The sequence below is a fragment of the Cyprinodon tularosa genome, unplaced genomic scaffold (assembly GCF_016077235.1).
Source record: "Cyprinodon tularosa strain WSP-4 unplaced genomic scaffold, ASM1607723v1 ctg319, whole genome shotgun sequence".
Lineage (NCBI taxonomy): Eukaryota > Metazoa > Chordata > Actinopteri > Cyprinodontiformes > Cyprinodontidae > Cyprinodon > Cyprinodon tularosa.
In genome coordinates this window covers 182208-470565 of record NW_024039029.1, presented here as the reverse complement: position 1 = coordinate 470565, position 288358 = coordinate 182208, and the positions used below count along the sequence as shown (strand labels likewise).

The following is a 288358-nucleotide window of genomic DNA, read 5'->3' as shown; positions in this document are numbered from 1 at the left end:
CTGGGCACGCAGTCATGTGGGATCAGGGGGAACAGCAGGGGGCTCAGGAAGCAGGTATGAGGGGAGCCTGAGGTTGATGACATTAGAGGTGTTCTGTCCAACCCGGACTGACTGAGGTTTCTCTGGGAGAAAGTCTAGCAGCCAATAGCAGAGGAGTGTATTGAAGCCCAGCTGTTCCAGACACAACAAGACAGGAACTTTCATGACTGCTACATCTAGTGCTTTTGGTGATGGGCTTAAATTGAGCTTTAGAAAGGTCATTCTCATTAGGTGATATTGTCATGTTTGGAGTAAAACTTATTTAGAAACTCAAGTTATTTCTAAATGTATTGTATAAAACCAGTCAATGAAGCAGACATCCTGTGTACTTTAATTGTGCGTTCACACCAAACATGTTTTGGGCATCAAAAATTAAAAGCCGACAATTGGACGCTGTGTGAAATAGTCAAGATGCTTTGACGGTTCAATGCTCTGGATGCTCTGCGCTTTGGTTTTTTTATCTGCTCTGTTCTGCAGCTACAAGCTAGGGAGTAGCTACTTTGCTTTACTTTTTGTTTTTATGTGAGAAAGTCCATCTCCTCATAATCATTTGTGTTGTCATTTCATCAGGATTATAATCCTACTAAAATATGCAGCAGTTCTTGTTTAGGGCACCAGACCTTCAGCATATCACCAGGAGGTAGAGTTGAAGTCCCTGCTGAAATGCTCTCTGAGGCAGCCAGCTTGTGGGGAATTTCCTGCTGCCGTTTGTAGCCACTGGAAGTGAATATCAAGAGTTTGTAAGTACCACAATATACAATCAAATATTTTTCGTTGGCAGGTTTAAACATTTTTAGAAAATTTGGGCATTTATAAACTGTTTCACCACAGTTCATAAAAAATGTTTTAGTGCAGCAATAAGGATCAGAGCTCGCTCTCTTTCCCTTGTAGCAAACATAACAATCCATTCTTCCTGGTTTTCTTTTAAACCTTTGGAGTTAAACCCCTTGATTTTTATTTATTTTTCATATGAAAAATAAATAAAAATAGAAAACTCTAATGACAACAGATTGCATGTTGTCTTTCTAACATGCAATCTGCGCCAACCAATCAGAAAACCTGGATCAGCTTTTCTGATTGGTTGACGCTCTGTCGACAGGCAGCAACAGTTACCGTAGATGTTCCAAACTTCTTTTCGCTGTTTCTTTCATAGAAAGAGTTACTAAAGACAAGACTACAACCATTAAATCTTGAACTTAAAAGGTATCCCTGGATGAATGCTTATATTAATATGTCTTACATGTGTGGTCGGGAAATTTAGTTTCTCTTATTTCATATGTTAGTTTATCCTATTTACTCACTATAAAAGATTTCACTCAGTCTGTTTCACCTGCAAGGCCACACAATTCCCCTGCATGAGGATGTTTGTAGCCAAGACCTACCTTTTTCCCATAATAAGCCAGATTCTTTCTCAAAGTTTATTCATAACATGTTACGGTTTAACCAAAGTGTCTGTAATTTGTTTTGACTCTGACTACTTTCCATTATTGTAAGTAAGGGGGAAGGAACGCTCCCTAGATCAGAACAGGGCTGATTACAAAGCAATAAGGGTCGTATGATGAACTGTTGTCTCTGCAAAGATAAAAATAAAGTGCCGACTGAGTTAAATCCATCTATCTCTGTTTATTTAACTGGAGTGAATAGTTGAATAGTTTTTTTCTAACTACAATTGCCTTTTTTCTTAGGAAGCCCTCAGTTGTTTGCAGCGGATGCTGGTTCTGCTTGTGAGTCTTGTCTTTACAAACAACGTGCTGCAAAGTTATTCAGTTCAATTCTATTCAAAAATAGTTAATCTCAAAGGGACATTAAATGTTGCAGTAACTCATTGGCTTTTTTTAATGAGTTGTTGAAGATATTGATAGCTGTAGGCAGAAAGGATCATCTGTTGTGGTCTCAATTAAATGGCTCAAAGCCATTAAATTAGGTTTTTTTACCCAGTTAAATACATTTTCGTCTATTGAAGCATAATCTTTCAGGAGGAGGGATTTCTGGAGAGTTACCATTTCATGTATCGGCTCAGTTGCAATAACAAACTTAACCTGATTGATATCTTTATCAATAGAATTGAATTGGAGTGTTCATTACTGTATTTTATTCTGTACTTATTAGTTTTAGTCAGCTATTCCTTTCTGTATATTGTATCATTGATGAAATATAGGCAATCAATAATCAGTCGAAACCGGTTTTAACCTTTCAATTCTCGTGTAAATGTTACTTTTTTTTTTTCATTCCTAGTGCCCAGTCGCTGTCCAGAAATAAAGGCAGTGAAATAGCAAATTGGAATTGGCAGGAGAGTGTGTAACCATTTGTTTACACTGTGGTATTTGAAAGAGTGGTTACATTGAGGTACCTTTTACTCTTAAATCCCTGGGTAAAGTGGTGGTCTGTTTGATGTCCTCACTCAGTATTTGGCCAGACTTTCTCTTTTTCATCATGCAAAATAGAAGAATTTCTTCAGCTCACTTTTTTTCATGATCTTGGCTCTGGTTACTGGCCTAATTACTCATTGAATTCACCGACACAGCTCCGCTCAGTACTCATTACCGCTCTTCTGATCCACCTGCTTCAGTCTCCATTTAACCAGTCATCCGTTCCAGATTCTTCAAGCTTTGGTGAGAGTTCTCTAGTGTGTCAGAGTGTTTCTGATTGCCTGATCCTGACCTGTTCTGCCTCTCGACCTCTGAGCCTGCCTGTTCCTATTCTGATTTGTTTGGTTGACCTGTCATCGGACTCCTGCTGGATTTCTGCCTGTGTACTAAACCTGGAACTGATTCCAGACACCGTCCTGGATTCCCCTTTGGTACCTCTTCAGACCTCTGATCTCCTGACTCAGACTCATGAGCATGTCCTCGATGCCAGCTTTGGCTTTGACCTCTGAATTATCCTGCCGTCCTTCGTCTGTTCAAATTTTGATCTCCTGCCTGTTAGCTGACCGGTTGGAACTAAACTAACTAATCCTCTGGGCATGGACTGAACTTTAAGATCAGGCTAGGGACTCACACGTTCATTATTATCTTCTGCCAGATAGACATGGTCACTAACCTTTGTTCTCCTCCTGCAGAGGTTCCTGCCTTGGATGACGACGCTGTTCTCTACTGCTCCTTCTTAAACATTTTGTAAAACTTAACTGTCTCTCCTTGTTGATAACTGGGTCCTCTTGTCCTGAGCTTGATACATTATTTAATGCTTTAAAATATCGTTGATTCAGAAATTGAAATGAATGTAGCTCTTGTGTACCACACCCCTAATGAAATGTTGTAAAAGTACTAATATCAGTACATTAAGTTTGACAGCAGAAGAGAAAAATATTTTTTATTGCCTATATGTGCTGATTTCAACTCAAGATTCTTTCCATGGCTTAAAATAGGCACGTTAGCAATGATTATGGCATAGAAATGGTAACACAGAAGAGGAGAGGGCAATTTAACTCGAATCAGCACCAAGATTGCAGACATTAGATTTTTACGATAAAATTATACTATTATCAGTGTATTATGACTCTCTGTCTGATTCAGTTATCTTCCTTGCCCTTCTCTCCATCTTTCTGTCCCCTGACTCTCAAGCCACATTCTGCAGAATTGCTATCAGCAGCAAGTCAGAAATGTTCCTTCCATTGATGCACATTGGTGCTCAGTCCCAGACAGAAGCAGACAGCATGAAAAGAAGAAGCTGCTGAAATAAATATAAATGTAATGAGGGGAGAAGGGCGGCCAAATGCCTTGCCAATTTGTGTTTGTCAAACGGTGAACTGAGGCTGCATTGACATATAGATCTGTAATGGTCCCACTTCTTTAAAGTCACTTAGATGGGTCCACACAAAGCATCACATCTGCCCACCGGTGCAGACTCTTTAAAGGTGTAATAGATTAGTGCTCTGGCCAATTTTCCTCAATATGGAAAATTGTTTCGTACAATGTGAAATGGATGTCATTCTGGCTGTCTCCAAGTGCAAAATCGTACACCATTCCTTCAAAGAGAAAAGATGCAAACGTGTGCTAAGGTGCCAAGAGTATTTCAACTGCATTTTCTCAGGTGCAAAAAAAAGTATAGAAGAGACATTCTCACTAAGTTAGAAAGGTCTGCAGAGAAATCCAGACAGAAAATTTAAGTAGAGGAGCTACAACTGACTAACAATATGCAATAACTTTAACTTTACCTCAAAAAGTCTTGACTCTCCTATCATTACCCCAGCATTTGTTGGGAAATGTTATGTTTGTAAATTGACTTTTGAATAAAGGATTTTGGTTTTAAGATTTCAAACACTTTTAAACTGATTAGCTTTTCTTTGCTGACACCCTACCTGTTAGTTTGATGTTTTTTATTCATTCCATATAAACCTAAGAAGCTTTTCCCTTCAGAATTCTTGATAGTAATACTCAGGCTATACATGATTTAACATCATGTAACTTTAAATTCCCCAGATAACCTGAGTAAAGACATACATTGCTTTTATTTAGATGGAAAAAATGCTAACAATATTAGCCGATATTTAAAAAGCTTACTTTTAAAGTATAACAGGTTTGTTCAATCATTCATGGCAAGAAGCGAATATGACTGTATTCCCATCCTCTTCAGCTGTTGTGTTTTTGCAGGTGTTTTTTTCCGATGCTGTTATATTTACACACTTTCCAAGAAGTTCCCCTTTGTGCTTTTTAATCTGTCCACAGAATATGAAATGTTTTTAAGCAAACATGAGATGGGCCTCTGTGTTCTTCTTTCTTTGGGACCTCCTTGAACATGATCTCTTGTTGTTTAGTATTTTTAACAGATATTATTTTGACATCTCAAACGTAGGTACGTTTTTGATTTGAAATTTCTGCCATTAATCAACCTTACTTGGGGTTATTTTTGAATAAAAAATTCATATATATTTAATATTTATTATGTGTTTAATCGCATTTCAGACTTTCTTAAATAAAGGGGATGCATACTTTGCCCCATTGGTTAAATTAGCTTTATTAGCATCTAAAAAATTTAAAGAAACAAAAATACATGAAAAATATGACTAAAATTTGCAAATGGAGATAATTTTTTAAAAGCACTTATTTTATTTAATCTTGTTCTTTTTCTGTGTACAGCATCACTCTGGAAAGGATTATATTTTTGGACAGAATGTTATAATAGAATCATACTTATTGTGAAGAAAAACAAGAGATTACAGATTATCTTTATTTCTTATCCCCTGATTTAATTAAAATGCCTCCCTTGTGATATAACTTCCCTGAGAGCAGTAGAAGTCGTCTGACCAAACCCCACTTCAGTCTAATCAGCTGGAGGTTGATTAGCCTGACACGTCGTAAAGCATTTCAAGCCTGGCGCGATAGATACTCTGTGATTATGTTCTTGTAACATTTCCAGTTTTACCACTTGTGCTGAATGTGGATTATTGGCCTGATGGAAGTGGACACTCAATCAAACCTGCATGTAATAAATCAAAAGTTGGTTCTGTTATAAAAAGAATTTCTTTGTTCTAACACCTGACAGCACATTTGATCTGACGATGGAAAAGTGAGCACTGAGCCTGTGAAAGCAAAGGAGGAACAGCATCTGAAGAAAACATAGTTAAACAATGTCAGTTGTACAACATATTAAGTCTTGCAGAAATATTTATACATCTTGTAATTTGTGACGTTTTGTCCAGTTACAGTCACTACTTGTAATTTGTTTTATGTGAGCACCCTACATAAATATGGAACAGCCTATTGGAAAATAATTGCATTACCTTCTCAACAAACAAACATGGAGGACTGTTCTCTGGTCAGGTGCAAAAAAATAAATAAAAATAAGCAAAAACCCTCTCTATATTTAGTCAATGTAAGTGGTGGAAAAATAAAATGTCATAATCCCAAATATATAATAATATATATACAACTTTAATCAGAATGAACAGAAAAGCTCCTGAGATTTGACTGGAACAAGCATTAGGGCTGAAGATGATTTGGAGATGGACGGGAAGTTCATCATCTACCAGAACAAAAACAAGGAAGGAAGAAAATCCAGCAAGTAAATCCAAAAGACACGCAGCAAAACATAACGGTGAGAAGATCAAACGCAAAAACATCATCATCCCATATGTTGCTGGAGTCACTGAAAAACTCAGGAGAATTTTCTCCAAACACAAAATCCAAGTACATTTCAAACCTAACAAGACCCTTAGACAGAGGCTGGTGCATCCTAAGGACAAAACCCCCCAAACCAAATATGAGCGGAATGGTGTATGCAGTTCAGTGCAGTGAGGAATGCTCTGATATTTATATTGGAGAATCTAAACAACCTCTCCACAGATGCATGGTCTGCCGGTTTGCTGCCAGGTTCAGCCAAGAATAAAAGTCAGCCAGTCAAGGGCCGATAGTGGAAATACAGGAACTTTTAAGCCACTAATTCTACATATTATTTGCAGCTGTAGCAGAAATTTAAAAATGCCTTTTATAAAGTATTGATTCAGTTGACTAAGCGCAATCCAAAAGGTTGTACAGATTTTAATAACTTGAAATGTTTTTGATTATTTACCATTCCACTTCATATTAAAACACATATTTATGCTATCCTATCAAATTAAATACGAACAAAAAAAATTGCCTATAGCTGTAACCTAAACCAGCTTTGATGGAAAATGTTAAAGTACCCACTCTGTGTTTTTTTTTCTCTCTCTCTCTCTCTCTAAAATTACTTTTAAATAAACTTCAATAACAGAACAATTATACAGTGCCCTCTCTGCCCAGGAAAGATGATCCATTCTTCATTTCCTTGAAATTATCATATTTTTGCTCCTACTGGCATATTAAAAGTTTCAGATATTTGTTGACTCACTGGATTGTATTTCAAATCCCAAAACATTTAGGCTTCAGTAGATTAATATGGACAACAAAGCAAGAATCATTTGCCACAAATATACTATATTCCTATGTTGGTGGACTTAGATTGTGAAATATGAGCTGTATGTTTCCTCCCTGGCTTCTGCCAAAACATTATGAAGGGAGAGTATGAAAGCACAGGCCTGTTTCTACTAAACATGGTGTAAAACTTTTGTAAAAATTAAATAAATAAAAATATTAAAAAAGTGACAAACCTTGAAAACAAGATAGCAGGGTTACAAATATACAGGAAACTTCTTCGTTTGAAAAATTACTATAACCAGAGAAAAAATTGGTAAATAAATACAAAATAAGGGGATAAAAGCTACAAATTTAATACAAAATACCTTTAAACTGGCTCTGTCACCTCTGGCAACAACTAAAGCAATCAAGCATTAAGGATAACTGGGAAATTGTCCAACACATCCCTGGAGGAGAGGTTTTGCTTAGCCTTCTATGCAAAGTTGTTTAAGTTCAGCCACATCAGTGGCCTTATAACTTTATTGTGTTTTTATTAGCCATTCAAAAGTCAACCAGCTGGTTTGCTTTGGACTATTGTCCCTCTGCATAGCTTGAAGTTAAGGTGATGAAACTATATCCTTTGAGATGGTCTGCATCAATTAGAATCAACGATGAAATCACTATTGGTAAATCATGCATGTCCTGCAAAATGAAAGCCCAACACTATCATACAATCACTATGTGCTTCTTTGTATAAAGCCATCTACTGCAGTGTTTCCAAGCCAGGGATGCTCATTGTGTTAGCCCAGGAAGTAAGCTGGAAGTTACAAATGGTATGGCGAGAGAACAGATACTGCAGCAGGCTCCACATCTGCAGAATGCACGTTACTTGTGTGAATGCTAACATCATGTGTACCACTGAGATCATTCAAAAGAAATTGAGGCGTAATTTATTTCCACTCATTCTGTCATCTGATGGAGCAGACAGCATTTCCCTTCATTTGTACCCTGTTGAAGGAATGAAGCCAGAATCTCATTATGGCTATGATTATCATATACAGCATATACACTATATTGCCAAAAGTATTTGCTCACCCATCCAAATTATTGGAATCAGGTGTTCCAATCACTTCCATGGCCACAGGTGTATAAATTCAAGCACCTAGGCATGCAGACTGTTTTTACAAACATTTGTGAAAGAATGGGTCGCTCTCAGGAGCTCAGTGAATTCCAGCGTGGAACTGTGATAGGATGCCACCTGTGCAACAAATCCAGTCGTGAAATTTCCTCGCTCCTAAATATTCCACAGTCAACTGTCAGCTGTATTATAAGAAAATGGAAGTGTTTGGGAACGACAGCAACTCAGCCACGAAGTGGTAGGCCACGTAAACTGACGGAGCGGGGTCAGCGGATGCTGACGCGCATAGTGCGAAGAGGTCGCCAACTTTCTGCAGAGTCAATCACTACAGACCTCCAAACTTCATGTGGCCTTCAGATTAGCTCAAGAACAGTGCGCAGAGAGCTTCATGGAATGGGTTTCCATGGTCGAGCAGCTGCATCCAAGCCATACATCACCAAGTGCAATGCAAAGCGTCGGATGCGGTGGTGTAAAGCACGCCGCCACTGGACTCTAGAGCAGTGGAGACGCGTTCTCTGGAGTGACGAATCGCGCTTCTCCATCTGGCAATCTGATGGACGGGTCTGGGTTTGGCGGTTGCCAGGAGAACGGTACTTGTCTGACTGCATTGTGCCAAGTGTAAAGTTTGGTGGAGGGGGGATTATGGTGTGGGGTTGTTTTTCAGGAGCTGGGCTTGGCCCCTTAGTTCCAGTGAAAGGAACTCTGAATGCTTCAGCATACCAAGACATTTTGGACAATTCCATGCTCCCAACTTTGTGGGAACAGTTTGGAGCTGGCCCCTTCCTCTTCCAACATGACTGTGCACCAGTGCACAAAGCAAGGTCCATGAAGACATGGATGACAGAGTCTGGTGTGGATGAACTTGACTGGCCTGCACAGAGTCCTGACCTCAACCCGATAGAACACCTTTGGGATGAATTAGAGCGGAGACTGAGAGCCAGGCCTTCTCGTCCAACATCAGTGTGCAACCTCACAAATGCGCTTCTGGAAGAATGGTCAAAAATTCCCATAAACACACTCCTAAACCTTGTGGACAGCCGTCCCAGAAGAGTTGAAGCTGTTCTAGCTGCAAAGGGTGGACCGATGTCATATTGAACCCTATGGATTAGGAACGGGATGTCACTTAAGCTCATATGTGAGTCAAGGCAGGTGAGCAAATACTTTTGGCAATATAGTGTATCTGTGCATAGACACAACAGCATCAAATGAAAATTTTACATCAGTCTCTCTCCAAAGCACATTTCACTGTGATTTTTATTTTGCAGTGCACCAGCTATTCCACAGTAAATTAAAATTAAACCCAAACCAGCCAGTTTTTTATTAACAATACGAATAAGGCTATCTTAATGCAAAGCATTGATTTGATTCATTATATAAATATACCCATGTCCTTCTACTGTAAGTCAAACTGCTTTTGTTGACTGAAATTGAAAACAGTTTTTCAGCAACATGAATCTACAGACCCCAAATATGTAAATGCTTTATCCTTTCTTTAAAAAAAAAAAAAAAAAAAAGCAAAACACTTAGAGTTCATTAATGAAAGAAACAAGTATAAAGATCAGGGTCAATATGTAGGCAGTTCTGATGAAAGTAACCTTACATTTTGAAAGCTTGAGGGAATGATGAATGCCTAAGTAGCTTAATTAACCTTTAGTTTTTGGCATGCAATCATAAATTATGCATTTGTGCCAACAAAGACATTAAATGCTTTGTGTCACTTGGAGCTGGATGTTACCATGTTTAGTGCAAATTGTAGCTACGCTGTAAAAACGTTTGATCCTAAGCCAAAACAGTCATCATAGTCATATCACATTAACATCAATACATACCAACATGACTTAAGTCAGTTCTTGATCTCAGAGCCAAACTGTATAATAGCACATTCTATAGCGATAATTTTTCCATGGTAAACTCTTATTTACCTTATCAACAAAAATGAGGAATTTTGTCACCATCATTGACCAATAATCATTTACCAAATGTGGCATGATGCAGCTTTAGTTTTCACTGTGAGAATACAGCATTGAGTTCATTTATATCAAGACACTGTTGTCAGCACTTAATCTTTATCACCTGCTGATGCTTGGTGAAGCATTATTTTAACTGAGACATACAGAACATTTTATTTTCTTTCCTGCTTCTTTTTTCTCTGTTATTGCCTCATCTAGACAAGTGCATATGTTTTCAGCCTAGAACCAAAAATCGAAAGTCATTAGCTGAGGGATGGTGAAGAATTTGGCTGAGAATTAAATACATTTAATGGCCCTTTGTTTGCTGCAGCAGCAGGTGTAACGATCAGAACCAAACTGTGTTTTATCAACTAAACAACTGCACAAAAGCACAACTACTGCTCAGTTTCTCAATATAATTGTAAGATTTATGGTTACCGGTGCCTACACAGATATTCTGGCATGGCAATCACTGCAGGCATGCATACTAAAACATTTTCTGTTAGGCATTAAAGTATTGTGAAAAAATTACATAACTGGAAACAATATACAGCTGATAGATTTTAAATTTCAGGGACTGTTTAATTCTTCCAAGATAAAAATAAGGTGATTTGTATCTGACCAGCAAGCATAGGTAGGTTGTCACGTAATGAAAAAGAGTAAAAAAAAAAAAAAAATTATATATATATAATACGCAGTAGAGGTATTTAAAGGTAGTAGAGGACATGCACCTGTATACAAAAAATGCGCCCTATAGTCCGGTGCGCCTTATGTGTGTGTTAAATACAGAAATGGGACACATAACTGAGAGTGCGCCTTTTAGTCCGGTGCGCCTTATGGTCGTGAAAATACGGTATATATATATATATATATATATATATATATATATATATATATATATATATATATATATATATATTAGGGGTGGAACGGTTCACAAAATCCACGGTGCGGTTCGATTCACAGTTTCGTGGTCACGGTTTTCGGTTCGGTTCGATATGTTTTGGTATATGTTGATTGTTACACCGAAATCCCATAAAAATTTATGAAATTAATGAAAAAATCCCCCAAAAAATTATGGATTGTAATTATTTTTAATGATCCACGGAAACCCTGGATCATTTCGGTATGTTTTGCTGCTTTGAATTTAATCATCTCGCGCATGCTCTCTACCATCTCCAAGGGACTCAGAGGGGAGCGGACGGGAGCCACAGTGGGGGCTGTAGGCTTTGCTTTAAGCAGCCGGTCTGGAGCGCAGCGGGGCGGAGCGGGGGTTGCTGACGCAGTATGAGTAATTTCGGGGTTAGCATGACATGTTGGTCGTGTTGCTGTTAGCATAAACAACATGTCTTGCACACTGTTGCACTTTTATCCACAACTTTCTTTCCGCCGTCATCGTAGGTCACTCTAAATGCAAAGCGGTCCCATACAGCAGACCTATAAAGTGCTGCTGGCGCGTCTTCCAACTCCTGTTCTTTCCCACTCGCCAGTCCGACACAATTCTCCACAACAACTGATTTTTTTCCCCTGCTACACCTGGCTAAGTTGCTTCGCTTCTTCTTCTTCTTGTTTACTACTGGTGGTTGGCTTTGGTCGCAGTTCCGCCACCTTCTGCTCTGGAGTGTAAACGCTTCGCCTATGAGAAAAAGGAGCAGCGCATGAACCGAACGAAACACACGCAAATCTAACCGAGACAGTCGAACCGAACGGTTCGGACAGTTTTCATAAATCGTCCCATCCCTAATATATATATATATATGAACTGAATTTACACTCACCGGCCACTTTATTAGGTACACCTGTCCAACTGCTCGTTAAGACTTAATTTCTAAGCAGCCAATCACATGGCAGCAACTCAGTGCATTTAGGCATGTAGACATGGTCAAGACAATCTCCTGCAGTTCAAACCGAGCATCAGTATGGGGAAGAAAGGTGATTTCAGTGACTTTGAACGTGGCATGATTGTTGGTGCCAGAAGGGCTGGTCTGAGTATTTCAGAAACTGCTGATCTACTGGGATTTTCACGCACAACCATCTCTAGGGTTTACAGAGAATGGTCCGAAAAAGAAAAAACATCCAGTGAGCGGCAGTTCTGTGGGCGGAAATGCCTTGTTGATGCCAGAGGTCAGAGGAGAATGGCCAGACTGGTTCGAGCTGATAGAAGGGCAACAGTGACTCAAATAACCACCCGTTACAACCAAGGTGGGCAGAAGAGCATCTCTGAACGCACAGTACGTCGAACTTTGAGGCAGATGGGCTACAGCAGCAGAAGACCACACCGGGTGCCACTACTTTCAGCTCAGAACAGTAAACTGAGGCTACAATTTGCACAAGCTCATCGAAATTGGACAATAGAAGATTGGAAAAACGTTGCCTGGTCTGATGAGTCTCGATTTCTGCTGCGACATTCGGATGGTAGGGTCAGAATTTGGCGTCTACAACATGAAAGCATGGATCCATCCTGCCTTGTATCAACGGTTCAGGCTGGTGGTGGTGGTGTCATGGTGTGGGGAATATTTTCTTGGCACTCTTTGGGCCCCTTGGTACCAATTGAGCATCGTTGCAATGCCACAGCCTACCTGAGTATTGTTGCTGACCATGTCCATCTCTTTATGACCACAATGTACCCAACTTCTGATGGCTACTTTCAGCAGGATAATGCGCCGTGTCATAAAGCTGGAATCATCTCAGACTGGTTTCTTGAACATGACAATGAGTTCACTGTACTCAAATGGCCTCCACATTCACAGGATCTCAATCCAATAGAGCATCTTTGGGATGTGGTGGAACGGGAGATTCGCATCATGGATGTGCAGCCGACAAATCTGCGGCAACTGTGTGATGCCATCATGTCAATATGGACCAAACTCCCTGAGGAATGCTTCCAGCACCTTGTTGAATCTATGCCATGAATAATTGAGGCAGTTCTGAAGGCAAAAGGGGGTCCAACCTGTTACTAGCATGGGGTACCTAATAAAGTGGCCGGTGAGTGTATATATTGCTTATAAGAATTATAAAGTTTTCTTTAAAGTTTTCTTTACAAACAGATGCTAGACAGAGTTTATGTTTAGAAGGACAATCAGACAGGAATTAAGGTTTATATTCAATTCTAAAATGTTATACTAATCTTAAAGGCCAAAACTAAATGTTATTGACCTTAATGTGATCCATGTATTTTTTCAAAGAGCTATTGTAGATTATTTTGGCTGTGAGCACAAAGGATCTTATCTGTAAAAAACAAACAAATAAAAAAACTTGCAAATCACTAATAAAATCAGATAATTAAATCTGTTTTTCTTGACATAGTTTTAAGTATTCCGGCCCCAGGTTAGATTTTCTTCTACATGGAAAGTCACCTTGCACCGTTATTACTAGAAGTCCCGGAGAATTTCAGTTTTCCTGCAAGCCCCCTCCCCTCTTCAAGTTTGTGTATTCACTCTACCTTGCTAAGTGTCCTTGTTGTAATGCAATAACCTGTGATGTGACCAGCCCTTCTACATGACACTGGATAAAGGCTGAAACAAACTGGCATCAGAACAAGAGCATGTTCCAAAGACTTTTCATTACCTTCCTCTGCAACATCAGACCTTTTTGCAGGAATATATTGATAAGTCATAACTAAAACTTTTATTTAGGCAAACCTATTGAACGACCATATATCATAGGGGTCCTAGTTCCTGAGCTGAGAACAGGTCATAACCATGCTTTTCCAACAAGGCAAGGCAGAGCCTATTTATATTGTCCATTCACCAACAGACTGATTTATATTGCAAAGCTCACTATGTGAAAGAAAGGACAACTCAGAGAATAATTGTATTTTGTGTTATCTCATCTTTTTAATGTCATTCAACATTTCAGCTTAGAAAATGACAAACAGTATGATTTCAGTATTGGAGTAACATTTATTTCACCCAAGGAAAAGAACTACATATGAAGCTACAATTGTCCCATTTAGCATTTTCCATGAACCCAAGGTGAGTCCTTCCTGCATTTGCGACAGGTATACTTTGTGCAATGCACAAAACGCTCAGTGCTGTGGTTCCTGTTGCAGAGATTGCGCCCCTGGCGCTTTGTTGTTTTACCATGAGAACCTCTCTTCATCTAAACATGACTGCAATAAAGTTGGCAATATATTCACAGATTCGGCTTTTCCTGATTAATAACTCCCAGGCAGATGATTTATTCTACAAAACACCTCTCAGCAACCCCAGCAAGGCAGCAGTGTGCTATAACCGTAGTTTCCTCAGAATGAGTCTCCTATCGCGCTGGGAGAATTACATTGAACCCTATGCAGAGCTTGCTCTTTTCGCAAATGCTTAGGGACCGTCTGCATGTTGCAGCACCATAAAAATAATCAGAGAGAAATATTGAAAAAGGCGTCACCAAGGAGAGGTAAGTTATTATCAAATTAATTTCATGTGTATCTCATCTCATGTATTTCATGCCACATTTATTGGTTTTGAAAATAATACTTTGAGGAATTTCCCAAAGCCTAAATGACAAATGGCACCTCTATTTTATTATTAGAATAAGTATAAAATGAGCAATGACTAAACTATAGATCATTGTAGTGCCACCAAACTTGTAGGATACATAGATAAACTCATCTGGATCATTCTCATTACTTTGAGAAAATGTGCTAAACTCAATTTTTTTAGAGTTTTTCATTGTCATTACAAGCCTTCAGCTGATCCAAAATGCTTCAACCAGAGCTCTGATGACAATTGAAATTATAATATTATAAAGCCTTAAATGGCCAAGCTCCATCCTATATTAGAGATCTGATTGTTCCTTATGTCCCTAACAGAGCACTTTGTTCTCAATCGGCAGGTTTACTAATGTTCCTAGATTTTCTCAAAGTAGAATGGGAGGCAGATCTTTTAGTTATCAGGCTCCTCTCCTGTGGAACCAACTACCAGTTTTAGTCTATGAAGCAGACACCCTGTCTACCTTTAAGTGTAGGCTTAAAACTCCTTTTTTGATAAAGCTTAAGTTAGAGTGGTTCAGGTTATCCTGAGCTATCTCTATAGTTATGATGCTATAGGCTTATGCTGCTGGAGGACATAGGGACCCTTTTTCATCATTCTGCTTCATTCTTTCACTATCCTCCCATTCTACAGTATTTGTTAGTTCAATCAATAATTTCCTGCTCTCTCTGTTTTTCCCCATAGTACCTTCATAGGTACTATATAGATGTTGTATACTATATATTATAGATGTTGGAGCTTGGCCTGTATTTCAGTGTAGTCCTGGTTCTCTAACTTGATGCATTCTGACTAACTGGATATGCTCTCTTTCATCCTCTGACATGGGAGCTGGCTTGGAGCTCCTCTGCCTGGCTGTGTGTTTCCAGGACAGGGCTGCCTGTGGAGCTGGTTGACAGTTGCCTTTGCTATCTATGCTTCTTTTCCATAGCTGCTTGTCATCTTGAATGCCAGTCGGCCTCTGCAGGCTGGTTTTGGTTCAGCTGGAGGCAGACATGGCCAATGTGGAGTCAACAAGTCATCTCCATGTCATGTATTTAATCTACCCAGCCAATTAACCAGGTGAGTCAAATCTGTACAGGTTAAATCATGGTGAAGATTGGACTCACCTGCTTCAGTGGCTGGGTAGAACAAATACATGACATGGAGATTACTTGTTGACTCCACATTGCCCATGTCTGGCTGGAGGTTTCTTCCTGTTATAAGGAAGTTTTTCTCTCTGCTGTCACTATAAGTATGCTTGGTGTGAGATATTGCCTTCAAGTCAATGATTTGATGCAATGAACTGGTTTTGCTTAGAAAACTTTGAATCAGTCTGATTGGATGATCTGCTTGAATTGTCTCTATAAAGTGCCTTAAGATGACACATGTTGTAAATTGGCGCTATAGAAATAAACTAAATTGAATAAAATTCTGCATTGTTATACTGGTATGGTCCCAAATTGCTAATCCATCACGTTAACTTAAGCTTTTACAATTAGTATCCTTTTTTACCTATTTAGTGGCATTGATGATGAATGGTCCTTGGCAGCCTCTTTCCTGGCCTAGTGTTAGCCACCTTCTGGCCTGGTGGACTGGAGGCTTGTACTAAAATCCTTGAGCTCGAACAATGCAATAGGTCCAGTGGCATCAAAAAACAAAACAAAAAGGGATATTGTAATTTGTAATATAATGAGTCGGATTTGATTTCAGTGCTATATTTTCTTGCAATACCATTGCATCTGTAAGTGCAATCCCGATCTTCTCTAAAGAACATGTGTCCTTTGACTGTCAGAAACAAGACATATCAAGGCAATAAGCAAGCTTTTTCAAAGATCTGCATCCTGTTAGAATTTTCACATTCTCTTTCTTACATAGAGCAAAAGCTTTCATCAATTTCAGATCACTGTAATGATTATTGATGTGTATTATCATCAAATGAAATGTGCTTAGCGTGCTTGAAATTGAATTTGAAGGTGTACATTTTCTTTGAGACTGCAGGGCACACACCATAAGTCATTAGACACGGCTCTTAAATCAAAACATAGTCTCTTTTCTGCTGCAAATTCAGCATCTTCCAGCTGATGGAGAGCTTTATTAAATAAGCATGTAACATGTTCCTTCCCTTTATAGTATACAATTATATTTTAAATATGAGAAGCCATACTTAAACAGAAATTTGTTAAAAAAAAAAATTGCTTCGAGTCATAATTGCAACCTACTGTGTGAACTCTGCAATTTATATTCATAAAAATCTACCTACTGATAATTTAGAAACTAGCAATCACTCTAATATAGAATCTAAGGTGATTCTCAATCAGAGATGTTTGACATCAATTACATTTGCTCACTGTCGGTAGACCAAGAATTCAACCAGAGACAACAGTTACAGTTTAAACATTTTTTTTAATATGAAACTGTCGCAGGCAGTCCGCAACCAGAACTTGTGGAAGAAGATTGGACAGTTGAGTTTGGAGGCAGAGTCAGAGAGAAATGTCTCCATCGTGAATTCTGGTTCACTAACCTTTTTGGAGTTTGGGAACAAACTTTGAGAGTTTCAATAAGAATAATTGTCTTGATGCCAAAAAGAGCCCAACAGATTTTACTATCACAAGTGTAGCAGTATGGCAATTGCCATATTGCTACTGTACACTTGTTTCATGCATATAAATTGCTTTATTATAATTATGCAGAGAGTTGTATAGTTTATATGGACACTGCGATGTAAATAGAACAGAACAAGAAAAACAGAAGAAGAAAAAGTAAAAAAAAAAGAAAAGATGAAGGAAAGAGGAGATAGTAAGGAGACAATGACAAAACATTTTCAGTCTGCTTCATCATCTGCAACGAGATGCAAAAAGAACAGCACAACCGAAAGACATGATACGAGACATACAATAAAGCAACAACTTGAAACTATTGCTGAAGTAGTATTATTTAGTCTGACATGTACTCTAAGTTACCTGAAGATATGAATGTGGGGTTTCTGTATGGAAGTGAATCTCTGAGTACCTGGAGCCAAGCACCTGTAATTGTGAGGGTGCACTTGTGCATGTAAAGTTTATCCATAGAGAAAATGCTCAATAGTGGTTGTGGAGAGCTGAAGAGGCGCCCCCCCAGAGCACTGAGTCCAGCGCCGGGAGACCCAAAGCCCCAGACGCCCAAAGGGACCCCAAGAGCAAAGGCACCAAGGAGGGGCCAGCCCCGGAAATCCAACCCCCGCCAAGGGCTGAAACCAACCCTGATCCTCAGAGGATTTCTGAATCTGTCCAGGTAGTATTGGAGGAAACCTTCTTTGACAGGTACTGGTTGGTCCAGGGGAATTCACAGGGTCATTCAAGCCATAGTAACCAAACCATAGAGCCGGTCCAAAGTTGGAGCCAGGTGATCCGAAATCTAGATACAATCCAGGGGAGAATCCGAGAGCAGGGTCAGGGCACAGCAAAAAGGTCAGAGATCCAAAAAACACACCATGACAGGTCCAATAGGGGTCAGACGGCCTCAGAGAATCCGTAGCCAGGATCAGGCAGGTTTACAGGAATGCTGGACTAAGCTCACCAAAGGCCTGTGATAACCTGGCACTAGTGACTGGTCTGAGAGCTGGTTATATAGTCAGGTAAGCAGGTGAATCTAATGTAGCCTGATTGAGAATCGGGCAGAATTGACAGGTGTGTTGAATGGTTAATTAAACCAGCATACATACAGTAAAGCTATTGCACTATGTCACTGATGGTCCAAAGTATGTGATAACTTTCCTGTCTTCTGAAAGATTGGCCTAATAGTGACCGTCAGGAAACTGTGCTGGCAACAAGCCTTGTATTCTCTTCACATCAGAATTCTCCATCATTTTCGGAGGGAGCTATTTACTTAAGTAAGGAGATGATTCTCCATAGTCGGCTAAGTCACAGCTAGACATGATTTAGAGCACATGGCACAGGACTTTGTGGACTGGTGCCTTTGGAAACATTTACTGATCGCTCAGGAAAAACTAAGGAGTTGGTACACAGGTGCTGACCCACAACACTGATGCAAAGACATCGGGTAGTGAGAGTGAGAAAGTGACCTCACCCTCAACAGATGGCTTATCTGGTTCTTAGAAATTGCATCATCCTCTGTCAAAAATCACACTTGATCCCTAGCTCTGACAGATGGCACAAGAAGGCGGCTACATCATACTGCAGCCCAACCAAAGCAGTGGGAATTACCACATGACTGGAATGGCTTTGATTTGCAAAGAGTAGAAAAATGTATGGATGATTAAATCTATTTAAATCTAGATTTAGGGTCAGAGCAGACTCCAGCAAAAATGCACACATATTGTAGGATGCTCTCTTTAAGAACTTTTTTTTCACTGTAGTGACATTAGCCATCTTCTGTAGCGTAAGGTGGTGTTTTTTAAAACCTTTCGACAAAGGACAGTTCCATGGATGTATTATATGTTTCAGTGCTTAAACACACCTGATTCAAATACTTATGCAGAAAAAAAACTTAATTAGACATAAATAAAACTCAGGAGTACTGAAGCATGAAAACATCCTTCTAGCATGCAGTATGCCATGAGGATCAGGGCTGTTAAATAATGGTGAGCATGTCAGAGCAGCAGCTCATCAGAAGCTGAGAGGAAGTAGTTGATAAACTAATCAGGAAGGCTGGCTCTAGGCAAGGATGCCACCTTGACCCAATACAGGCTATTATTATCACAGTTTTTGATATTCTTGTAAGAACATATTTTTATTCACAAACTTTCAAGCACATTTTGTACATTTCTCAAATTATCAGCAATGAAAAAATATAGGAAATCTATTAACATTTCCCTCTCAGTTGTGAATATTTATATTTTGGTCCATAGTCCTTAGTCTTTGTTTTGGTTACCACATTTTTGACTGTTTTGTGTCTAGTTAATGCCATACTGAGTGCAAATGTCTGAAGATATCATAGATTCATTTATTCGGGGTTCTAAAAGTCAAAAACTTGCAGTCTCTTACTTATTTGTTTGATGCAAAAACCTTTTACACCAAAGAACGAATACACTGGTCAGTGTCGCGGCCTTCAATGTTCCAAAACAAACATTTTCCTGAAGGTATGAATATCATTTCTTTTTCTTGTCAAAACGGCAAGTTTAACTTTGCACCTTTTAATCAAATCAAATTGTTCTCTTTCCATTTTAATTTCTTCTTCATGTTTCTCATTTTCAACACAAAATTCATTTCACAGATCTAACAAGCTTTTGTTCGACACAAAGATTTTTTGGATTGCAGCTTCGTCTCTCCTCTCTCCAACAAAATGTCACATTTACTCCTGAACCTTGCCTGTCTTCTCCAAATCCTTTCCATGAAGTTTCAATCAAAATAAATCAATCTTCCAGTTTTAAAAGCTTCTTCAATTCCAAGCGGTTCCAAAAAAACAAAACAGAAAAAAAAGATTTTTTGACTTAACTAGCGTGGCCTCCCATGTTTTAAATCCAAAATTTTCTTGAAGGCTGTGGGTGCTAACCGGTGGTGTTTCACGCACTTCTGAAAAATAAATGTTGTGTATTTCCAGTAACAACAAAACAAAACAATACAGATTATTACTAATAATATCTTACAGCTTAAATAAATGCAAAAGTTAACTTAATCTGCTGTTACAGCCTTCAAAATATGATCAAACGTGGTAAAAAAAAATATATTTTTTTTTTTTACCAGCTCCCCTCCTCACACCAGATATTTGAACAACATCCAAAAAACATCTTCCCTGCTGTGTGTTCCTCTAATCTTCTAAATTAATGTCACTTTGTCACTTAAGGCCGAAAAAAAAGAAATATGGCTCAGAAAAGGCAGTGGGGCTTATTTTAGCTTGAAATGCAGCAGTTTCACTAGATTTTATACACTTTTATCTTATTTTATGTTTTATAAATGTTACATTTTGTTATATACATTGATTCAGAAGAAAGTGTAAAAATACTTGCTACATAGGCCTAAATGTTTTGTGGTCATCAAAATGCTTCAGTGTTATTCCATGGGGGAAATAGTTAAGAAACTATATTTGGCACAATTCGGCACAATCTAGCACATTTGGAGAGATTTGGAGACACTGGTGAAACCAAAAGTTCAAAGCCCCACAGCTCTGGAACTGTTGTAGCTAGAGGTCTGAAATTGTCTGCGTTTGTGGTTGATATGATGTACAGTAGAACAAATGTAATACAGTGAGACATGCCTATTCTAAAGCATGTATTTATAACTGCTGTTCAAAAAATACCTATTATTTTCAAGAATAACAAAAATGACAGCAGGATGTCACACATCCGAATGGGGTTGTTACCCTGGTGGAAGAGGATCTGATGCTGGAGCATTAGGGGCCTGTTGCCTGGGCTGCACCCCATCAGTTGTTGTTGAGCTGCTACTACTGCCTCCAGCTCCTGAAGCACTTCCTTCTCCCGGCTCAGGGGAGGAAGAGGACGATTGTGACGATGCTGTGAGGGTGGTAGCTCCCTGGGTTGAAGAGGCTGATGTGGTCGAAGCAGCAGTGGTGCCATTGGCAGGTTTAGCAGCGACAGACGATGCTGGAGAAGGTGTGGAAGCTGGAGGGGGCCGGGAGGAGCCGGCTGGGGATGTTTCAGTATTTGGCAGGGAAGCATCTAGAGTGCTCTCCTCATTTTCACCTGCAGAGGGCAGTGCTTCCTGTCTAGATGCTGAAGATTGCCTGGGAACAGCCCCTCCAGACAAATAGCATTGTCCGGTATTGCTGGACGCAGCCAAGACTGTCAGAAGGATGACGCAGCAGTTACATATCTCCTTTTTTTAAGAGAGTTTGAGTCGGAGATTATCCATTTTGTTTTCCAACGAGAGGAGAGGTTGGAAAGCAGAAATAACGGAAGCGGTGGTCTGTGGGGATTTCTCTTTAGCTTTGTAGTTAGCCCCCCTCTGCAGCCTCGCTTTCTCCGTCTCACGCATCTCTTCCTCCGACCGTTATTCTGTTGTCTTGTTTATATCTGTCCATAGCACTTTTTAAATGGTCAAAAATGTCAGTATTTAAAACATTTTGTGACCGTAGCTCCAGCAGGTGCTCGCGATCATAGTTCGATATTATTATTCATATACATGCATCGAATAAGTTCAGGCTCTGGATTTTGTTTTGCTTTAATACATTTAGTTTAAATGTAAAGTTTATTAAAGTTTACACGCTAATAGTAATCCTGTTATTCTTAGTCAAATTTAGGAGGTTGAAGAAGTCTCTTAATATATCACTAATGTGGCAATGTATTTTGTTCTTCAGTGTACTTTTAAAACATTTGATAATTCTAAAATTCCCTTGGTGAAATCTGATTTTGTTAACTTACCAGGTTGAATTTATTTAAATCGTATAAGATCATTTATCCTAGAAATGTCAGTACTTCTTTCTTAGAAATCTTAAATTTTTCAACTGCATATTCAAAAGAAACCAAAGACTGCTAGAAAGAATAGAAATAAAAAATTAAAGGTAAGATTTCCCATGACTAAGTAAACAACACAGACTAATATTACAAAGTCCATGTTAATATTTTGAGCTTCATGGTTCCATGGTTCAACATAATGTATAGAGTAATAATCAACCAGCTTTCCTGTATTTAAGAAAGTGTTGTTTCTAGCAATACTTTTATTAAAACCGAGAACCCAAGAGGCTAATTCACACCCATGCAGCTATAGGCACATGCTTTTGGGGATACAGCCCAAGAAAAGTTGTGTTTTTCATTAAAAAACACAAAAACAGTTTAGTTCTTTCAGCTAATCCAATCGGCTTTACCTGTGTGTCTTTAGGAATGTCTATACCTGCACACACTCAGCTGGTTGTTTATATGATCAGCATGTTTTTGTGTTTTCTTGTGGATATCAGAGGATTTTTTTTTCTTAAATCACAAACTCTTGCATATTCTAGTGAGACTTTGTGTTATACACTCTTTTTAACTCTTCACTATTATATTATTCCTATACTTTTTCTAAGATCCATATTTGTTTTTATTATTGTTTTTATTATTTTTTATATAATCTTTTTGCAGCTGTAAAGACCAGAATTTCCCAATTGTGGGACAATAAAGGGATTTTCCATTCTATTCTATTCTATTCTACACCAATAAAACCTAAAGCATAATTGTAAAGTCAGAGGAAAATTATGTCTTTTCTTTTACATATAAACATCTGGCTGAATGCATGCATCTGTTTTCAGTTCCATGGAAACCATATGTTGGAAGGTAATCAAACTCTGCAGTTGGATACAGCTGGATGTGCTTCACACATCTACAGAACTGTCTGACCATTCTTATTTAAAACCTAGTTCAAGATCAGTCAAACTGAATGGAAAGTATCCATAATGAGAACTTGTTCATGACCTGGCACAAATTCTCAATTTCATTAAGGCCAAAGTCTTAACAGGGTGATTTTAACTATACTTTTTTTTATCTAAACCCTTCCATTGCATTTCTGGTTGTATGTCCAGGGCTGTTTTCCTCAAAGCCGAAACACTAGACAAGTCTCATCATTCAGCCCCTGATGGATTGCCTTTCATTAAGCATTAAGCTTTATTCATCTTCCCCTCAACCAAACTATTTTTCCTGTCCCTGCAGAACAAATCATCCCCAAACCACCATGCTGTCACTATCATGTTCCACTGTGAAGATTGTCTTTTAAAGTATGATGTACAGTGTCAGTTTCTCACCACAAATAGCACAAATTTATTGGTGGGATAAAAATGGAAAATAATTGTCATAAAAATTCAAATGTTTATTTAGGAATATAGTATAAAAAGTAAGAAATATAAAAGCAAAAATAATTAACAAAAAAATAAAAATCTATATTGTGCAAAGGAGGAGCTTTACTATTAGAGCACAAATCAGGTTAAATTAATAGATTGTGCGCAGTTCCTATTGGAAACAGGAAAATAAGTATTTGAACACCCTGCTATTTTGCAGGTTCTCCCAGACAGAACTCATCTTCCCTCGGTTAGATCATTGAAGATGACTTGAGGCTGGGTCGTCTAACATGACAATGATATATTGCACACAGCCAGGATAACCGAGGAGTGGCTCTGGAAGAAGGTTCTGGAATGGCCTAGCCAGTCTCTAGACCTAAACCCAATAGAGAATCGTTGGAGGGATCTCAAACTCTGTGTTTCTCAATGACAGCCCGGAAACCTGACTGATCTAGAGAATATTTGTGTGGAGGAGTCGGCCAAAATCCCTCCTGCAGCGTGTGCAAACCTGATGAAAAACTACAGGAAATGTTTAACCTCTGTAATTACAAACAAATGCTACTGTACCAAATATCAACATTGACTTTTTTCAGGTGTTTGAATACTTATTTGCAGTTGGATGATACAAATAAATAGTTTAAAAAAAATCATATATCGTGATTTCTGCATTTTTTCAGATTACCCGTATATCTGTCACAGTGGACATGCCCCTACGATGACAATTTCAGATCCCTCCATGATTTCTTTAGTAGTACCTTTTTTCCTCACGGTATTACTGGTGCCCCTATTGATCGGCCAGCCAATTTATCGGCTTGGATTTTTCTTTCGGCGAGATAAGATTGAATTATTGAGGGTGTCTTGTGATGTTGTTGGATAAAAAAAGGTGTATTAATCATGCCCAAATCAGCATGTAAGGCTTTGTAAAGAGTAGTAATTGTTGCATCACCAAAATACACACAGACACACACACACACATATATATATATATATATATATATATATACACTATATTGCCAAAAGTATTTGCTCACCCATCCAAATTATTGGAATCAGGTGTTCCAATCACTTCCATGGCCACAGGTGTATAAATTCAAGCACCTAGGCATGCAGACTGTTTTTACAAACATTTGTGAAAGAATGGGTCGCTCTCAGGAGCTCAGTGAATTCCAGCGTGGAACTGTGATAGGATGCCACCTGTGCAACAAATCCAGTCATGAAATTTCCTCGCTCCTAAATATTCCACAGTCAACTGTCAGCTGTATTATAAGAAAATGGAAGTGTTTGGGAACGACAGCAACTCAGCCACGAAGTGGTAGGCCACGTAAACTGACGGAGCGGGGTCAGCGGATGCTGACGCGCATAGTGCGAAGAGGTCGCCAACTTTCTGCAGAGTCAATCACTACAGACCTCCAAACTTCATGTGGCCTTCAGATTAGCTCAAGAACAGTGCGCAGAGAGCTTCATGGAATGGGTTTCCATGGTCGAGCAGCTGCATCCAAGCCATACATCACCAAGTGCAATGCAAAGCGTCGGATGCGGTGGTGTAAAGCACGCCGCCACTGGACTCTAGAGCAGTGGAGACGCGTTCTCTGGAGTGACGAATCGCGCTTCTCCATCTGGCAATCTGATGGACGGGTCTGGGTTTGGCGGTTGCCAGGAGAACGGTACTTGTCTGACTGCATTGTGCCAAGTGTAAAGTTTGTTGGAGGGGGGATTATGGTGTGGGGTTGTTTTTCAGGAGCTGGGCTTGGCCCCTTAGTTCCAGTGAAAGGAACTCTGAATGCTTCAGCATCCCAAGACATTTTGGACAATTCCATGCTCCCAACTTTGTGGGAACAGTTTGGAGCTGGCCCCTTCCTCTTCCAACATGACTGTGCACCAGTGCACAAAGCAAGGTCCATAAAGACATGGATGACAGAGTCTGGTGTGGATGAACTTGACTGGCCTGCACAGAGTCCTGACCTCAACCCGATAGAACACCTTTGGGATGAATTAGAGCGGAGACTGAGAGCCAGGCCTTCTCGTCCAACATCAGTGTGCAACCTCACAAATGCGCTTCTGGAAGAATGGTCAAAAATTCCCATAAACACACTCCTAAACCTTGTGGACAGCCTTCCCAGAAGAGTTGAAGCTGTTCTAGCTGCAAAGGGTGGACCGACGTCATATTGAACCCTATGGATTAGGAACGGGATGTCACTTAAGCTCATATGTGAGTCAAGGCAGGTGAGCAAATACTTTTGGCAATATAGTGTATATATACTGTATATATATATATATATATATATATATATATATATATATATATATATATATATATATATATATATATATGTATGCGTTTGTCATTGTCTTGAACCAGTCTAGTCGTCAGACCAGAAAATGGAGAATCTAATTTGATTTTGGCTTCAGGACAGCTGAATCCTCTTCATGAGCAGCACTGTAGATAGGAAGCGAGAGCAGGAGGAGTGGAGCAGATGAAAAGTGAAGCTGACAGATGGGACACCATAAGATCGAGACAGGTGAAGAAGTGGAGGCTGTCAGATAGACAAGAGTCAGATTTATCACAGTTTATCAAAGGTCAAAATGCTAATTCTCAGTCATACTGTGGCATTCAAAAGTCTCCACACCCTAAAATACAAGATTTAATGATGTAAAACAATTAGACCGTTCACAATGTTTCCGTTTGTGTTACTCTCTTCAATCTATGGCACTTTCATATTTACCATTGCATTTTTCAGCAAAATAATCAGGTAATGCAGGACAACAGTGACATTACCAAAAAGGAAAAAAATTAAATTTCTGCAAAGCAAAATGGAAGGGGAAGAAATCTCATTCAGGCCATCAGAAAGCCATCTGCATGGTTAAGTTTGCAAAACATAAAATCTGCAAAACACAAATCTTAATTGATATTCTTTTAAACCATATGGGAAGATACATCATAGCCTGAATAAGCTAAAGATTAACTTTGGGTCACATTCTAAAAGGTAGAACTGGAACAGAAACAAAAGAGCCCTAAACCTTCTCTATACCATATGTGTGGCATATTTTCTTTCCATGGTACTTAGGTTTTTGTTAATGGCAATATTTGTATTGCCATTAACAGCTCCAAATTTAAAAATTTCAACTTTTGCCTTAAAGCTAATATTAAAGGACTTATTTTCAGCATCACAATAAGTATAAGTAAATATCCAAAAAGTTTTGGAACTGCCCTGCTGAAGTCTAAAGCTAAATGCAACGGAGGAAAAGATTTGGAGAACTTTGGCATGGTAATAAAAAGAACAACAAATTAATACGTATGGATACAGGAAGCTAACAAACCCCTTTCAAGAAGAATGAATGCTTAACTTAAATCAAACTGAGCTTCAATAAAGTATTGATTGGTGAGTGTAGTGCCGTCGGGAGAATAGTTGACTTGCATTTAGAAGGTCAAGGGTTTGGCAGCTTCCCACGCTCTTACATGCTGATGGGCCCCTGGGCAAGGCACTACACTGGATATCATGACTGGACGTTGTGCATTAGTGAGTGTGACTGGACAGAGGGATACAAATGCTCAATATAAAAAGATTATATCAGGTCCTTCTCAAAATATTAGCATATTGTGACAAAGAATAAAACTTGAACATTCATATATTTAAGATGCATTGCACACTAACTGAAATATTTTTGGTCTTTTATTGTCTTAAAATGGATGATTTTGGCATACAGCTCAAGAAAACCCAAAATACTGATCTCACAAAATATCATGAAAAAGGTCTCTAAACGAGCTAAGCATCTAATTATCTGAATCAAAAAATTTAGATTCCTGAGGCCTTTAAAACCCCCAGCCTGGTTCATCACTCAAAACTCCAATCATGGGTAAGACTGCCGAACTGCCTGCTGTCCAGAAGGCCATCATTGACATCCTCAATGATTGCCTTCTGGACAGCAGGCATCCTTATGTGAGGCTATAACACATAAGGATATTTCTGAGCGACTAGGCTGGTACCAGAGTGCTGTATCCAAGCAGCTCAGTGGGAAGGAAAAAGTGTGGCAGAAAACGCTGCACAACGAGAAGAGGTGACCGGACCCTGAGGAAGATTGGGGAGAAGGGTCGATTCCAGAACTTGGGGGACCTGCGGAAGCAGTGGACTGAGTCTGGAGTAGAAACATCCAGAGCCACCGTGCAGAGGCGTGTGCAGGAAATGGGCTACAGGTGCCGCATTCCCCAGGTCAGGTCACTTTTGAACCAGAAACAGCGGCAGAGGCGCCTGATCTGGGCTACAGAGAAGCAGCACTGGACTGTTGCTCAGTTTTGCATGTCATCGGGAAATCAAGGTGCCAGAGTCTGGAGGAAGACTGGGGAGAAGGAAATGCCAAAATGCCAGAAGTCCAGCATCTAGTACCCACAGTCAGTGATGGTCTGGGGTACCATGTCAGCTCACAGTGCCAAAACCACTGGTAATGGTTTACTGACCATGGTATCACTGTGCTCAATTGGCCTGCCAACTCTCCTGACCTGAACCCCATAGAGAATCTATGGGATATTGTGAAGAGAAAGTTGAGAGATGCAAGACCCAACACTGTGGATGAGCTAAAGGCTGCTATCGAAGCATCCTGGGCCTCCATAACACCTCAGCAGTGCTACAGGCTGATTGCCTCCATGCCATGTTACATTTAAGCAGTCATTTCTGCAAAAGGATTCCTGACCGAGTATTGAGTGCATAACTGTACAGAATTATTTGGAGGTTGACTTTTTTGCATTAAGAACACTTTTCTTTTATTGGTCGGATAAAATATGTTAATTTTGTGAGATAGGAATTTTGGGTTTTCGTGAGCTGTATGCCAAAATCATCCGTATTAAGACAATAAAAGACCTGAAATATTTCAGTTAGTATGCAATAAATCTAAAATATATGAATGTTCAAGTTTTATCATTACATTATGCAAAATAATAACCTTCATCACAATATGCTAATATCTTGAGAAGGACCTTAATATTATGTGAAATTAAAGCCATACAAGCAGGTTCTTAAAGTTTCAAAATTTTGATGCCCCCTCTCAAAAAAATGTGTTGATTACAATTGTGTTAGGTATATTTCACATATGTCAAAAAAATGTTAAAACTGCTTTTTTTTTCTTTTAAAAATCTCTGTCATTTTAACACCGTTGTGTTATTTGAAAAAAAACTCTGTATTTACTGTTTGTAAGATTTCAAATCAGAGCTGTTTTTGCTTTGCTGAGAGAAAGCGTTTCCCTCAGCGCTTCACGAAGACTTGATAATAATGAGCTAACGACCAGGTTCTATATCAGTAATCACCGGTTCACAATCTGCACCCAGACATCAGGAAGAGGCCAGTGAGGCACCTGCAGAGACACGCCCAGCTCCTTCACTGATCTCTGCACAGCTGCTGCTCACCCAACACATTCTGATAGTGTGTTTTTACTTCTTCTTCCTCGGAGCAAACTGTAATTTCTCTGTGTAAATACAGTGTGCAAATGTGTGTATTTTTAGCATGCAGATAATCAGTCAATCAGAAGAACATTATGCAGTTGAACACTGCGGCATAGAAGGTCTGTGCACGGCTTACAAACAGCCTACTGTACGCTTCAGTGCAGAGCGAATAGGATCCCTATGGGCGGAGAAAAAGAATAATTGCTCGCACACAAAGTTCATATTACAAGCTGTGCTAGAGTACCATACATGTTTTTTTTCCCCCCTTTTTCTCTACTTTCCACTACCTGGAAGGCAAGGAAAAATAGAAAACCCCTTGCAGCATTCCATGCTTGGCCCAGACTGCCATGATCTCCCTCTCTCCTCTTCTCTGTCCTCTGGCATCAGAGCAGCCCCACCACAGAAGCTGCTGGTAATGCTGACTGACTGGATCTCCCGCCTGTGGCCACATCACACACTGAGTTCCTGTCATCACAGACACCCCTAACCTTGCACATAACCACATGTGATGTGCATTGTCATGCTATCTTTCTGGTATTTGAGCTTGGAGAGTGTAATAATGGGGGCATTAGAGCAGATCTGGGACAGACCTGTCTTCTCTTATTTCCTCAACGATTATCTTAGTTAAAATCCTCACGTCTTGTTCCTCTTCCCTTTTCACAGTGAGCATGCGGCCTCCTGCTCCACCTGAACAACAGCAGGGAAGCAGACACTAATCCATAGGGCTGCAGAAAAAACAAAAAAACAAAAACCTAAAAGAGACCCAATAAAAAAAAAAAACTTGCAGAAAGAAAACAGGGTTGGTTTTGTTGTGCATTGTTCAGTGTCTCCTCCGTTTGTTTATGTAGTATGCCAAATATCTAAATAATATAAATATGTGATTGGAATTATTGTTTTCAGTCGTAGAAAAAAAAAACAAAAAAAAAAACAAACAGAGCAAATTTGTTGCTGATAAGTGGCAGCAGAGCCCAGGGGCAGCATGTTTAACACGCTGCAATATGTCACAAGTTCTATTCAAATTTAGACGTGCAGGGCCAAAATGATTGGCTCTTTAATTAATTGCATTATCATCAGCAAACACAGTGATTTTCTCCCTGCCATGAAAGCTTCTGAGAGAAGACAGATATAACGTAGCTGAGGCCACTATCCCTCCAGCTACTGCAGGTGGAAAGCAACAGGCACATCCTTTGCTATAAAGGCACAGTGCCCCCTACTGGCTCAGGCAGCACCAACACCCTGAGGGAACATCACCCCTGGAACTTCATCCAGCAGGAAACAGCCAGGGAACAGGGGGGTGGAGGGGTGGATGGAGGCATTTATGCACTGAGCCATGGGACCCTCTGAGAATGGCAACCCCTCAGAATATGAAAAGGATTTCTGAACAAGTGTTTGGCAGCCCGTGCTGTGCTCATGCATACTCAATTTCAGGGTTGCATTTGATAGCAAACAGCTTTACATGATAGTGTGATGTGAATGTTTACCATTGAGATGGAAAATATTCAGCTTTCCATGTCAGGCATTTTGTATGCTGGGAATACACAATGCACGGACTGATACGGACGCCTGCACTTTCCATCTATTTTTAGACTGAATAAATAGGTATTCCTGCCAATGTTTCTATAATGCAGTCCAGCTAGAGTTAACATTTTGTTGCGTTACTGCAGTGTCATGGCAGGATCTCTTCTTAATCAGGATTTACACGTTTCTTGCTTACTGAACATCAGAGAAATAGGAAGAGACTCCGCTGCCAGGTCCTCCGGAGACTAAAAGCTAAACTGATTCATGCCCTGAATAATGCAGCCGTTTTACGGACACACTGCATCTTGCCAGCTGCAGTAAGGATTTTAAGACGCTGTCCGACTTAAAGCTGGAAGCAGCTGGTACATAGAAAATGGATTCAATATCCTGAAACAAGCAACAAGTATGAAAAGAAATCACCTCAAATTGCAGGAAATAAGCTCACCACTGTATCCACTGTCACGCTCTAAAGATTTTAGTCTCTGCGTTTTGATTTCCCTGTGGCATCATGTTAATTCTGCAGGACGGTAATGTTATCGTCGCTTTTTTACCCCCAGCCTTCAAGGCTCACTTTTCAATGCAGAGACTGTCTCTGTATTAATTCTATTTGACGCAAGCGTGCCAGAAACAGACTTGTTGTGCTAAAGCGAAGCAGTTTGTTGGAAAAAAGCAGCAGCAGAAGGGGCATATGGTTGAACAGGGCAGAGCATATGTCCCCAGCATTCATGCCCGAGCCTCTCTGCAAACATCACTGAGCCAGGCCAACATCCTGGGGCAGCAAGTCTGCTCCTTGCTTCTTTTTGTAACCCTTTATGTTTAGACTAATGCAACAGTAAGAATTTGTATTTCGGATAAAAACCTTAAATTAAGCAGTGCCTCAAAAAACATTTCCGGTTCTTGAAAATTTCAATATTCGGTCATTTTCATTAAGCTGAAAAGAATTCAGGAGAATCTTGCTTTTGTAAAATAGAACTTAAGAGCTGCTTTCATTTTCTAGAGACCATTTAAAAAAAAAAAATCTGGATTCATTTGTATTCAGTTGCCTTTGTGTGATATTCTTTTAAAAAAATCCCAGCCTAATCCAGCTGCTTTTAGAAGTTTCCTTATGAGAAAAACAAATTTTTTAGTAAACAGTAGTTCAGTCTGAAAAAATAGAAGGAATTTATTAATACAATTACTTTGTCTTTGGCGCTCAGGCCTCGACAGGAATTATAGTGCTGAATTTTGATGGATATGCATGAACAGGAGTAAAGAACAGGGCTGTTTCACCCCAGGCCTGAAACTGGTGGTGGAGTGGAGATAGATGAAGCTGGTCAGTCTGTAGACTGCTGGTTAATGAGACGGTCTGCTGAGCTTTATGGAGAGATCCAGTGGACCGAGCTGATACCAGAGCGTCACTCAGGGACCTGGAAGATGGAAGTCCAGTTGGATAACACAGGTTGAGAGAACCTGTCCATGATGAGCAAGCATGAAGCGACAGTGGAGAAGAAAAACTCCCTGTTGGGAAGAAACCTCTGGTAGAACCAGGCTCAACATGGCGGTTTTCTGCCGGACCGGTTGAAATGAGACACGGAATGCAGTGAGAGTCCAGGAAAAATTAAACTCTGATAAAGTTTTAGCTACGATGGTGGAGGAGGGGCTGGAGGCGGGTTGAAACGAGGTCATCAGAATGAAGTCACACAGCGCATCCACCGCCTGCGCACAGGGTAGCAGACGAGTTGCCGATTGGTGGCCTTTTAAGATGGACTTTGGATGCTGATTGGCTTTCGTGGAGGCGTGGTTCAAAGCTGATTGGCTGTGTCATTGGCGGATAAAGTAATCAGTTTATTCAGTCGCCATCATCAAAGACAAAAATCACAACAAATAGGTGAAAATTCAAGTTGTTAAGAAGTAATATTCCAAGCTTGGAAAAGGCAAACATCAACTGAAAATGCAGACGTTGTACAGCTGGAAGCCTAAGAAGACCTTGAAAAGACAGGCCAAGCATATAGGGCATACACCCATTGGCAGCCTACATTAGCATGAAGCTGATCTTGCAGCATGGCACCAAAAGTACTGCCTCTGATAGTATACTTCAACATTTTTTCAAACATACAAGGAAGCAGGACTAAATATAATGCTAACCAACAACCAGCATCAAAATGTCAGGCGGCTGTATTCACAGTTCAGACTGATATTCTCACGAAAGGCCCGAATTCCACTGCATACAAAGAGCTTATGGAGCATTTTAGAGCCAACAGTGGGCTGTGGCTACAGGTTATGAAGCGGATGGATTGGAATGAGTACCCTACAAGGAATGTGTCTGCAGTGCCCAATTCATGTTACTATTCTATAAGGTTACCTTTCTGCACTTTTGTTCATGTTGAAACCCTGCTTCATAGACCCACAAATGAATGCACCTAAATATGAATATACAATGTAATTATTGGTTAATAAAAAGAAAATGTTTGCTTCATTTCCAGGAGAAGGAGATATTTATTTGCTTTAGTTCCATGGAGAACATTTCAAATTTATTATGCTCTCCTCCATTTACTTTATGTTTCATATGCATAGGTGGTGGATTTCAAATAATGCTCTGTAGTAAAGGTAGATGAACTGTCACAATGTTTACCCAAGCCCATGGCTGCTGTAAGCAAAGACACAAAGTCCAAAGATTATTTGTTCTATTTCTGTTGTTTTCATGATATTTCTTTTTACACAATTACTTATGAATTAAAATACTTAATTTGACATTGAAAATTGACTACTCGATTACACAATAAAGCAAGTCCAGGCCTTTTTTTTGTAGGAATAACCAGGAATTGGGGAAGAGCTGGGATGGCTCTTTTATGCCGATGGCATACTAAGGGGCGGAGCCTTTGCTAAGCAGCAGCCCTATGGCTGCCGAAGTATTACGGGAGGTAGCAATACCTCCAATTCAGCTCACTGCACACATGGATACCAAACAACAGAAAGGGACATTCACAACAAATGTGAATATCCTGCTCTGAGCGAATGATTTATATATTATCCCAACGGGGCACTACAAGGAGGAGCAAGGCAAAGGGCACAATCATTGTGAGGTGAAAGGCTGTTTTTGGTGAAAACAGCAAAAAAAGAACCCTACCACACCCATGACTACATCTGCAGAAGTTGACAAACCTGAACTTGTGTGCATCACAAAACCCAGCAAGGAACTAGGAAGGGCTGTTACGTATCGTAGGGTTGCAGCACAGACAAGATCTTTTAAAGTTTAAAAGTTTCCAAATTTTAGAGGTTTTTAGGTGGCTTTTGAAAAAGAATCCATTTACCCTAGAAGGAATTTTCATCGTCCTTCCTTTAGCTGTAGAGCAGAGACCTGCTAGCTGCCTCTGCCTCTCCCCTCTGGTGCTCTCTACCTGGTGGATTTCTCCACTGACCTCCTTCCATCTCTTGCTGTTAGTCGATCACCCGCTGTTGTTCGTTAGCTCCAGAGGAGGGCAAAACCAGCTGCTTTGTCCCTCTTCTGGAGATCTCTTTCCCGTGCTTCCTGCTCTGATTACTATGCTGCTCCCTCTGTTTGTATTCCAGAAGAGCATCTCTCCTTACCTTAAGCTCCAAAGAAAGCAGCCATAATCCAGCCCTAGCTCCTGCACTCCTTGAACTGGGAGCATTTTTGAAAGATGCTCCCCTTCTTGCTACAGCTCACATTAATGTGCCATCCTGGATCAGCCTCACTACCTGAGCCACTTGTGTGGGTTGTAGAGTTTCTCTTATGCTACAAACTACCATGAGTTTGAAAGCACCACCAGCATTCAAAAATGACCAAAACATCAGCCAGAAATCATAGGTACAGAGAAGGGGTCTGTTTCCCACCTGCAGAACCACTCCTTTATTGAGTGTGTCTTGCTAATTGTCAATCGTTCTACCTGTTGTCCATTCCATTTGAACAACAGCATGTGAAATATTGTAAATCAGTGTTTCTTCCAAAGTGGAAAATTTGATTTTATAGTTTGATTTAAAAGAAATTTGATGTATTTGAAGTTAGAAGTTGTTTTTTACATGTTCCCTTTATTTTTTTGAGCAGTGTATATTGGTTCTAACTCGTCCCCATATGACCAATATCATTATAAAGAATCTAGTGGTTTTTGGTTACAGCTATGTTATAGATTACAATCTTAGGCTAGACTGGTCCAGCCGAATAAGCACTAAGCACTTACCCTGAGCACTAAAGGCTGGTTTATACTCAGAAATTAGGTCGTTTGCATGTGTGTCGCAGTGAACGCAGATGTGGGGGCATATCTGCTGCATCTCTCCAAAATTGTAGGTGATCGCAGATAGAGCCCCGGACAGGAGTCCTCTGATTGGTCAAATCTAAATCCGCTCTGCTCTATGTGTATTTCCTGTTTGATACCTTACTGACTTTTTTTGTATGACCGCCATTGTGAAAAACGACTCCTGCAGATGGACCAGCTAGAAGGGCGAGGTGCGCGAGAAACCTTTTTCCACCTAGATCCCCACTCTTTTTCTCCCTCATGTCCCTCCATTGATGCACAAACATGTCCACCCTTCCTCACCGCCTCAGCCGTATCTAGACCCAAAGCTAGTTCCTGATTGTCCCTCTTATGTTTACCCTCCATTTGTGCGTTCCCACGGAGGGTCTGTCACATCTAGTGTCATCCCAAACCATGTAGTGGGTAGGGCGAGTGGACTTTTCAGCCCTTAAATAGCGAGTTTGCATCAGTGCAGGCTCGCTGGAACTCGGCAGCAGGTTTAACAATTGCCTGGTGATGGGGAAAACATGTTCTGCCAAATGTAAACTCCTAATTTGTTTTAAGAAAGGGGCAAATGTTTAATGTTATGTTAACCTTCACCACAGAACTACGGCCAGGCACATGGGGCGTTACTGTATTGCTATAGCAACGACTGCTTTTCTTTTCCAATGGGGGGAAGAAGAAGTACCATTCTTGTTTATACCCTCCACCTTCAATCAAGGCGCCTTCCACAGCTGCAAGTGAGACTTCACTGGGATTGACGCTTGGAAGTTAAGGATTCAGCCAAAGACTGATATCCTCTGCAAAAGATCATGCTGAGTAATCTTATTGGAGGGCTGTCAACAGATAAATTGTTAGAAAAAAAAAGTGAAAGGAAAAACTCCTGTAAAAAAGGAGCACAAGGTACAGGGGTAACTGCAGCTCTAAGAGTCTGGATTCAGGGCATGAAGACCGCAGGCTTATTGTCCTCATGTCACCAAGGATAATCAACAATATACATAAAGAAACAGATTTTGATTTAAATGAGAATTAAATAATTTAGTCCAGTTGTACATATTTAACATGCGGCCTGGTCTTAACTTGATAAGAACCGTCTAAGATTGTAAGATGATTTATCTGTTTTTTTTAATACTGAAGAGCAGAAGGGCTGGTAATGTTTCTCGAGTAAAAGAGGCTATTCTTGAGCAGCCAGCAAAGCAAAAAGCATCTAACAGATGACTCCCGTGTTCTCTCTCACCTTCTGCTTGCCGGGCTAAAGGAGGAACGCTGCTTCTCCTCTGTATGTTCGTTCCAGTCGGCAGGTTCACGTGGATGCCATCCAACTTCCCTGCAGTGAGCAGGGAGAACAGAAGGTCTTTGCAGTAATCTATTGCCATTTTCTTTACAACTCAGCGATTAACTTCACTCTATGAAAAAACAAAGATTTTTCTCAATGCAATCTCATAGAGTGGAATTTATTTTGCTTTGTTTAATAGAGAAAGAGAAAAAAAAATCACTCACTCCCCCATGGAGATCAAAATTATATGTAATCGAGGTTTAATAGGTCTTTGTTGCAATAACAAGCAGCAGTAAATATTAATATTTTACCAAAACTCATAGCATGCTGTATGTGTTTAGGCTTCCACAGCATACAGTATTGCTACAGTAACAAATCAAGGGCTGAAAAAAGGCATCTGCTAGCTGCAGCGTGACCTGCTGAGTGGGAGCAGAAGCGCACGAGTTTGCTCAGACGGAGTGTCACAGTTCAGCCAGACTCAATGCAAAAACAGATGGTGCACTTAGTAGTTGAGGCAACACGGAGAGACACAGATAAGCCCCAGCAGCGGCAGCAGCCTTCTTTAGAGCTGACTGTAATTATTCAGAGAGAGTCGGCTGAGCTCCACGCTGTTTGCCAGCATCGCCTTCCTTCACGCTCATATACTTCCACACACTCACACTGACAGACAACGACGGCCTGCTACTGTCAGCTTCAGAGAAACGGTGGGCCTTCCTCTGTGGTGAGGATGGCTGCTAAGGGGGAGGGAGGAGCGATTGCTCTGCCAGCATATAGCTTTTCTCTGAAACTACCAAGGATTCACACCAGTAACACAGTGGCGTGTTGGATGGGTCCACTAGGGCCTCACTATTGATAGGGCTCTTATGGACCATATGTCATGGTTCTCCACTTTTGGGACTCTGAGTTTTTAGTTATTCTGTTTTTTTTTTGTTTTTTTTTTATCTTTGGTTTATTTTCCATTAGATTCAAGCAGCCTTTATGTACTCTCTGTCGCCCCCTTGTGCTTGTTTCCTTTCCCCTCTGCTTCCTTCTAGATAGTCCCCCACACACCGCCTCCTTATTCATCTTATTAGTCCATCCTTTGTTCCCCTTATATACTCCACCTTTGCAGTCACTCAGTGCTGGTTCTTTGTTGTTGTTTTGTTGTTGTCGTCTCGGGCTTTCCACTCAATTTTTCACTTATGCTTTCTGGATTTTTTGTTCTTAGCATTTTGGATTTTTGGTTGTCTGCCTCTGTTTTTTCATTAAATCCACAAGATTCACCTCTGCCTCCTGGTTTCTGCATTTGGGTCCTCAACCAACCTCCATACAAATCGTGACACAATTCCAAGGACAACACCTGAAAAAGTCTAAGGAAATAAGTCAGGGCCAATTTGTTAGTTTGAACAAATCAGTCAGGGCCACTAAAGGAACATATGATGTTTTCTTTGTTTTGTGTCATATCAGAACAGACAAAGACACTTTAAAGGCCTGTAAAAAAATTATATAATACCTTTTTTATAAATGAGGCTAAATATAAAGTTTTTTTTGTTGTTTTTTTACAGCACTACAGCACGCGTCGTGGACTAAGGCCTCCGTGCACACTAGAGACTGACACGGGAGTGGATTTTCACTCCTGTCTTGTCCCACTCCCACAGAAAAAAATTGTGTCCCGTCCCGATCTCAGGCTAGAGTAGAAATCTAAATCCTGTCCCGTCCCACTCCTGATGAAATTACTCCCACTCCCATCCCGCTCCCATTCAGAATGACTCCCGCTCCTGCACCATTACCATTCAGCTTGCGTTGCAAATCAAACTTTTCGAAGTCGAGTTCGCCACTAACTATTGGTCCCTCCATTCTTGTTTTTGAGCGCGGGTGAAAAACTCAGAGCGGAAGCACTGTTGGTTTTTGGGTCGTGTAGTTTTTTTGACTCGCATTATAGTGTAGGCTTTTATTATTGGTTTGCTCCCGCTCCTGCTCCCGTTAATGTTTAATCCTGTACCGTCCCAATCATGTGATCTTTGCTAATACTGACTCCCATCCCACGGGAATCCCGTGACCCGTGGGATTCCCGAAAAAATGTCAATCTCTAGTGCACACTAACCGCTGCATCACCAAAGCACCCCCATATAAAGTATATTTTAAAGTACATTAGCACGTATAATATGATTGTATCATTTGGCAAGAAGTCTATGATCTATTTGTTCTTTAGACATCCTATTATTTGCTTTGTAGGTCCACAACAAATGGTAAGACCTAGCTTCTTTCTGTCACCTTTTGCAGGATCAACCTTATTTAGAACACTATTGCGGCAAGGAAAGGAGTTCCAGCCTGCCGTACTAGATCCAGCAGGCCTTCAGCCTAGTGGGCATCATTACAGTAAAGGACAGCAGAGCATATAGAAGATGCTGGTCAGATTAGGATTAAAGGCTTCCAAAAAAAAATAAAAAAATTAGCTCAAGAAAATAAAACCTAGAATATATAAATATATGTACATTTGCATGTGTTACACTACAAACGTGTGAAGAAGTAATACATATTCTTCAAACTAGGACTGTAGTGGATTTAACTCTCCTCTACGCTGTTGTCTGCTTGGCCCCTGGCAGCGCAGAGCAGGACACAAAGAGACTGAGCAAGCTGGTAAAGAGGGCCACTTCTATCATGCAAAAGTAACCAGAAACCCACTTTATCTGCCACCACTTTACTGAACATAAGATACTGCATGTATAAGTTACTTTAAATCTCTGTGGATGCACTGTATATACTTCATGCACTTTTTCCTTCTTTGTGCACCTTCTGCACTACAAAAAAGCATTTCTTCTTGAATTGAGGAAGTTAGTGAGAGGCTTTGCCAATGGAACAAGACAGTTTATATTTAAAGTAAGAAAAAAACAATTGCATTGTCTTATGTCAAGTGCATCTTATCTAAATATCTTATTTTAAGAGTAAAAAACTAATTCCATTGGCAGATCATCTTATTTAAGTGCTTAATTATTTCTATATCCTTTATGCAGTTTGTTTGTAAGAGTCAATGTCACAAATGAATTTCTCCATTGTGAGATCAATGAGGTTCTATTCTAAGTTATGTTAGGTGAGCTGTGCTTATATGTCCTGTCATGCAAGGGACTGCAGGAATCATTATAACTTCTAAGTACCAGATGAAGACATTGGAAAGTGCCTACACTAAATGAACTATGAATAGGAAGTATTCTGCTTCCTCTTCATAACTGCTACCATACTACCAGAACTGTTCAGACAGTACTTATCATGGCGACAGCTGGTGCACCTTCAATGCTGCAGTCTGGGAGCAGCCTTTCTCTGTGCTTCTGCACAAAAACAGAGCAGAAGTTGCACCTGTGAGTTACTTTCTGAACATTGAACTAAACCGTTTTATTGGTCGTCTACATATTTGTTTAGGCTCAGGTGTTATTTTAGATGCTATTAAAGGCACAAGCCCAAAGGTTTACCTGCACTGACACTGATAGAACACAAAATACATGCCCCTGTGAATGATTTTAGATTAGTTTAGTTTACTTTAAATACATTTGTTCATTTTATTGTAAAAACTTATTAAATATTTATACATAAGCAATGCTCATCCGTAACTTATCCAGCTACTTCAGTTTTTTTTTTTATTGTGATCAATAATTTAGTCCTATACATTTTATTCAGATGCTTATCTGCTGCTTTGTATATCAGTATATATTTTTTGACATTTTACTCTTTTTAAATATTTAAAAGGATGGTAGTTGGAAAAACTTTGAATTGATACTGGAGGCCCTTGTTATTAAATGTAAATGTTCCCATTTTTAGATGTCTCAGCTAAGTCAACTTAAAACGTCAGAGATCTCCTTTAATAATATTTTAATTTGAAATAATTAAATTTCTCCAACTCTACATGCCTTAGTTAATATATTAAATGATAAAGTGTACTGAAGCTTGTTTGAAAGAGCAGCCAGAGAACATATCTTTTCTCTAAATTTGAAGAATAAATGGGATAACTTACATAAAATCAATAAAGATTTATTAAAAGCTCCCCTTTATTTTGGTGTAGGTTGACTGAAAGAGTATTTGAGGTGTAGCTCACATCTCCTCTCCTTTCCAACGTGTCCCAATAACCATACGGTACTCTACACCCCTCTATATATATACTTCACAGGCCTTTCGGTAGAAGCTCAAGTTTCCAGGTTTTGAGTAGCTAAATTGGAGAATTGACCTGAACCTATCCATTGTAACTGTAAGTTTAAATATTCCTGAACATGCTGAACATTCTGCTATAAATGACTTTAATACTTCGATAAGCAACTGTTTTGTATTCCCACATGTAAAGTAAAAGCTAAATTTTTTTATCCCTATATTTAAAGAGACGTTTTTGTTCGGCACAGCTACAGGAGTTGGATCTCTAAACATGCTGGTCACAGTGGCGTCAGATGCAGGAGTTTGCCCTGCAACTGAATGTTTGATGGTTTTAAGCCCCAGCTCTGGGTTTCGTTGCAAAACACTTCACTTGCATTGCCTACTGATGGTGGTCAGACGGCCCGGTGGCACCTGTGTACGGCAGCCTCGCCTTTGTCAGTAAGCCCCAGGAGCCCCCAGTGGTTTCACCATCAGTGTGTGCATGATTGGGTGAATGGCTCAATGTGCTGTGGTATAAAGTGTTTTGCTCAAGTGTCCTGATTTAAAAAACTGTATTACCATACTTCTTCTTTTTTTTTTTGTAAATACAACACATTCAATGATGAATTGTGGGTAAAAAAGTTTGGTAAAGATCAATTCCAAGCACATTTTGGCCCAGTCCCAAACTGCCCCTTATGCACTACCCCTTAACTATAAAGTGTCACTCCCAAAGAAGTCACACCCACAATTGTAGAGTGCGCCTTGATTGAAGGTGGGAGTATAAATGAGAATGACACAGCATCTTTCCTTCAATATAGCAACATAGTAACACCCCATGTGCATGGCTGTAGCTCTGTGGCGTTATGTGTACAGTTATATAAAACTATTTCAAAGAGTATCTTCCTTTATGGAATAAGTGGCTTCTTCTTTTCCCTTACGTGCAGTGTTGGGCACGTTACTTTGAAAACGTAATTAGTTATAGTTACTAGTTACTTCTCCCAAAAAGTAACTGAGTTACTCCACAATAAAAGTAACTAGTTACTAGTAAAAGTAACTATTGCGAATGTATGAAATTAATAACTGGGGATGTCTAATTCTGAAATCCTGTGTTTGGGTTGTTATAGATACTGCAACATGTAGCTATATCTATCTATCTATTCCATCCATCCATCCATCTTTCTCTCTTTCTCCATATAGGCTAATGATCATTCACGCTCTCCGTAGTTCCTCTGTGGCACGAGCACAGGGCGGCTGTTACGCGCCTTTAGCGAGTACGCGCGTTTCCTGACGCTTGCTCGGTAAATCGTCCCGCCACGCTGTGCGGAGATGCAGGGGAAACCGTATCTGATGGGGAAACGCAGCTCGACGTAACACCGGTATTTCCATCTGGAAAGCGCTGTTTTGCTGCTGGAGTCCTCCTCACTCTCCATCCTCTCCTCTCTCATGACGCGCGCACGAGTCCTATCATGAAAAAAGGTTAATTGTGCAACCTGAGTAACGTGCAGTAACGGGGTGTCGGCAATTGTAACTGCGTTATAGTTACAGTAAGAGTAATCATTTTGATTACTCGTTACTAAAAAAAGGTAGTGGTGTTAGTAATGCTGTTACTTTCAACGCTGTTACTCCCATCACTGCTTACTTGTGCTTTTCTACCAGTGGGACAAATATGTAGAAAACCTGCTGAACTTACATTTAAATAAAGCTGTTTCCTCCTCCATTAGTTTGCCATCCCAACCTGCCATAGGGAGTCTGCACTGATGCACTCTCCAATTTAGGGCTGAAGCTTTCCCCTCCACGGGAATGCACAGAACGGAGGGTGAAGTGAAGTGTTTAGGGGCTGGTTTGGGATTGGGCCTTTGTCAAAATGTAGATCAAGTGCACAAAAGGTAGGGAGCTAGACCACTCTGGAGAATTGGAACACACTATGGACTTGCACCATCAACAAAAATACACCATTGAGAAACAGGAGGGTAGAAGTCTAAGTATGGGAATATCGTCCAAAAGCATTACATTTTAGTTCCTACCTCTTGTTCCCTGCTCCTATCCCAACAGTAGGAACACCATCCAGCATAGGAAAGGAAATTCACACTGCAGTGCAGAATTCAGACAGCCTTTCGCCTTAGAGACATCATTATGTGAGAGCAAAGCATTTGGATGATGCTTATTTTATTGGCACTACAGCCTTCTGGAAAGAAAACTCAAAAAACAAAAGTTACAAAGCTTTGGCAAATAGCCTAAAGCTCTCTAATAGAAAACCATATAAAATATGAAGATCCATGCATTTTTCATGAGTCACATATAGTACATGACATAAAATAATGTATTTTTGTGAAACTCGGTGAGGTAGGCTGTTCCTATATATTCTGTCGCACAAAATTTTTGACCAATACTATTTTCCTTTATTATTTATTATATTTTCCTTTATAATATATATATATATATAATCACACTCTGCTTTGGCTAAGGTATACTTACCAATTTACAGTATTCAGAAGCAGCAAATGTTTTGCAGAAAACAATTTTAACTAAACCACAGAAGAAGTACTATGAGGAATGTATTTACGCAGTACTGGAAACCTTTGAATGGACTCACTGCTCATAGGGGACTGGATGGAGCTTTACACCCTGAGAAGCTGCTTTTATGAAGGCTAAAATAATAGAGAGGCAGGTGAGCTAGCTTTCTCTTTCCTGCTTAAAGCATTTTCTTTCTTTTTTTTTTACAGGGTCCGTATTTAATTTATGCTTCACTAGATGGAAAGAAATGTTAAACATAAAAGGTTTTCTTACTATTTCCCATAACTCCACCTGCTGCTTCCCGGTCAAACCAAAGTTTATTTTTTGGAAGCTAATCTTACTAATAATGGTCGTTTAGACTTAATTTTGAGCTTTACTGTTAACTCCAACCAATAGGCAGACAGAGCAGCAAAATATTTTAATGGAAGAAATTGTTTTTTATTTAACATCCAAAAAGTATTCTACATCCCCACTGCTTTCTAAGCAGTAGCTCCCCCACCCATGGGGTGAATTCAATTAAACTTTGCAGCTGACCTATTTCCCTAACAATGAGCTCAGTGATAAATCTGACAGAAATAGGTTCATGCCTGCAAGTGCCGCGAGGACTGGGACTTTAAGGAGCAGTGCTGTAACATCAGAATTCAGATGGAGGTACTATACTTTTACACTATGCAAGTATAAAAGTGAGTATATTTCCTTATCATACTGCAGTGATTAAAGTGAAACTCACGGATTAGTCAGATAAATTAAACTGTTACTGTAAATACTAAGTTTATATATATATATATATTTATATATATATTTATATATATATATATATATATATATATATATATATATACACCGGTATTTCTTTTTTTTTTTTTTTTTCTTTTTTTTTTTTTTACGGATTGTCTCTTGGTTAAAAATATACCTGATTTAAAAGCAGTGTCTCAGGCGAAAATCTTCTCCACTTAAGGATACAATTTTATTAAAGTCAGTTATCATTTTAAGGGGCAGAGGGATGCTGATGGATCCATGGAGTCCAGTTCTGCTCCATGGTGGAAAAAAACAAGACAAGGCCTCTGGGAAAGTTCTGTGAATATTATCAGCACTCCTTAACTATTCTAAACTGACATCAATTGCTGTGCTGGCCTGATCCCAGAGGACCTTGTTAGCTCCATTTAATAGCAAAATGAGCCGACTTCTGTGTCCTAGTCTGGCACCGGCAGCCATGAGCCCTGGCTGCACGGGTGCATTAGACTGTGAATGTTAGAAGATGTTCCACTAATTATCGGAGGGACACAGGTTTGGACAGATATAATATTTGCAGATTTGTTAGCATGTGGAGCCAGATTGTCCTGGCTCTCATATAAAGATATTTTATATGGACACAAAACATTAAGCATCATGTAGAAAGCATCATCTGGGGTTGTTTTACTGTGTGTTGTGTAAGGCTCTCTTTATTGCGTTTTAAAATTATGCCGTACCCTTAACTGTTTAATAGGCATATACTGTACAAAAGAAGGACCGAACCAGTCATGATTGTATAAATCGCCACACTCTTTGCTCTTTACAAGCTTTGATGTCCTAAAATAATAACATATTTAATGGATGAGACAAATACAATAAATTCTTCTCCTTTATTAGCTTTAAATCAATTACTTTTTTGTTGTAAACATTAAATTCTTAGCCTGTAAAGTCTGCTGTGGTCATATAAAGCTAATGGAGGGACTAAACAATGCACCACAGACTCTTCTTACTTTTCCTTGATGTTGTTTTTTCCATGCCATGCCCAATCCTTTGTGTTTTAAAAGGCTGCAGCATGTTTCAGAAGAATTTCCCCAGATGATTTTTCTTTCCCAGAGCCTTACTTTACATTATTACAGTTAAATATATCCCTCATTTCATTGTGTCTCTAGCAACGGCACTACCTGGAGAAGGTGAGAGTAAAAATATTGTTTTTATACCTAAAATCTTTCAGTAAAAGTTTTTTTAAGATGCTTTAAGGTGAAAAGTCAAATCAATCCACTGATGGGTTGCACTGGCTGCAGGCTCACCAATCTGATGTTGGTTGTTCTCTATAATTCCTACTATCTGTTATCAGTTTGTAGTGGCTGAAGGCGAGTGTCACGGTTGGGTGGAGGTTTTTGAGGATCCAAATGCAGAGAGCAGAGGTGAGTCTTGCACAGGGAAAGTATGGCTGTGTTCGAATTTATGGGCTGCGTCTTCCAAGGACATGATCTACCTGGACTGGATCCTTTGAAGTCCTTAAAAATAAGGAAATCGGAAGAGTTTTGGCTGAGAATTCAAACAGGTCCAGCCTTCTGTGGCTTTTACCACTGTGCGCTCTGTCACCTACCGTGATAGTTGACACACAAAGAGAAAAAAGAATGAATACTGAACTTTTCAAAATTGTTTCTTTTGAGAAAAAAAAAATTTGTTTTTGTTTTTCTTATTTTTCTAAGGTCCACATTTGTGTGACCATTTTCAATAATCTTTCTGCTGCTGTAAATTTGTCCATTGTGGGACAATAAAGAGATTTTCTATTCTATTTTATTCACTAAATTGGTAGAAAGATATAAGTAAATCTAAACAAAGTATGTGTAAAAAAAAATATCTGCAAAATCTCATATTCAACAACAAAAAATACTTAGTTAAGCAAATTGTGCAAAACAGCAATTAAAAAACAAAAACCATATCAGATTTATAGTCCCCACATTGCAGATATATTAGAATCTGTCCTTAAATTACAGCCAAACCCATTTACACAGTAACAGATAAAAACCTTTAGGTAAATCAAATATTACCACATGATATCTGACTCAATAACCATTAAAACAAATATTTTCATTAATTTCAGATGGAGCTATTAGCATACTTGTAATATAATATATTGAAATTCCAATATTTACCACTGTTCGGCGCCATTTCCCTCTTTCCTCTGACCACAGAGGAGCCGGATGGCTTTGTCTTGCAATGAATCCTGGGATAACCAAGGATAGAGAGGATACATCAGACCTGTCCTTCAAATCGGGCAAAAAGAAGGAGGTTGCATAACGAGGAGTCTTGCAGTCCGACCAGACCTCTGCACCAAGCTATGACGTAATTGGCCTTCAAATCTGGCCTTCAGAGGATGCAGCCCATAAATTTGAACACAGCCTATATATGGGAGAGAGAACAAAGAGTTGACTAATGAGCTGACATGGAGCAGGTGTGGATGAAAGCATCTAGAAGGGAGCCGAGGGGAAACAAACACAAGGGGGCAACAGAGAGTAACTCAAGAAATACAAAAGCACTCAAAAACAAAACCAAAAACAACTAGAACACAAAATGGAAATGAACCCAAAAAACTAGAAATCACAGAAAGACAAGAATAAAAAGTATAACTGAAAACTCAAAAAGAAAACTTGAACAGAACCAAAAGGTGCAGATTCATGACAGTGAGATATAAATCGTTTAGTAAGTCTTGGAAATAAATAAACATTGCAGAATTTAAAAAAAAACTGATATCATTTTTTTTAAATTCTGGGATATTTTACGCTAATGTGGGTATTTTATAAACCAGTTTTGTCAAAGATTTTTAGTACATAACAAATTTATGATGTCTGCACATACGTAAACATTTTTAAAATAAACATTTCCACCAGATTTACTGTTCATGCATATATAATTGTGAAGAGTGTGAACTCTTTAGTTATGCATTTATTTCATGGTTCCATGCAGACAGCTCTGAAGGAGCTGAGATCGGTTTCCACATTCGGATAGACTTTCCCAAATCTCCCAGTGATCATTTCTCCCTCTTGTTCTGCAGTTGTTCTACCCTCCTCATTCAATTCCCTAATTCACATCATATATATATATATATATATATATATATATATATATATATATATATATATATATATATATATATATATATATATATATATATATATATATATATATATATTCCTGATAAGAAGGTCTACTTTTTTTGCAAATATACACTTATTAATTCATGTTTAGTGGTTTTGGTAAATAAATCATGCAGTTTTTGGGCTTTGCTTCTTTGACACTTAGTTTCTCATTACCGCCACCTACAGGACTGAGGTTGTGGAGCAGTTTTCTTTACAGCTAAACATTTATTACCTAAAACATTAATTAAGTAGTAGAGAAAAGAAATGATGGATGACACAGATAAAACTTTTCACTGCTGGTGCGGTATATATAGTCACTTCAAATACTCAATAAACTGATTTCTTGTTCCTGACTGCTTGCTACTTATGCCATGCTTCACTGGATTGTATTAAAGCATTCATATCTAAAATGGCAAGTAATCTCTGATAACACCTCGCTGCTGTCCATAACAAACTGTAATTCAAATTGAGAAAAGATGAATAACTGTCCTGAAATTAAATGCCAAATGTATGTGTAGGAAATAAGTATTAGTCTCTGCAGGTGATTGGTCTATGCAACATACAGTATATCAGATCATCAGCACCATGAGAAGATGGAGAGCATGTTTACATTTACATTTAAGATGTACCATGCATTCTATCATAGCTAAACTGTATTCCAGTGCCTTGAATAAGTCTAGTTATGCAGTTGCACGTATTGATTTTTGTTATTTAATAAAGAAGCAGATTTCCTTCTGTTTAGTATTTCCTATTTCATTCATATTTATAAAAGGTTAAGTGTCTGTTTGTTCACAGAACCACTTGAGCTTATATGCTGTTGCCTGCTACAATCACTACACTTTCTTTTAAATGTATTTGTTTTGACACACACAAGCAGTTGGTGTTAAGTCTTAAAGTCACTATCTACTGTATTCTGCTTCCACTAAATCATAACCAACCCTGAACAAAAGTGTCCTTTCTATTTATCATAACTGTATGCTACTTATATAATTAATCATCTAAACATACTCTTAAGCACATTATCAGAAAAACAGCACTTCCAGCATAACAAGAAAAAAAAAAACTGGTACATGTTTGTTTTTCTGTAGTTTAGATCTGCAACACTGTTTTTACTGGTCTGTGTGAGAGAAACATTAAAAACAGAACTACAGCTCATCCAAAATGCTGCTGCCAGAGTTCTGATCCACTTCAGGAAAATGGGTCACATTACACAAATTTTTCACAGCATTGGTTCCCTTTTTATTTATCTATGCTTTTTTTTAAACTTTCCGGGGTCCATAAGGCACTTAAAAAGTTGAAATTAGTACATCTCTTGAAGATCTCCCAGATCAACAGAGACAAGCTTCACAGAACCGACATAAGACAAAATATGGCAGCAGGTACTTTCTGTTCTCTTCAAATAGGGACCAAACTTCCTGAAAAGCTGAGGTTTGCAGAAACTGTTGGTTTCCTTAAATCAGGACTATGTTTTGTTAACTTCATTGTTTTATCAAATAATCTGAAGAAAAATCTAAGTGTTCATAAAATAATCAACAAAAGATTAGATTCAACGGCTGGTGGAGTTTTCTCCAGGAGTGGCTATAAATTCAATAATCGTATAAGTTATCACACCAGTATATTTATATGAATGCCAACAAAAAAACATTATAAAAACAAACCATAATTTCATTAACAGGTTTTTTTTTTTTTTTTTCTGTACATAAATCTTGCCCTTCTCAGCCTTTGTGAAGGTAAATCTGTGTTTTACATGGTCCAATATTGTGTCACAAATAAAAAAAAAAAAAATGTACCAGTTTATTAATGGGGAAGCTATCAGTCTGCTTTACATTTTTTAAGAGTTGACTAATGAGCTGACATGGAACAGGTGTGGATGAAAGCATCTAGAAGGGAGCCGAGGGGAATGGAAACAAACACAACGGGGCAACAGAGAGAAACTCAAGAAATATAAAAGCACTCAAAAATATAACCAAAAAAAAAACTAGAATAAAACAAAAATGGAAATGAACCCAATAAACTATAAAACACAGAAAGACAAGAATAAAAAGTATAACTGAAAACTCACAAAGAAAACTTAAACAGAACCAAAAACTGCAGATGCATGACAGTGAGACATAAATCTTTCAGTTAGTCTTGGAAATAAATAAACATTGCAGAATTAAAAAAGCTGATATCATTTTTTCAAATTCTGGGATATTATAAGCTAATGTGAGTATTTTATAAACCAGTTTTGTCAAAGATTTTTAGTACATAACAAATTTTTGTCTCCACATACGTAAACTTTTTAAAAATGAACATTTCCACCAGATTTACTGTTTCTGCATATATAATTTTGTAGAGTGTGAACTCTTTAGTTATGCATTTATTTCATGGTTCCATGCAGACAGCTCTGAAGGAGCTGAGATCGGTTTCCACATTTGGATAGACTTTCCCAAATCTCCCAGTGATCCATTTCTCCCTCTTGTTCTGCAGTTGTTCTACCCTCCTCATTCATTTCCCTAATTCACATCATATATATATATATATATTCCTGATAAGAAGGGCAGCTTTATATTTTTTTAATATATAAAAACTTACTAAATCAATTTATTTTCTAAGAATGTGTTTATTTAAAAGCAACTATGTAAATGAACAAACATCTAGAAAAAGTACACTATATTCTATTATTTTCCATGTGAATACCAGATTGTTCATTCCTTTTCTACAAAGTGCTTTAAATCAGTCCTAGCTGTCTTATCCATGCTGGCTCAGATCCTGACGTTTGAAAAAGAAGGTAGGGAAAGCAGAATAAAGCGTTAGCCTTAGTTAGCATGCAGTTAGCCTAGAGCTAAAGGTTTTTGCGCCCTAGGGCGGAAATACATCATCAATCCGATGAAAAATTTAATGAGGCTTTACTAGTCATTAAAGATTAAATATATATCTTGCACATCTAAGAAATTAATATTTAATCTAATGAATATAAATATTTTTTTTCTAAATATTTTAAACGTTAAATTATGATGAAATTACATATACATATATATATATATATATATATATATATATACACACAGTGGGGCAAAAAGTATTTAGTCAGCCACCAATAGTGCAAGTTCTCCCACTTAAAAAGATGAGAGAGGCCGGTAATTTTCATCATAGATATACCTCAACTATAAGAGACAAAATGAGAAAAAAAATCCAGAAAATCACATTGTCTGATTTTTAAAGAATTTATTATGGTGCTCTCTCATCTTTTTGAGTGGGAGAACTTGCACTATTGGTGGCTGACTAAATACTTTTTTGCCCCACTGTATATATAATTTCATTTTTAAATTAACGTTTAAAATATTTAGAAAAATATTATATATATATATATATATATATATATATATATATATATATATATATATATATATATATATATATATATATATATATATATATATATATATATATATATATTATGTCTTTACCAGGGTCCTTGGGTGGTTGGGGCAGCGCCCTAGCGCCCTCTACTGGCCAGCCGTCACTGCATGCCCAGTAGTTCTTTTAAGATTTTGACAGAAGCCCTCCTTAAAAAACAAACAAACAAACAAAAACAAAAAAACTAAATGATGTTATCTTGATGTACTGCAGAGTAATTGTGGTTACCTTGTGTTTGTTTTATTTAAGTAGCCTCAGACTGTAGATATTTCAAAGAACAGGTAAGTTAGTGTGTCTTCAGTGGAGAGGACAGAGCTTCGGTGAGCAGTGAACCAGACACTAGATTAGATTAAACGCAGCAGCTCTGAGCCGACAGCCGGAGATTGGAAATGGCTTCTGGGTTCACTGAGCAAAGTTACATTCGCACTGAGGGCCGGATTTATCAAAGGTTTGCGTGTATAAAAACGTGAGCTATTTCACTGCGCACGCAAAAAAATGTACAAACTGATCTATCAACAGCGTGCTAAAAGGATTTGGTCTTTAAAACGTGCTAAATAGCGTCTCTTATCCATTTAGTACTTTTTCTGCAATGAATATTCAATATGGGGCGTTTACACGCAAAAGTGCGTCTTGTGGGAGGAGAACATGTAAATATATTAATTTAGCACTCGCAAAGTGATTTATTAAACCTGAAAGCAATTTTGCTAACGGTATCTGACTCTATATTTAACACGTTTCAAAAGAAGGTGCAAATGGTCTGTATGCGTAATTGCGCACACATGGCAGCGGTTATTGTCGCAAGAAGGAGACATGGAAATGAAGCAAGGAGACGCAGAGAACGCATTTTTTCACTCCGTGTGAATATTTTTGGAATGAACGAGGAAACGATCATCAAAACATATCGTTTATCCAGCATTGCCATTTTGGAGCTGTTGGGGGAACTCCGAATGGATTTGGAGCCAGGCACAAGGAGGACCCACGCAATACCAGATATCACGAAACTCCTTGCAACATTGCACTTTTTTGCATCTGGGATCTCCCAATCTCGTTTTTCAGAAGTGCTGTCCGACGTTTTAAATGCCATGTCGCCCTGACGCCCTACCGGAGAACCCCGACACCCTGCGCCTGTGGAGCAACATGCCAATGCAGTCATCTTATCCACAGTCACTTCTTGTGAGCCATTTGGTATGTGCATTTTTCTACAGGCCGATAAAAAACACCTGTTTTATTTTTGTTTGTGTGTTTTTTTCTTACTGCGGTGAAGTAGAAATTCAGCCACATACCACCTTAGGGAATAAAGGTTGCCAAAGTTTATATATATATATATATATATATATATATATATATATATATATATATATATATATATATATATATATATATATATATATATATATATATATATTTCTTTTTTTGGAGGGGGTGGTGTCACTGTAAGATTAAAATTTCTTAATGCACTAGTTTGCACAAACTACAAACTACTTTGCCGCAAACCACAAAACGCGCAAACCCATCATTTAAATAGGGCGTCTCCAACAGTTTTGCGCCTGCCACCAGTTACGCAATCGCTCTTGTTAAATCACCCGCAAACCATGGTTCAGCCCCTCGCGCAAAATTCCACTTTGCGAGCGCAAATTACTGCACGCAAAATTGGATCTTGATAAATCCGGCCCTGAGTGTGTTGACAACTAAACAGTGCCTTTCTCACCAACAGGATGGCAGATGGGGACCAAACACACCCATGGTAACTGGACATGACAGCTGCTGCACTCAACAGCCTACAGTGAACTAGGTGTGGGATGGTAACTAGTAGTAAGTGAACCATGGTTGGAGATCACCAACTGTTTCTGTCCAATTGTCCTTTCAGCTTTTTAAAACATGGAGGACAGGTGGTTTCCACAATAATTGTATTCTAAATGCAACATATAGAAGTAGAGGTGGATTTAAAAGCAAGTTCTGTATGAAGAGATAAAAAAAGTAGCCAAAAAGAATTTGTCTGACAGATCATAGTCTCTGAAATGCTTGTGGTATTATTCAGAAATTCAATCAATATAATTGATAGATGTAATTTAAAAAAGGCTTTACACAAAATAGAACATTAGGCAAAAGGTTTGACTTAAATTAAGAGCCTTATGAGGTCTGATCAGATGGTGAAGTTAGTATTTGGTAGTATTTGTAGTAGATAAGATAAATCATCAACAAGTAATGAAAAAATCAACAGTCGGATAAGTTTACGGTTCTCAATTAACATTTTTTTTTATTACAACATCCAGCTGCCATGCACGTGGGCATTGTCAGTTTAACTATAGCTCTGGTGAATTTCAATGGTGAAGTCCTCAGGAAATCTTCACTAATTGTTGATTGCAGATGTGTCTAGTAGTTTCCATTGATTTTGCTTGTAAAGTGGGAAGAATGGCGCTAGGCTTATCGCAGCGTGACGTCACTGCCTGATTGATTTTATTTTTTTACAGATTAAATTCATTAAATCAACGTAAACGTATTAGTTTTAGGTATAAATAATAATCCATTGATCAGTCATGCTGACCGGAATTTTCCTTTAAAACTAATTATTTTTTCAAACTGTACGAAAACTAAACACATTAGGTACATTTTAATATGAATACTATAAATCTATTATCTGGAAATAATACATTTATAAAGGTTAATATGAGAAATAATAATGTTGTGTAACAGAAGTTAAAAATGTTTGCCTCTGTCACATTGCTTTAAAAAATAAAAAGGCATTTTTTATCATGCATAGTTTATAAAAAGAAAACATTTTAACACAACGTTATGGCAGAAGGATCTCATGCAACAACAGAGTGAGTGTAGTTTGCTTAAGATGCAGAGAAGCAAACACTATAAAGGTGTATTTATTGCATAGTTGAACTCTTCTCATATGTTTTGTGCTTTAGGCTTTTAATCCTCCTAGTTTTCCATTCCTGCTGTTATAGAACTGACAGAGTCAGAAATAGCTGACTGTATATTCAGGATCTAAGGATGCTGCTGCCGTTTTAGACGTGTATCTCTGATGGTAAGATCAATTAAAAAGATGATGCACCATACAGAGTAGAGCTTGTAGCTCTGAGTATTTCCATATCCCAATCCTTTCAAACCAGTTTAGCTTTTTTATTTGTCTTTCAGACTTTATTTTTCTTTTGTAGCAAGAAGACAGACTAAATGCTGTATATCAGCATCTATCAGAATAGGATTTAAAGCAGTAATAAGATTTTATACCATAATAAAAACTCCTCAATATGTGATCAAGTACTCAACATGAGATGATTGAATAACTCTTGCTTCTATCTGATAGATTTTGTTTGATAAAGTTTAGAAATAAACAAACTTAGAGCAGACTCTGGGCGAAGCTTGTGGGTAAAAGAAGCAACAAAGGCAGCATTTCCTGTTTCTGTCCTGTCTGTCTCTGAGACCTGCAGGGAGTCGAGGTGACACAGGAAAACATGTTGATCACAGCTCAGTAAGCAGCACTGAGGTCATCAAGAGCTTTTCTAAATGAGACAGGCTGACCGTTACCCCGGCAACAGGCTACCATGATGAGCAGCCAAGAGACCCCTAGACGATGGGAACGCACACAAGTGTGTTTGGCTGCACATTTTAATGTTTAAACCTGTCTGATTTTTTTTTAATGTTTATGTCTTAGTGAAGCCTGTTTTTTGTGGCAGTGCAGGTGTTCATTGTCTCGCTGTCTGGGCTCTTCAGCTTCTACTTTCATAGCTCTAACCGCAGCATTAAGGCTCGTTTTTGTGTCATTTAGTGCAAAAGTAGAACTGACAGCAAATTGTTCTCTATTAAAGTCTTTTTATCCTGGAAATTCATCCAAACCATTTCTCAAAATGACAGCCTGTTCACAACACATTGCTCAGGCTCAGTGCCATGAATGCATCACGTTTGAACGAAGGAAAAAATAAGACCATCAAGCTCTGATGGACTAAGATATTAAAACCATAATAACTGGAAGGATATAAAGTCTGATTAAAGTAGGAATCACTGATGTTTTTATTTTTGTTTCTCATCTCTTATGTAAATTTTGGAAAAAATGTCAACCATAATATGAAGTTCAGATTAGCCTTCAAACAATTGGTTTTCTTGTTGAAAATATCGCAACTTGCAGACACCTACAGTGCCTTGAAAATATTCATAATACAAACTACATACTTTTATATCCTTTATTGAGATTCCATGTTGTGGATTAGCACAACTGGTTTATTATTATGTAAGGAAATACATCCTTTAATGTTTTACCCTTGAATTCAACACTGAGAGAACAGCTGCCTTAGGAAAGTACAAATTACACTATTGTTACAGTAAAGCATGGTGATAACACCATCATGCTGTGGGGAGAAAATTCTTCAGCAGTGAGAGAGAAGCTGATTGGAAGATAGTCAGAGCAAAAGAAAGAACAGTGCTGAAAGAAAGACTGGCTGCAAACAAGCTTCATTCACCCTCCAACAGAAGTGCAGCCAGAGCTACAATGAAGAGGTTTAAATCAGGATTCTTTAACTCTAAACCTTGGTAGCCCACCTACCTGTGTTTTCTGGTTGCCTCCCGGTTCCAACATAATTTAATCTAATAGCAAAATGACCTCCTCAACATGTAATCGAGTTCTACCAAGGCCTGATAATGGACTGTACAGATTTGTGGGAACAGAAATGCTTCACAAAGTTACAAAACAGTAGCTCCTGAGGACTCCCTGGATTACATTTAGCCATATTAATGTGTTTGAATGTCTACCTCTAAAGACAAACCTAATTTCATTTAAAAAAAATTGAAAATTGTTGTTTATTGTTGCTTTTCATCTAGAATGACCCAGGAGGAGTTTTTTAAATATATTTTAATAGGCAAAAAGCTGTCTTTGGGGGTGCAAAGCTGGTACAAATGTATGGTAAAAGGTTTTCATATGCAACTGTAGCATAGTGCTACAATCTATTTTGGAATGCACTCTGCATTTGTAAGAGTATTTGGTTATTATTTTAAACCATATATATTTAGTCTTTGACTGAATTATAATGCACTGCTTTATGTTGGTCTGTCACATTAATTGCCATAAAATAAATTTCTTTTTTATATAACTAGAAAAAAACTAGAAAAAGTTCCAAGTGGACAACTACTTCTGCAGGGTACTGTACCTACTTTGAGAGTAGACATGTGGCAGTGTACTGCCGCTCTCTGCAAACATTTTCAGAAAAAATCTAATGTCACAACAGTCATCAGAAATCTCTTCTTGACAGTAGTCTTTATTATTTCTTTTTTAGCTTTTGACTTCACTTCTCCCTTTTTTAATCTGAGCTCTGTGTCATCTGGTTTAGCTTTTTATTCTTTACCTCATTGAGTCCCAGTTTGGAAGTTCAATAGTCCCCAAACAGAATTAAAGTCTGTCCTGATCAGCTAAGGCAATTCAATTCAGTTTATTCCTATAGCGCCAATTCACAACACATGTCATCTCAATTCACTTTACAGTTCACCAGATCATCCAATCAGATTGATTCCAAGTTTTCTATCTAAGGAAAACCAGTTGATTGCATCGGCTCATTGACTCAAATCCAATCCCTCACTTGAAGCATGCCTGTAGCGACAGTGAAGAGGAAACACTTCCTTTTAACAGAAAGAAACCTCCAGCAGAACCAGGCTCAGTGTGAGCGGCCATCTGCCGAGGCCGACTGGGGTTCAAGGAGACAGAAGCAGAGATAGAAAAAGAAGGCAAGTGTCAACCAGCTCCAAACGTGGCCCAGTCCAGGAAGCACACAGCCAGGCAGATGAGCTCTGAGCCAGCTCCCATGTCAGAGGATGAAGAGAGCACATCCAGCCAGTCACAGTCAGAGAAACAGGACTACACTGAAAAACAGGCCAAGCTTCAATTTCTATAAATAAAGGGGTTGATGGTTGATGCTCCCAATAATCTGTTCTATGTTGGTTTGTGTTAGACTTCTGGACCAGGTTGTGCATAATTTACCGTTCAGCTCACAATTACTAGAATTAGACTGAATAGTCCTGCTGGGAGGGCAACAGAACTCTTCAGTCATCTGGAAAAGGTGGATGGGTTCAGGGAGAAGAGTTGACAAATGGTTCTTTTTTTCTCTGTCCTATTCATGTATTTTCTGTCACAACTGTTAAGTTGCAATATTTTTCAGCCACAACATAAGAGACTGCAGCCCCCACAGGGCCCAAAAAGTGCTCTGTAGGTGAATAGTGCAGAGTCAGGCTTTTATTAGAATGAATCTGGCTGAACTACAGAAATGAAAGGCTTTCTGTTTATTATTCCAAAGTGTTACTGTTGGAGTCCACTATTAGCTGTTTGTTTTCCACAGTGTGGTCTGTGACTGCAGACATGACTTCCTGTACAATACATGAACCCAGTTCTAGCTGCTGTAAAGGTTTGTGTGTACGCGCATTACCAGGCAGGGTCATGGAGGAGTAATAGGATTGCTCGGCCTTAGTCCTTCTCCAGACACTCTGGCAAAGACAGGCCTCCTAAATCATCCTCATGTCTCTGAGCAAGATGGAGGACCTGGCGTCCCAAGGCGTCGCCTCTGCCCGCCCCTCCGTCCTCGCTGCAGCCACAACCGCTAGTCCAAATGGGGTGCAGATATTGCTCACGGCCACGATTTCCCCTCAGCCTCCTGGAGGAATGAAATAATATCCAGTCAGCATTCTGTAAATATCCACAGAGAGAGTGTACTCCAGTTCACCACAGCTGTGCCACACTTTCTCTTCAAAGGCTTCTCTGCTGATCTGCATTTTTTCCCTTGACTCTGAGGCTTTTCACCAAAGATGGCTCTGCATGTCTTCTATATCTATGTCTGTATGCAGAGACTTTGCTAATATAAAAAAATACATATTGTCTTTTCTGTCTGGCTGCACTTATTAAGGTAATAGAACGATAAGTAGGAATTTTCACATTACTATTCAGACCCTTGTAATTTTTTTTTATTTTTATCTGGATTTAATGTGACAAACTGAGACATGTAGGGATAATAATATTGTTTCTGTGTTTTCCTTTAAATAAAATCACCCCTGGTTAGTAGTTTGATTGCTCACCTTTTATCTGCAGTAGCAGCTCTAAGTTTTCAGTGGGTTTTTTCCCACATCGAGAGACATTTTCTATCCTTCTCTGTTTAGAAAACAGCTCACTCAGGTAGGAAAGGGAACATTCGTGAAAATTAGTGGAGTCTCAAAAAAAAATGTTGATTCAAGATTGTCCTGCATTGACCTAAATGTATCTTCCTTTTAAAATAAACAAAAGGAGAGGGTGGGTTCAAGGTTAGGTGCAGGAGTTTTGATGTCTTGCAGCCATGGTGGTATTGATGTAGCCTAAAGCCTTCAGTTTTAGTTCCATGAGAAGAATCTCCTCTGCTCCATGGCCACTATGTCCCCTAAAATGCTTAAGGAAAACTGCAGCTAAATTTTTTATTTTTTGCTTTTCTTTGAAAATTGCTTTCTTCTTTCCATCATAAAAGCCAAATCTGTGGAAACTAATAATTGTCCTGTCAAGAAACTCTCTGGATCCTGGTTTGTCCAACTTCTGCAGAGTTGCTGTAGGCCTCCTGGCTGCTTTTCTAAGTAATCCTCTTTCTGTTTTACCCCTCACCTCAGGTAGAAGGATATGTCTTGATAGATTTGCAGTTGTGCCACACTGTTATATTTTTCAGATGAACAGAGTTCTATGAGATGTTCTAACCTTGGATTATTGCTTTCTAACATCATCCTGCATGAAGTTTCTTCACAAATTTACCTCTGTCCACTGTGCTGTTTTCCTTGGTTGTTATTTTCTTCTTCGCCAATGTTCTCCAATTAAAAATCTAAAAAATATTCTGTTTACTAAATTAGTTAAGCTCCATAGACAATAAGCTGCTCTTGATTTAACAGTATAATAGGGAAATGATGTGAAAAGATAGATATATAAAGTGGAGGAAAAATAATACATAATTCTAATTATTTTCACTATTTCATTGCAGTGCAAATAAATAGCTATATATACCTCTGAGTTCTCAGAATATTTGCATTATTATACAACTAAATCTGTGGTTGCAATGAAAAGATAAGTGAAAAAGTTCAAAATAGGAGAATAATTCTGCAAGGAACTGAGTACAAAGACACAAAAGTCTGTTGTGTGCACTAACCAACAGCATTGTATTTGCATTATGATGATTTACAGAAACAATAAAACATTTACTCTTCTTGTGTTTTAGTTTGAGGTACAGTTTTTATCTCTTTTTTTTTTTTTTTTGTCTTTGCAGTCATCCAGTAACATCACTTTCCCGTGACTCAGTCAGCACCTGCAGAGTAGTTTCAATTTTCATTACACACACACACACATACCGTATACAGTATAGATAGATAGATAGATAGATAGATAGATAGATAGATAGATAGATAGATAGATAGATAGATAGATAGATAGATAGATAGATAGATAGATAGATAGATAGATAGATAGATAGATAGATAGATAGATAGATAGATAGATAGATAGATAGATAGATAGATAGATAGATAGATAGATAGATAGATAGATAGATAGATAGATAGATAGATAGATAGATAGATATCTATCTATCTATCTCAAGGTTTGGTTGAGGTTTTGAGGACTCAAATGCAGAGGCGGGGAGGCAGAGGGGAGTTCTGGTTGTTTTACTGGAACTGTGAGTAATTCCATTACTCATTTGAATCCAAAATCCAACATAAAGTACAGAAAAAAAAACAGGATCATGTTGACATCTAGGAAAACATGCACCAGGAGCCAGGGAAAGATGAGGAACCAGCACTGAGGAAATGCACAGGGAGAGTATATATAGAAGGAACAAAAACAAAGCTAATGAGCTGAGTGGGAGCAGGTGTGAAGATAGGATTCTAGAAGGAGCTAGCGAAAAGGAGACCAAACCAAGAGGGCAACGGAGGGCAATCAAGAAAACCTAAGAACTCAAATATCTCCAGAAAATACCACAAAATAGGGGTTAGACCGATAAAACTAGAAAACAAAGAAAAACATGGATCTAAGTGAAACTTAAAACTCAAAAGAAAACTAAAACAGAACTGAGAATGTGACAATATATATATTCACAAATTCCTAAATAAATTGACATGAATGACAAACTTTATTTTCTGGGGTGGAAAAAAAAAATCTCTTTTCTGTATTTGTGTATCTTGAAGAATCACCTGCAATCTTCTGTTATATGCAAATGAGTGTGCATTTAAAAGAGAGCCTGCAGACCTTAATGAGCTGTTGCTGCTGAGTGACTGACGGGAAACATAACTGCAACCAGAGAGCTGTCAGCTGAAGCAATAGGAAGGATTCTAAAAGTTCATTAAGAGGGAAACTCCACACACACAAACACACAAACCGACTATGAAAACGTTTTTTTTTTTCTCAGCTAGAATTGTCAAAATTGCAGGAGCAAATGTATATTTAAAACAAGGAAGTGAATTATCCAAGGATCACATCAGTGTGTCAGGACAGGAAATTGAAACCAGTATGAAGTGGGAAAGGAGCAATTAGGAAAATAAACAAAAGCAAGTGCCATTGTTTGTAACTACACTATAACCAAATAGACAGCAAACTGATGTACTGTAAAAACCAAACACGAGCAGTAGGGTTACATACTGCCAGGGTGAAGCTGTTATGAAGTACCCGAAAAACCATTTCCACTCCTGAGGTAAATGAGTGCAGTCATTTAAAGGTGGGATGCCTAACCTTCATCCTAATTTCCACCAGATTTAAAACATTTCATGTCCTCCTTAGCATGCTATTATATCCCACTTACCTGTTAATGATTCTTTCCATCGAATCAGGTTTAAAGAGCAGTGGGCCTAGAGGACCACGGTTTGGGATACTGACAAATCCTAAGACATGTGAAGTCAGAGATACTTTTATTTTTTTAGTTCTTTTCTCATTCTATCCTTTGAAAGGTTTTACAAACTGATCAAATTCAAATTTCTCAACATAAAGATGATTACACACATTAGTTTATTATGATAGATGATGAAATCAATTAATTACTAAGCAATAAATGTAGTGACAGCTGTTAAATGAAGAAGTGAGGGCATTGTTAATGAATTCCAAAGTTTAGCCTTTTACTCTTAAAGCATCCATGTATCTATCTAATTTTTTTCAAAGATGAATTACTTTGCAAAGGTCTTTATACCCTATTACCAGAAACATTTTTATTAGGCTTTTATGTTGCAGATCAATACAAGGTAGCAGAAAACGGGTAAAAAAGCATTGGGATGCATAATGTTGTAGGTATTTAAAAGGAATCCAAAGGAAAAAATAGCTTTTAGTGATGGGATTTTAGGAAGAATCTTATAATCTATTAATTCTATTTTTTTCTTTGCCAATTACCTTGGTTAGATAAAAATATTCACAAAGCCTCTTAGTTGTGAGCAGAAATTTAAAAAAGGCAAGAGTGTCTAAAGCAAAGAAGAAAGAGGAGACAGGGAGAGCTGAATGGCCAATCCAACACTTTACCAGTGGATTAAATGAGGAAAAACTTCCTCAACAACATTTAAGGTATAGTAGAGGATGTTCTTGATCTGGGTGGATCATGTAAATACGTGGTCCTCCTAGTTGTCAATCATTCTGATGATACAGTATGTTTACGTACTATGTGCTCGTCCCCACTTACCGGTGGTGAGTCTGACATAGTGGAAAAATTGCTAATCCTCTTTTGGAAAGTAAGCTTGTATGAGCGATGAGAACAATAACTTTTAAAGGAAAAGTCTGGTCACATTCAGAATGCAAACTTCTGAAAGTTCTTTAAATATGAAATGATTACATACTGTTTAATGAATGATAAGTGTTTTTATTTAAGAGTAATTTTAATTTTAATTTGCTTTACTGGAGGCATCCATGTTTGTCAAAGAACACTACTGCCACCTACAGGTTTGTGACGTCACGGTGCGGTAACGGCTGTTGATCGAGTCCCAGTGCTGTATCTGGTGTTTGTCACAACGCGCTATTATCCATGATGGCAATGACCAGTGCACTATGTGAAGGGGAGTGTGAAGGATTAATGACGTGTTTTTTTCTCTGGCCAGAAGTTCGATGGCAAATCCTTCCTCTTCAAGTTAGCAATCCAACGATGAACCCGTCGGTGGAGAATCACGAATCGGAAAGGTGAAATAACTCTTTTTTTCCACTTTTACCCGATATATTCCATCATTCAACTGCCATGCACGTGGGCATTGTCAGTTTCACTATAGCTCTGGTGAATTTCAAAGGTGAAGTCCTCTGGAAATCTTCAATAATTTTTTTTGATTGCAGATGTGTCTAGTAGTTCCCATTGATTTTGCTTGTAAAGTGGGGAGAATGGCGAAGGGCTTTCCGCACAATGATGTCACTGCGGGAAGATGTCAGGAGTGAGATGTTGCTATATTTGGGCAAAAATGGCCGGTATCGGACTCCATGATAACAAAGAAATTTATTATTTAATTTTTTTTACAGATTAATGGTAAATTCATTAAATCACTGTGAATATATTAGTTTTAGGTATGAATAATGACCCATTGATTATTCCTTGATGACCGGACTTTTCCTTTAAACAGAGTGTACACAAGGAGAAATGGACTCCTGCATAAGGTTAATAGGCGTTCCCTCTCAGGAGCGGGTACAGGGTTGTGCATGTGCATTTCTTTTTTTTAAAGTGGAGAGGGTGGGTCTTTTCATAAATTTGCGAAAATCCTTCACTATATCTTTTATTATCAATATGAAAATGAGATCGATTTGATCATAACCACAGAGTTAAATCAAAGTTAAAGGCACAACAGCAGTAAAGAATTATGATTTAGAAGAATAATATTCAAAAAATTCTAATTAGGGGGTGTGGGAAAAAATTTTATTGTTGTTTTTTGACATGGCGCATTATCCTGCTGAAAGTAGCCATCAGAAGTTGGGTACATTGTGGTCATAAAGGGATGGACATGGTCAGCAACAATACTCAGGTAGGCTGTGGCGTTGCAACGATGCTCAATTGGTACCAAGGGGCCCAAAGAGTGCCAAGAAAATATTCCCCACACCATGACACCACCACTACCAGCCTGAACCGTTGATACAAGGCAGGATGGATCCATGCTTTCATGTTGTAGACGCCAAATTCTGACCCTACCATCCGAATTTCGCAGCAGAAATCGAGACTCATCAGACCAGGCAACGTTTTTCCAATCTTCTACTGTCCAATTTCGATGAGCTTGTGCAAATTGTAGCCTCAGTTTCCTGTTCTTAGCTGAAAGGAGTGGCACCTGGTGTGGTCTTCTGCTGCTGTAGCCCATCTGCCTCAAAGTTCGAAGTACTGTGCGTTCAGAGCTGCTCTTCTGCCCACCTTGGTTGTAACGGGTGGTTATTTGAGTCACTGTTGCCCTTCTATTAGCTCAAACCAGTCTGGCCATTCTCCTCTGACCTCTGGCATCAACAAGGCATTTCCGCCCACAGAACTGCCGCTCACTGGATGTTTTTTCTTTTTCGGACCATTCTCTGTAAACCCTAGAGATGGTTGTGCGTGAAAATCCCAGTAGATCAGCAGTTTCTGAAATACTCAGACCAGCCCTTCTGGCACCAACAATCATGCCACATTCAAAGTCACTCAAATCACCTTTCTTCCCCATACTGATGCTCGGTTTGAACTGCAGGAGATTGTCTTGACCATGTCTACATGCCTAAATGCACTGAGTTTCCGCCATGTGATTGGCTGCTTAGAAATTAAGTGTTAACGAGCAGTTGGACAGGATAAAGTGGCCGGTGAGTGTGTGTATATATATATATATATATATAAATATATATATATATATATATATATATATATATATATATACACTATATTGCCAAAAGTATTTGCTCACCCATCCAAATTATTGGAATCAGGTGTTCCAATCACTTCCATGGCCACAGGTGTATAAATTCACCTAGGCATGCAGACTGTTTTTACAAACATTTGTGAAAGAATGGGTCGCTCTCAGGAGCTCAGTGAATTCCAGCGTGGAACTGTGATAGGATGCCACCTGTGCAACAAATCCAGTCGTGAAATTTCCTCGCTCCTAAATATTCCACAGTCAACTGTCAGCTGTATTATAAGAAAATGGAAGTGTTTGGGAACGACAGCAACTCAGCCACGAAGTGGTAGGCCACGTAAACTGACGGAGCGGGGTCAGCGGATGCTGAAGCGCATAGTGCGAAGAGGTCGCCAACTTTCTGCAGAGTCAATCACTACAGACCTCCAAACTTCATGTGGCCTTCAGATTAGCTCAAGAACAGTGCGCAGAGAGCTTCATGGAATGGGTTTCCATGGTCGAGCAGCTGCATCCAAGCCATACATCACCAAGTGCAATGCAAAGCGTCGGATGCGGTGGTGTAAAGCACGCCGCCACTGGACTCTAGAGTAGTGGAGACGCGTTCTCTGGAGTGACGAATCGCGCTTCTCCATCTGGCAATCTGATGGACGGGTCTGGGTTTGGCGGTTGCCAGGAGAACGGTACTTGTCTGACTGCATTGTGCCAAGTGTAAAGTTTGGTGGAGGGGGGATTATGGTGTGGGGTTGTTTTTCAGGAGCTGGGCTTGGCCCCTTAGTTCCAGTGAAAGGAACTCTGAATGCTTCAGCATACCAAGACATTTTGGACAATTCCATGCTCCCAACTTTGTGGGAACAGTTTGGAGCTGGCCCCTTCCTCCTCCAACATGACTGTGCACCAGTGCACAAAGCAAGGTCCATAAAGACATGGATGACAGAGTCTGGTGTGGATGAACTTGACTGGCCTGCACAGAGTCCTGACCTCAACCCGATAGAACACCTTTGGGATTAATTAGAGCGGAGACTGAGAGCCAGGCCTTCTCGTCCAACATCAGTGTGCGACCTCACAAATGCGCTTCTGGAAGAATGGTCAAAAATTCCCATAAACACACTCCTAAACCTTGTGGACAGCCTTCCCAGAAGAGTTGAAGCTGTTCTAGCTGCAAAGGGTGGACCAACGTCATATTGAACCCTATGGATTAGGAACGGGATGTCACTTAAGCTCATATGTGAGTCAAGGCAGGTGAGCAAATACTTTTGGCAATATAGTGTATATATATATATATATATATATATATATATATATATATATATATATAAAATCAGGATTTTCCTGAGAGATCTGACCCACATGCAGTAAACTACTCAGAGAACCAGGGTAATATTTTGAACAGGTTTATTGATAAGGACAGCGGGTAGGATTCAGGAAACTGTGCTGGTGAACAGGAAGAGGGAAGGGAAGTATCAGTGGTTAGTTCAGAATCTGTGGGAACTTTGAGCGATGACTGGGGAGACAGAGAAAACAGGATTCACGTTGGTTGAGAAGACCTCTTCTCTCAGAATCCAGTTAGTGTGGGTTTATCCAGAGGTTGAGACTTGTTGGAGGGCAGACAGGTTTAGACTTGGTTGAATCCTGAGGAGCTATTGAGCGGACTGTGACTTGGAAATTCAAGAGGACTTGAATGGAACTTGTGGAGGTTTCTAAACAATTCCTAAACAATAATTAAATAAAAAAAAAAAAATCAATATTTTACTTTACATGTTAACAACAGCAGATTTTATTTTGTAATGATCTGAGTTAATTTGCAGATTGCAGCATAGGATAAGTTTAATTAAAGCCAAAAAGGAATAAATAGAAATCTAACTTAATTAATAGATGTGTAGTTTTGTTATTCTAATTTGCTAATTTGAGCACATATGATATTTGTGATTGATATTTTTAACTTCAAGTAGCTTTAATAAATTAGGTTTAACAGACACCTCATTCTGATATAGGTTTAAAAAAAACATAATTATCTGCATCTATGGTCAGACTGATAATGGTCCTCAGATTGAACAGAGGTCCTGTTAAAGATCAGTTTTTTTTAGAAGAGACGATGATTTGATTAAACTGATTGTTTCATTATAATGTGACTCAAAGCTGCTTTCAAAACTATCAATTAAACAGATTGAGACACTTATCACATGCCAGTAATTAAGCTCCACAATGCTAAATTTATCCCATCTGAGGAAGATAAAGGCATTAAGCTGAGAATGCACCATGAACTCTCAGCTGTTTCTCATTGTTCATTCAAGCCTTGCAGACTTATCTGCAAGATTAGCACAGCAGCTTTCTTCCTCCATCATCCTTCAGGGTGTGATGGAATCATTAATTCAGAATATTTATTTATTTAGCAGACTTACTCCTTCACATCTCAGTTTTTACACATCGTTTTGCAGCACTGATCACACATGTCTCGATATTCCTGTCAACATGACAAAACATCTCACTGACAGACATAGTGTACCAATGAATTTTGGATTATGTTGAATGTTAGCCCTCAACAATGTTCAAATTCAAATAAAGCATTTTGGTTTGTAATTGTACCATTGAATGGTTGTTGAATTCTAAAAATGTAAAAATGCACGACTTACAAAGAAATGTCTGAAAACTTAAGAAACAGTTTAATTTAAAAAGTTTGGTCTGACTTATCAGCTAAAGGGTTGTATGTTTGTAGACACCGTACATTGTAAATAATTGGTTTTAAATGTATATAATTTTTTATGTATTTTTTCTATTTTTTTGTAATTATTTAGTACATTCAGATTCATGCTGATTAATTATATATATATAAACATACACACATACATACATAAATATATATGTATATACACACATACATACATAAATATATATGTATATATATATATATATATACATATATATACATATATAAGTATATATATATATACATATATATACATATATATATATATATATACATATATATACATATATAAGTATATATATATATACATATATATACATATATATATATACATATATATACATATATAAGTATATATATAAATATACATATATAAGTATGTATATATATATATATATATATATATATATATACATATATAAGTATATATATATATATATAAGTATACATATATATATAAATATACATATATACATACATATATAAGTATATACATACATATATAAGTATATATATATATATATATATATATATATATATATATATATATATATAAATATACATATATACATACATATATAAGTATATATATATATATATATATATATATATATATATATATATATATATATATATATGTATATATATATATGTATATATATATATATATATATGTAAATATATCTACATATCTAATATCTTCTGTCCTTAGTGGGAAATGCAATTCCTCCGTTTGCACTTTGTAATAAACAGTCAAGGTAGAGTATTTACTGTAGATTATGTGTCTGTACTTTGTTGCACACATGGTGTAAACTGGAATAAAAAATAACATGTACTGCACACACCACCTGGGATTAGACAACACCTAGTAGTATGGTACTGTAGATAGTATAAAGTGGAATTTTTATTGACATGTCTGTCTGTACAGTAGGTAGAATAAAAGTTTGATTTCAGGATTTTTGATTATCATAACATCAATCCAATCATAATACCCTTTTTTTCAAAACAATACAACATGATGACATCTGCCATCTTCCATGGAGCCGTCTTTTGGAGCAGTGGCTTACCTGTAACTGAGAGAATGAGGCTGGATCAGCTGATCAGGAAGGCCAGCTCTGTGATTGGATCCCCTCTGGACTCCGTGCAGGAGGTGGGAAACAAAAGGATCCTAACTAAATTAACATTTCTGTTGGATAATGTTTCCCCCATGCATGAAGCTGGTGCTGAACTGGAGAGCTCCTTCAGTGACAGACTGCTGCACCCTGAATGCACCAGGGAGCATTATCACAGATCCTTCCTCCCAGCAGCTGAAAGACTCTAGAACCACCACTGTTCCCAACAACCTCAATAAGTTGTTACATTTATTCTGATTTTGCGCAGTTTCTACCTTAGTTAAATCACATGCTGCTGCCATTTTTGCACATCTCTGGTGTTGCTATTTTTGTTCACATATCCATGTCCACAGCTATATGTTAAATCTTTCAAGAAGCACAGTATATTATAAAAACACTACATAGTACAGTATTGTATTTACTCTTTTAAAACTTGTTATTTTTATACATGTTTTAAAGTCCACATTTATGTGACCACTTTTACTATAATCCTTTTGCTGCTGTAACACCACAATTTCCCCATTGTGGGACAATAAAGGGATTCATATTCTAACTAATTTTTAAGAATATTTATCTCATATCAGAGACAATATGGTGGTGTGGAGAATATAATCCAGACTCCAACACCGCCCCATTTGTGCATGTGTTCAGAAGAGCAGGGAATACAATATACTATGTGAAGAACCAACAGGATAAACCTCGATGTAAATCTCAGTTCTAAAATAAAAAGTTCAAATTTCATAAAGAGTTCCATCTGTTCAGGATGTACCCAGACTATCACCAGCCTATGGGTAAAATGGCCAAATGACCCCAAATGACTGCGCTATGAGCAGTATACGTGTTCAGCAGCTAAATTCAGGCTAGTAATCAGCTAATAATTTAATATAACTGTTGTCACCAATAGGTAAAGGCTGGGACTACAAAACTTCTAAATTAGTGATTTTTCTTCTTTTATATTTGCTGAAGTCTAGGTATTGACAAAATCATCCTAAAATATATCACATTTAATAGTATTTAAGCAGCAACAGAAATAAATCCTTTTTATAAACAATAATTAAAACTACACTGGAAAAAATCAAAATCTAGATAAGTAATTTTTTCTTAAAATAGGTGCATTTGTTCTTGGATTTAGGAGGTAAAAGTGACATTTTGCCAATGGAACAAGACAATTTACGTTTAAAATAAGAAAACACAATTGTATTGTCTCATTTCAAGTGCATTTTATCTAATTATCTTATTTTAAGAGTAAAAATATTAATTCCATTGGCAAACCACCTCATTTATCTACTCAAATTAAGGGTAAACGCACTCAATGTACGAAATTTTTACATATTTTTAGATAATTTTTCCAGTGTAGGCAGTGATTTTTAGGTTAATAAAGCCTGAGACGTGGGTTGAACCTTCAGGCTTTAGTTAAATAGATCTGTCCCTAATCGCTTACTGAAGCAAAAACTAACAGCAGGTAAGCTCTTCTCTGCCTCACCAGAAAAATAATGAAAAAAAACAAAAAAAAACACAATAGGTCATTTACTGAGTTATGATTTTTGTTTTATTATTATTGTGAGAGAAATATGCTTTTACATTTGTTCACCACCCCCAGGACAAGGGTAATACATAAATAAAACATTCTTACAAAATGCTGCAATAAATCACAAATCAAACTATTTCTTGTTTTGTTTTTTTGTTTCGTTTTTTTACAGTCGATTAGTTTTATACATTGATCATATTTACATTTTTGCCCTTTTCTTTATACAATGCTGAGAATGAACAGTGTACCATTTATATAGTACAAACGTTTCCTTCGATTGAAAGCAGAGGTATAAAAGCTCTCCTCTCTGTCCTGAGAAGACGCTGGCTTCTACTCTAGTGCATTTTATCAACAAGATTTAAGGCTACGCGGGCTTCACCTGATGCACCCGCCCCCCCCCGTCTCACGGACAGGCTCATCATCGTCGGGGAGGGAGCTTGTTTTCCTGAATTGCATCTGCTGATTGTCCCTGGCACAGACATGCTTCTCTACCTCTGCCCCCCCCACTTACATTAAAGCTACTGCTGACTGCCTGCGTTGAATAACCAATTACAATCTGACAACTTATTTGTTCCTTCAGTCAGTTACAAATGCCGCAGGGGGAAATGTCACAGAGCGTGAGAGCCCACGCTCATCACATTATCTTCTGTAGGCTGATGACCCGCTGAGAAAAATATGTCAATTTCTCACAGCAGGGACAGTATAGACCCACAGGAAGAAGCATGTTTGTTCTTTTATTCTTGTTTTGGTTCTGTGAATGGGAGGAGGGGGGATGTTTATTTAGTTATAGGTGCAGTGCTCCCTGGTGGTCAAAACATGAGCACTTACTTTTTTTTGTGTGAGTAAAAAAAAAAAAAAGCCCTTTCCTCTGTGTCTGTGACCGGATTACACCGAATCCATAAACAAAGGACATGAAGCAAGTAATTGGCAGGCACGGTGAGCCTCTTACAAGACGTACTATAACAACCCCGCCTGGACATGAAGTCAAATCCTGCACACAGACACAGGCCAGTTAACCAACAAGCGCTTCGACACAAGACAAGAGGCAGCGAGGAAGCAAAGCTGGTTCCGTTACTGCAAAACCTTATTTCATTTTCTGTACTTTTGTACTCAAAACCTACCTTTGTTTCTTTTTTTTTTGCTTCCTACCTGTCCAGCAGGTAACTGTGCAGCCTAAAATATAGACTTTGAAGGTCTAAACCACAGGATTAAAACATTCGGACAATCTGCACAGATAATCTACATTCTTATTTTAACACCCAAACTTAACAAAAAAAACTGCATCTGTTCTGACCTTAAATGCATCACCTCTCTTTGGATCATTGTTGAGTTAAAAAAAAATAAAAATAAAAACAATAAAAAAAAAAAAAGATGTATTAATGTTCTGGGACCAAAGTCCTTAAACCACTGAGTAACTACATGAAATGATGAAAGGTTTGAGCCGTTAAAATCAACAGGCATATTTCGTCCCTCTCTTTATCAACCGTTTTCACTTTTTCAAACCGTCGGCCGCTTCTGCCTGCAGACTTTTTAATCAGAGCCAAAAGGAGCAGAAAAGAAAGAGATCGTTGAACTCTTTAACAGCAGCCATTAGTATGCTACCTGCGGCGTTACATGCAATTAAAACACCAAGGAAAGGACCCCCCCCTCCCCTCCCGTTGTCTGGGCTCGGATGAAAGATGAGGGCTGCATAAATGCTCATCGACAGGCGGATAACGTGAGGATCAAGCTAATATCCATCCAAGGTTCTACAACACACTAAAAGGATATGAATTGAGCCATTTGACATGGAGAGATAATACGTGTCTCAATCCTTTCATTACTGTGGAAGTTTGAAGAGTTTCACTCCAAAATGGAGACATACCTCATTTAAATAAATTAAAACCTCATCAGGAATCATGATGGATGGTGGAAAGTCATGGCGGGGGGGATTAGTTTACTCATCATTCGCCATTTTGTTTACAATCAGGTGGCGATAAAAAAAGAGTGGTTGTAATCTAATGCTGTTTTCGGGCTGCTTGTGTGAGGGCGGATGTGGGAGTGAAACACAGGGACAGCGCTGAGCTCCCGCAATAAAGAAATGTTGCCAGGACAACAGAGGGGCCCTTCAGTGGTTTCAGTCTTCAATTAGCTGTTAATGAATGTGATTAGCGTCGAGGACGTTCCGGTGCCTCACAGAGTCAGCTCATATTCTAATCTGTTTCTGAGTGGCATTGTGAATCGACTGGGTGTCGCTGCGCTGCGAGGCAGAAGTCGCCTGGAAACAGGTCTAGCCGATGGGAAACGAGCAGCCCTCCACATCCGAGCACGCAGAGCAGGAGCACAGAGGCAGAGGAGCCTCCGATGCAGGTTGTTAAGCTGGGGGGGGGGCATGCAATGTTCACAGTAAGCTGTCTGATTGCTGCAAATGAAAACACTCTAAAGGTTTGCTTGAAGAATTAAAAACACTCAGACCTGCAAATTTACCAAAACTCCTAAAATCCTCCACTCTGCACAGAATAAAAGCAGTGGTTTGTTGCTTTGATGCATAAATTGCAGAAATCTTTTAGTTTTCTTATTTCCCATTTGATTTAAAAACGTCTACATCTTTTAAAGAACCTGCAGCACATTTTATTTCTTTTTATGTCTGATAATTCAACAAAACATAACATGGGAATCACGCTAATGAAAACCAGTACCAGCTTAGAAAAGCCTTAAAGGTGCTTCTTTAGAGCAAAACCATTCCAACAGTCAAATGTGCAGAAAGGATTCCTCTCCAGGTGCCAGAGTGATGCGACACGTTCATAGTGATGATGAAGAGGAAGAGCAGGAGGGGGTAACGGCACTGCGCCTTAGCAGAAGAAGATCTCTCCGTCCATGGGGGGCTCCGGAACGTGTTGAGTGTCTGAGGGAGTAGAGGAGAAGAGAGGAGTCACTGTCAGGATTTGGATTTCTGGGCCCTTCCTTCTGCCTGCACTGTCACAGAGATCCATTAAAGAAGTGTCACCAGGCTGCCTCAGGGAGCTGTATGTTCACCGCTCATATCGCAGCCATCGCTTCATCTCCAAACGTATTTGCGCTCTAACATATCTCGCAGCTTTCAGTACCAAATTCTCTGTGATATTTGTGCTTCTCATCTGTAAACACAGGACGGATGTTGAAAATAGGTAGGATAAAAACAAAACAGATCAGTTCGTTTTAAAGACTTTCTTAGGCTCTACGGGTGCTGCTACTCCCCCTGAAATGTAGGACAGCTGAATTATTTACTTTCCTGACTAATTTACTCCTGCAACAAATCTTTGCAGCGCCTCAGCGACCCGTATGAAATACTAATCAGGTCTCTGTGGAAAGAGAGAAGAAAAAGGTGTGCGGTTGAGAGATGAGCGTCCTACGGCGTGTTGTCTCTCATCATTCTGATAGAGCTAAAACCCAGAACCATTTGGTGATAAATGTCTGTGTAGTTCACGTTTGTCTTGCGTCTCGATGATGGATAAAACAAGCTATTGTGTGAACACTGACGAAGCTGTACTTTGATGCAGCCATCCCCCCTGTTTGTTCTGGGCACTCAGAAATCCCCTGCTTATCCTCCTCAGAAGGATGAAACGAGTCAAAGCCTCCGCAGTCCTGATTTTGATCGAACTGCTCACAGATGGCTGCTGGTGGCAGAAGATCTTAAATGCAAATTGTTTTTTTTTTCCTTGAATTCATTCACTAAAAGAATTACCCCGTAAACCTGCCTGTTTTCCTTAAAACTGCATAACTAAAATATATGTATTTAGATACACTTTTGCTGACCGTAAGATTCTAAAAGAACCAGACCAGCACATTTAAATTTAGTAGCAATTAATGAACTTCAGCATATATGTCTATAATACAGTAAAACACACCACTATCCATACCTCTGGCCGTTTTAGATGTACAGTTATTTCCATTTAACCATGATATCCGTTTCTCACTAGTTTCTCACTGTCAGGCATCTGTTTTTATTTGTATTTCAACCAAAAACGAAGGAACTTTGGATATCCTTAAACACTTCTCAGTAATCAATCATCTTTATTTTATCACAGGTATCAAAGTTGGCTTTGTTTCCTGTGGCGCTCTATCTACGGTGATTATCTCCAAGGATTTTAGATTTAAGGGCATCAAATGTGGCTTGGGTCTGGTCACGAACCAGTTTTGCTGTTATGCTTTTGCATCTTCGATCTGGAATTTCTAGGGAAGCACAGCAGTTTCCCACCAAAGCGCAAGGGGGAGCCTATTCGAGAACTCGCAAGAACTTGGGCAGATGGTCACGAGAACTTCAGCGGCACAGACGGGAGTGTTTATCTTCCAAAACAACAATGGCGCTTCTGCAAGTTATCACGGTAACGGAGATAGATCTAGAGTTGCTAGACATCGAAGAGGAACAGGTTCTGCTAATGGAGTTGGCAAAAAGACAAAGGAGGCATAGGTTGTCCATTGTAGTTGTTCCTCAAATATTAAAAATGGCGCGCCGGAAACCCAATCGAGAAGGAAGACCACACAGACAGCCGGAAAGGCATACCGAGGACCAATCACAGCTGCTTTTTGTCTGCCCACTTCTCCGTCTGCGCGAGTTTACGACCTTCCGACACGTAGTCAGGATTTTTTTGAGAGACAGATTTGACGGTTGCTGAGGCTATGCGTCATAAGCATAAATTGGCCTTTAAAGGTCTCTTTACAATCACCCTAATCTTTAGCTTCCTCCATCAGATACAAGGTTGAAGGCACCGTATTACACTGGAAAAATCTAAATCTAGATAAGTCATTTTTTCTTAAAATAAGTGCAATTGTTCTTGGATTGAGAAGGTAAAAGACATCTTGCAAATGGAACATGACAATTTACACTTAAAATAAGAAAAAACAATTGCATTGTCTTGTTTAAAGTTCGTATTTACCTACTCAAATTAAGGGTAAATACACTTAATTTAAGAAATATTCATTCCTAGATTGTTTTTCCAGTGTACATTCAGAACTTTACTTCATTTAGGAAAACAATACACATCAAATTAAAAGATTACTTTAAAGTTAGATCTGGCTGGAATAAATTATTTTGTACGTTAACTAAGCTCTGTTGGCTGTGCTGTAGTCTGTGCAAATATAACATGCATGTGGACCAAACAGATCCCTCTACCTTTAGTCCCTCTGTCTGCTTTACTTAAGGGTTGTTTTTCAAAGTATACATGAAGAGAATTAATGCGCCTCATTAAGTCCAGTAAGGACCATGAACGTAGTGTAGGGGTCAAGGCTGGCCAGGAATGGAAACAATAGAAAAAAACAAGATTGATTTGGGGGAAACCTAGAAAATGATTTCATTTGCTGCAGGCCAACACATCACATCACATGACATGTTTGCAGTATTTTCATGAAGCTACCACTACTTTTAACAGTGCAAATCAAACCTTTTAGGACCCTATGGGAAGATGTGTAAAAATCCTGAAGATAAATCAATCTTTATTATAAATCTTTTATTTTGAGTTAGATGGAGAGATTTCCAAGTGAATGTGTTTTTCCCTTTCATCATTTCCACACCTGTAAACATTTCATTAGGTCGAAGCAAATAAAGACAGATCTTTGACCCCCTCTCTTTGAAATGAGGATTCTTTAGGATGCCTAAGAGACAGCGGGTTTTTATTGAGGAACTCATGTTGAACACAGCTGCCTTATTATAGACCAACCTAAACATCCAAGAACAAAAAAGGATGACGTGATGTCATTCTGAGCTACTGAAGCCCAAAGAGTGGATCGATGGAAGATCATTGAAACATTTTGATAAAGGAAAATTTCACTAATTGTCCGGTTCTGTTAAAAGTCCATATTGTGTGAATATATTGAGTTGACACAATTATTTAGGGCTTTACTCACTACATCTTCTTTCTGAGGCAGACTGAAGACTAATTTTACATTCATAATATCTATCTATCCATCTATGCATCCGTACGTCTATCCATCCAACCATGCAGCCGTCGTCCATCCATCCATCCATCCATCCATCCATCCATCCATCCATCCATCCATCCATCCATCCATCATCCATCCATCCGTCCGTACGTCTATCCATTAGGGGTGGAACGGTTCACAAAATCCTCGGTTCGGTTCGATTCACGGTTTCGTGGTCACGGTTTTCGGTTCGATTCGATTCGGTATATGTTGATTGTTAAATTCCCATAAAAATTTATGAAATTAATGAAAAAATCCCCCAAAAAATACTGGATTGTAATTATTTCAAATGATCCGCGGAAACCCTTAATCATTTCCGTATGTTTTGCTGCTTTGAACTTAATCATCTCGCGCATGCTCTCTAACATCTCCAAGGGACTCAGAGGGGAGCGGACGAAGCCCCAGTAGAGGCTGTAGGCTTTGCTTTGAGCAGCCGGTCTGGAGCGCAGCGGGGCGGAGCGCTGACGGAGTATGAGGGATTTCGGGGTTAGCATGACATGTTGGTCGTGTTGCTGTTAGCATAAACAAAACGTGTTGCACAATGCTTGCACACTGTTGCACTTTTATCCACAACTTTCTTTCCGCCGTCATCGTAGGTCACTCTAAATGCAAAGCGCTCCCATACAGCAGACCTATAAAGTGCTGCTGGCGCGTCTTCCAACTCCTGTTCTTTCCCACTCACCATTCCGACACAATTCTCCACAACAACGGATTTTTTTCCCTGCTACACCCGGCTAAGCTGCTTCGCTTCTTCTTCTTCTTGTTTACTACTGGTGGTTGGCTTTGGTCGCAGTACCGCCACCTTCTGCTCTGGAGTGTAAACGCTTCGCCTATGAGAAAAAGGAGCAGCGCATTAACCGAACGAAACACACGCAAATCAAACCGAGACAGTCGAACCGAACGGTTCGGATGGTTTTCATAAATCGTCCCATCCCTACTATCCATCCATCCATGCATCCAACCATACATACATACATGCATCCATCCATCCATCCATGCATCCTTTCTAATCTAACCAAACACGCTGCCTCTAACTAGAAGGGCCTTTGACAGTAAAACATTCCGCTACAACCCACAGATTCACACTGAATAATTTATTGGAATCATTTACCATTCCCTACCTGCCGCCTGCGCGCTACCACCTTTGTTCTTCTTCTTCTTCTTCCCGTCTTTGCTCTTGGTCTTGGTCAGCTGCAGGAAGCCCTTGGAGATCTGGTTGTTGGCCTCGCTGCTCTTGAGGCTGCCAGAGGACGAGGTGAAGGGATTCAGGCCCTTCCTACTGGTTTTGGAGCGCTGGGGCTGCAGCCTGGGGAGAGTGGAGGATGAGGAGGAGGACGAGGAGAGCTCCAGTGGGTCCAGCTCCAGGGACTGAGAGCTGCCGAGGAACAGGGATTCGTCGGACGTTGTGGAGGGTGTTCTCTGGAAGCAGAGGAAGGAGAATTAGACTTAGTAATGTCTGGCTCCTGAAGAGTATAATAAAGTAAATGATAATCTGTTTGGACTGCCTGGAGCATCTTTATACACTTTTCAGAGAATGTGAGTTCAAGCCTCAGCTTCCTGTGCTGAAGTATCATCCTAGCTCACCTGTAGCCTCCAAGCTAACAGAAGAGGCTGCTCTCCTGCAGCATTCATGTTATAATTACCGTCTCTGACACATCCCTGCTCACCTCAGACAGCCGCATTTCTTCCATCCTGTGGATCTGCCGCTGCACAGCCTCCCTCTCCTTCTCCAGCTTCCTCTGGGCGTCTCTCAGCCTCTCCAGGTCTCTTTGGTATTCTTCCTTCTTGCTCTGCAGCTCCATCTTCTCATCCTCAAGCTGCTTTTGTTGTTTTTGCACCTCTTCCTCCTGCAGTGGTGGAGAGACATATGTATGGAAATTCTTAAAGACAAACATGCCTCAGAGTGTTCTCAGCTAATAAGACATGAACAAAGCTGCAGTGGCTGATGCACAGCAATGTAGTCGGAACGACCCTTTGACTCATTTAAACCCCTGATAGTTAATTTCAGTTATTTCTATCTAACTTGCAGTAAAGAATAAATCCAGTTCATGGAAAGCAACGCCTGATCAATAAAAGAAAAACAGATTTGGTCTGGTTAGGAGGTTTTGACAGTTAACATTTTAAGTCGATATTATTTCCTTTAAAGGGGTACAATAATGTACTCACATCCAAGCGAAGCTTTAGCTCTTGTTTAGTGATCAACAATGTTCATATTTATTCTCATTGCTACTTATGTCTTATGTTAGGTCAATTAGCTTCTCTAGATTCTCCTTAGGTGGGAGTTTGTGCATGAATGGTTGTATGTCCTGTTTGTCTCTGTGTTTGTAACGGAGTAGGTTTCTGGCTGCGGTGAAAGGGGCACAGCGGCTGAATTCGCGGCTGAATTCGCTCGCCTTGATAAGTGAGGTTTCGAGACTGGATTACTTTCTTCAGAATTTCCTTGAAGGCATGACAGTAGTGCACCCTGACAATCAAGTGGTTCACCATCACCCGGGCGCTCTCGTAGTGCCCTATGAGCTTGGTCAATCAGTGGTCCTTCATCCAACTGTAAGACATCGGTCAGCAGCTTTGCTACAAAGTCTCTAGTTTTTTCGCCCATTTTCCAGCCCCTCCTTGACTCTTGCAATTCTCAAGTTCTGCCGTTTCAACCCCCCCTCAAGGTCCAGGCACTTTTCTGCCTCTGAAAACTTTTCTCACAGATTAGGGGATATGAAGGTTTATGCAACACCTAAGCCTGGTGTTGCAGCAAATAAGACCTGAAACGTTTTTTCTTATGTGTAACTTTCATTGAAAAAACACTAAGCAGCTAAATCCTATCACCCAAAACCAATCATATTTCCCCTAAAATTTATGAGATTTGTATCTCTGATAAGTTTACTTTGCACCTTTCCTCATGATCTTAGTAAAAGCTTAATAAATGTGTGATGAAATTTCAAGGAACTAAGGTCGCCTGTGATAAACAACAAAGCAGTGAAGAAAACTAGTTTATGCAAAAGACTTCACACTTTATTGTGTTATGACGAAGAGAAACCCCCTGCAGCTTGTGAAGCACTCCAGCATGACTCCCTCAGCATTTATTTTCCTGCTGAAAAATAAACGCCAGCCGTTATATATAAAGAACTACACCTGCTTAGAACCTAATGGAGAACAAGGCTGGGGGAAGATGATGCATCGTTACCTGTGAGTGCACTGCCGACTCTCTCTCAGAAAGCTGCTGCTCCCTCAACTCCCACTCCTTCTCCCTCTTCCGCCTCTCCTCGGCGAGAGCAGCCTGTTGCCTTTGCAGGGAGGCCAACTCCTGCCTCTGCTTCTCCAGGCTGCGCTGCTTCTCTTGCTCAATCAGGGAGCTGGGACGGGAGGACTGCCGTGATGACAAGGACGAGCACGAGGAGGAACGCTCGCTCAGGGCCTGCCGCTGGTCTTCGATGTAGCTGTCTTGCTGGACCACCACCGCCTGAGACCCACAAGGCATCAACGATCACAATAGACACTTAACTCATGAAATTCTAAGATGATTCTTTACTGTTATCAAAATATTTATAATCGGATCTTTTTGCACAAAGAGAAACTTCTTAAAATGTACATTAACAACTTAAAACTTTACAATCATGTTTCTATTTCTGAAATAAATCCTGCACATGCAGACTTCAGGAGAAGCCGTACCTGCAGAGTGCTGAGCAGGAGATGCAGGTTGGAGACGCTGTGTAGGACCTGCTGTTAGAACAAGGGAACATAATGAGTGTCAAACAACCTGCTAACATCCTGCAGTTATCATGACTGATCTTTACAAATCTGCTGTTGTTGGAAAACCTGCGAACGGAAAGCTACTGGAAGTCCTGTTTGCAGTTTACCATTAGTCAGCAAAAATATGGAAGCAGGAGATCAGGTCAGAAGGAAAGCCAAAGTAAGCTTTTTCTGTACTAGATGGTGTGTCTAAAAGGGACTTAGCATTGACCAACCCTCTGTAAGGCGCAGGGAAGCGGCTGTTTAAACCGTTGCATTTCTGAATTCTCCCTAGTGGTGCCCGACTTTACACGAGTGAATAAAGTGAATGTGATTGGTCGTTTATCAAGAGGGCGGGGTTGTTGTAGCAGAAGGTTCGCAAGCAAGTTTGGTTGTGGCCGGTTTGTTGGAAGCATCTTGCTAACCAGTTAGCATCTTAGTGCTAGTAGGTTCCCAATGGGAAATTCCATTGGGACAAAGTAGCACTAAATTGGTGACTTAGAAACGACACTGTCAAGGAACGCTATGGACAGAGGAAACATGCAAGAGGAGGAGAGTTTAGTGTCGGAGGTCATAGATGAGTCTCCTCCATCATACATTTTTTATTTAGAGGAGGAAAGCGGGGATGAAGATGTTGTGGAAGAGAACGCCAGGGCGGCAGAAGCTTGGTTTGGTGTAGAAGGCTTACAGCCATACATGTTTGAGCCCTTGCCTCGCAACGCTGCCAGTTCTGTTAGCTCTACGCCTGCTGAACACACAGATCCCCGGAACTCAACGGGAAAGGAAATGATTCTTATTTTAACCGTTGCGTATATTAGCTGCGACATATGATTCAAGATGCTATGACCGTTGCTATATGATTAACCGAATTTAACTAACTGGTCTGCATAAGTTGTGAGTAACTTCACTTAATGAACACAAGCTTGTTGTAACACAATATTCACCATTAAGAGAACACTTTCTTCTTTTCTGTGCACAAGGTTTATTGGTTAAAAGTTATTCTGTTGTGTGTGCTTTGTCATTTGGAGGTTGAGTGAAAATACAGTAAACAGTATACTGTAATTTAACCCATTCTTACACACCGTAACTATCGATTTTGTAAGTTTTATAACTCAAAAAATATATTTTGAATAGTTTTCATTCCACCTATTTTTTATTGTAGGATTACAGTATGTTATACGTTTATTTTTATCTTAACATTTGAAACCAAAATTTGCATATCACTGGTTATTTAGTTAAATTTTACATCATTTTGTAAAACATCAAATCATTTGTTAGGTTCATGGGTAGCAAGTTATTCAGCACATGCGTAACCTAGAGTCTAGAAAGCTGTACTAAAACAAATTTCTTTTTGTAAACATTTGTGTTTACAAATGACAAAATAAAATCTGTCACAGTTTAAACAAACAAGCAAAAACAAAAACATTAACGTAGGGCCAGAACTACAATGAAAGACTTTAGATCGATGCTACTGATGCTCCAGAATGGCTGGGAAAAAGTTTAGATCTTGATTTAAATGCAAGATTTGAAAACTGCCGGCGGACGGATGTATTTCATCATATCCAATCTAGCTGATTTTCAGCTGAGAACAAACATACACACATGAATATACGCTTAAATAATAAATATTTGTCCTTTCCATTTTTGTCATCTATCTAAAATCCCATTAAAATACCTTTAGGTTTGTTTTTGTAACCTGACAAAATGTGAGACAGCTCTAGCGCTGTGAATGGTTGAACAGGGCACCGTCCTGCAGCGTTTATAGAAGCTGCAGTGCATTCTGGACGTGACATTTTCTTCTTTTTAAACACTAAATAGAACCAGGCCACTGACCTTTACTTTGCTGAGTGTTTACCAGCCTACAAATATGATCCATATGATGTTACTAGGTGCTTTGAAAGCGAACTCATAAAGCTTTTAAAGCTGTGGCAGTAAAATCTGCAGCAGAGCATCATCACAGATCTGTAGTTCAGGCATTAGCTGTACACAACCTGCTCTGTATAGCATTTCTTTTTAATTTTCTTTATAGTTTCTATTCCAAACTCCTGTTTATGTTTTTTTTAACTGTGTTTTTTCCTTCCTTTCTTTTGCTGTCTTACTTTTTCTGCAAAACACTTCATGCAACACCCACAGCTGCTGCAAAATCACGTATGGGTTGGGCTGCAGTTTCAGCCTAAAGCTGACAACAACAGTGTTTTGTACGTTTCCATGCCAACAGCATCTCTAAGTCGATTCAGAGAGAGGAAGAAGTCCTTACCTCACTGTTCCTCTTCAGCAGCTGCAGCAGGTTGGCGTTTCCTCCCTGCACACAAACAAGAGCACAGACTGAGTGAAGTCAAACCAGTGCATGTAGTGCAAAGTGTTTGACTGCACAAAGCTCTGTAGGGTTGTTTTCCCATAAGGTGTTTAATGCTGAACATGTTGCTATGCAGTCATATCAAACTGTAAAGGAATGGAAACACAGCACTCCTGCAGTTTTCTCAGTTCAAGTATTTTTGAAATAAAGCACAATCCTTTTAACTTTAGCTCATTGCATGTTTCCCTTTGCTCTGTTCAAAGATCATTACTTATGAGCCTCCTGCCTTAGAGACCAGGATTTATTTAGTCAAACATCACAGCAAAGCCCCGCTTTAATAAATTATCTCAAAAGTTATATAACATGCTGGATAACTGCATACAGGTCCTAACGACGCCAGCAGCTTTGTAATAAACATGACTCTTTCATCCACTGCTTGATAGATAAGCAGCTGATGGTCGTCAGTGGCAACAAGACGTGGCAGGAAGAGTCAAGAGGCTAATCCAGCAGAGGGGTGTGGTGGGGGCAGCAAACATTTATCTGAATGCTGCTGCTGATGTAGGAGGACACATGGCCTCAGGCTGTCTATGAGTCAAGAAGAGCTGAATGTTGAGATGCAGACCTTCTTCAAAACGCTGTCAGACTCTGTCCTGCGTAGCTCCCCCGCTGTGTCCTCGCTCTCGTCTCTTTCTCCACCTGTCGAGAAGTGGGAAACCATAAGTGCGGAGCAGTTAACATGTTCAGCGACGGTTAAATGATAGGAAAAGAAGCTAAATGTTCATTTAAAATATTTATTCAGTATCGGATATTCTCAGAGTAGGGCTATGGAGGTGATCGCATTATAGAGATGACTCAGCAGGGAGAGTCTAAAACCGCTCTGCAGCCGCAAACTCAAGCTGCTGAACACCCACCAGGCTGGAGGAAAAAAAACTACACAAAACAAAAATCAATGCTGTCTTCACTGAAACATTACTGTTGTTGTTTCCCTCCTTTACCTTTCTGACAGAGAACATCTGAAAATAGTAAGAAAACATTCTGACTTCTTTGATTTACATACAGCAGAAATGACTCTCGTCTCATATATTATATATATATATATATATATATATATATATATATATATATATATATATATATATATATATATATATATATATATATATATATATATATATATATATATGTTAGTACAAAGCTAACACACACAATCGCCCATAAAGAAATAGCTTGATGTCATGGTTGGTGATCCTTTGCTTCAGTAAATACAGGGAAAAGATTATGTTAAAATGAATAACTCTAGAGGCTTCAGGCAGTTCACTTTCTAGCACAAGACATAGGGCTAGAGCAATGACAGCTCTACCTTTCTCATAACTCATACAAAATAGTTAGGTTATCCTGAGCTAATTCCTCCATATCTTTGCTGCTTTAGGCTTAGGCTGCTGGAGGACATGGGGACCACTTTTCATCATTCTGCTTCATTCTGCTTAAGCTCCACCAATACTGTATGCTCTCTCTCTGCCTTTTCTTGTCATGGTAGCTTAATCTGGTCTGTTACTGCTCAGCTGTGACTTATCCTGGAGAGAAATATCAGCTGTGCTGCTACCATCAACATCCCTATTTATAGATGTTAAATTTGGCACCATTTCTTTCTGCGTAGTCCTATTTCTTTACTGTGACCAACTGTATATGCTCTCTTCCATCCTCTGTTGTCACAGAAATTTGGCCCCACTTCCTCACCGCCACAGTTAGCTTGTGTCCCTCCTGCATTGTGGTGTGGAATAACATAGCGCAGACTACACTTTAATATTGGGCATAAATGAAAAACACAAACTGCTGCGGGGAGTATAACCAGCCCTTTAACTTTTGGATCTCTCATTTTTGTAAGTCTACTTCTTTCTCCTCGGTAGACGGCCGCTCACAATTAGCCTGGTTCTGATGGAGGTTTTTCCCTGTTAAAAGGGAGTTTTTCCTCTCTACTCTCGCTACATGCATGCTCGGGGTGAAGGACGGCTGAAGAGTCAATGACAAAATGTAAGTGAAAGTCACTGCATGCTCATCCAAGAGGAGCATGTCGCACATGTCAATGACTGGATGCAATCAATTAGCTTTCCTTCATAGAAACCTTTAACTCGTCTGACTGTGCTGTCTCTGTAAAGTGCCTTGATTTGGCCTGTTTATGAATTAGCACTATAGAAATAGAGTGAGTTTAACTGAACGATAGAATGGTTGGGATGATAGCATTATAATGAAATGCAATGGTCCAAATTCCAGATGTAACGCAATTTGAATTTGTGGCACATCTTGAAAATGTCTCTTCATGGTCTTCGAGAAATCAGATTCAAAAAGAAAATGGACAACATTTCCATCTCTCCATTTGCAAAACTGGTAGGAAGATTAAACCTGAAAGGATTTGGAGGTGTAATAAATGCAGGTGTAATCTGGATCATCAACATATTTACCCAGAGGGCTGAATACAAACACAAGGCAGAAATTAAAGGCTTTTTCTTTCATTCCCTATCGGCTGCATGGTAACTACATTGAATTTACGATAGCAACAATAGATGAGCGATTTCCATCAGTTAGCTCACATAAAAATAACATCAAATTAATTAAGTCAGGTCACTTTGTTTGCCATGAACTCTGGCGCATTTTCACTGCTTAAAACTTTAGACAGAATTTAATTATCCTTTTTTTTTAATAGTAAGCTGCACCAACAGAGCTTTCAGTCTCTTAGCAATAAGGGAGTATAAACATTCCATGTAGTGCAAGTATTATTCCACTTGTTTTGTGCGGTCTGTATTTTGTCAGCTGCTATGACTCCACCATCCACTGAAGTGGGAAAGAAATTTACAACCATCTTTGATTTTTGACACGGTGAACCAGTTTTATTATTTGCTGCATTCTTCTCTCTCTCTGGTTTCTCAAATACCCGAATTATATCACATCACAGTTAACACACTGGAAAAAATCGAAATCTAGATAAGTCTTTTTTTCTTAAAATAAGTGCATTTGTTCTTGGATTGAGGAAAAAGAGACATTTTGCCAATGGAACAAGACAATTTACACTTCAAAGAAGAAAACACAATTGCATTGTCTTATTTCAAGTGCATGTTATCTAATTATCTTATTTTAAGAGCAAAAATACTAATTCCATTGGCAAACTATCTCATTTACCTACTCAAATTAAGGATAAATACACTTAGTTTAAGCAATTTTTACTTATTTCTAGACCATTTTTCTAGTGCATCCTTGCTGTATTTTGCTTCCCCCATCACTGCTGCTGATGTAGAAGTATGAACCTAGAACAGATCAATGCGTTTGTCGGCATCCGTTTTTAAGCCACCAGCTGAGAGGAATCCCTCGGGGCAACGCCCCCCAGGGAGTCTCAGCTCTACTCTCCTGAGCAGCTTCTAAAATATCTCATTCATGACATTGAACAGGTGGATTGGGGGAAGTGTTGGGTGTGGTTCCTGCTGCTGTTTGAGCTCCAGCTCTCGCAGTGAAACAATAATAATAGACTTATACAGCAACATCAGAACCTTGACACACAGGTAGGGGTTCAGCAGATTTCCTGCTCCCAGAATCTGATTCCACAATCTGACGTAAACAAGCATGCAGAGTGTGGCCTTACTCTTGCTGCCGTGCATCTGGTGACTGTCGAAGCCTCCAAAGGTCTCGGCGCGGCGGGGCAGACACACCGGCCCAGCGCCTCCCCCCTCGTGTACGCTGGCCATTGCTCCCCCCAGGCTGCCATTTACCAGCGCCTGCAACGTCTCCACTGTGATCAACACACACAAACAAACACACATCCAGGCAAGCATTAATGCACAGGTCGGTAAGTGGATTATCCCGGCTAACTGTGTTATAGCTCAGTTCTGCACCCAAGAATCCAGCCAGACACTCCTGGCTCCTGTTGCCAAGCAACCACCACCCACCTGTTGGATCCACAGAGCTTCTTCACTAAAAGTTTCAATATATTTGCAATTTGAAAGCGATATTAACTCTGGGAAGGAAAAAATGCAGCATGTGCAGGAGACCTGAGGTGAACCCAGGAGGTATAAAGCAAATCAGAAATCAGCCGTCTGTATTGGGAAGGCTGCAAAAGTAAAAAAACTGCAACAAAAACAGCAAATAGTGAATAGAAACTGAAGATGCAAGCTGAAAACTACTTTTCATGTTTGTTTAGAGTTCTCTCTGCCTGCAGCAATGCTTCCAGTTTTGGAGCAGTGCGAGATTTCCTTATCTAACCACCAGCTCTGACTGTTAGGCCACTAACTCGGCTTCAGGCAAGGTCTGAAACAGGAATACCCAAAACATGAGAGATCTACTGGGAAGTGATCTTGCTGCAAAACAAAAGTCACAAATCTGACCTTTGCATTTCTGAATAAACTAATAAAAACCTCACATGTTGATCCGAATAAAACCAACTGGATGCAAAACCTTTTCTTTTTTCTCCTGAAAAAGTAAACCTTACTAACTTTTCCTAAAACAAGCACAACCCAGCTCACCTTCAGAAAAACATGCAGCTAAAAGAGCTCTTAATGGGCAGAGAATGTGCCGTGCAGCTCTGTCTTTCTCTCCATATTCCCATCTCTTTGTCTCAAGATACAGATCTTGTGCAGCGAGTTTTGCTCTCAGCTTCTGCTTTCTTCTCATAAACATTTGATGAAACGAGAGAAAAGCCCAAAACATGGCCTAAGTGCAGTCTCCAAACTCATCCTGATTCCTTTTATGTTTTCAGCACACATTTAAAAAAATAGAAGCTTGCGCTTTAGCTCTGATTAGAAAACTAACTCAGAAGCAGGGATAGATAATATCTGACGAGAGTCCTTTACAGAGTCATATAAAAGTATTCACACCCATGAAACTCCTTTAAATGTTGTCGTATCACCAACACCAAACCGGGGTTATTAAACAAGAAACCAAGTTGTGATTTTATCACAGTGCTCTGGTTAGTCCTTCGTCTCAAAATAGAAAGAATCAGACCAAACATGGCTGCCTGCTACACAAACCTAGCCTCCATGAAAGAGAGGAAACAAGAGACATATTCTTCAAAAAAGCAAAAAGAAGTCCTGTTTGGATTTTTGTGGCATGAAACTAAAACCTAAATTTCTACTCTTCAAGCTAATTTCTATGTTTGGTGGAAACAACATCGCCATAGCAACCTAAACAAACCCAGTTGAGATTCTCTGCTATAATCAAGGAAATCCATGTTTACAGAAACAATCTTCCAGCTCCAGCTCTTCTGCTTAAACGTCTAAAAACAGTCTACATTTAGTTTCCTCTCTAAATGTATGAAGCTGGTAGAGGAAGCCGGTTCTAGAGGTACTGGCTCAGCAAGATTGTAAACAAATATACACACACCAGCTTTTGTGTTTCTATCATGATCATTGTCCAGACTCTGCAGTGCAAAAAATTTAAATCTAAAAAAATTATTTTTTTCTTCAACTGAGGTAGGCGAGACAACTTAACATTTAAGATAAGAAAAAAAAATTGCATTGTCTTATTTCAAGTGCATAATAAAAAAAAAAACACTAATTCCATTGGCAGATCATATTTACCTGCTCAAATTAAGGGTAAATACACTTGATTTAAGAATGTTTTCCTTTTTCTTGATCGTTTTTTGCAGTGTACAAAGGTCATCCTAGAAATTGGAGCCTAAACATGAGTTGGGGGTAAATTGTCAATAAGGACCTGGTGTTCACATTGCAAAAACCATCTAGAAATAAATAGAAAATGTCTTAAATTAAGTGTACCTACCCTTAATTTTAGCAGATAAATAAGATGATTTGCCAATAAAAATTATATTTTACTCCTAAAATAAGATAATTAGATAATATGCACTTCAAATAAGACAAAGCAATTGTTTTTTTCCTTGCTTTAAATGTAAATTGACTTGTTCCATTTGCAAAGTATCTCACTTACCTTGTCAATATAAGAAAAAATGCACTATATTTAAGCGGAAATGACTCATTTAGATTTCCATTTTTTGCAGTGCATAGGTGGTAACCTTGCAGACAAGGCTGTATTCTGGGCTAAAACAGATATCAGTATATGTTCCAGGAACAGTATTTGCCCCTATGCAGCAGAAACATGTCTGGTTTAACGTGTGACATTACTGGAACATCATAGATAACCTAATTTGAAATTAATTTTAGTCCTGATGTTTCTTAACAACAGAAGCTGATGCTATGATCTTATAGGAAACATTTCCTGTCTCCCTCTCACAGAATTCATGTCAGTGTTGCTTCACATCCAAGGACACCAAAAGAGAAATGCATTTAGACCACAAATACCACAAGCTTCACTTCCTCCGTCTTACCTTCCTGCAGAGCATCTTTCATGATAGACGCCCCCTGAGGCGGCTCCTGGCTGCAGGCTGACCTGAAAAAAGGCTCGACCTGCCTGCAGGCCTCTTCGCTGGGGCTAAAGCCCTCCCACATCTCCCTGAAGAGCCGCACCTTCTCCTCCAACAGAGAGATAATCTCTGTGTCTTTCTGTTTCAACATATCTGGCCGGCAGAAACAGACAATGGTATCGGCATCCGAGGAAAAAATGAAAAATACTTTTGGTGTTTCTTTCCACAAAAGCCTGTTTGATGTGTTCTTCTCACCTCTGATCTCTTTGGCTTTGCTCTCCAATTGTCTTTTGTCATCCTCCGTCTCACTGGGGATCCCCTCATCTTCGTCTTTGTCCCTGCACAGATGTGAAGAGCACAAGATGCATCACAGAAAGGAAAAATGATTAAACTGCAGACTGTAAAAGAGAGCATTAGAATTTTAAAATCTTAAATAGTTACTGTGCAAAAATCTAAAAAATGCCACCTATTTACCGTAATTAGGGTGAACTATTAAACTCGATGATTACATTTTAGGTTAAAAGCTAATAGATAAGGAAAATAGAAACCTGTATTTAAATTAACCTTCTAATAAACCTTTAGAGTTCTTACTCATTTTACATTTCTTAATAACTTTCTCTACTTTCTGACATTTTTCAAACTTCTTTTCCTCCCACAGAGGAAAAAAAGCTAAAAATGAGCTTCGGCCTCATCCTATGAAGAGCCTATTCACGTGTATAATTCAGAGAGAAGATAGCGTGTGCATTGAGTTTTTCTTTTCTCATCTCCTGCCAACAGATTGATTTCAGTTTTGTATTCTGACAGAAGTTAGAGGAGGAAGGAGTGAGACAGAGGGCTAAATCTCTTCCTTCTTCTCACTGGCTGCATTCGAGTAATCCTCTGCTTATAAGCGAGCTGCCCTCGCAGCCAATCCAGCATTAGATGGTCCTTGAGTACATCCCATCCACAGGTAGAGTGCAGCTAATCCTCCTGGCTGCATAGTGCTTTGTCCCAACTTCACGAACATTATCATAAAAAACTGGGAAAAGTCTAACCCCAGCTTAGAGCGCAGAGGAGAGGCCAAACCTGAGCCTGTTCACAGCAGAGTTACAAGCTTAAGCACAGAGAGGATTAAGTAAAAAGGAAAAAAAAAAAGTTTTTTCGAAACAACAAAGCCTTACAAAAGAAGTTGGAGGACGGGATAAAAAAAAAAGAAGCTGAGGAAGCACACAGGAGACCCAAATGATTCCCACTCACATAGACTGCATGGCTGTCTGGATGAGCTGCATCCAGGTGTTGCGTTCCTCCTTGGAGCTGGCCAGGATCTCCATCATCTCCGGCTTCTCTGTACCCACTGTGATGAGGAAGAAGCCACGCTCTTTGTTGGCGACCTCCCTGACGATTAGCTTCTGGAGGGAGATGACCGTGGAGCGCTGGTCCTTCGGGGAGACAAGGGAGGATGAAAATGGAGGGTTGGAGGAAGCCAGCGTGGGAGGAGAGAGGAGAAAAAGAAAGGAGGCAGTGGGAGGGTCAAGGGAGAGACGATGGGAAAAGCACCATGGAAGGAAAATGGCCGGGTGGGGGGTGTGGGTATGGGATTGGGGCAATTATTGGTGCAATAAAAACAAGTACAGCAAAGAGGGAAGAAAAGGTCAAGTGTTTTTTTAATCAGGAAGGAGATTTAAGAAAAAGAATGTAGATCAAAAGAGCTAAGATAAACTCATTGGATCAGTTTAGTTGGACAGATTAATAATTTGGATCATTTGATCAGATTAATAATTTGGATGATTTGATGAGATTAATAAATACGATCGTTAGATCAGATTAATAAATACGATCATTGGATCAGATTAATAAATACGATCATTGGATCAGATTAATAATTTGGATCATTAGATCAGATTAATAATTTGGATCATTAGATCAGATTAATAATTTGGATCATTAGATCAGATTAATAAATACGATCATTGGATCAGATTAATAAATACGATCATTGGATCAGATTAATAAATACGATCATTGGATCAGATTAATAAATACGATCATTGGATCAGATTAATAAATACGATCATTGGATCAGATTAATAAATACGATCATTGGATCAGATTAATAATTTGGATCATTAGCTCAGATTAATAAATACGATCATTGGATCAGATTAATAAATACGATCATTGGATCAGATTAATAATTTGGATCATTAGATCAGATTAATAAATACGATCATTGGATCAGATTAATAAATACGATCATTAGATCAGATTAATAAATACGATCATTAGATCAGATTAATAAATACGATCATTGGATCAGATTAATAAAAACGATCATTGGATCAGATTAATAAATACGATCATTGGATCAGATTAATAATTTGGATCATTAGATCAGATTAATAATTACGATCATTAGATCAGATTAATAATTTGGATCATTTGATCAGATTAATAATTTGGATCATTTGATCAGATTAATAAATTCGATCATTTGATCAGATTAATAGTTTGGATCATTAGATCAGATTAATAATTTGGATCATTTGATCAGATTAATAAATACGATCATTAGATCAGATTAATAATTTGGATCATTAGATCAGATTAATAAATACGATAATTAGATCAGATTAATAACTTGGATCATTTGATCAGATTAATAAATGCGATCATTTGATCAGATTAATAATTTGGATCATTAGATCAGATTAATAATTTGGATCATTGGATCAGATTAATAATTTGGATCATTAGATCAGATTAATAATTTGGATCATTAGATCAGATTAATAAATACGATCATTGGATCAGATTAATAAATACGATCATTAGATCAGATTAATAATTTGGATCATTAGATCAGATTAATAAATACGATCATTAGATCAGATTAATAAATACGATCATTAGATCAGATTAATAATTTGGATCATTGGATCAGATTAATAAATACGATCATTAGATCAGATTAATAATTTGGATCATTTGATCAGATTAATAAATACGATCATTAGATCAGATTAATAATTTGGATCATTTGATCAGATTAATAAATGCGATCATTAGATCAGATTAATCAATAAGATCAGATCAGATCATCACTTCTGCTAAACAAACCCTGAAGCTCCCTAGTTTCCTCCTAAAGATGTTCACTGTCTCCAGATCTGCTCCCATTTCGTCTAAAAAGCTCTTTAAAACGATGGACCTCCAGGTTCAGTATTGGGAGCATTTTATTTTAAGTCACATAATTAAGTTTAGGGCAGGGTTGGACCAAGCTGTGATTTACTCCAGATGCAATCGTTACAGTATTAATCAGGCTAAAAACTCTATTTGGTGAATATTGAACTTTTTTTTTTTAAACCAGAAGACTAAAGAAATGCCCCTCCCACTCTGTTGCTTGATAAAAAAATTAACGTACAGTTGCTCCTTACACGACTTTAAATGTTTCTTGGTTGCTTGTAAAGGATTCAGTTCTGTTTCAGTTTTAGGCTAAGGTGATGTTATTCATACGAATGCTTTTGTAAGGATGGAAGAATCAAAATAAGACTCTTTAGTGGATTATTAAAATCATTTCTAACAATTTTATTTATCTAAAACAGAAAAACCTAGTTAGAGGAGTAAGTTAGACAAAAAATTTAGATAAAATAAATTTTGCATTTTACTGTCTATAAATGTGCTCCTTCCAGAAAATGATTAATTAATTATTAAAATAAGTGATCACTGCTAACTTGACCAGTTGGTTAGTTGGACGTCTTTAACATTTAGAAAAAAAATCATCTGACAAGTTTCTTTAGATACTTAGACCTGCATTATTCGAACATGGATCAATAATTTAACACTTATGTGCAGAGATGGGTAAGAATGTTTTATTTTCTTCCTATTGGTGTAATGGCCTCTGGGTTTGTGATCCAAACCAATTAATTCAAATCACCTTTATAAAACAGATGAGTCCAGTTTCCGTTCTCAGGTTTGCTTTTAATTCTTTAATCTTCATCTGAAAACACCCATCATCTCATAACCCCTATTCATTCTGGAAATATTCCCTCTCAGTGCCACCAGCCTGAACTCAAACACTGCAAGCTTTACTAATGGATGTGATTATCCAGCTGCAGGCCTGCCTGTTTTCATCCCTCTAATGTGCGACAAAAAAGCATGAAGCTGGGAGCCCTGTAAACAAGGAGCGAGAGCCCCAACAGAAACCCAGATGATTTATCACAGCTGGGTCAGGAGCCCAGGGCCAGATCGGCTTTATGAGCTTCAGCTAGCGTGCAAGCGAGAGGCAGAAGTTCCTGCTCAGTGGGAAAAACAAACAGGACAGCTTCTGCTAACAGCAAGAACACTGCATTGAGAAAGGATGAAAACATCTGATGTTTATCACTGCAGGAAGCAGGAAAACTAGGAGAGATTTAAAAAAAATGTCCAAGAAGAGGAGAGATGACAGTGAGAACCTACCAGCATGGCAAAGACATATTTTTGGCCCTTCTTTTGAAGGAAGACCAAAACATCTGATAGGAGCAGAGCCTGAACGTCTAGAAAATCAACAGGAGAGGAAGCAGAGGGTTAGGAGATCAACCGTAGATGAAGGAATACTTCTATAGCTCTATGATCACCTTTTAGTCTTCCTTGTGTGTTCTTCAGCTGCAGCGCTCCATCGTGGATCAGCTGCCGCCTCAGCAGGTCTTCTCTGGCGAAGAGCTGGCCGCTTTTGAACATCATGATGGACTTGCTGTCCATGCGGCTGTGGAACTCCTTCAGACGGCGCCTCTTTTCGTGCTCGTTCACCTTGCTGTCGACTGCGGCGATCACCTCTTTCACCAACCGGACGGCCTCGTTCAGGTCGTCGTAGTCCTCGTCTGTTTCTGTGGAGGAGATGTGAGGATGAGTCAGGATAGCAACAGAGGAGGGACATTCTGGAAACGGTTCAGCATGCAACTTCTTTTTTATTTATTTATTGGAAAAGCAAGCTTTACAGGTAAGCTCATCCAAGTTCCAGAGACCATCACATTACTGCGAATAAGAACATTGACGAATGTTAATCAAAGGTTTTGCCTTTTACAATAAAGAGAACAGGTAAAACATGTGAGTAGTTGAGGGGAAGGTCTAATTCTTCTCACTATCTGGGGCAGCACAGACGGACTTTTACATTTGTCCCAAATGGTATCAGAATAAAAGCTCTGACAATGTAACTGTGCGGCAGGTTAAACTAAACCACTGGGAGCGCTGATTAATCATAATCTGTCCATTTTGACCAGATCGTGAAAAAGGTTTCCCTTTGACCTCTGAGAGAGAATGATAGTTTCTCCAGAATATAAATCTTGCGTTCAATTTTGAACTCATTCACTGCAGGTATTTCAGGTTTTAACCATTTTTGGGTGTTTTTCTTTTGCTTTGCTTCCTACAAGAAGCATTAACAACAGTTTTTTTTTATCATTTAGAGCAGGTGTCTTCAACGTTTTCCAGGCTAAGGACCCCCAAACTGATGGTGAGATGAAGCAAGGACCCCCTAATTATATATATTGTTTGAAATTGTGTTCTATCAAACTGGTCCTATAGTCACTATTACAGATGGAGTAATGTAACCAAAGTAATTTCGCCCTGGGATAATTAAAGTATTTCTGATTCGTATTCCTCGTTGATGGGACAGGTGTGAATGAAATGATGATGAATTCATGTTGAATTCATGTTCATGTGTATTTAAAGACATTTTAATTAGTGGAAAAATTGCAGGGGGGAATATATATCTATATAAAAAAAAAACGTACAAAAAAAAAACAACAACAAAATTTTGTCGACCCCCATGCAGTACCTCCGTGGACCCCCTAGGGGTCGTGGACCCCCTGTTGAAGACCTTTGATTTAGAGTCCAACGTCCAAATAAAATAACACTGAGATACAAGTTTTCACATTTACAGGGGATCTTTTTCATGAATTTGTTATTTAAATGATAACTTATTTGCTCTCAGAATAGTTTAAAGTCGTAGGGAAGCGGCTCTTCAGATGACCGTTGATGTATGATTGGCCGAATTTAGTAGTTCAGGCTGACGTATAACTAACTGACCTGCATAAGATAGTGAAAAAAAAAACAGATTTTAAGACAGGATTTTTTTTAAATAGAAATTTTCTAAACTTTGGGACACTATGGTCTGATAAAGAGTACATTTATATACATGTTTAAGCCAGAATGATTTGACATCTAAATATGACTTCCCCACGACTTTAAGCACTGGACAGCTCCAGAAAATATGGTGAGGATTTGCCTCATTTGTTCCACAGAGCATAACAGCTGACTTTGTTGCTCAGATACTTTTTCTGAGCTGGATTCTCAAAGTACCTAAAAGTATCTTCCAGCTAAACTCCCTCCACATGGTGGAGCTTGAGGTCATCCAGTGTTGTTTATTGATCTGATCCCAGCCTTCATATGAGACGGTTAAATATCCTTTTATCCATCTGCTTATGTAGTCTGTCACCTTGTTTGGAGGCTTAAACAACTAGAGATGGTGAAGTGATTTTATTTTAACATAAACTAACTAGTTTGAAAAACAAAGCCCTACTAATCAAGAGCTGGAATACTTTTTTTTCTTTTTAAGTTGGACTTTTTTTTTTCTCTCATGACATATTTTCCTCTTTTATATCCAAAGTGTGTATTCAGTTTCACCATATACCAACCAGTTATTTTAGTGTTGTTTAATTTTGACATGCAGGATCTAAAATATTTAACTTTACGACTTAATATGGGATAAATCTCTTGTTTTGCCTTTTTTTCTTAGAGGTTCGAAGTGGGAGAAGCCGTACCCAAACAACAGCTGCAGATTTAACTGCACAGAAAGGTGTATTTAAAATGATTTGACTCACTTCTTAAATTTGTAGTTGTAAAAATGATTAAACACGGATGGTATTGAGAAGTGAAAGAGGAATGTTTTCTTTCTCAAACTGATTTTTATAACGTGTGGTGCGTGTTTGTATTTCACATCAGTGTCTACGCTTTGGCAGGAAGTCTTTTGGTTTTTTTTAAGCAACTTTGCACGTCCAGACACTGAAGCTCCCCCACCCATTCTTCTTTGCAGAATAAGTTCATTTAATTAACTCTAAGACCATCCCTCTATCAAACCATCCATCTTTTTAGTCTCTGGCTGCCTCCCTGTCACTGCTTTGAAAGAACGCTACCTCCACATCATGATGCTTCCACCCCCATAGTATGGTGCGGTAATGACATTTTTGAGGTGACAGACAAAGCACTTTTTCCAACCCACAGTGGCAGTAGGCCAAAACGTTCTGACCTACAGCTAAAGGTCCCAATGTTGACAGATCCTTCCACTTAAAGCTGTGTTTAGTTCACATCCCAATGGACACTATTCACCAATGGGACATCTCCAAGGATATTTTATTACTATTAGAGGTACTAGAGTAAAGTAGACTACATACTAATGCACATCAGTTTTTATTCATTTACTTGGAAAAATAAATGTAAATCCATGCCTTATTTTCTTCCACTTTGCAATTCTAGAACAAATGTTATTGACCTTAACAAAAGCCGGCAATGTCTTTGGTTGTAAAAGGAGAAAATCTACACTGCAAAAAAGTAAATCTAAATAAGTCAATTTTTTCTTTAAATAGGTGCATTTTTTTCTTGAATTGAGGAGGTAAGTGAGATAATTTGCCAATGGAACACGACAATTTACATTTAAAATAAGAAAAAACAACTGCCTACTATCTAAATATTTTGTTATATTACTAAAAATCATTGCATTGGCAGATCATCTTATTTTGCTAAAATTGTACTTATTTCTAGACCTTTTTTGCAGTGTAGACATGTTAAAAAGATCTGGATATTTTTCCCAGACACTGCCTTAAAAAAAAATAATATTTCTAATAATGGGAAAATAAAGCACAGACATAAAGTTGCTGTATTTCTCCATAGATTCCACCTTTAACACTGCTGCTCTCCACAGCTTTGGACACAATGAGCACAACTTCACCTGCATCTAGGTCTGTTTTAGTTCATCTGAGCTTCAAAGCAAAAAGAAATAATCTTGGCGATACTTTGCTGCTTGCTTTCAATACATATAAGTGTTGTGAAAAAAAAAATGTCTGCTTAAATCAACTTTAGGATTAAGTCAGAGCGCCTACATCCCACATGGAACCATAAAGAGGCTCCAGGGAAGGATTAGAGGGAATGTAGACAGCAGGAGGCCGGCTGCCGACAACTCTTTTAAATCAGATCACAATATTTCAGCTCTTCAGGGTTTTGCTTCACTCATCAGTCTAAGAACACCTTATAAAACACCAGATAAATACCTTCCTCTATCTTCCTTAAAACCAGTGCCACATAGCTGTGGCTTTACAGTGGAAACAAAAGGCTGAAAATGTGATAATAAGCTCATTAATAGTAACATTTCTGAGCTAAGCTTGTATAGGCCTCAACAACTGCAGAAATGTGCTTAAAGCACTCCACCCATAACCTCAAACCCAACTCATTTGACCAAGAAAATTAACATTTCTTGTAAACATTACAATCTTGTACTGATTGTAATAAAATAATTTATATTTTAATTAATTAACCAATCTGCAGGTCAAACACTAAAACAATTGGATTTATATTTCATCAAATGCTTCAAAGCTAAGAAATTTAGCCCTTTTAGGCCTGTAACCATATTAACCATGAATGTGTATTTCAATAAAAGAAAATAGTATAAAGCTTAGTGATATTATTTGATCAATAAACTATTTTCTACTAAATCCCCAATTTTAACCTGTGTTAAAAACTCTAGAGAAGAATTTAGTCTTTTATGAATAGATAGCAAGAATTATCTGAAAATGTTTTTTTTAAATAGGTGTATTTACCTTTAATTTGAGCAGGTAAATAAGATAATTTGCCAATGGAATGAGTATTTTACCTTTAAAATAAGGTAATTTGATATCATGCACTTGAATAAGAGACTGCAGTTGTTGTTTTTTTTTATTTAAATGTGAATTGTCTTATTTCGTTAGCAAAGTGTCTCCTTTATCTGTTCAATTCAAGAAAAAATGCACTTATTTTAAGAAAAACTGACTTACTGAGATTTTGATTTTTTGCAGTGTAATCGTCTTTAGAAATAAATATCAGAATCAATCAGCTGGTTGCACCTCAGGGCAACATGGAATGGATATCGGCCAAGAAAATGATTGATTTCATTGACTGATACCATTGACTATAAAAACCCCGATTGCTTTGCAGAAATAATTGATAGGATTTCATACATCATTGAGTATTTGACAGCAGAAATAATAATATCCTTTGATCATGACTGATCTTTCTAATCAAATATTTTTCCTCATCACAGCAGCTCAGAGTCGTGTCTGCAGGGCAGATGAGACTGACATTAAACCCACCTTTAGTGTGCAACAGAATTCTCTGAATCAGTACAGGGTACTTTGTAATCCTCTGGGTCACCAGCAGGATGCAATCTGGGATATCAAGCCTCCGCACAGTGCTGCTACTTCTCATTTTCTGGGAGAAAACAAAGAACGAGAAGCACCTTTAAAGGAGAATGCCCACATAACAAATGGCAAAGCTCACAGAGGAAGGCTTTAAGTTGTCAGACAAACTCGAATTAAACACATCATCAGCCTAAAGATGTGATAAGACACCAATCAGGAAAAGGAACATGTGTTACATAACAGATACGTGCTAACAGTGAGGCAGAAGGCTGATCCTTACCTTGATAAAGTTTTTAAAGTTTTTGTTTTTGTTCATGAGGTCCTTGTAGACGTTGATGGCTTCGTTGTGACGGCTGCAGAATTTCCCATAAACTTTTTTCATACAGTCCCCATTGGATTCCGAGAACTGAGGGTCAAATACAACAAAAATAAATACGCAAAACATATACTGACAGCATAGATAATTTAAAAAGGGAGTCCCTGCCTGAAACCTTTAATTCTATTCAGTGGACCATCAGGTCTTCCACATGACTGAAATGTTTAGCTAACTCAAACACGCCTGACCTGGCTGACCAGAATGTCTCCTATCCTGTTGATGATGAAGTTTCCCTCCGACCCTCCCGCTTCCAGCTGGCTCTCCTTTTCTCGGGCAAAGAGTCGTTGGAGGAGCTGGTCGTGCAGGTCTAGGAGATCATCCAATACTGGAAAAATCCTTTCCACTGTGTGCTGATCCAGAGGAACCTCCTTCTGCAGGCCTTTGCTGTATATTTCAGACATGATGCACAACGTTTGCATGTAATGCAACTCAGTCTGCATCAGCTCTGCACAAAGTAAAACAAACTCTTCTTATTCAAAGACACAAAAAGGCAGTTTCCATGTGGATCCAAAGATGCATGTCTTCTGATCCAGAGCTCTGCAAACAGCTTCCCTCAGTGTTCATCGTAATATAATACTTAATGATCAGGGAGGAATTTCCTAGATTTGGTTAACCACTGCTAGATTGAGATAAAGATAAAAAGCTAAAGCATCAGGCAATGTTAATAGTTCAGAAATCTTTAACATTTAGTCAACAAACAGTCATTACACTGCAAAAACATTCTGCAAATCAGTACACATGTCTTAAAATAAGTGTATTCACCCTTAATTTAAGTAGGAAAATAAGTTGATCTGCCAATGGAATGAGCATTTTTCCCTTAAAATAAGATAATTAGATATTATTCCCTTTAAATAAGAGACTGTAATTGTTTTTTCTTATTTAAAATGTAAATGGTCCTATTCCACTGGCAAAGTGTCTCACTTACTTGCTCAATTTAAGAAAAAATCCACTTATTTTAAGAAATAACTTAGATTAACATTTTTGCAGTGTACAAAAAGTATTTTCAGGGGAATTTAGACATGAGAGAAATTATATCAAGTTTTACCAAATAAGAATTCAAAGATTTGTCTTGGATTTATATTCAGTCAGCTTCACATTCACACCTTCAAATAACATCAAGCTTGTGGCTGTTATGTGACTAAATGTGACTAAAAACTGCTGTGAGGGACTTTCTCTGATAAACAAAGCATTTCATGTAAGTTGGGTCTAATGATGCAGATTTAAAGGTCTGACTGAGTGGCTCCGATGTGTCCTAGGGAGTGTTGGAGGTTAATGTACCGTTGATGACATCTTGTCTCTTGACCAGCTCTTTGTTTTGCTGCTGCAGGTACTGCTGCTCCACACACAGACTCCAAGAGTCTGCCTCAAACTCTTTGGCATTCTCCTCGAACTCCCCCAGCAGCTGCGCGTCCATCATCTCTGTTCCGAAACAGGAGCACAGCTTACATTGACAACATTTTCTTGCACTTCTACTGACTGAAACACAGCAAGACAGAAGCCTGGGTGGAACTTATTCAGCCATGACAAGTGATATGAGAAAAAAAAAACAATTTTTTTTGTTGATTCTGCAGAAATAGGGTTAAACAGATTTTGTTTTGTTGGATTTTATGTCGCCAGCCTTTTAACCCTCTATGGCCTGCTTTTATTTTTTGGGGAAAAAGTATTTCACTCTAGTTTTGGGGGGCTTGGGCATCCCTTATTACATATCAGTCATAACATTTTGGCACTTGGCTTTAGTGTACCTTTGCAATCTGGTACCTTGCATCTCCCTTTCTTTACACATCGGGGACTGGAATGGGTATAGTGGGTCCTCTTCTCTTCTTTTCTTTTCCTCATACGCCCCAGCAATTGTGCAACTGGGACGACCTCCTCTCTTAAGCTGCGTTCACACCAAACGCAGCAGGGGCAGCAAAAACGCGTCTGCTGCTTCATTTTTGATGCTTGTACAAGTTTAGTTCTGACGCGCGGCTGAAGCATCTTTGCTGCTCTGGCTGCACGGTTGAAAACTGGATCTGACGTGAGTTGGGCGGAGCTAATCTATCCCTTCTTTGCCCTGCAGCTGTATTTGCTGTGATCAGTGGGAATAAAGTAGTTTTAATATGCTTTTAGGTGCAAAAATCCAACTGAAAACTTAATCAGTGCAGTCAGTTGATCCAGATTACGATCCTGTCTTCTAAAATTATTTCTGTCGGAGCCGCTCAGACCCCCACATACCAGCGGCTGGAAGGCGGTTTTCTTTTACATAATCCAAACTGCAGGCACCAGGATAATAAAAACTGGCAGGTTTCAGCATTTTAAGTTAATTTAAGTGTTAATAAACTGTTTCAGAGGAGTGATCATACCGCTCTGTATCATCAGCGATGTGTCTGTCTCCCTGCCAGCTCCCAGATCAGGGAGAAATTAAAGATTTCTTACAACAGAGTGTACTACTCCCATCAGAGGACAGCACAAACAGGCTCTAACCAGAGTAGAAAAAGTGGGAGGCCGCGTTGCACAACTGAGCAAGAAGATAAGTACATTAGAGTCTCTAGTTTGAGAAACAGACGCTTCACAGGTCCCCAACTTGCATCTTCATTAAATAGTACCCGCAGTAGCCTGTTTGTGGGAGTAGTACACACACACATATATATGTTAAAAAAAAAAAAAAAAAAAAAAAAAAATATATATATATATATATGTGTGTGTGTGTGTGTGTTTGTCAGAGTATATGTCAGATGCTAATATGTCAGAGTTGCAAATGTTTCCATACTAAATTTCTAATGCTCGGTAAACAGGGAAAAATTAATTCATCAAGAAGCAATCAGCCTTGTACATTTTAACTTTTTTGCCGCTAAAGTGACAAAATATGTACAGCTATTTTTGCAGGATATCAACCTTCAAACATTCTTAGATATGTTAGAAACACAGGTTTAGGGGTTAACAATAAAGAATGGTACTACTAATGGCCTTGTGCCTGAGCAACCAGAAGCTTCCATCTATAGCTCAGCACATCTCCACAGAATCAGTTTTATGTCAGTGTTGCTGTGAATCCTGTTTGTTTATTTCTAAAATACTAAACAGAAATGTGTTTGTTAACCTTCGTCGGTGAGAGACTCCATGGATTCTGTGACCTGGTTGGTTCTGTTGAGTGTGTCCATGGACTGTGAAAGGTACTGCAGGCCTTTAATGGGGATCTTGTCAAATGGACTGAAAGGAGAAATGTTAAAAGAAAAAAAAGGTGAGAAGAAAAGAGCAGGTCTGCATCACTAATCTGATTAAACGCTTTACAAGGTGCAGATATAAAGTTCAAATTCATCTAAACAGAGAGGTGACCATTTCCCTTGAACAAAGGGGCAGCTGCTCACCCTGCTATGTTGCTCATTGAGAGACTCTTGGACAGATTGTTTCCAGGGAAAGTCATGATGCTGGTGTGTCTCCTGGATGCTGGGATCCTTAGGGGAAAGCTGTCCTCAGGGCTTAAGACGGCCGACCGAGGATGGTCCCTCGTCCCACCAGCTGGAGGAGAAACTGTTAATATCACAGTTAGACTCCAAAATCCTGAAATAAACACTGATCCTAAAAAGCTACCCTTTAACAGATTCAAATTCATCATAAAACCAACTAGACTGTCATTTCTCATCTAGCTTTATCTGCTCACATCTGGAACACTGATCAGCAACACCTTGTTTTTATGATGCACTGCAGAAAGTACACTTCCTGCTGCAGCTCAGAGCTGTCATGGCTAAAAAGGCAACAAATACAAAAATAAAAATATTTGAAAAAGTCTGCATTCCATCTGATTCAGTTTGAAGTACTGTGTGTAAAAGTATGCGCAACAATGTCAGCGTCGAGCAAGGATGGTAGTGATCAGTTTCCTTGATGTGGAAGTGCCAAGGGTCTTGACTGGTCCCCTACAATTCCTTTTTAAACATCAATCCTTGTACTAAAATATTCTTTCTGTCAGAACTTGTGGACATTAAGATCTATAGAGAGGCACCCTCTCCTGGTCAGATCCTGTAATTCAGTGAAAGGATGGAGACAGAGTAAAAGAATATGCAAGAATGGGGGTCACTGCAGTGGCTGGAAGTTGGAGGGGATTCTGCTGGGAATTGCAGGGAAGTGGGCTGCCATTCGCCTGCGTTTGACTGGAAAGGGCATGTATGAATGGCTGCTACTGTCATTTGTCCATTTTGACCAGATCGTGAAAAAAGTTTCCTTTTGACCTCTGAGAGAGAATGATAGTTTCTCCAGAATATAAATCTCGTGTTCAATTTTGAACTAGTCATTCACTGCAGGTATTTCAGGTTTTGACCATTTTCTGGTGATTTTTTTGTTTTGCTTGCTGCAAGAAACATTAACAACAGATTTTTTTTTCCTTTAGAGTCAAATTTTTAAATGAAATAACACTGAGGTGCAAGTTTTCACATTTACAGGGGATCTTTTTCATGACTACGTTATTTAAATGATAACTTATTTGCTATCAGAATAGTTTAAAGTCATATCGAAGCAACTGTTCCAACCGTTGCATTTCAGAATTCTCCTGAGTGGTGCCCGACTTTACACGAGTGAATAAAGTGAATGTCATTGGTCGTTTATCAAGGGGGCGGGATTGTTGTGGCGGAAGGTTCGCAAGCAAGTTTGATTGTAGCCGGTTTGTCTGAAGCATCTTGCTAACCAGTTAGCAACGTAGTGCTAGTAGGTTCCTAATGGGAAATTCCATTGGGACCAAGTAGCACTAAATTGGTGACTTAGAAACGACACTGTCAAGGAACGCTATGGACAGCGGAAACATGCAAGAGGAGGAGAGTTTAGTGTCGGAGGTCGTGGATGAGTCTCCTCTGTCATCCATTTTTTATTTAGAGGAGGAAAGCGGGGATGAAGATGTTGTGGAAGAGGACGCCAGGACGGCAGAAGCTCGGTTTGGTGTAGAAGGCTTACAGCCGTACATGTTTGAGCCCTTGCCTCGCAACGCTGCCAGTTCTGTTAGCTCTACGCCTGCCGAAGACACAGACGTCCATCCCCGTGAACACTGGTTTGCGTATATTAGCTGTGACATATGAATCAAGATGCTATGACTGAAAAAAATTGATTGACAGATGATTGTTGATGTAAGATTGGCCGAATTTAGGTATTCAGGCTCACGCATAACTAACTGGCCTGCATAAGATAACGAAAAAAACAAAACAGATTTTTAAGAGGAGTTTTTTTTTTTAAATAAACAAATTTCTAACTTTTGGGACAATATTGTCTAATAAAGAGTACATTTATATAAATGTTTAAGCCAGAATGATTTGACATTTAAATATGACTTCCCTACGACTTAAAAGACTTGCAGCTGTCTAAATGGTATCGACTTGCTGCATTTAAACACATTTTTCTTCTGGAAATATAAAAAAGATAAAAGATTACTTTCGTCCTTTTTTCACAACTTTGCTGTTTTTTTGTGTCGCATTCATTTCAATAAAACGCAAATATTTGTGGCTGTGATGTGACGATCGTTAGGAGGCAAATGTTATACTTCTGGTTCAATGAATCAGAATGTTTCAGTTATGCTCAGAAAAATCAACCAGTCAGCAGGTCGATGTGGCTCTGTTTTGTGTTTCAGACATCAGGCTGTAAAATAAGGCAGCATGTAAGCATTTAAGACAGGCTGACTATACTGAATGCCTGTTTTTCTGGTGGCAGAGTTAAATGTAAACCAGCATGTCTTGAATTTGAACTGAACTTAAAAAGAGCTAAGAAAAACCTCGAGAACATGGACGCCTTTGTAAAAAGCTCAAGTACAGATGGTCTCATGAAAGTCTAAAGATTAAGTGGAAAACATGAGCTAGCCCACTCTGCACATATGCTGGTTAGCAGCATCAAGTTATACGAACAACCTTAAAAGTTATGACTTAAAAAAAACGTAACATTCTTTATCCTCTTAGTTCGTACAGTGTTTCTATTGAGTTGCTCATAAAAAGTTTTGTTGGCTGAAGCTTTTTCCAGGGAGCATAGAGCTGAAATGCAACACACCTGTCACACATTGCAGCACAATGCCTGTCAGTTGACTGAGAAATGGCTTTTACCGATTTACCGCACTTAAAAGACAAGATTAAACTATCTGAAAATATTCGCAGTCATTAAAAAATGAATATCAAGTTAAAACTAATAATAATATGCTGTATATTTTTAACGATTGTAGGAACATCCGTGCACAAATCGACTCTCTAGGCGAACTTTCCTGTGCAGGGTTGTAAGACTTCTGGCCCCCCCAAGTCCATTATTTGTTGACCCAGAGGCAGGTTGCAGACAGAAACTAGTTAATAAAAATACAACATTACAGACCAATTACCCTAATACGTTTTCAGACAGAAGGAGGAAGCCAGAGTATCCAGAGAGAACTCACAAATGCACGGTGAGAACATGTTAACTCCATGCATTGGTACCGTGCCAACATGCAGCTCATATAAGAACATGATTGATATAAACTTATAATAAATAATGCATAATTGAAAGCGTCTTCTGAAATATAGAGGGTTTTTTTTTATTTACCAAGAATTCTGCACCCATGCTTTAATATCTGCTAATGTATACTTTCTAAAGAATGAGTTTATGCAATACTAGACAACTCATTTACAGTAGTAAAAAATGATTAAGAAACTTTCTGCAGGTTTTATCGGAAATGTGTGCAAAGCTCATTTCCTCCTTTCAGCTGGAGGAAGTCCATCGAAAAGAAATGAAGTAATTCCAGATGAAAGAGCTAAACTCAAGTATTAAAGCTCATTTTTTTATTGCAAGCATCTTATAGCGGATTATATCTCTTTAATTGACATTTATGAGATTCTGCAAAATGACAGTAATGGCATTGTGCTGTGCATTCCAACTAGAAATGAGGATGATCATACGTGCAAGTGAAGTTAGTTTGACACTCACCTTTGTTCCTCATTGTGACGGCAGGAACTGAGCACTGAGTGCTGGAATCTGGAACTGTAAACTGCTGTTTGGGCAACTAGTCAAAGAAACGAAGAACAAAAAGGCATAAACGAAAGGAATATCGATTTTGGCTGCAGGACAAACGAATGTTCCAGGGTCAGTGGTGGACGGGGGAGTTTTACCTTCATCTTCACGTTGGCACAAACAGGCATGCTGTCCCTGCAGCCCTTGTGGACGGATGCATTACAGTCTGGAAAGAAAAGCAACATAGTGAGCCCGCTGACGGTGGTGGTGCTGGGGCCAGTGATTGTGTAAGTGTGGGGGGAGGAGGCGGGGGCTAGAAATTCTGACTGGTTTTCACAGTCAGCCAGGAAACTCCACCAGCCCGCTAATGAAAGCCAGACTGGAGCAGCACGCGTGATGCAACAGAGGGGCAATACTGCTGGGTGGAAAAGAAAAGGGGAAAAAAAACGACTAGCTTTGACGCACACACATGTATACTGCTCTACATGGGAAAATCTCCGTTTTGTAAACATTCCCATATTCATCATTTAGGAACTAAAGTCATAATTCATGCCTCCTAAAATAAGATTTGCAGTGTAATCTGATCCTGTTCAGACAGTCAGCGACTCCGATTCGCCTGTATCCTCTGGGAAACTACCCACAAAGCGTTTGTGTTTCATACCTCCAGCTAAACTCCTAAACAGCTGCAAGCGTCCATTAGGGAAGAGGCTGAAAAAAAAATGAAACACTGAGCAGGTCGGATCTTTCGCCTGCTTTGCTAAATTTTTATAGCAAAGTGTTTCTGCTGAATAACTTATCAGACATGTTGCGCAAATTACACCCACAAAGTATTGTCATTGTGGTTGGCGCAACATTTCTGTTCTGAAGATTACATCAGTAAACATACACTCTTGTTGCTGGTGAGATCATAAAAAAAAAGTCAAGTTTGGACAGAAAGGCAACAACGCCATCAGTGGTAGTTTCAGGTGCTGTCGGATTTTTATATGCATGATCTTTTTCCTCTTCCCCTAACAGCATTATTTGGTATTTCCCCTTTTTTCTGTAGACATCTAAGTAGACCCAGAAAATTGAAGACAAAGAAACACTGTATTTGTCTGCTAGATGGAAACCAGCCAGACATCTGTGAGTATAAACCTCCTTGAAAATCACAAGGCTCTGAAGCAGTCTGCATGGAAAACAAAAAGGGCTGTTTCTTGTCAGTTGAGTATCTGAGGCAGAATGTGACCATTCAGACGACGGCTGTAATCCATGGAGGAGCTAGTTTCTGCTTTTGAAACCCCCCTCCTTCTTGTGTAATAAGCTACATCCTCTTCTGGTGCTCCAGTCAAAACTATAATTAAAAACGCCTTTGTTTTCGGCTCTGACATATTTTGACGGTGCTGGTTTTAAAGTAGTCTGACTGGAGACGAGTATGAAGACAATTTAGGCATCCACAAATATGAGCTGCAAAAAAAAAGGGTACCAAGAAAGGCGGCCATTAGGCAAAGGAGACCAACTCTGATGATAGTTTGGTCATGCTGTATGATTACAGACGTCAACAGCAGCCTTTTATCTTTATTTTGCCACTGTTTGCTGAACTGAATGTTTTCTATGCTGCACATTTTAATGCAGTACAAAAACAAAATGCTTTCATTGGAAAACAACAGTAACAAATCAGTTTGATGTCGGTTTAACCCACTTACTGGTAATCAGCTGCACCAATCACACTCTCTCTATCTGATTCTTTAATGCCTGATATGCAGGTTGTTTTTTATTTCTCGTTTTGGTTGTAGAAAAGAAAGGTATTAGAGGGGAACACACCACTTGCGTCTGACTTTACAAGCTCAGATGCAATATTTTTCTGGCACACTGCTGAGTAAAGGCTCCCACTATGCCCCATCGTGCATCCGCAGGAGAGTTTGTCTCAGATCATAAAGCATAAACAGCCAGCTGGTGAATGTGTTTCTGTGATAGCTGCTCTAAAAAAGCTCAAGGAGGATCCCTGTTTTCCCTTTAGTACACTGTTAAATGAAATGTATTATTGATTTTTTTATGTCACACTGGAAGAAATTGAAATCTAAAAAAGTCATTTTTTCTTCTAATAAGTTTCCTTTTTTTTAATTGAGGAGGTAAGTGAGAAACTTTGCCAATGGAATAAGACAATTAGCATTTTAAATATGAAAAAAACAATTGCATTGTCTTATTTTTAGTGTATATTATGTAATTATATTATTTTAGAAGTAAAAATATTTATTCCATTGGCAAATCATCTTATTTAGCTACTCAGATTAAGGGTAAATACACTTAATTTATGAACAGTCAACTTATTTCTAGACTGTTTTTGCAGTGCAGTCTGTTCTGTTTGCCATATATGAAGCTGTCCGGTTTACCTTGCTATTCAGAGTATTTACTTTCTCTGTCTGAGTTGTGACTTTCCCATCACATTTGGAAATCAGTCTGAAATAGACCAAGGCTCCACGTCGGTCAAAGCTATGCCAGCACAGCTGTGGACGAACGTGTTCAGACTGACCAGCCCCATGTATCTCAATGAGATAAAATTGCTAGACTTCATAGAACCCGATGTTTCGAATCAAACTGTAGCTGCCATCAGAGTCAGCTGATTTAAATATTTTGTTGAAAACAAGAGTGAATACATACTTGTATTAAAGGGAAACGTTCAATCATAAATAAATAAATAACTTTCAGTAAATTTATGTTGTTTATGGACATGGGTTAAAAAACACATTAAGATTTAAGTAGAATCCGTGTATCATTCGTTCTTTCTATTTTCAATTGTCAATCAAAAAACAAAAAATAAAAAATTGACTGGTTATTTTGTTTTTTATGGTTAAACCAAAAACGAAAAAAGGATTTGTTTTTCATATATCAATTCTAAGCTCAGATCAAGAATACGAAATGGAAAAACGCAGAATTTGATTTTAATATTTAATCGGTACAGTTTACGTGACCCGGAAATAGCTCTTTGCGAGGCAGTGGGGTGATGAAGTGGCTACCATGGCGACGCTAGAACGCTGTTTGTTGTTGCTAGTTAAAAGTACAGTGCACAGAAAAGTTTCAAGAAAAAAGTTATACCTGGAAAATCCTGCTGATTTTCTCCGTTGTCATGTCCTCCTCCTTAAGAGTCACACGCTTGGATCCTCGACCGTAACTGTCCATGGCTGATAGGTCCGACTGCCTTATCTGGTGCAGCTTGATCGAACGTGGTGGGGGTAAGCATAGATATCCATAATAAAGCCTTTATTATGGATATCTATGGGGGTAAGCCAATTGTTTTTTTTAGCTAAAGCTCCACCAAACTTCCGGGTCATGTAAACTGTACCGATTAAATATTAAAATCAAATTCTGCGTTGCTGTCCGTTTTTCCATTTCGTATTCTAGATCTGAGCTTAGAATTGATATATGAAAAACAAATCCTTTTTTCGTTTTTGGTTTAACCATAAAAAACAAAAAACAAAATAACCAGTCAATTTTTTATTTTTTGTTTTTTGATTGACAATTGAAAATAGAAAGAACGAATGATACACGGATTAAGTAGGAACCTTTGTTTTTGATCCGCATGTCACGTTTTTGCCCATGGAAAAGATTGATTGACACAATTATTGGCGTCAATTCACGAGAACGCGGGTACGGACTCATGTTCTCGCCAAGTATGTGCTTGAGAAGAACACAGGAAAGTGTGGACTTGGTGAGAACGGGAGCATGCGGCATAAATCTGGGTTAATTGGAACAGAGGCGTACTGATGACGTCACCGCACGCTGAGCTCGTCTGGAACTGCATTTCACCTCCTGTTATTAATAGTCTTTCGATAATGATAAATTCTGACTTTTTTCCATGAACACAGTCAGATAAACGCAAATCAAATGATCATTTTAGCAATTAAAACAAAAATATCGCCATCAGAGCCAGTGGTTCTTCACACATGGCTATGGAGAGGGAGGGCTGCTGCAGACGGGCTGGGATTAGACCTGGCTGCCATTACCCTCAGAGCTCCGCTGATTGCCGCGGTCCTCTCAACTTCGGGAAATTTTTTTTTATTACTCATTAAATCAGTAAATGAGCCTTTTAGTGACGCTTAAAAGTGTAATGTTCTCGCCTCAAATGATCTTAAAACGTACTTTTTTTGAACAATGGCAACAGAAAAGAGAACTTTTAACTTAATACTCTGAACTTAATACTTGAAAGCTGCTGCTGCAGTGCATGCTGGGACAGCTGTCAATTTTATCAATGGCTGATGCATGCTGGGTAAAGAGGGAGGCGAGAGAACAACATCCAGGGACTTTGTCCGTTCTATGTCTGCTGTTCTTGTGAATTTGAGCAGTACTATGGCTGAAGCTGATGTCGTTTCACGAGGACACGAGGACATTAGAACGCACAAGTGCACATATTGAGAAACGGCCTCGGACTGTTTTCCAAGAAGTTGCACCAGAAAACTAACGTCGTTTTTGTGAGAAAATCTTTATAAGTAATTTTTTTTCCTCTGGAGTTTATGCAGTCAATGAGTTTTTTTTTTACTTGTATTTATCTGTGTTAACCTTTATATTTGTTTTTAGATAATTTGGGTTTCTGTTCTCCTTCTTAGTTCTGACGGCACTTTTTGGGGGCTTTGTAAGACATGACCACAATAAATGGCTGTTAAAACCAAACGAACCACATTGAACCTTGATTATCTCTAGAGGAGACTCTTAACCCTGCCTGGTGTGATTTGGTCTTTAGATCAAAATAATCTAAATGAACATATAAAGCTTTTCCTACAGTGAACATATCAAGTAAAATATAAGCACTAAAGCCCTTGAGGATACCTGGTTGAGCCAATCATTGCAGTTCAACTACCATCAGGCATTTGAGATCAGTGATAAAGAATCTTCAACCATTGACATTGTGACCTGCTCCTCTATGCAGACATTTTTAAATCAGCAACATTTGAGAGAGAGTGCAATTAGAGGGAGATGGGATATGAATAAGAAGTTTTACTTCTTCATAGGCCTTTTCAGACAATTTACAGTAATCAATGTCATTTCTCTGGCTTTATATACCGACAGGTTTATTTGGTGGAGGGTTTCGCTTCTATTTATGTTAAGATGAAGTTAGTTTGAAAATTATTTGGTTTGGTTTATGTTAACTAGTCTTTTTTGTGTTTATTTTGAGGATTCATGTATTGCTGTCTGTCAAATTGTCTGAAATTGTCATAAATAAATTACTATTCATTCATTGATTTCTTATTGGTGAATCCTAAAGACATGAACTGAGGTACTGGATGTCCCTGCATCTTATCAGTTTGTGTCTTTTTCTTTTAACTCAAGTTTCAAGTTATGGACTGATTAAGGAGGGATTTTGCACATTTTAGGAAACTTTTTCGAAAACAAGCGGCAACAGAGAAAGACAGAGATGGTACTTACATGTGCAGCAGAACGCCTCTTTGCCATTAAAAGCTCTATTGCACTGGGAGCACTGGATGGACTGGTTGGAGCTGACTGCTGTAAACAGATGTCCGTTCACAGCCTTTTTGTCTTTCTCCTTGCCGTCTTTGTCCTTGTCCCTTTTGTCTCGATCTTTTTCCTGTGCGAGGGAAAATGACGAGAGTTTTGTTGTGAGCCGTCTGTAACTTTACTTCAGCAATTACTTGGACACTTTCACTTTCAAATTGGAAATTTTAAGGAAGAGTGAGACTCCCAGTGAAGCCCAGGTTTCTTGCAGAGAGGAGTCCCGTACCAGACGGTGACAAAACGTTCCGCTGCTCAGCCGGTGGCTTGTATTAAATTTCAATCTAAACCCCACTGAGTGACATGATTACTCTGATGTGCTTCCCAGCGGGTGGATGGGGTGGCGGGTGGTGGGAGGGGTTGCATAATAACTGATGCAGTCTTATGCACACAACACAGCATCTCATTAAAGAACAGTTAAAATTATCGTATTTCTCTGTGACTGATTAATTGTTTCAGCAATTAAACAAAAAGTCTGGATCTAACATTTTGGAATTGTACAGAAGCTGGACGCACAGGACAAGATTATCTATGACTAATATTACTCTTTAATAACTTCCATTAGAAATAGTTAGACCATGTGGGAAACAGAAAGTCATATTTATTGATGTTTCTAAATTCCTACCTCTTCAAAAGTATGTTTTTACTCTGATTTTATGAGATAGATTGACATAAAGTGGATAAAAAATTTACAGAAGAAGAAAAACAATAACAGTTTTTCAAATTAAACATCTGTAAGCGTCTGTAAGCACATTTATTTAGTCTAAGTTATTACTTGCAGACAGACTTTCTGTACCATTGAAAGCTGAACGTCCGGTTGGGTTGTGTCACAATCAGCTCTGTGCATCTAGAAACTAAATATTCCTCTTTGCTGAATATTTCCAGTCCTTTCAGATTTTACAAACCATAACCTCCATGCTTCACTGTGGGGATGGAGCCGCTTCTACTCTCCCTACCTGCTCTATAGGTTAAGGTCTACAAACACGTCCTTGCTATGTTTTCTGTTGAGCTTTTAACAATTTGGATTCAAACTGTGGTACACAGAAAAGACTGTCAAGGAACGCTATGGACAGCGGAAACATGCAAGAGGAGGAGAGTTTTGTGTCGGAGGTCGTGGATGAGTCTCCTCCATCATACATTTTTTATTTAGAGGAGGAAAGCGGGGACGAAGATGTTTTGGAAGAGGACGCCAGGGTGAAAGAAGCTTGGTTTGGTGTAGAAGGCTTACAGCTGTACATGTTTGAGCCCTTGCCTCGCAACGCTGCCAGTTCTGTTAGCTCTACGCCTGCTGAAGACACAGACGTCCATCCCCGTGAACACTGGGACGGAACTCAATGGGAAAGGAAATTGTTCTGATTTCAACCACTGCGTAAATTAGCTGCGACATATGAATCAAGATGCTATGACCAACAAAAATGTGATCGACAGACGACAGTTAATATATGAAATTTTCTAACTTTTGGGTCAATATTGTCTGATTAAGAGTACATTTATATACATGTTTAAGCCAGAATTATTTAAAATTTAAATACAACTTCCCTTGTGTTTGTTTTTCAGTTTTCTATCTGACTTAATAGATAATAATAAATGTTATTGTGTAATTCTCCCTGTTATTATTTTGTGTTTTAAATAACAAAATGGGAAAAATGTTCAACCTGAATAAATGCTCTTGGTAACGGAGCAAGATGACACACAGCTGTAGTTGCTATGTGGACACCCAGACTGGGACCCACATCTCTGACCTTTCCACAACAGGCTCCTCTTTCTGCATTGATGGACAAGCTCATCCCCAGCAGTTGGTCATCATTCACACACATACTCTTAAGTGAATCAGAATCCCATGAAGTGATGCAGACAAGAACAGAGCTTTCATTCTCTTGGATTTGCATCAGAGAGCCTCCACCCAAACCCAGAGGAAATGGGAAAATGGAGTTTTCCAGCTTGTTTTAATGGGCCAGCCCCAGGCCTCTTGGTTTGTGAGGACCACAAAGCTCTGACATAGTGGGGCTCATTTTGCCCGGTTTTAAGATGCCAAAAGGCTCACGGAGCCATTTCAACACACTGCATTCATTTTCACTTCCTGCAGCAACAACCGTCTGATCACAAACGAAAGATTTCAACAAAATTTAAAGGCAAGAAAAGGGAGAGAAAATCCAAACCACTTTTAGATACATTTAATCTAAAAAGAAAAAATCCTCCAAAAAACGAATCTTACAAGAGGAGGAAAACAATGGAATAAAAAAAGGAATGTGAGCCATTTTCTAGCTGTAAGAAACCTCCACAGGAGACAAAATAGCTTGTGACGTCTAAAACTCAGATAAAAACAAAGAGACATTCTAGTTTAATAAAGTCTAACCAACTCTGACTTCACTGGAAATAAGACAGCAGCCCAGAACTGAACTCTTTAAACATGATCTTCTGACAGCAGCCACTAAACTTTTACTGCAATGTGACTGGAAAACCGGAGCATTCTCAGAGCCTACCTCCGGGCAACCTTTTCTTCTCAGCGAGAAGCCTCGGCTCCCTGAGAACCTCCCGTATAACATCCCTTGTTTTGGCCGAGGGGCAGAATCTACAGCCAGTGCTGAGGCTCCATCAGGAACTCTGCAAAGAGGAAGTGACTGCAGCGCAACAGGAGGTGCTATTTCTGCAACAGCCCTTCAGTCCCTTCAGTCTGCAATAACTAGATCCTCTTCCACAACCTTCTCACTTTCAGTATCATGCAGAAAACAGAGCTCAGAGACTTTTGTTTTAAAACGGTCAAAGAACAACTGCGCGTGGGTTTTTGCGGTGCAGAATGGTCTGTCTGGGGTCGGCACTGCTTATGAAACCACAGATCATATCACAGACTGTTAAAATGGACTAAAACCAGAGGTATGGCGTATGGACGATATGTCTTCATCACTATCAATCACAGGCTGTGAAAATCTCTTTTAAGGTCGCTGAGTCTGGTCTTCCTGTTTTACTTCCTGTTCCCTACTCAGTGTCTATCTGCGGGGGCCGTCCGTCAGACAGAGACATCACTAAAAACTGCCTGCTTTATTTCCACAACAGGAAAACCAATCTGGACCTCTTTCTTTCAAACAGCACATTTGAACCCGCGTAGGTGCCGTTTCATGACTCAATCAGATCAACTCAGATATGAGAAACAGGAAGTTCATGCCTTAGAAGAAATCATAATGACATCATTTTTATATGTATACATGACAGAAGCAAGAAACACCACTTCCTGTGGAGGATTTCAACTTTTTCCATGAACCTATTTAGGGTTCAACGCTCCTTCCTTTAAAGGGGTCATAGAATGCAAAACAGAGTTTAAGTTGATGAATAACGATAGTTCAGTGGGTGAAATGGACGTACAGAGAAGTTCAAACCCCATCGACACTTTCTTGCTCTGCAAATCTTACAATCCTGAACTTCCACCATAAAACTGGAGAATCCAAATGAAGCACCGAATTGATGTAAATTAGGGGATGTTGCCTTATTTGGTTCTGGCCTGTACTTTTGACATAGAGATTAGCCAACTGGTTCACGACCCAAGAACATGAATAGAGGTAGATGGAAGACACCAGTATGCTGTTTATTCTTCAGTTGGGTTTACTTCTACAAGAATTACAAAGCAGGAAGTTTCTCTATTGAAAATGAGCCAGACCCACGGGCGTAAATGCAGTGTTCCAGGCTGCACAGAGAAAGGGGAAATTTTCCACAGTCTTCCCAAGCATCCAAAGACTCCAAAGGCACAGATTATTTTTGTCTATCAGAAGATCCCTGCAAAGTTTGATGCTCAGCTGTTCATTTTCTCAAAGAATCTTACAGAAGACAGCCTTCTTCAAAATCTTGGACAGCTCAAAGCAGGATTTGCTTAACTTCTTTTACTGAAACTAGGGGCTGTTCTGACCGTAAGGCCATCACAACTGCAAGCTGGAAGTATTAATTTGTTGCTTAGCCTTTGATAGCAATGCTAGCATATCTAGGGTGACCAGATCTGGGTTTCTGAAAAGGAAAGATCTCCCCACAGCCGCTTAGCAAGCAGTGAAATAGAAGGTCTGGAAGTGAAACTAAAATAAATGGTCCCCGCTACAGTGAGACATCAATGAATAACCTTAACCAATCACAAAAGACGGTCCGTTGTACACGATTGGTCACTGACATGTCAATCATGGTCGTCTGCTTGTCCTTCCCCCTGTGCGCGTACCCCTGACACATGAACAAATCGATCTCCTACGGCACCTTTAATGTAACTCGTTTCAGATTTCTTTAAAATATAATTCATACAATGATCAATCACTAAATTAATCGACAAGTGCAGCCCTAATAAAAATCTGTTGAATTCTTTAGATTTAGATTATTTGTAAAATATTTTCTGTAAATCCTACCAATCCAAAGTTATGGGCTGTGTTTTTCAATGAAATAAAATCCCAATGAATTAAAAAAAACTTGCAGTTTATGGTTATAAAGTGACAAAAGGCAGGACAGTTCATGTGCTCTGAATAAATCTGCTAAAATCTATAGGTGATATTATTTATATGTTGGCAGTTAATCCTCTCCAGGGTAAAGACTCAGACTTATTTGATAACAGAGACACATATTTGGGACCATAAATGGATTGTGAACTCCACAGCAGGCCTGCTGGGGAAGTCTGAATAGAGGAAGTTACAAGCCCTGAAGCACGACACGTAACTACCAGCTGTTTAGAGAAGCGGCAGTGAGGTTAGCAGGAGAGGACGATCCCTGTGTGAATGCAGATGCATCACAGTGCAGGAGAGTGAGCACAAAAGGAAACCTGGTGCTCCCTGGTACCAAATTAAAGGGATGAACGGTCACACAGAGAGGCAGCCTTTACTCTAAAAATAGCTCCTCCAGTGAGGTAGAGCATTCATTTAAAGTCGCAGGGAAGCAGCAGTTCCAAACTTTGCATTTCCAAATTCTCCCGAGTGGTGCACAACTTTACATGAGTGAATAAAGTGAATATGATTGGTCGTTTATCAAGGGGGCGGGATTGTTGGGGCAGAAGGTTCACAAACATGTTTGGTTGAGGCCGGTTTGTCGGAAGCATCTTGCTAACCAGTTAGCAACTTAGTGCTAGTAGGTTTCCAATGGAAAATTCCATTGGGATCAAGTAGCACTAAATTGGTGACTTAGAAACGACACTGTCAAGGAACGCTATGGACAGAGGAAACATGCAAGAGGAGGAGAGTTTAGTGTCGGAGGTCATGGATGAGTCTCCTCCGTCATCCATTTTTTATTTAGAGGAGGAAAGCGGGGAGGAAGATGTTGTGGAAGAGGACACCAGGGCTGTAGAAGCTTGGTTTGGTGTAGAAGGCTTCCAGCCGTACATGTTTGAGCCCTTGCCTCGCAACGCTGCCAGTTCTGTTAGCTCTACGCCTGATGAAGACACAGACGTCCATCCCCGTGAACACTGGGACGGAACTCTATGGGAAAGGAAATGATTCTTATTTTTTATTTCAACCGCTCCTATATTAGCTGCTACATCACACTCTTTGCAAGAAGCAAGTGCTTGAGTAGGAAAATCTGAACTTTTTCTGCTCGACAACAACCAATCAGAGAAAGGTGTTGGTGTCCTGTTACAATTTGCGGGCAATGATGCAGGTCGCCAAGCTGGGCTTGGATGAGACAAAATACTCTGGAAGCTTCCCTCGTGTAGAAACTCTGAACTGAACACCCTGAAATTTCTGCTTTTTATTTATCTTTCTTTATTTAATTCAATAAAACAGAACATAACCATTTATCCATGACTAATTCATTCATAACTCATTCATGTAATAACCAATATTGTTAATAAAAGCGAGGAAAAAGAAGTAAAACTTGCAATTTCTGCCCCTGTTTATATAGAATTGATCAAATAAAAACATCTTGTTAGATCAATTGTCTTTGTTTTATCAGGAAGGTCTTATTCAGCATATAACTAACTGGCATGCATAAGATAAGGGGAAAAAAACAGATTTTAAGATAGGATTTTTTTTATAGAAATTTTCTAAATTTTGGGACAATATAATCTGATAAAGAGTACATTTATATACATGTTTAAGCCAGAATGCTTTGACATTTAAATACGATTTCCATACGACTTTAAGGCTTACCCGCGTCTTCTTGTACATCTTGCTCTTGAGGTAGCTGAATGTCCGGCTGACTTTTGTGGTGTTTTTTCCCTCTGTGTCGCTCCGCAGAGGCCCAGGCTCTTCTTCCGATATACTGAAACACATGCCAGCATGAATCTGCAACTGCTGCAAACTACACAACACACCAGCTCCAACATTCCCTCAAAGGCTTCTTTATAGCACCACAAAGGCCAGGTCGACCCGTGGACCCAGCCCGCTGCTTCTCCACACTCCTCTTTATAAGACCATAAAGGTCATTGCGGCTTTGAAACCCTAAAGAAGCATTTCCCCATAATGTGTATGGCCACATTTGAACTTACCTGTATGCTACGGAGCCAGACGTGCTTGAAAACAGCCTTGTGCCTGAAAGGAAAGAAGACAGGAAGTGAGGTGCAGAAGTTTTTTATTTAAAACGATGTTCTTTATTGTGACAGGTGCAAACTGAGGTAGTAAAACCGTATGCAGGGCAGAGCAGCGTTGACCTTTCACTATGTACACCGGCTCACTAAGAAAACTTTTTATATTAACTGGAGCTGAAGGTTGTCAGGTTATGCCCTAGCTGCAAGGATTTGACAGGGAAAGGACTGAGACACTTCTAATGCATAAAAGCAAGATATTTAGCCTTTAGGAAGCCCTGTAGAACACAGTCAGAGAATTAAGGAATTGACATGGCTTCCTTTCACTTTATTGACTTTCAATCCTAATGGTATTTTGACTTCAAACTGAATTTTGGCTGCTTACAAAGAGTAACATTTTTTTCAGTTAAATAAAAATAATCATAAATATTGAGGAACCAGCTCTGCCCCACCCTCTGTCACCAAGACCCATTAGTGGCTGTGCATGTGTAGGCCCTTATGCATCATTCTCAAACATTCATTACACAAAACAATGGCTCGTTAGTCCTTTTTCAGGTACTGTAAATCAATGTCTTCTGCAGTTTCACCAATGCGAATAACAATTATGCAAGCAGAAAGACAAACCTGTCAATTGATTTGAACCATTACCTTTCCTCAGAATTCACATCCGCCATGTGAGGGATCACATGGCGGAGCATACTGTATCTCAGCAATAGACTGATCACCCCATATACACTATGATATATGGAGTATTAGTCCATGGGGAATCATACTTGTTTTGGATTCTCAGCTGCTAGTAACTTTTGTTTATTTCTTCCCACTCATCTTTGCCAATTTCCTGTCTGATAGGTAAATAATTAGCAGTCACCCAAAAAAAAAAAAAGAAAACGCTTTTCACTGAGGTTTAAATTGTTATTTTGTGTTGGCTGTACAATATTGGTCTTTTCTAAAGTATATTTGTGAGATTTGGTAATGGTTCTTTCTAGTAATCAGGTTGAAGACCACCAGTGGCCTCATATGTTGCAGGGTGGGCTTATTGCATCAGAACCACAAGTTGGTTTAAATCCTAATTATAAGTATGACTTTTTAAACTTTCAGTTAAGCCAGTAATCTTTTTATTGGGCACTGTAGGCTCTTGAATCATGTTCTGTGCTTTAATGTGCAAATGTTTAAACACAAAAGACAATAAGCTTAGAGTATAAAACTGGTCTATTATCAAAACTGTTATTTGGGATTCGTGGCTATAAAGGAGCTTCACACTGAAACACAGGGTTGAGTTATATTTGTACCATAACAAATTACTTCCATCCATCTATCCTCTGTCACGCTTATCCCAAGCGGGGTCACGAGGGTTGCTGGTGCCTATCTCCAGCTGTCTACGGGCGAGAGGCGAGGCACACCCTGGACAGTCGCCAGTCCATCGCAGGGTAACAAATTAAGTCTGAACAAATCATGTCTAATATTAAAAATTGCATTTTGCATAAGATGTTTCAACGATGCCCCCTGCCTCTCAGCCAGTGACAGCTGGTAAATGTTCCAGTGAACCTTAACATCATAATGAGGGTAAAGAAAATTATCATCTATTTGATGTGTTGCTTCTAGTTAAACTAGGCATGTTTTTGACACCCTTCAATCATCAAGTAATGACACATGGGGAATTGCCATCCTCTGCGTCAGTCTTCATTGCACATTTTACACTGACAGCATCAGTGTTTTTTAAGAAGGTAGATTTAACATGACTTTGGACTTCCTTGGCATTGTTCTTGTACATTTAGTGCTGGAAAAATTGGAGAAAAGTAATAAACAACAAGGTCTGAGTTTCCTTAGGCCACATATCCTTTGCACTTCATGAAATTATTACCTAATATGAAGGGAGTGGCGGCCTAGTGGCTAGGGCATAGTGCTTGGAATCCCAAGGTTCTGAGTTCAAGCCCCACTCCCACAGACTGCCACTCTGGCTCCCTGTGCACCGCACAATGGAAGCCCAATGCTTCCCAAGGGGATGGGTTAAATGCAGAGATTTCATTTTGTTGTTCTGTACTTGTTACAGCATATGACAATAAAAAAAATTTTTTTTGTTTGACTTTTTTTTTCTTTAATACACACTTGCATTTGTTTACCATTTAATTCCCATAAATAAAATCTAATACAAACATTTTACTTCACAAAAATCCCACGTAAATAGACTGATTCATTAAAAAGCTGCTCTTTGAATGCCCTAGATGTTAGAAAATATGTTATAATAACAGCAAAACTCATAAAAAAGGAGGTCTCTGAAGACAATACTGTATGAATTCAAAACAAAGAAATTGCTTAGACAAAAAATTAATAATTTATAGGAAAGCATTAACACAGAAGGCAATTGTGTCTTTGTACCTATAGTAGTTTAAAAGCATTTTCTTGATATATATATATATATATATATATATATATATATATAAATTCAATGTACCGGTAATCATGAAATAAGGTAATTCATGAAACTATGAAAAGAAGCTCCACAAACTATATGCACTAAATACATACTTTCATTTAATTATTTAATAATCCCTTAATCTGATAATTCAGTATGTCTGTCTCTTTTCACAACAACTTTTTCTCACTGTAAGGGAACAACTTTAATTATAAAGTGCACAATTTTGTGCATTTAAGGACCTGTGACTGAAGAGACATTTCAAGCTGTTTTAGCAGACGTCTTTGATGTAGATGTGTGCTTTTTGGAAATATATCAGACAAATTAAAATCTTCTTAAATCTGTTTGTTAAAGAATTTGACCTTTTTAAAAATGGTTTTTCTTTTCATTAAAACCTGGAGTTTAACAGCCACTGTATTTCTTTTTAGTTTTTTTTTTTTCTTTTTAGAAAAGTTAATTCTCAATTACTGAATATTACAAAAAAGGAATAAAAGATGTTCTTTGACATTTTCTTATTAACATCCACCTCACTTTTACAGGGAGTTTTACAGTTTATATGGACACTGCAATGTAAATAGACCAGAAAAACAGAAGAAGAAAAGGAGAAAAGATGAAAGAAAGAGGAGATAGAAAGGAGATAATGACAAAACATTTCAGTCTGCTTCATCACCTGTAACGAGATGAAAAAAGAACAGCACAACCGAAAGACATGGTACGAGACATACAATAAAGCAACATCTTGAACTATCGCTCCATATGTCCATATAATCTGTAAAACTCCCTGCATAATTAAAATTAAGCAATTTATATATATGAAACAAGTGGAACAATATGGCAACTGCCATACTGCTCCACTTCTGAAAGTAAAACATGTTGGGCTCTTTTTGGCATCAAGACAATTATTCTTATTGCCACATTGCCAGACAGGACACTGTTAAAAAAAAAAAAAAAATCTGTCACAAAGAACTTTTCCTTGATGACATCATCATACAAAAAAAAATCTATGTCATAAAGAACTTTTCCTTGATGACATCATCGTAAAGAAAAAGAAAAAATCTATGTCATAAAGAAATTTTCCTTGATGCAGGGGCGGATTTAGGAAATCTGGGGCCCTAGGCAAAAACAGGCAGGGGTCCCTCTGAACTGAGAAGACAACACATAAAACAGACCCATTCTACAGATGTAGAAATGTTAATAGAATAGACATCCATTATCTGTTCTAGGTTTTGTCCCTCTCTTCTTGTCCCTTTTCTTTTCGTTTTCCTCTCTATGTTTTGTACTCAGCAGACTTTTCATGCTGTCTCTAAAGGAATGAAAGATTTTTTCCAAGCACTAAGCTCACTTAGCTGATTGCTCCTTCCTGTGTTTCCAAAAAGGCAAAAGTATATAACCCAGTCCTTCATTTCACTGTAGACAAGCCATGATCTGCTTATCTGTTCTCCATTTTTCATTTGGATGAAATAATAGCTGCATGAATCATGACAGCAGACAAGATAGAGGAGAGCAGGAGGCGGGGTTACCAATCTACTCGCTCTGGAGAGCAGAGTTCGCTGCTTTTAGATGTTGTCTCCAAAGTCTCCAGTAGCAGAAAAAAGTCGCTAGATTTGGCGCTAGGAGCTTTTTAGAAATCAAAGTGCTAGAGGGGTCTGAAAAGTGGCTAAATATAGCGATTAAAGCGCTAAGTTGGCAACACTGCTCTTTGCATCATTTGTTTTCAAATGGTTTGCTGCTGTCTGTTTGGACATTTCTGAACATGTGCAGCAAATGGACTGATCCAATATTGTGGACACTGAAGGGGGGGGGCTGAGACACACTTAATATCATAAGTGTTCTAATGGCATTTTAGCCAAAGGATTTTTATAAAAAAATGTAATTAATGTGCACAAATAAGGAATAGTTGTATTAATCATACTATTATTTAACAGAGTTCTATGGGGCCCCCAGGAACTTGGGGCCCTAGGCAGCTGCCTAGTATTGCCTAATGGTACATCCCCCCCTGCCTTGATGACATCATCATTCTATTTATAGCTTCTATAGAATCTCTGAGTCATACAAGCTGGGATTTCGGATCAGTGTGGTTGGTATTTTCTGCTCAGAGATTTTTTGGTTTTAACGTACAAGAAAAATCTCAAAATGTTTCGCTGGAGTAAGATTTTTAATCTTTCTCAACTACAACAAATGCGTGAGAAGAACAAAAGAAAAATTCAAGAACTATCTGAACTGAATGAACAACTTGAAAAGAGTTTCTCTGAAACAATGCATTACCCTGATAAGGCAAAAAAAATTAAGGCTGAAAAAGCGTTAAGCAAAAAATATGAAAAAAGGATGAAGGAGCTTCAACTGGAGAAAGATCCCCAGAAGGTTTTCATGGAGAAAATAACTTCAGATAGAGAAAAGGTAAAAGCTTTATTCTCACAGAACAAGGAACTTATACATCAGATGGAAAGCATGGCAGAAGAGATGATAGATCCAAAACTAGTGAAAATTCGGTCCAAGGTTGCAAAAAAGCAAGTGATAATGTTAAGCAAATATAACAAGAATTTGAAAGAACAGGTTGAAAAGTTGACAAAAGATCTTTCATATCAAACTAAAGTGGCTAATAGTTACATAGAGGCACAAGAGTCGATTGCAGCGTTGGAGAATAGTAACAAAGACTTACTACAAAAGATTAAGGATTTTGAACCTCAGACCTCTATAAGGTTTGCCACTTTAAAAAAAAATGAGCAAGCACAGGTGGAAAAAGAATTAGCTTCTGTCATGAAAACAATCAGGCATGTGAAAGAGGAACTTCATCATTTTAAAACCTATTTTAGAAAAGATGTAAAGGAAATTGGTAACTGCTTTGATGGCCTTCCAAACAAACAAGCCCACTCAGAGGAAATCACAAATTTATATGAAAACTCAATTGACTTAGTTTCAAATACGAATGAATGTGAAAGGATGCGTGTGAAGAAGCTTTGGAAACCAAGTCTGTCACCAGTGATCGAGGTACCCGAAGAAAGTCTATCAGAGGACACAACAGGTTGGGAGACAGATGGTGGTACAAAGGACGAGTTGCAGCAACATACCATCGATAAGTTAGAACGAAAACTCATGTTCCTGGAAGATTCACTGGCCAAAAAGGACAAGGAAACAGCAAATTTGGTGGAGATACATCAGCAAGAACTGCAAAAGCAGGCCGACGAGCTTACAAATGCGTACTGTGTTCTACCTGAGCTTGCCATGTCTTCTCGTGAGATTCAAGATTTACAGCCTCGTTAAGAAAGACAATCAGAGGACACAGCAGATTGGGAGACAGATGGTGGTACAAAGGACGAGTTGCAGCAACATACCATCGATAAGTTAGAACGAAAACTCATGTTTCTGGAAGATTCACTGGCCAAAAAGGACAAGGAAACAGCAAATTTGGTGGAGATACATCAGCAAGAACTGCAAAAGCAGGCCGACGAGCTTAAAACTGCATACCGTGTTCTAGCTGAGCTTGCCATGTCTTCTTGTGAGATTCAAAATTTACAGCCTCGTTAAGAAAGACAATCAGAGGACACAACAGATTGGGAGACAGATGGTGGTACAAAGGACGAGTTGCAGCAACATACCATCGATAAGTTAGAACGAAAACTCATGTTCCTGGAAGATTCACTGGCCAAAAAGGACAAGGAAACAGCAAATTTGGTGGAGATACATCAGCAAGAACTGCAAAAGCAGGCCGACGAGCTTACAAATGCGTACTGTGTTCTACCTGAGCATGCCATGTCTTCTCGTGAGATTCAAGATTTACAGCCTCGCCAAGAAAGACAATCAGAGGACACAAAAGATAGGGAGGTAGATAGTAATGCAAAGGAGGAGTTGCAGCAACATACCATGGAACACAAGCCAACAGAAAAAGATGATGAGACTGCGTCTCTGACTGCATACAAGATTGAAGGGGACTGTGAGCTTGTCGCTCCATGACAGGAAAGGGATTCACCAGACGGCGAGACTGCGACTCTAACTGTAAACAAAGTTGAATGGGGACAGTGAGCTTGTCACTCTGCGACTGGAAAGAGATTCACCAGAGAGCACTCTCGATAAGGTAATGCGAAAACTCCTGTTCCTGGAAGATGCACTGGCCAAAAAGGACAAGGAAACAGCAAATTTGGTGGAGATTAAGGCTGCAACTAATATTTGAAAAATCGATGAATCGGCCGATTATTTTTTCGATTAATCGATGAATCGGACAAAAAATATTTTTTTATATTAAGCTCTTTATTCCAAAATGAACATTTTAGACGGAACAAACAAGCACACAAGTACAGGTTGCTCAATAACTGTACTGGTGCAATATGAAAAATTAATGTTTGTGTTAAAAATACGCAAACTTACATGAGAAATGTAGCTGTACATCCACAAAATATAGGGTACTTTGTTTCATAAAGCGCAAAAAAAGACAGGCATATTTGTTTTTAAAAGCCCCTAAGGGGTTCAAACAATAGGTCCCCCCATTTCAACAAATGAGTTTTTTTTTAGACTAGAAGAGTTCTGCCTTTTAAGACAGGAAAGTATAGCAGTTAAAGTTGCTACTTGAGAAAATACTTAACCATAGAGATAAAAATAGCCCTGTGATTCAAATTATAAATTGTATTTGGAATAAAAATGAGAGAACTAGGGGTGCTAAAAAAACACATCCTCCAAAGACAGATATTTACATGGGAATGTGGAATATAATTAATTGACATTTTACTGATCTTGCTGGATTTTATTCTGCTTTACTTCCATAAATTGCAGGATCTTCTTTACTTTATCTTTGCCAGAAGATTTAAACTTTAAAAGCCTTGCCCTCATAATTTGCAAGTTAATTTATTTATAAAGGCTATTTTAATTATTGTGATCAATTTGTGCCGTCAATCCCAGCGCATGCGCGCTTCATTTGCAGTCTGGACGCTGAAACATCCTGCGGCTCTGACTGCAGCGCTGATAGGGATTCCTGCGGGAGAACGGGGTTGGGACTGGGGAGGCGCCCCACGGCAGCAGCTGCTGCTGCAGGACAAGAGTAGGAACAATACATGCTTTCACGTAAGAGTCTCCAAAAGCCGCCAGTGACACCGTAAAAAGTCGCCATATTAATTGACATATTACTGATCTTGCTGGATTTTATTCTGCTTTACTTCCATAAATTGCAGGATCTTCTTTACTTTATCTTTGCCAGAAGATTTAAACTTTAAAAGCCTTGCCCTCATAATTTGCAAGTTAATTTATTTATAAAGAAAATATAAACGCTGCTTAACCTAATTCAAATGAAATTAAAAGTAAAATAAGTAGCCAACCTTATCACTGTCTGTAACCTACTAACAAGGTAAGGAAAGCATCAGATGAGCTACTTGAGAAACTAACGTTACGTTTCCCCACTTTAAAACGAAACAAACATTATCGCTCACCCTGCTGATCAGCTCTCTTCACTGTTTCCTTTTCAGGTGCTGCATCATAACAGTGGTGCTTCCGTGCCATTTTAATTTGTTTTTACAAAAGTTGCATGTTACGACTTTTGTCACTTTACAAAGCGCAGGCTGTCTGCGAATTGAGACGCAGCTTGCGTTTGCGGTATTGGTCATTAGAACAGTTGACGTTATTGCCTTTTGAAAACAGCCTTTGCTCACCTGCTCCGCTGGCTCGCTCTGCCGTATTTTTTTTTTCTTCCCCCGTTTCAATCAAGTGGCAGTGATGACGACGGCGGCGGATGACGCATTAATCGCGCGACACAACTAATCAATGATGAAATTCGTTGCCAACGCTTTTAAAAGTCGATTTTTATCGATTCGTTGTTGCAGCCCTACTGGAGATACATCAGCAAGAACTGCAAAAGTAGGCTGATAAGCTTACAAGTGTGTATCGTATTGTAGCCGAGCTTGCCATGTCTTCTCTTGAGATTCAAGATTAATAGCCTCGCCAAGAAAGACAATCAGAGGACACAACAGATTGGGAGACAGATAGTGATACTGTGCACTCAGCACTGTATTTCTCTTTTAGATTAGTTGAGATGAAAAATTGAAGTTTTGCTGCTGGACGCGGCGCATCAACCAATCAGAGAACCTGATCTGGGAGCTGACAGCGAGACAGACACATCGCTGATGATACACATATACAGAGCGCTATGATCGCTCCTCTGAAACAGTTTATTGACATCTAAATTAACTTAACCTGCCAACAGAATATGTTCGCTTTTATTATTGCTGGCTTTTGTCTCACGGCCAGCTCCCAGGTTTGATTAATACTTTGTAATAAATACACCTTGCAGCTATATTTGCTGTGATCAGTGGGAATAAAGTTGTTTTAATATGTTTTTAAGTGAGAAAGTCCACCTGAAAAATTAATAATTGCAGTCAGTTCATCCAGATTATCATCCTGCCTTTTAATACTATTTCTGTTGGAGGCGTTCAGACCCCACATACCAGCGGTGTGCCGACAGTAGGACTCCCTTCAACAGCAGCCTCTGGGCTGGGTCGCCTCCTCGCGGTTCACCGCGGCGGCTTGCAAGTGTTTTTCATCTAAATAATCTAAACTGCAGGCACCAGGATAATAAAAGCGAACATATTCTGTCGGCAGGTTTCAGGATTTTAAGTTAATTTATGCGTCAATAAACTGTTTCAGAGGAGTGATCACGGCGCTCTGTCATCAGCGATGTGTCTGTCTCACGGCCAGCTCCCCGGTTTGAATAATACTTTGTAATAAATACATGAATAAATCACAAACATACTCAGTTTGGCTCCTGCTCTATTTTTAAATATGCAGTAGAGGTATTTAAACGTAGTAGAGGACATGTACCTGTATATAAAAAACGCGCCCTATATTCCGGTGCGCCTTATGTGTGTGTTAAATACAGAAATGGCACACATAACTGAGACTGCACCTTTTAGTACAGTGCGCCTTATGGTCGTGAAAATACGGTAGCAAGATGCTAAGCATTAGCTATGATTAGCTAACTTTTCTGATGTCATAAAATATGTGTTATGGGGCAATTTCCTCATGATGATAATGATTTCTCTTCATGAAATCCTTTGAAATTACTTCTCACAGATTAGATGGCCAGTATTTTATTTTTAAAGTTGGAATAACAACAACCAAAAATTAGGGGAGACAGTGGGCTCTAACATGGCTTCAACAAAAAATGTTTTTTTTTTTCATGTACCCTCCCTGTTTCAACCAAGAACCTCTCAATTTTGAAGAAGAAAAAAAGGCTTCTTTATTTGCAGTAGATAGTCTAAAAATAGGTTAAATATGGGGATGTTAACATGGCACTGTTTGCCCAACAATGGGCTTTATAGATTTATTTCCACCTGCTAATCCTCCTCTTTACTGTGAGCTGCATAAAAATGAGCATCTGTCCCTTTCTGACAAATTCATTTACATTTATTTTAAAGAGAACTGATGGGTAACAATTTTTCTTTTTTTTTAAGTTTAATAAATGTGTTCAAATTGAAAGATTGTGCGAGATTATGTTACTTTAATTCAAGAATTACTTCAGCAACTTTACAGGAGTGAAAGCAAATATGTCTCTATCTGTATAAATCTTTACAGTAGTAAGCATATTATTTCCACAACTACAGGGTGATTTTTAAAGCACTTCATTTCAATGAGGAACATTCAGCTTCTCACAAAATAATCACTTCTCAATACTGAGAGGCACAGTGTGCAAAGCGCTGCTCGCCAGTCAAAGAGGATAATGAAAGAAAAATGAGTTGGAAGCAAGTAATGGGAATGTCTCAGGGAATAGAAGAGGGAGAGGAAGGTTCAGTGTCTTTGAATGAAGATGACAAACCCGTATTTATCCTCAGATTACCTGCAGCCCCCTCTGATGGTGCCTTCTTTTTAAAAAGCCTTAAAAAAGGTTCAGTTTATGCAAAGCTCATCGCTGCACTGCATGGGACGGTACTAAGCAGGGTCCAATTCAGCACGGCAAACACAATCAATCGGCATAATGAATTTAGCACAAAGTTTACAAAGGGAGCAGTTTTGTTTCCCAGCGCCTTTTTAAAATCAGTGATCAAACTGTCAGTGGATTCATGTTTGCAGTAATTAGTATTCTCCTTTTGATTGATGCTTAGTGCTGTAAATCAATCAGTCTCCATTTTGCCTCCAGCACTTAAAACTGAGCCAATCCTACACTGGACAGGAAAATGAAACTCAGCTGGTCGAAACAGAATTATTTAAAAAACAGATTTTTCTTTACCTCACTGCAGTAGATCCTGTTTGATACTAAGGAGTTTTAGGACTCCCCCGGAGAGGAGAAGCATTCCCAAACCTTCCCCTCCAGAGGTGGGAACCACAGATTTAAAGGGGTCTTAGAATGCAAAACTGAGTTTACATCGCCATAGTAACAATAGTTCAGTTGGTGAAAGGGACGTACAGAGAAGTTCAAACCCCATCAACACCTCCTTTCTCTGCAAATCTCACAATTCTAAACTTCCACCATAAAACTGGAGAATCCAAAGGAAGGACCGAATTGATGTAAACTCGGGTATGTTGCCTTATTTGGTTCTGGCCTGTACTTTTGACATAGAGATTAGCCAACTGGTTCACGACCCAAGAACATGAATAGACGTAGATGGAAGACACCAGTTTATCTGTTTAGCCTACAGCTGGGTTTACCTCTACAAGAATTATAAAGCAGGCAGTGTTTCTATTGATAATGAGCCAAAACCACGGGCATAAATGCAGTGTTCCAGGCTGCACAGAGGAAGGGGAAATTTTTCAGTCTTCCCAAGGATCCAAAGACTCCACAGGCATGAATTATTTTTGTCTATCAGAAGATCCCTGCAAAGTTTGATGCTCAGCTGTTAATTTGTTCAAAGCATTTTACAGCAGACAGCTTTCTAAATCTTGGATGATTCAAAGCAGGATTTGCTAAACCTCTTTAACTGAAACAAGGGGCTTTTCTGACCGTAAGGCCATCACAACTGCAAGCTGGAAGTATGATTTTGTCACTAAGCTGTTGATAGCAATGCTAGCATATCTATGAGGACCAGATCTGGGTTTCTGAAAAGGAGGACTGCTGGGCCGCTGACTGGACCAGACCTCAGGAGGAGCCAGGAGCAGCCCGTCCGCAGCCGGAAGAGGGGGGCTGGGGTGGCGGGAAGCACGGGGCCGAGTGCCCAGTGTGTTTCAACTACGTGCTGCACTGTAGTCGACCAAAATCCCGGACGATTTCGAAACGTCTGGTCAGCCTACCATATCAACAATTTGATGTTTCAGTGAGTGAGTGCTTGTTGCTATGATGCATCTTTGATCAGCAGCTTTGCTCGCTGTAAACCGACCAATCAGCACACAGCTCATTTAAATATTCATGAGCATACCATAAAAGGAAGAAAACCTGTCGTTTCATTCTAGGGCTTTAAACCAGGCTAGGATTAGGGCTCATAGAACAGCAAATATGACATTTTCAGCCCAACCAGATGTTACACACCCTATTCAGAGACCTTAAGGACCAAATACCCTATAGAATCATTCTATGGCCCTTCTAACAACAGTTCATTCTACTGGAGTGTAGCTATCTCAGTAGAAGGGTGGGTGGGAGGGCTCTGAGGGTTCTACAGGAAACCACAACTACAGCGGCTTATGATCTACTTTCTACTGCAGCCCCATTTGGTACTCACTCGACTCATCGTCATTATCATCACTTGAGGAAAAGTCTTCATAAACGAACTGAGTCTTAGATTTGGTGATGATGGGGGAAAGGTTGAAAGAGAAGGAAATGCGCCTCTTTCTTCTCAGGCGTCCCACCACTGGAGGGGTGGAAGAGAACCACAACAGGCTTTGGATAAGTCAAGCTGCTATGATCATACGTAGATTTGTCCCAGAACTATTGGCTTTTTCACCTTATCTTACCTCTTTTAGGTATCACATTCTTCATAAATTTAAAACAAACACATATTCGACAGATTTCTGTCATTCTTTAATGTGGGCTTTAAACCCCATCCATCCATCCTTCACCCATCCATCCATCCATCCACCCATCTATCCTTCCATCCTTCCATCCATCCATCCATCCTTCACCCATCCATCCATCCATCCATCCATCCATCCTTCCATCCTTCCATCCATCCATCCATCCATCCATCCATCCATCCATCCATCCTTCACCCATCCATCCATCCATCCATCCATCCCCCATCTATCCATCCATCCATCCATCCCCCATCCATCCATCCATCCTTCCATCCATCCATCCATCCATCCTTCACCCATCCATCCATCCTTCCATCCATCCATCCATCCATCCATCCCCCATCCATCCATCCATCCATCCATCCATCCTTCACCCATCCATCCATCCATCCATCCATCCTTCCACCCATCCATCCATCCATCCTTCACCCATCCATCCATCCTTCCCCCATCCATCCATCCATCCATCCATCACCCATCCATCCATCCATCCATCCATCCATCCATCCATCCATCCATCCATCCATCCATCCTTCACCCATCCATCCATCCTTCACCCATCCATCCATCCTTCACCCATCCATCCATCCTTCACCCACCCATCCATCCATCCATCCATCCATGGATACAAACCAGTGATGTTAATCTAAACAAAATGTGGTTAATTTCTGGTTACACCTTCCAAATTTTTTTTCATTCAAACCACATAATCTGATGTAGAAAGGGGTGATTCAATGCGGTATTCGGCAACCTTTACTTCAAAACTCTTTAAAAAAAAGTAAAATAGATAAAAATCAAAGAAGTGTGCCGTACCCTCAATTTAGCACATCAGGTGTGGCGGAAACCGGACAGCAAATAACCCCCATCACCACAATGACTGCTATGAAACAAGGTGGCAGCAGCTTCCTACGCCAAAAGACTCACAGCTGTAGCTGGAGTGAAGAGCAGCAGCTTTACAAATTGTTTAATCTGGGACTCTAAGCAAAAAACATCATGAACTGCATAATGTATCCTACCAACTTAGTTCTGTTCTGCTTTGTGTCGCTCTTTGATCTAAGTTTGTGGTTTTAAAACAGCAAAATATGGGAAAGTTTTAGCTGTATGATGGAGGTTGGTAAACCAAAGCACTATATGATCTAAATACATTTTAAATGATGAGTAAAAGACATTAAATCAGCTTTGAGATCTGAAACAACATCAACCACATGTTAGGACAAACACTCACCATCGCTGTCTTTCTGGCTGATGGTTACCATGGACACGGACTTTGTGAGGGGAAGGGTCATCGACGGACAGCTGCTTCTTAGCGGCCGATACCGCCTTAATTTCTGAGCCATGAAACACAAAGTTTACAACAGATCAGCTGCACGGCAGAGTCAAAGAGCAGACAAACAGGTACAAAGGTAGGCTGTGATGATGAAGCTGGAAACAGGAACGATAATCAAAAAAGGGAAACTGCATGTTTGATTTGTGACAGACAATAAAGATTAATAATTCTCACTAAAGGTTCTCCACTTTGTTTAGAAAACCTACTTCTGTTTAGATTAATTCCTCTACATTGCAAAAATTATCTATAAATAAATAAGAATTTCATGTCTAAAGTGTATTTCCCCTTCAATTTAGTAGATAAAAACGATGATTTGCCAATGGAATGAGTATTTTAACTCTTAAAATAGGATAATTACATAATATGCATTTGCAATACATTTGTTTGTTTTTAGATTAAGTGCAAATTGTCTAGTTCCAATGGCAATGTGGCTCAAATACCTCCTCAGTTCAAGAAAAAATGCACTTATTTTGAGAAAAAAAAATTTGATTTCAATGTTTCAATCTGAGTTGTTGGGTGTTGTGTCCGTCTGTTTTTCTGCGGACCTGTACATGAAGTCTGCTGTCGTCCTCCCGCTCCTCTTGCTCCTCCGTCAGAGACACCAGGGAACCTCTATCATCACTGTTCTGTCGGGGCATCCTCGAATGCTCCAGGATGCAGGGCTCTTGGATGGTGGAGCCTCTCAGCTCTTCCTGGATCCCACTGAGCCCTTCCAAGCTGTAGCTGCAGACAAACAGTAAAGCATAAAACTGTGCAGCAGACATCCTCCCATAGGTCCATCTGAACTATTTGTCACATTTTTCTGGACTAGTACAATTGTTTGCTGCAACGAGATACACCATAATGCATGCACACACCTGTTGGCAGACACACACGCTCACACTCACAAAGCTGGCTCTGCACAGTGTTTAGTCAGCTGAGTTATCGCTGGCCTCTGGAGCAGATTTACAACTGAAGCAGCTGCAAATAACTTCCAACATCAGCATCAGCACAGAGAGCCCCGCCATCTGTGATTTACAACCCCAATTACACCGATCTATGACTGGGAATAAGAGGCCCTGAAAAATTCAAAGCAATGATTATGGCGAGGAAAACTACAGCTACATTTCAGAATGAGCTATGCTAGCAAGCTGCAGCTCAGTCTGCTCCAGGACGGGCTCCCCGACGCTTGGAGGCTCCCGCAGTAAATCTCTCCTTTCTTTCTCGGGCCTCTGGGGTAGTGTAGCTCCAACGTTATCCAGCAAATCATCAGTCCAACACTTTCAAGCATCACTAACTGAGGCCGAGCTAAAAGAATCATCATCAGTGACCAGCCTGCCGCGGCACTCAGCAATCCTCAAGGCAGGCGGCTGTATCTGTCATATTAAAACCTCCTCTTGGCGCTACGCACTCACCCTGCAGAGCCAGGAGCCCGTTCATGCCGAACAAACAACAAAAAAAAACACCTGCAGACAGTGCAGCTCACCTCTGTGTAATGGGAAGTCACTGACTTGCTCAAATGTCACACAAAGAAACACACCCACCACAACGGCTGATGCAAATCATGTGGATTGTAAACATGCATCGTTTGAAAATGGTCATGTGGTCTGAGCGAAGGAGGAGATCAAAAACACCATACCTGCAGGGACTGGCTGAGACCAAAGCACTGATGGAAAGAGCTTCAAGGGTTTAGAGTAACATGGTAGAAGTTTGGGAATAAGATGAAAGGGACAAGTGGGAATATCAGTGAAACAGACAGAAAGATGCAAGAGATAAGACAGCTGTAAGTGCAAACAGAGTCGACGGCAACTCTAAGGAGACATGCTACGTTGTGTGAGTGTGTATAAATATAATCACACAATAATAACTTATTGTTTCTGCTAAATCCGATGCTCCATTTCCTCCTCTCCGTCTGTGCTTATAAGAACAGTTTTAGTTAATGAATAGATCAGAGATCGGGCCTCTGAATCGTTTGCCACTGCTGGAGCGTTTATGGTAACACTAGCACAATACGGCGGGCACCAGAACTACCAGTGGAGGCCCAGCAGCTGGATCCGCTGCTTTTTTCAGCGACAGATGTGGCCATATGGTTGCAGGAGCGACCTCTGACAATGTGAGACATGTCTTAATTAGAACCCGGCAAGCACAAAGGACAGATGATGTTATTATTAGTGTGTAAGCTGGGCTGCTGTGTGTCTATATCAGGACTAGAGGCGAATGGAGAGACAGTATTCAAGGAGAAAGCAAAATGTATATTTTTTTTTAAAGATTAGTAGGGGAAAAAGTATCAACTTATAGTCTGGCAAAACACTTTTTTTCAGTTCATTTTTATTCCTTTCTCTCTACCTAGAAAAAAGCATAATGAGGCTGTTCAGGCAACATGAATTTTAAACACCGTTCAACCCATGAGAATCTTTATATAACGGATATTTGAGAGCTGGTAAAAAAAAAAAAAGAAAGAAAGAAAGAAAAGCATTTATGAGTCGAGTAGAGTTTGGCTCAACCAACAAATGAGATCCAACTCTACCCTGGTTCAATATGAATGAAGGAAGAAGCTGCTTCCTTCATCAATGCTTCCTCCCATCCCCTTCTGGGTAAAAATGGCAGGTTAGAGAGTCAACAAAGTTATTTGACAGTTTGAACGACTTCCATTTGGTTTTTATTGCTGTGGCACAGAATCTTCTCCTGCAGGGCTGCACTCAAAACCCTTCTGACGCCTTTCATCGTCTTCAAAAATCCCTACAGGATCTCTAAAAATCTGCAGCAATGCATCCGAGTTACACTTTACTCCCTCTGTAGTAAAAGAGACAAGGCTCTGCCATGCAGGGGTGAAAAGACAAGCTACCTCCTGGAGCACGGTCGCCTGCAGGGATGCAGCATAAAGCCGGAGCAGCGCAGCGAGCAAATGTTAAAAAGCAGCAGTTTCACACAGCCCACACCGCACCGCATGAGGACAACAGATCACTCCCAACATCTTATCAATACCTTCTCCTGTGAAAGGCCGGCTTCCCCTCACCAGGGCTACGGATGGAACTGGAGGTGATGAGACAGAGACAGGAAGTGGTGCGTGATGGGAGAGATGAATTGTGATTTGAGAGGAGAGCATGTAAGGCAGAACATGATGAATGAACCGTTTCAGTTGTGGATGAGACCATCAGGGCTTTACTGCCGAGTTGAAAAGTGCAATGAGATAATGAAGCAATGCAGGTGTGCAGGTTAGAAACAAAGGTTTTTCTTTTTCTTTTTTTTCAGTTTAGAGGTTTTCAACCTACAGGTGCACTTAGCAAGCATTTCTCAGCTGATATCAGAGGTCTAAGCTGCTGATTCCACTTTAAACTCCTCTCCATTTTAATCACTGAACCCCATAAAAGTGATAATTAATTTCTTTATTTGATTTTTTAAGTTTATTTTAAATAAAGATTTTGCTCTTTCGGAAAATTGAAGAAAAACGGGACTATTGGGAGCTCTGGCTGATTTATTAGTGAATCTCTCCCATTATTCACACATCAAGCCGAAGCCAGGAAACACTTCAATCAGCTAGAAAACAGATGTGAAAGTCTGAAACTGAACCATGCCAAGAGCAGTGACTCTGAAATCAATCCCCAGTGTCAAACTGGTGCATGAGGAGGAAACCTGCTGCATAAAGCCATTAAACAGCTACAAGCATGACCGCGTGTCATCACATAAATACCTTTAATCTAGAATTAATGAGCTTGAGAGGCGCTTAAATGTGGATTTGTGTTCTGTATGTAAAACTGATGTCCTCCTGGTGAGAGCTTCACATTTCTCCAGGTGACAGTCAGCCTGCCTCACAGGGAGAGGCAGACCTCTTTTCATTCCAAAGGATCAATCTATGGTTAACCTGGTAGCCCTGATTTTTCTAAGTCCTAAGCCTTTTTTCCCCTAACGCAGTTTAAATTAATTTAAATCTAGTTTAAGTTTGCACAAAAGTCCCAGTAAGGTGCGCAAAAACACTTTGATTTTGCATGTTTAAGCAACCCTGAAAGAACAGTTTAAAGTCAAGTATTGTGAAAAAAAAAGTCACTTTAAAGTTTGCTTCTGGGAGATTGTGAAGTGGTCGGTTCATTATGAGGAAAAGCAGCTCCAGTTGGTGCTCTAAGCGAGGTGCTTTTATTCCTAAATGAAACTTAAACTTATGTTCAGAACAAATGGAGCGATCTAAAAGGAGGCAAATGCTCTTTATTGAAAGCTATTAAAACCAGTTTCCATTAAACGAAGAGGTTCCTCCATCCATCCATAAATCAGAGGTGGACTTTGTAGATTTAGTATTTACTTAAAATTCAAACACAAGCTCGATGTCGATCTCCTCGCTGCTGAGCTGCTGCCATCTTTCCCTGTCCATCTGCTGGCTGAGGACAGCTCCACTTGCTGCTCTGCTCTCAGCTTTCTCTGACCACAGACAGCTGGGCGGTCTGAGGATGTAGATCCTACTCAGGAGGAAGCCGTGTCAGCGTTGACCCTTTTTCCAAGTGCATCACACTTAACCAGGATTCAAAGGTTTGGCAAACAAACAACCGTTCTAGGATTTGACCAAACAGGAGAATAGCGGAGTCAGAACCAGCAGGATTCAGATTCAGGTAGTTTTACACCCCTTTGTTTACAGGCTTTTTATTTTATGCTCTGGGTGATTTGTGTTTTCTCACAAAGTGAGAAAATATTTCCCCTTTTACTCATTTTTAGCAGTGTAGATGACCAAATATTAAATCTTGATTTTCTCAGCCTTCACTATGGAGGGAGTTTTCCTACGGCTTTATGACAGAAATATTTAATGAAACAGAACACATAGTTTTACTGTGACAGAGATCACCTGGTCACGTTTTTCTGAGTCATTTTATCGTTTCAGCCGGGCTTACACTGCGATTTTTGATGTTTTCAGGGAAACTTTCCAGTCGTGTGAGAATTTTCCGATAGGCCCGACTTTCAGCCTGATGGTACGTCGTGTTATATACAGGGACTAACCAGAGGCGATAAGCCTCTCACGACTACCTCCCGATCAGGAATCGTGAGGTCGGGAGAAAATCAAACACGTTTGATTTACCTGGAAGATGGAAGCCCAGCTTGGATAACACAGGTTGAGAGAACCTGTCCATGATGAGCAAGCATGAAGCGACAGTGGAGAGGAAAAACTCCCCATTGGGAAGAAACCTCTGGCAGAACCAGGCTCAACATGGCGGTCCTCGGCCCGACCAGTTGAGATTAGACAGGGAAAGCAGTAAGAGTCAGGGAGGAATCCCTGATCAGGTTTTAGCTACGATGGTGGAGGAGGGGCTGGAGGTGGGTCTAAACGGGGTCATCTAAATGAAGTCACAGCCCATCTGCCACCTGCGCACTAGGTAGCAGACGAGTTGCGGATCAGAGGTCTGAACTTTTGATGCTGATTGGCTTTCATGAAGGCGTGGTTCAAAGCTGATAGGCTGTGTCGTAGGCGGATGAAGGCTAGTAATCACTTTATTCAGTAGAACTTCTGCCAAGGCTCCATTATTCACGCAACAAGCTGAAGCCAGAAAACACGTCAATCGGCTAGAAAATAGATGTGAAAGTCTGGAACTGAAGGGCTTAGACTGATTTCAAGACAGACAGACCATAGTAGCCATGTTTGCTCAGCCATGTCAAATACGTCGCCTTTTCTTTTTAGGGCTTTCAGCACAAAATTGCACAAATTGCCAAGGCAGCGTGTTTCACTCTAGTGAGCTTCATATTCCCCTTATACTCATTTGGCTTCAGGATAGATTAGTCAGAATAGCGCCTTCTCTCTCCGGAGCCGAGTCCGATGTGGCTTTTAGAGTTTAGATCGCATCATAGTGTTGAGCCCCACAGACATCGTGAGCTGTGAACTCACACTGTACAACGAACCCAGCGGTTTCATTATACAGTGTGAGCTGTAGCTGCGTGCTACGATTGAAAAAATCGTAGTACTAAAGTTAGTTGAAAACCATGGCGCTTGTGATTTGGGCTGAGAGAGCAGCATGCATGCGTTCAGGTTGAGGAGTGTGGTCTGATAGACTGCAGCCTTCTGGCTCAGAAAGCTGCTCAAAGACGGGTCATAAAACTCCACAAATGATGCAGAGGAGACAGCATCAGCAAGCTTTAGTAACGCCGCCATTTGATCCCAGACATCAGTTTTATTGACACCTACTGACCAACACTAGCCCCTGGAGTTTAGAATAAACAACTATCTCTGATTTAACCACAGTATCTTTATCTCTTTAACATCAGGAGGCTGATGATGAAAAAGGATGCACCAATTTTTTGGAAAGATATTAGAATGGATTATTTAATTTCCTTGATTAGCTGATCCTTGATCGTAAACGTATCTTGTTTGATGGATCAAAATGAAGAACTGTCACCTTTTGAGTCTAGAAATCTTCTTCAGGCCAGCTGAAGAAGATCAGATAAAGATTTTATGTGTTGGAATGGTTTGGAATCAGCAAGATAGACCTCAGATAAAACTGTAGATCTGGACCAGAAGAAGTCTCATCTTTGGATCTATACTAGATCTATACTCCTTTCTAGATCTCACCTCCGCTGGTTCATCTCTGATTCTCCTCCGTTGTTCTTTCCTGGACCCCAGCTGTGGCGGCGAAGGGGCGACAGAGAGCGTTTGCTGTTCCAGGAACGCCGCGGTACCTCGCTCACTCTGTCTTTTGCTTCCTCTTCAGCGTCCACCCCTCCTCCTCCTCCTCCTCCTCCAGAGGTATCCTGCCCTTCAGTGGTAGTAGCTTCAGGCTGGACGCCCTCCTCTGGGCTCCAGCTGCCGCCTAAGCCCTGGCTGCCTTCAGGACTGGAACTGGACGGGCCGATGCTCGCCGTGTCGTCTGTAGAGGAGCAGGAGACGGAGACCTCGCTGGTGCTGTCTCCTCCGGTCACCCGTTCATCGCCCTGCAGACATCCAAGGCAGGTTAGCTGTTATTTTTACATGGAAACATCCCTGCTTCTCTTTCTGGAAAAGCTGGGGGCGGGAGATAACAGCAGCTAGGTTAATATTGCGATCCAAGACATCTTTTATTGCAGACCGGGCGCCTCCAGGTGCATCCCTGGCCCCCTCAGGTGCATCGCTGCTCCTGAGGGGAGCAGCTTTAACTGATGCTTCCTAACGCCCATGAAATGATTTCATGTGCGTTACGCTGCTGTGCTTTAGGCTGTCGTTGGACATAAGTTCTGGACTCGTTATGAATACTTTATGCATATGCTGAAAATTGGAAAAAAAATACATAGAAAGTTCAGTGGGACATCAGACATAGGCTGGATAAATCGGCAAGGTGTGACGAGGTTCTAAAGGACTTTGAGAACTTGGTTTTACAAAAGTTAACCGACATTTTGTTCACTTTTAATTTTAAATCAGTGACATTGTTTGCAAATCACTATTGTGGGTGTTTTATATTCATTTCCTATCCGCCTCATGCAAACATCCATCCTACCCTCTATCACGGCAGTTGACCTTTTCCCCTTTAATTGAAGGCAGACTGCTCAGTTTTTCTAATTCTGGATTTGAAAAGCCTGATGTCAGCTTTTTACCACGCAAACGAGATTCAAACATGATCCATCTGACAGGAGCTGTGGTAAAGCTGGCCTCTAGTTAACCTGTTGTCAGCTGCCTATAGACTTCTTGTTTGTTTTTACTTTATGGATCATTGCCATCTTTGTTGTGTAACATCAGAACACTGTTTTTGTTTTTCAGGTCATCTACCTTTAGATAAAAAGACTGGAGAAAACAAGAATTATCTTTTATCTTTATCCATGGCCTTGTGTCTAAATTGTAAAATTATAATTTTCAATTTAAATAAAACCTGCAGAAACCAAATCAGCCAGCTGGTCAGCAGTGGGCAGCGATATATGGGTTAAGCACTTCCATGCTCAGTAGAGCTGGAGAAAAGATTAATTAGAACATTTTATCTGGCATCTCATTAAAAGCACCTTAAACTATTTCCAGGTTCTAAGTTCAGATATTTTTTTAGTCATTGTTTTTTAGAACTTTGATAAACTCTGATAATTAAGATAGTAGGGCTGCAATCCAAACCAAATCAAAAAATGAAATCAAATTTCAAAACTGTTTTCAGGATTTAGAAACTTAAATTGGATCGCTATTGAAATGTACTTTTAGCTGTTAACTGAATTAAATGAGTGTCTAGCCATGCATATATTCAAATTAATTAATTAAATTGTTGTTAATTACAGCTGGAAGGAGAATAGTATACGCTTTTTTAAAACATAGTTTTGGTTTTATATATATATATGTATATATATACGGTTGCATTTCCGAATTCTCCCGAGTGGTGCCCAACTTTACATGAGTAAATAAAGTGAATGTGATTAGTTGTTTATCAACCAATCACACAACACATGTTGTGGCGGAAGGTTTGCAAGCTTTTTGATTGTGGCCGGTTTGTCGGAAGCATCTTGCTAACCAGTTAGCAACTTAGTGCTAGTAGGTTTCCAATGGGAAATTCCATTGGGACCAAGTAGCACTAAATTGGTGACTTAGAAACGACGCTGTCAAGGAACGCTATGGACAGCGGAAACATGTAAGAGGAGGAGAGTTTAGTGTTGGAGGTCATAATGAGTCTCCTCCATCATACATTTTTTATTTAAAGGAGGAAAGCGGGGACGAAGATGTTGTGGAAGAGGACGCCAGGGCGGCAGAAGCTTGATTTGGTGTAGAAGGCTTACAGCCGTACATGTTAGAGCCCTTGCCTCGCAACGCTGCCAGTTCTGTTAGCTCTACGCCTGCTGAAGACACTGACGTCCATCCCCGTGAACACTGGGACAGTTCTCAACCTATTAGCTGCGACATATGAATCAAGATGCTATGACCGAAAAAATTTGATTGACAGACGATCATTGTTATATGATTGGCCGAATTTAGGTGTTCAGGCTGACGTATAACTAACTGGTCTGCATAAAATAACGGGGAAAAAACATATTTTAAGGCAGGATTTTTTATTTTTTTAAAGATGTTCTAAATTTTGGGACAATATAGTCTGATAAAGAGTACATTAATTTACATGTTTAACCCCGAATTATTTGACATTCAAATATAACTTCCCTACGACTTTAATATAAGAATCGAGTCTGAATTGAAAAATCTTTGTAGCAGAGCCTTACTTACAAAGGGAGCTCACACACGCTAGGTTGTTTATGTGTGATCACTTTATTTCACGGTGACACCTTATCCTGAAAGCTAAGAATGTGTTGATTGTAGAAAGTTCAAGAAGGATGTCTATTTTTCACACAATACTTTCATTTAGAGCTCTACTACGCTTATTAAATTATTTTTCTGTTTGGAAACCAACCCATTAATGAAGGAATATTCAAAATCATATTTCATATAAAAAAAACATAAACAACACTAATTATGATGCAGAAAACTATGAAATGCACTGAAAGGGAAGAATAGAGCAGATGTGCATCAAATGGCTGTTAATCACCTGGGCTATCACATTATATGTACATCAGCATTTCAGTGCTGAAGCATGTTCCGGATTGAGAGAAGCCTGGAAGAGCTATTTAACCCACAGGAATGGAGCATAATGAGGACCAAATGGCAAGGCTTAAGCATAACGAGCAGCAGCCACTTTATAGCAACACTGACATTATAACAAACAGCATTAGATGATGGGGGGGAAACAAAAGCTTTCACAGATGTTGCTAAGACGCACACGCTTTTCAAACACTGTCAAAGTCACAAGACTGCACAGCCAGGAAAAAAACTGTGTGCAGTTGAGTTTTCATATTTCTCAGTGAAAACAAGCCTCTCTGCATAAAACCCCTTAACTGAGATGGGTGGGAACATGTTCCTGAGCCGACACTCAGGTTTAAGGGAGGTTCTTTGGGAGCTAATTTGTAGGTGTGAGCGTTGAACTGGGTCTATTGTGCTGCGGGCTGCAGTGTTAACGCCAACATAGAGCTGCTTCTGTTGGAGGAGCTGGGAAAGAAAGATCTGCTTTATGCTGCAAAAACAACTTCCTCTGGGAGTGAGGGAACTTGTGAGCACGTGACTGCAGCCGACGCTGGCTTTGGAGTCAGGAGGAGGATTCAGATAGGATTAAACATTTTACATTTCAGGCTTTTTAATTCTTTTCCTGCCCTTCTACACAACAATTAATGATTCGCTCTCTTTCCACAAGGGCACATGATGCATGCTGAGCTGATGCGTTAATGAGATCCATGCCACGGCCTTTTACAGTTATAAAAAACTGTCTTTTTTTACATTTATAGAACTGTAACTTGCTAAAGAAAAGATGCATTCTCCTTGGAGAGAAGCAAATGTGTTAATCCCCTCTTTCAGAATTTAGCTTCTTTGGCCTTTTGTTTGAAATCAAAGCCTGCAGAGCCTCAAACCCCATTTCATCCATCACTCACTGTCGGCTGTGTCCTAACCCTCAGCATCCCGGCGAACACTGGCAGGCAGCTGATAAACACTGCCAACACTTCGTTGTTCACTGCTGTTAACAAAGGGGGATGTAGATCCAAATACGGTGAGGACGTTTGGAGTGCTCAACGCTGCAGAAAGATGCAACGCCGAGAGATACATGCATCTCAACAACAACCAAAGGCTTCACACCGACGTTCAGCAGCAGCAGCCGCGTGACAGCGGGAACCGCCGCTTGCTCTTTCCCCAGCAGCGGAGCAGAGTTGCTGGCGTCAAAAAAAAAAGATGCTTGGTTGATGTCTGGGGCCCTCAGCCTCAGGGTGCTGGTAAATAAAGCTGAGCTCTGACTGAGGGAGAAACAGCCCCCGTTATACATAGGAAATATTCCCTATAGGCGACGCTGCAGAGGCAAACAGAAATACATTCCTGCTGTTCGACATGAGTGAACCTGGTGTTTGGAGCGCAGCCAGCAGAGCATACAGACGCTGCTGCCAAATCAAACTGGATTTTCGCTTATTTGAAAGTGTACAGCGCTTTGCAGAGGTTTTCATTATTTCACATCTTGTCACAACAACTCACTTGATGTATACAATACTTCAGCATAAAGCTGTTCATAACTGAAGTGGAAGGAATACGAAAGGGTTTTTATTTTTGCAAAATGAGTTTTTAGAAGTGTGCAATATTGAGCCAATTTTAAGCAATATAAAAAACCATCCATTCTCTGGCCTCAGGAATCATGTAATTAGTTAATACGGTGAAAAAAAGTCTGAATTAGTATAATTTTTTTTTTATTTTTTAATGGTGGCCTCACAGGTTTTTTTAAAGACCATGAGTGCAGACAGGATGTTTGGTCAGCAGACGTGGGGAAAAAGGAGCTCTGGTTAAATAAAAAGAAAATCAGGACCTTATTTCTCTACATACTAAAAACTATGAAAAACGAGTATAAAGCATCACCCTTAACCACCTCATCAACATGGTGGTGGCAGCATTATGATATGGGGATGTTTTATGTCAAATCTCATTGTCCTTTCTGTACATGGTTATATTCTAGAGAAGAAGTTCCTAAACATTTTTACCCCTGACCCCAAATTAAAAATGCAGTAGATTGGTGACGCCCTAAAAATAAATTTTTATGACTTCATGATTTATTTTTTTTATACAAATAAAAGATATTATCTATATTTTTAAATACAACTAATTTATGAATGATATTTAATTATTTTTTTCAATTAAGTTCATTTAAATAGTGCAAATTCACAACACTCATCATCTTAAGGCACTTTACAGTTTACCAGATCATCCAGTCAGATTAATTCAAAGTTTTCTATCTAAGGAAAACCAGTCAGAATTAAAACATATATTTAAAATTTATTTAAATGGTGCATCTATTGATCTATTGATATTTTGGCCTCGGGGATCAGAATCAATGTGAAAACCACATCACAACAAAGTCTGTCATTTAAAATCCTACTAAAAACTGCAGTTTGTGTTAAGATATTGGAAGAAAAAAATGACAAAAAATTTAAATAATATCAAACCTTATGGAAGATTTTTTAACAGTCTGGTTAAAGTAATAAGGCAGCTTAATAAAGCAGTATTTGTCTCATATGTGGACCTGCTGAATAGAAATGTCCTGCAGGCTATAATCCATGTTACAGACCTTTCTAAAGATGGTGTCATACTCTGGCTCTGCACTCAGGAGGCTTTCAATGTCACTGCCAGAATCTCTGTGAGTGGACGACGGGCAGCTGGTGGAACTGCTGGTTCTGCTGGGCAAACTGGGAAAGGCTGGAGATGTTGAGGATTCTGAAACACACAAGGACAAAGGATCAACATTTTTTGGTCAGTTGAGAAGAAAATGTTGGAACTAAGTCAGGGAATCAACCATCAGCAGTCAGACATTCAGTTCTGTAAATGTCAAAAACTTGAGGCAAAACTGAAGTCAGAGAGAAAAAAATAAAATAAACTAAAATGCTCAGAGCAACAGAACATCCAAACAGTTTTTAAACTACCAGTCTAGTTTTCATGAACCTTTTAGGTCAGAGACCATTTTAGTTCATAAAAAAGTCACAATGTAGAAACAGTCATGCTTACAGTCGCTACCCGCTCTCACACTTCTACATTTAGATAAACTCATCACTTTAAATAGCTTAAACTCAATGGTAAAGTAAATTATTTTAATTTGAACCATTGCATATATTAGCTGCGACATATGAATCAAGATGCTATGACTGAAAAAATTTGATTGACAGGTGACCATTGATATATGATTGGACGAATTTAGGTGTTAAAGGTGATGTATAACTAACTGGCCTGCATAGGATAAAGGGGGGGGGTAACGCAAATTTTAAAGGTACACTATGCAACCGGTGTTGATTTTCCAGCGAGGCTCCACCCAGAGGGCGAAAGTAAAAGTGCACTGTCGTAAATATGCTCAGCTGTTCTTCTGGTTTCTCCGTCAAGCCAGGCGCGGTTGTTTTGAGCTTAGCAGACAGGCGAAGGCAACGAATCACCATGTCTACTGCGGTAGAGAGCCCTTTTCCTCTTTCTTGCCTCCTCCAACATGGGCTTTCGCTGTTTTCGCACCACTGCGCTAACAACGAGCATGCCTTTCACTGGGGCGTGTAGCAGTTCTCGCCGTAAAGCAAGACCGACTCTCGCGATGAACAAGACTTCTGAGCCTGTTGTTGCGGGCCGAGGGCTCCTGCAATTGCAAGTACGGTATTTCCCCTACAGACCACCAGGGCGGCCGAGAAAACCTTTGTTCGACCTGAAAGGACTGATTAAATCATCCAAAACGTTATGGAACACATTAACTGAAAAATGTTGCATAGTATGCCTTTAAGAAAGGATTATTTTATTTTTTTTTATAGAAACTTTCTTACTTTTGGGACTATATTATCTGATAAAGAGTACATTTATATACATGTTTTATGCCAGAATGATTTGACATTTAAATATGACTTCCCTATGACTTTAAAAGATGCACATTTAAAACCATTCCTCCCACTTAAAACGCTGTGCTTAACATTTACACTCAGTTCCTCTCATTAGGCCACAGTGGCCCTAAACCAACATGGCGTTTAAACAAGTTTACACCCATCGTTCCCTCCTAACCCTCTGCTGTACCACAAATAAGCATCTTTAAAGTCAGCACAAAATTCACAGCTCCAGGAGGTAACGAGGTCCTGGATGCAAGGGCGGGTTTCCAGGGTCGCTGTGCTTGTAGGGACATGTACTGATAATATTCCAGAATAGAAGAGGAAGCTTGATATACCAGCGGGCTTTCTTTAGCCAGCTGCCAGGAACAACTGGATGAGATCATCCACCCAGTTTGGAGTTTTGCGTTATTCCAGATGTCTGTTTGGACCCCGAGTTGTAGAAGTTATTCTTGTCCCTCAGGAACATATTACATTCACTGCACTCATAAGAGCAAGAGGAAATGGCTGAAAATGACATGTCTGTGTGTGAATCCTTTGACATAACTGAATCTGTTTATTCTCAATGGATAACTAAAACAAGCAGCCAGGTTTTTTTGTAGTTCAGTCAAACTCATTTTAGGTCCAGTGAGACAACTTCTTCTTCTACTACTTATATTAATCAAGCTTAACAAAAACTAACATCCACATGAACATCATTGTGGTAAGGATAAAAAAAAAAAAAAGTGAAAATCAACTAAACAGGAGCAGCTTGTAAGGAATTAGACCAAGAATGGAAGTCGAAGTTTCAAGAATCTACAAAAAAGTTGATTTTCGTTCATAGTGTTTAAAACAATCTAGTGCCTCTTGTGATGTCATCAACCCAATAAAATACCCAAAAATACACTCAAAGAATACCATACTGCAGCTTCAGGGAACCGCCATTATTACAATCAATACCTGAAGTAGCTAAAGTCAATGGAAAAAGCCAGAAATCTGCTCTGAAATCACTGAAAGTCGGTCCTGATCTCCGGAGGCGGGTCAAAACGGAAGGTAATGAGATTATAAGTCTTCTAACCTCAGAATTATGTCTCCTTTATTTTAATCTCTACATATTGTATAAAAGAATAGAAATGTCCCAAACTGTTGAATGTGGAATTTTTTGTATAGGCAAAAATAAAGACGTTCAAGTAAACAAAGAACTTATAGGGAGCCTTTTGGCAAATTTTTTTTATTTCATGTAATTTTTTATTGTTTTTTTTTTAGGTTTTTAAGGCACCAGTGGAAAGGGGTAGGATAGAGGGGAAGAGACGGGTGGCAAAGGACCACAGGTCGGATTCTAACCCGGGTCGGCCGCATTGAGAACTAAGGCCTACATAGGTGGGTGCAACCGAAGCGCGCTTATTTAGAGACATTCTTAAATGATCTTCTTGAGTCAATGTGTGCAAATGCAAGGTTCAGAGCTGATAAAACAGCCAGTTGTTCTGCTTTCTTTTATAGGAAGCTAGATAAAAGAAAACAAAAACTTCCTGCATTAAGAAGGCGTTCTATATTCCTGAGGAACGCCTAATTTGACAGACTGAATGATGGACATGTAGCGCCTCCACACACTGAAACATGCAGGCCTGACCAGAGGAAGGTAAAGTTAAGAGAAAAGAACAACATCAACCTACAGAATATAATAAAGCTACTCAAACATTTATCAAACACATTTCTATTTTACCATTATGACGTTGATAAAATCCTTTAAAGTGAAATATTAAAAGAAGTATTGCCTGATAAATAAAGAATGCTGTCTAAAACACAGATTAAATCCTGAGCAGTTAAGCTTACAGCCAGACCGGCAACCAGGTTTATTCAGCTTACAGAATTCTTTAAAAAGTGAGAAACCAACTCTGACCTCTGAGTCCACATTCAGAAAGACATCTCAACCAAGCTGCTGTTTTAAAAACCTTTTTTGGCCTTTTACCCGATAAAAGCTGGTGGGGAGGCAGGAGGATGCGGCGTGTTTGTTGCAGACTCCACCCCCTCACACCTGTTCACCAAAACTAGCAGAGGACTGTGAGCCCTGACAGCCGTCTTCCTCCCGCAGTTATAAACAGAGACCGCCACAACATACCAACACACACACGTATATACACAACCAGAAGGACACAGAACAGGTGGAGCACGCTTAGATGAGTCTGTGGGTGGTTGAGGTTGCTGCTGAATGTGAAGCTGCTCATAGACCTGCATTGAATCAACCTTATGCACAAAGTACCAATAAATAGGCACTGAATCCATTTTGAGAGTCAAAAGTTTATTCAACTATTGTCACCCAATTCAGGTAGGTAATAAAAAGTTCTACTGGATTCACTTTGTATGAGTCTTTTTCCTGCTTCACAAAGGTAGGCAGCAGCTTGACAAAGCCATGATGGCAATTATTTTACATCCAAGTAGTTTGCAGTTCTTCGTATATACACACACCAATTTCAAACGGATGGTATTGATATCGGCCAATACTGCACATCCAGGTATCGGGGCCAAAAAATGGCATCGGCGCAACACTAATTAGAAATATAATGATAAATATTTCAACAATAAAGGTATTACTAATACCAATAAGAATACTTTTAGGCATTAGAGGTTCCTGATTAAAGCAAATGGATGGTGTTGTCCAATCTTTGTGTAAATACTGTTAAAATGTTGATTCTCATCAAGTTTTTCATTTTGTGAGAATTTAATACCAGTTTATGCAAATCTTTATCCGATCAGATATCAAATATCTTTCTTTTACTTTAAGAACTATAGACTGCCAGACCAACAAGGTAAAACTGTAATAAATTTGATTTAATTAAACGGTCTAATCAGCTCTTAAAGATACCAGCAAATGTGAGTGGACTGTATTTTTAAAACAGGAGGACTCCAAAGAGCTTCAAACTACCTTTAGTTCATGCACACACTGATGGTGGGAAGCTACACTGGGGCAGAATGACAGAAGCGAGGCCGCTGGGCGCTCTGACCCAGCTGCATTGTGGGTGGAGTGTATCGTCCATGGACGTCACCACTGAGACATTGTAAGCGGTGCCACATTTCTATGATGAAACCCTGCGTCCTCACCACTGTCACCCTTTATAGAACATTTAGTGAAATACTCTGAAAATCAAACTTTCAAGCCAATAGTGTTATCGGAATCCAGGACAAGATGTTATTACCTTTGCAACATTCATAAAATATGGATATTTTGACGGCAAAAATTAATGCCGCTGTGAAAATGTAATAAGAAACGCCAAATTTCCTGAATATGTTAAGAAAAATAACAAGAGTGCTTTTATAAGAAATTTATGAAAAACACTCAGAGTGAAATAAATTTTTTTTGTCTGTCCAACATAACCTTAGGGGCATTAATGCTGATACTGGCACTTACATTTTTAGCATATAAACCTACATATAATTGTTAGCAAGGCTTATATATTTTTTATTATACTTTTTCACTTTTGTAAGGGGTATGCAAGGGATCAAAACCGGTAACTTGCTCAATAAAGGGTTAAATGTTGTTTTGGGTCAGAAAACAACTACAGTGCATTTAACTGTCTTAAAAAAACACCCTAAATAAAATCCCACTTTGCAGATTTCCTCTTACAGCCCTATTTTATTTTTATTTTTTTCCTTTTTGTATTAATGTTTTTAGTTCCATCCTGCTGAATGAGTATGCTGTATGAGGCAGCTGTGTGGGCTTTAATCAGTCAGATTATTTGAATAGATGAAGGTGAGAATCCATTGGATGTTTCTGGAGGAGACTTTGAACAGAATCAGATCCTAATCAGCCCACAGTGTCCCTGCTGCTGCAGAAACTGCTCTATTTTACACACATTCAGGCAGCTGCTGTGAGCCATACAGAGCAACAGTTACTAATAACATCAGCTGGATGGGGGAGAAAAAAACTGTAGGAACAGTAGGACAATTACAACTGCTGCTAAAATAATTATGTTGAGAATTACTGTGAAAATGATTTAACATTTATCCTTTCTTATTTTCAGTTTTGAGGCATTCTTATTCCGGTAGTTTGACTGAGGTTAGCATGTAGCTGCTTCACCGACACGCTGCTCACTGTAAGGTAAGCTGTTGTTAGAAAAAAGGGCGGCATTATCATAAGGGATTTGTGAAAAATAAAATAATCTGAACTAAATCTCTTTACATGTCTGTGACAGTTATGATACCCTTCTTTTACTTGAAAGACTTTCACCTGTTGCAATGCACAGTAACAGGTGGGGGAGGGGTAGACATCTCTCTCTATGCTCCTTCCAAATAAAAGAAAAATCCCCAAAATACTTGGTTCTCTGCAGTCCTTTCTATAGGGTACCGATACATGGATTGTAGGATAAGTTTGATGAAATACTTCTAAAGTTTTAAAACCATCACTTTTAAAGCCTTGATTTACCTTAAAGGTGACAATCAGCAATGCATGTTTAACCCCAATAAAAAAAGAAACAAAGATGGGATTTATGAATGCAACATGAAATGTGAGAATAATGGCACATAAACAACCGAACAGAATGTAAAGCCTTGCTATGATTCATGCAAAACAGTGTGTTTTCAGTCTTCACTGTATCTTTTCCCCCCTCTGATACTCAGCCAGAGCCAATATCTCTGTGCCTGCATAAATATCACTGCTTTAAGCTGAGCAGAACAAGACACGGCCTCACCCGCTCAGGAAGGAATATCATGGAACATCCCAATCAGCAGCAGCATGACTCAACATAGACCAGCGAACCGCAACACAACCGGGCATTCTCACAACCTCTGCAGCAGCTAGTAATAAAGTGTCAGGGGACTCTGCTCCAGGTCCTTCCTAAGCCACAAAAACAACGTCTGATACACAAACGACAAAACTTTGGTGGCTTGTTCCTCTTTCTTTATTTTCTACTTTTTGGGTTGGCAGTCTTGAGCCGGTGAAATTCAGACAGCTTTTTGTTGCATTTGTTGAATGAAAGAGTTTGAGAAAATCCAACTTTGTCCAACATTTTTATTACTATTCTAAACTACAGCATTTTATCAGATATACAGATAAGCCAGTAGGATGTTTAATAATTTATTTCAGAATCAGTTTATTTCTGAAATTAGACATGCATCTATGAAAAGATGCAATGCACACCTGAAAAACGGTTTAGAAATAAGTAATAATGTCCTAACTTGAGTGTATTTACCCTTATTTTGAGTAGGTAAAAGAGATAGTTTGCCAATAGAATGAGTATTTTTACTTTTAAAATAAGATAATTAGATAATATGCACTTAAAAGACGAAAGATGCAATTGTGTTTTCTTATTTTAAGTGTAAATTGTCTTGTTCCACTGGCAAAATGTCTCTTTTACCTCCTCAATTCAAGAACAAAATAATGTACTTATTTTAAGGGAAAAAATTACTTATCTAGATTTCGATTTTTCCAGTGCAGGAGTACTCATTTGAAAAAAAAAATAAAGATTTATTTTTCTATAAATGATCCGACTTCAAATCAAGTCTTTGATTGTTTCCAGGTGGATCTGCAGCTAAGTGGAGGAAATTAAGTTGTGCTCGACAGCAAAGAGAAAATGTGTTAACTGATTTCTGGGAATATGTTTATTCTGGGCTATACTGGATAATTGATTTGATCTTCATCAGTTTTTAGATTAAAGGACCCGAATTTCATCAGGCAGCACAAAGTTGTGTAATTACAGTAGACTAAATATTACAGAAAGCATGCACTGGAAAAAATGGAAATCTAGTCATTTTTTTCTTAAAAGAAGTGCATTTTTTCTTGAATTGAGGAGGAAAGTAAGAAACTTTGCCAATGGAACAAGACAATTTATATTTCAAATAAGAAGAAAAAAACAATTTATTTATCTTTTTTCAAGTGTATATTATCTAATTACCTTATTTTAAGAGTAAAAATCCTCATTCCATTGGCAAATCATCTTATTTACCTACTGAAATTGATCATTTTGACTTATTTCTAGATCGTTTTTGCAGTGTGAGCAGGGAAATATCAAAACTGTGCATTGTCCTTCATATTTCACTTAAGAAAATGTAATCAAACGCAAAAAAAAAAAATAATAAAATGAAAACGTAAATACTTCTTCAAACGGTGTTAGGGAATCGCTTTGCTAGCTGTGACTGCTCAGGGATTCCCAGGAGGATCGATGCAGCTGATGTATGAATATGAACTTGCTGACTTTGAGAGAACATTAAATACAGAAGAATCTAAATCAGCTTGTAGGAGGATTTAAGGAGTTAGCGTCGCAGAGCTCTGGGTGGGTAACAAGGTGAGAGTTTCCTGAATAAAAACACATCTTTCAGGATATCAATATAGATTTATGTCAAAAAGTAGAAACTGTCTTTTATTATAGGAGTCTAAGATTCAGAGGTATCTGTCTGAAGGTGATCTCCACGTCTTTGCCCACATTTACACTGGAAAATCGATCTAGAAATAAGTCAAACATTTCTTAAATTAATTGTATTATCCTTATTTTGAGTAGATAAATTAGATAGTTTGCAAATGGAATGAGAATTTTTAACTCTTAAAATAAGATAATTTGATAATATGCACTTGAAATAAGACAATGCAATTCTGTCTTCTTATTTAAAATGTTAATTGTCTTGACCCATTGGCAAAACGTCTTTTGCCTCCGTAATCCAAGAACAAATGCACTTATTAAAAGAAAAAATGAGTTATCTAGATTTCGATTTTTTTCCAGTGTAGACAGGGACCAAGATGAGGCACTACTTCAGGGAATAATGAGATACGCCCCCCTTGAATCCCATGAAGAAATTCAGCAGCCCACCATCATTCAAACAGCCGAGCTTCCTCTGGCCAGCAATGCATCAAAAAAGGAGGCGGTGATATTCACTGAGCTGTGAGAAGGGAAGTTACCAAACGTCATCATTATGCTGATAATCTATGGGAAAAAGTCTCTGCAGAGCATTTTTTTTAAAACAATAACAGCAGATGAAATAATCTGGTTTATTAAATATGCTTTATGATTGAATAAAAAAATAAATTAAAAAAACGTGAGTCAAATAAAAAACTTTCAGCTGTTGTGCAACTTCGAGGAGTCCAGCACCACTTTGGAGTAGAGAAAACAAGCGCTACAACTATGGCAACGGACAAGCCTTTTGACCACGCTGGGATTGAGCTGTGACATCACACTCTTGCAGTGTATGCAAATCGGTCACGTCTTTTGGTGTACGGTTTAGATCTGTTGCGAAGAATCCGTTGGATGGCGAGGCAGCCCAATTGAGCCGTGGAACTCGAATCTATGCACCACAATTCAAAGAGCAGATGGACTATCTGCTGTGGTAGGATTGTACTAAGCAATCTGCACGGATACTTGTTGAACTCAGAAACAGGATTAAGTAGTGCACTCGATTAGACAGACTCGATCACCAATAAAATGGAACAAAGCCTAGGGGTAAACAAAGACATTGGGGATTTAAAGGTGCCTTTCTGTTTATCTTTTGTATGCCCATATCTGTTATTACATTTTATGTTGACAAGTTTTCTACTAAAGTACAGCTCATATTTGCAACCCTCTACCTGTTGTGTTTTTATTGTGGCTGTTCGAGTTAATCAAGTTGGGCTCTGTTCGGACCTAATTTAATAATACACTTGATAAATCAGAGGTGGGTTACAATAGCAACACATAAGGATGACTAAAATGACTCCTAAACCCACTTTTAACCCTTTATTGGGCAAGTTACCGCCATTGATCACTGCATACCCCTTACAAATGGAGTCCGTCCGTCCTTCAGTGAGATCTAGAAGCACAAGATCTATATCCAGCTATTCAGCAAAGATCCTGCTACATGGCTGTACATCTTATTTTGGCATTTGACCAATAAGATGAGCCCTTCAATGATATATTACCTACTGGAAATTAAGTAGAAAAAAGGTTAAGAAAAAAAGGTGGAAAGCCAATTGAAAAGTTGAAAAGTAAAGTTAAAAAGCTAATAAGACTAGTTAACAATTATATTTAGGTTTATAAACTAAAAAATGTAAGTCCCAGTATCAGCATTAATGCCTCTAATATTATGTTGGACCAAAAAAAATTGTGTTTCTTTCTCTCATGAAATTTTTATAGAAGCACTTTTGTATTTTTCGTAATATATTCGGGCAAGTTGGTGTTCCTTATGACATCATCATTAATTTTTGCCATCAAAAGATTTTTGAATGTTACAAAGGTAATAAGGTCTTGGATTCCAATAACGCTATTGGCTTGAAGTATTTCACTGAGTGCCTTATAAAGGGTTAAGAGGTCTGAAAATGGATGGAGGGAGTTAAACATCCTACTGTGTATTTCTGCACAGTACTGCACTGGACAGCCTGGTTCATTAATTATATATAAGCAGCAGAAGAATAAACTAAAGAGACTAAATGTTTGGAGATGTTACTGGTGTGGGAAACTACTCTAAAGGTTAAGTATGTGTCTTTTATTGTGTATTTAATCTAGAGATAGAAGGATACATTCCACAGCTCATATTTTTGGCTGATTTTAGTGTTTTATTTAATTTTATTAGGCAATAAGTGCATCTGTTGGCCCATTTATCAGTGATTTTTGCAGCCGTTCCATGAGATCAGGTAAAGCGCCGCCATCGTCGCCCCCTCCATTTGTTATCCATTGTTAGTGTTTGTTTCACTTGTTAATTAATGGTCATTTCTGTTTAAATTGCCACTTGTGAAACATTTTCTTATCCTGTTGTCAAATTTATCATGTGAATGAAGGTGAAGCGAAAGTAATAAAAAAGAAGAAAAACAAAAGCACACTTTGCGGTTGCTTAGACTGATGTCAACATAATTAGTAACGGCCTAAAAACAACCTGCATCAACTGATCTGAGTTATTCCTTTTTATTTTTTAAGTCTGATGCTTAAAAAGCCTTTTAAGATGTAATTTATTAGTCCTTCCAGCCGCCAGAACCACTATGGTCGACTGTTCATCTACTTTAACTGGCCAGCGTCCGAATAATTAATGAAATTTGTGGTTCCATAACTCACAGACGGAACTCCTCCTATAATCACTGCTGCACCCAAATCTTTACCAGTTCTTGATAAATGAGGCTCAGTGTAAATTTGTTTCAGTGTAAGAAAAAAAACATCTAAAACATCTACCTTAATCTTGATTCTGGACACTCTGCAAATTACTTTCAAGAGTCAATTACATCGACCCTGACACTGATAGATGATAGTTTAGTGATTTTTCACTACAAAACTTTAATTTAAGGAAAGTAAAACTTTATCTTTGCCTCTAACTAAGCATCTTTAAAAATCCTACGTTGCAATGTTGAGGATATTCATCATTGGGAAGCAATGAAAAAAAAAAGCTTTAAAATAGAAAGAAAAATGAAGCCACAAGCTTCTCCTTATTAACCACCATCAACAATAACCAATCATAACAAAGATCTCCCTTTTCAGCTAAAGATGCAAAACATAAAAAACAAATGAGTGGAGACTTGAGGGCACTAGAAAGGAAATGCACCACACTTTGTCTAATAATCTGTGTTCTCCAGATGAAGCATATTTTATGAACTCCACTAAATAGACAATCGATTTTATGCATCGTGCTGCTTTAATCCTTAATATACTGACAGAAAACAGCAGCTCAGTACCGGGGCGGCATCATGCACAAACGGATGAAAGAAAATGGTTAAGTGCAACTTTACTGTAGCAGAAGTATTAACAGTATTGCATTAGTTATAGCCAAAAAATATTATTGCTACTATAACTAAGGCTGACCTAACCACAATTTAACAGTGTAATACATACCTGTCAAATTGTACTGCAAAACAATAATAAGAAAAGAAGGGGCTGATATCTTTTATTTGGTAATAAAATCTGCTATCATGGGCAGATTAAGGATCAGATTCATGTGGCGGTGGCCTTCCTGTCATTGCATCCCTATTTAAAAAATTGCAAACAGAGAGAGATTAGTATAAGAAAGGAGTTTAGTTCACCTGCTGCTGTAGAGGAAAGCAACCCTTTCACCTACTCCTGTTTTTATCTTTTTCTCACTTCATCTCTGTCTTTTTCCGTCCGTCTGACCTCATGTCATCATTTTACTCTGCTATTAAACTGACTCACATCTTACACCTCAAAAATGTTCTGAAAATGAGTAAAAATTATTAAAATAAGTGTATTAAGCCTTAATTTGGGTAAGAAAATAAAATGATCTGCCAATAAAATTACCATTTTTACCCTCAAAATAAGATAATGGGATATTATGCATTTGGAATAAGAGATTGCAGTTGTTTTTTCTTATTTTAAATGTAAATCGTCTTATTCCATTGGTAAAGTGTCTCACTTACCTGCTCAATTTGGAAAAAATTCACTTATTTTATGAAAAAAAGACTCTTAGATTTTTTTTTTTTTTTTCAGTTTATTAATTCATAAATAAATGCCAATTTGTTTACAGTGTCTCTTCTCATACAGAGTAGGTAAACTTTTTGTTTGTTTTTCACATTTTACAAATGTGTATATTCTGCTGTGGCCATTCATGTTACAATTTTGTAACTCACAAGTTTCTTTTTAATTAGGCTTTTGATTTGTTTTATTTTTGTAGACAGAATATATTTCAGTTAATTTTGCACCAAGATTTTACACCAAGAAATTGTTTAGATTGCTTTGGCAAGTTTTAGATCCTCTCGTTAATTTAGGAGATAATTTTTTGGTCAAACGTCTGATGTGAGAACGGAGGTGGTAAAAAAAAGATCACTTTTGATCATTTTTTAGAGTCTCTCACAGCCGATTAACAAAAATCGGTGTCCTTTTTCAGCCGCAGCTCTGAGGTTCTTTACAGCAGAACTTCATCAGAACCAAGTAAAAACGCATCTGTTTTTCTGACTTCAGTTTAGATGCATGCGGTGTAGATTGCAATGTCTTTATCGTTGCAACCAAGCTAAACTAAAATGCAGAAGAAGTGTGCAGAGCATCAGCCCCAAACCATTTTTCACAAGTTGTGACAACTGTTACAGACTGCAGCCATTCTGTGAGATTGGCTGCAGATGCTTGTTGTCATCATGATGACATTGCCATAGTCCCACTGCTCATCGTAATGTACAGATTTTTTTGTACTTTATATATTTTTGCAGGTAAGAAGGTCTGCAGCTATGCACGGCGAGGTTGCTCTCACTAGCGTCATATTTGACTTTAAAATACTTTGAAAACAGCTTCATGGTTAAGTCTTATCCTGTGGGTGAAAAAAATCAAATCAATCAAATCTGCTATAACAGGTTTCTTTTCTTATCCTTTGCATGATGTTTTTCAAAATAAAAGTTGTGTAAAACTAAAAGTCAAATGACCTCAAACATATAAAGCTTTACTTCTCTAAGGGTGAAGGTTGGCATTGATTCTCCACGCAATATTCCAACGATGAATATTTTAAACTGGGCCACTGACTGATTTGCTGCCACATCTCGAATGCGGCTTAATTTATCCAAAGGACATCATTCCAAAAGAACAGTTTGTTCAGACATTACTCTGCTGATCGAAAGGCACAGTGTTGAAGTAGAGCAGGGCTTTTTGCATTTCAAACATTCCAAACTTGTTCAGTCTTGGGCAGCAAATGTTAGACGAACATCCTAAATAAACAGACTGTAAACTAGCTTTACCAAGGAAAGGCTGGAAAAGTCTAGATAAGGTGCTGGACTGGTTGTTTTCTCTAGATGCAAGTTGATGCACACTGCATGTCAGCTGGCTGAAAAACTTTGAAAGGTTTATATTAATTGCTTCCAAGAAACACAACTTTGGCCGTTTTTGGGAAGTTTTTCATTCAAAACAGACACAGTATGATATTAATTGTCATAATCATCATGGCACACGGTTTTAGCAGCAGGAGGACTTTCTCAGTTTGCCCTAACAATCAGATCAGGATGTCTGATTGTGTAAATCCTGCGATACCATAAAAATGTGGTACTTTTGACTGAAGGTTATCGTAACCCCATTATGTCCTGGTGATCTACACAGAGCGGCGTTCAGCTGAAAAGTGTGAATGAAGAAACATGACCATAAGAAATGGGAAGTTTAAAGTAAACTTAGGTAATACATAAGAAGTCTAGTCAGTGTGGAGACGAGGTTTCCCCATCAGCCACTTGCTCTTACTTCAACTATTGCTTCGACTTCTGCTGAGCTTATATCATTTATCTTCCCACAGTCCTACTTCATCTTCAATTTCTGCAAAATGACAGAAATGTTGTTTGCTTAAACATCGAACATAAACGAGGACAACGCTATCACCCCTTTTGGCCTTCTAACACAGGAATCTTCTCATTTATCTCACTGCTCAGCAACTTACAGCTTTTTCTGTTAAAAAAGTGGATTAAAAAATAAAGAAAAAAAAAACCTTTTCCCATAAAGTGAAAGCAGAAACCTTTTAATGTTGCTTCTCCCGGTTTGTGGAACCTCCATATTCCTCCTCAGATCAAACGTGCTCCCCCACAGCCCATTTGAAAAAATATATTTTTTGGCCTTTAAATTTGTTTTTCTTTTCTCTAATTTAAACTCAATTATTACTACTGTACTTTATTTAAAGTTCTTACTGATCCTTTTCATTGTTTTGCCATGCTCTCATTCTTATATGTGCAGCGCCTTGTTTAAGCAGTGTTTAAAGTGTTGCTATAAATAGCAGGAAACAGGTAGCAGTTAATACAAATACTAACTTTAAAGTTGTAGAGAAGCGGCTGTTCCAACCGTTGCATACCGAATTCTCCTGATTGGTGCACGACTTTACACGCAAGCAAGTTTGGTTGTGGCCGGTTTGTCTGAAGCATCTTGCTAACCAGTTAGCAACTTAGTGCTAGTAGATTCCCAATAGGATATTCCATTGGGACCAAGTAGCACTAAATTGGTGACTTAGAAACAACACTGCCAAGGAACGCTATGGACAGAGGAAACATGCAAGAGGAGGAGAGTTTAGTGTCGGAGGTCATGGATGAGTCTCCTCCATCATACATTTCTTATTTAGAGGAGGAAAGCGGAGATGAAGATGTTGTGGAAGAGGACGCCAGGGCTGCACAAGCTTGGTTTGGTGTAGAAGGCTTACAGCCGTACATGTTTGAGCCCTTGCCTCGCAAGGCTACCAGTTCTGTTAGCTCTATGCCTGCTGAAGACACAGACGTCCATCCCCATGAACACTGGGACGGAACTCAATGGTTAAGTCTATCATTCTTATATTAACCATTGCGTATATTAGCTGCGACATATGAATCAAGATGCTATGACCAACAAAAATGTGATTGACAGACGAAAGTTGATATATGATTGGCCGAATTTAGGTGTTCAAGCTGATGTATAACTAACTGACCTGCAGAAGATAACGGAAAAAAAAAACTGATTTTAAGACAGGATTTTTTTTTTATTGAATTTTTTTAACTTCTGGGACAATATGGTCGGATAAAGAGTTAATTTATACACATGTTTAATCCAGAATTATTTGACATTTAAATATGTTTTCCCTATGAATTTAAATTAAAAAAGATATTTACTTTCAGTTAAGGGAAAAAAAACATCAGGGAAGCAATAGAGCCTGTGTTAAAAAAAAAAAAAAAAAAGCCACTTTAAAAGTGAAGGTTATCTCATGGAGAAACCATTCAAGTCCTGTCAGCACATGATTTTGTCTGCTGAACCAAGTGTAAGATAGGAGGATAGGCCCAAGCCAAGAACCTCAAGCTTCACACAGTATTTAAAACTCTTATTCTTAACTTAAAAAGGAAGTACTTATTAAATTGAAATGAGTAAAGTATTTAGTTCTGTTATTTCTGTTGTGGGAAAAAACACTTCAGAAGAGGTGACCATATATATATATATATATATATATATATATATATTTTTTTTTTTTTTTTTTTTTTCCATAATATAAAGTTTGGGTTACAGCTGCTCAGTGGCACAGTGGGTAGCACTGCTGCCTTGCAGCAATAAGGTTCTGGGTTCGATTCCTGGCCTGGGGTCTTTCTGCATGGAGTTTGCATGTTCTCCCTGAGCATGCGTGGGTTCTCTCTGGGTACTCCGGCTTCCTCCCACAATCCAAAAACATGACTGTTAGGTTAATTGGCCTCTCTAAATTGTCCTTAGGTGTGAGTGTGTGCATGAATGGTTGTTTGTCCTGTTTGTCTCTGTGTTGCCCTGCGATGGACTGGCGACCTGTCCAGGGTGTATCCTGCCTCTCGCCCATTGACTGCTGGAGATAGGCACCAGCACCCCTTGCGACCCCACTTGGGACAAGCATGTAAAGAAAATGGATGGATGGATGGGTTACAGCATTTGAGGTTCACAACAGAAAGCATGATTTGTACCACAGCTAATTAACCGTCAAACCAACGCCATTAAAGATGGCTTTTGGATGAGTTCAAACTGCGTTTTAAGGTCTCCATTTCATATCAAGTACTTCTGATCAAACCTAAACAGTTTCTTTCAAACCAGTAAGATTTTGTGAGCAGTTTGTCAAGTTGCAAAACACAAAAAAAGAACATTTTATGTTTTGTTTTTTTACACTTTACCAGTTTAAAATTAGACTTCATTATACAAACATAGAAAGATTGACTGAAGTATTCTACACCGGATCTGGATTAACGCAAAAATGTTGATTTAACACACTTTCCCTTGGTCACCATGGCTTAGTTTTTAAGACTTAAGCCTCAAATCTTGTCTGATCTCCTTCCTGTAAACCGAATATCATTTTGGAACTTCTCACATGAGCCGATTGTACCTGAAAACCAAACCAATCCAACTCTAATCCAGCTAAATCCAAAAAAAAGCTGTAAGGTCCAGTTTTGATGTTAAATACAGCAGGCAGGGTTCTAAGGTTACTGCTTAACACGGAAAGAGGAAGCTGTCAATCATCAGCCTTGTACCCATTTCATTTATTAATCAATTTTTTTTTTATTTAACTTGCTCAAAAGTTAAAGCCAAGACACGATTATGAGAAACAAACATCCAAAAAACACTAGCATGTAAAAAAAAAAAAAAAAGTCATCAGTTTAAGTCTTAGATAAGTGTCCTTATTATATTTACCTGAGTTCATTTCCTCTTTTGATGTGAAGAAAAAATAGCCACACAGACTGGAACTTCTCATTCTTATTATCTTAAGTTATGTTCAACGAAAACTTTGCTCTAGATCTGCCATCTAAAACAATGCAAGAGCCTTTATTCTGCAAACTGAACAGCAACCAGGTCAAATAGCTGTTAAATACAGCAGCAACTATAGCAGAACACCCACATAGAGCCAAGCAGCGCTTCTGTCGCTGATAGGAAGCAGCCAGCTTATGAAAACACCCTAAACTCTCCAAACAGGGACGTAAATAAGAAACAATCATTGAAAAGAAGTAAAGAAAGTCTTTTTATAGTAGATTGACGAAGCAGCTGCCTGTAGCTCTTACCTGAGTGCTGAAGCTTGCAAGTCTGATGGAAGGACGCCTCTCTGTCTCTGTGGATCTGCAGAGAAACAGGAAGACATTGAATCAGCCTCATCAACATGTGATCGTCACCCACAAAGAAATAATGATGCAGAACGACATGTCTGTTAAGAAGTGCTGCTCTGCGTCCAGAACAACACAGAGAGGCAACGGCACGACCACTATTGTGAATGCTGGAGTGTCGGCGGGATCTAGAAGCTCCTCTCAGGCTTCATTTTGCTCACAGAGGAAGTTACTTAAAAAAAAAAAAAAACATTCTCTACATACACACATGCAGCTTTTAAGATATGTCAGATTGGCAGTAAACTCAGGACATTGTTCTGCTTCCTCTATGCCCTTACTGTCTATCTAGCAGTGGGTGTGAGCATGTGTGTAACAATGAGGGAGCAGGTTTTAGCAGAAAGAGCCACAGGCAGCCTAATCACCACAGCTAAGGCAAAAGCTTCAACAGTTTGACCTAAGCCGCTCAAGTGTGAACATTACAGAGCCTCAGAGAAGCTCTATACGTCTTAATAAACACTATCTACGAGTTGGAGATAAAACTGTTCCCATTTAAATCGCTCCCTCACATAAGCATCATGAAATCGCCTTTTTTCCCTGTTTATTAAAGCCACGTTGCCAAAGGTTGTTAAGCTGAGAGCTACATAACAACAAAAGTGTTGTTATTATGGTGTTTTCCTTTGCTTTGTTCCAGTCTTTCTTTAGCTCGTTTCCTCGCCTTCGTAATTCACCCTATTGAACTTCCACCCCCAGTAAGCTCACGCTAACTCTGGCTCAGATCAACAAGCTTCAGACTTAGCCTTTAAACATGGCTGTTTCAGATCCGTACAAAAGGGATCTTAAGTTGGCATAAACAGGCTTAAGATCAGAGGGCAATGCCTTTTTTTCACCTAGTAAACAAAGATGTCAGATCAGGTTTCCCTGAATGACTGTTTGCACGCCAAGGACTCTGGGACCTTTCATGGAGAGATTTTCTGTCTCCCCAAAAAGGGAATTATTTGGGGACTTTTTCTCAATTCCTCCTTGATCTAGATTCTCTAAATCTATTCTTGATTTAGAGAATAGTGCCTGATGTTACACAGCAGGCTGTTACTGGGGTAGTACAACAAACAACTCTTATTTAAAGTAAGAGCGATGGAGGAAGATGGGAGGCAACATAAGGAAACTCTGAGACAGTTTAGGACTAAGAAGCAGCTGTGTGAACAATAATGTAAAGATTGCACTGATACGCTTCATGCAGTGATTTTAATCCCCTTCCTCCAAGAGGATGTGAGGTATAATCATGACGGCGCCCTGAGGCACTCTTATTAAGTTGGAGAGGGTTTTTGTTTTAGGGGCTTGCCTGCTATCAGGCGAATCTGTTGTTGAAGAGAGATTTTCAAACTAATATGGACGAATGTCTCTGATTCGTGCACCATACTTCAACACTTTGCTCTCAAACAGGAAAAAGATCTCTAAATGATCATAAAATGCACAACTTGTTAAGTCCAGCAACTTAAACTAGTGTTTAACCTTTATAAGAAAGTTTATTGGGTATGGATTACAAGCCAAGGTTATCAATATTAATGCAAACATGTAGGCTGTGTCCAAATGTCCGCCCTAATCACTATACAGGGCACTATATAGTGCAGAGGTCACGGATTAGCGGAATCTGGACCCAGCCTGATTTAAAACATTTATAAATTACCACATCATGTCCGACTAAAGTGTCTAACTTCACTTGTGCCGCTTCTCCTGTTAATACGGTAAAGCCAAAGTGTCCTGGACCAGGCTGCATTTGATCCAAATTAGCCAATGAGCTGCTGTCAGTCTGGGTTGCTGCTGCTGCTGCTACTATTAAACACAACAGGCAAACCTGTGGCAAGCCGGGCGATGGGAAAGAAGGAGAAGATGATGAGAAAAAGAGAGCAGAGAAAGTGTGGACTGCTGGAAGAACTGCGGTGAACTGGTGAAAGAAAAGTGAAATGGTGCTCAAAGATGATCCTGCACATTTAGAGGATGTTTGGCTCAACCTGCTGCTGTGAAGCAGGATTCTCCACCATGAACAGAATCAAAAATAAATATGGATCCAGGCTCAAAATGAGCACCTTGATATGTGCTTTAGAATGGCTTAGTCTCCATTCAAACCCAGGTTTAAAGCCTTGCTGGGCAGCATAAAGCCCACTGCGAACATTGAGACAGAAAAAAGAAAGAAAGAAAAAAAAACGTCAGTTCAGGTGTTTTATAAAATATTTGAATCAGGAAGTTGTCTATACTCCAAACTGAACTACTGTTGTCCTCTAATAAAATGTATATTTTAAGTTTTTTTTTTTTTTTTTTTTTTTTATTCAATGTATAATATGGCTGCATAAAAATCTAATTTCATTTCAGTGTTAAATTCTGTTTAAAGTAACAGATCTAATTAAAAACATCTCCGGACGTTTACTGGTTGATAATTTTCTTTATTCTGACCCTGCTGATTTTTAATTGGTTACCCTCGATAAAACTGGTTAAGACACTTCAAATGAGTGTCCGAAAGTCTAGTGGATTAAAAAAAAATTGTTGTCCCTGAAATTTCCCACAATGCACCTTGAAAAGGAGTAATCATCCATGGTCACTAGTGCGAGCAGAAATATTCTGGAATGCTTTGCAAGTAGAGCTATCCTTGCAAAGCATTATGGGATTTGCTGTCACAGCGGCCCAGCGGGGAGGGAAAAGTAGTGATCATCTGTCTGAACGGTCAGTTAACTGAGTTTGCTATAAAGTTCACTATATAGTCCCCACTCTATATACTGACTGAGGGATTTAGGGGTTAGGGTGGATGTTTGGATGCAGCCATAGAGTTTTATTGCAGATTTAAAGCAACACTGTGTCACTTTTAGCCATTAGAGGGGGTTAGATCAGTGAATTCCAGGTTTGCGTCCCTAAAAGCCAATGGAAACACTCCACTATCACATCATAACTTCCATCTTTGTTTTCAAATCTGATAGTAAACCACTTTGGACCAATAGGTTTAATTTATATAGACAAGGCCACATTCAACCCTAAAGATTTAATCCTAAATCTGAGAACATAAAAATCTGTTTCATCAGGAAAGTGCTACATCCACTTAGCTGCATACGTAAATATATAAGTTAGCTAATATGGGTACAAAGTTACGCAGTGTTAGTCTAAATAGGGTGCCTCAAGAAAAAAAAAAATCAGGATTGATGATGTAGTAAGTTTATATTCCAGTCCTTTATTAATCCAATTATTTTTTTGTTGACAAACAATGACAATTATAATATTTGAAAAGGCAGACTAATTTCCATTCATCTTCTCCATCGGGGTCTTATGGAGGTGTATGTCAATTTCTTTGGCCTGTCAGTTTAAGAGTCATGTCTTGGTGAACCTTTTGTTTCAACAATAAACCATATGGTTGTACTTCATAAGGTTTTAACATTTTTACAACTCTTGGGTAAGGCATGGTATGAACTCCATACAAGACAGAGTCAGGGAGTGGAAGGTTATTCTGGATGCAAGCAACTCACCTTTAAATTATGAGTTCCTAACCAAGCTTTTACATATTTTGTGCCAAAGACAAATAACATCTTTAAAGTAATGAGCACAATATTTTAACTACAACATTGTTGTGTTTTCAAGCTCATATAGACGTTTTATTCACAGGGTAACTTTTTTGCCGTAAGTGAATCTCAGGTGCATGTTTTAAGAGGTTTGCTTACGTTTTACAATAGCCTTTTATTAGCTTGCATGAAAACAGCAACACAACAAAAAACAACCCAACAAAAAGACACCATATCTAAAATAAATAAATAAATACTCTAGACCGGATGAGAGACTCCAAACAACCAGCAATGTCAACCCCAGTGGGGCTTTAAGAAACTAACCCTGTGCTCTCCCAGCGCTCTCTATCGACTGGCCCACTGACCCAGAGAAACACTGAGCTCCGTTGTTCAGGCCTGGGAGCCGTGAGTTAGTGACTGGCCACTCTAGCTTGGCTCAAAATATACACAAAAACCCCTGATAACTGCATGCAGAATGGTAACATTCTGCACCCATATTACCTATGTTGTCTTAGCTACTTCATCAAGTCTGTCTTTCACAAAACAACTCCAACACACACACCGATACAGGCAAGTTTTTTCCTTCTTTCCCTCGCAGCTGTGTTCGGATATCAAACAGGGCCCGCTGAGAGAGAACAAACTCGCTGACGAGGACAGATTAGCTGGTCACAGAGGGCTCCAGCAAACACACACAGAAGCAGGAAGGCTTGCTGTAAATGTCTGCACAGGTTCTGAAGGTTCTGGCTGCAGCTTACTATAAGATCCCACACGGTTTAACCTCATTGGGGAAAAGTGGCAGTGAAATATTGACTTACGACACCATCTGAGCTAAAATAAGACATTTGCTGAACAAAACCTACTTTAGTGGATATTGGCATTGAGGTTTGAATGACCTGAACTGTTGGGAGAGAAATGGATACTTAGAAACGGATCAGAGCGTGGAAATACAAAGAATTAATGCCATTTTTTTTTTGGCTGTTTGACCGAAAAAGTAATATGTGGTGACAGAAAGAAGCATTAAAGAATACAGATGAGAATACACACTGAAAAAACTTTCAATTAAGTGTATTTACCCTTAATTTGAGAAGGTAAATGAGACAGTTTTGCAATAGAATGAACATTTTTACTCTTAAAATAAAATATTTAGATAAAATGCACTTAAAATAAGACAAGGCAATTGTTTTATCTTGTTTTAAATGTAAAATGTCTTGTTCCATTGGCAAAATGTCTCTTTTAGCTCCTCAATTCAAGAAAAAATGCACTTATTTTAAGAAAATAATGACCTTCAGATTTTGATTTTTTATCCAGTGCAATGAATGAAGCCACTCAGATTTCACACAGACAGCTTCCTGCTGCTGTTACTTAAAATTCAACATATACTAAGGAGGCTGAAACATTCTTATCTTTATGAAGCTCTGATCAATAGAGACAAGAGATGTCAGCCAATGAGGCCTGCAGAGCTTTGAGTCAGTCAGCCAGCCTGCATTGAAGCCGATCACCCCGTCGGCAGGCTGCCATCCCATACTCTGAACAGTTCTGTACATATTTCTAGTCTCAGGGGAATCTAAACTGCACCCAGTAAAAACACATCTGGTTTAAAAATAAAAGACGGGCTGGTGAGGGAGTATATGTGTGTGTATGGCGGAGTATGCAGAAGTTGGACTGGTGCCTTGTTTTCAAACAGGCGTGCAGCCAAAGCGGTTGTGCAGCACTGAAGGATGCCATGGCTGACAGAATGACTGTTCCCAGCCAGGCGTGTTTATGCTGCACGCTTTGATCTGAGAGGCTGGCAAGCAGCAGGCCATAGCATGCAGCTATTCTCAGGTGAACCTGGGAAGCACTGCTCTTGTTGAATTATTCTACACAGGTTTACTTTTAATCCTGAAAACATTAGAAACAACAATCAAGAAAACCAATATTACCACCAGAGAAAGAATGATCATGTTTTCAACTGATAAGATGAAGATATGAAACATATTTGACTCTTGATGTTGCTTAAGGCAGTTCTGAGCTGAATATGTTCCGTCCTGTTGAGAGGCTGGAGCTGCAACTGTAGGAAGAGTCTTTGCTATGTGAGATGTTTGAATTGTCTGGAAGAGTGTTTATCTGGATGGAGGGTGTGAAAATAACATCCATATGAATGTGGAACAGGAGTGAAACAAGGCAGGTCCTGTTACTTTATCTGTTGGTGGTCATAGCGTTATGGCGGATCAATACGAAACACCCAGAAACAGCGTTTTCAGACATGTTTAATGGGGGGATATTCTCAATAAAACGGGATAGCTCATTGGATGGATGGATGGATGGATGGATGGATGGACAAACAAACAACTCTCCTACCAGCTTATTGAGTTTCAAAAGACATTAGGAAAAAAATGACACTCACCAAAGGCACTTCTCTTTAAGAGATTATCAAATTCCTGACATGAGAGCAGAAACATACTCTGGTTTTATATTTGTCACCCAATGAGAAGCATCAGCACCTTTGTATTGGAGTGAAAGTTTTCACTGAAATCACTAAATGTATACAGAAAAGAAACGCCGGAAGACGGAAAGAAAGATTTAAGGAACAGCGGTCCAAGCCTGTTGGGCGTTTCCCATCTATCTGTTGAACCGCATGCAGTATTTACACACTGATGTACTGCGCTGCTAAGTTAGTTAGTTGAGCATAAAGGCTCATTCACTGTGACTGTACTTGGTAAGTAGAGTAATGATGTGTTGTGTGACGGCGCGCCAGGAGAGACGCTGGGATGCTAAACGCTGGTTGGAGTGAAGTCATTTGGCCCGACGCCTGTTTCCATCCAAGGGCAGAGGAAACCGTTAGGCAGCCACTGCCTTTTCCCACACCATCATATCGCTCCCTCTCTCTCTCTGTGCTCCTCTCTCTCAAATACACAAACACATGCACACCAGTTGCTATTCTAGCCTTTTATGTAGAGAGAAGATGACATTAAATCAAGTCTAGAAAAGAAAAACAGAGAAAGGTGAGGTGATGCATCTAGGAGGGAAAGTTTCTCAGATCCTCTCTTTGTGCCCTGCTCCTGGATGTGACAAACAGCAGCCATGGGCAACTTTAGAAAAGCATAACTGTTTGGAGTGTTATTTATATGGGAGACCAAAATGAGGGCTTCTTACTTCCTGGTTGGAGTGGAGGGACGCTACAACATCATAAGGAAAAAGTCTGTCATCCGGTCAGTAGCTGGGTGGATATAGACTTTTGACCATTATTTTGTTTTGTTTTGTTTCCTTGGAATATTTTCATACCTTATGTAACCATGAAAGATGTGGAGCCTGTTAAGGCCACACCCAACAGAACGCTGGGAAATCTGAGATTCTGTCTTAGACTGACAGGAAATGTACAGAGCTCTTTTTCAGCCAGCTGACTGTCAGAGGGCAGCTGCAGTCCATCATCAATAAAGCCAGACAATTGCAAACACAACTTTCTAGCTCTTTGCATCAAAAGCTTTAATAAGTGTGAAAATTCTAACAGAAAGATTAGGTAGACTTGATACCATAATAATTCAAAAATCCCCTGTATACCTGAAACAGCAATAAGCATTATTCAAATATATGTATGAATTGTCTCTGTAAAGTTCCTATAACCAATATGTCACCCAGAGCCTATAGATCCGACTCTATGTTACTTTACTGTAGAGCTGGAAGTGAAGGGTGTGACACACTTCAACAGACTATGTTTAATTCAAGCAAAGTATGCTCATTTAGATTTCAGTTGGGACCAACATTGTCAACTAAAAACAGATTTGTTTTCCAAGGCTGAGGAAAGCAAACCATGAGTTTGTTTGCCATCAAAGATCCAATATGCTCCTAAAAAGTCAAAACCTGGCTTGGAGACGGTTCAACAAAGCGAAAATGAACAGAGTGTGATTAATGTTGAACTAATTTACATCTATATCAAGAATCAAGGACATTCGGAGCCAAATAAAACTCCACCTTTAAGAAATGCTATAAAGACTTCAGTCTATGTGCTGCACAAAAAAAGGGCCATTATGGTTTTAAATAGCATTCCCCTTTTGAGAGCCAAACAGAACCCTTTCACAAAGACTCCACTTAGCTCTCATTTCAACTGATTTGACAAAAAATCATTACAGGTTAGTGCCTGGCCCTTTGAGGGGATATAATTACAGTGAGAGCCATTTCCAGGGAAGTTTATATTCTGTTTAAGATGCAGAGTTTGTTAAGCAGCTACCCACTGTCGTGACCAAATAACCCTTGGAAGACCTTTTACAGTCTCCGCTTCATTAAGTTTTATGCACAGCTACTCCACAGAGATAGACAGAGAGTAAGCATCTGCCATGATGTCCCATAAAGCATACCCGTATACAAGAGCTTCCATGCAAAAACCAGGCTCCACCCCAAATAATGAGCACTGTGTGTCTGTAGGGCCACTATCAACAACCGTGCAATCATGCTCCAGCGTGCAACACAACTAAACCCCTACAAGTACCCATAGTAGATACCCAGGGGTTTGTCAACGCACAAAGAAGCAATATAGGAGACGTCTGGTTAGTCTTTCTTTAAGATAGAAACTTTTTTTTCGGAAGACCTTTCAGGGTCACTTGGCCTGTGATACCAACCTGTTTAAGAACTCAAGTTTTTAATTTACTTTCTTTATTTCCATTAAATTGCCTTGGTTTACCTTAAAGATGCAGGTAACAAATCACTGACCTCCTTTTTTATGGATCCCTTTTATGAATTGGGTCCCGCTTTCAAATTCCAAACTAGCTTTTATTACTTTTGCCATTATGTTTTATCTCTCTGCAGCGCTTTATTGCTGTGTTTAAGGCATCTGCTCAAATGACTGTTATTACTGTGGCACTGGCCATATTATAACAGCAAACAACTTTGTTTGAAAGTGCGGAGAAGTAGCCTACCTTAATCAGAACCACGTCTACCGGTCGCTCTCCTTTGGCACAGAGGCTGTACCTCCGCTTGTGTCGCTCATACATTTTCCTATAAATATCCAGAGCCGGTTTATTGATCAAAATGTAAAAATCCAGGAGGAACACTCTTGAGGAGGGATGAAGCTGTCTGCTAAGCCTCACCTCTGGCTGCCACAGCACAGAGGCAGGCTCCTACCAGACTCCAGCTCCAGTCCCACCCTCCTTTTCTTCCCTCCCTCCCTTCTTTTCTTGTCCTCCGTCGTCTCTCAACTTCTCCAGAATCGGTCTGACTCGCACTTTTGCTCTCTCTCTCCATCAGAGAGTCTGTGAAAGCCTCTCTCTCATCGTGTAAAGCAGCCATCAGAGACACTGCATTGTTACCCTATGACAGACTACAAAAGGCCTTTATTGACTTAGTTAACGTGATTAAATCATCCCCGTTCTCTGTTTCCTCAACCATTATAAACTCCTGACGTGTTACCAGGCCAACAAGGGCCCCCTATCAGATGAAAACATCTGCACTGCAAGAATTATATCGAACATTTTGAATCAACATTGTTTGGTTTCAAAGTTACCTGAATTATATTGGTTTTAGATTACAAACGTGTTCAAATGTGTAAAAAAAAAAAAGAAGTTAGATCGAAAAGTAAAGGAAACGTATGTATGTATGTTGTAATATTACTTCTATGCAATAATATTACAACACAGGAGCAGAGTTGAGTGCATATGTTGCATATGTGGAAAAACAACAATTATCTTATTGTATCCTACATATACATAAATGCATGCTGCAAAACTAAAAGGATACGTTTAAAACCCATCAGATCAGGGCATGACCTTCATGAGATGACTGCTGGTGTCCTGGGGAATCTTCTCCAGACACCAGAGCATCATTGCGCCCCTGAAGCACAATTTAGTGGCAAAACGGGCCTAAACATGATGTTCCAGATATATATTCTTTTTGCTTTATTTAGGGACGGCATAAAGGCCAGTTAATGGTACCCCATCCTCCATCTCCAGGACTTGCCTGCTTTACTAACCAAATGAAGTCCAGCATTATCCTGCATTAGGAAGACCCGCTGGACCAGTAATGATAATAGTTCTAAGAGCAGTACAGCTACTCGCATCCAGGGTGCCTGGCAGCTCCATGTATGTTTCTCTCCTGAGCAACAATTTCTTCAGACTGTTTCACATGAGCTCAGAGTGAACCTGCCCTCATCTGTGGAAAGAACAGGTCACTACTGACGAACCTGCCAATTCCAGTGTTCCACTGCGTCGCAGTAAGCACAGGGTCTACCAGAGGACAACGGGGCCTCAGGCTACCCTCATTAAGGCCGTTTCTGACAGTTTGGCTAGAGACATTAATGCCAGAGCCTGGCTGGAGGTCAATGTATTTGGGCTCTGGGAGTGCTTTTATCCTATACCTCATTGCACAAAGGAGATATTGGTTCTGCTGATGGGTTAAGGACCAACAAAAGCTCTCTGTCTCCTGGAATCTCTTTCCTGCTCTTGAGACTGTGGTGGGAGGCACAGCTAATCTTCTGGCAGTGGCACCTCTTTCTAGGTGGAGTGTCTTAATACCTCATTCAGGTCCAGGTATCTCCCAATACTACCAGTACTGACACTGACACTGTTCTGATGCAACATTACAGAAAAGCAGTGAAAGGAAATGAGGGATATAATGCCTGCAGTCTCCTGCTACCTCCTAATCGCCCATTTAGTGTACCTGTTGGTTTTTCCATTTACACAAAAACAGCCTAAAATGCTGCATCTGCTGCTAAACTGACCAGATTCTAGTGCTTTAACTTAACCTGATTGAAACCCGTTCCATTTTTTTTAATCAGTGTAAAAACAGACAGTCAGATGATGTGAACAAGCTGTGAAGTCATCACATGATTAGTTATTCAATATAAAGCAATAAAAAAGTTGATGTTTTACACCTTTGAGAAGAAGAATCCTCTTTAAATTGCTCGCAGTGAACCACCATGTCTTCTGAATTGGTTTTGATCAGCGATCCTTAAACTTCCTGATGGCTCTTTTAAAGATTTTTTCTGGACTTTGGCTTCTTCCTCATTCATTTTCTCGCAGCAGACAGTAACAGCTTAGTCTGCGTTTTACAAACTAGAAAAGTGAATCTCTGAAGCTGACATTTAAGCCACTGAATGATCACTCATTCTCCCTGATTTACTGCACACTTCAGCAAGAAGTTATTGTTGAAGGTATAATTCTATTCATGACTTATTTATTATATGTTTTTCAGTCCATTTTAGATTAACCATTAAACTCAACGATTTAGACCAATCAAAAGATTTTCTTTAAAGCAGAATCTTCCACATGTTTATTCCAGCATATTTGTACAACTCTATTTTTCTAAATTAAAACATAAAAAAATTCGTGCTCCAAGTAACCTGTATGTAAGTATAATAATAAATAAATAAATAAATAAATAAATAAATAAATAAATAAATAAATAAATAAATAAATAAATGTATGAACCATAAGCAGTTTGCAGCCTTAAACAAACCTATAACACTGGCTCCACTGCTCCTCTACATGGCTCCTTAAGGTCAAAGTTAAGAATCTTAAACAGCAGTGATGTGTTCTAGCAACCACTATAACCAAAACAGCTGTCTGTTCAAAACACAGATGGTCTTCAGCAGTCCCGCCCATGCGATCTCTGTACATGTGTTGAATTTTTTTTTTTTTTCTGCTTCATAAATGGCCTGCAGGGTCATCTGCTCATGGAGATCCAGTCCAGCTCCATCTGTGGAAACGGTTTTATAGCTGTCAACTCTTAATTTATAGACTAACACATACACTAAATCCAGTAGTCTAGTTGTAAAATAAAAAAACAAAACAAAAAAAACAGAAGGGGGATGGTGGATTTTTTGTTGTTTTTTTAAAGCATACATAGCCTAATTAATATAGTCTATTAACCTAAAGCAATATGCATTGTATGGTTGTTACATGTCAGAAACGCCGGTTATTGACCTTGACCAAGGCACCTTACAGTCAGTCCCTGGACTGTGATGGCTATCACTGCCCCTACATAGTTAGTGTCCCACGGGGATCAGCTTCATAGTCATGGTAGGACAATTCTACTACTATAATAATAATAATAATAATAATAATAATAACAATAATATAATAATTCAATTTTATTGTCATTACACTGTCACAAGTACAGAGCTTTGAAATGAATTCTCTGCATTTAACCCGTCCCCTTGGGCAGCAGTGGGCTGCCACTGTGCGGAGCCCGGGGAGCAGTGTGGGGTTAAGGGTCTTGCTCAGGGACCCAGAGTGGCAGTCTGTGAGATGTGGGGATCGTACTCACAATCTCAGGATTCAAAGCCCTAGCCCTAGCCACTCCCCATACTAAACCCACAGCCTGGCAATATTATTGTCATTACTGTTAATATATAATAGAAATTTTAGACATTCAGTGATAAAATGTCACAGGGGATGCTATGGGGGACGATCATTTAAGAAGGGGGACGCAATTCCCCCTCAACTCGAGTACCGACTACGGCAGGATACTTTTTGAACGATTTTGACAGAAAATCTAAATTGCGATTTTTTTCCCCCATAATTGCCATTTAATTGACATTTTTTAACCCCAAACTTGTAGATGTTTCACCCGGGCTTTTGGTTTTTTGAGAGCTTGCTTGCCCAGAGTCCATTGTTGCAGGACTTTATTGTAACCATTGTGTGAAAAAGTGCTTACTTCTACTTGCATGCATGGATCTGCAAGTTTGCTGCAAATCTGTCTACCTTCCTGTGTGGCGATGAACACGCTTCAAGTATTTCATCACTACCTAAAGGGCTGGAGGGAGAAATGTTGCGCCTTACTCTTGTTAGAAATGTGTGTCTCTGCAATTTACAAATTGCATTTTGTTAAACCAGGGTTTATACAGGAATGAGAAAATCTAATTTAATGCTTTTTATTGCTCTTTTAATGCTCTTAGAAATTATTTTAATGCCATCAACAAGTACCCATGACTCTGAGATATATATATATATATATATATATATATATATATATATATATATATATATATATATATATATATATATATATATATATATAAAAACACAGCAAAATCCTTTGTTATCTTTACCGTCGACAGGCTGCCGCCATTTCCCAAATTCCTTGTTTTCCAGCCACTTTTGTTGAAAATTGCATTTTCCATTCTCTACCTTTTTCCCGCCTTGAGCTTGTTTTCCAAACATGCAGCTTTAAGATCAACCGCAAGCAGTTCCTCGCAAACACTACTGTATATCTGACGAATATCAATATATCTGATTAAACTGTTTTTATTAACTTTTTTTTAAATTACAGCTTTTTAAATGCCACACAAAGCACATTAAATGAATTTTAATGCCAATAATTAAGGCCTTAATTTAAATAATAATAATTTAATGACATTTAATGATTTTCAATGACCAACGGAAACCCTATAAACTGCAATTATATTGCAAATGCGATGAATTGCCCAGCCCTAGTATGGACTCGCTGTGCATACTGTAGAATAGTTGGCTGTTTTTTCTTTACAGCTTATTTATGGCTATGTTCAAAATAAGAATATAAAAGAAGACGATGATCTACCTCTGGAACAATGTTTCAGTATATGCGTCCAAATGTTTGCCATGGGGCAGAGGTCTGGGTCTCCTCCTTTCTTAAGCCCAAACGAGCAACAGAGAGACCAACTCAAACGTGACGCTGACGGCACAGGACGAAGCCTGACTCGTCTGAGAGGGCGTGTCTGCAGCGCAGGCCGACCCTGAAGGCATCACAGAGCTGGCAGACTTTACTGATCAAGAATTCATGGTAGTTACTGGAAAGTAAGAAGCTGCAGTGGTTGCAGTGTTGGATAAAGAATGCTACTTCTCTCTGGGAGAGCCCCCTTTTTATTATCCTGCACATGACATGCAACTGCAAATCCAAAATATAGCCGTTATGTTTGTTAGACGATCATGCTTAATATGAATATGAATGAAAAAAAGAAATTATCCAAATACTTTAAAAAGACTAATCTGATATTGGAAAAGTAGGATAAGGCGGGAAGGAATGGCTCTGATGAGATTCCCATTATGTTTTATCCTAAATTTTAAATATCATCAAAATAATTTGATTCCAAAATAACAACCAAACCTACTGCTGCTAAAATATACTTTGGCTACATTCATATAAATTTAATTATTCCTTTAGAGTGTTTTATTTCAACCACTTTAACCAACTACATGCACACAATCACAACAGATTCATAGGCCAATTGGGATAAAATGCCTTGCCCAGAGGCACATATGACAGAAGGAGGCTGGAATCAAAAACACAACTTCCAACAGGTACAGCACAGCATTGTTTAAATCGATACCCGATGCTTCTATGATCTCAATACAAGGAATTTAAACAGCAAGAACTGACAGGAAGGTTGCTGGTTTTAAAACCAGAACTTTTTTAAATCCATTGACATCACCTCACGATGTATAGCAGGGGTAACCAATTAAAAATCAGCAGGGTCCGACTAAAGAAAATCATCAACCAGTAAAGGTCCGGAGACATTTTTAATCATAATCCGTTACTTTAAACAGAATTTAACACTGAAATAAAATTCGGTTTTTATGCATCCATGTTATACATTGACTTTTTAAATAAAAATATATATATATAAAAAAAAAAAAAAATTCCCATTTTTAAATCTAAAGTGTTTTTTGAAGTAGAGAACAATCATTTAGCTTGGTATACAGACAATTTCCTGATTTGCATATTTTATAAAACACCTGAACTGACCTTTTTCTATTTCTTTTTTCTGTCTCAATGTTCGCAGTGGGCTTTATGCTGCCCTGCAAGGCTTTAAACCTGGGTTTGAATGGAGACAAAGCCATTCTAAAGCACATATCAAGGTGCTCATTTTGAGCCTGGATCCATATTTATTTTTGATTCTGCTTATATAATATACACATGGGTTAAGACTGGAATGATCATATATGAGAAAATATTATTTTGGGAGATTTTAGGCTTTGGCTGAAAAAACTCTTCTGGATCATTGCAATTATCAAGGACATTTGCTAAGCCTACCATCTAATTAGAGATAATATGGAGTCCAATTCCAATAAAACTGTCCTCTAACTGACTGAATATGCGTCATTGGGTATGAAAAAGCCTATTTAGCTGCCCTCTATTATAACTGTTTACTTCAGTGCTAATCTGGAAAAAAAAGATTCAATGTTTTACTGGCAGTGATATATACTCTATTCCTTTCTAAGTTAACGCCAGCTTTCTGCAGAACGTCTCATAACTACATTTTTTATCCCATGAGAGTCTAACAGATTCTTATCCACATTACATTCATATTAAAATAAACCATGAAAACAAAATAGCTTTGCCTCATCTGTTCCTGTTTGGCTGTGACTCCATCCTGGAGAGATCAGCTGTGCTGCTGCCATCAAAACCTTCATTTATAGATGTTGGAGATCTGCCTTTTTTTCAGTGTAGTCCTGTTTCTCTGACTGTGACGTGCTCTCTTCATCCTCTGACATAGGAGTTGGCTCGGAGCTTGTTTGCCTGGCTGTGTTTTTTTCTGGACGGGGCCTTTAGTATCTCTGCTTCTGTCTCCTTGAACCCCAGTCGGCCTCAGCAGATGGCCGCTCACACTAAGCCTAGTTCTGCTGGAGCTTTCTTCCTGTTCAAAGGGAGTTTTTCCTCTCCACTGTCGCTACAAGCATGCTTAGTGTGAGGGGATTGCATTCGAGACAATGAGTTGATGCAATCAACTGGTTTTCCTTAGGTAGAAAACTTTGAATCAATTTGACTGGATGATCTGGTAAACTATAAAGTGCCTTGAGATGAAATGTTGTGAATTGGCGCTGTAGAAATAAACTTAAATGAATTGAATTAAACACCCGTCTTCAGTCTATATATTCAGCTCTATTGCCCATAAACTGTACTTAAAGAGCAATTCACATTGAACCTGCTGATCTGCATGTATCTCAGGTTTATGCAGGGTTTGATGCTGGTAGTAAAAACTACATAAGAGGTGATTAAATAGGTTATTGGAGTTTAAGGTGTGGATAAAGCAGAATGCTGCTACTGTGGGACAGAAACCCTTTCACTGATTCATGGTTTGTTTTTATACTTTTACCTGATTTTTTTTTATTAAAGTCCCAACATACTCTGAGAATAAATAGGGGAATTTTTACAAGGAAAAAAAAAAAAGACTTTCAATGGAGGTGCAAGTATTTTGCCCTACGGCAACGATATTCACAAGAATGCAAGGCATGCTGAATTCAGCTAAACTAGATGAGCTGCTGTCTAAATAAGTCCCAACACTGACACCCTGAGTATGATCATTGATTATTACACTCAGCTTAGATCCAGTTCCATTTGCCTGCAGAGATGCAGCTCTTAATTCAGCCGCAATTCAAAGAGCATTCTGATCAATTCTAAAATGAAATCCATCATGGGGAGCAGCTTCTGCCACTGAGGTTACACCTCCCTCTGCTGGCGACCCCACTAAGCTGCACGCTTCTCCTTCCACCCCCCCACCAAAAAAAAAAAAAAAAAAACATCTGGGATTCAGTACAAGCCGCTGACCCAGACCACAGCCCAGGAATAAGCAGAGCCATTCCAGTCTATGGCTGCAGAGGAATCCGTCAGTCAGCAACATTTCAGAGCAAAGCTTCATCTGACTGCAGATTGCATCCATGTGCTCAGAGGCTGAGCAGACAGGAGAGGTAAAGCCATTTCCCAGGACACAGCAGGAAATCGTCATGATTTTAGCAGAATTTCTATTCAGAGGCTTTTAAAGCCTTGAATTTAATGCAAGTCAGATATCAGCTCAGTCTTCAGTCATCCTCTGGATTTTGGTTTTCACCTAAAACATTTGGTGTTTTGTTTGTCACTGTCAGTTTACTCTTTGCTTGTTGTTTTGATTTGCTCTTAATATGTTAATAATATATGGTGGATATTGGATCTTCATTCACGGCAAAAAAAATGAAATATACGTTTTTTTTTTTTTGTTTTTTTTTTAATCAGTGCATTTTCATCTAAAAATATGTACATTTTTTGTTGAATTTATGAGGTAAGTAAAACACTTTGCAAACGGAACAAGACAATTTACATTTAAAATAACTTTAAACAGCTGCTTTGCCTTAATTCAAGAGCATATTGTCTAATTGTCTTATTTCAATAGTAAAAAAAAAAAACTCAATCCGCTGGCAAATCCTCTGTTTTACTGGCTCAAATTAAGGTTAAACATTTTTTTACAACATTCTAGTTTAGAAAACCAGATGCTTTCACTGAAAAAAAATAAAATCTAGATAATTAAAGTCATTTTTTTCTTAAAATAAGTGCATGTGTTTTTGGATTGAGGAGGTAAAAGACATTTTGCCAATGGAACAAGGCAATTTACACTTAAAATAAGAAAACACAATTGCATTTTCTTATTTCAAGTGCATATTATCTAATTATCTTATTTTAAGAGTAAAAATACTCATTCCATTGGCAAGTCATCTGACTTACGTACTCACATTAAGGGTAAATACACTTAATTTAGGAAATGTTTACTTGTTTCTTAATTGTTTTTCCAGTGCTAGTCATCCCAATAATGCTGCGTTCACTGGAGGAACGATCTAGAAATAAGTAAAAATTTGTTAAATTAAGTGTATTTACCCTTAATGTGAGTAGGTAAGTGAGATGACTTGCCAAAGGAATTAGTATTTTTACCCTTATTTATAATAATATCTAATTTATAATTAGATAAGATGCACTTTAAATAAGACAAGTCAATTGTGTTTTCTTATTTTAAGTGTAAATTGTCTTGTTACATTGGTAAGATGTCACTTTTACTTCCTCATTCAAAGAACAAATGCACTTATTTCAAGAAAAAAATGACTTCTCTAGATTTGATTTCTTCCAGTGTGCAGAGCCTCAGCTGCCAATGGAGATGATCACCAGGGAGAAAACTTTGGTTAACCAACAGGTCTGCACCAACAGTACAGCCAACACCAGCTCCACCATTCTAGTCAACAGACACCGAGAAAAATTAGGGAAAATTAGCCATTTCTCCACAGTCACTCTGAAATATATTGACTTTAGCCAACATAGCGGTAGCTCAGACTCTAAGCAGGACCTCTGGCATGGAGAATCATGTAACAACTCAGCACATAACAACAATTACTTGTTTAATGTGTGGCGAATGTAAACAGAATGATGCCAGTTCACCATCCATAGCAGATTTCATTATGGCTTAGTGGTCATCAGATCCAAAGTCAGGCTTATTCTCCTCACCACTAGGAATGCTTTGGAATCTGCATCAAACTGCGTCAAACTACTTCTTCTCTATAACGTTAACAAGCCAGTTCCCCTTGTGGTTCTTTGAACCAGATATATACAAAGCAGATTTAGCAGAATCTTTCTTCAAAGAGCTTTGATGACACTGTGGGTTTTTTGGGAGGATAAAATCTTAAAGAAGAAACTGTTCTAACTTAATGATCCTGTTGTGCCTTTGCTGTTGATAAAAAGTAAAACTGCTGAATAGTACGTATAGCCAAAGCTGTATAGGGATTCCTATAAAGTCTTCTTTGTATCTTAAACTTTTGATTTACAGATACACAATATCATAAACACAATCCACCACCATTAAACATGGCGTACAACTAGTGTTGCGCTGATGCCATTTTTTGGCCCAAATACTGATACCCGATATCCAATACCTGGCTGTGCATTATCGGGCGATACCGATACCAAACCGATACCATCTGCTTGAAATTGACATGTGTGTATATATGAAGAACTGCATACTACTGGATGTAAAATAATTGCCATCATGGCTTTGTCAAGCTGCTGCCTACCTTTGTGAAGCAGGAAAAAGACTAATACAAAGTGAATTAGTGTTGTCATGATACTAAACTTTTCAACTCGATATCGATACTAAGTAAAATATTTGATACTCGATACCCTTTTCGATACCACACGAATAAAAACATAGACTCTAAAATTCAACTGAAATATTTTCATTACTAAAAAAATACAAGAAATAAATAAAAAAAACAATAAGAATAATATTTTGAGGTTGTATGCTGTGCACAATATCAAGCAAGCTTGATAAAAAAACTTACAAAATTAAAATTAAGTGTTCCTTCCTTGGCTATGTTTTGCAGATGTTTTTCAGTCTGAAACTGAAAAATGCACAGAATTATTCAATCACACAGTGTTCAGAAAGTGCATTTTCCTCTATTCTGCACTTCAGATTAACCTGACTCCGCCAGATGGATTTGCTCCGCATATCCATCTGGAAACCTTCCGTTGAAGTAATTTTGGGAAGGGGCGAAAATACTGGTTAGCTGATTGGCCTATGCTGGTGATAGACGGGCCAAATAAACCAATCAGATCAACGAAGCATATGACGTACTAACAGAGCGACGACGAAGAGGAGCCAATTGATAGATCAAACTCTTGCCGAAACCAGTCGGGAGAAGAGCAAAAACATCTTTTCCTCTGAGAAAAGCCTCCAGAGCAGTGTTTTGCTCTTCTTTCAGTGAAGAAATACTCTGTAATTCCAATAAAACTTGCTCGATAGCCACGCTAACGCTAGTTTCATCGGCTGAAGCCGCCATGTTCTTTAGACTGAACTGTCGCGCTTCTCGTTGCGTCACACCTCAACCCGCCTCAAAGCCAACGCTGAATTGGACGTTCGTTTGGTGAACGGCTCCAAATTTACTTTAACGGAGAGTCTCCAGACTGATCTGCGAGTGAAACCTTGAAAGCTCGCGAGATCAGGATGGTTTCACAAGGCTAACTTTAGATGGCTGTATCGATACTTTTGAAAATGAGAATTGTATCCGGATACAACGTTACAGTATCGATACTTTTGACAACCCTAAAGTGAATCCAGTAGAACTTTTTATTGCCTACCTGGAATGGGTGACAATAGTTGAATAAACCTTTGGCTCTAAAACGATATTGGTGCCCTATTTGTTAGTACTAACAGATACTGGTATCGGTATCGTTGCAACACTACTTACAGCAACAAATACTAAAACTTTTATATAAGCTAAAATTAAAATAAGAGGTAGACCAATACATTGTCTGGTCAATACTTTGGGGAATATTAGAATTGTTCATTTATTTTTAAATCCTCATCTTTATACTATACATGAATGTGTTGAGTCAAATGAAGCGCATGCATAGCTGCTCCCTCCATATGCTATCCACTGATGTTTTGTTTGATGAGTTAATGTTTCTTTATGTTCAAACTGAGGCCTGTGCAACAATTCAAACATTTTGTCCTTTTTATGTAAAATGAGAAAAAGCAACGGCGGCTTCAAAAAGCAACAAAAAACATCAGCAGTATCAACTGGGAGTCAGTAAGACTGATGTTAAAATAATCCTTTTTTTTCTTTCAAGAAAAATATATCAGTCAGTCTCTATTATTAATGATACTTTAAGTGTTTTTTTAATGATTTTTCTCCTTCTGCATCATATTTACTCAACCTTTATCCTGCTTTCTAATGCCAACAGACACTTCTAAAGCTTCGACACCCATCCATTCATCTCAGATGCTTTCTCATCAGATGGACAGCTACAGCAAAGCTCAGAACAGATTCTCAACGTACTGTGGAGGAGTCCGCTTCCTTTGCTGGACCAGTTTCTTCCTCCTCTGTGTGTCTGACGGCCTCCTCAGATTTGGCGATGTCCACCTCTGGAGAAACGGACACAAACAGCAACATCAGTCCTGCAGCACATCCTTATACAGTGGAAGGGTTTGTGTTAAGAGTTAAATGCCTCTAAGGAGCACATATACCATTAATTAAGAGGGAAAATATCCAACCTTTCTGTAAAACTAAAAAAGTAGCATTTTTGGAAAAGAAAATACGCCTAAACATGTTTTCTATTCCGAATGCTGCACTAGAAAAAATGATCTAGAAATAAGTAAAAATTTCTCAAATTAAGTCCATTTACACTTAATTTGAGTAGGCAAATGAGATGATGTGCCAATGAAATGAGTATTTTTACTCTTACAATAAGATAATTAGATAAAATGCACTTGAAATAAGCCAATGTAATTGTGTTTTCTTATTTTAAATGTAAATTGTTGTGTTACATTAGCAAAATGTGTCTTTTACCCTCTCAATTAAAAAATAAATGCACTTTTTTTAAGAAATAATGACTTATTTAGATTTAGTGTAGCTTGGTGTATTGAATAGGAGAGGAAGTGAATAATCCATGAAAGAAGGTGAACTGACCACCATAAGATGTCCAACCTCTGATATCCAAGCTGAGAAAAACCTGAAAACCTGCCTGTGATCATCTGTGATATAACATAGAGCTGCAGCTGCTGTCATACTGGAAATAAATCCACCGGCTTCATAACGACACAGCGCTGTGGGAGCCAAGCAAAGCGCTAACCTTGCCCTCCACCTGTCTTTATTGGACTGGGGTCTGGCGTACCTTTATCAGATGAGTGAAAATTGCAGGCAGAAAAGTGTTGGGAGTTCACTTAAAGATGAGAGACTCCGTAAGTCTCTCTGCCTTTTCCAAACACACCAGCTGGTCTGGGAGGGTTTGCTTTGCAGAACCCTGCCTCCTAGCTGCATGTCGGAGGGCAGGTCACATGCAGAGGTAATGTGACCGCTGCCTGCTGACATCATTGACTCTCTACAGACAGAACATGCATGCACTTATAGGTCCCATAACAACACAGTAACTATTACACTGCAAAAACGATCCAGAAACAAGTAATAATATCTTAAATTAAGTGTATTTACCCTTAATTAGAGCAGGTAAATAAGATTATTTGCCAATGGAATGAGTATTTTTACTCTTAAAATAAGATTAGATAAAATGCAATTGAAATGACACAATGCAATATTTTTTCTTATTATAAATGTTACACTGGAAAAACGATCTAGAAATTAGGGTTGTCACGATACTAAACTTTTCAACTCGATACCGATACTAAGGAAAATACTCGATACTCGATACCATTTTCGATACCACGGATAAAAACAAAGACTCCAAAATTCTACAGAAATATTTTCATTAATAAATAAAATACAATCAATAAATACAATAAAGGTTGTATGCTGTGCAAAATATTAAGCAAGCTTGATAAAAAACTTATAAAATTAAAATTAAGTGTTCCTTCCTTGGCTATACTTTGCACACATAACAATGACACTAGCCAAACTAGTTAAGAAACAAAAATAATTCTCAGCAGTCTGAAACTGAAAAGTGCACAGAATTATTCAATCACACAGTGTTCTGAATGTGCATTGTCCTCTATTCTGCACTTTAGATGAATGACTGTTAGGTGCCACTGGTGGTAGCACTGTATCGATACTTATAAAAACGAGTATTGTATCCGGATACAACGTTTCAGTATCGATACTTTTTTGAGTTTTGATACTTTTGACAACCCTACTAGAAATAAGTAAAAATTTCTGAAATTAAGTGTTTTTCCCCCTAATTTGAGAAGGTAAATGAAATAGTTTACCAATGAAATTATTATTTTTACTCTTAAAATAAGATAATTAGTTTATATGCACTTGAAATAAGACAATGCAATTGTGTTTTCTTATTTTAAGTATAAATTATCTTATTTCATTGGCAAAATGTCTCTTTTATCTCCTAAATCCAAGAACAAATGCACTTATTTTAAGAAAAAATTGCTTATCTATGCTGCTTATCTAGATTTTGATTTTTTTCCAGTGTAATTGTGTTGTTCTGTTGGCAAAGTGTCTCAATTACCACCTCAGTTCAAGAGAAAATGCACTTATTTTAGGAAAAATGACTTATTCAGATTTACATTTTATGCAGTGTAAAAGTATTCAAAGTCGGCGCATTTTCCCATTTTTGTGAATAACCAAAAGGAAAACCCCTGAAGCCTTCAAAGAACAGCAGGATGTGCAGAGATTAAATGACATAGCAATGAACTAAGCAATTACACTGCAAAAAACTATTGAGAAATAATACACTTAAATAAATTAAGTGTATTCACCCTTTAATTTCAAGTAGGTAAATAAGATGATTTGCCAATAAAATTTGTATTTTTGCTCTTAAAATCAGATAACTAGATAATATGCACTTGGAGTAAGACAAGAAATTGTTTTTTTTCTTATGTTAAATGTATATTCTCTTGTTCCATTGGCAAAGTGTCTCACTTACCCCCTCATTTTAAGACAAATTCTATTTTTTGCAGTGTAGTTGTGTAGGATTTTCATTACACCCAAATAAGATAGATTGATTTTTTTTGGCTGTAATGTGAGACTATGCAGAAAGTTAAAGAAGACAATGAAATCCATGCAAGGCCCTAAACATATGAAGCTGCTCTAACCTTAAAAACAATCTTCAGAAATGTATGGCCTTGAGTCTATATCCCAAATGAGTGCAGAATTGGGAGGTAAAAAGCTAAAGAAACAAGTGTGACAGCTGCTATACATCAGCGAGATGTCAGAGTAATGCTAAAAACCTTCTCTAACCACATTTAAAGTGAGCTACATGGCATTTAACTTAGCAGAGCTTTTCCCATTAATCATGAGTAAAGCACTGCATGTGATTTAGAATATTAGCTTGGGAATGAGACACTGACAAACATATCGCCCTGTGATGCATGAGTGTGTGAATCTAAAATAAACCTGCTGATGCAAGTAGATAAATCAGTGTTTCCCACCTTGGTGTGCGGCGGCACAGCTCTCCAGCGCTGCATCCACAGCGTCGCCAGCGTTTGGGCCGTCAGCCATCTGATCCAGAGACACTTCAGCGACAGCAGCAGGGGGTTCTACTTCCACGAGGTGAGCATCCACGGTGTCTGACAGTGGATCAGGGTCCTGTGATAACGAGACGGCTAAAGTATTCTCAGCTGATCCTGCTGAGACCGTCTTCTCCGAGTCTTCCTGTTCAATTTGCTTCGGGACATTTCCACTTTCCTCTACTGCATCCGATTTATCATCCACATCCATCTGTTGATCATCATTAACGGGACCGTTGGCTTCGTCCTTCTCTCCCACAGACATCTTTGATGCGTCACAGTCAACCTCAGCGTTCAAATCAGAGGTGCAGGACTCCCTGATGTCTGTTGGAGAATCCTCTGCCGTTGAAACAGCTGGATCCGAAACTGAATCCTGTTCAGGAAGTTCTGGGAGTACTTCCTCGCTGGACTCAGGAGTCAAATCCTCCACTGCGTGGATGTCGGCTGACCGACTGGATTCAGACTCTGTGCCGTTTTTACTACCATCTGTAGGCGTCAGGGAACCGACAATAACAGAATCCAAAGAGAGATCGCTGTCGCCACCTAATGAGCCATCGTGACAAAGTGATGTCAGATCAGTTGGGTCCTCCATACATCCTGTTGAGGATATTTCTACAGTGGCGTTTGGAAGCAGATCTCCCTCCTCTCTGGTGCCGTTGTCCTGAGCAGGGTGAAATATTTCTGTCGAGGAGCTTCCGCAGGATCTGAAACTGCCTTCCTCATCGCTTGAGACGCGGTGTACCAGGCCTGAGTCGTGGTCAGCCTTCTTTTTAGTCAGCATGTTTTCCGATGAAGCCTCCGAGTAGAAATGGTCAATCTGTGATTCCTCTCTGGAGCCGTCAGCCATGCAAAAACCCAAATTCTCAGGTTTCTCCAAAGCTATATCTTGGGGTTCAGTTGCGTCTTCGCCGCCTGGCTCCTCGCCGCTCGCAGCTTCAGCACGATTCCCGGAATGACAAGCAGCTTCTGGAGCTGAGCCCAGCTCCTGCTCGGCTTTATAATCCCTACCAGCTGTTTCCTGGTTTTGTTCTCGGCTGTTTATGTCTGGCGGAGGTTCCCCCTCATGGAGGCCTTCTATCAGGAGCTGTGGAACAGCAGATTCATGCTGCTCTATTACATCACCGCAGACTATCAGCGGTGGGTTGGGAGGGTCTCCCGGGGTTGATACGGAGCCATTTAACTCTTCCCTCCCATCATCCTCTTCCTCTGGATTGGGCCTGTTGAAAGGTTCCTGGGTAACTTCTCTGTGTTCGTTCTCAGTGTTCTCTCCTTCCAGAGATCTTTGCTTTGCTTCTGATTCACAGGTGATTAAAAGTTCGGAGCTCCCTGACAGCGGAGACTGGCCCATGACTGAGCAGTCTGTGTCTCCGCTTGCTGATGTCTCTGATCCGCTCTCCTCCTCCCTCCTCGTGGCTGTTCTGTCTCCTGCTTCCTGCTCAGGCTGCTCCTCTCCCTCCGTGGCCTTCTGTTCTTCCCGGATCACAGCCTCCTCTGTGTCAGCTTCCTCTGCCTGTTTACCGCAGCCTTCTGCTGGGACGTTTCCCACAGCGCTGTTTTCCCCTTCAGCCTCACCCTGTGCCCTTTCACTCCTGTCACACAAATTCAAACTGGAACTGGAATCAGGGCTCCCCTCCTGGTCTGTCTGGCAGCCCTCTCCCTCAGAGTTCAGACAGAGACACACCCCGTCCGCCTCGGGGTCGAGGCCGTGCTGCAGGGGAGGGATTTCTGACGGTGGAGGGAAACTGCCCTCCGTCTCCAAGTTACAACTCTCCCTAAGCTCACAAACAACAGTGTTGTTTCTCTCCTCTTTGACGCTTTCCCCCTCACTTTCTTTGGTTTCTGTAAGCTGGCACTCTGACGTTAAGGACGGCTGCAGGAGTAAGTCGGTTGTCTCGCCGTCACGACATTCAGCAGCTGTGTGCAGCGAGTCCAACTGTAGCTCCAACACAGAAAGTCCCTGCAGATCACAGAGAAATGTTACATTTCTGTTTTAATTTGGCAGAGGAACCAAAAGAGCTCCTCTCTTGTTCTTATCAGCAGCCAGCTCTGTGATTACATAAGGTGTTTCCCTGCTTGAACAAATAGGCCAGAAGGTTAGAAAAAAAAAAAAAAGAAGCCAGTTAAAAAACAAACAGCCTGAACGAGCAGAAGCAGCAGAGCTCCCAGATAAAACCAGTCAGCCAGGAGATAAGGCAGGGAGGGCCAGGCTTCTCACCTTTGCTTTGAGGTGGTTCAATAGGTGCAGAAGATACTCCACGCTCTCCTGAAGGGTCGGAGCGCGGCGTCCGGGGCGGATGCTCACCGTCAGAGTGTGTGTGTTCAACACTGGGGAGTTGCAGCACACTCGACAGTCTGCAGACACCAGCTGGAGAGTCTCAGGCACCTCGTCCGTCTCCGGGTCCGTCTCCGTCCTGCCGTGAAACGAATGCTGTCAAAAAGCTGTGATAAAAGGTCCCTCCTGGTAAAGCAGCTATTGAACAAAACCGAAATCCTTCTCTATAGTTTGAAACTTATTGAATGTTTGTCCGTTTCTTTTTTTCCCCTCTTGCAGTGATAGTCCTGTGAAGGGGGCTACACCTTCCCGTTTGCGTAATCCTGGGTGGATCACATCAACACCAAGGCCGGCCAGCTGAAGTCACCGGCCTGGCTGAGTGTGACTTCACTTTTCATGAGCCGAATGGAATCATCAACACATGCAGGGAGGGCTGGAGGTTTTAAAACTACACCCGGCTACAGGGAAGCTCTCTAAGTGGCAGTTGTTTTTTTCAGGTAGTGGCATCCTCATTCTGAGTTACGTGCAGACTATTCTGCCATAAACACAGAGAGAAAAAAAGGGCAGCATTTCCACTTTATGATGAGCTCCGGTCCATTAGATAATTAAGTGTTTTTAAACAGAACAATTAAACAATTAGGTTTGGTTAATAGGGGTGTAAATCACATCCATCATGGCGATTGGATTCAGTATCGATTTCCTGACCCAACGATTAGATTATTTTCGATACTCAAGAATACACCACGATACGATTCGATTAATTGGTTCATTTTTTTTTTTTTTTTTCCTAACCTTACAGGCTAGACAATGTTTCAAATTTGAAATCAATGAAAGCTGTAATATTGTTATGCATTTTTTTTTTAGAAACAACAGCAAATAGAGCAGAAGAAGAAAAGTTGCATCAAAAAATACTGCAAAAATACTGCACAAAATCAGTGCAATGAGTGCAATGCAGTACCTCGGCTCCAGATGGCCCCGCCCCCTCCACAGACGCTCCGCCGCACCTCTCCCAAATTGTAGCTGACCGCAAACAGTGCCACAGACAGAACGCAGGCTTCTTTTGTTTTTATGATCGAAATTGCGGAAAACAACTCATAAAGTTTGACGTGCTAGAAGAGCGAGGTGAGATCCACCTGGATCTTCGCTCTTTTTGGCCCTCATGTCCCTCCGTCGTCGGACTAAACTCCCCCCCACTTCCTCTCCGCCTCGGCCGTATCTAGACCCACAGTGTTTAGCACAGCCCACGCTTCAATCTTGAGCATAATTTAAAAATGTCTGTGTCAAGCTCACTGCGACACAATGCTGTAAGAGTATAACCAGGAAGCGAGGTAGGAGGGCAAAATAGGTCTAGCGCCACCGCAGCACGGGAGGGAGAATTACGTCCAGGAGCAAATGGATAAAAATAGACCGGAGAAAAAAAAAACATGAATCGATTATCTTGCGGACGTATCGATGCATCGGATCGTCGGCTGTTTGATCGATGCATCGATACAAAACGATTAATATTTACACCCCTAGTGGTTAATAACGGGTAACTTAAAAAGGAGATGGGTACAGTTCCCAAATCAATTCCCCAATACTGTGATGGGAATGGCACTACCCTGAACTCAGCCTTGGTATGAAGGGGCTGAGCAGTTGGAGCTCATTGTCCATGTTCTTTGAATGCTTCTATCATTCTAGGAAGAAAACTACCATCATGGCAACAATGGATAGAGGAAGCAAATTATCGGACTTATCACATGCAGGTGTTTAAAAAGAGATTCGCTCCTTTGCCATCATTTCACCATAGCGCTTTGTTTTTTTTCTTTATATAATTAGGGTTTATCTCAGGGGTGCTCAAGTCCAGTCCTCAAGAGCTACTATCCTGCAACTTTTTGATGCACCCCACTTTTAAAACACCTGAATCAAATGAGTGGCTCGTTACCTTTCCTCTGCTGGGCTAAATGATGGATTGAGCCGTTCGATTCTGGTGTGTTGGAGAAGAGATGCATCTAAAAGGTACAGGATGGTAGCTCTTGAGGACTGGACTTGAGCACCCCTGGTTTATCGGAACTAAGGTGGGAATGAACTGATAGTTGGTACAAAATATCGCAGAATTGCAAAGATATGGAAGCCGCTAAATGACCATTACCTTCAGCTATAACAGGGCGAGGAAGGTTTGGACCAAAAAGGAAAGTAAAAGAAAATGTTTCTTTGTTGCAATATTACTATATACATTAGCATTTTGCAAAAAAAAAATAAATAAAAAAATGTAACATGCAAAACAGGTTTCAATCTGAGTTAATTTAGAGAATTTTCTGGGACATCAAAACCTGTTACTCCTTTAATGCCGGACATACATTGTGCGATTTTCTGCCCTTTTCGGGGCGACTTTCCAGTTCTGCGTGAATTTTTCGATCAGCCCGACTTTCAGCCTGATCGTGCGTCCTGTAGTGTAAAGGGGGTAACGAGGGGCGATCAGCCCCTCACGACCACCTCCTGATCAGGAATTGTAAGGTCGGCAGAAAATCGAACATTTTGGGTTTTTGCATGGCAAATTGCTCAGTGGGAAAACAAGGATTCTTCTTCTGCTTCTCAGATAAAAACATAGAAGCATGTTCTTTCTGTTAGCCATGTCTTTGTCCAAATACGTACGTCATCGCATTTTCTTTTTAGGGCTTTCAGCACAAAATTGCACAAATTGCCACAGCAGCATGTTTCACTATAGTTCCTCTTCTACTGATTTGGCTTCTGGATAGATGAGTCCGAGTAGCGCCATCTCACTGTGGAGCTGAGTCCAATCTGGTTTTTAGACATGCAGATCACATCAGAGCGTCGTGCTGAACAGTGTGAGAACATACATGGGGAGCTGTGAACTCTGTACGCTGTAGCTGTGTGCAACGACTGAAAAAAAAATCGCACAGCGTATGCCCGGCTTAAGGTATACAAATTATGGGAAACAGCTGTGTCATAGCTAAGTATTTTTCTTGCTTTTCTATGAGATAAAAATGTAAATAATAAAAAGGAAAAAAGAATGCATATATTTTTTAAATCAATTGACCATCTGGGGATTAAATGTCAGTGCTCTTGGGGAGGATTATTATTAAGAAGGCTAACCACACAGTTAGCTATCCCTCGGTTTAACTCAGAGTATACATTCAGCACTGCAGAGGGAAAACTTTTTTAAACCTAAGTGTCACATTCAGTAGTATTATTAGCTCAATGCTGCAATATTTGACTCACAACAGCAATATTATAATATAATATCTGTAGCAGTGATGTACATATGTGTTTCCCAGCTGGGGTTATGCGTGCCCCTAGTGATCCGTGTAAACCGTGCATTGCAAGGGTTACATGAAAAGATTTGATTTCTTAGGTAGTAAATTAGAAAAGGGCTGGGATCTTTTTTGGCTTTCTGAGGACCCAACTGAAAAATTTAACACACTTTTATCGACCAAAAAGGCAGTTTATTGTTATGTTTTTGAGTTCAACTTTAGCTGCGACTCACATCCAAACCAAACGGAGGAACAGGCTGGAAGTAGAGAACAGCCTAGGATCTGCTGTTTTACACACTGAGCTATTAGAGCTCATCAAAGCAGCTCAGGTGTTTTCATGAAGACAAAGTAGAATTAAGTCAGTCTGACTATAATTTTTGTTCTGTATTTTGTTCCCAATTCATCAAGTTTAAATGTGATTATAAGGGAGTTACTCAGAGGAGCTCCAGATTTATAAATACAGGTTTATAATAGGATTTTATTTTTGATTTATTTTGACATCTTACTAACTTCCAGGCAACATATTTATGTTATCTTGATGGAAAACATAAAATAATAAAGATTAAATGCTCAAATTAAAAGATTAAGTAAAATAGTCTTCATTTTAGTTATTGTATATTCCACTTTTAGACAATCTGCAATACTTTTGACTGAGAGGGGAAGTCATGGTAAGACAAAAAGGGGAACAAGTCAAAAATAGTTTGGAAAACACTGATGTACATGTCTGGTACACATGGTGTGTTTATGTGAACTCCTCTCCAGACAAGAAGAGAGACACTATGGCAAAGAAAAATGCATCCACTTTTGGGGAAAACACTAAAAATGCTGAATCACAACATAAACTAGCCATGGGCACCATGTTTGGTAACATGCAGTGTGTACATAGCAAGCAGGTCAGACCAAAGTACACCGTTTTAACAAACAGTATGCTTTACCAAGTTTGAAGCTTAGGGTTACAGGAAACAGATAAAGCAAAATAGCCATCCTCTGAGCTTTAATAAAAACAAAAGGAGAACCAGAAGGATGCTACGGGTGGTCAATGCGGGACACGAGAGGCTGATCAGGGTCACCTCTTTAGGAAATTTAAAAATAACTGTGGTAAACTTCACAAAAAGTATCAGTTATAAACCGTTCTGCAGTCCTTGTTATGGCCATGTTTTATTTTCTATAGACACAGAGTCTATTACATATATCTAGTCATATATCTGCACCTTTACCTCCGTTTCCAATTCAATTCAGTTTAATTCAGAAATACATTATTAACCTAAATTGCAAAAGTCGCATGGTGCACATACTGGCCATAAAGTAGGATGCTGTTCTTTACTATTAAAAAAACCCTGTTTCTTATGTTTTATTTGACTTTTTTATAATCTGCCCCATTCAAATCCCGGACATTATTATGGTTTTTTATTTACATGAGGACAAAACTGCAGTCCAAAACCCCTGCTCATCCTATGGGTAGTAGGAGCCTCTCTTTATGTATTGCAACCAGTGGGATGCGGGGGGGGGGGGCATAAATGCCTTCAGAATAAAGAAACATTTTGGTTTTGAAATATTCCAGGAGTACTAAACGTAGACAGTCTTAGGCTTGAAACTAAAGCAGTGATGAAAGCAAGAATATGAATCAAATAACTTCAGAGCATTTTGACATTTACGATTTTAAAGGATTTAGCAGAAATCTATTTAAACAAATGTTAACAGCTTGAACAATTTAATATTTAAAGAAAGAGGAATAACATCATGCTTTCCTTCTTTTAAACAAAGTAGATGTACCAGAGGTTATAACACCTAAACATCCCTCACTTGGACAGGAGTTCATGGAGATGTTCATGTCCACGCTGCGTTGCTAGAGCAGCTGGGGTGTGTCCCTCTTTATTGACCAGCTGAAGGGCTTCCCTGGCTCCTGGTTGCCGCAGCAGAAAGCGTGTCACCCGAGAGAGGCCGCGGCGTGCTGAGAAATGCAGCAGAGTCTCCTGAGGGCTCGGGCCTGCAGAGGAAGAGACAAAAGATGACAAATGCACCAATACATCCAAGCTGGACAAAACAAAGAAAGGCAGAGAAAAGCTGAGCAGGGAACCGATTTGTTGATGTCACATACCATCACCTGAAGCAGCTCAGCAACACACAAACTCTGCCAAATGAAAGAAGGCGGTCCAGTAAATAATTCACAGAAACAGCCAGAGTGAAAAAAAAACTTCTGAAGCTGCATCTCACACTAAAAGCTCCAGCAGGACGTAAAATTTAGCAAAGCCACTAAATCTCTACACATGGTTTGGTCTCAGCAGAGGTGAGCCACATCCAAGTGCACCAGATTCCCAGTTTTAATTTAGCTCACTATGTGCCCTCTGTCTCATGCCGCCTCTTAATAACACCGTAAAGCGCAGAGTTGCTTCCATTGACGATTTATGTCTCTTCGTGGAAAAACCTCCCCATGCCTGCCAAAGCAACAGGTTCTGGGAAAGGTTGCCTCCAGTCTTAGAGGCCAAACAGCTCGGCTACTGGATCTACCACACGCTGGCTCCTATTTAGCACTCCATCTTTCTTGGTATGGAGCTGATTTAATTCTGGGTTCATATCTTAAAGCCAATCTATGTTTTCCTACGAATATCCTCAGTAAAATAAGTTCTACTCTCCAAACGGTCATGAAAGTTGTTGCGCTACAAAAACAGGAAACGTGTTCGAGGGTAGCTCTGTGTGGTGCAGCCAATTATGACCCAATTTGGGAAGAAAGAGGGAAAACTTATCAGCAGCTCAACAATTATCCAGCAACATCTATATAATCAGCAGTGTCTGCAAATGAGTGTTTCCAGCCCATTTACCCTGGGCCATTCCCAACCCCCCTGCCCTGATGAACTTTTAATATAATTGCTGAAATGTGACGCTCCGGTTGGTCGAGCCCGGCCGGACTGGAATGCGAGATGCCGAGCAGCAGCAGGAAATGCTTGGCTGGTGAGTGTTTTGGTGGTTTAACTATGCCATTATCATGCAGGGAGAAAGAAACGCATACAGTTATGGCTAAATGCTTCCACATCGAATGCTAAAGGCTTACAAAGACAACAGTTTAAGATTAGAATATGACATTGGACCCAATCGAACATTTAGTGGAGAAATGTGGGCTGAATTAAAGGATTGTTAAATACCCTCTCAATGGTTATTTTCATAAAGTTAATTTGAACCGACAACCATTGGAAGGCATATTCTGAAGCAGTACGTAGCTGTAAAGTGAAACTCTAAAACAATAGATGGTTTAAAACTGGGTCTGAAATAAAACTCAGAAAAAAGTGTCTTTTTACTGCAAACAGAGCCACAGATTGCCCTAGTAGTTTTGTAACTCTTTGAACTGAAATTTTTGGCCATTCATCTTTGGAAAATAGCTTAAAGAGGAGAAAATGAGACGATTGACTTGAAAAAAAAGACACAGTAGACGGAGAACTATGCACACACCAACGCTCGTAACTAAGGGCAATGTAAGATAACAGTCATGTTTTAATAACCACGGTAGAGAGCCGGAAAACATGTGGCTACATGCAGGAAGATTAAATTCAGTGACTAAATAAATTGTAGTAATACTTTTATAAGTATAAGTGGAGTGGCGGCCTAGTGGTTCGGGCATTGCACTTAGAATCCTGAGGTTTTGAGTTTGAGTCTCACACCCACAGACTGATACTCTTGGTCCCTGAGCAAGGTCCTTAACCTCCCACTGCTCCCCGGCCGCTGTACAATGGCAGCCCACTGCTCCCCGAGGGGATGGATTAAATGCAGAGGGTTCATTTTGTTGCTCTGTACATGTGACTGGAGACTTCCACTGAATATTAGAGGCCAGATGCAGAATAGTTCAGGAAACCGCTGATCTGAAGAATTGTTTGTTAACTTAAACTTTCTGTCTAAGGTTACTGTCCAGCTAGAGGAGGAAGTTCTGACTCATAGTTTTTTCTAACAGGTTTTCTCCTAGTATTGCCAGATATTTTTGGCACCATCCATCCTCCCTATAAAGTGCAGACTACCTATGTCTTTGCTGATGAAAAACATGATGCTGCCACCATCACTGTGTTCAGAGTTAATTTTCTGCAACACAGATCTGTGTTTGGGGTACTTGACCAGACCACCACATGATTCATGCTCTCTTAAAACCGGGCATATGCTGTGTGATTTTTTCAATCGTTGTATGCAGCTACAGCTCACACTGTATGATGGAACCGCAGTGTTTCGTCGTATAGTGTGAGTTCACAGCTCACGATGTCTGTGCAGCACGATGCTCCACAGTAGATGGAGCTACTCGGAATCGTCCATCCAGAAGCTAAACCAGTAAAAGAGGAATACGAAGCTCATTAGAGTGAAAAGCGCAGCGTTGGTAATTTTGTGCTGAAAGGCCTAAAAAGAAAAGGTGACAATAAATTTTTATAAAGACATGGCTGAGCAAACATGGCTACTGCCGTCTGTCAATTTTACAGAAAAAACTGTATTTCACCCATTGCACCCCCGCCATGCTTCTATGTTTTCATCTGAGAGGAAGAAGAAGAATCATTGTTTGCCCACTGAGCGATATCCCCACGACGGTCGACTGAAAATAAAACCTGTTTGATTTTTTTCCCCGACCTTACGAATTCTGATCAGTTATCAGTTATTGAGAATGTCATTCCTAATTTAGCTTTGAGATTCTGAACCTTCCCAGTGGACCATTCACTGTTTACAATACATCATAACTACTGTACATCATACATATGCTTATTATAATAGAAGCTCTGCCTTAAAAGGAAACGCCTTTTTTTTTTTTTACATTTGGCCCTTGATTTTACGTTATTGCATCATGTTCTATAAGTTTTATGTCATATGGAGCTCTTCTGAAGATATTCCGTTGGGTTATATCCAAGTAACGTCTTCCTATGGACAACGACTTGAAGCGCAAACTAAACTGTTCATAATTTATTCTTTATGGTACGCCAGCATTCATAACATAGGCGAATCACTGTCCCCCAGACATACGCGTTTATATTTTATACTTTTATCTTTTAAAAACAAAGCGGAGTGTGTATGACGTCATCCGCGTGCGCCGGCTACTATTCATTCATCCTGTCCACTGAACTGCTGCTAGTTTTGCTCACATGCCTGGAAGATGTCTAGTGCTGCTACCACAGATGATCTCGCTCTCCAAATGGAATTGAACGATTCAGATTAGCTAGAATGAATACATCACCATCTCTTTATTGTTTGGCCTGTGCAGCCCTCAGCTTTTTTTTTTTTTTTTTTTTTTTTGGAGGAGGGGGGGGTGGGTGGGTATTTCGCTTAATTCTGTGACATTTCTGCTAAAATAGTAATATTTTCAAGTGTATTTTTCCCATACATTCACTACACCTTAATAATGAAATTATTTCTAGCTAAGAAAAACCGACTAGTTTTAAGCCTTTAAATGAACTGGTATCAAGTACATTTGCCTTGTTTTTAAACATTTTGTATGCTTGTTTTGAGCAACAATTGGTTAGAGGACATTTAATTCTAAGCAATAATGACTAATAAATGAGAATACATTGCTTAAAATAACAGAAAAAATCTTTACAAGTTAAAGAAAAATAGATTTTTATACTTGGTTTAAGTTTTTTTGGATGCTTACTACTTAGATATTATGTTCTTGTTTTAAGAAATCTTACCAAGTCTCATTTGCTTGCTGCACTGGCAGATTATTTTGCTCAAAATAAGCAATTATTCTCTTAAAACACTATATTTTTTTCTTATTTTTTTAGAAGGCATTTTTTGTTGTGTACTTGTGCCATTTCCAGACGCACTGAACGGTTTAAAAACCTCATATTTCCGTAAACCTAACAATGCAGTACATTTCTCCACGCCGTTTTCCCTGACCCGTCTGCTGTGTCTTTTGGGCCTCTGTTGTCTGTTCTCTAATGCTCTTTAAAAAACTCTGAAGCATTCTCAGACATTCATTCTAAGTCTACTAATTTGGTGATTTCTAAAGAAAAAATGAGAAACAGATTTTATTAGAAAAATTTTTTAAGCAAGGTGGGGCCTGAACAGAACTATGACGTCTTCTGGTTTGTGATAGAAAAACAATAGATGTCTATTCTGTGTTCTGATGTGAGTCTTTAGGTTTTTAATGAGTTATTAGTGGTTAGAGGCGAATCGAATCCTCTACTAATCTAAAAAAAGGACAGAATGACTTGATCTTTACATTTAGAGCTAAAATTAGCTCTAAACATAAAGATATAGAGGCGTGCCAAGGTACTCTGCTGTATGGTGAGAAGAGCCCATCACATGAATCCCACTGAGGCCATATAGCATTGTGTAAACTTGTCAAAAAGGCTCCTGTTAGCATAAAGCAGACCTGTACTGTACTGTACTGGTGTGATGAAAAACTTAGAAATGATACAAAATTATCTCTACAAGATGGAGTTGCTTGAGGCTGCGGATCCCTTCAGACAGATTTATTTCGATGTGATCTATAACTCAGCGTCCAAAGATCATTTAAGGCTTGCTGCAGCCGCCTGCTCAGACCGGGTGAACAAACAGGGAACTGTTAACCATTTTAATGACATGCAAGATTTCCCAGGTGAGATGAACATCCCTGACAACAATAAATAGCTGGCAGTGGTGTGAGATCAGTGACTGCTGTGGGCCCACAGCGTGAAGGATGACTGAGATAAACCACCGCCACCTCCACCTACATTTCGCCGCTATCCATCATCTGACAGATCTGATAAATGGAGCGCTCCTCTCTCCTCCCTGCAGTTCGCCGCAGCAGAACGTCTCGTGTTGAAGAGGTGACATATTGCGCAGCAAAGCCTATTAGAGCACACATCAGTCACCGCAGCTGGAAGCAGCCTTCCACGTCCACGCCGTGACAACTGATTCCGATGCAAATGAGAGAGAGGGCGTGTCTGTGTGTGCAGCGGTAGAATCAAAGGACTTATCACTGTTACTCTTATTTCATCCAGGGGGAAGCCATTACCAAAAATGCCATCAGTTTGTTTGACAGAAAACAAAGTATTAGAACCTTTTAATTAGCGAGCAGGCTGTTAATGCCAGCCACACTCCCTGCGTCATGTACGCCTGTTTTTTTTGTCAGTTATGTAAAACAACACAACCTAACTTGTCAGTTACGTTGGCTTAGTCAGAAATCCAAATCTGAGTTGAGCCATAAGATATTATCTTAGCAACAGCCAGAGGCAGCACACTAACTACCCCCACAAGTCTTATTTATGCTGCTTCACACAGAGCAATTACCTCCCAGAGTTTATCATACACATCAGCTCATTTCGCTCCCTTTAACTGATTACAGTGAAATGAGTCAACGGCCAGAGAAAATTACCACTTTCATTTCGATAAAATCGTGTCTTATTCTGCACTGATACATCCTCTTCTCAGCAGCAAAACTGCTGCATGTTCTCAGAGCAGATGAACACAAGTTTTAGATTAGGGTTCACACTCACTGCAAAGGCCAAAGTCACACAATACGACGATATTTTTTTAAATGCATGTAGTTCGCTCTGGCTGTGTCCAAAGTTTGTCAGTAATGGCTATTTTTGTGTTTTTGTTATGTCCATTATTAAATAAACCTCTCTGTGCATATTCATAACAATTGATTGATTGACTTGATTGATCTCAGAGTGGTGAAATTTACTCAAAATGAAGAAATAATGAAGGTAGAACACTGCGTGTGCCGAGGGGGTAAACGAGGAAGTAAAGCAGCGAAGCAAGTTAGCACCTCTATGCAAAGTTGTAAAAAAGATAAAGTTTAAGATTTTATTGTGATAAAATACAAATAAAATACTAAACTCCAGGAGGGGTTTTACTCAAACTGACCTAAAAAAAAAGGTATGAACGATACAGTTTGCTAAAACAGAAGCTAAAGCTGCTTTAGATCAGGCATCCCCAAAGTCAGTTCCTGGAGGAATCAGCTGTGCTGGAGCAGTGAAACCTCTAAAACCTGCAGGACGGCGGCCCTCCAGGACTGACTTTGGGGATGCCTGCTTTAGATGAAGCTAAGCTAATGAATGCATGATTAAACTCCCTTATTAATACTGATACCAGTCACGCCAAAGCTATCCTTAGGCTCTAAAGTACAAATGATTTTAGAAATAGATAGATTGATATTTTCTTGCACTGATGCTGTATTCATGTTTGCATTTGTTGGTTTGGGAAATTTCTTCCACCTTTATGTTCTATTAGAAGGCTCTGAGGAGTATTCACTAGAACTAAGAGTTGCTGTAATTCTTTATATATATATATATATATATATATATATCTTCTGATCTTCAATCACAGCAAGTTGTCGCTTTACCCTGAGGAATTGCACTCAATTGGGCTCTATTAAGTAGCTGCGTAAATATTCACCATTCTGTGGCACTGCTGGAATTTGTCAACCATGTCTGTTGATATTTGCTCATCGCACTTCAAGCTGTATTTTATTTAAGCACTAGAAGGGACTGTTAAAAAATATATATATAGATTTTCCTAAAATGACATTTTCATAAACAAAAAATTTGCTCATCCAATGAAATTGATGAATCGCTCAGCCCTATTGCAATATTAATATCAGATCAGGACATCTAGTTAGGGGACGGAGCAGATGGTTGATTTAAATCCACTCACCAGGACATTGGAGGTAATTTGATTTGGTCTTTTAAAGACACATTAGAACCATTTTTAGCTTGGAGTAAAGATATTAGAATTCAGCGCAAAAGTTCAAATTTTTGAATCTGCAGTGGGTCAAAAAATATACATACAGGCACAGATATATACTTTCTGACTAATGTATGGTTAAAACATTCATTGAAGTTGCAAAGAAACTAAAAATTAGGAATATTTGATAAAGATATTTCTGATGACGACACAGAGTCTCAACTGTCCATCTTCTACCAAAAATTGCAGTTCAGAAATTTGAAGGTAGTCCTCCTTACAGTAACCTGGTAGCAAAACAAACCCTCAGCATGATACTCCCACCATCCTGCTGTATAGTTGGTAGTTTTTTTTGTTTTGTTTTTTCCCAGTTTCATAGGTTCAACTAAAATATGCCACATGTTAGAGGTGGAGGATAAAACTTCAGCTTTCTATGCAGTGAGATGCAGACATGCACAATCCTGACTCGACTGAAAAAAAAAACAAAAATCAAAATCAGATTGTCTTTAAGTTGCAATTTTGAGAAACATAAAAGGCACAGAAGCACAACGGTGTGGGATTTCTGATGGAAACATTAGCGTTGTATTCAACCCATTCTACACTTTCAGCACCAAAGAGGAAATGACTTGGAAAACAGGCAGTGAAAACCTAAAAGTAAATATTTCCAAACAGAACTGAGATGAACTTAAGAATTGATACCCGCTTGAAGAAAGATAGAAAGTTTATCTAACTGTGACAGGCACCTGACAGCCAGGCAAACTACCCCCTTAGCCCTCAGGGAGAGATGCTAATTACAAAGTTATTACAATGTTTAAAGTGAAGGATCTACAACCGTTCAGATGCAGTAAGAATCGGGAGTCTGTGAAAGGATGCAGTGTTTGGATTTATTATACCTTAAAGTGTTGGCTATCACTAAAGGATTTCATGTGGACCAAGCTGTGCATTTTCCCATGTATGTTGGCATGCATGTTACTTTAGACCTCACAGGTCTAAGTGTAAATGAGCTGAGAAAAGGAAATCAGCTAAAAGGGATTTAGCTTACAGATAAAGTGAGAGACCTTTAACTCAGTGTGATTCAGGTGGGTTGCTGTTTAGTTCAGAATGTTCAGGGGACCATAACTCTTCTTCAGATGTAGTAGAGGGAATTTATATGTCTTCTGCTAGTGAGGAGAAATATTAGGACACCTAGTCTCAGAGTTGGGTTGATTGTTTCATCAGTAGCATTATAACTGTGACGTCACTGCTGGAAGATGTCAGGAGTGAGGTGTTACTATATTTAGGCAAAAATTGCCGCTCCCACTCAGTGATCGTAACAAAAATGATTGCTTTTATTTTTTTTTACAGATTAACGCTAAATTCATTAAATCACATTCAACGTATTAGTTTTAGGTATAAATAATGATCCATTGGTTATTCTTAAGGAATAATCAATGGATCATTATCTATACCTAAAGCTAATAAGGACCTTGCTGACCAGACTTTTCCTTTAAGCACTGCTCTGAGGCACCGCCTCTTTTATTCTGCCAGTGGCAGCCATTTTGGAATTCACTCCTTCCGGGGAATTTCTACACCTCATTTTCTATCGCTCTCCTGTTTTACCCCTAAAAAATGGTTCCAATGAGTTATGAGTCACATTGCAGATTTTTTAAACTTTAATCTCAACTTAAGTCATTGTGAAAGTGAAATGAATACTTAAATTTGGGGCTTGGACCAGCAGCTTTGTGATCCATGTTCCAGTTTGTGAACATACAGAAATCTTTCTGCACTTTTCCATCTGCTCATAATGGCCAAAAATAAAGCAGGTGAATTAAGCTTTAGTCCAGCAAACAGAAATGACTGGGATCATCATCAAGGTAGCTCCCTGTCCCCACTCCCCAAGTACAGCGATGAAACAGAAAAACCCTGTAGATCCAACAGTTAAGTAGCTGCCAGCACTTCTTTTTAATGTTGATCACGCTGTGAAGAGTGAGCCAAAAACAGACAGAGAACACATCAGTGTTTTATGGGGTGCTGCTGAAAAGCCAAATACTAACTCAGATGGTATTACTGCTGATTGGAAGAAAAAAATGCATCATTCAAACTTCCGCCTTATTTTAGATTACTGACAGTAATGAAGCTTTTGGTATAAAAAAAAAAAAAAAAAAAAAAAAAAGTGAACAATATTTTATTAGAGGTTGTGCAGTACAGCCTTAAAAAACTAGAGTTTTTTTTTTCTTCTGGCCTTAAAAAAAAAGACTTTTTTTATTATTATGATAGTTTCTTTAATTTATCCATGCCCCTTCTAACATAAATTTAAGACACCAATTAACCAAAACATCCTTACTATTTTTGCTGTAACATCATCCTGTATGATGGAAGTTAAACTGGAAACTCTTCACCCAAAACATAAAGAATATTAAACCCATTGAGACAATATATAGGAACTAAAACTGCTGAAGAAGTGACTAAGAATCTTTAAAAAGAACAAGAAATAGAGGCGTGGCTTAGATCAAGCTGGTGTGCAAAAAAAAAAAAAAAAAAAACATGACATGCTAACATCTTGGGTCCTTAGATGTGCACATCTGATGGATAGATAATACTAAATATGCATTTGCAGATGTTATTGCAGGGATATTAAGCATGATTGAACATCTCATTATTTGAACTATTTTAGAAAACCCTGCTTTAATGTCCAAGTATAAAATGTTGTTTTATCATAACATTTTATTAAGATAAGTTTGTGGCTGAAAATCCCAAAATGCATAAAACAAAAAAGAAAATCAAGTAGATGAATACTTTAATAAACTGTAATTGTGTTCCTCACTCACCAGAGCTGTTGGCCGGTTTGCTTCCCAGTAGGCTCCATCCTGGAGGCAACTGGAGGTGGTGGAGGGCCAGTGCCAGGCTCTCATCCAGGCGCTCGCACTCTTGCAGGGGAATCTGACACTCGTCCAGGAGCAGGGCCCCATCAAGGCCATCAGCTCTGCCTGCTGCGCTCACCTATGTGGAAGGTGATTAGAGGGATGAATCAGGTTTTAGGAGGGAGAGATTATTTTATATTATTTCTATAATATTGGACATTAACTAGATGCCTCGGAATAACGAAAGGCATACATTTAGGATGTTACATTTCCATGAGGGTGCAATTTGTAGCTGCAGCTGGATTATCCTGTTCAGCTTTAAAAATGTTCAAAAGAAAATAATATTCTAGAAGAACATATGAGAGACAGAATCCTTTTCTCTTCAATAAAAATATAACCAATGTTAGATTTCAAACAGACTATGAACAGAATGAAACAGAATTCAGTGATTGAGTATCGCTGTGAGACATCAGGGCTTTTGGGTTTTAATGTCAAAGAAAAATGAACAATGCTGTGAAAGATACTATAATGAAAGCTGAAAGGAATACCCACCAAAAACTGGGCCATGTCAAAAGCCAAATCCTGGAAAAAGCTGAATGGATGCTCAGCCACTGGAGCCACGCAAGCCAGGCAGGAGGCTGGCTCCTCCGAGCTCCCACTGGTAGTTTGGGTGGCTGAACATAAGGTGACCAACACCACCTCACAGCAGTCATGAGCTTTTCAATACAAGGAGAGAAAAAAATGGGAGAAATCAGAGGGGGAAAACTAAATGAAACAAAATTATGCATTAGAAACCTTCTAAGAATTGATCCACACAAATACTTCAACCAATTCAGCTACTTGCTCAAGAATTAAAACAGCGTTTTTAGCCCTTTTTGGCCATTTTCAACATAACCATCATGAAAACACAATAATCCATTAATATAAGCAGAGGCATTTAAAAACCTTAGAAAAACAAATACGAGATGGAAATACAAAATCCCAGTTTACAGTTGTGCTCGGAAGTTTTCATGCACATGGTCGAACCAGAAAACATATGTGCAGGAAATGGGGGCGTTGCAGGTGATCTACAAAACATCTGGAATGAGGAAGACTTGTAGACACGTTCAGTTTTCCCCATTTAAATGGGCAAATTCCATGTGCTGCTGGTAGTAGAAAGGTCAGAAAAGAAAAAATATTTTCATTTTTTTATAATCGTCTTGATGCCAAAAAGAGCCCGACAGATTTTGCTTTCACAAGTAGAGAAGTACAGCTATCGCCATAGTGTTCAGCTTGATTTATGCATATTAAATTATTTATGTGGTAGCTGATGATAAAAATATGTGCTTTCTGTATGGGAGTGAATCTCTAAGTACCTGGAACCAAGCACCAACCAAGTAGAAAGAAGTTTTAAGACAGGTTGTCGCAGGTAATAATAACTAAGAGGTAGCAAAGAAAAACTAACAAGGATGTTAATGAGGATTATTATCTATAGTTACATTTAAATAAGTGTCTGACAATGCTCCAAATATGAAAAGAAACAAAAAGGTCCGGACGTTTAAAAGATTTAAAATCATTCATAAAACCTGGAAAAAATACTTTTTCTTCTTTTCTGACAGAAAATTTTTAACAAGGTTATTCTCTAAACAGCTGGATTTATCTCACCTAACTCCTCATAACATCTCATTGACCGAAAATATTACAAAGCAAGGTAGGCCCATAATAATTTCACAAAAAAACCTATGCTACATAAAGATCCTCTTAAGGAACATTAGATTGGAAAAAGATGATGACTTTCAGGTGTGTGCTCTCTGGTGACTATTAATATTATGTTTTGTTGTTTATCTGAAGACTTGCTAAATATTGAGACTGATTATTTCCAGGTTTGAAAAATTATTCCATTTGCATATCCTCCCCTTTTTGTGTTTTATGTTTATTACAACTTGGTCTGCATATTAATGGAGGAAGAAAAAAGTTTCATCCCCTGTGCTTTGATTTTGCACACCCAAATCACTGGAGTGTCTTTTTTTATATACCGTATTTTCACGACTATAAGACGCACTTAAACGTCTTTTTTTTCCCTAAACATGTGCGGTGCGCCCTTTGGTGCGGTGCACCCTATGTGTGTTGTAACTGCGACTTTTGAGACCACCTCATTGAGGAGATGATGAAAGAGTGGCTGAATGTAAGGAGACCAGGTGTTTTTTTTCCACTCATCACCATCGCTGTTAATCTGACTCCATGGGTGCCCATCTCACAGCTGATGTGAAAAACATGGAGAAACAAATTAACGCTGTGCTCGCTGTTCAACCGCTCGACATCGGTGTGAACCGGACCCAGCAGGTGCAGCAGAAGCAGCGAGTTTACATGCAAAGTCAATGGTTGACGCGCGTATAAGCGCGTTTTGAGCAGCAGGCGCAGCGTCGGGAGCGTTTAAGTATCTGACGCACGGCCAACGCGCTGCTGCTGCTCGAGATGGAAAATTGAAGTTTTGCTGCTGGACGCGCCGCATCAACCAATCAGAGAAGCTGATCTGGGAGCTGACAGTGAGACAGACACAGCGCTCTGATGACATATGATATTAACGCAAATGAAAAGGGCTGGATGGATGAGGAGATGATGAAAGCGTGGCTGAGGCAGGTGTATGTGAGGAGAACAGGTTTTTTTCCACGCATCACCATCGCAGTTAATCTGTGACTCCATGCGTGCCCATCTCACAGCTGATGAGAAAAACATGGTGAATCAAATGAACGCTGTGCTCGCCGTTATCCCGGGAGATCTGACAAAGGAACTTCAACCGCTCGACATCGGTGTGAAGCGGCCGTTCAAAGTAAGGCTGCGAGCGGCGTGGGAGCGATGGATGACCGACAGAGACCACAGTTTCAGGATAAGTGGAAGGCAGCGCCGGGCAAGTTACGCCACAGTTTGCGGATGGATTGTAGATGCTTGGACTAACGTGTCTGCTGGCTCTGTTGTTCAAGCTTTCGCAAAAGCAGGCATTATTTCTGAGGAGCCGCGCTGCACGGAAAGTGACTCTGACAGCGAAGAAGGGGAAATTGGCATGTCTGATTTAGCGCAGCTGTTTAATTCAGAAACAGAGGATGATGACTTTGATGGGTTTGATTAATACTTTGTAATAAATACATTAATAAAGCACAATCATACTCAGTTTTGCTCCCGCTCTATTTTTCTACCTGAAAACTTAATTCAACAGCAGCCTCTGGGCGGGTCTCCTCCTCTTCACCGCGGCGGCTGGCAGGTGTTTTTTCATCTAAATAATCTAAATCTTGCAGCTATATTTGCTGTGATCAGTGGGAATAAAGTAGTTTTAATATGTTTTTAAGTGAGAAAGTCCACCTGAAAACTTCATAATTGCAGTCAGTTCATCCAGATTATCTATTTCTGTCGGAGGCACTCAGACCCCCACATACCAGCGGTGCACCGACAGTAGAAATCCCTTCATCAGCAGCCTCTAGGCTGGGCAGCCTCCAGGTTCACCGCGGCTGCTGGCAGGTGTTTTTCATCTAAATAATTTTAGCTGCAGGCACCAGGATACCGGTAATAAAAGCGAACAAATTCCGTCGGCAGCTTCCAGGATTTTAAGTTAATTTAGGAGTGATCACAGCGCTGTGTCATCTGAGATGTGTCTGTCTCACGGCCAGCACCCAGGTTTGATTAATAGTTTGTAATAAATACAAGAATAAAGCACAGTCATACTCAGTTTTGCCCCCGCTGTATTTTTAAATACGCAGTACAGGTATTTAAAGGTAGTAGAGGACATGTACCTGCATATAAAAAACGCGCCCTATAGTCCGGTGCGCCTTATGTGTGTGTTAAATACAGAAATGGGACACATAACTGAGAGTGCGCCTTTTAGTCCGGTGCGCCTTATGGTCGTGAAAAACGGTATATATAATTCTGTTGAAGCATGATGGAAAGTAACATCTCATCTCCAGTTTTCATTTTCATACTTTATTTATTATTTTGTTCATATGTGACCATTTGGGTTTTTTTGTCATTAAATGTGGGAAAGCAATAATGTTGACCATGTCTATTTTCTGTGCTCTAATATTTAGTAAAACGGTACGCTCCAGGGAAACCACAGTCTTAATTGGGTCAACAAGCTTATGGCTTATTTCTAGCTGGCAGTCTGCTTTCTCAATTGCAGAAGCAGACGTGTGTTTAGGATCATTGCCCTAACCCCATGCACATTTCCACCATCTCACCCAAGCTGTCACACTCAGATATATGAACATTAGTTAGAGCTGCCAGGAACAAGCCAAGAACGTTCTAGGCTCCCGATATCATAAGCTGGAACCTTATTGTGCTTTTGTGTGTCCATAAAAACAGATACTGCTTTAAAACTGTAAACAAAAAGCCTAAAGTTTGCATTTTCATACAAGTATGCCAAATGAGCCCTGAAAAGTTTTATTGTTCAAAGAGAAAGTGTCAGCAATCTTTTCACAAAGGTATTAGATATGTTGAGGCTTTCAAGCCATCAGTTGTTTTTTCGTATACATTTTATGCCAATGGTAGTGGTGCATGGTGCAAAGTGGGTAAAAACACTTATTAAATTTATAACGCCACATCTCAGTTAAGAAACCAATGAGTTTTAATGAGCACTACAGTTTCTGATGGGAGGATTGCTCCACTTTCCAGTCAGAGTTAAACTAGAAATCATCAACCTGTAAAGGTCTGGAGCCTGGTCCCGACGCTTTGGAAGGCTTTACCATATTAACTGGAGAAGCAGCGCAAGTGAAGTTAGACACCGCCGTCGGACAACATACTGTAATTTATAAATGTTTTAAATCAGGTTGGGTCCAGATTAGCCAGCAGGTTTGGTCCAAATCCGTGACCTCTGCTCTAGAAGTTGTTTGATGGAGGATTCTCTAGAAGTTTCCATGGGACATTAAAACCTGTTAGTGCAGATGCATGTACGCATTTGACACTATATCAACCATTTAAATCTGAGAAAAGACCTGCAGGAAACTAATGTTGTATTCAATTATATACTGAAACCTCAAATGCATCATTAAGAAACTGAAATTAAAAACACATTTTTAAGAAACTAGGCTAGAACTATTTAATAACGATACATGAGATTTTTTTCAATCATAACCAGTTTTATAAGAGAAAAAAATCCATGATACATTTGATGTGTTTTAGGCAGCCTGTAGATGCTGGGGATGCCTGCTTTAATCAAGTGATGAAAACAAGGTAGATGCTGCAGGACAGTAAATGATCCTCGCTTACTTTCCTCTGCAATAAATCCTTTGACAAAGTGTGGAAATATTAAGAGAATTAAAGCTGAATTCATCACATCCTCTGAAGACTTTAATTAAAACGCTCTTGGCTTTTGTTTTAAGCTGCCCCCTGTCACACTTGCATGGCACTAAGGGACACTTTAGTGATTCCCTTCACAACAACATTTCTAGAGTTCCAGTGACGACCGACGTCAGTTCATTAATGTGATCCGGCAAACTGAAGACGCCAAGAATCACCGATTAGCCAGACATGCTTATTCCCAGGCTGTTTGGAGGAAACATGAGCATTGGAAAGAAAACTAAAAACAAAGGCACAGATGGAACATGGAAACTCTGCAAACAAACTGTGAGGGACCGACTCATTTAAACTACCAATTTAAAATTGCAAAACTGGAATAAATCCAAACTCACAAATAGCAAAACTAATAACAGCATTATTTATCTTCCTAAACATGCGTCCAACTTAAATTGATTCTGGCAAATTAACAACATCCGATGCTAATCAGAACCTTTCTGCTTATGCAAATTCTGCACAGTTGATTAGAATGACCAAATGCTTTACAGTTAGGTGAAATGTTTGAGCATACTAATGATAAATATTCAATGTTGAAGTATTTCAAAATAAAGGTTAAATCATTTTCTATTTCTATATAACTGAATAATGAAGAAATAATATTTTATTAAAATATTACAACTTAGGAATAATAACTTTTTTGATTTTTATTTTTTTTTATAAAAAAAAAAAAAAAAAACATGATTATGCCAACTCTCACAAAGTACAAAAAATGATGTTGCCACGGTAATGATGTAAAAAAGCGGGTCATTTTGAAAGATTTCAATTGGAAATTTCATGTATGGTTTCGCTTCACAGCCAAACCATACATGATATCTAAAAATGTCCTTCTACTTCAGCGCTAGACAGGTCTGATGATGATATATACCAAGTTTCATGTTTGTACATCAAGCAGTTTGAAAGAGACAGCGTCTTTCCTGGCTTAATCACCTGTATGATGTTGTATTTGTAACTCTGGCATAATAAGTCATACCAATATCGTCCCAAATGAGTCTTCTCATTGAGGGTTGAGACATCCTACCCCCCAGAGGGTCTTTACTTGTCCTGAAGTTTTTCTGTTCCCCCTCTCTGACTTCTTTTGTAGACAACAAAGTATTCCTCTTTACACGGCTCTCATGACCTCTGAACCTCTAAATTTCCTTACCGGTTGAACAGAAGTGTAGTTTTTTTTTTTTTATTGTTTTTTTTTTTTGCAATAGCAGCAATAACAATGTTTTTTAGGAATGTTTTTTTTTGGGGAGCTTCGTTTAGCTGTTATGTTAAGTCATATTAAAGTCGTAGGGAAACGGCTGTTCCAACGGTTGCATTTCCGAATTCTCCCGAGTGGTGCCCGACTTTACACAAGTGAATAAAGTGAATGTGATTGGTCGTTTATCAAGGGGGTGGGATTGTTGTGGCGGAACGTTCGCAAAAAAGTTTGATTGTGGCTGGTTTGTCGGAAGCATCTTGCTAACCAGTTAGCAGCTTAGTGCTAGTAGGTTCCCAATGGGAAATTCCATTGGGACCAAGTAGCACTAAATTGGTGACTTAGAAACGACACTGTCAGGTAACGCTATGGACAGAGGAAACATGCAAGAGGAGGAGAGTTTAGTGTCGGAGGTCGTGGATGAGTCTCCTCCGTCAGACATTTTTTATTTAGAGGAGGAAATCGGGGACCAAGATGTTGTGGAAGAGGACGCCAGGGCGGCAGAAGCTTGGTTTGGTGTAGAAGGCTTACAGCCGTACATGTTTGAGCCCTTGCCTCGCAACGCTGCCAGTTCTGTTAGCTCTACGCCTGGTGAAGACACAGACGTCCATCCCCGTGAACACTGGGAGGGAACTCAATGGGGAAGGAAATAATTCTTATTTCTTATTTCAACCTTTACGTATGTTAGCAGCAACATACGAGTCAAGATGCTATGACCAAAAAAAATTTATTGACAGATGCCTGTTGATATATGATTGGCCAAATTTATGTGTTCAGGCTGACGTATGACTAACTGGCCTGCAGAAGAAAATGAAAAGAAAAAAAAACACAGATTTTAAGACAGGTTTTTTTATTTTAAATAGAAATGTTTTAACTTTTGGGACAATATGGTCTGATAAAGAGCACATTTATATACATGTTTAAGCCAGAATGATTAGACATTAAAATATGACTTCCCTAAGACTTTAAATCATATTAGATATACATTTGTTCTAAAGTGTGAGACAAAAAACAAGCCTTTGCTCAGTGAGTGGAAACACAGCTGAAAGCCTCCCTACTTCAGCTAGATTACATCATTGGAAGCTCCACCTGAACTGAGAGTATTCCCCGTGTGATTTAGCAGGTCAGACCTCCAACTAGCAGCTCGACAAACTCGGACGATTGACAGCAAGTCAAGGTTGTGTTATTGCCTTGCTCAAAGGCTTTTAGACAGAAGAGTTTCATTGAATCTCTGGCATTTTTTCCTCCAAGAAAACCCATCCCGCATCATTCTGACCGTTTACAAGCTCGGCCCCGTAGAGTCCAGAGAATCCTGACGGAGGAGGCGGCGCAGCGGAGCTAATCTGTGAAAGGAAAGTAACACCTCTCCACAACCCCCAACAGACGCCTGTAATTCAGCTGAGCTCTTAATAAGATAACAGTTCGTCATGTGCTGTCTTTATTCTTTACCTGCAGGAAGAGGAAAACTAATTCAGCTATGTCTCCTCAGACTCTTCCTATTTTGTGTTGTTCTCAACATGGGTTATTGCTAAATGTGGAAAAATATCAGGAGATCCAGTCTTTGCTGTTTGCAGCTAACGTAGGAACAGTCAATACAGATCAACAGATTTGTTGAATCTCCAAACTCCTTAAAACTGCTTCAAGTTTGACAGTATGTCAGACTCTATAAAGTATTTTTAAAGGTTATTTTTTTTGAGAGAAATAATTCATCCCATTTTTTAAATGTTTTACTTGTTTACTACACATTACAATCCACTACTCGCTATATTACCAGTTATATGCTGCTATTCATTGTCATTATTTTTCCATCGAGAACTGGTTCCAGAAATAATACAAAGAAAACTGGGGGATAAAGGTTTGTTATGTAAGGACACATACTGACCATATCTGATTACACTGTATTGATGTTACCAAGATTTCATCAGTGACCTTGGCTAATATAGGCTGAAAAAAATCGCCTGTTGCTTTAAAAACCTAGCTACCAATAGTTGCCAGGTAGTGCAAACGGTGAACTTTGCCTCTTGATCTAGGTGCTGTTTAAAGCTGCTGCTTATTTACTCTGAAAGCAATTCCTCAGACAAACATCTGATACATTTAAATAATTCTAGAAGTAAAATTAAAATAAAAAATAAGGTCAGAAAAGCTGAACCATTTCATCCCAGCTCTTGGGTCCTGCTGGAAGGTGAACCTCTAGTCCAAGTCCAAGTCATCTGCAGTATCCAGCAGCTTTTTTTCCAGATCTTTCCTGTATTTAGCCCTATCCATCTCCCTATAACCCTGACCACCTTTTTACTCCCAGTTGCACAAAACCATTTTCACAGCGTCATGCTGCTAACGCCACTTTCCACCATGTTTCCTGCCATAAAGCATTTGAATGTAATCCAATCACGATTAGTTCTCCTAGTCTGGAAAATTCATGCTTTCCAACAGGCTTCATCCAGAGTTAAGGGCTGGTTATCCTCCCCCAGCAGCATGTCATAGTAAGCTTGTTGCAGATATTTTTGACTTATGCTTAATATTGAAGCGTGGTCTGTGCTATGTTATTCAACGCCACAACGCAAGAGGAACAATCAGGAATTAGCTGAGGCGGTGAGGAAGTTGGGGCAAGTTTGTGCGACAACGGAGGGACATGAGGGCGAAAAAGAGTGGGGATCCAGGTTGACCTCGCTCTTCTTTCTGGTCAATCTTCGTTTTGTTCGTTTTCCACAATGGCGGTCATACAACCAAAACAAGCCGGTAAGGTACCAAACAGGAAATACGCATAGTGTAGATCGGATGTAGATTTGACCAATCAGAGGCCTCTTGTCTGCGGTCACCTACAATTTGGGAGAGGTGCAGCAGGGTGTCTGCGGAGGGGGCGATGACGTCCCTGCGTTCACTGCAACACCTACGCCGACGATCTAGTTTCAAAGTATAAATCAGCCTTTACTGTAAGCCTTTTGGATGGTTCTCTTAAATCGTTCTGGATGGATTCTTTTAGGCAGAGGGACCATGATATCCATCATTATTTTCTAATTCATTTGAAGCAGAACACTTTATTTAGGTTAGTCAGAGTAAAAAGGGCTAAATTTTTATATAATTTTTTTATTAACCGTGTATAATATTTCCCCCATTTAGTAATCACCTTGTATTTTGCCTGGGGAATCACATTAAATCCATTTATAATACATCAATTCCGTTCACATAATCCTGATTTCAGTTTTTCTTCATCCAAACCAGATGCATCCACTCATTTCTACTGAAGGCAGCTTTATTTATTAAATTTGGCAATATCAAAGGCGGCACTGATGACACATCCCAGGGGCCTTGATTACAGTCTTTCTCTGCCCGTTTAAAAAATAAAAATAAAAAAAATGGGTGACTCAAGGGATTGCTGTGGAGGTGTCTCACCGGGACATAATGCCTGTAAGGTGTCATGGCTGCTCCTTAGGGTGCTGGTTAGATGTCTCTGTGTGCTGCCGGCAAACAGCAGAAAGTAGTCCACGCCCTCATCATCTGCAGCCAGCTCTTCATCAGAAAGCTGCACTGTGACGACACACCGACCCTGCTGAGACGAAAGGGAGACAAAGTGAAAGGAAGAGATTACATTGTATCACACTAGAAGGAAGAAAATGATACTAGTTTTCAAAATGTTGTATAAAGATCCAGTTTTAGATAAAAAATAAATCCCACACAGCAGAGGGGCCCGCATCTTGGCTACGTTCACACTGCAGCCTGAAGTTACCCAAATCCGATTTTTTTGGCCCATATGTGACCTGGATCCGATCTTTTCATGGCTGTCTGAACAACACAGATCCGAATTTTTCCAATGCGACCCAGGCCACTTGGCTATATGGTCCTGAATCCGATACGAATCTGATGCATGCGGGACACTTGCGTTGTATGACTGCAGTTCACACAGGAGATCACATAAAAGTCGCATATATTTGGAAATGTGAATGGCAACGCAAAAAAAACGTATTTCACAAAAAATTGTAAATGAGCATCAAGGCCTGCAGTGTGAACGTAACCCTTCTCAGCATCTGATGTAGCTACAGATGTGGTGAAATAATTACTGTTCAGTCATTAAATCCAACTTTTCTTTACAGAAAATCAACCAAAACCTTAAATACTTATCAATTAACCCAAGCAGACAAGAGTTTGATGTTAAAATGCATAGCGTTTCCTTGGGGAGAGCAAATTTTATCTCATCGTCTCTGGTTTATTGCATTTTTAAAAAATAGTCCAGGCTTTATTATTACAAAAAAAAAGAAATCAATAAAAGTGGTTGTACGCATGTGGGTGGGAACAAACATTTTCACTAACAGTTTAAAAAGTATTGGCAGCTCAGATTAGCAGTTAACAGACAGCCACTCCATTTGTCTCCTCTACGTTAACAGTTTGGGGCACAGCAGGTCATTTAAAAAGAAAATAGAAAATCCATGTTCAGTTAATTTGTGTGCACTACTCAACAGTTAAACTGTAAGACTGTAAATATTGCAAAGCATATTTATGCACTCATGCTGCCTGCTTTATTTCTAAGGCAACTAAGGCCCAGGCAGGATAATTAGAATGACTTTGTGTCATCACGGGGAGAAAATAGCACTATTGTTCATCTCATCTTTGTTTTCGATTGGGGACAACAGCTAGGGAGATGTCTCACCAGCTACTCAGAGTGCTGTTACAGCTTTTTCACCTAACATTGGCAGCTTGACAAGGCGGCCTGAGCTTCACAGGGTTAAAGGTGTTTCCTCCTCCTCATAAAGCGGTAGCTTCTGGGGGGAGAACAGTCTGCAGGCAGCAGAGAGACTAACCAGCTGTCTTGGGACCAGTAGGCCAGAAAAGCTGCAGAACAGTTTGAGAGTGGAGGAAACATGTTCAAAGTCGACCCAGAGGCCACAGGCTGAGAAGCAGCCTGGAGTGACTTTCAGAAAGCCAGAACCATGGAAACCGCCTTGCAGCAAGGAGGTGCGTGTTTAGCAGCACTCTGAGCGTGTCGCCTTTAACAAGGAGAGATGAGGAATTGGAGTAAATGAGTTGTGGACCTGTGAAAGCCAGCAGGCATGACATTCTCTCTATTAAAAACTCATCTCTTATCCTCAGCTCCGACTGGAAATTAGGGTTTGCTGCTCCAGAGTGAATTGGTACCTCAGTGACTTTGGCAGTTTTGTATTCCATGGGAAAATGAAAATACATTGGTGTGAAATAAGTTCCACATTTTTGCAACGAACAAAGGAGAAGCAAAAGGAGAAAAGATTTTCTCTCTTCCGCTCAAAGTGCGTGGCAAATTACTTCAGACGGAATACCGACTTGTTATATTCGGTGCAGCAGCTGCTTGGACTTCTTGCAGCAACTCAGCAGTCTCACATTTTGTCCAAATCACTATAGACCCATGGTAAATAACACAATAAGGAATTTTCTCTGAAATGAAAACACCTGAAAACTGATTTAACAAGTAAGATTCATGAAATCAATATTGGGTAATAGGAGCCGGGGCCGAGGAGGTGCTAAAAGAAACAGAAGTGAAAGCGGAGAAGAAAGTAAGCCGAATAAGATCACTAAGAGTCCTTTTGTTGGCAGGCGTTTGGGTGGAGGCAAAGACACAAGAGATGTGAAACATCTGCTGGCAACTGCAGGAAACAGACTTCCATAGACCATCTTTGCAAAACATGCAAAACAGACATGTAAAAACAGCCGTCCACACAGAAACTGCGACGGCTGAACCTGAAAACTATAATCATGTGCAAAAAAAGGACATTTTCGTGACCCTTATGTGTCTAACTTAAATGACACATAGAAAATATCAGTTTAAAAGCTATTTAAAGTCTTCCTGTGTGTTAATGGATGTCCACATTACTTCGTTAAGTACTTAAAACCAGCGGAGAGCAAAGTAACCTGCAGGGATATTGACCTGCTAATCATCAAGATTCAGCAAGAAGCAAGAAGCTCTTTAGCAACATGAAAAGCACAGTTGGAGGCTACGAACCCAACCCCCTTTTTCTGAGTATGCATGTAACATACTGCTGCGGTTTGTCCAGGTGAGCTACAGGCTGAAATTAAATCATAAATGATTTATAGTAAAACTCGATATTTATATGCAGGTGGACAAAAACAATCCATAGATTAGACCCACAGTATTCAGGCCAACGTGTCAGTGGGGATGCTTAGACAGGTAGCTCTCCTGATCATATCAGGCAGAAAAGCTCATCCATGAGTGGCGCTTAATGTTTTTGAGAATTCTTGAGTTGAAAAATGTTATTTTACAAGAAGATTTTAAGCAGGAGCAGATTTTGGGGGATTTATTAAATTTAGCTAAATGTGTGAGTGAAGCTCTGGAAATTAAGAAAAGAGTTGCAGTATTTCCAGTTAAAGGTTAGCATGCTGTATAGACTTAGATTTATTTTGTCATTGTGTATACAGAAGTGTAGACAAAAAGAAATTTCTTTCATAACAGCTCTCTAGATATTTCATTTTTCAAAATGCAGCCTTGATAAGGTAAGCAGCAGTTGTTGAGCTGCTACTACTGCCTCCAGCTCCTGAAGCACTCGCTTCTCCTGGCTCAGGGGAGGAAGAGGATGAGGATGACGATGTTTTGAGAGTGGTAGCCCCCTGGGTTTAAGAGGCTGATGTGGTTGAAGCAGCAGCTGTGCCATCGGCAGGTTTAGCAGCGACAGACGATGCTGAAGAAGGTTTGGAAGCTGGCCGGGGCCGGGCCGGGAGGAGCCGGCTGAGGATGGTTCAGTATTTGGCAGGGAAGCATCTAGAGTTCTATCCTCATTTTCACCTGCAGAGGACTGTGCTTCCCCTCTAGATGCTGAAGATTGCCTAGAAACAGTCTAAGAGGAGCTTCCATTCACTCAGAACTCTTTGTTTCTATTGGCACGGTACAGCATAAGCCCCCCCCCAGGCCAACAGCACCGTCCGGTACTGCTGGACGCAGCCAAGACCCCATCGGAATGATGGCGCAGCAATTACAAATCTACTCTTTTAAAAAGTTGGAGTCAGAAATTATCCATTTTGTTTTCCAATGAGCAGATGTTGGAGAGCAGGATTGATGGAAGCCTGATGATCTGCAGCCTCCGTCTCGCGCATCTCTTCCTCCGTCTGTTATTTTTCCCTGTTGTTTTGTTGACATCCGTCTGTAGCACTCCGCAGCTTTTTAAACGGTCAAAAATGTCAGTATTTAAAACATTTTGTGACCGTAGCTCCAGCAGGCATTGGCGATCATAGGTGCAGGTTTGGTCAAGTTTGTATCGTTTTAAGCAGCATATTTTGTGGAACCTACTAGCACTAAGTTGCTAACTGGTTAGAGGAAACCGGCCTCAATCAAACTTGCTTGCGAACCTTCCGCCACAACAACCCAGTCCTCTTGATAAACGACCAATCACATTCACTTAATTCAATTGTGTAAAGTCGGGTACCACTCGGGAGAATTCAGAAATTCTCAGTTGGAACAGCCGTTTCCCTACGACTTTAAGGCCAGAACACACCGAATCCGATTTTGGGTCCGATCTGGCAGAAAATTGCGTCAGACAATGTTGTGACATTTAGAGCTCATTAAAAGTCAAAGGGGATGATCAAACCGACACAATTTTACGCAAGGGGGCTTGCGTAGGTCTGACTGAGACAGACCCGAGGTCTATTTCAGTCGGACTACGAAGCAATTCAGCAATAATTGATCTAACAGGAAGAGATCCTCTTTGAGCATCACAAAAAAAACAAGATCAGCATAGAAACCATCCCACTGGGTTTTCCTTTTCTTTAGATATATATCTCATTATGTTTTTTTAACATAAGCCTATGGACATTCTCTATCTGAGCTGGTTTGATATTCTTCACAGACTCATTAAGTGGGACTTTGCTTTATAGAATATGCCAGTATTTTTTTTGTTTTTTTTATAACTTTTCATAATGTATCCAAGTCAAATGTGGGAAATTGTTTTAATTTGTAGCACAGACACATCTGCACAGATCTGCTCACCCTGCCTAATCAGAGCCTCTCTGTAATCAGTCAATGTGACATGTAAAATAATCAGATCAGAGATATTCAAAACTCACACACAGCCGGTATGTTTAAGCCTTTAAGGATGCCTAGACTTCCATGTTTCAGGCTACTCTTTTACCAACACTGCACTGTTAGATAACCCTTCAAATTCTCATATAATTGTCACCTAGATTGTTCTGTGCAGCACCTCTGGGTCACAAAGGACAAAAACTTGAGGAAGACATTGATGCAGAGGCTGTATTGTTTACAGAGAATGTCATTTCCATCCAGGGGGACAAATGAGATGGTTTTGGTTAATTATACAGTAAATTCCTCACTTATTGCTCCATTAAACAGATATAAAGAAGCTATCAGACACCAGGCTGAAATCTCTGGCTCATCATCCTTCCACTTGCAATGAACATTCATACCTCTTTAAACGTTCCCCACTTTGTAGCATTAAAACCATTCATTCAAATGATTTGGGGGGGGGATTTATGCAATAGACCAACACATAGGTATGCATAATTGTGAAGCTAAAGGAGACGGTTTTTTTTACAAATGAAATGTGAAAACTAAGATGTGCATACGTTTTCAGTTCCCGCTTAACTTAGTCATGCTTAAAAGAATCTAGTCCAACAAATTGCTTTCAGGAGTCACCAAGACGGTTAATACAGTCCATCTGTGTCTTATTTATTCTTGGCTTGAATCCAGTGGATCTGCAAAGGTCTCAGAGGTTCAATAGAGAGTAGTTTACTAACAGCATCATAGACATCAAGGATCACAGCAGACAGATCAGTGAAAAGTTGGGTAGAGTTTTAAGGCGCGGTTAGTTTCTAAAACATTATTCTAGAGGCTCTTACGCTTTAGACAAACCCCCATAAAGATGCAGCTCCAACTGCAGTTAATGTTAGTTATGCAATGTATTGATTTAACATAAATGAATGTCCCATTTTTTAAAATGTGGATTTTAAAATAATATTTCCATCTATTTAGCACTGCTAGCCAAATAACCCATGCTGAAATCTGAGGTGTGCAGTCCCAGGGGGCATGAATATTTCTGCAGGCTCTGTAACCATATGCCTACCAGCTCATTAAACTGTTAGCGCCTCTAAAAGGTACTGTCGGCCGAATGCCAAAAATGTAAATAACATGTTTAGGCTACTGAAAGCAAAGAACAGCAGAAGCTCTTCCTGTTATAGAAAGTAACTCCTTTTTCTACAGGCCATCCCTCCCTTTGCAGATCACATGGTTTCATAGTCCTCTACAGCATAAAAATCATCCCCCATCTCCGTTTCAGTATCCGTTTTCACTGACTCACTACAAACTCATCATTTACCACAGTAACAAACTAACATCAAGGTCTCCTTTACCCACAACCTTTAGAAAACGACTTGTTCCAACAATTAGGGAGCTAGAGCAGTTTGTGTTTATCGCAGTCACAGACAGACCACTACAAGCCATCGCTGAGTCAAACACCTTCCTAAAATCTGCCGCCTAATGAGGCTTAAACGCCTGCCTGGTCTCCATAAAGAAAGAGATTATAAATCACAGATAAGCTTATCTGGCTGGTAAATGAGTTAAATACAGGCACACTCACATTGAACACACTTCTATAACCTATATCTGGTTCCTGTGTGTACCCTCTATCCCTGCTAGTGATAAGGAGAGCAGTGGAACCACAAATATCCCAAAACTTCCACACAGACACACACACTCCATTAAATATGCATCAAATTATCCAGGAGCCACAAGAGCAACTGCATATACTTTAGAGCAATTTGTAAGGAGATCAAACCGAAACACTTCAGCTATTGCACCAAATGTGTAATTAAAGAATAATTAGCAGTATAATACTGGCCTTAAGTGATTATAAGAAACTTTACAGGCTTTTCATTTTCTGTTTAAATGAGTGAGTTAGTTTGTCCCACTGAGAATTTTTTTTTTTTTTTTGGCTTTGCATTTTTCAGACCTGGCTTTAACATGCCTCCTAAGTAGGAAATATGACTAACTGGATGTGTTCTCCTTCATCCTCTGACATGGGAGCTGGCTCAGTTTCCTGGAACGGGGCCGCCTGTGGAGCTGCTTCTGTCTCCTTGAACCAGTCGGCCTCAGCAGATGGCCGCTCAGACTTAGCCTGGTTCTGCTGGAGGTTTCTTCCTGTTAAAATGGAGTTTTTCCTGTCCACTGTCGCTACATGCATGGTTAGTGTGAGGAATTGCCTTCGAGTCAATGGCTACGTTCACACTGCAGCCTGAAGTGACCCAAATCCGACAGTTGCCTTTTGTATCTATTTTTCTTTTTCTATATCTGCCTCTGTGTCCTTCAACCCCAGTCGGCCTCAGCAGACGGCCGTTCACACCGAGCCTGGTTCTGCTTTAGGTTTCTTCCTGTTAAAAGGGAGTTTTTCCTCTACACTGTCGCTACAACATGCTTAGTGTGAGGGATTGCATTCGAGTCAATCAGTCGATGCAATCAACTGGTTTTCCTTCGATAAAAAAATTGACAGGATGATCTGGTTGAATTGTCTCTGCAAAGTACCTTGAGATAAGTTGTAAATCTAGGGGTAAGTCACGTGGAGTACTTTTTTGTGATTGGCTTACACAAGGGAGCTTTGTGATTGGTGGTAAACCATCCCCTGTAACAAAAAGCATTTTTCTATCGAGGCACATCATGGGAGTCTCAAAAATCCACACACAAATGCATTCAAGTTTAAAGACCACTGGTTCTTTGTAATTTAATTTATAATTGTTTATGGACCAGGAATACTTTAGTGAATCTTGTACTGTGTATTAGAGACTGACATTTCTTCGGGAATCCCACGGGTCACGGGATTCCCGTGGGATGGGAGTCAGTATTAGTAACGATCACGTGATTGAGACGGTACAGGATTAAACATTAACGGGAGCAGACGGGAGCGGGAGCAAACCAATAGTAACTAAAGAAAACTAGGATCGATGCCAAAAAATTTAATAAAACAGAAAGAAAAATATCGAGTACTGGCGCCACCATTTTGTAGTTTTTTTCCTTGAAGCCTACACTATAATACGAGTCAAAAAAACTACACGACTCAAAAACCATTTATAATTATTATTCCTTTTACTTTAACTGACCTTTACTACAGTTAGAAACAGGAACTTAACTGACCCTTCATAGAAATTCAGATTCAATGTATTGGCAGAAATCTTATTGAAGACAACAAGAATGGGAGTGGTGCAGGAGCGGGAGTCATTCTGAATGGGAGCGGGATGGGAGTGGGAGTAATTTCACCAGGAGTGGGACGGGGCAAGATTTAGATTTGTACTCCGGCCCGGGATCGGGACGGGACACAATTTTTTTCTGTGGGAGTGGGACGGGACAGGAGTGAAAATCCACTCCCGTGTCAGTCTCTACTGTGTATGTGTGAAACACATTTGTGAAAATTGAGACCGTTCTAGCTCCATAGAATACACACTAGAGCTGGTTAAAGTTTACGCTGTGCTGACCTGACAGGTTCAGCAGACTGACTCCTATTCACATCACTACAAAGAAGACACACTAGCCGGAAAAGTGAAAGCACTTAAATATGTAAACAACTGGTGTTTATTTGTGTGAGAGTAGGAAACACAACTGGGTGCACTGGAGAAACTGCCTCAAGTGCACACTAGAGCTATTGTGATTGTTGATACTTACATACAAAGGAGCTTGCTGGGGATTGAGTTTCATGTCCCTGGACACTGGAAAGAAAAGAGCAAATTACAGGTAAATTAATGTGGAATAATTGTCCAGAATCTGCTTTAAAGCAAAAGGAATTCTAAAAGTATAAAAAAGAAATGTGATATAAACACAATAATCCTCATTTTAACAAAACAAAAAAAAACCAGCCTTCTCTGGTTAATTTGTTCTAAATTTCAGCTTGACGTCAATGCCATCCTAAATGCCAAGGAAAGCTTTGCAGCAAAGCTCTTAGAAAATGTATCCTTTCAAACGAAACAGACATAAATTCAATGCATTTATTCAAAAAGCAATATGATTCAGACACTTTAACATTAGTCATCCAGGTTTGTTTGCTTCCTGCTATTTAGACATTCCTTTGAAAGGGGCCAGTTGATTGCTGCAGAATGCACTTTGCAGACATAGTTTGCATGAGTAAGATATGAAGTAATGTTTATCTTCCTCCCAATAACTTATTTATTTCACCAAACCTTATTTTTATTCTACAGTTTAATTTTAAGAACATCATCAAATGCACCCCACCACAGTGACACCATGTCCCAATGACAACAATCTTCATAGATGTTGATTAGTCAGTATGACTCAAACTTATCTGCTCTCCGTAGCAGTAAAGTCCCTAGTTAGAGGAAAGAGAAGTGGGATGTTTTTTAAAGAAAAAAAAAGATTTTTTCATTGCTTTCACTGCTGCAAAAACAACATGATGTCATTTTATTCTCTCACTCCTGTTTTGGGGTTTCTCACTGCTTGTTCTAATCACAACTTCTGAGCAGAACACACCACTGCCATTTCTCAATATGTGTACTTGTGCGTTTTTGTGTAATCATTAAACGTCATCAACCTCAGCCCTAGTACTGTTCCAATTCCCAAGAACCCAAGACGGAGAACGGGCAAAGTCCCCGGATGTTGTTCTAGCCCCTCCCTCTTTACCTATCTATCAGCATGCAGAGCAGACTTTTCCATTCTTGAGATTGACAGCTGTCCCAGCATGCACTGCGCTTACAGAGCTCAGAGTATGAAGATAAATGTTTTCTTTTCTATTGCTGTTCTTCAATAAAAGTACGTTTTAAGATAATTTGAGGCGGGAATATTATAGTTTTAAGAGTCACTATATGGCCCATTTACTGATTTAGTGTGTAATAAAAAAAAAACAAATCCGAAGTTGAGAGGACGCGGCAACCAGCGGACCTCCAAGGCTAACCGCTGGCTCTGATGGCGATATTTTTGCTTTATTTGGCAAAATGTTCATTTGATTTGTGTTTTTCTGACTGTGTTCATTATTATTCCCCAACTAAATGAAAAAAAGTCATAATTTATTATTATCTAGAGACTATTAATAGCAGGAGGTGAAATGCAGCTCCAGACGAGCCGAGTGTGTGGTGACATCATCAGTACGCTTCTGTTCCGGTTGACCCAGATTTAAGCTGCGTGCTCCCGTTCTCACCAAGTCCAGACTTTCCTGGGTTCTTTTCAAGAGCATACTTGGCGAGAACACAAGTCCCTACTCTTGTTCTTGTGAATATAGAAACTGCCCATGAATATCTCCATCATAGCGTGACAGCGCCCTCTATAGGCTAAAGCAATCATAGGCTAGACTTAGCACTTCTAATCAGAAGAAATAGGTGGTAGAACGTAGACTGCAATCAAATAGATATAAAAGTTTAACAGAAAAGTTTAAAAAGTCAGAGATTTCTTTGTTAATCTTGTCTATTCTGTTATGCAGTCAAAACCCAACACCAACTGTACTGCTAACCTGACATTATCAACATTTTACTGCTTGCAGCAAATATATTCAGCAGCAGAGAAGACCTCGCTTCTAATATAATGTGACGCTGCGCATAATTCAACAGACCTGTTCCAGTCTTATCAGATTTTATGCTCACACTTCAGTAACTTCTCGTCTCATGATGTCAAGACATCGGATGGACCAGAGTGGTTCAGATGCATTTCAATCAGGGGAAGATTGTAGTTTTACCAAAATGTGACAAAGTTTCCGTCAATGTCCGATACAGAACGAGGAAAGTTTAATCTGCAGGAGCAAAATTCACAGCAGATGTGAGATAAATACAACAGAAGGTGTAAAACGATCATCTAACCGGGAGAGACTTAGAAGTATAGAAAGATAAGATCACCAAAAACTGACAGGCAGCTACAAAATGCTGCAGCAGTACATTTGGTTACCTGTTAAGTGGATGATGTGAAAATGTTATCAAATAACCTGCAATTTAACTTTATATTTAGGACTTTTTTCCCCCTACAGTCAAATGTTACACAGAGTGCATTACAGAGATGGAAAAAAATGTTCAAAATGAAAGGATACTATACAGAAACAATGAACTAAGGGTAGTACACAAAAAGCATTATTAACTTGAAAAAAAAAAACATTAGTTTAATATAGTACCCCCTATAATAACTGCTCATTTTAAGACAGGGGTGTCAAACTGGTTCCAGAAAGGGCCGTGTGGCTGCAGGTCTTCTTTCCAACAAAGCAATAGCACACCAGACTCCATTCATCTCATCAAGTCATCATGTTCAGATTGGACTCAGTTGATGAGATGAATGGAGCCTGGTGTGCCATTGCTCTGCTGGAAGAAAACCTGCAGCCACACGGCCCTTTCTGGAACCAGTTTGACACCCCTGTTTTAAGACAAAGACATCAAAACCACTTCAGTTCAAAGCCAAAACTGATGAGATTTATTTTAGGCTACATTCACTGCCGGCTTAATTCCGATTTCCCTCTGAAATCCGATTGTTTTAGCTCAGGTCGCTCATCAGACTTCTGTTCGAATGGCTGAGGACACCAAAGCAACCTGCTTACACAGAAGGAAAATGTAGGCCTCATACAGCAGTGCACTGTTTATGGAAGAAATAAACAATGCAACTGTCACTAGACGTGATTAATAAAGCTAGTTTAAAATAAAAAAACTTTTAAAAAACATGATGGTGGATGGTGATGTCTCTGCATTATTATTAAACTACTGAGTGATGAGAGCCAACAGCACGACAACAGTCTCTGATGAAGCAGACAGAGACTGCTGCTGCAGAGAAGTCTGTGTAGACATCAAGTGAAGATCCCTGGCAATGACATTAAATGCCCCATTTACCCTCTGGAACCAATCCGTGCTGAGTTCTGACCGAGCTTGGTTCTTACAACCATTTACACATCACGCTACTACGGTTCCTCGCCTCCTATCAGCAGTCCATGATACTAAAACTCTCAAGGCGGGAATTACGCAAAAATGGTTAAGCCCATAACATTCAGGAACTTTTGTGCCTAGATAGCGTCCTCTGCCCAAATGTCGGCATCATCCCAGGCCGCACCACGCTCTTCTGACGCCATTTATTGTTACCCTTTAAAGCCCGATCCAAGAATAAAACAAAACAGAAAATTACTTATTTTTTGGTTTGAATTCCTTATCTGCCCTTTTAACAAAATATGTAAAAAGGAAAAACAGAAATACATTTTTTAAAATTATTGATTTATTACTATGCGATAAGTCAAGATACTTTTTGTGTAGTCTTACACCTGGTTATTATCAGGTATACCTGATTGTGTACAATAGGATTTTGAGCAAAGTTTTTACCATTAAATTATGCAAAAGGTGTCAGATGCAAAACATTTCAGAAACCGCATGCATCAAATACGATACATTTGGCATTATAGGGTTAATAAGCTGAGAAGAAGTTGGTGTTGTAAACAGGTAAAGGGAACTGTGAATGACAAAGCTGAACACGCCGGAAAACCTGCAAAATGAGTCAGCTGACTGTAAATAGTAGATGCTGCGGTCTGCTGATGCACTTTGTTATCAGAGAACTGAGCCATAGATGAACCGTGACGAGTCCTACTGTTGAACTAGTACTAGATTTAACATGGTTCAGTTTTGTGTGGCACGGTCCAGTTTAGTTATTTTCCAATTACACTCAACAGTTATTTTGGTTACCGAGCTCAGACCGTTCCCCTTCACCAAACAGGAAATAAGCATAGTGTAGATCGGATGTAGATTTTACCAACCAGGCCTCCTGTCTGTGGCACTGTCTGCGGTCACCTACAATTTTGGAGAGGTGCACCAGAGTATCTGCAGAAGGGGGCGGGGACGTCTTTGCGTTCACCGCAACACACGCCGAAGACCTAGTTTCGAAGTATAAATCAGCCTTTTCAGTCCTGGGATCACTTGGCTGGATTAAGCAGTCGATTTTTCTATTCCCCAAGCTGAAGGTCAGAGGTAGTGGGTGTGTAATTACATAAAAAAACAAAAGGTTTTACAGCTATATATTTGAAGACAAATGGATTGGAACCCTTTCAGCTGAATTCTCCTGAAGAGATCTTGGCGAGCTCGCATTCATGGAAGAGTCAAGGATCTGTTCCACTCCGAGCCCCCGTGTTCTCCTCTGTTATTTGCAGAGACAATTTTCTTTTGTTTGCTGTTCCCTGGCACTAAAACAAGTCCTTGCTTCTGGCCTCGGTGGTTAGCGGTGCATTAATCACATCAACCCCAGAGCGGGGGAGGCGGCGACAAAAGGCCGGGACCTAATGAGTTCAGCAGAGAGAGAGAGCTGTGGGAGAGTCAATGCTGGAGTCAACAGAGCATCAAAGCATAACACAGCCCAGCAATCTCACTTTCTGGAGCCCAGTCCAAACATTTTTCCAATTTTCTGCTAAACATACAGGCCTGAGCTCACATTAGGCGGATCAGGTAAGGGGATAATCAGCAGCTCTAATAATACTCTGGAGTCTAATCCTCTTGCCTTAAGTGCACTGGGCCAGGGACCAGCTCCCTCACTACCACGCCACATATTGACTTATAAGACACGCCTGTTCTCTTATTCTTTTAACATTTCAGTATTGTCTGCTGCTACTCCAGTGCTTGTTATTTTATTTTGACAGCATCTTAGAGACCTGTGTGATCTAGCTTGCAGCACATTGGGAAAATATTAACAAGACGCACTGTCACATTCGCAGTATTCAGCAGGCACGTGCAGAGGGGGGGGCTAAGGGGGCTTGAGCACCTGCCCCTTTTGCTCCATGATCCCAATGTGCCCTTTTGGTCCCTTTTTTTTTTTTATTTTTTTTTTTTTTATTATAATTTATTATTTATTTGACACATGTACTTAAATTATTATTATTATCTTTTCTTTTTTGGCAAGATAAACAATACAATAAGCCCTCCGATCACATTGTTACCTTTGACCTTTTGCCGGTGACGACGCACTTGCCTCTCGCACAGTCAGATAAGGCGGCTAACTGCGGAGCTAAAGGTAGCGGATATTCCACATTACACTGTGGCCGCTGCTCATTTGGCCCTAAGCAAGATCAACCATGATCGGACGGATGGCTATGTCTTCAGTCTGCACCGCCTCTCCAATGTCAACCTGAATAGACATGTAAGTGAAACCAAATGAGCCCCATGGATGATGCAGTATTGTTTGATCTAAAACACTGTTTACTCTGTGCTTTTAGTCTTTTACATTGAAAATTATGTTTTTTAATTCACAAAAAACTGTTCTGTAATGATTACAGAACAGTTTTTTTGTGAATTAAAAAACATAATTTTTGGTGAAAATACTGGAGTAGGCTTCCTACTTGTCAGACAACGGAAAACTTTGAACGTTGTATAATTTCTCTACTTTAGCAAAGAGTAGCGGTTTAAACGGAGGAAAGTATAGGACAGGCGCGCCTTTCTCTGAAGAACTACTGAGCGGGAGGAGACAGCCAGGTGAGGAAAAGCTGTTCTTATCTATCGATTCAGTATTTTTATCATACAGACATTAGGCTATTGTTCTTGTGCTATGAGCTAGCTGCTAGCTAATGACTTTGCTAGCAAAGCAAGATAACTAAAAAGCTTCCCTGTGTCGTTAATGACAGTAGGACATTCTTCAGTATTACTTATGCAATAGGGGCACATCGCCCGTCAAAAACCTATCATCTCCATAATGGATATATGTCTGATTTTCTAATTTCCTTTGCTGCATGATGTACATTTCATTTATTCTAGCGTTAGGTAAATGTATCTTAAAGGAGAACTCATCCAAAACTACCATGATAGATATATGATAGATATAATGTATGAAGCTGGTGAAAACAAAACTGCGCAGCTTATGCAAGGAGGATCGGTTGTCAGACCTTTTTGTTGGCAATCGAGAAGGATGTGCCAATCATTCACAGTGAGGTTATTAACATTTTTAAATACATGGCTAACAGAAAACTGCTGCTGTGAACAAAAGAGAACAAAAATAGCAAAAATGCTTAAAAGATGGGAATTTGTTTTTAAACAGTTAAATCACCATGACGGAAAATAAGTTTTTGGATCATAATCTTGGATTTAGTTTGGGGGGAAAAGAAAGGCAAGAGACTGAAATAAATAAGACATTGACCTTCACTCAACACAGAAAAGATGAGACAATGAGGAAAAAAAGAAAAGAGCAACTGACAAGAAAAAACGAAGAGGAAAGATTGAAGAAAATGTATATAGGTACTTACAAAATACACTAAGACACGAACAGAGTAGGCTTTTCTCATGGTGACATGCATTAATAAAATGTTTGTTTTGTTCTTTTTTTTCTGCAGTTCCACGTTAAAGTTTGATGCAGCAGCTCTGCTTTTCTGAATGGACTGTCTCCATCTCCACTATCAGTACAGCAAACCAGGCAGACATTCTTTTTTATAGATTACAGTACACTAAAAGGTTGCATTGTGCCCTTGTATGCATTTTTAACAGTTTAATTCTGTAAAGACAAAATATGTCTGGTGGTCCAGCTCTGATTTACATCTTTGGCTAAATTGCAGGTTTGAATATTGTAATACTTTCCTATAACAAAATAGACCTGCAGAAAGAAATTACTAATAAAATATTTTACATATGCATAGTTCTATGTTCTATGTAGAGATTTCCCTTAGCTTTGATTGTATGTCTCACAATTTTGTAATTTATCATTGTTCATTAAACTCTGAAAGCTATGTGACTTTGTTAATATTCTGTCCTAAAATGCGATAAGATATGCCCTTTTTTTTTGAGCACCTGCCCCTTTAGTGGTCTCTGCACGGCCCTGGTATTCAGTGCAGAGAACAGAGCAGATAACATTTAGCCATCTGAGGACAGCTCCCGTGTCCTTTATCAACCCGCTCTTGTTTTACATTCTCGGCACATTCGCACCTGGCAGCTGCTCACAACAGCTCAGGCTGCCGGTGTAATGGCCGTTTCTTCACAGTTGCTCAGGGAGAAGAAAGACCTGGTGACACCCGGATACAAAAGCTGTGAATCCGTTTTAAGTCTTCTTCTTTCCCCCTTAGGTCAACCAGAGTTAATACTGTTTGCTTGCTGTATTGAACTGTTACAGCATTTATCTCTTAAATTCCAGTTTCTGAGGCAGTATTTGTGTAAATCCAACACTAACCAATTATATAATAATTTAAAAAATGATCATAAACTAAATGCCCAACTACCTGATCTGAACAACATTATAAATGACATTTTTCCCAACTTGTGACATACTGATATATGTGGATGCAAGTACATTGGAGTACAAGCAAAAAATATATCTGCATGCAAATTAGGACCAAACCCCTGTTTGCATTCACTTCTACATCTAGTTAAAATGCATGATGGTTTTTGCACATATTGTTCTGCTCTCTCAGGTTTCTGTCATAGTAGCTTCGCCTCGACTGTTCCTGTTTGGATGTGGCGCCATCCTGAAAGGAGGTATCAGCTGTGCTGCTGCCATCAACACCTTTGTTTTTAGATGTTGGAGCTTGGCCTGTTTTTCAGTGTAGTCCTGTTTCTCTGACTGTCACTGGCTGGATGTGCTCTCTTCATCCTCTACATGTGAGCTGGTTCGGAAGTGGTCTGCCTGGCTGTGCGTTTCCTGGACGGGGCCGCCTTTTACAGCTGCTTTTTGTATCTCTGCTTCTGTCTCCTTGAACCCCAGTCGGCCTCAGCAGATGGCCGCTCACACTGAGCCTGGTTCTGATGGAGGTTTCTTCCTGTTCAAAGGGAGTTTTTCCTCTCCACTGTCGCTACAAGCATGCTTAGTGTGAGGGATTGCATGCAGGTCAATGAGTCGATGCAATCAGCTGGTTTTCCTTAGATAGAAAACTTTGAATTAATCTGACTGGATGATCTGGTGAACTGTTAAGTGCCTTGAGATGACGTGTGTTGTGAATTGGCGCTATAGAAATAAAAGTGAATACTACTGGCAGCGTTCTGGGAGATTTAGGCAGAGGAAAGATTCTCGATCTCTCATAGCCAAACTAAGCAAATTTAGGAGGAGGGCCGACCTATGTCATACATCCCAAGTTCCAAAAACTCATTTCACCCCCTGCATCCGCCATGTATCCTGCTTTCCCTGCGTCATTTTTCAAACATCAGAACATTAATTATCTTGGCCCATGTTTTTTAAAAATAAATAATTACCAAAAAAATTTTTGCCCGCTTGCTCTCGCATTTTGTTTGGTGCCCTTTTGTGCCCCTGTATAGTACTGGGTCAGCTGACCCCCCTGGCCGCACCGTGCCCCATACATACACACTCCATCATTCTTCACCTTCACTAGACATGGAGACAAAAATGAGGTGACTGTAAAAGAATAAACTGAAACTTATTGGCTTATTCTTCTGACTGATTCAATCAGCTCTCTGATCAACCTGGATCGCTGGTTGAACAGAGCATCGCTTTGGACAGATACGCTGCACAGGTTTCACCAGCAACCTCCTCTCCACACCCTCGCTCTCTTATTGTGTCTGCACAATCGCAGCAGTTCTAAACCGCACATGATGCATAAATTATTGTACTGCCTGCCCGCTCTCACTCGCATTTAAAAACACCACCTCCCATAGTCTAAAATCCGGGATAATTTATCCGACTCGCGGGCATCAGTGAACAATTATCGATATCAGGGAGACTCCCGGAACTTCTGGGAGACTTGGGATGTCTGCTATGTTAAAAGCTTACAATTTAAATTTGTACTTTTGCCCCCTTTATTTAAAATATGTATAAAAAACAATTATCGATCAGGACTTATATGAAAGGCTTACAGGTGCTGGTCATAAAATTAGAATATCATGAAAAAGTAGATTGATTTCAGTAATTCCATTTAAAAAGTGAAACTTGTATATTATATTCATACATTACATACAAACTCATATATTTCAGATGTTTATTTTGTTTAATTTTGATGATTACAAATGACAACAAATGAAAATCTCAAATTCATCATATCAGAAAATTAGAATATTGTGAAAAGGTTCAAAATTGATGGCCCCTGGTGCCACACTCTAATCAGCTAATTAACTCAAACCACCTGCAAAAGCCTTTAAATGGTCTTTCAGTCTAGTTCTATAGGCTACACAATCATGGAGAAGACTGCTGACTTGACAGTTGTCCAAAAGACGACCATCGACACCTTGCACAAGGAGGGCAAGACACAAAAGGTCATCGCTAAAGAGGCTGGCTGTTCACAGAGCTCAGTGTCCAAGCACATTAATAGAGAGGCGAAGGGAAGGAAAAGATGTGGTCGAAAAAAGTGTACAAGCAAGAGAGATAACCGCACCCTGGAGAGGATTGTGAAACAAAACCCCTTCAAAAATGTGGGGGAGATTCACAAAGAGTGGACTGCAGCTGGAGTGAGTGCTTCAAGAACCACCACACACAGACGTATGAAAGACATGGGTTTCTGCTGTCGCATTCCTTGTGTCAAGCCACTCTTGAACCACAGACAGCGTCAGAAGCGTCTTGCCTGGGCTAAAGAGAAACAGGACTGGACTGCTGGTGAGTGGTCCAAAGTCATGTTCTCTGATGAAAGTAAATTTTGCATTTCCTTTGGAAATCAAGGTCCCAGAGTCTGGAGGAAAAGAAGAGAGGCACTTCATCCACGTTGCTTGAAGTCCAGTGTAAAGTTTCCACAGTCAGTGATGGTTTGGGGTGCCATGTCATCTGCTGGTGTTGGTCCATTGTGTTTTCTGAGGTCCAGGGTCAACGCAGCCACATACCAGGAAGTTTTAGAGCACTTCATGCTTCCTGCAGCTGACCAACTTTTTGGAGATGCAGATTTCATTTTCCAACAGGACTTGGCACCTGCACACAGTGCCAAAGCTACCAGTACCTGGTTGAAGGACCATGGTATCCCTGTTCTTAATTGGCCAGCAAACTCTCCTGACCTTAACCCCATAGAAAATCTATGGGGTATTGTGAAGAAGAAGATGCAATACACCAGACCCAACAATTCAGAAGAGCTAAAAGCCACTATTAGAGCAACCTGGGCTATCATAACACCTGAGCAGTGCCACAGACTGATCGACTCCATGCCACGCCGCATTGCTGCAGTAATACAGGCCAAAGGAGGCCCAACTAAATACTGAGTGCTGTACATGCTCATACTTTTCATGTTCATACTTTTCAGTTGGCCAACATTTCTATAAATCCTTTGTTTTTATTGGTCTTCAGTAATATTCTAATTTTCTGATATGATGAATTTGAGATTTTCATTTGTTGTCATTTGTAATCATCAAAATTAAACAAAATAAACATCTGAAATATATGAGTTTGTATGTAATGTATGAATATAATATACAAGTTTCACTTTTTAAAAGGAATTACTGAAATCAATCTACTTTTTCATGATATTCTAATTTTATGACCAGCACCTGTATATCATAATATAGTATCCAGTCACATCATACAGCCAAAAATGCTTGTTAAACTACTTGAATGGTCTCTCTCATCGGGTCTCCATTTATCATAGTGATTTTTCAGAATAAATTCCTGCATTTACTAGCACTAGGTGTTACTAATGCTGATGCTTCTATGGACCAGAAATTCTCAGATCTTAGTTTTGATGCATTTAATAATTTGAGGGAAACAAATCAATGTTTACATATTTCACCTGAAGTCATTGATGAAACCCAGTCGGGAGAAAATTGATTATTTCTGATCTCTAGTAGACAGATTGGTGCATGTCCAGTTAGAAACCTGCAAGATGAGCGGATTTTTACAGTCAGTGGAACAAGATTTCATCTGGTTTTACTATTAGGGAATATTTGCATGAGCAGAAATATTTTGTTGCCACATTTTAGGTGACTGAATTGTCACATTATGAGTTTAGGACCACTTAAAAACAAGTGCGCTACTCCAAACAGAGGATAAACATCAGCCTGTTCATGTCTTTTCATTGCTCCTTCTGAGGCTTTATTTCCTCATACAATAAAAGGAAACTGACTCAGAGCTACTTTATTCAAAGTAGATATAATTGCTCCACTGGTTTTTCAGGATGCATTACACCATTCCACAGTTAGACCGTAGTTCCCCAGCTTCCTGCTGGGTGTGCCTATTGAGCTAAACTTCCCGGTCTCTCTGAAGTACCAAAGATAACCCTTGTAACCAAGCTGGCACATTTGCATTTTTCTCCTCGACCTTTTATTTAATGGCTTCCCTGGAATTGCACGAGGTGTGATTATTAGAGATGATGTCCATATAAAGCTGTTATACTTGGACCTACAACGTAACCTCGAATTGCTTAAAAAAAGTTAATGGATTAGATGAAATCCTTCTGGGTTTCTCATGTTAGCAGATGCTTGGAGAACAATGGGCTGGGAGCTAACAGTGCGCAAAGACAATCCTTCTACATCCTGAAGATTTCTACAAAGTTGATAAGACCAAGATAACTGAACATATGTTGTAGCTTTTGTCCTGGGCTGTCATGGGTGACGGCTCAAAGTTACACATGCAAATGGCATATTTCCGTGAACAGACTTTCAGTGATGAAACTGTATTTAAAAAGGTTATTTACAGTTGGCACATAGTGTCAGAGGAGGCTTCACTTCATGCAGCTCAGAGCCTCATTGCCTAAAGCAGCATGCGGGTGTTGATTAAATCCTCATTATTCCAAAGGAAAGGTGTCACTCAAAAGCTGGAGATGCTGGTTACATTTTTATATCTCGATTATTAATTGGAAGAGCAGGCGCACCTGCATGCCAAATGAGTAAATGTACACTGAAGTGGATTAAAAGGTTTTCCCAAACAACACAGAAACTAACAATCCCTACGTTTTGGGGAAGTTCGGGTAGCATTTGTCCGTAAAGCTGCTGGCATTAATTGAATCCACTGGGATTCTGCTGCAGCAAAATATAGATAATGCAAGCTGTACAAGCAAAACTAATCACTAAAGATTTTAAAGTGTTAACTGTTAGTTTTAAAATATCACATTAAGTTTAAAACATTAATAAAATCCGGTTACGCAGCTATTAATCTATCACACACAATTTACTATCTCATGGGATCATAATAATAGGCTGTTCTAAACTATTAAATAACATAAGAAAAACATAACATTTTAATTGAGAAAAAAGTTATCTAAAATGAGGCTCGCTATGAGCTCCAGGAATCGGTTCAAACAGGTTCTAATCTTTCAACTTTTCAGGAGTCTTAAGTTTTTATTTCTTGTTTCGATTAGGGGTGTAAATAATAATCGTTTTGTATCGACGCATCGATCCAACAGCTGACGATCCGATGCATCGACACGTCCGCAAGAGAATCGATTCATGTTTTTTTATTCCTCTCGTCTATTTTTTTTATCCATTTGCTCCTGGACATAATTTTGACTCCCATGCTGCGGTGGCGCTAAACCTATTTTGCCCTCCTACCTCACTTCCTTTAGCCACTACTTTCTGCTTGCAGTATTTTTTTTTTATGCAAGGCCTGTCAGAATCTATAACACAGAGGCATGATTATTTTTCAGTAAATGAGGTTTTCATAGGCCTAGGTGGAGTACAACTTTGCTGCTTCTGTTACTTGTTGTTTCTCAAATAAAATGCATAACGATATTACAGCTTTCATTGATTTATTTCAAATTTGAACCATTGTCTTGCCTGTAAGGTTAAAAAAAATGTAACCAATTAATCTAATTGTATAGTGGTGTATTCTTGAGTATCGAAAATAATCGAACCATTGGTTCAGGAAATTGATACTGAATGGAATCACCATGATGGGTGTGATTTACAGCCCTAGTTTCGATGCCCAGTCCAGTGACTGGGAGAACAAGTTGCAGAATACGAATGAAGAAGAATGCACCAGTGTGTGTGCAACATCTGCTTGTGTGGAGGCATTCAAAAGTGCAATCTAACGTTGATTAAAGACATGACCAGTGGCTATGTGCAACACTGGCTAAAGGATTATATCATAAAAAGGACGGCCAGAATGATTAAACACCCCCGGACTGTGCCAGTGCCTCGTCTTTGACCTGCTACCCTAATGTTGTCCTAAGGTAGATTCCCTGAGGAAATCTGTTCCCGCTGCATTCTGAACATGTATCTTCCACATGAAGTGGGGTGGCCTTCCTTTTTTTAAATTATGTTTTAATCCTTTATAGGGCTCTAAGTTAAATACTTTGAAAATCAACATTTATAGCCAATAGTATTATTGGAATCCAGGACAACACCTTATTACCTTTGTAACATTCAAAAACTATGGATATTTTGATGGCATTTTTTTAGCTTGTAAACCAAAATAGAATTGTTAACTAGACTTAGTAACTTTTAACTTTTCAATTAGCTTTTTACCTTTTTTTTCTTGACTTCTTTACTTTTTTCCCAACTTAATTTCCAGTAGGTAATATATCATTCAAGGGCTCATCTGATTGGTCAAATGCCAAAATAAGATGTACAGCCATGTAGCATTATCTTTGATGAATGGCTGGATATAGATCTTGTGCTTCTAGATCTCACTGAGGGACCGGGAGGAGGGGCTCCATTTGTAAGGAGTATGCATGTGATCAAAAACGGTAACATGCCCTATAAAGGGTTAAGATGTACACGCCTCATTTCATAAATATAATGAAAATCATATATTTTTCAGCATCTTTTTTTCATTTCTTTCTTTCTTTGTTGTTTTGTTTTTTTATTTGGAACTATGTGTTTACACAATGAAACCTATTAATTATAATCTTTTCACCTGCTCCTTTTGGCCTGACTCTACCTAACTCTCATGGTTTGGTTAGAGCCATTAATGCCAATGACCTCCTGAAGGGAAATGTGTTTTTAGGGTTCAGGCAGTTCTCATCCTGAATGCCATTACAAAAAGGAGCAGATATGGTTCTTTTAACGGGAGCCGTCTGGAATGTCCTCCATGCTCTTGAGGCTGTGCTGCCGCACACAGCACACCTTCTGGCAGAGGCACACATGGCCGTGTCGTTACTAAAGGTGGACTCCCTGTGCAACCTCTGTAGGGCTCAGGTATTACCTCATGTCACCACTAATGAAGCTGACCTTGGTCAGATTCAAAAGTACTGAAAACAGGGAAAAATGAAACTGAAATATGCATTTTAGCTTAGATGATGTTACAGGTGCACCATACCTAGCAGAATTACATTATTTGGGTTGGGCTCTGCTTCTTTATCTTCAGAGATAAATTATTTAAAAAAAAAGTCACACAAAATGACAGCAACGAGCCAGACAGGGTGAGGCAGTCCATTTCTAATAGCCAATGTCCACAACTGTCTCTTTCATTCGAAGGACAGAGAGTGCCTTGATTCAGTATTAATAAAAACGTTTCAGAATGCTTGTTGAATATATGTTCAACTACTGTAGTGCCATAGATGAGCTTCCTCCATGCAGCTCAGTGGGTGTGACAGAACATCTGGTCCAACAGTTCCTCTAATGCTAGGCAGCAGATCGAGGCAGCAAAAATGTGCACGCTACTTCATTTTTGATTCTTGTTTGAGTTGAGTTTTGACTGAAGCATCTTTGCTGCTGTCTGTGTGGTCCAAAAGTGGGTATGATGCGCGCTGAGCAGAGCTACCCTATCCTTTCTTTGCCTGTAACAATGGCAGCTATATTTGCTGTGATTAGTGGGTTAAAAAGTAGTTTTAATATGTTTTTAAGTGAGAAAGTCACCTGAAAACTTCATCTGCGCAGTCAGGTAATCCAGATTACCTTCCTGCATTCAAATATTGTTTCTGTCAGAGCAGCTCAGACCCCCGTACACTGGCGAGCTCTGACACTAGGAACTCCGTTCAACAGCTGCCACTGGTCCCGGTCACCTCTTCGTAGTTTTCCACTAGTGTTCACAACGCCTGGAAAGCGTTTTCATTTATGTAAACCCAACTGCAGGCAACAGAATATTAAAATCGAACATATTTTACCTGCAGGTACTTTAATAAACGTTAAACGCCAGACACTAATAAACTGTTTTAGAGTGATCACAGTGATCTGCATGACAGACTGTCTCAGCAGCAAAAGTTCAATTTTTCAACTTCTGAAGTGCATTGCATGCCTCAGATGCGTCAACCATTGACTTTGCATGTAAACTAGCTGCTTCTGCTGGTTTAGGTGTGAACCTAGAATAAGGGAGCAATCCAGAGGACTTTTAAAATAGACATGCATGTGTGCGCCAATTCCTGTTTTAGGAAACTGCAAAAAGTAAAGGGGTGAACAAGTGCAAAACAATTGGCTGCTAGAAGATATTCTGCTGCGGTGGACATTACCTGGACTTTGATGTCAGGTTACAGCCTGCTTGTAAGATAATATCTTCTGAAACTGAAAAGAAAACCTCTGGAGCTGATCTTTCTACAGCCACAAGAAAGAGAGAATACAACAAGTGTATGTCCCAGATTAGTTGATACTTAAGACAAGAAAAGGCACTGCTGGATATGAATCGCAAAACAATTGGCCAAAAGTATGTCAAAGTATTCTATTAAACACGCTTCTTTATCTTAAGCATCCTGGTTTTAAAGCAGGCAGGAAAAGAACATTGAAGGGGGAAAAACATAAAAAAATCAACCCTTTTTTAAGCCATTCTTTGGTAATAGAAGAACCTTGAGAAATAATATCCCTAAAAGTCCCCCTACGGCTACCCAACACCTGCTTACAGAGATTACACAAACCATTAACTCCATCTAAAACACTGGAAGCAGCCACATTTCAGCCAAGCTTCTTATGAGTCTCCATTATGGCACAATCCGCCACTCTAACGCAGTTTTCTCTTCTTCCTCTATTGCAAAAAGCAACAAAGACACAACCACTCTGAAGGGCTTGGAACTGACAAATGGCTCAATATATCAAGGGAAAAAAGGATTTCGGTGGAAGAGAGGTAATATGGAGCGGGTTCTGTCTGTCACAGTTCACTGAGCTATCAAAACAAACCGTTACAGCCATGTGACTTCAGCATGAATGGGACAATGAACTGGATTATCTTCACAACTCATTAATCCGGCTGTCTCCTGACCCTCCTCTATAATCAGCTGAGGATTCCCCATCATCGCCACATGGGCAGAACGCTCAACCTTATTTTTTCTTTTTTATGGAAATATGTTGCTACAAGGAGAGAAGGAGAAAAAACTGGTCTTTTATCTCATTTTTAATTAAGCAATGTCAGCTATAGTCCAAAAAAAGGACACTGCAAAATTAATATGAGATTATGATAATCACAAATAGTACAACTGTAAAAGTATAATCAATAACATCCTGGTAGTATCACTGAACAGCGGATGAACCGGCCTGGACTCTACAGAAAAAGAAAAAAAATACTTTCACAAATATTTCATGAATCCTTTGAGAGATGTTTGAACATCTTCAAATTATCCAGATTTTTATTAATAAAATGCCAGAAGGTTGTAATAAAGTTCAAAAAGTTATTGAGAACACTGGAGACACTAGGATTCAAACTGCAAACAGCTTTGGGGAATAAAGGTATTATCATTTGACATTTAAGCCAACTGTTCAAGCCCCGCAGTAAACCCATGCCTCGGTCCTAAACTATCCCGGCGGATTTATTTTTCCAACCATGAAGTGAAGATTGTGCAGAAAGCAGAGGTTATTATTTAAACCCAATGCTCAGGAAGGGAGAGAAGGAGCTCTGCAAAAGCTCCCTGACCATTTCTGTGAAGGGTTGCTGAGAGAAATGTTTGATGATGGAGGGATATCAGAATCTCGCCACATGCTAACGAGGCACCTGTAGTCATTTAAAGAAAGCACAAAGAGTTTTGGGAAGAAAGAACAGTTCTAAGAAGCAGAACAGATCCTTCAGATAAAATAGGACTTAGCCTTCAAGCTTGACGAGCACAACAGGAAATGTGGAAATTCATGGAAGTGTTTATTAGCCACAGAGCTTGGTGCTGCCGTTTTTCTAGGTCAGATACCTCCCCGCTGGCCACTAATTAACTTGAGGAATGTCAATGCAGATCTGTGTTATTGGGACAACAGCTACCTGTGGCTTACGGCTCAAGAAGCTCTCAGAGTTTAGTTGTGCAGCTTTTACACACGTGCAAAACACAAGTAAAGAGGAACTGAAACCTAAAATAGATTTAAGGAGAAACCCAACACCCCGGCAAGGAGGACAGCACTTCTATCTACAGGAAGGTCAGATCAGAATGTGTCCTCCACCTGTGCAGGTATGAGTCCTCCAATAAATATTAACTAGATTACAACACCCCCAAATAAATACCTGCTTCTGTCAAATAATGCCCTTTTTTTCTATCTTGAGGCCCAGGCTTGATTTTTAAGACCCCAGCTCTAAAAGATATGAAGAAGCCAGCAAGAAAAAGCTCCAAAGCTTAACTAAATGAAGTATTTTTCAGTCCAAAAACTGGCATCTTCTAAATATGCATTAGCTGGATTTATCAAACAAACATATTTTTTCTGATTCTAAGAAACTTCAGCTAGTCCAACAAAATAATGCCTCATGAAACACGTTCCCATCCATGTGGAACGAAAGTTACTACCGTAACTACGGTTCTATGAATCCCGGATGACCGCCAGAGGCGGTGCTTCAAGCACTGAATGATCATTCTTGCGCATGCGCAGGTCGAGTATTAATGACAACAAAGTCAGCTGTGACCTGCCGGGGACCCACGTGACTCTATATAGTCACGTGGCACCCGGCAATCAATCCCTCAATCTTCTCGCGAAAGCAGAGATTCCGAGGGACCAAGCACTCTGGCGGTCATCCGGGATTCATAGAACCGTAGTTACGGTAGTAACTTTCGTTCTATTTCATCCCTACTGACCGCCAGAGGCGGTGCTTCAAGCACTGGATGACTCATATCAACAAGGTCACGAGGAATCAGCAACATTCAAGGAACAACGACTACACCACCCACCTAATGTGATGTAGAGGCATGCTGCTCGAGGATTCCCTGAAGCGGATGGGGCGCAGCCACATTCACCCTGTAGAACCGAGTAAAGGTACTAGGTGACTTCCAGGAGGCCGCACGACATATAACATCCAATGGCACCCCAGTCGTAGCAGCAAACGATGTCGACATGCCCCTTGTAGAGTGGCATTTCACTCCCGCCGGCAGTGGCCGGTCCTGCAAGGCATAAGCCTTGGAGATCAAATCCACAACCCAGTGTGCAAGTCGCTGCTTAGAAAGTGCCTGACCTTTCCGTGAGCCAGCGTAGCAAACAAAAAGGCTATTTGTCTTTCGGAAGGATGCCGTGGCATTGATGTATGTCTCAAGGGCACGGACAGGACACAGTGGTTCAGAGGGACTTCCGGAGTCAAACCGGGCAAGATGGAGAGGCTGGGTGCTGCCTGCTGGCAGTGATACCTTAGGAATAAATGCTACATCAGCCCACAGTGTAACGCCTGAGCCATCAGGATTCCACCGGCAGCAGGGTTCGGCTATCGAGAGAGCCTGTAACTCCCCTACACGTTTTGCGGAAACCATAGCTAAAAGGAACGCAGTCTTCAGTGAGAGCCATTTGAGGTCCGCCGACGCCAGGGGCTCAAATGGGAGGGACCGAAGAGCCTCAAGCACAAGAGAAAGGTCCCACGCCGGTGCCACAGGGCGGTTGGGTGGGTGCAAACGCCGAGCACCTCTTAAAAACAGTACAACATCCTTGTCTCGGCCCACAGAACAACCATTCAGCCCAACATGCCAACAGGAAATGGCAGCCACATACACCTTTAAGGTAGATGGGGACCGTCCTTGATCCAGCAATGCCTGCAGGAAGGTCAGTATGTCAGAAACTGAGCACTGCACCGGGTCCTGCCCTCTATCACGGCACCAGGTCGCAAAGACCGTCCACTTGTTAGCATAGACAGCTCGCGTGGACGGCGCCCATGCATTAGCCATTGTATGCCCTATGGACCCAGTGTATCTTGAGAAGGTGGACCCCGGCCTTGCAGGGGCCAAATCCAGAGCTGGAGCCGGTCCGGTTCGGGGTGCAAGATCTGACCCCCCATCTGGGAAAGAAGGTCTCTCCTGGAGGGGAGACGCATTGGCGAGCCGGAGCTGAGCTCGCACAGTAGAGGAAACCAAGTCCTCGCTGGCCAGTAGGGGGCCACCAGCAGGACCCTGTGCCCCTCCTGACGTACCCTGAGGAGAGTCTGAAAAAGTAGGCTGAATGGCGGAAAGGCATAAAGGAGGGTCCTGGGCCAGTCGTGTGCCAGAGCATCGTGGCCCAGAGGGCTGCTGTTGTCCAACGAGAACCAAAGGGGACAGTGAAATGCGTCCCTTGAGGCAAAGAGGTCCACGTCCGCCCTGCCAAAGACCTTCCAGATGCACTCCACCACCTCTTGGTGAAGCTTCCACTCCCCTGGAAGCGGCTTCTGACGGGATAGAAAATCTGCTGGCACGTTCTCCGGCCCTGGGATGTAGGCTGCTCTGAGGCTGGCTATGCGTGGAGCTGCCCAGGTCAGAAGCCGTTGAGTCAAGCACAACAGTTTCCTTGACCTCGTGCCCCCCTGGTGGTTGATGTGAAAGACCACTGTGGTGTTGTCTGACCTCACCAGCACGTGCTTCCCCCGCAAGCCTGGAAGAAAGCTCTGAAGAGCCAGAAGCACAGCCTGTAACTCCAGGACATTGATGTGTTCCCTGCCCTGCCGCTGGGACCATGTCCCCTGTGCCATTTGACCCCGCCAGGTTGCACCCCAGCCCGTGGAGGATGCATCTGTAAACACAACTTCCCGACGACACGGGAGGGAACCGAGCGGGACCCCTGTGGTCATAAACAACCTCACCCTCCATTGGGACAGAGACTGAAGACACTGAGGCCCCACCCGAAGTCTTCGGAGACGATGAGTGTTCCGTGTGGGATCCAGATTCAAGCTGTTCAACCACATCTGGAGGGGCCGCAATGACAGCAGCCCCAAGGGCACTACGGCGGACGCAGCTGTAAGCATGCCCAAGAGTCGAAGATACCGCACAAGAGGCAGCGCCATGCCGCGCCTGAATTCCGGGAGCACGCTCAATATACTGTCCACCCGCTGGGGTGACGGGCAAGCAGTCATTGAGATGGAATCCATGGCAATGCCCAGGAAGACAGTCTCCTGTGAGGGGGTCAGACTGCTTTTCTCCATGTTCACCTGCAAGCCCAAGCATCCCACATGATGGAGCACTAACCGAGTATCTCGAACCGCCTGGTCCCACGTCGCGGCACAAATGAGCCAGTCGTCGAGATATGGGAGGATCCTCAATCCCTGTGCCTGCAGAGGAGAGAGGGCCGCTGCAACACATCGGGTGAACACCCTGGGGGACAGTGAAAGTCCGAACGGGAGGACCCTGAACTGGAAATGCCTCCCTTGAAAAGCAAAACGAAGAAACCGCCAATGGGGCGGAGCGATCGGAACGTGAAAATAAGCATCCCTGAGATCTATGGAAGTGAACCAATCGCCCGGGGAAATCGCCTGCAACACTTCCTTGGTGGTCAGCATATGAAAGGGCATGGCCTTCAAGTACACATTCAGGCCTCTGAGGTCCAAGACTGGACGCAGGCCCCCGGTCTTCTTCGGAACCAGAAAATACGTGGAATAAAAGCCCCCTGGATCCAGCAGGGGGTCCACAGGCACTATAGCACCCTTGGCCAGCAAGGTGCAGATTTCTTGGTTCAGTGCCTGTGCCTTCACCGGGTCGTGGATCACAGTCATCCTGACCCGGCCAGGGATAGGTGGCCGGCGGCGGAATTGAAGATGGTACCCCCGGGACAGGGTGGACAACACCCACAAGTCCGGGGTGTGGGCAGCCCAGAAGCTGAGCTGTCCCGGGGAAAAATAACCGACCGCCGGCCCTAAGGCATCATCTGCGGGTCCCCCGGCCCTTCGAAGGCCCGGGAGGACGCCGGCCAGACTGCGCGGCTCGAAAGGGATGAAAGGACCTCGTCCCAGCCTGGTCTCGAGCTCTGTTCCTCCGATCTAGAGCAGGTCCCCGGACCGATCTCTGACCTGGTAACAGACCCTGGGGCTCAGTGGGAGAAGGAGAAGGCACTAAGGACCTCCGTGAAGGACCCGCAGCTGCCCAGGTGCTTACTGGCTGGCGATCACGTCTGTGAAGCCCTGCCAGCTGTTGCCTCGTTCTAGAGGCCTGAGCCGTACGGTCCAAGGCGTCCAGTGCCGCTGAACCAAAAAGCTCCCCCGGGACCACAGGCAGGGCCCGGAGGGTCCTCCTACAAGGCTCAGTTAGTGGTGACTGCGCCAACCAGACCTGGCGGCGAGCATGAACCAGTGTGGAGAGTGTGCGTCCAAGTTCCCTCGTCATAAGAGCAAAGGCCTGCAGAGATGCATCAACCAGGCCTTGCATGGCATGATCCAGCGGAACAGATTCCAAGGAGGAAGACAGGGCCAGCATAAGATGGGAGAGAGAGTTCCCAATCCGGCCCATGCGGGCCCCAGAGTCATAGGCCTTACAGAGAAGGTCGTCGGTAATACGGCACTGAGGACGCGGACAACGGGCATTGGGCCGCAAGGCCTCATCAGGCGGGATTATAAGAGAGGCAATGCCCGGTTCCACCGCTGGCATCTGCCCTAAGCCAACCTTGGGTGCCTCCTGCATAGCTGCCAGGACCCTGCCATCCGTCGTCAGACGTGAAAACGCCTTGGTGTCTGACCAGCAAGCATGCAGTTCCCGCACATACTCCGCCGAGGGAGGAACCACAAAGGCAGTCTCTGACCTACTGCGCCTAAAGAAGGCGCTGGAAGCCGCAGGCTGGGCCTGAGGAACACTAATCTGTAAACGGGCAAGAGCCGTTCGAATAGCGGATGTCACAGACTCCCCCGTATCCTCCTGGGAGGCAATGGAGTCCGACCCAGAGGCCCCGGAGCCCAGCTCCGGAAGGTCCTCACAGAAATGGGTGCCAGAGGCCGCCACAGAAACAGCATCGTCGTCATTGACTGACGTTTCATCCTGCTCGGTAGGGAGAGCCGTGCCGCGATCACCAGCAGTCTGAAAGGACTGGAGGAGGGCTTTCATTTGGGCCAGCTCAGTAGTGAGATGATCCACTCTGGTGGACAACCTCCCTGCATCGGTCCGTCTAGCACGCTTCGTCGGTACCGAAGGTGCAGCCACAGTAGATCGTTTGCACACCGCTTTCTCCATCGGCAAACGAGCACGCGGCGAAGCGCTCGCCCAGTCGGTAGGCTGCTCCAGTGCAGCCAACCGATCCAGTCTGACCGACCGGGGCATGACACGACAGTTGGGGCAAGCGTCATCTGACAGCGCCTCCCGGAGATGTTCCACACCGAGGCAGGAGGGACACAAGTCATGCCCGTCATCCGGCTGAAGTGGAGCCAGACAGGTCGAGCAACATAAATTATCCAGCATCATACTGCTGAAAGGCGTGATCAGCCTGCTACCAAGGACAAGTCAACACGAGCAGGAAACGCTACTGGCGACTCGTTGTAGGAAAACCCCCGCAGAGATTCCAAACTCAGCGTGAGCAGAAACGCCACTAGCAAATCGATTATTAACTAAAGATGAACTCAGCACGAGCAGAGACGCCACTGGTGAGTTTAGGCAAACAAACTATAGAAGAACCCAACGCGGGCAGAAACGCTACTGGTGGGCTTAGCCAAACAAACTGAAAACAACTCAGCGCGAGCAGAAACGCCACTGGTGAGTGTAGATAAACAAACTATAGAAGAACCCAACGCGAGCAGAAACGCTACTGGTGGGCTTAGGCAAACAAACTGAAAACAACTCAGCGCGAGCAGAAACGCTACCGTGAGTCAAAAGAGCCACAAAATTAACGTGGCAAATCAAAGCGAACAGTAAACTACTGCTGAGAAAAGAACGAAAACTTACCAGTCACCGCAGATCTGGTAAGGTGAAAGCAGCTTGTGCAGCCCCTGGAGGGCGAGACTTACCCGCAGCTCCGACCAAACCCGGTCACGGGGCTACCAGCAACAAGCAGCCAGGAAACTAGTGGTATACACAGAAGCAACCAGCTTCACACGACCACACTCCGGTACTCAACACACCTGCGCGCGAGAAGAACAAAAGGGATTGATTGCCGGGTGCCACGTGACTATATAGAGTCACGTGGGTCCCCGGCAGGTCACAGCTGACTTTGTTGTCATTAATACTCGACCTGCGCATGCGCAAGAATGATCATTCAGTGCTTGAAGCACCGCCTCTGGCGGTCAGTAGGGATGAAATAGAACGTAAGGTGCAAATGAATTAACAGGAACTTCAAGGAGGAAAAAAACACTGAGAGGTGAAAACTGTTCAACAATCAAGAACTGAAAGTTTTATAGAAAGAAAAAACATGTCAAAAGAAAACTAAAGTGAAAAATGTATTTTCAGGTAAATAATTATGATTAAGACATTATCATCAACTAATTTAGTAATCAACTTATTTTAAACTGGAATGTAAAGACTTTAAACATGCCTTTAGCTGACAGCGTGACCCACTTAAAGCAGACATTATATCAAAAGTGTAAAAAATATGTAAATATGTAATATGTAAAATTAAGATCAAATCTTAATAAGAAGAAACAGGGATTTTATTTTGAAGAGATTCTACTCAAACCTTTCTAGCACAATTGAAAAGCTGTGGTCAGCTGCCAAAAGGCAAATCTATAAGCAAACGCAAAGAGTTTGATCAACTCAAGCCAGGCTTATGCTGCGCGTCTTTTTTTTTTTGTCATATTCTGGTCGACTTTACAGTCATGCAAGAATTTTTCGATAGCCCGACTTTCAGCCTGATCGTGCGTCGTGCAGTGTACAGGGGGTAGCGAGGGGCGATCAGCCTCTCACGACCACCTCCAAATCAGGAATCGTGAGATTGGGAGAAAATCAAACATGTTTGATTTTCAGTTGACCGTTGTGGGCAAATCGCGCAGTGCGAAAACAAGGATTCTTCTTCTCCTTTTTCCTCTCAGATGAAAACACAGCAGCATGTCGGGGGTGTAAGTTCTTTCTGTAAAATTGACAGACCGTAGTAGCCATGTTTGCTCAGCCATGTATTTGTCCAAATACGTCATCGCCTTTTCTTTTAAGGGAATTCAGCACTAAACTGCAGCGTGTTTCACTCTAGTGAGCTTCATATTCCTCTTCTACTGGTTTGGCTTCTGGATAGATGAGTCCCAGTAGTGTGATCTATCTCCAGGCCCGAGTCAGATCTGTTTTTTAGAGATGCAGTGTGAGCAGGTAGATTGCATCAGAGCGTCGGGCCGCACATGCATCGTGAGCTGTGAACCTGCACTGTACAACGAAATCCCAGGGTTTCGTCGTACAGTCGTCGCTGCATATCACTGCATGCAACGACTGAAAAAAAAAATCGTACAGCATCAGGATTTGGCCTTAAAGCTGATATCTGATAATTAATTGCAACTATTAAAGAAGAAACACAAGCTAGATTCACACAGCAGGCATATGCAACCCAAACTGATCTTTTTGCCCATAGGTGACTGATACCTGACCTTTTTACTGTGTCAGTTTAATAATACACACACAGACACATCTACTATTACATGGTTGGTTTTCCAGTTAAGCTTTTTAAAACACGTCTAGTAACCATCACATCTATTATTACTTCTCTAAACACTGCGCTGCTGAATGACGTCTACATTCCCCTTCTGAACCATTCAGACAGGAAATCTCATGGTTGACGAAACTGTATTTTGGATAAAAGAATTGAAATTCAGCATAAAGACCTGCAGTCTGAACTCATCCGCTTATCACAAACATTAATGTATACTGTCAACAATGACATCAGATGCACACACTATTTTTCTTTTTGAGGCGCTACTACTTCTACTACTTTTAATGTGCCTCAGAAGCTATCCCACTGTATCCTGCATGAGGTGTGAGCGATTAATGGTCACAAGTCAGCCTGCATCCAACTGACCGGCTGTATAATTTGCATGCATAACCCTTCAGATAAAACAGTGCAGAGAATATTACATAAAGGCACTCCTTAGGATTGTGACATACACATTTTTGCAGAGATAAACGCAGGGGTCCTTTATATCATTTATTGCTTGTAAACACTGTCACAGTTAAGATATAAGTTTGATGTATTTGCTCATAAAGCCTGAAGCACTGGAAACATTTTAACAGCTCCCAGGTGTGCCACCCAAGACAAATGAATGCTATAGGCTTCTAAAGCACCAAAAACAAAACCTTACATTTGTTTAACATCGGACAAGTATTTCATTTGCAAGCGTCACATAGATTTACTTGCGAAAATTGCAGCTGAAACTAAGTCTAGAGAGAAAGCAGTCATGTGCCAGTATGCCATCTGACCCCAAACAAATTTCATTCCAGACAAGAATGATCTCTGAGTCATCGCACAAGACTTCTAAAATACTAGACGCTCATATCACTCTGGAGGAATGCACTGTAGGCCGGCTGAGACCACAGAACGAATAAATTATCTTTGAAACTAAAGCCTTCAAAAGGAGTCACAGTGGGGCCAGGATACCTGCATGTATCTCCGTACAGAAAGCAGATAAGGTTGTCATCATCGGGAATGAGCTCAATGTCAAACAGTGTACACTGGGGCCAAGCTCAGGGTAATATATAACTGCATAGTTGCACTTACTTGAGAGAATCTGAGAACAACCCATCTAGTCATAAGTTGAAGCAAGGGTTGACAATGTATTTCCCTGGTTGAGTGACTATGATTGCTGTGGGGGACCGGGTCAATTGCTGAGGATAATTACACCAGAAATATATTTGCCATTACATTCTAGATATGACTGTAGAGGCAGCTGGTAACAATGGTCATTGAAGCTGAACAATTAACCTTTATATCATCTTAATATAAGTAATCGTGTTTTTTTGAAAAACCATTTTACAAAAACTAAAACAGTTCACATCTTTTTGTTTATATATATACACATTTTTTCAAACTGCAACCCATGGAAACAGCAACTAGAGTTCAAATGGAGACACTCTCCTCACATCTGCCTCAATTATTCCGCTTTAAACGAACCAATTTATTTCCTGACCTTAGTTCAGACTCCCTGCTTAAGGCTGATTTATACTTAGAAATCAGGTCCTCTGCATAGGTATCGCAGTGAACAAAAAGATATCCCCACCCCCTCCACAGACACTCCGCTGCACCTCCCCCAAATTGTAACTGACCGCAAACAGTGCCGCAGACAGGCGGTTGGCTTATTTTGTTTTTATGACCGCCATTGTGGAAAACGACTTGTGAAGATGGACTAGCTAGAGGAGCGAGGTGTGAGAGAACGCTGGGACCCTTTTTCCACCTGGATCCCCGCTCTTTTTCGCCCTCATGTCCCTCCGTTGTCGGACAAACTTGCCCCCACTTCCTCACCGCCTCGGCCGTATGTAGACCCACAGTGTATAGCACAGACCACGCTTCAATAACGGGCAAAAATCAAAAATGTCTGCGTCAACCTCACTGTGGCACACTCCTGCAGGAGCATAACCAGACCTTTAGCTGTGACCACACTCAAGCAAACCAAAAAACTAAAGGAGACACCTGTTGAGGTGTTTGCCATGAACTCCAGTGCAGATTACCCTCCTCAAACCAATCTATCTACAACAATGGTCATGAATTAGCAGACCAGGGTCCAGATCCGGAACCACTTGCAGGCTAATCCAGACCCAACCTGATTTAATACATTTATAAATAACCGCATGTTGTCTAACGGCAGTGTCTAACTTCACTTCACTTCTCCTGTTAATACTGTTAGGTCCTCGGGAGCATCCGGACCAGGCTGCACATGATACAAATTAACCAACGATACTTTAAGACACAGCAGGCAAACCTGTGGCAAGCCGGGGGATGGGAAAGAAGGAGAAGATGATGAGAAAAAGAGAGCAGAGAAAGTGTGGACTGCTGGAAGAACTGAGGTGAACTGGTGAAAGAAAAGTGAAATGGTGCTCAAAGATGACCCTGAGCATTTAGAGGATGTTTAGCTCAACCTGCTGCTGTGAAGCAGGATTCTCCACCATGAACAGAATCAAAAATAAATATGGATTTAGGCTCAAAATTAGCACCTTGATATGTGCTTTAGAATGGCTTTGTCTCCATTTAAACCCAGGTTTAAAGCCTTGCAGGGCAGCATAAAGCCCACTGCCAACATTAAGACAGCAAAATAACAAACGGTCAGTTCAGGTGTTTTATAAAATATGTGAAGCAGGAAACTGAATGATTGTTGTTCTCTACTTCCAAAAACACTTTAGATTTTAAAATGGAAAAATATTAAAAAAAACTTTTGTTATATATATTTTTGTTTAAAAAATTCAATGTATAACATTGATGCATTAACACCTCATTTTATTTCAGTGTTAAATTCTGTTTAAAGTAACAGATTATTATTAAAAACATCTCCGGGCCTTTACTGGTTGATCATTTTCTTTATTCTGACTCTGCTGATTTTTAATTAGTTTGGCTTAATTGATTGGCAGATTACCGTTGATATATTATTGGCCAATTTAGGTGTACAGGCTGACGTATAACTAACTGGCCTGCATGAGATAATGAAAAAAAAAAAAAAACAGATTTTAAGACAGGACGTTTTGGACAATATGGTCTGATAAAGAGTAAATTTATATACATGCTTAAGCCAGAATTATTTTAAATTTAAATATGACTTCCCTATGACTTTAAAATACGAATAAATCCATTTTTATCATTATGTAATTACAGTACAACTACAGTTTTTGGAGCATCAGAGTTCGATTAAACAATCATACCTCCCTAAATGGACCAAACATTCTGGCCAAAAAAACTATGGTCCATTTAGAGTAGATAAAACAGGGCTTGTGTGAACACACCCTAAGACTAGTGCTAGAGTTGGGCCCCGAGAATAAACTTTAAATCAACAAATGGGAATCTTTCAAATTTAAAATGTTTGATTCCTGGTTTAAATACCCAGATCACCGAGCAGAAAATAAGCCTCCTAATACCAACGCCGAAGAATTCATAGGAGGTAGTGTTCACAGGTTTGGTATAATATACTTATTGATTATTTGTAGTTTAGCTTATAGGAAATATATAGTTAATAGAATTGAAATTCAGTCAGCAGTTCGGAATATTTAGTTTAAATGGAAGTCTTATTCAAAACTTAAACTTTCTTGACCCTTCGTGTTGAAAGTAGTGTTTCGACAGGAACCGGAATTGAAACAAGGAGCCGCAATATATTAGGGAACAGGATTGCAACGACATAACTTCCAGCAGTCTCTGCAGGCAGTTTGTGTATTAATTGGAAACAGACACCAGAACTAAATAATACTGCCTTCTGAACAGTCTTTACCAATATTTTTGATCCATGCAGAGAATAGTACAGCACTGATAGACTGTATGGAAGCCATCCCTGCACTGTTTAACAGTCCACATTCTCTGTGATTCTGTTAATTGTCCCAAAGGTCAATATTGGACCCAAATAGAGAAGTAGGCGCAGAATGTTTTTCTAAACAAAAGCCAAGGCCTTTTTACCTTCCTACCATAACCTTACTCCGCCCACACCTAATATTTGAAAAATTAGCCTTAAGAAGGAGGTGCAGAGACCAGGGTGAATTTAGGGGACGAGACCTGGGCGGGGTCTGGTAGGTAAATTAATGCTAAATAAACTAACTTAATGCTTGCTAATTATTCACCAATCTGAATGAAAAAGAAAATCACTAGAAAGTTTACAATGCTTACTTTCCTAAATTTTACTTGGTACAGAGAGACGGGGATGCTTTTATACCCCAGTGTGGCAAAGCAACTTTTTTTTTTAAGTTTTTCTAGGTGACATCACACCTTTCTGAGCCCTTCAGGTAAGTGGCTTTCACATTTCATTTGCCCAGAAAAAATTTTAATTGCCCAATATAATGTTTGATAAATATAGTTCCTAGTATTCATTTTTGTATATACAGGTGCTGGTCATAAAATTAGAATATCATGAAAAAGTAGATTGATTTCAGTAATTCCATTTAAAAAGTGAAACTTGTATATTATATTCATACATTACATACAAACTCATATATTTCAGATGTTTATTTTGTTTAATTTTGATGATTACAAATGACAACAAATGAAAATCTCAAATTCATCATATCAGAAAATTAGAATATTACTGAAGACCAATAAAAACAAAGGATTTATAGAAATGTTGGCCAACTGAAAAGTATGAACATGAAAAGTATGAGCATGTACAGCACTCAGTATTTAGTTGGGCCTCCTTTGGCCTGTATTACTGCAGCAATGCGGCGTGGCATGGAGTCGATCAGTCTGTGGCACTGCTCAGGTGTTATGATAGCCCAGGTTGCTCTAATAGTGGCTTTTAGCTCTTCTGAATTGTTGGGTCTGGTGTATTGCATCTTCTTCTTCACAATACCCCATAGATTTTCTATGGGGTTAAGGTCAGGAGAGTTTGCTGGCCAATTAGGAACAGGGATACCATGGTCCTTCAACCAGGTACTGGTAGCTTTGGCACTGTGTGCAGGTGCCAAGTCCTGTTGGAAAATGAAATCTGCATCTCCAAAAAGTTGGTCAGCTGCAGAAAGCATGAAGTGCTCTAAAACTTCCTGGTATGTGGCTGCGTTGACCGTGGACCTCAGAAAACACAATGGACCAACACCAGCAGATGACATGGCACCCCAAACCATCACTGACTGTGGAAACTTTACACTGGACTTCAAGCAACGTGGATGAAGTGCCTCTCTTCTTTTCCTCCAGACTCTGGGACCTTGATTTCCAAAGGAAATGCAAAATTTACTTTCATCAGAGAACATGACTTTGGACCACTCACCAGCAGTCCAGTCCTGTTTCTCTTTAGCCCAGGCAAGACGCTTCTGATGCTGTCTGTGGTTCAAGAGTGGCTTGACACAAGGAATGCGACAGCAGAAACCCATGTCTTTCATACGTCTGTGTGTGGTGGTTCTTGAAGCACTCACTCCAGCTGCAGTCCACTCTTTGTGAATCTCCCCCACATTTTTGAATGGGTTTTGTTTCACAATCCTCTCCAGGGTGCGGTTATCTCTCTTGCTTGTACACTTTTTTCGACCACATCTTTTCCTTCCCTTCGCCTCTCTATTAATGTGCTTGGACACTGAGCTCTGTGAACAGCCAGCCTCTTTAGCGATGACCTTTTGTGTCTTGCCCTCCTTGTGCAAGGTGTCGATGGTCGTCTTTTGGACAACTGTCAAGTCAGCAGTCTTCCCCATGATTGTGTAGCCTATAGAACTAGACTGAAAGACCATTTAAAGGCTTTTGCAGGTGGTTTGAGTTAATTAGCTGATTAGAGTGTGGCACCAGGGGCCATCAATTTTGAACCTTTTCACAATATTCTAATTTTCTGTTATGATGAATTTGAGATTTTCATTTGTTGTCATTTGTAATCATCAAAATTAAACAAAATAAACATCTGAAATATATGAGTTTGTATGTAATGTATGAATATAATATACAAGTTTCACTTTTTAAATGGAATTACTGAAATCAATCTACTTTTTCATGATATTCTAATTTTATGACCAGCACCTGTATATACAAAAATGAATACTAGGAACTATATTTATCAAACATTATATTGGGCAATTAAAATTATATATATATATATATATATATATATATATATATATATATATATATATATATATATATATATATATATATATATATATCTCAATGAAACATGTTTGGTTTTTTTTAAATGTTTTTTTGTAATTCAGTAAGTTTACAGGTTCCTGGTGTGTATATGCATGCGTCAGATAATGAACTCAAGCCTATATTACCGTGTTAACATGCCTTTCAATCCTTCCTGCACATTCTCTTCAAACTAAATTTTGCTTTAAACTGTTGTGTGCTTGGAAAAATATAAATTGTAATGTTAAAAATCTAAAAAAAAACTTGACAGGTTAAAAACTTACACTACTACTACTCACCAATTTAACATGTTTAGCTCTATAACATTTAAATGCACCACTCCAATGTCTAAGAGAAAAAAATTTAATGAACATTTAATGTATGACCAATGTACAGAAGACTGCCATATGATAGAAATATTTACACTGTGCGCATACAATTATTATTATTTTCCTAATCCCTGACTAATCATTTTTAATCTAGTGTGTATTATAGTATAGATTAAATTCATCATCCAGCTGCTGCTCTGCAGAATTCTCTCACCAAGGAGAGAAAAATCACGCCATATAGCAGAAAATCACGCAGCTTTTTCAAATCACGCGAGAATGTGTATAAAACAACAAAAATGGCGCCGCAACGCTTGTGGGTAGTTTTCAGCGAATGTCTGTGATTTTAAAGTAATTTTGAGGGAGTGATTTCATTGCACTTGCCCGGCGGGCAAATGCAATGAAATTTGTACTCTCCCAACAATAAATAACGAGCCCTAATATATATCACAATATGCTTGAATTAAGTACGTTTTCAACTAATCTCTAAAACAAATCAATATTAATGCTTACTTTTTTCAACTTTATTTTGAAGTGAGATTTACATATAATTTAACAAATTAATTTGTGGCGAGTTTTGTCATACAGGGTGAATCATGCTCGGCTGGCTATGGCTTTTATTTTTGCAACCTCTTCCTGCTGTTTCACAACTTGCGTTACCTCACACTTTTGGATCCTTGTGTATTCTCTTTCGTGGTTCTTCTTTTGGTGATGGAAGAGGTTTGTTGTGTTTTGCCATTGGGGGAGGGAACAGTCTTGTAACAGTTTGCAAATGACCGTTGTCTGCTACTTGCTGGACTGCTTAAATCCAAATTGTAACCAAATCACGGATGCACCCCCTCTTTTTGGTTAAAGTGCTTCACCTTGGGCTGCCTGCGTAGCAGTCACTGTTTGTTGCAACCACATGTTTAAGACTTCAGCCTCCTGTGTCTCCATCTCTCAGCTCTCATGAGTTAAGTGACGTAAAACTTGTCGCAAACTGGCGTGTGATCACAAGCCGTACAGCACCATCATGATGTAAAACCACAAGACAGCGCATCTTTGTGGATAAAAAAAAAAAAGAACTCTTGTTTATAACTTATATAAGCCTTGTTTAAGCTACGTGACTATATTAATACAATCCTGATAGTATTCCTCAGGAAATATTTGCTTGAATATGAGATGAAAAGGTGTTAGAAACGATAGAATAGAATTGGCACGATAGACACTTTTCTAACTCTGTACGATATGCATCGTCTTATCGCCCAGCCCTACTCCAGGTATACAGTTTAGTAATAAAAAGGTTTATTTGGGGAAAGTTGTTCTAAAGATGGTAAAGGTCTAGTCCATAATGCAGAGTAGGTCGAATTTGTACACCCTAAACTGAACCTTTTTTTAACCCCTTCCACTCTGCCTTTGCTTATGGTAAAGACCTGCATGATTTCTGAGTGAGACTGAACAGCAAGTGTTTTTGCGCTTTCGTATCAGTCCTGCTCCTCCAGAGCACAGCTAAATTAGTCCGAACTACGTCACCTCCAGAACAAGACCTCAGCAGTAACGTGGCCGCACCGTGTTCACTACCATTTAGATAGTCACGGATGTTTGATTTAATCAGACCTGCCTATTGTCTCCGTGGACAGATACGAGGCCACGGCGGCGAAACGACCCCAGCCCAGCACACAAAAGCTGGCTCTGTGTGGAGACTGCACACAAATGCTGGATGACAACACAAGACCAGGGGATGAAAGGTCTCTCCAGTGTTTGGTGACAGTTATTACCCTCTCCACTGAAACCAAATACCTGTGGGCCTAGATAGCATTATCTTTTTGTTAAGCACACTAGGGGCCAGCCTGTAATCGGGGCCTGGGCCTCGACAACTCACTGCCCCAGATTTTATGCAATCACCTCCTTCTCTTACCCAACAAATTATAAAGGACTCACTTAGAGCTGCTTAAAACACCACCCTAGATCAGCTTGTATGTGAAAATAACAAAAAAACTCTTGAAGGTTTTAAAGTATAGCCTCTGACATTGTTCTCAACATCCTAAAAGGTCAATCACCGCCAACCCATAGTGGGTTATATAAGACAGACATTGGGGGAAAAAAGCAAATGTGTGCAAAGGAGACTGCAAGTAAGATAAAATGTAGTTTTATTAAAAGGAAATTGCACAAGTTCAATATAAAAGTATTGAGTTTTAGACAAGAGAATACCAACAGCAGCTTCACAGATTATCAGATCAGATTCTTTTTTTTTTACTTTCTTCACAAAGGTAATCAATGTGCATTCTGAGATACCTGCTGTACAGGTTGGTGATCATGATAATGAAAATGAAAGAGATCCCACAATGCTGCACTAAAGAAAAACACCTCTAGAAGTAGAGAAGAGCCGTGCTTTGTCAATCGCAAACTCAAAACTGCCTACAAATATGCACGTTTGCCCCAAGATAAACTCTTGACCTCTTTCAGGTCAATTCAACAACAATCCCTGACAGCCAGGTGATAGATAGCTGTCAAGACGTTCTTTTATTCTGCCGAAAAGGCTGAAACACAACAAGAGATTAGTGTAATCTGAAACTAAAAGGTAAAGCAGTTTGTTTTGGAAGCTGGATTTCCCACCTGATCCATCTCATAATTCCCAGCACGTCTTAAACATACCAACAGATAAAAACCCTTACTTCCTATGAGAGGCCAAACGTAAAGAAGGATGATGCATGATGACAGAGACGGGCGTTGCTAGGCGACAGTCATAACCTCACCTTAACGATGAGCATCAAAACAAAAACAAGGCAATCTACTACTTCCTTGACGAGCCTTATAAAGGCAGGCGCGGTTTAAAGCACTCTTTGTTTGTCCCAGCTAACGAAGCCATGATTAAAGGCATCAGGAGAGACCTTACCGACAGCCTGCGTGGTGAGGACGGCTGCGAGCAGGCTCCTTCAGGTGCACATGAAACTCATTTTAAGCCCATCTGAGAACAGGTGTGTTTGTACTCAGCAGGTTCCTGGGCAGGCATGCAAGCTCTTGCCACAATGATTACACTGAGCTAAATATGGCTTTGCGCTAACACAGACAGGAGGCTCATCAAAGCCATGATGTCAGAGGGGAGGAGGCGGAGCTTGTGAGACACAGGTCAGGCTTCTGCTTAGAGGTGGGCCTCTTCTGCTCCTTCACAGCATGTCCATAGTAGCTCCTTATGTTCGGCAGGGGATTATAACGGTGAAGTTTTGTTTTATTTTCAAGTTAATGCAAAGAAATAAACGTCAGGTTTTATGGAGGGAATGTTGTTCCATTATTGTTGCAAGCAAAGAACAAATTTTCAAAATGGAAAATTTTGGGGGGAAAAAATCCAGAAATGAAACGGGGTAACTCTCTCAGACGCAGATTTTGTTTTATCGTGTTTTTTTCCGTCTCAAAATTCTTTTTTTTTTCTTTTTATATCTAATACAAAATTTATATCTTCAAATTTTACTTCATAATTTTTTTAAACAGATCTTTTACTTTTAAGGGTTAAGTTTAATGAATTGCATTCTTTTAAATTGCGTTTTACAGATCACATCCTCTTCGCTTCTTGGCTTTTTTCTGCAGTGAGGGATGAGACGCATTTGCATGGATGTAAGCAATCATTTTTTAGTGGCCAATGTGCTGATAAACGTCAAGCGTTTCAATGAAGCTTGAAGGGAAGAGAATGTGATCCGTAAAAAAAATAAATAAATAAAAATACAAAATACATATTATTAAAAAAAATAACATTAAGAAAGCAGCATAGTTACTAATGTGGAATAAAACGTTTTTGAAAGTTTTATTTTTTTCCCCTTTACAAAACATGTTCTCTTCTTGCAACAATACTGAAATAAAATCCACCCCATATTTTCCCTTGGTTATATCAGCAAAACGTTAGGGCAAGTAAAACTACATTTAAAATGTAAAGAAATCTTCATCACTAATACATAAAAGCTGAACAGTCCCATTTTTTTCTGCCAGCATGAATCACAATGTTATTGAGCATAAAAACATTTAACCTAAGAATGTGGGACATAGGCTTTTATTGGCATAAACACTACTCCTTCAATCAGGAACCTTTTTTCCCTAATGCTCCAAAGTTTGCACTGAAATGCAAATTTAAAACCGAGCTCACAGCTACGAGTTGAGCTGTAGACCTCAGGGAGAGCGAGGAAGCAGAAATGAACAAAAAGGCTCGTTTCTCAGGAAAAAAGAAATATTCTAAGTGGTTTAAATGTTATGCTGCCGTGTAACAAAAATCAATGTGCATTTATTTCTTTAAAATCAAATAGGTGAGAAAGATTATTATGTTTTCTTATTCAACTGTGTCATGTACCCCCTTGAAATATTCTCTATTGCTTTTGTTCAGCAGTAGATCAGCAGTAAACCCAATGAGGGCTACATCCACTAAAACCACAGATGCTGATTAACAGCTGCCATGTCCATCAACTTCTGTGTTACCATGTCACTAATTACAAGTGTTTTATTACTCCAATTACTAGTAACAGGTTTCTAGATAAACTAATCACATGGCAGCAGTAAAAATACCACCTTTCATGCACTGAAAGATAAATTACCACTGTTGTTTTGTTTTGGGGTTTTTTCCCACCCAAGTGAGACTGACATGCCAGAGCGAGATAGCATCTATTTGATGACAAGTTCGGCAGCGAGAATATTCTAAATATATCTCTCAAATAATCCAAACAATCTATGTTGTTTAGCTGGAAGGTCTGCGTTTCCCTTTTTTTTTTTGCAGCTATGAAATATAAACTCAGCTAACTTATTCCACATCCGTATGCTTATTTTAACTGGCTGTGCTCACATTACGGCATTCTGATAAAGTCTAAAAGCTTCTTCCTTTGCCATGTTATCTTGTTTGTGTTATTTACCAACACATCAACTGATAAAAGAACAACTGTATAGCTTATAATGGTTGCAGATTAGTAGGTTAACTTACAAGGAAGTCATTTTCTGATTAAACCCTGCACATAAATAACTTTGAAATGAGGAGATAGAAATCAACTAGATAACAAAACAAAAAAAAAAGTGCTGGGAAAGTTTCTACGTCTGCTTGTGCAGGAAAAAAGGAAAGGCAGCTTCAATTAATCGCCTCACTGCAAATAAAAGTTTTAACGAATCGGCTTGCTTTCCAAATAAAAGAGATTAAAAGTCATAGGTGAGAACAGTTTAAAGTCGCAGGGAAGCGGCTGTTCCAACCATTGAAATTCCGAATTCTCCCGAGTGGTGCACGACTTTACTTGAGTGAATAAAGTGAATGTAATTGGTCGGTTATCAAGGGGGCGGGATTGTTGTGGCGGAAGGTTTGCAAGCAAGTTTGGTTGTGGCCGGTTTTTTTGATTCTTATTCCAACCGTTGCGTATATTAGCTGCGACATATGAATTAAGATGCTACGACCGAAAAAATTTGATTGACAGATGACCGTTGATATATGATTGGCCGAATTTAGGTGTTCAGGCTGACGTATAACTAACTGGCCTGCATAAGATAACAAAAAAAACACAGATTTTAAGACAGGATTCTTTTGTTAATAGAAAGTTTCTAAATTTGATGACAATATGGTCTGATAAAGAGTACCACATTTAAATAGGACTTTCCTATCACTTTAAGCCAAAAACACAAGAGCTTGAAGCACAAAGATAAAATCTACCTTCTTTGGTTTGAAGTTTGAATTTATAATGCCTGTGGCTACATCCATAATATTAAGGATTTTGAAATACATTAAATAACATTTGTAAAAGTTGACCAGAGAAAACCACAGGGGTTAGGGCTTCCAGTATTACAGATCGGAGCTGCGAGATATTAAAAAATCCTACAATGGTGGATATTCCTGGTAAATATTGCTTTAAGCATATTCGTTGAGATAAATGCAAATATTTCTCCATCATCTCCTCCTCATCAGAGTGTGACCATTCAGCATGTTTAGCCCTAATATCAGTGTAGACACCATCACAGCCTCAGCAGACACATGCACTGTGTGAGCTCAGGACACTTAGAGCCTTGATATCAATATAATCACATTGCTATCATGATGTCAGTACAGCCACGACATGTTGTTTAGCCTTAAACTCCTGGAGTCTAAAACAAAACAACATTCTTCTACAATCAGCGTGGGAATAAGAAATATAAAAACCTAACGCACAGTTTCTAGGGCAGGCGGTGGCAAAAGGTGTTGCGACCCCTTGACCTTTGCTGCATGTCTTCCCTCCTCTCTCTTAACCCCATTTCCTGTCAGCCTATTTTCAAACATAAAGTCGATATAATTTGCTAAGTTTATTTTCTTAACAGGTGTTGAGCATTTAAACAGCTTTGATTAGAAAGGAGAAAACGTGAGTAATGTTATGGGATATCAGAGAAAGGTCATTGCAAAGGTATTGCTTAATATAGCAATATTGATTAAAGTGGACACATGTTTTCCCACCTCTTTTCTCGTTTCATCAGTGTCCTGACAACTCTATGTAAGCTTTAATACCTCAGCCACTAAATTGTATATCCAGTGTGGAGAGGAAGTGCAACATTTGTCTGCATGGTAGCTGAAATACAATATCTTACCAAAAACTGCGTTCAACCACTCCCTTCTCATTACAACGATTCAACAACGATAGAAATATGGATATATGACAGCTCTATGTGCGAGGAGTCCCTGATAATGTTTTAGATTCTGTCTCTGCAACATCGCTGAAAAATATCATGGACAGAGGGGTGGACCAGCAAACTTTGAAGTTTCCCTCACTATCCTTCGCAGGGCCACTTTGTGCACCACATTGGAGAAAAGCATTATGTCAGCCATGAACGGTCCTCCATGGGTCTGTGCAAAGTTGAGAGGATGCTGGTAGGAAGTGGTGTTTGGTTTACCTTCTGTAAAGGAAAAACTAAAGCTATCTACTGTATCCTGGATGTCGTTGACGACGTTATCTGTTCGGGGTCATGACCTCAAAAGTCAACAGTAACTCATTTATTTAGCTCACCAGGCCCATGTTTGACTTTGCCCCAATGAACGGGAAAGAGCATTTTCTTGATTAACTTAAAGTCGTAGGGAAGCGGCTGTTCCAACCGTTGCTTTTCCGAATTCTCCCAAATGGTGCCCAACTTTACACGACTGAATAAAGTGAATGTGATTGGTCGATTATCAAGGGGGCGGGATTGTTGTGGCAGAAGGTTTGCAAGAAAATCTGTTTGTAGCCAGTGTCTCGGAAGCATCTTGCTAACCAGTTAGCAACTTAGTGCTAGTAGATTTCCAATGGGAGATTCCATTGGGACTAAAGGTGTGGGAAATAATCGTTTTGGCGATATATCGTGATATTCGGCTGCCCAATATAATATCGATTTTTCACTTCTTAGTATTGATTTAAAAAAAAAAAATGGTTACATAAAACATTGATGGGAAAATGGGCTACCTCTGCACCACCGCTGTGGCAGAAAGCGCTGTGGAGCCCTTTAACTGTGCGTGCAGCACCAAATCTGTATTTGAGGCAGTTACAGTGGAAGAAAACCCCAAACAACATGGATAATAATACCTAATCAATATTTTCTGATGAAAATATACAGCACTTGCTGCTTTATCTCATCATTTGATTTTGATAGCTTGGGAAAATATGGAAATATATAGTGATACTGCAATATCGTGATAATATCGTATCGTGACCCAAGTATCGTGACATGTATCGAATCTCAACACTCATGCCAATACTCACTTCTAATTGGGACCAAGTAGCACAAAATGGTGACTTAGAAACGACACTGTCAAGAAACGCTATGGACAGCGGAAACATGGAAGAGGAGGAGAGTTTAGTGTCGGAGGTCGTGGATGAGTCTCCTCCATCATCCATTTTTGATTTAGAGGAGGAAAGCGGGGACGAAGATGTTGTGGAAGAGGACGCCAGGGCGGCAGAAGCTTGGTTTGGTGTAGAAGGCTTACAGCCGTACATGTTTGAGCCCTTGCCTCGCAACGCTGCCAGTTCTGTTAACTCTACGCCTGCTGAAGACACAGACGTCCACCGTGAACACTGAGACAGAACTCAATGGGAAAGGAAATTATTCCCATTTCTTATTTCAACCATTGCATATATTAGCTGCGACATATGAATCAAGATTCTATGACCAAAACAATTTGATTGACAGATGACCGTTGATATATGATTGGCTGAATTTAGGCGTTCAGGCTGACGTAGAACTAACTGGCCTGCAGAAGATAATGAAAAGAAAAAAAAAATAAACACAGGCTTTTTTTTTTCTTTAAACAGAATTTTTTTAACTTTTGGGACAATAATGTCTGATAAAGAGTACATTTATATACATGTTTAACCCAGAATGATTTGACATTTAAAAATTACTTTCCTACGACTTTAAACAATCCTGTTTTTAATTGTATTTATTTAAAAAAATCTGGTTTGCAACCTGTTGAATCTTTTCTAAGAAAAAAAACGGACCATTTCTGACCCAGTTACTGCGTTAACCTGCATCCAGCTGCTTCCTCTAACAAACATGCAGCTTGTAGCTTGCATAGTCTAATTCTCATTAGCCGTATCTTCATAAGAGTGATGACTACAGACCGATAAATCAACATCATTCTTATCTGTGTAGGTTTTTATTAAGGCAGAAACATTTCCATTGGTCTAAATTATCTTACTGGTGACCAACGAAAAAGTGAAGAGCATTTGCACCATTATTCTACACTCCATGCAGTCAGAGAAAACTCTGGTCTGGCCCAGAATTTCTTCAGTATCTCCTTAAATGGAGTTTAAACCATAGTGATGCTACAATGGAAAACTATGAATTTAGAAGGCGCAACTTCTTAAAGCCTCAGTCTACTTCGACGCCATAAACCATCAGTTGCTTAATTTCCATGCATATGTCAATGTCAGCGAGTTACAAATACGTCAAGGGAGCAAATATGCCAATATTAGCGGAAAGCCTGGAACGACTTTGCAACGCCACAAGCAAATGAAAAGCAACAAAGTCAACAAGAGATTTTCCAGAAGAATTGAAACACTACTCAAGCTGTGGTGATGGTCGCTGTTTTGGAACAATAAGGTCGGCTGTCTGACGGGCCAAGAGGATTCCAGCAATTCCACTCTTAACAAAAACTAAGTCAAGGCTTTATTGTGAGCATCAGCAGGGAATTGAGCTGACAGCCTCCCATGCAAACCAAAAAAAAAACCTTGAGACAGAGCTTGCTGATGAACGAGTACCTGGAAGCTCCCATTCTATAGTAAATACAGTGTAATTATAAGGCCGACACAGTGCGTATCCTCCATCACCATTAAATTAGGGGGTTTGTGAAGATGAGAAATTGGCTTGGTTCAGCTTGGAGCCAGCAGAATCCTCATGGAAATTTACAGTCCTTAAAATGGGAGGCCATCTCCTCTTTCATTTGTGTCTAGTACTGGAGATAAATACATATTTCTCTCTGGGGCGGCCTCATGGGCGAGCCTAAATGTTGCAGGGAGGGACATAAAGATCAAGCTAATATGCTTTGGTTAAATGGAAACAAGTTTCACTGCTGGGATGCAGCGAGGACACCACAGTATCAGAAAGCCAGAGTTAAATCACCGTGTTAAACGCACTCTCTGACACATTGGTAATGTTTGAAGACATCAGCTAAAATTACAGCAGGCAGTGATACCTTATTTTTAGATGAGGGGTGTAAAACTGTTTAAACATCTTACTTTGTTACAGCAATGCATTAAATCGGGTGGAAGATTTGTTAAAAAAAAACATTTTCTTTTTTATCATTAACACTTGAATCCCCCTACATACAGCAACTGCAACAACAAACCTGCGGCAGATTCTAGCACTAATTGATGTGATACATAAGCTAGTGTTTAAATAGAAGGAAAATGATTTAGTCGATACTTTCTAAAAACATATTTTATAAGTTCCAGCAGCAAGCCTCTAGGGGTTTGCATCAACCAGCGATGCACATCTAGACTGACATTTTGTACATTTAGCCTGTGCAATATGGCTCATGATCACTCAGATTAGATGGATTCATTCCAGATGATATTTTCAATGACAGTTTTCAGGTTTTTCTACAGATTGGATTTAAATCTGGACTCCAGATGCTTTTCTTTCAGCATTTCATAGTCTTTTGGATCTTGCTATCAACTCTGGGAAGCTTATCCGGTCCTGTTGAATGAACACACCCCCACAGGCTGATACTCCCGCCACCATGTTTTGATGATAGTCTGTTCAGTGTTACGTGAGGGTTGGTTTTTGCTTTCTTTCAGAAGTTCACTGTGTTCTTTCCATGTTTTATAGTAAACCCAAACATAACTTTAGCTCCCATTAAACTATGATCTTCTTGCTATTTGTTCATAACTGCCAGTTTAACAAAGCAGATGTCCTCTCATCATGTTCTCCAGTAATAGCTGTGGATCTCTGCAGCTCCTCCAGTGTTACCATTGGCTTCTTGGTGGATCAAAGCTCAAAGCAACGAAGATCAAAGCCACAACTTCAAAGGCTTTTAGTTGTGATATACTGTAAAATTTTTGTATGATGCAATTAAACATGCTCCATGAGAGCAACAAAGTTTGGGATATTATTTTATAACAGTAAAAATGAAACTTGATTTTAGTAAAGGTGCAATATATAAATATTATTGGTGATATTTTTGATAACACTATAAGGTGAAATAAATACATATTAGATAATGAGCAATTTATTTAATTACTTGAAAAAAAAAGGATTAAATATTTCTTTTTAAATTTTCTACCTTTGCCCCATCTTTAAAATAAATATACGGTCAAATCAAACTTTTTTAAAGAGGACCTTCACTTTAGGGATCAATGATCAGTGGCAGCCTAGTGGTTAGGGCATAGGGCTTGGAATCTTAAGGTTGTGAGTTCGAAACCCACTCCCACAGACTGCCATGGTGGGTCTCTAGACAAAGACCCTTAACCCCTGTTTGCTTCCAATGCACTGCACAGCGGCAGCCCACAGCTCCCCAAAGGGGATGGGTTAAATGCAGTTCATTTCTCCAATGACGCCTTTTTTCATTTTCCTAACTTGGAATTTTCTGTCAGTGTGACGAATATGCAGCAAACCAGCGGAACTTTTATTTGACTGCACGCGTTTCCTCCGCCATTAGATCGCCGTTTCACATGCTGACAAATTCCAGCGAGGCTCACTGATGCAGACTCACTCCTTAAGGGCTGAACAGTCCGATCGCCCTACCAACTATATGGTTTGGGACAGCCCTTAACGTAGCAGACTCCCTGGAGGAACGTGCAAACCAAAGGTTAGTGCTTAGGGATTATTGTTCAGGGGCCGGATTGAGATTGGTCCACGTTTCCGCTCTTGCATTACTTCTCTTGCAAACACTAGCAAAAGTCCAGATAAAACTTTACAGTGATGCCCTCAAGTGGACTTTGGTATTAGTACAACACTGAAAGAACTTTTGTCAAAGTGGACATTATCAATTAATCGGATGGAACCCATTTTAAACTAAAGGGCAGATTAGACTTCGGCAGCCGCACACATCAAATGTCATTTGGGTCTGGTCGCGAACCAGTTTTGCTGGTGTGCTTCTGCACCATCGGTCTTAAATTTCTAGGGACACACAGCAGTTTCCTGCCAAAGCACAAGTGGGAGCCTATTCGAGGACTCGTGAGAACTTCGACGGATTGTACTTCCGAACCTCCCTGATTTACCTTTCATTATAGTTGTCCATTGTTGTTGTTTTCAAAAATCTCGTTTTTTAAAAATGGTGCGCCCCGGCACCGAATCGAGGAAGAACGACCGCACAGACAGCCGGAAAGGCATATCAAGGACCAATCACAGCTGCTTTTTGTCTGCGCATTTCTGCTCAAGGTCTGCGTGGGTTTGCGACCGTCCAACGCGTAGTGAGGATTTTTTTTAGGTGAACGACAACAGTTGCAGAACCTCTGCACGGGAGGGTGTGGTCGTGCACAGAGATGAATTTGACGGTTGCAGTTTGTGAGGCACTGTAATTGTATTCCATTAGCTGAGGGGGGTGTTAAAAATTAGTAGTCATTTATTTTTTGTGATCAGGTAGGCTAGGTCTCCGATAACCTCTCTGTCAGCTTGCTGCTAAAGGACCAAGATCACAAAACCACCATGTCTCCGTCCTTTCTCTGCAGCCACCTGGAAACCACACAGTTTCCTCAAACAGATTACCCTCTGACACAGATAAGTTACCATATAGCTATCAGAAGAGGAGGAATCATCCCACTGAAGTGGCCCACGCAGGTTCTGAGACAATATGAAGTCATAACAGGTCTATCTCATTCTTTAAACAGTAACCGAGTCAGGCCATATGTAGAGAAAACCCCATATATAAAGGTGAATACAGACTCTGCTTTACAGTCCAGTGCCCTTTTTAAATAGAAGAACTATTCATGACATACATATCCCAGTGTTATCAGTGTGAGCGACGCTTTAGGTATCAAAAGAATTCAAAATCAAATTTCAGCTTAGTGAGAGCAATTAGCCTCACAATCAGCAGAGGAATTCAGATGTCAAACACATGAGACCAGATATGAAACAAGTCGCTGAAAGGAACATGCTTAAAGAAACGTTTAGTCTCATTTTGAAAAGCCAGCAGATGGGCCTCACAATGTGCACTTTGGCTTGGGCAGAGTGGGACGAAGTCCAGGTAAGTCTCCCTTATGTGAGGAAGATAAGGTTTGTGTTGCAAACTTTAGGGCAAAATCAAGGGGAGGCAGGGGGGCGGCCATGTTAATGTCCCTGCTCCCTTTGAACATGTGCAAGTAGATGAGGTCAGGAGGCTGTAAATGACTCAGGAGGGCCTCAGTGTTCGTTTACAGGACAGCTCATCAGCATGAGCTGGAAAGAAGTGAAACCCCCGCTTGTAGAGTAACTTCCTTTAAAACAGTAATATGTACAAAAGGATGAAAATAGGAGCAGCATAAGCATGAAGCTGAAAGAACAGAGGCCATTCTCTGACAAATTAGGGGATAAAAGTCTGCCTTGAACTTATAATTTAGCCCCCTTTCCTCAAGCACCACTAAATCAAACCTAGAGCCAACGTTTGCCTTTAGAAGTCACCTAATTTGCTCCTATGTAAAACTTTACATTAGTGAAAGAGCAATGTGAGATAAAGCAGTGGAGAAGCTTAATGTTAAAAAACCTTAAAACTGTGCAGCCTTCAACCCTTTTCTGGAGTATGAAACAAACTACCAGGAAAAAGAGGAAAACCTATTTTGCATTTGATTGGTAACAGAACATCAGCTCATCATGCACCCAACAAACCTGACCTTTATGGAACACTGAAAGAAGAAATTTTATCCTTCACAGATGAAGGATGGCGCTCTAGTCAGATAAGGGCAGTCTTTACTCCATCCAGACAGTGTCTTGCCCACGACCAAAATCTAATAAATTAGCAAAGATTCCCAAAGGAGTAAATCATGATAATCTAATTAAAATCAAAATAACTCCAATTGGGGAAAAAGTTAAAACAATTAAATGCGGTCTGTTTAACATAAGATCGCTTTCCTCTAAAAGTCTACTAGTTAATGACTTGATTTGTGATAATCACATTGACTTGTTTTGCCTTACAGAAACCTGGCTGCAGCAAGAGGATTATGTGAGCATAAATGAGGCAACTCCTTCAAGCTATTTAAATTTTCACATCCCCAGAAGTTCTGGGCGAGGAGGAGGAGTAGCAACAATCTTCCAGTCTGACTTACTGATTACTCCCAAAACAATTAATACCTACAACTCTTTTGAACATTTAACCCTTAATTTCCCTGATCCAAATTTCAAGGCAAGAAAACCTCTTCTTTTTGTAACTTTGTATCGTCCACCAGGTCCTTACTCTGAATTTTTAGATGAGTTTTCAGAGTTCCTTTCTGATTTGGTATTAAATACTGACAGGGTCATCATAGTGGGAGATTTTAACATCCATGCTGACATTGAAGGCGATAGCTTAAGAGCAGCCTTTAATGCTATCTTAGACACTATTGGCTTTGTTCAAATTGTGAATAGTCCCACGCATTCTCATCTTCATACTTTGGATCTTGTGCTGACATACGGCATAGAATGTGAAGAAATAACAGTATTTCCTCACAACCCTGTCCTCTCTGACCACTTTCCAATAACCTTCAGGATTACTTTAACAGAGTTCTCCTCCCCCAAAAGAAGGTTCAATTTTAGTAGATCTTTATCAGATAGTGCAGTTATAAATTTTAAAGAATCTGCTTCACTTTCTCTCTCATCTGTGTCACTGAGCAGTGCTGCAGAGTGCAAAAGCTTAGCTTATTCCCCTTCACAGGTTGATGATTTTGTTGATGGGGTTGCTAGTTCTCTGCGTATTGCCTTAGACAACGCAGCTCCTTTGAAAATGAAAACCGTTAAAAATAGAAAGCTTGCTCCTTGGTTTAATGCAGAGCTGCGTACTTTGAAGCAAAATGCTAGGAAACTGGAGAGAAAATATCGCTCCACAGGCCTGCGAGAGTCCTTCGTAGTCTGGAAAAATGGTTTACTGCTGTATAAGAGGACTCTTTGTAAAGCAAGAGCAGCATACTTCTCCTCATTAATAGAGGAGAATAAGAATAATCCTAGATTTCTTTTTAATACAGTTGCCAAACTCACCCAGAGCCATAGCTCTGTTGAACCGTCCATTCCACCTGCTCTTAGCAGCAATGATTTTATGGGATTCTTTATAAATAAGATTGATCTTATTAAAAATAAGATCATAAGCACTCCTCTATCCGCGATTGTACCTGAGGTAGTCATGGAATCTGAACCGGGTTTAGACTGCTTTGATCCAGTTGAACTCTCTGAATTAGCAAAATTATTGTCTTCATCTAAGCCTTCAACTTGTATGTTAGATCCAGTTCCAACCAGGTTATTTAAGGAGGTATTCCCTTTGATCTCCTCCTCCATTTTAGATGTGATTAATCTATCTCTGTTACAGGGATATGTACCTAAAGCTTTTAAGGTCGCTGTAATTAAACCTCTGCTTAAGAAACCGTCTCTTGACCCAGATGACTTGGTCAATTATAGACCTATATCCAATCTTCCTTTCTTATCCAAAATTCTTGAGAAAGTAGTTGCCAAACAAGTTTGCGATCACTTCCACCATAATGAACTTTTTGAAGAGTTTCAGTATGGCTTTAGAGCTCATCATAGCACTGAAACAGCTCTGGTGAAAGTCACTAATGATATTCTCATGGCCTCAGATAATGGACTTGTATCTGTGCTCGTCCTGTTGGATCTTAGTGCTGCATTTGATACAGTTGACCATAATATTCTTTTAGAAAGACTTGAATATTTTGTTGGAATTAAAGGAACAGCACTAGACTGGTTTAAATCTTATCTATCTGATCGAATTCAGTTTGTTCATGTTAATGATAGATCTTCAACACGCTCAAAGGTTACCTGTGGAGTACCACAGGGATCAGTGCTAGGACCAATTCTCTTTACTTTATACATGCTCCCAATTGGTAGAATTATTAGACAGCATGGGATTAATTTCCACTGTTATGCTGATGATACCCAGCTATATCTGTCTATAAATCCAGATGAAGCTAACCCATTACATAGATTACAGGCATGTCTTGAAGACATAAAAACCTGGATGACTCTTAACTTTCTGCTCCTGAATGCAGACAAAACAGAAGTTATAGTCTTTGGACCAGAGTCTCTGAAAAAGAAACTGATTAGCCAGTCACTTCATTTGGATGGGATTAAACTGATTTCAGATAATAAAGTAAAAAATCTTGGTGTTATTTTTGATCAGGACCTGTCATTTAAATCCCACATCAAAGAGGTTTCTAGAATTTCCTTCTTTCATCTGAGGAACATTACAAAAATTAGAAATATCCGGTCCAGGGGTGATGCTGAGAAACTAGTCCATGCATTTGTTACTTCAAGGCTGGACTATTGTAATTCTTTACTATCAGGAAGTCCACAAACTGTAGTTAAAAGCCTTCAGCTGATCCAAAATGCTGCAGCCAGAGTTCTAATGAAAATTAAAAAGAGAGATAATATCTCGCCTATCCTGGCTTCTCTTCATTGGCTTCCTGTTAAATCAAGAATAGAATTTAAAATCCTCCTTCTCACATATAAAGCCTTAAATGGCCAAGCTCCATCTTATATCAGAGATCTGATTGTTCCTTATGTTCCTAACAGAGCACTTCGCTCTCAATCTGCAGGTTTACTAATCGTTCCTAGAATTTCTAAAAGTAGAATGGGAGGCAGATCTTTTAGTTATCAGGCTCCTCTCCTGTGGAACCAACTACCAGTTTTAGTCCGTGAGGCAGACACCCTGTCTACTTTTAAGGCTAGGCTTAAAACTTTCCTTTTTGATAAAGCTTATAGTTAGGGTGGCTCAGGTTATCCTGAGCTATCTCTATAGTTATGCTGCTATAGGCTTAGACTTTTGGAGGACATAGGGACCCCCATTTCATCATTCTGCTTCATTCTCTCTCTGTTCTCCTATTCTGCAGAATCTGTTAGTTCAATCTCTAACCTTCTGCTCTCTCTGCTTTTCCTCAGAGTAGCTTTGCCTCGTCTGTTCCTGTTTGGCTGTGACGTCATCCTGGAAAGAAACATCAGCTGTGCTGCTTCTATCAACACCCTTGTTTATAGATGTTGGAGATCGGCCGGTTTTCCAGTGTGGTCCTGTTTCTCTGACCGTGACTGAGTGGATGTGCTCTCTTCGTCCTCTGGCATGGGAGCTGCCTTGGAGCTCGTCTGCCTGGCTGTGTGTTTCCTGGGCGGGGCCGCCTTTTACAGCTGCTTTTTGTATCTCTGCTTCTGTCTCCTTGAACCCCAGTCGGCCTCGGCAGATGGCCGCTCACACTGAGCCTGGTTCTGCTGGAGGTTTCTTCCTGTTAAAAGGGAGTTTTTCCTCTCCACTGTCGCTACAAGCATGCTTAGTGTGGGGGATTGTATTTGAGTCAATGAGTCAATGCAATCAACTGGTTTTCCTTAGATAGAAAACTTTGTATCAATTTGACTGTATGATCTGGTTGAACTGTAAAGTGCCTTGAGATGACATGTGTTGTGAATTTGGCGCTATATAAATAAACTGAATTGAATTGAATTGAATTCTGCTCATAAAGTTCATGAATGCTTCTTACCATATAACACAGTAGTGGCAGAATCATGCTGCAGGGGATATTATGGATAGGGGATTATAGGAAGATGGATACAATAAATTTTACACTAACTTCTAAAAGGGCAAAGAAAACATCAAACAAATAGCCGACACTACAAGTAAATGGCTTAGATTTTAAAAACAGTCCAACAGATTAAACTGAGCCCAGATTATTTCTAATCCACTTGGATTAAGTTTGCAAAATAACAGTGAACAAGATACTTAATTAAAAAAGAAAATAAATGCTTTAGTTTTCTAATGTTTTTTGCTGCTTTCTTGTAGTACCATACAGTCCATTACATAAAATCCTATTGGAATATGCAGAGGTTTGTGACTGTGACCTAAAAAAAACTACCCCAAAGGTGTGAATACTTTTCCCATCCATATTCAGATTATGTTAGCTTTCATGTATTAGTTATTGCAGTTATCCCTAAGTAAACTGTAGAAGCTTTGCATTACCTTTATTCATCATAATTATAACTCAATCTATAAATAATAATAAACTCAACTGGGTGGAGTGATGATCCCACACTCATGTCATAAAGTAAAACGTCATTTATTCACCTTGAAATAAGGAAAAAAACATTAAAATGTTAAGTTGTTGACAGTAATATCATCCCTGTGCTGTTTGACCTTATTTGTTCAGAGTTATTTAAGACTTAAAAAGCGTCTTTAAGAGTTGAGGGAAACGTGAGAAGGTCCCTGAAAGCAGAGCAGCAGGGATGTCATGGCTACCGAGCAACAAGTTAAAGCTGCGCGCTTTCACCAACTTTCTTCTCTCAGTTAAACACCTTGGAAACTATGGAAGAGGATTAGGGACACTGAAAAAATAAAAAAAGTTAACTGATTTTTAAATATTATTTCAGTCTATTATGGGAAAAAAGTCAGAATCCTGACTTTAATCTCAGAGTTCTGACTTTAATCTCAGAGTTCTAAATGTAATCTCAGAATTCTGACTTTAATCTGAGTAGATGGGCACCGTATAGAAAAAGATTTGGGAGCACCCAGCTTCACTGACAAAGATGAGAGAAACAGGTTGGTGGAAAAGTGTTTGTTAGCTGTCAGAATTAAGTCTGCAAGCCTAAATTTCTGAGATTAAAGTAAGAATTGTGAGAAAAAAGGCAGAATTGTGAGATTAAAGTCAGAATATGAGGAAAAGTCAGAATTATGAGGGGAAAAGGCGAAATTATGAGGAAATAAGGCAAAATTATGAGGAAATAAGGCAAAATTATGAGGAAAAAGGCAGAATTATGAGGAAAAAGGCAGAATTATGAGGAAAAAGGCAGAATTATGAGGAAATAAGGCAGAATTATGAGGGCAAAAAGGCAGAATTATGAAAAAAAGGCAGGATTTTGAGAAAAAGGCAGGATTATCAGAGAAAAAAGGCAGAATTGTGAGATTAAAGTAAGAATTATGGGGAAATGGGCATAATTATAAGGAAATGGGCCGAATTATGAAGAAATAAGGCAGAATTAGGAGGAAAAACAGGCAGAAGTATTAGGGGAAAAAGGCAGAATTATCAGAGAAAAAGGGCAGAATTATGTGATTAAAGTAAGAATTATGAGGAAATTGGCAGAATTATGAGGACAAAAGGTAGAATTATGAGGGAAAAGGCAGAATTGTGAGGAAAAAATGCAGAATTATGAGATTAAAGTAAGAATTATGAGGGAAAAAGGCAGAATTATGAGATTAAAGTAAGAATTATGAGGCAAATATGCTGAAATATGAGAAAAAGGCTGAATTATGAGAAAAAAGTCAGAATTGTCAGAATTCCATCTCTCATACTATACTGAAATAAAATGTAAAAATCATTTAACTTCTTCCAGTCGTGTTCTGTAGGAACCAAACAAAGCGAGGCGCAGAGTAAGCAGGCCCCGGTCAGCTCCCAGTCTACACGCCAGGCTAAATAAGCTGGAAACTTTGCAGCCTTCTTACCTCAGGCAGCGTGGAAAGGGCGCAGCCTTTAAACGCATAATAATCCTCCCATTACGGCTCCTCCAAAGCTCCCAACTGGACCGAAGCGTCCCGGTGTAGCAGCACAAGAAGCTCGGTGGAAAAGTTTTCCTCCCAATTGAGCGCAGCAGTTGTTAGTGTTTCCCAGGACAACTCGCTGGGAGGAGTCTGCTCTGGGTTCCCTGCGCACAGGAAGTCCGCTTTAGTAAACTTTTTAGCGACTAAACTGGCAGAAAAGAGCAACGTTATGGGGAAAAATAACGGCGCAAAGGTGGGTGAGTGCCGCAGAAGGAGGAAAGGCTCACCCCGGTTCCAACTTTTCTCACGCGCTCTGATTGCGAAAAAGTCAGAAGCAACATCCTGTCCTTTCACAATGAAGCATCTCTGAATAAACACACCTTTATTTCCCTTCTTAAACTAACCCAACACATTACCTACAATGACAATAAAATCCTATTTGCTATTTAACATTACAAAGAAATGTCCTCTTTGTCTCTTTTCATGCAGTCCAGTCGGTAAAGCAGTGTTTTAAATCACCTTTTGGTTTAATTAATGTGTGCATAAATGGTTGACCTGTGTTTCCTTTGATCAAGGAGAAACTCCTCTTTCACTCAATAAGCACCACTTTCCTGCAATACTGTAAGGATAAGTAAGTAAAGGAAGCCGATAGATGGAGAACAGAAATGCAAATGGTTTGTTTTTTGCATCATTTGCAAAAATAACTTGGGTGATATAGCAGTATCTCTACATATAGAAATGCTCAACCGTAGGAGATTCTGCTACAAAAGGTGATTTTCGTGCTTCTTTGTTGTTTAGTAAGTTGTGTAAACAACAATAGTTATAATCATAATTATGTAGTCATTTTAGTGGTTTAACATTTCAGTGTTTATTAATACACTATAAGAAAAACATGTGGTTCTATGTTATTAATAACTATCATTTGATTCAATATTATTTGAAATGTAGGTTATTGAGAAAAAAAGTTACATAGAGGTAAATAAAGTTTTTTAAAACAGCTTTTATTTTGAAGGTCATGCCCTAAACCACTCATATGTAGATAGGGACAGCACATCAGCTGACACATTACAGCACAAAGAAGAAAAAGGGGGAAAAAAGGACGGATGGGTGGAGAAAGGGGGGGAGGATTAGGTCAGTTGTTGCACATTTTTGTTTAGTTTTTGTCACACCAGTCTCTGCAACAGCACTGGTCAGTTTACACCAACTTTCTCCCCCTGCTGACAGCTGCTGGGTGACTGCAGAAAGTTTTCAAATGATTGGGGCTGATGAAGGGTTGATGATTACGGTGGCCCAGAGGTGTCGACATTAATACAAAAGCCACAACACAAATGCAAAAGCTGTAACACAAAAACAAAAGCTGCAACACAAAAACAAAAGCTGCAACTCTAATACAAAAGCTGCAACGGAAATATAAAAACCACAACTGAAGTTACGCAACAGTTGGTCATTATACACATAGACATTATATACGTAGACGCCTTATTGGAGTATATTAATATATAATTTTGTGCTTATCATATTAATATTTAATTGCAAAATATATATTTTGCATATATTTCATTCAGTTTCAGGTCAGTTTAAATAGTTATAATCTAAATAAATATGTGTAATCTAACTGAAAGGTAATTTTAGAATTAGTTTTGGTCTTTTAAGGGGTTGTTGCATGTAAGACATTATTGTGATATTATCTCTGACTCGCCTTTCATGTGATGAAAATGAGATCTAAGGGGTCTCATATTCATTCTTACAGCAGCTGTCTGAACTGAGGGCCGATCCAAGATGGCCGCCCTCCAGGCATGTCGGCGACGCTTGCCGACAGCGTCTGATGAGTCGTCTACGTATATAATGTCTATGTGCATAACCAACTGTTGCGTAACTTGCATTGTAGTTTTATATTTCCGTTGCAGCTTTTATATATATCTTTTGCGGCTTTTGTATCTATGTTGCAGCTTTTGTATTTGCGTTGCAGCTTTTGTATTTACGTTGCAGCTTTTGTATTTAAGTTGCAGCTTTTGTATTTGTGTTGCGGCTTTTGTATTTTTGTTGCAGCTTTTGTATTTGCGTTGCAGCTTTTGTGTTTACATTGCAGCTTTTGTAATTGTGTTGCGGCTATTGTGTTTATGTTGCAGCTTTTGTATTTGTTTTGCAGGTTTTGTAATTGTCTTGCAGCTTTTGTATTTGCGTTGCAGCTTTTGTATTTGCGTTGCAGCTTTTGTGTTTATGTTGCAGGTTTTGTATTTGCATTGCAGCTTTTGTATTTGCGTTGCAGCTTTTGTATTTACGTTGCAGCTTTTGTAATTGTGTTGCGGCTTTTGTGTTTATGTTGCAGCTTTTGTATTTGTTTTGCAGGTTTTGTAATTGTCTTGCAGCTTTTGTATTTGCGTTGCAGCTTTTGTATTTGCGTTGCAGCTTTTGTATTTACGTTGCAGCTTTTGTAATTGTGTTGCAGCTTTTGTGTTTATGTTGCAGCTTTTGTATTTGTTTTGCAGGTTTTGTAATTGTCTTGCAGCTTTTGTATTTGAATTGCAGCTTTTGTATTTGCGCTGCAGCTTTTGTGTTTATGTTGCAGATTTTGTATTTGCATTGCAGCTTTTGTATTTGCGCTGCAGCTTTTGTATTTGCGTTGCAGCTTTTGTATTTGCGCTGCAGCTTTTGTGTTTATGTTGTAGGTTTTGTATTTGCATTGCAGCTTTTGTATTTGCGCTGCAGCTTTTGTGTTTATGTTGCAGCTTTTGTATTTGCGTTGCAACTTTTGTAGTACTGTTGACACCTCTGGGCCACAGTAGTATGATAATAATAATGACTAAAAATAAAAAGCACAAATTTAGAAAAAATAAAGTTACGATTCTGTCTTTAGAGAATTCTGTCAGTAGGAAAATCCTTTAATAATCAAATTATAGTCATTGTAATATGATGCACAGTTTAAGTTAGTGTGAATATGTAAATATATTTAACCCCAACCTTCAGTGTTGTGGTAAGTTAATAAGACTGATTCTAAAACTGATCAAGCATCAGAAAATCTTCTCTGATTCAGTGTTTTGAGGTTCAAAGCATCCTTTTAATATATTCTCTCTATCTGGTCACCTACTACACAGCTTGGGTCAGTTTATTTCCACTTTATTTTAATGTTTATTGAAAGCATCTTGTTCAAGATAGTGTAAGTGCATTTCTATGGTAACATCACAGAAGGTGAATATGTCGGGAAAAAAAGGAGATTGTTTTCATGCATATGTTCTTTGTTGTTGTTTTTTTATGTTTCTTGCCAAATTCCAAACCTTCCAGGGCTGCAAAAAACACTACATGGGTTTACAAAAAACATTCCATCAATAAAACACAAGGAGAAAGTTAATGAAGGTGGATGGATTTAAATATCGCTTCCACAGCAGAATCTGTTAGTCTTCATCACTTTACAACACATGAAACTGAAAACCTTATGGCTCCAAATGTAAATCAAATGCTTCTGACCTGAAATCTGTCAAATGTATCCTGTCTACTTTCCACACAAAGTTAAAAACAGTTTCTTTTTCAAAAGCCATAAGGAAAAAAACATGCAGAAAGCACCACTGATGATGCTGTGGCACATAGGCTCTATAGGCTGGAGCTGTGGCAATGCTGCAAAAATACACCACAGGTACACACATTTGCAGGCTAAAGAGACACAGAGCAAAGTCGTAATTTCTTCTTCTTTTTTTTTTTTGGTAATAGTGTCCTATATCTCCAATGTGACAATAAGAATTGTTGTCTTAATACCAAAGAGAGCACAACCAATTTTACTCTCACAAGTGGAGCATTATAGCTTTTGCCATAGTGCTCTGTTTGATTTATATATGTAAATACTTTTATTATGATTTATGAAGGGAATAATTCATGTTATATGAACACTGCATTGACAAAGTAGAAGAGGAGGGAGAAATTAGAAAAAAAAGGGAGAAAAGGTGAAAGAAAGTGGAGACAAAAGAGAGATTGACAAAACTCCACCAGTCTGCTTCATCTCCTGCAAAGAGGGATGTAAAAAGAAAATAACAACTAACTGATATAAACTACAGAAGTCAACAGAAAGGTCACAGTTTATATGCAGGTACAGAAACACAAAACGTCTCGACACCTTTCCATTCTGAAAGCCTGTTTCAAAATGATGTTTTTTTGTTCTTCAAATAGTGGACACCTAAATAAGGAAAATATCCTTATGGATGTACCTAAGCTGGTGGGCAGGGCTTTATCCCAACCAATCAGCTTCATTCTCCCTCTTTTTTATACACACAGCAGAACTAGCAGTGTTTTTCAGATTTGTATCTTAAAAACATAAAAATCTACAAGTCCTCACCCACCAGTGTTTTCCTTATCAATGTGTATTTCTTAATGGAAGAAAACTAAACCACTGCATGGTACGTTTAAAGCCTTTGAAATGATTAAGCAGTTAATCCACTCATCATCTATTCGCGTTGTGCAGAGATGCAAATAGGTTTTGGTGCTTGTAATGCAGAGGATATCACTGCTGTCTCATTGTGACTTCTTGCAAAGCTGAAGCACAAACAGTTTGCCTTGAACTGCCCTCTGCTGGCTCCGAAGGTCTCACACAAACATCTCTGGAAGCAGGGGCACATTTTGCTTTATAAAACACTCCAACAATGGGGTTTGACATTTATAACAAATTGAAACATTAAATGTAGAAAAACCAAGACGAGGCATGACACCGTTCCACCTAAGGAGAAAAAAAGAAAAGAAAAAAAAACAACTTGCAGAACAGCCCTCAGTGCCTCTGTTTCTTTGAAAGCCGTGAAATGCGATTCACATGTTTTTACACCGTACAAAAGATGGAGCCTTGTGGATTTCTTAAATGTGAATTCCCAAAGGATGTAGTTCAGGGTGAAAAAAAATATCATGAATTGATTTTTTTATATATATCTACTGTATGTGTTCAGATCAGAGTATGTTGAAAATGTGTAAACATGAACTGAAGGCTGCTGAAAGCAGTAAATATGAACAAATGTCAGTAAAATGAAGCATTTCCAAGTCTTTTGAATGATGTGTACTTACATGTCTTTTTTAAATAAAATGTGAGGCTTTCTTTGTTTTATATTTTAATGACCTCATTGCTGATCCAGATTGATGGCTACTTATCTATAAAGCAGACTTGTTTCTGAGTCAGGCAAAAAAAAAAAAAAAATCTGATTCCCTTCTTTAACTGTGCAGCTTATCTGCTGCCGTGGACCACATCGAAGATTAAAGTTTCACTGATAAATCACAACAATCCAAAGCTGTTCTCCCTCCCAAGCAAATGTTTGTTGGAGGTGAAAATAATCATAAATTCTCTTTATTTTCCAGCAGACTTGGTTCAGCAGCAGCTTTCAGGACATGCTGGACCTCCATTAAGACTGATGGATGGGGGGGTATAAAATAAACATTAGTCAATTTTTAGGCTTCTTCTGGGAAGCTTTGAGGATTTATTCCTTGTCATTTTGGTGCACGAAAAAAAAAAGAAAAGTTTATTGATGATTTTGAAGAGGATAAAAGCTTTTATGTCCTGTGCTTTTTATACCACAAATGTGTTTACTGGAAAACATGAGATGGAGCTGACAGAGTATATTTTATTCAGAATTTAGCTGCTAAACCTCCTTTATTTGTATAGTCCTGTCAGTGTGTTCACCCTTACAGACTTTTTTATTTTTTTTTTGTTACTTTCAGATCCTGAAAGTTCAAAATGCAAAATCAAAAATAACCCGAGCAAATAAACAAGTTATTTTTAAATAAAGATTTATCATCAATGGAAAAAACTATCCAAACTAGCATAGCTCTATATTGATCCTTTGGTGTTTGGGTTTTAGTTTAGGTGTTTGGGTCCTTTGATATCAATTTATATAAAAGTATGTTTGAACATAAGGGTGCAAAATCACAAGCAACAAAATATCAGTAGTCTTTGAGACAAGAAGGAGGAATCAGTGCAATAACAGACAACAGAATGTGGGGAATCTGTGAAACTACTTGGACTTTGAGAATAAACATATCAGTAGATCAGCAGATCATCTCCTCAGCTGCCCCTTAAATGTGGAATAAGCTTCCTGATCATTTGAAGGTGCACTAAAGACTCTAGACTCTTAGAAAATGACTAAAACATTTCTGTTTTACAGGTTTTGTGATTAATATATTTTATTTTAACTTTAGTTATTATTTTCTCCATTTGTGCTGCTATAAGCTTAGACTGCTGGAGAACATAGGGACCCATTTTCATCACTCTATCTCTATTCTATCACTCTGCGGTATGTGTTACAGCAACATTCTGCTCTCTCTGCTTTTTCTCATAGTAGCTTCATCTGGTCTGTTCCTGTTTGGCTGTGACTTCATCCTGGAGAGAAATATCAGCTGTGCTGCTGCCATCAGCACCTTTGTTTATAGATTTTGGAGCTTGACCTGTTTTTCAGTATAGTCCTGTTTCTCTGACTGGCTGGATGAGCTCTATTTCATCCTCTGACATGGGAGATTGTTCGGAGCTTGTCTGCCTGGCTGTGTGTTTCCTGGATGGGGCCGCCTGTGGAGCTGGTTGACAGTTGCCTTTTGTATCTATGTTTCTTTTTCTATCTCTGCCTCTGTGTCCTTGAACCCCAGTCGGCCTCGGCAGATGGCCGCTCACACTGAGCCTGGTTCTGCTGGAGGTTTCCTCCTGTTAAAAGGGGAGTTTGTCCTCTCCACTGTCGCTACAAGTATTCTTAGAGTGAGGGATTGCCTTCGAGTCAATGAGTCGATGCAATCAACTGGTTTTTCTTAGATAGAAAACTTTGAATCAATTTGACTGGATTATCTGGTTAAATTGTCTCTGTAAAGTGCTTTGAGACGACATGTGTTGTTAATGAGTGCTATAGAAATAAACTGAATTGAATTGTTTTAATGTATTCAGCATTTTTGCTGTTTTTTCGCGGTACTTATATGTTAGATTCATTGTATATAAATATTATTGTTATAATCTCCAACTCTCATCCTTCAAACGTTTTCTGTCTTTACAGTCACTTTTAAAGGGTCCCATAGCACAAGCAAAATCCTAGCTTGCAAACTTTCATTTACACAAAAAAATCGTGCTCCATATTTTGGATCTCAGTAAATACCAGCCTTAGGGTTTTAGTTCAGCTTCCTTAAGCTCTCACGCTAATTTTGCCTTCTTTCATTCTGTAACAGTTGTTTCACATATTTTCTGAATGTTTTATCTGTTTCCTTTGCTATTTTACACCCCTATCTCATTATTATCTGATGTTTATTTGTTCCTTGTTGCATTCTCAACCTAAGTTCGTGTTTGGACATTAATAAGGCTAGAAGATCTCCTAAATAATTCTACTACATCTGCTCTTGTTAAGGTCTGTTTTCATGTTTAGACTATAAGAAAAGAAACTGTAGGAATGAAAGTTGAGCGAGTTGAAAACCACTGCTGACGAAAAAGAACTCAAACACATTTCCCATAAAAACATTTTAATATTCCTTACAGCTTTTTTATAATTATTCCACCAATCAATGCGACAGCAGTGGAAGAGTTTTAATCCTGATACTGATGAGTGAAAGCTAACATAAAAAGAGCATCACTTCAACAGTCAAACATGGTGATGATAGTATTATGGTCTAGGCTTGGGCTGCTTCACTGCTTATTTTCACAGATTAATTATGAATCCTGCACAGTGCTTGGAAATCCTGAAAAAACATGCATGCCTAGGTTATGCAGCATGGGCAATGATCCAAAGCAGATTAGCCAGGCTGCCTCTGTCTCAGAAAAAAAAAAGGTTTTAGAGTGATCTAGTTAAACTCTTGTCTAAAATTAAATCAAGTTGCAGTAGAATCACCTTAAACAGGCTGTTAATGTTTAATGCCATTGTAAGTTAAATCTGCAAAGAAAAGAAAACCACCATTGATTTACAGCAGACTGAAAACTGTTTTCAGAAACACTTGATGTCAGCTGATGTTGCCAATAGAGGCAAGTTATTCGGTTAAGGAGAGCCGTTATGGACAGTGATTTGCATAGCTTCATTTAATGAATGAATGAAATAATGAAATAATAATCTAAAAGCAGCATTTTTATAATACATTACCATGTTTGATATTACAATTTCCTTGATATGGTAAGAAGGGAAGGCATAGAGATAAGAAATACTTATCCCAGCACTGTCACCGTTTCCCCAAAGCTTAGCTGTCTGAGGCACCAGCTGGTGTATTTCGGCTCATCTAGGAGATGCACATAACATCAAATTCTCACCAGGAGTACCATTTCTATCTTTATATCTGAAGCTGAAGCACAAGAAAAGTAGTTATGGAGGCCCAGCAGGCATCTAGGCCCTCTGCCCATCAGCATCAGAGCCTCCCTTCTCGACAACCAGCTGAGGGTTAGATAAATGCCAGGTGGTGCTGAAAACGGTCCCCATTCACCGCCACGCTGAGCCGCACTTTGAGAATATATTGCAGTCTGGAGGAAGAGCAGAGGGACTGGAGAGGAATGATGAAGGGGGGGGGGATTACTGACTGGCAGAACATGAGCGAGACGGGGTAACAAGCACGACACAAAGAAGGACATAGCTGCCTTTGTAGGGTGATAAAAGGAGGTCTTGTAAGTTAGAGGCCTTGGATGGAAGAGACGGAGCTAACCCCCCCCCCCCCCCCCCCCCCCCCGGCAACCCTGAGTAAACACTTGGATGTAGAAACAAAACCTGCAAGTTAAAAGAGGAGAGCGGTGGTAGCTGGGATACAGAACGAGCGAGAGGCACATCATTTGGTTGAAGTACTCTCAGGACAAACTGCATCACAGAGATGCTGGATTCTTCATACGCCCTCCAGCCCTGTTCAAATGCTCTCTATCTCAGCACAGGTGGTGACCATTTTGTCGCTTCCTTATCTGGAACACTTTGCAAAATTATTTTTATCCCCTTTCAGATTTTGTTGCATTACATTACTGTGTCAATTTGCTTTATTGGGATTTTAGCTGAAAACGTAGGAGGAAAATGTTATATGGTTCCAACATTTTCTAATGTAGATAGAAACCCCACAGATTTGGCTTGCATACATATTACTCTAACATAACTAAATAATCTGTAAGTAGAGTCCACCAGTGTGCTATATAATCATAATACAGATCCACCTTTACTTTGAAAGCTTCAGATATTAGTTAGACATCAGTGACAGGCTGCAGGAAAAGGAACATAATGTGAAAAGCATCCAATCTGCCCATACACTGGAAAAACTTTACATTTTAATAAAAGAAAAAAAACAATTGCATTGTCTTATTTCAAGTGCATATTATCTAATTATCTTGTTTTAAGAATAAAAAATACTCCATTGGGAGGTCATCTTATATACTTGCTCAAATTAAGGCAAAATACACCTATAATACACCTCTTGGTCTCAAGACCGATCTCGAGACCATTTTTTGATGGTCTCGGTCTCGTCTTGGACTTGACCGCATTTGGTCTCGGTCTCAGTTTTACACATTTGACAGAATTTTGCACATTGTTTTGAAATAGCACATTTAAAAACAACATAAATGTATGTACTGTTCATGAACGGCAGAGAAAATACAATTTTGATCGACTTTGATTAATTGTTTGAAATTCTGTGATTACTACACAGAAGTACTAAATAAAGATGTTAATGCTTGGTCCAGTTCTGTGTGTTAAATATCTAGGTGTTTTTATGTGAATGTGGGTCTTTTAGATCAATTTTAGTGATTTTGATCATGTTTCACATTTTATTGTCACATACTGGCGCTAGTCTTGGTCTTGACTTGGTCTCGGACCCTAAAAGTCTTGGTCTTGTCTTGGTCTCGGGTTAGGTGGTCTTGACCACAACACTGTAAACTACTGCACATGCCCTAACAACATGATGATGGCAGAATCATAATGTGGGAATGCTTCTCAGAGGCACTGACACAGAAAACTGTCAGAGCTGATAGATGTAATATATTCTGTACTCTTTTCAGCTCCACCCAACCTGGACATGTTTAAGACTTACTTTAAGGGTGTCTATATGTTGAAGTTTAAATTGAGCAATAAGTTATGGAGCTGGAAAGCATCGGGTTACTAAACAGTGATGCTGTGGGCTGTTAAAGCAGAGCACACTGCAAAAGCTAATAAAAATACTCAGAAAGCTAAGGGAAGGTGCACAAAAGGCGATTATTAATTGCGGGTTTGTCACAAGGAGTGAGCTGTGTAACAGTTGGGGAAAACCCTTGTTTTGTTTTTTGTTTTTTTATTGTATTTTCTAAGTAATTTAGCTGTAGAGCAAGAAAAGCAGTATAGTCTAATATTTTTCCATGGCTGTATATTGTCATGGGATTGACTATTAAACTGAATATATTAATTAGCACAGCTTTGGTTGACTTAAATGCTGAAGCCCAAAATATCTCTGTGCATATGTGACTTGAATCAAAGCAAAATGACTTTAGCACTAGAAGCCCTTATTGCGGTGCTTTGAAGTTTCAGTTCATTGTTACTTTGGGAAAGTTGACAGATGTTCAGCCTAAAATGCTCTGACACCACAAAGATCAAAAAGAGCTCCAAAAGCTTCCCCTGGGCTGAAGCTGTCTGTTTTCCTGGCAGCACTGTTCACTCAGCTGCCACCCACCATTTGTTGCAGCACAGCTCTTTACTTGCATACTGTACAGGTACAACAATTCTCGGGATGTTTCACACTAGTTCTCTGCAGCTGTCAACTTTAAATTGACTCTGGATGTGTGATTTTTCACACAACCGTTCATTTTCTTCATCTCACTGTGTAAAAATGTCTCAGAGCATCGAAGCGTATCTCAGAATTATCATGAAACTGTGAGGTGTAATTGCACAGATAACAAAACCTGTCATGCTGCAGTAATTCTGTCTGCACTTTTTATAGACATGATGAATTTTGTGATTTTTATATTTTTGGGAGGTCAATAAGGCAGAAAAACCAAAGGCAAAAATTCCATGAGGTATTCTTTTGACTCCATCAGAAGGTGGGCTGCATTTTTTTCTCACTAGTAACAGAATTGTTCAATTCAGTTTATTTCTATAGCGCCAATTCAAAACATATGTCATCTCAATGCATTTTACAGTTCACCAGATCATCCAGTCAAATTGATTCAAAGTTTTCTATCTAAGGAAAACCAGTTGATTGCATCGACTCATTGACTCAGAAGGCAATCCACCACACTAAGCATGTTTGTAGCGACAGTGGGGAGGAAAAACTCCCTTATAACAGGAAGAACCTCCAGCAGAACTAGGCTCAGTGTGAGCGGCCATCTGCTGAGGCCGACTGGGGTTCAAGGAGACAGAAGCAGAGATACAAAAAGCAGCTGTACTGTAAAAGGCGGCCCCGTCCAGGAAACATACAGCCAGGCAGACGAGCTCCAAGCCAGCTTCCATGTCAGAGGAAGAAAGAGAGCACATCCAGTTAGTCACAGTCAGAGAAACAGGACTACACTGAAAAACAGGCCAATCTCCAACATCTATAAAAAAAAAAGGTGTTGATGGCAGCATCACAGCTGATATTTCTCTCCAGGATGGAGTCACAGCCAAACAGGAACAGACGAGGCAAAGCTACTATGAGAAAAAGCAGAGTGAGTAGAAAGTTAGAGATTGAACTAACAGATTCAACAGCCATGTTGACATAAATTATATGAACAGCAATCAGGGATAACAATATAAGTGTTTTGGTTCCACTTTTACAACCAAAACAGTTGCTGAAGCCCGGTAGCCTGACATTAATTTGTTAGTGGAAAAATCCTTAACATCCTGAAAACTTTGATCTGTTGTTTTTTTATAGATCAGAGTCGTATGTCCGACACATCCCAGAGATGCCTTATTAGATCAAATCAGGAGAATTTGGAAGCCATGTCAGCTCCTTAGACTTAATGTTTGGCACTTTAAAGAATTTTTAAACCAGTTTTGATTAGCAGCAGAATACATTACGTGTCAGGATTTGTTTGAGGGCTGTGGACCCAAAGGCAGAGGCAGGGAGGCAGAGGTGAATCTTTCAAGTGATTTAATGGTGAATAATTAAAACTAAAAAAGGAGACAGGTTATCCAAAAAAATCAAAAAGAAAACAAAGTCCAAACAAACATGAAACAAGGAGTCCAAAGATAAAAAAAATAAGAAAAAACACAATTCTAAACGCACCCAAAAAAACAAGGAGACATCAGGGGAATCAAAAATCACAAGTAGGGCTTAGAGAGACGAAGTGGAGGAAGACTGATGAGGTTTGGCGGTGTATGACAAGGAAGAGAGAGGGCTTTTAAAGGGGACTGAGACAAAGAGAGGGCTAATGAGGAAACTGGGAGCAGGTGTGCACAGAACAAGAGAGGGAAAGAGCTAGGGAAGAAGGAGAACATAAGAGGGCAGCAGAGAGCAACAAAAAGAAACATAGAAGACTGGAAATAACAACAAAATAATTAAATTACTAGGACTATAAAACATGGAGAAAAGAAAATAAACACTCAATAGAAAACATAACAGAACCCAGACTAGGACAGTAACTGGAAAAACAAAAACAAAAAAACATAGCAAAATAAAAATAAAAACACTGGAAAACAAGGAGTAAAGCAAGACTGAACACTAAAAGAAAATATAACAGAACCAAGACTAAGACGGTAGCTGAGAAAAGAATCAAAGAAGTCAATAAACTAAGAATTAACCCACTAAAACTAGAAAACAAGGAGCAAAGCAAAACTGGATATTCAAAAGAAAAACATAACAGAAACCTGACATTATGGTTTCCTTGAACATGTGAACATTGTCTGCAATAAAGCTTTGGTTGGAGTTTCATTTCTTAAGTTTCCCAGCGAAACTATGCCAATAGTGCTGCCTTTGTGAGCTACTCCAACTGGGGGATCCTGATGTCTTGTGTTCCAGTTCTGAGACCCATCAATTGCCTTTCTTGCTGCTGGACAAAGTTCAGCATGAATATTCTGAGCTGTCTTCAGCTGCACAGCTTTATGCACAGCAGACTACTAATAGCTGTCATGGTTTTTGTTCAGGCTTCTGATCCACATGCAGAGATAAAAGTCTCAGAGGAATGGAGATGGCAGGTTTACCACATTTATTAATTTACATTGCAGGGATGATGGAGGTACATTCACTGCAGCTTCTGGTCCTCAGGAAAACATGGCATAGGATTGGATTGGAAGTGGAAATTTTGCAGCTGGTAGTGGGCTTACCTTGATGTTTTTCTGTAAAGGAGAGGGGAGTTAGATCCACGGCTGTGAATTAAAGTCCAGTAAGAATCAAGCTGTTCGTCCAGTGGAGGTTGTTTGTGACGTGGAAAGCTGCTGCTGGGTGGACAGTTTGTGCCAAAAGGAGCGGTTCCAGTCTATACAGGTTTTCGGCAGAATCTCTCAGAGGGAAGGCTTTTATTGACAGTCACAGGAACCTGAAGAAACATTAAAAGTGGTCACTAAACATTTAGACATTTCAAGGAGCTTAGGAGGGTTGGAGGGTTACCAGTTAGGTTAGTGATTGAAATAGGCTTACCTCACAACATGATAACTTCTTCAGGACAGGGCAAGGCCGATGCAAAGCAAACTAAGCCGCCTCTAAGGGCCCCACAGCAACAAAAAGGCCCCGAAGAAGATTTTTATACTTTATAAAAGAGTATAAAAACACACAATTGTTTTTACATTAAATTACATCTTTTACTATGTATAAATCTTTAATCATACATAAAAAAGTGAGGATATTAAATTTTGAATATTAATGGAGCAAAACATATAATCCCTGAAAAAATTTGAAATAATTTGTTAATTTGAATGATTGGTTTCAACCATTTTCACTTGTTTTTTCCCATATACATAGTAGCTTGTTTTAGTTGAGTTTTCCTTGTTTAGTTAAGAGTTTTTAACAGAAATATATGGAGTTACATTTTTTTTGTTAAGAAATTCATGTTGTCATGATCTTAGCACTGATGACTGCCTTAATGGTTCTTCCCATTCATCTGCCTAGCTTTGCCACTTTGTCATCACTGTTCATCTGTGTCACATGCTCTAGCCTGCGTTTAAACTGCTTGCTCCCAGCTATCAGTGCCTGTTTATTCAAGCCTTCGGTGAGAGTTTTCTAGCGTACCTGTTTGTGTGCCGGATCCTGACCTCTTCAGAGCTCAGAATCTGCATGTTTCTGTTTCAGATATATTTACCTGACATGTCTTCAGACCTCTGCTGGTTTCTGCCTGTGTACTGAACCTAGATCTGCCTCCTGACTTTGACTTGGATATCCCCGCAGTACTTCTTCGGATGTCTGACCTTCTGGCCTGGACTCCTGTGAATGTCTTCGACACCGAAGAAATTCCTTTGTCTGCTTGGATCTGCTCGTCCGCCAACTCAGCAGCCTTCAAGGCTTCGACTCCGAGAACTCTCTGTTTGCCACTGTCATCCTGTTTTTGGCCATCTGGCTGGATTCCAACTCCTTCCTCTGGGCCCAAACTGAACTGTAAGACCAGGTTAGTGACTCACACGCTCGTTATCATTTTCTGTCAGATTTACATGGTCACTGACCTGAGTTTTCCCACTACAGAGATTCCGGCCTTCGATGCCCTGGCTGTTGAATCAGAGATCTGAAGTTTATTAATAAATGCTTTTGAGAATCATACCTGTCTGTCTGCATTGAATTCTGGGTCCTCAGTTCTGAGTCCTGGCACATATACTCTGAATTGAACTTGATGTAAATTTATTCTGTATGTGTGTATGGCTAAATGTTTCAATATCATCAAAGCTTGAATGACACTTTCATTGGTTGTTCTACCACAGCCAATTGGGCACTGGTTCACATAACAATATATGACAGTTAGAAAGTTCTTTGATTACATAACATAAAGCCACAGCAGCATTGCATTACACTTGGGAGAATTATTTTATAATTTTATTCTTATGTTCTTACACTACAGGTTAGTTTTGTACTCTGCTGTTGCAGCTGGAACCGAAAAATCGAAACTACAAGACACTTTAACTTCAAACAAACTGCGTACTAACTTTTATTAAATTTTTTAACATAAGATAATGCTAGGCGACTAGAAACAATGTGCAATGAGTTCGTAGCAGGTATGTGAATAATCTGATCATTGCACTGATGGTTGCAGTAATCAATAGTAATGGTAGACACAGAGGGTCCCAAAATGAAATGTTGCTCTGGGCCCCATGGATGCTTGGTTCAGCCCTGCCTCAGTGCCATGCCTGTTGTGTTGGACCATAGTGAGCCCTGGGTGCGCATAACCCTGTTGCTTCTATGCACATTTAGTACACTGCAAAAAGGATAGATAAATAAGTAAAAATTTCTTACATTTTGTTTATTTACCCTAAATTTAAGCAAGTAAATATGATGATCAGCCAATGGAATTAGTATTTTTTTTACTCTTGAAATAAAATATTTAGATAAAATGCACTTGAAATAAGAAAATGCAATTGCTTTTTCTTATTTTAAATGTAAATTGTCTTGTTCTATTGACAAAGCATCTCACTTACCTCCTCAATTCAAGAGAAATGCACTTAATTTAAGAAAAAATGACTTATTTAGATTTCTATTTTTTTTTGTGTGTAAATATTGACCATTGTAGAGAACTGGTATCTTTGGAGATTATCTTTCCTAGTCAACAGGCTGTCATATTGTGGCCATTGCCAAACCATAATCCTCACTACTGTCTAGTTTTTGCTTTTGACACATCAGGTTTCACATCTAAATGTCAATTGGGTCCTAAATATTCAATGTCCCAAATACACTAAGGCTTTACTCCTTAACCTGTCAGTGATCTTAATGCTATGCATGATTGGTTCATGTTTATACTTAAGGATGTACCAGTCCCAAACATGTCCAGAAGATGTCAGTGTCTGCAGGGCTGCAGATCAATAAGCCCAGTTGATCCCATCAGCTGGGATTTACTGTCTGTAGTCTGAACACATGCCCGTAAAAAAAAACAGTCTCACAAATGATGTGTGTTTGTGTTTTGGCACGATAAGAATATATTCTTGAGTCTTTTGTCAGACCCAAGAAAGAACGAACAGGAAAACATTTTAATTCTCTAAAGCCAAAAGAAAATGTTGCCAAGACTCTTGGCATCCTGCCTGTCTTCAGATCAAAGTTTGCCATCCATTGTGCTTTTTGTCCAAATGTCTGTGTTTATGTGTCTCTATGCCTGCAGGCTTGGATGCACACCAGTGAGCAGGTCAGGTGACTTAAGCCAACTTGCCGTGTCCAACTAGATGAAAAGGATTTGGGGGAGGTCATACCGACAACACCTCCCGTCCACCTCCATGTCCCACCTTCATTCACCAAAGCGTAGCAGATTAACTCCCTCCGATTGCTGCTCTTTAATTAGGGGTGAACAGGAGGTGTGGAAGCACAGTGACTCCATACTAATAACTCAGACAAGCACGGCCGGGTAAATAAACCAAATGAGGACCTGACTTGGATTTAATTAGGACATCAGCGTGCAAAGGCACTCTTTAATATATACATTATTAATATGTCTCCTAAAATTATCTTCACCCAGTGTGTGAGGGAAATATCACATATTTTATAAATCCCTGTTTTCTATAGTGGAGAAGGTAGACAGAAAGGTAATTGGATTATAGTTTGGATTATCTCTTGTAGGATTTTTAAGTCTTCATCTCATGCTTCTGAGTTACAGATGAAAGACGTGAAGAAAGAAGACGAGCAACAACCTAACAAGCAAGAAATAATTACTGTATCAGGAGGATTTCTTTTGCAAAGCTCTTTACTGTCTGGTATTCTTTGGGCAGTTCCGAGCCCAACATTTCAAAGATGAGGAAGCTGCTGAATGTATGATAAGGCAATACAGAAACCCTGAGAGGAATAAGAATGATTTCTTATATAAATTAGTTTGACTCCAGTCAAGTTAGACCCGAACCGATGTCATTAAATTCCCAGGAGGAATGCTGGAATGATGACTGGTCATAATCCCATCTCATAAGTTTATGTCTACCCTCAAACATCCCATGGTAATTACTTCAGGTAGTGCTTAAATTACAGTCCAGTTAAAAAATAACAAAGAAAACAAACATCTGAACTTAACTTAGTCTGTACCTGATACCCATAAACGACCACATTTTCCAAAAAAAACTAGGAGCCATCTCACCAAACAAATAAATTCAAGAGTGAGCTGTCTACGTCTTTGGTTACAAAACCATTTCTAAAGCTTTTGGATCCAAGTAAACCATAGAAAGAACAATTATCAATACATGGAAAAAATGGAAAGTTGGCAAACCTTTCCAGAAGTAGTTAGCCTATCAAATTGACAATAGCACACCAGAAACTCATCCCACTGGTCAATAGAAACCCAGAGCAACTTCTAAAGCACTGCGGGACTCCGCCGCCTTCTTTAAAGTCACTGTTCATAATTTTACAGTAAGAAACAAACTGAGCAAAGTAGCAGTCATTATATGACTGCAAGGAAAGTCCAGCTTAAATTTACCAAGATCTTCTTGATGATTCCATAGACGTTAGGTCTTTAACACGGGGTCCATGACCCCTAGGGGGGCCATGGAGGTACTGCATGGGGGTCGCAAAAGTTTTGGTTGATTAGACTTTTTTTTATATTCCCTCCTGCAATTTTTTCCACTAATTGAAATGTCTTTAAATCCACATTAACATGAATTCAACACACTGTAGTAAACAGATAAATGGAGGCAGAAGATGTCTTTCAGTCATCAATAAACACATTCAGTGACACACAGGAGCTCTTTCAAGCTGGGCACCGTTTCATTCACAACACCTGTCCCATCAACCAGGAATCGGAATCAGAATCAGAAATACTTTAATAATCCCCATATGTAATAGAGTGACTATAGGACCAGTTTGATATAAAGCAATTTCATACAATATATATAAGTAGGGCGTACCCGCTCCATTTCGCCATCAGTTTGGGGTCCTTGGCCTGGAAAACGTTGAAGACCCCTGCCTTAGAGTTTTGGAAAACTATTCTGTGGACTACTAAAACAACATAGTATTGCTTTGGAAAGTGTGCATTCTGAGATATTTGTACAAATACACATTTCATAACATAACTTTATAGCATCAGTCCAACATTATGCAGGTAGTGTGATTGTCTGAAGCTTCTTTCCTGCTTCTAAACCTGAACAGCTTGCCATACAGGTGGAAACAAATTCTTCTCTCATCCAGCGACCTGATGGATGTACGTCCATCAGTTACTTCTCCTCAGAGGTACGTCAGTTATCTAGCAGGACAGCCTTTGTATAGTAAGTCTTCCTTGACCCTGTAACTATATAGCTATTTTTATGACAAATATTTTCAAAATTGAAATTGATTTTAAACTCTGATCAATACATGTAGGCCAGTAGAGAAACAGGATGCTAAAATAACTGCAGCTGGAAAATACTGAGGCAAAGCACTAGACTGTACTAAGTTAGACTTGGAAATAAAGACAGTTTAGGTAGTTGTTTTATCTCTGTTTCCCAGTACCCTCCCAGTGGAACGTATTAATTTTCCTGAATATCTGCATGGGATGTCTCTGCATTGCATTGCAGGGATTGCTGCTCCTACAGCAGGCACTATCAAGTGTAATCCCACTGTGCCTGGATCATGTAAAACCTTTCCAGATGGAGAACAGAGGAAAAGGAAGGATAAAAAGAATAGTCGTTCACATTAACTATAGCACTGCTACAAAACGAGGATTCCTGAATAACTCAGCTTTGACATAATTTCATCGAACCTAATGAAGGGCACAGAACAGGAGCATTTGTCTGAGCAGGTCTAAAAATCCTATGACATTACAGATGAGGTGCTGCTTGTCATCTGTGAACAGTGTTTTCCGGCAGGGAGGGGCAGAGGGTGTGACATGCAGGGCTTGGAGGAGGAGTTAGATGTACAGCGATGGAGACAGAGAATATGGGGGCTAAATTTAGCCAATGGTTCGGCCGGGGTGGAGCTAATCCTCTTTGCAGTCGAATTATCTGGCCTTCGGATTAGAGAGCTTTGCTTCTATGCAAGACATCTACTCTCTAAAATGATGTCCCATTGCAGGATGTACCATGTTGAAAAGCAGGTGGAGTGAGGGGGGAGTCTGGAAGAGGCGTGCATAAAATGGATAAAGGATATACAAAGCATTTTATAGCAGTAGGTTGAAAGCTCATTGTCATCCTTTAATTAATCATCATACCTGTATCAGCCTCCCTTAAATGTTGAAAATGCCTTCCAAATATTCATAACTGCTGAGCTTAATCTCATTCTGTCACATAAAAGCTATTACTGGATGTATTGTATTGGGATTTTATGTGGGGGATGCAAAGTAGCACAGTAACTATTAGGAGGGATAAAAATCATAAAAAATTTTTTATAATTATGAATTTGAAAAGCACTGATCTATAGTTACTTTTTCTCTGATACCTTTTTTAATCTGATGGAGAACACGTTGACAGGGAAGCTGTCAGATGTGCCCCACAGCATTTGTAGCTTAAAGAAAAATTGTCTCAAGAAGAAGGATACAATTGTTAAAAGAAATCCTTAAAGTTGTAGGGAAGTCATGTTTAAATGTCAAATCATTCCGGCTTAAACATGTATATAAATGTACTCTTTATCAGTTTTTGTTAAGGATGGAATTGCTGGAATCTTCTTGGCCCGTCAGACAGCCGACCTTATTGTTCCAAAACAGCGACCATCACCACAGCTTGAGTAGTGTTTCAATTCTTCTGGAAAATCTCTTGTTGACTTTGTTGCTTTTCATTTGCTTGTGGCGTTACGAAGTCGTTCCAGGCTTTCCGCTAAGATAGGCAAATTTGCTCCCTTCACGTATTTGTAACTCGCTGACATTGACATATGCATGGAAATTAAGCAACTGATGATTTATGGCGTCGAAGTAGACTGAGGCTTTAAGAAGTTGCGCCTTCTAAATTCAAAGTTTTCCATTATAGCGTCACTATGGTTTAAAGTCCATTTAAGGAGATACTGAAGAAATTCTGGGCCTGGCCAGAGTTTTCTCTGACTGCATGGAGTGTAGAATAATGGTGCAAATGCTCTTCACTTTTTCGTTGGTCACCAGTAAGATAATTTAGACCAATGGAAATGTTTCTGCCTTTAGAAAAACCGAAACAGATAAGAATGGTGTTGATTTATTGGTCTGCAGTCATCACTCTTATGAAGATCAGGCTAATGAGAATTAGACTATGCAAGCTACAAGCTGCATGTTTGTTAGAGGAAGCAGCTGGATGCAGGTTAACGCAGTAACTGGGTCAGAAATGGTCAGTTTTTTTTCTTAGAAAAGATTCAACAGGTTGCAAACAAGATTTTTTATAAATACAATTAAAAACAGGATTGTTTAAAGTCGTAGGAAAGTAATTTTTAAATGTCAAATCATTCTGGCTTAAACATGTATATAAATGTACTCTTTATCAAAAATTATTGTCCCAAAATTTAGAACATTTCTATTTTTTTTTTTTATTCTTAAAATCTTTGTTTTTTTTCGTTATCTTCTGCAGGCCAGTTAGTTATACGTCAGCCTGAACAACTAAATGCGGTCAATCATACATCAACAGTCATCCGTCAATCACATTTTTTCAGTCATAGCATCTTGATTCATAAGTCGCAACTAATAAAGAATCATTTCCTTTCCCATTGAGTTCCATCCCAGTGTTCACGGGGATGGACGTCTGTGTCTTCAGCAGGCGTAGAGCTAACAGAACTGGCAGCGTTGCGAGGCAAGGGCTCAAACATGTACGGCTGTAAGCCTTCTACACCAAACCAAGCTTCTGCCGCCCTGGCATCCTCTTCCACAACAACTTCATCCCCGCTTTCCTCCTCTAAATAAAAAATGGATGACGGAGGAGACTCATCCACAACCTCTGAAACAAAACTCTCCTCCTCTTGCATGTTTCCTCTTTCCATAGCGTTCCTTAACAGAGTCGTTTCTGAGTCACTATTTTAGTGCTACTTGGTCCCAATGGAATTTCCCATTGGGAACCTACTAGCACTAAGTTGCTAACTGGTTAGCAAGATGCTTCCGACAAACCAGCCACAATCAAATTTGCTTGCGAACCTTTCACCTCAACAATCCCGCCCCCTTGATATACGACCAATCACATTCACTTTATTCACTTCTGTAAAGTTGGGCACCACTCAGGAGAATTCGGAAATGCAACGGTTGGAATGGCCGTTTCCCTAAGACTTTAATAAGTTAAACTTGTAGCAAAGCTGCTTTTTCCTTTTGTAGGACATATCAGGCATATGAAAGGAAGTGCTCTGTTCAATATATGACAAAATACAATTTTTTGGAGGTCTGAGGCAAGAAACTCTGTAGAGAGGAAACACAGGTTAGTGACCACATAAATCTGTTAGATTTATGTGGTCATCATTATGTGGGTGCCGCCCAGAGTGTCCCAGATGCTGCAGCCTCGGAGAACAAGCAGGAGTCTGAAGCCAGGTCAGGCAAACAGATCAGAACAGGAACAGGCAGGCTAAGAGGTAACCTGACAACAGCCAGATGCATGTCTCGCTCCACCTAGCTCCACTCACATACATCTGGGAACCCGCCATAGGAATTGCCTTTACTGAAGGCTGGCCTTATCAAAACTCCTTGCATATGATTGGATAAGCCACTTGTCTGTCATCTTTATTGACGTGCTATTTCAACCACTCACACCAAAGCTAACCCGTGACGCTGTGAGAGGAGGAGCCATTTGGTAGATCAAGCTCTTGCCAAATCCGGTCGGGAGAAGGGCGAAAACATCGTTTCCACCAACAAAAGCCTTCAAAGCCGTTCTCTGATGTTCTTTTAATGAAACAATATCAGATAGATTGGACAACACAGAAGAACTAGCAGCATCAATACTAACGCTTGCTTCCTCAATGCGAGCCGCCATTGTTGTTGGAATCTCACGGTCGCTTCTCCACTCCAGGACACACCCGCCCTGCATCCTGATTGGACAGACCATAAATTCGGTTGGGGAAATCACTTTCAATGAGCGGGTTCCCAGATGTATGTGAGTGGAGCTGGGCGGAGCGAGACATGCATCTGGCTGTTGTCAGGTTAGCTAAGAGGTCCAGGAGTCCAAAGACAGTTCAGGCAAACCGTTCAGACAGGAACGGGCAGGCTAGTGATTGAGAGGCAGAACAGGTCAGGATCAGGAATTCAAAAACTCCAAGGTACTAAAAACACTCTTACCATTGGCTGGAAAAACCAAGAATAATCTGGCCCTGATGACTGGAGGCAAGCACCTTAAATAGCGGCAGGAGCAGGTGGATCAGATGAGAAACCAGACAGAATTGCACAGGTGAATGAAATGAGTAATTAAGCCAGTCATCAGTGCCTCGATTAAGACACTGTGTGTAACTAGGGACTTTTAAATCAGAGACCAGAAAAATCACAATCTGGGGCCCCTCCAATTCAACATCTATATGCTCCCTTTAATGTAAATAATCAAGATGTCAATGATTTGTAGTTATAATGGCAAGAAAAAAACATCTCTGCAGCACCTCCAAAGTTGCTATATACCTCTTGGATACTTCTTTTATTGGGTTTAGGTGCACAGCTATGCTTCAGTAGGTCTAAATGTACTCTTTCTGTTTTTGTATGATGGATAGAACAGTGGATTATTTGATGTCTTGGCTTATTTCATAAACCTAACCCTGCCTTAAACCTCCATACAATGATCTCCTTTATGTGTTCATTGGTTCTCCTCATGCTATTTATTATTTAATGTTCTTTTACAAACCCCTGAGGCTCTTATGAAACATCTGGATTTGTTCTGAGATTAAATTGGTAACAGGTGGTCTCTATTTACAAATTATGTAATTTCTAAAGACAGATTGTTTCATAAAACTAGGATTGGAATATAAATGGACGCAACACTTTTTAGAGAGTGAATTATTTGTTTTCCACTTCACATTCATGTACTAAGTTGTGTTACTTAACTTATCAAAATTGACATTAAAAACTTTTTAAGGCTTTATTTTCCACCCCTGTTTCTGTATCATCTGCATGTAAATCTCAACAATGATGAATAGTACAAGAA

The 288358-nt window shown here is 39.6% G+C and overlaps 1 protein-coding gene across 8 annotated transcripts; it reads right to left on the bottom strand.

The window, feature by feature from the left end:
• Positions 1–67590: 67590 nt before the first annotated feature.
• Positions 67591–265495, bottom strand: LOC119788510 (A-kinase anchor protein 13). Of its 8 annotated transcripts, none has more exons than XM_038292879.1 (39): positions 265359–265495; positions 215230–215273; positions 206985–207141; positions 197645–197808; positions 197060–197231; positions 187431–187614; positions 182317–182512; positions 180024–182058; positions 176968–177053; positions 156873–156927; positions 140239–140384; positions 134730–135088; positions 131174–131221; positions 128755–128932; positions 128108–128210; positions 114516–114558; positions 114178–114289; positions 107993–108152; positions 102754–102821; positions 102572–102647; positions 99022–99172; positions 98754–98863; positions 96956–97096; positions 95866–96122; positions 95582–95707; positions 95254–95371; positions 90496–90744; positions 90338–90414; positions 87143–87324; positions 86162–86244; positions 85871–86059; positions 83180–83326; positions 80171–80244; positions 79510–79554; positions 77193–77243; positions 76708–76983; positions 75197–75376; positions 74651–74948; positions 67591–70476 (listed from the first exon to the last, which is right to left on the bottom strand). In XM_038292879.1, the coding sequence occupies exons 2-39, from the start codon at positions 215260–215262 to the stop codon at positions 70424–70426; spliced, it is 7182 nt and encodes a 2393-aa protein (XP_038148807.1). In that variant the 5' UTR covers positions 215263–215273; positions 265359–265495; the 3' UTR covers positions 67591–70423. The 8 variants fall into 8 exon arrangements, with proteins under 8 accessions (XP_038148807.1, XP_038148809.1, XP_038148802.1 ...); XM_038292881.1 differs by having other exon boundaries at positions 74641–74948; positions 96956–97103; positions 98755–98863; XM_038292874.1 differs by having other exon boundaries at positions 96956–97103; positions 98755–98863.
• Between the last annotated feature and the right edge of the window lie 22863 nt (positions 265496–288358).

Coding starts and splice junctions, on each gene's coding strand:
- LOC119788510 (XM_038292874.1), bottom strand. CDS start 215,262: ATGAAACTCAATCCCCAGCAAGCTCCTTTGTAT. Junction 86,245..87,142: donor CAGACAGCCATGCAGTCTAT/GTGAGTGGGAAT, acceptor ACATCTGTGCAG/GGACAAAGACGAAGATGAGG. Junction 83,327..85,870: donor GAAAGATGCTCTGCAGGAAG/GTAAGACGGAGG, acceptor TGTTGATCACAG/TGGAGACGTTGCAGGCGCTG.